General features: G+C 38.4%; 8 protein-coding genes, 1 long non-coding RNA gene and 1 other non-coding gene across 30 annotated transcripts; 7 read left to right on the top strand and 3 right to left on the bottom strand.

Moving 5' to 3' along the window:
• Positions 1-9,225: 9,225 nt before the first annotated feature.
• On the top strand, positions 9,226-33,355 carry PYGO1 (pygopus family PHD finger 1). Its single transcript, XM_032481130.1, has 3 exons — positions 9,226-9,356; positions 24,092-24,177; positions 25,229-33,355. The coding sequence occupies exons 1-3, from the start codon at positions 9,308-9,310 to the stop codon at positions 26,351-26,353; spliced, it is 1,260 nt and encodes a 419-aa protein (XP_032337021.1). The 5' UTR covers positions 9,226-9,307; the 3' UTR covers positions 26,354-33,355.
• A 4,410-nt stretch (positions 33,356-37,765) lies between these two features.
• DNAAF4 (dynein axonemal assembly factor 4) lies at positions 37,766-76,600 on the top strand. 2 transcript variants are annotated; one of them, XM_032481139.1, is made up of 9 exons: positions 38,589-38,744; positions 39,122-39,269; positions 43,473-43,606; positions 57,319-57,550; positions 59,413-59,558; positions 60,991-61,100; positions 71,900-72,053; positions 73,037-73,142; positions 75,156-76,600. In XM_032481139.1, the coding sequence occupies exons 1-9, from the start codon at positions 38,622-38,624 to the stop codon at positions 75,263-75,265; spliced, it is 1,263 nt and encodes a 420-aa protein (XP_032337030.1). In that variant the 5' UTR covers positions 38,589-38,621; the 3' UTR covers positions 75,266-76,600. The 2 variants fall into 2 exon arrangements, with proteins under 2 accessions (XP_032337031.1, XP_032337030.1); XM_032481140.1 differs by lacking the exon at positions 73,037-73,142 and having other exon boundaries at positions 37,766-38,744; positions 75,156-75,239.
• Positions 76,601-80,035: 3,435 nt separating this feature from the next.
• Positions 80,036-89,138, bottom strand: C6H15orf65 (chromosome 6 C15orf65 homolog). 2 transcript variants are annotated; one of them, XM_014555231.2, is made up of 2 exons: positions 88,569-89,138; positions 80,036-82,038 (listed from the first exon to the last, which is right to left on the bottom strand). In XM_014555231.2, the coding sequence occupies exons 1-2, from the start codon at positions 88,752-88,754 to the stop codon at positions 81,691-81,693; spliced, it is 534 nt and encodes a 177-aa protein (XP_014410717.1). In that variant the 5' UTR covers positions 88,755-89,138; the 3' UTR covers positions 80,036-81,690. The 2 variants fall into 2 exon arrangements, with proteins under 2 accessions (XP_014410717.1, XP_014410718.1); XM_014555232.2 differs by having other exon boundaries at positions 88,737-89,132.
• Positions 89,139-89,147: 9 nt separating this feature from the next.
• CCPG1 (cell cycle progression 1) lies at positions 89,148-128,734 on the top strand. Of its 5 annotated transcripts, XM_032481133.1 has the most exons (12): positions 89,148-89,341; positions 106,337-106,405; positions 110,483-110,603; positions 111,843-111,919; positions 112,755-112,959; positions 114,996-115,091; positions 116,907-117,158; positions 118,377-118,403; positions 121,352-121,473; positions 124,192-125,600; positions 127,960-128,054; positions 128,609-128,734. In XM_032481133.1, the coding sequence occupies exons 1-12, from the start codon at positions 89,171-89,173 to the stop codon at positions 128,623-128,625; spliced, it is 2,661 nt and encodes an 886-aa protein (XP_032337024.1). In that variant the 5' UTR covers positions 89,148-89,170; the 3' UTR covers positions 128,626-128,734. The 5 variants fall into 5 exon arrangements, with proteins under 5 accessions (XP_032337024.1, XP_032337022.1, XP_032337023.1 ...); XM_032481131.1 differs by having other exon boundaries at positions 89,153-89,341; positions 127,960-128,734; XM_032481132.1 differs by lacking the exon at positions 118,377-118,403 and having other exon boundaries at positions 89,160-89,341; positions 127,960-128,734.
• On the bottom strand, positions 128,721-151,900 carry PIGB (phosphatidylinositol glycan anchor biosynthesis class B). 4 transcript variants are annotated; one of them, XM_032481137.1, is made up of 12 exons: positions 151,536-151,709; positions 150,214-150,349; positions 149,704-149,821; positions 146,088-146,192; positions 144,482-144,612; positions 141,761-141,901; positions 140,416-140,467; positions 139,101-139,267; positions 138,426-138,490; positions 131,519-131,732; positions 129,405-129,606; positions 128,721-129,096 (listed from the first exon to the last, which is right to left on the bottom strand). In XM_032481137.1, exons 1-12 carry the CDS (start codon positions 151,672-151,674, stop codon positions 128,965-128,967), a joined length of 1,602 nt encoding a protein of 533 aa, XP_032337028.1. In that variant the 5' UTR covers positions 151,675-151,709; the 3' UTR covers positions 128,721-128,964. The 4 variants fall into 4 exon arrangements, with proteins under 4 accessions (XP_032337028.1, XP_006179954.1, XP_032337027.1 ...); XM_006179892.3 differs by having other exon boundaries at positions 129,426-129,606; positions 139,101-139,312; XM_032481136.1 differs by having other exon boundaries at positions 139,101-139,312.
• LOC116664096 lies at positions 148,729-151,696 on the top strand. The gene is made up of 3 exons (XR_004320435.1): positions 148,729-149,227; positions 150,188-150,376; positions 151,597-151,696. It is a non-coding gene; the product is annotated as an uncharacterized LOC116664096 (long non-coding RNA).
• Positions 151,807-153,683, top strand: PIGBOS1 (PIGB opposite strand 1). The gene is made up of 2 exons (XM_032481153.1): positions 151,807-152,114; positions 153,310-153,683. Exon 2 carries the CDS (start codon positions 153,383-153,385, stop codon positions 153,545-153,547), a length of 165 nt encoding a protein of 54 aa, XP_032337044.1. The 5' UTR covers positions 151,807-152,114; positions 153,310-153,382; the 3' UTR covers positions 153,548-153,683.
• A 131-nt stretch (positions 153,684-153,814) lies between these two features.
• Positions 153,815-221,277, top strand: RAB27A (RAB27A, member RAS oncogene family). Of its 12 annotated transcripts, XM_032481141.1 has the most exons (10): positions 153,815-155,189; positions 156,410-157,414; positions 171,850-171,910; positions 172,331-172,373; positions 174,613-174,731; positions 202,323-202,497; positions 206,078-206,163; positions 207,887-207,990; positions 212,859-212,982; positions 218,923-221,277. In XM_032481141.1, the coding sequence occupies exons 6-10, from the start codon at positions 202,345-202,347 to the stop codon at positions 219,119-219,121; spliced, it is 666 nt and encodes a 221-aa protein (XP_032337032.1). In that variant the 5' UTR covers positions 153,815-155,189; positions 156,410-157,414; positions 171,850-171,910; positions 172,331-172,373; positions 174,613-174,731; positions 202,323-202,344; the 3' UTR covers positions 219,122-221,277. The 12 variants fall into 12 exon arrangements, with proteins under 12 accessions (XP_032337032.1, XP_032337038.1, XP_032337035.1 ...); XM_032481147.1 differs by lacking the exons at positions 171,850-171,910; positions 172,331-172,373 and having other exon boundaries at positions 156,403-156,505; positions 157,312-157,414; XM_032481144.1 differs by lacking the exon at positions 171,850-171,910.
• On the bottom strand, positions 205,818-205,877 carry LOC116664507. Its single transcript, XR_004321035.1, has one exon. It is a non-coding gene; the product is annotated as a U7 small nuclear RNA (small nuclear RNA).
• A 2,984-nt stretch (positions 221,278-224,261) lies between the features above and the next one.
• RSL24D1 (ribosomal L24 domain containing 1) lies at positions 224,262-237,463 on the top strand. Its single transcript, XM_006179896.3, has 6 exons — positions 224,262-224,416; positions 228,241-228,354; positions 230,076-230,148; positions 231,267-231,330; positions 232,948-233,033; positions 234,263-237,463. The coding sequence occupies exons 1-6, from the start codon at positions 224,336-224,338 to the stop codon at positions 234,334-234,336; spliced, it is 492 nt and encodes a 163-aa protein (XP_006179958.1). The 5' UTR covers positions 224,262-224,335; the 3' UTR covers positions 234,337-237,463.
• The last annotated feature ends 34,344 nt before the right edge of the window (positions 237,464-271,807 follow it).

Consider the following 271,807-nt stretch of genomic DNA (forward strand, 5'->3'; position numbering starts at 1 on the left):
TTTGATTCTATTTAAAAAATAGAGTCTAAATATAATATCAAGCATCTATATAGCACTGAGCTACTATCCTAAGCACTTTATGTCCAGTAATTCATTTAATCTTCACAATAGCCCTATGAACTGAAGCTATTGTCCCTATTTTGCAGATGAAGACACTGAGGCACAGAAAGGTCAAGGAATTTTCCCAGGCTTACGCAACTAATAAGCCTTGAAGCAGTTCTTGAAGTCAGGCAGCCTAGATCCAGGTATCTGAATACTTAACCAGTATACATACTGATTCTTTTCTACATATATTTACACATATATTCATATTCAGATCAATATAAACTAAAGGAAATCAGTAATTAGGAAGATTTAACCTTTTGTTCTATTTGGCCTTCCCTGACTTCCTCCAATCTGACCCCTCTCCTTCTCACCCTTCCGTCACCTCCAGTTGCCTCCAGCTCAGCCTTTTGAGAAATATCTACTAATTTTTGTGTAAGGTATAAATTGATTATAAAGCTGTTAGAGCTAGGTAATATATTTGTAATGGATAACTCTTCAAAACCAACACAGTCTTAAAATCCAAAAGCACAGTAGAGAGACAGCAAAATAATAGTGGAGCAACAATTGGTGAGGTCGACATGTTGGGAAAAGAGAGCCTGACTAAAATTCACTCCAATGAATGACCAAATACTCTCCAACTGTCCATATATGTATACATGAATGCGTATGGTTGTAATCTGTATGCATTACTAATACAATTTTGAAATTAGAAATGAAAACCTTGCTTTCACCTTTTGCTTTTTTGTAACAAAAGTCATAATTAAAATGGGAACTCTGGGAGCTAGAGTTCTCACTTTAGGAGAAGAAAGAAAGAGGGAAGGGGTAAAGGCAGAAAAAAAATGTGAAATTGGTCTGAAATTAGAGGTATTCATGTATATTGGTATAAATTCATGATTTAATATACTAAGTTGAACTATATGAAATTGAATCCCCCCCACCAAATCTATAAGCAGTGACACTTCAGTTGAGATGAACACACCAAGCACTCAGAGTTTGTTTTCTGAATGTTATTTCCCATTAAAAGGAAACAGGGCTCCTTGTGGGAAATTGCTAATCCCAGGGCTGGAGCAGAGACAGTTAATTTTGGATCCTGGAACATCTTGTTGTGTCAGAAAGTAAGGAATTTCTAAAAGAATTATGGGATGTGTTCAAAAGATGACAGGTGTCACCCAGAAGGGCTCTTACTAGCTAAATCTGGGCAAATTGAGTATTAAAATGAATAATGAATACTACTATAACCTTTTGAATAAAATGAGTTTATTCCAACAGAAAAGAAAAAAAGAAGAGAGGGAGAGATGTGAAAAAGGAGAAAGGCAAGTTCTTTCTTACACTAGAACGCCAAATTAGAAATGTAGAGGAATGACAGAGTTAGAAGTGACCATTTTGTAACTATGATAACAATAACTGATTCAGATAGGATTCATCAAGGAATGCAAAAACTAGCAGGTGAAAAGTTTGATGAAGAAAGGGATATTTATATAGTCTCAAGCAATTATCCCAGAGAGTACTTACTAACTCTACAGTGATGATATCTTTATAGTGGAGAAATTTATTGGGCCCCATGTTAAGCAAGTAATCAAAGTTAACAACACCAATAATAAAGCAAACTGGTATCAAGGGCCTCCTGATGTGATGCTCTGAACAGGACACAGCCTCACACAGCCATTATTCCTGCCAGGAATTCAATAATCTTAATCTAATTCTGGAAAAAAAAATCAGACAAGTCCAAACTGAGCATCATTGCACAAAAAAGTTGGCCCTGCACTCTGATAACATCAGCACCTTGGAAGACAAGGGGAGAATGAGGCACTGTTCCAGACTGAGGAAACCAAAGGACATGATAGTTAAATGCAATCTGGATCTTCGATCAGAGGTAAAAAACAGATATAAATGACATTATTGGGAATAATGATGAAACTTAAATATGGAAAGTATATTATATAATAGCATTTTATCCATGTTAAATTTTCTTAATCTGATCATTGTTTTATGATTATGTAAGAAACTATCCCATTCTTAGGAAATACTTTCTGAAGTTTTGGGGTTAGAGGGGCACAGTGGTCCAGAAAATAATGTTCAGCTTTAAATAATGGTGATGCTTGCACAACTCTGTGAATATACTAGTATGTACTAAAAAGTGAATATACTCTACACTGAATTGTACACATTTAAATGATGAATTTTATAATATATAATATCTCCATGCAAAATGTGAATGTACAAAAAAATGGAGGGACTCAAAGGAATGTTACTGTGCACAGTGGTCATTATCTTGCCTCCCCCTTTTCTGATCTTTCCCTCCCAACACATATACAAACTAAAAAGGCTTAAAATTGGCACATTTTCTGTCGCTTAAAAGAGATTTCACAAAATGCCAATTGTTCCATATTTACAGTTTGTTGTTTTAACACCCAGATTTGTCATGTTTCTTAGGTAGTCCTGCCTTGCTGTGTTTCATTCACAAATATGCACATATCTTGCTCATTCCCACATGCTTTTAAAAAATTTCTCAAGCACCCACAGTGTTGCAGTCTGCCTATGTTGGCAGTATTTATATCCTGGAAAAAAGCTGCCTCTTTTTCCCATTGCTGTAAGAAACAGAGCAAAACAAGGCAAAACTCCCGCATTACTTTGCCATATTGGTTTATCAGCTGTCGCCTAAGAATTATGTGACTCACTGTGTCTTTAGACTCAAAGATCAAACATAGGTGCCCCACTGGAGGCACCTTACTTAACCATGAATGTTTTAACCATACTGCCCCAGGAAAGATACCATGAGCCTTCTTATGATGGTTATGTTAAATGTGAGTCTGTGGTTATTGATTGCAAAAGGGTATGTCAAGTTCATATGACAATCAATGATCAAGATGGAGAGCTGCATAGATGCCTGTCCCTTTCTTAGCTTGCAAGCCTCCTTAATGTTTTAAAAGAACAACAAATGCCCTAGTAATCATTTTCTTTGTTATTTTTCAATAATAGTTATCCAGTAGGAATACTTAGTTCTGAGTCTTACTCTGAAATAATATATATTTCAGAATGTATTAGTCTAAACTGTCTGAAATTAGGCTAAAAGAATCTGTTACTTACTTGGCCACCTTGAACATAAATAGTTAAGATATCTTTTTTCCCCTAGCTTTAGAGTAGTTACTATATCTTAAATATTAAGGCTTAAATGTTAAGGCTTTGACACTGAATACTTGGTGAGTATGTAATTCCTTCATTCATTCAAAAAATGTTTATTGAGCACCTGATAAATGTGCCAGACAATAATAAGCAGAAATCAACATAACCCTTGCCCTCATGAATTTGAGTCTGGAGGTAAAGACAAAATTGAATCAGATGTTCATGGAAATTAATAGTGTAATTTCTAACTGAGAGAAGTGATGAAGGAAAGGAACATGAAAAAACAGAATCTGAGGTAGACTAGATGGAGGCTTCCCTGAGGAGATAAATTCTTGAGTTGAGGGGGAAAAAAAGGTAGAGTTTTAGTTATTTAGACTAGTAGTAGGAAGAAGAGCATTCCTGTAAGACGAAATAGCACTTGCAAAGGCCCTGTGGCAGGAGAATGTTGCAGGAAATTTTTAAAAAGCCAGTAAGCATGAAGAGCAAGGGCAGTGGTACAGGGTGAAGTTGGAGAAGTCAGTGGAAATCATTATATAAGCCTTTTAGTCCATGGTTGTTTTGTTTTGTTTTGTTTTGTTTTGTTTTGTTTTTAAATCTAGTCTTAATTATAACGGCAGTGAGAAGCCATTGAGAAGTTTTATGTAAAGTGATGACAGGATGAGATTTGTGTTTTTAAAACAGCACTCTACATTCTGGAAAATAGTTTGGCAGTTCCTTCAAACTAAAAATGGACTTACCAGATGACCCAGCAATTGCATTCTTGGGCATTTATCCCAGAAAAAAAATGCAGATTTATTTTCACACAGGAACTTGTACATGAATGTTCATAATGGCTTTATTCATAATAGCCAAAAAGTAGAAACTACCCATGTAGTCCTTCAGTGAGTGAATGGTTTAATAAACTGTGGTACATCCATACCATGGAATACTACTAAGTAGTAAAAAGAAGCAAAATATTGACACACATAGTAACTTGGATGAGATTCAATGAAATTATATTACATGAAAAAAATCTCCAAGGGATACATACTGCATGATTTCATTTGTGTAACCTTCATGGAAATAATATGAACACTTATAAAAATGCAGACTAGATTAGTGGCTGCCATGGATGGATTAGGGAGCGGATGGCTGGCTGTGGCTGTAAAGAGATAACACCAGGGAGTCTTGTTATCAGGGAGTTTTGTACTGATAGTATAGTTGAGTATCTTGACTGTGGTGGTGGTTGTACAAGGCTATACATGTGATAAAATTATATAGAGCTACACACACACACACACACATACAGAAACACCCATGCATGTATAACTGGTAAAATCTGAATAAGTTCTATGGATTGTACCAATGTCAATTTCTTTAAAATTTAAATTTTTGGTCTTTATATTGCACTATAATTGTACATGGTGTTAACACTGGGGGAGGCTAAGGGAAGAACACACAGGACTTCCCTATACAACATCCTTTTAATTTATAATTATTTCAAAATAAAAATTATAAAGAAAAAGATTGCTCAACTACAGAGCAGGAAATAGAATGAATAAAAAGTTAAGGCTGATATGGAGGAAACTATTGGGTTATTATTATATTAGTCTAGGAAAGAGATAAATGGTCATGGCTGGACTTGGGTGGTGGCAGTAGGAACAGAAAAGAATGGATACATCTGAGAAATATTTAGGAGGTGAAATTTAAGGAATTTGGTGATTGATGGGATAATAGGTTAAAGAAGATTAGTTCACAGGTATTTTGAAGTTTAACTTTGCCTCATATTTCATAGCCTAGTAAATAAATACACATTTTAGACAAGACAGCAAAAAATCAGACGCCATCATTTTATGACAGAACATATTCCACAACCAAAGGTGCTGTTGATACAAGATCACTTGGGAGAGCTTTGCTAGCCTAAATCACACACTATTATTGTGCCAACCATCAATTTATTGCCTCCTTTCCAGAAATGAAGCTGGACCCTTTAACTATTTTTCCCTTGCAGCCAGCATGATGTGATACTTTGTCAGTAGTGGACGCTGGAGAGATATTACAGGAGGAAGGGGCTTCTCTTCCAGTTCCAGTTGCTCCTCTTGGTGGGCTCCTGCAACATGTTTGGCTTCTCCAGCATCCGACTCCTGCAGTGCTGGCAACTTACGCAGTGCCAGAATCCTACCATGTAGGTAGCACCCAGGGGCCAGGAGGCCCGCAGCTTTCTCTGGGACTCCCCTCAGACTGCAAGACTGCACCCTCTGCCATAACATCAGCATCTCAGCCTGGAGAGGGAGGGGCTCCTTCTTTGGGTGCTCTGTCTCAGTTTTAAGGGTAGGAACTCCTCCTTACATATGCTTTACTCATATCTTTTTAGCATCTCCTTACTTCTTACTATCCAATCGCTCCCTACTGCAACCTCCTGCTGCAGTGAATTCTTTGAGTAAATTTACCCTGTTCAGATTACTGCATGGTTTCTGTGTCTTGACTGAATCCTGACCCAAACAAACCATCCCCAAAAGTTTGCTGTTATGATTCCCTCAACATTGAGCTTGTGAGAGCCCATCCGTATTTGTCAACAAAGGGCTCCTGGCTGTGGCTGACCAATGTATAGAGGTTGTGAAGCTGACCACAGTTTCATTTATATCACGAGAGCTTTCAAACCTATGTTGTAAAATTTCCAAATATCTGGAATTGGGTTTGGTTTCTGTTTCTATTCAACTTAAAACAAATCTATGATTTTAAATGTTTGAAAACAGAGTTTATAGCAGTATTATCTCTTTTTTTACCCTGAAGAAAAGTTTATATCTTAATCTAAACCAACTTATATTAGAGTCTTTATGCTTAAATGCTGCACTATGCCATCTTCCACAATAAAAAAAGGTAAAATTTGAGATATAAAATATCAAAAACAAAGACTGTAAAATACTTCAAAATATAGGAAAACAAGGAGGTTAAGCAGATTCCAAGTCAAAGATGGTTGATGCTAGAAATGAGTATTTCTTTCTGCAGCATGTGATAATGTTGATCATTTCTTGATTGCCATGACACTCCTGTTTTTTTAAATTTTCATTTCCTTCTCATTTTCCTTTACAGGCTCCTCTATTTCAGTCCACCCTTTAAAATGTCAGTGTTTCCCTGGATTCTGTTCTTGGCTCTTGGTGTCTCACTGGTCCTGGGTGAGTTGATCTATTCTGAGGTAAGGTCTCCCTTATTTGTATTTGCAGCCTTGACCTGTCCCCTGAGCTCCAAAGTCCTTTATGTGACCCAATTTCTACTCTAGGGGTCAGGAGATTACAGCCTGTGGGACATACTCAGTGTACTGTCTGTTTTTTTGAATAGCCTTATTAGAACACAGCCACATCCACTTATTTGCGTATTGTCTGTGCTTGCTTCTCTAAGGGCAAAGTGAGTAGTTGTGACAGAGAATGCATGGCCTGCAACACTCCTATGTATTATCTGGGCTGCCACAGAAAAAGTTTCCTGACCGCTGCTCTAGCCTAAGCTGTGCCTTCTACTGTATTTTAGGCATGACTTGTTAAGTAGAGGAGTAAGCCCACCAGCAATAGCTCTACCTGCATCTCTCTGAATGAGAGTAAAGGTTAACTCTGGAACTCATAACCAAGACTCATGGATAAAGACAACAACAGCACGTGCAAGTATATTTTATTAGGAATTCTGTCACACTGGGGGCATAAGGAGTATAATACACAATGCTCTTTGCTGTCAATCAAGTGGAGAATATTCAAAGACAGATTGCCAGACCTCATTCCCGAAGATTCTGATTCAGTACGTCTGGGGAGGGTCTTGAGAATCTTAAATTTTAGAAAGCTTTCTATGTAATTTTGATATGTAGCAAGTAGTCAGGATTTGGAAGTCAAACTGATCTTAAAAACCCATGGCCAAGTAAGATGGTCTTTTTATTCTTGATGAATCATTAAAAAGCTAATTCATTTCTCTTGATTTAATATTACTTGAGTTTCTAACTTTAGGGAATTACAATAAAGCATCCAAAATCTCTTAGCAATGATTTTTCTCAACCACTTTCTTTGCACTGAGGATCATACAATAAAAACTCTGTTTTCATATTGACTGATATTTTCAAAGTGCTTTCACATCTTCTCTCAATAACCCTGTGAGGTGGAGGGTAAGATCCAATACTTAGCATGAGTTTATCAGACTTACCAAAGCCCTGTCAATTTAGTTGATCCAGGGCCACTCCCAGTCTGCTGTTATTCAAGCATTCACTCAACAACAAAATTGTTTGAATTCTTGCCAGTCGTTGTTCGGTACCAAAGGATGCAGTAGTGGACTGGGTAAAATTCCTGCCTGCATGGAGGTTACAGTCTAGTTGGGGGATGACGTGGTGGCGGGAGGCTTCTCCTAAGATGCAACTCCTGTAAAATTTCCCCAGCCTATCCTAGTCTGAATCTTCTAATCAGGAATTTCCCCCCAAACTTATAAGAGAAAGGATAACATTTGTCCCCTGGCCACACCATATTCTGTGTTTTAAAGCTGCTGCTGCTGCTGCCGTGGTGCTTGTGTGTTACGCAGCTTTTAAGACTGTACATTGGCCTCCTGTTTACATCTGTTCTCTCTGACATTATGTGTGCAAGTGAATGAGTTCTATGGGTCTTATCTCCGTTAGGAGATTCCTATTTGTGGTTAGTTCTGAGTTCTCATATGATTAAAGAGTGCTTCTCAGTGACTCTAGCTTTAAAATAATGTCTCACCTGACTGAAGACTGGTTTGCATCTACAGATTCTCTTTAGTAGGAAAACTGGAACCCTTAACAACAAAAAGGGAGAACAGTGGCATAAAAGTAAGCTAAAGAATATCAGAGCTAGACGGGACCTTAGAGATGGAAAGATCACAAATCTGAGGCTCAGAGAGGTTACCCAAGTTGCCTCAGGTCACACAGCCTAAATGACTGATGTGTAATCAGTGACCAAATCCAATCTACAATCACCTTCTGGGTGGGGAGGTGCTTTTCCTAAAATTTAACGTCTACATCAAGTCCAGGCGTCTCACCGCTTCCACCCACCCTCCTTTCTTGTATTCATTCCGCATCGCTCTTTCTTTAAGAGTCAAGTCGTTAAAACTTGCCGTTGGGGCACTGCACAAACAGGTGTCCAGACCACGGACACGGAGTAGGAGAACCTGGGTCTCCACAAGCCCGCCGAGAACTCCCCAGCTCCCGCTTACAAAGTTTGCTCGGATCGTACGTTCCTCTTTCAGATCCCTGGCCACGAAGCCAAGGTGCCTGCTGCGGCCTCCGCCGAAGTTCGGAGATGCCGTTTCCTCGCAGAAGCCAGGCTGGAGCGCGTCGGCCGCGGAGCCGGTCGTCCCCGGGCCTGGCGGCGGCCGGGGAACACTCGACGCGGGGCAGCGCGGGGCCGGGCAGAGCAGCCCCTCGGCGCGCGCTGCCCGCCCCGGCAGCCTGGGCCGCGGACCCGCTCAGCCCCGTGCGGAGCGAGAGGCGCGCGCGGACCGTGGGGGCTGGGCCGAGGCGGAGCGCGAGGCGGCGGCGGCGGCGGCGGCGGCGGCGGGAGGCGCGGCGGGACGAGGCAGCGGCCCCCGCCCCCCGAAGTCCGTCCCCGCGCGGGGCTGGGGAGCTCGGGGCGGGGAAGCCGCGGGGCCGCGCCACGTCCCTCGCCCGCCCCAGAGCGGGTTTTGCAGGCGGCTCCAGGCTGGGGGCTTTTGTGTCTGCGACTCCGGAGCGGCGAGAGCGCAGACCTCCTCCTCAGAGGGCGCTGTGAGTGCGCCGCCAGGGCCGGCCGCCCGCCTCCCGCCTCCCCTGTCAGCGGCTCCTGAGGCGGCGGCGGCGGCGGCGAAGAAGAAGGAGTGGGAGGCGGCGGCAGCGGCGGCGCACTCGTCCTCCGCACACGCCGGCCCCGGGTGGGGGGCCGCTCCCAGGCCGCGCTCCCGCCGCGGCCGCTGAGCCCAGCCGGTGCCCGCACGCCGCCCGGCCGCCCCGGGGCCTCGTCCTCCTCCCAAACTTTGCAAAGTCGGCCCGCGGCCCCGCCGCCCTCGGCCGCGCCTCGGCTCGGAGGCTCGCCTCGCAGCCGCAGCGGCCCCGCGAGGAGGAGGAGGAGCCGCCGCCGCCGCATCAAAGAGACCGAATTCCCGCGGCCTGGGGGGGAGTCATGCTTTGCGGTCTGTAATGTCAGCAGAACAGGAGAAGGATCCCATTTCGCTGAAGAGAGTTCGAGGTAACCGAGAAGGGCGCCGGATGGCGGGGAGCGGGGTGAGCAGGGCGCGCGGGGGCCGCGTGCCCGGCCGCTGGGAGGCCACTGGGCTCTGTCCGGGCCTAACTCCGCGCCGCCCGCGTCCCGCCTGCGCCCCGGGGCCCGGGCTGCGGTCGGAGGCGCGCGGCCCCGGCGCCCGCCCGCCCCGGAGACCTCCGCGCCGAGCCCTCGCCGCCCCGACTTTGTGTTAGGAGGCACTTGAAGCCTCACTCCGCATCCCTTCATAGCCCGCTCCTCGCCCACCTCACCCCATTCGCCAGACAGGCACAATAGGCAGCCCAGAGGGTGAGAAAGAAACACCCCCTGGCAGAGACCACGGACGATGCCCACCCCCCCGGAAAGTAAGTTGGACCGCGCCGGAGTTGACGCTCTCGAAGAAGGTGCAAGGGGGCCTTCGCGTCTCTCCCAGCCCCCCTTCCCACCCTCAAAAGGCAACAGACAGCTTATTTTCCTTAGGCTTAGGAGGAGAAACTATTCATTCAAAAGGCTTTTCTCTATTGGTTTATGGATAAGAATCAAATCGCCCCAGATCTGTTTTATACACGATCGGTTTGCTTTTTCCTCGCACACTAGTTAGGAATATTCCTGCTGCCAGACTGTCTAAGAAAAATCAGAGGGAACGATGTACCAGACAAAAGAATGCACGTTAAGTTCACAGACACCGAGTGCCGTCTGGAAATTTGGGGAATATCCTCCAGCTCTTGTTTCCAGCTTTTAGTAGGGTTAAGGCTGAAAGTCCCAAAGTTGAAGTCGTACTGTTTGTTCATTAAGCAAATATTTATTGAACAACTACTGTGTGCTAGGCACTGTTCTTGGCACTGGGATACCATAGTGAACAAAGCAAAAAGACCTTCTTCGCTCTGCAGGAGTGCACACTCTCGTTGGGTAAATAAATGGTAAACAAGCAAATGAAAGGTATAGAATGTCAAATGGTAAACGCTTTGGAGAAAATCAAAGCAGGGAAAACGTGTGGAAGTGTGGAGGTAGTGATTATATATATGCAAGAGGGCTCACCTGAATGATGATATTTGAGCAAAGACCCAACGGGAGCAAAGCCATGAGGGTATGTGTGGGAACAGCAGACTTGGTCAACGGAACAGCAAGTGCAAAGGCCCTGAGTCAGGAATTTGCTTAGTGTGTTCAAGCAACTGCAAAGAAGCTACTGTAACTGACGTGGAGTGAGCAAAGGGAGAGTAGTGTGAGCTGAACTGAAGGGTAGGGTGATTGTGTGTTGGGGGCCTTGTGAGCCATTTAAAGGATTGTGGCTTTCACTCGGAGATAGGGTCTGGATGGTTTTGTGCACAAGAGTGACTGAACTGACTTACATTTGTAACTGACTATTGTGTGCAGAGTAGACTGTAGAGAACAAGGGCTGAAGTCAAGAGGCTAGTTAGGAGGGCATTGTAATAATCCTTTCATCTAAACGGGATAAAGTGCTTTATAAGTAAGTAGTAAGGTAAATTCCCAGTTGACTTAAGTGATGTAGAGATCAAGGACCACAGACATTCGTCTGTGTTTTCGTACCTTGTGAGTAGAAATTAAACCTACAGAACTGGCTTGTGATGCAGTGACAATGTGGTATCCAAATAACATCACTTGAGTATTTCAGTAGATATTGATTTTCTTAGCCATTTAAGCAAAAACATAATTTAGAACAGAATATTGTTTTTACAGCCTTAATACCAGCACAGTCTTTCATTTTGTGAAAGTTTTCTATTTCAGCTTGCTTTCTGTGTGTGGTTTTAAGTTGCCAAAGGCTTTGAGGAATAGATGTTTCTGAGATAGACTTTGATGAGTTTGCTGTGCTATTTTGCCTATTATTATAAATTACTTTGGAGTTGAAGGAAAAGAAAGTGTTATCAAGATTATACCTTTGAACTCAATTATCAGTCTTAATCATATGTAATTTTAAATAGAATAGATAGCTATTTTTTTGTGTGTCAAGAGCACAGACCCATCTTCATTTTGTTGCAACTGCTGCTTTTAAGTTTGCTGCCTTACCTGTTGGGAGTTGGCTCAGGTGTCAACTCAAGAATATTCTGAGTTAAGTACCAGAATAAAAGACAAAGCACTTCCAGATGAAAGGAGCGTATAGAGTCAAATTGTCTAAATAAAAAGTATTACGATAAAAATGTAAATACATTTATTTCAAAATAAAAAGTAAAAAAAAAAACTTTTTTTAAAAGGCAAAGCACTTTTTAGAATAGGAAGAGGGTTTTTTTTGTTTTTTTGTTTTTTTTGGTGGGGGAGGTAATTAGTTTATGTATGTATTTATTCTTAGAAGATGTACTGGAGATTGAACCCAGGACCTCATGAATGCTAAGCATGTGCCTTACCACTTGAACTATACCCCACCCCAAGAGGGGTTTTTATAATAAGTCATTTTGTACTAATTAGAGCATTAATTTTTAAAACATTTAAAAATTATTTTATAATCCATAAAAGGTACCAGAATATCTACATAAGCTCTTCTGAAGCACAGTTCTGCTGAACTTCACCGCCCTGGAGCTTTTAGTTGCAATTTGTATCATCAGACTGCAGGCAGGATGTGATGTTTGCAGAGCATAAACTCTTGAACATCTCAAACTTTCTCATCCACTGATGTATATAGACAGACTTTAATTGTTATGCATTTATTTCATGAATATTATAAAAAATGAAAGTCATCCAACCTCTTGCTTAGGATAAGACTAAGATATATAGATAGATAGGTATACATTATATGTGTGTATCTGTGTAGAGAGAGATCAATATTTTTTTCAATTTAAATGAATTATTAGAAAATAAAGGTGTAACTCAGATACAGCAAACTTATGACAACATGATTGACTAAGGGCTTTACAGTAGTATACTCTGTAGACCAAGAGCATCATACTTCTCTGGGTTGCGTATTAGAAATGTAGGTTCCTGGACCCAAAGAATCAGGAGTTCTGAGAGATTTCTCTACATCTTTGACAAGATCCCCAGGGGTTCCTTATCTCCCTTGACGTTTGAGAACCTCTCCTGGTAGACCTAGATTGCAAAGGTGAGTGGACCACAGGAGGCTGATTTGTGGTTTTCCAAACTTGTCCTGATATTTTAATATTAGATTCAGAATTGCTATTTAGTGGCAAAGTATCTTGCTCCTGTTTCTTATCAGTTACAACCCCAGACCCTCAACCTTTGGACATAAGCCAGATCCATGAGGATAGATAGGTTCAGCATCTTGATTATCTTTTTATTTCTTCCCTAATTGCCTTGCCCACAGTAAATACCAAATGAATAAATGAGGCACTACACGAAGAAACTCATTCGTATCTTTATGCTGCTTTTGAATTGTCATAGCCCCTCACACTACTTTTGATTTATTTGCCCTTTTCCCTTAGAATGTTACCTGTCATCCTTATTCTAACCAACACTCCCAGTATCCAGTTTTCTTAGAACTCTTAGGTATTGATCTGATGACCATACCCATTCGTTTATTCAATAAGCATTTGTTGGGCAGTCGTAGTGCCAGACAGTGGAAATACATTGATTAAGACGACATAACACCTGTCTTCAAGAACTTTTAGTCTAGTCTAGGATACTGACAAATAAGTAATCAGTTACAAACAGCATGATAAGAACTATGATCATCTACAGGAAATAAAGGAGCATATAACCTATCTTTAAGGGAATCAAGGAAGGTCTCCTAGAGGAGAGTCCTAGAAGCAGTGAGAGTTCCTTTGTTTGAAATGATGCAGAAAGAGCAGCAAGGAGGGTGAGGGATGAGAAAAAGGTCTGGGAAGTCAATGATGATTTTGAGAAGGCACTTTTGGAAGAAAACCACATTTCAAAGCTGTGAATATTAAGTGGTGAAGATGTGATTTAAATGAAGCTTGGTGGTAGAAAGAAAGACATAGTCAATAACTTGGAAAGACAGAATCAAGAGGAAGTTTATATAGGTTCTCTTTATTTTTTCTCCCTTGAAAAAAAAGACTTATTTGTAGACTTACAGAAGAACCTGATATAGTGGGAGAGGGGGAGAAACTGAAAAGGCAACAGAAAGAGAGGCTAACTCATTAATAAAGCATTCAGTACATGTTTTTAAATATCTACTATGTGCTAGGCATTCACTGTTCCGGAAGCCAGGCATGAGACAGATGAGGCTCCTGTTCTCCTAAGTTAGGTTTCTGCATATGAGAGAAGGGGAGTAGCACCAAGGATGCAAAAGAGGAAGTACTCTTAGAGAAAAAAGAGAAAATTAAGGCAGAAAAACAGGAATTTAAAGATGAAGGAAGTTGAAGCATTCATTTCAGATGAAATGCTTTTTTTTTTTGCATAAATGCCACACAATTGTCTGATTTGTTACTAATTTTGCCTGAAGAAATTATGACAGCAAACTTTATGAGTTGTATCAGAAATACGCTGAACACTCTATAGTATTAAGATAATTCCATCTGGACTATGAACAAGTGATAATTCTTGAGTAGAAACAGAGGTTTCACTATTCATGAGGCAAAAGTGATTAAAGACCTATCTGCTTTTAAAAGACTGTGCACCCTCAGGTGAAATGCTTTTAACCAGAGTTAGAAATGACATTGGAGAGGTAAGGATGTATTTTAGAGTGGAATAATAACAAATGTCGCAAAAGTACTAAAAGTAGACTTTACTAAGAAATACAGACTGTCTTGATCAGAGGAGTGTATGGAAGATCTGGATTAAGATTGAAGAGGAAGCATAATTTACATAGTCACAGAATTGAGAAGAGCCAGTGAGAATAAGTCTAAAGGAAAGGATTGGGTTTTTTTTGTTGTTGTTGTTTTGTGTTGTTTTTTAATTAGCACATGTAAGGCTAGGCAGATTGTCAGGAAAGTGAATTTGGTTTTCGACACACTGAATAAATATCCCCCTGGGATGTTCCAGGGTATGCAGCGGATATACATGGCTTGGAACTGAGGCAGGTGGTCTGAGCCAGAAATAGAGATCTGGAAGTTATCTGTAAACATGTGAATACTAATTGATGCCCTGGGAGTAGATGAGCTCACCCAAGAGAGTGAAACGTGAGAAGAGAAAAGCATTGAGAAAAACAACTTTGGGAACACTCACATTTAGGAAATAAAAAGAGACATGAGGACTCTGAAAAACTTGATGTGAAGGAGTAGCCAGAGAGGTGGAGGAGAAAAACATAAGACAGTGGTGTCACAGGTAGGTAAAAAGAAGAGTAAATTTATGAGGGGGAGATAAATGGATTTTGTTTTTAACAAGTTGGATGAAAGGTGTGTATCTGTGAGACGTTCAGCATGCTTAGTCTCCCATATCCCCTAACTTGATGAACATCGTTTATCTAGTGACCCAAACCCATCCCCCATTTACTCAACATTGTTCTGAAGTCCAAGATTATCCTGGATTCTCGGTCTTGTTTTTTTGTTTTGTTTTGTTTTTTAATGGAGATACTGGGGATTGAACCCAGACCTTGTGTATGCTAAGCACATACCTATCTATACCCTCCCGCTTTAGTTTTTGAACCCATCATCTCCTTAGCCTTTCCACAGCCATGGTTTCCATGACCCCCCTTTTTTGTCTTTCTTAACCCATTTCCCACAATGCTACTTACTGCTGGTGATAAATAACTACCATCTTTTGAGTAGATACCAAGCAGTTTGCTAAGTAGTTTAAATGGATCATCTTGCTTAATTCTCTCAATAACCCTCTAAGTTAGATGTTATTATCATTCTAGGTTTACAGTTGAGGAATTGATGCTCAGAGAGGTTAATATGTGGTTAAGTAACATATTCAAGTTTACCCAGCTAGTAAGTGGCAAAGCTAGATCTTAAATTCTAGGGCTCTAAATCTTGGCTACTATGTTCTATTGCCATAGTGCTCCCCAGACACAACTTAGTCATATTACTCTTCCTTGTAAAATTCTTTGGTGGTTCCCCATTGCATTTAGGATAAAAATGCAACCTTTTTCTATTAACCCAGTCCAACCTTCTTGTATTTTCACTTGGCACAGGCCTACCACTTAGTCTTCTATCCTTCATATTCCATGAAGTGCTCGCCCTTGTCTCTCGTGCTCCAGTTCTGAAATACTCACATTTCATCTCTAGATGTTGTCATGATCTCTCTTGCCTTTAAATTTTTCTTTGCACATTCTGTTCCTTCTGCTGGATACAACTTCTTTTTTCCCCAGCTTTGTTAAGATACTCATTCTCAAAGCATCAGCTCTGTTGAAACCTCTCAGCTTGTCTTTGCTGATGCTCCTCCCTCAGTCAAGATTAGATGGGAGTTCCTCATATTCCCTCGACATCCAGTGCTCATCTGTCATCGTATTTATCACATTAAATTTAAGGGTTTCCAAAAAAAGAAAGAAAAAATTATTTCCTCTAAATTTATGGAATCCTTACTGGGAGGAATCATTGCTTTTATTTCTGTGCTTATGGAAGCTCAGCAGATGTTTCTAAAATCTAATTTGATGAATGTTAACAGAAAGGTTTCAGTAACTTCAGGTAATTTAGTTTACTTTCCCCAGAGTTGTGGAGGAGTTACCTCTTGGGAAGATTATACAATTCTCTCTTCCAGCACTCTTATTCCAGGCAACTGAAGAGGTCTAAGTCATCTTTACTTTCAGGGTTCGCCATAAGGGATGGTCAGGAGTCTCCTTTCCTATTCCCAGTCTCTGTAGACATGCTAATAGCAATATTGAGAAACAGTGCAGCATTTTGACTCTGCAGCTTGGCTGCCAGGGTTCTTATCCCAGCTCTACTGTTTACTAGCTGTGTGTTTTTTAGCAAGTTACTTAACCTCTCCTCCATCAGTTTCCTCAGCTGCAAAATGAGAATAATAACAGGACTTATTTCATAGCATGGCTTGAAGGATTGGAATGGTTGATTGGAACGGTTGCACTTAAAATGGTGTCTGGTACATTGTAAGTTATCTGCATGTTTTACCTTTAAATTCAGAAATAGAAGCTCTAAAATATACATTCTAAAAGAAAATAAGTAATCTGATCAACATTCACTTTCAGGTATATTTAATCAATTAATCAATCAAATGGCCTACAACATATTCTTTCTTGTTTCAGTTGAGTGTGAATATGAAGTGAACAAAAATGAAGGTTCCTTCACTCTAGGAAGAATATAATGAACAGCAACAAAAAAAAACTGTAAAAGCAGAAACTGCTCAGATCTCACAGTTTAGCTGAAAAAGACAAGTGTAAGCTGTTTACCACATGATTTTTGTGCATATCTGCAGCTTTGTTCTCCATGATTTCTGAAGTAGTCTGTTTAAAAATTTGACTGACTTTGCTAATAAAATAAGTTTATTATTAGAAGTATTATTGTATAGAGTCAGCTTCACACATGGACACTATCCACCTGCCCTCCTAGCTTTACTTTGTGAACAGCCTTAAAGCTCATGCACCTCAGTAATGCAAAGATCATTAGTTTGGAGAGAACACCTGGCACAGGAACCACAAACATTTGAAACCTTAAATCACTGACGTTGAGGGCTTTCTGAATTTGATATTTATGTCATGCCCAAATTGATCCAGATTTGGGGCATCACATAGTGGACACTTTCTGCCTCAATTCTCAAAGGAAATAATGGTTCTTTCTTTTCAATCTCATAAGGCCATTTTGCCAGATGCTTGATGGAATTCATACAATACTCTATTCACATATTAATTCACAATATTTCCATCCCAAGGTAGAGACCAGTATTTCAGAAGTATGTGTTTCAGGTGAAGACACAGCTGTTAGCTAAGATACTCACATCTATAGTAAACAATGGAATAAACTGACATTATATCCCAGACTTCTGTGCTATTGTGAAAAACTAATATTTGAAGGTCCACTGATTGTGTTGACACTGCTGGCTATTAGATGTTTTGATGGGATGTTAAGTACTATAGAAACTGAAATGAAGTGTGCTAATGGTATAGTCTAATCTAAAGGAAAGCAAAATGAGAACTAATATTTGAGTGCTCACTGTGTGCCAGGCAGTGTGTTAGGCACTGTCTTAGTCTGCTTGGGCTGCTGTAACAGAACACCATAGACTGGGTGGCTTTTAAACAATGGATATTTTATTTATTAGAATTCTGGAGGCTAGAAAGTCCAAGATCAAGGTGCTAGCAGATTTGGTGTCTGATGAAGACCTGTTTTGTGGTTCATAGATAGCAGTCTCCTTACTCTGTCCTAACATGTGGAAGGGGAGAGGGAGCACTCCCAGGTCTGTTTTATAAGGGCACTAATTCCCTCATGACCTAATCATCTATTGAAGGCCCGACTTCCTAGTACTATCACATTGAGGGGTTAGGATTTCAACATAGGAATTTTGGGGGAAAACCTGGTTTGTGTCATTTAATCAGCCTAGAATACATACTTATACCAGTACTTACACATATGAGAATACACACTTACTTGGAATAATGATGAAGCAAGTCTGTTTAAAGGAAAATATTAATTATAAACTATTTTTATATTAAAATAATACAGTGACATTACTTACGAGAACAGTTACTATCATAAACCAAACCATTATTGTGAATAAAATGAGTTTTAAAAAGGAAAATTTTAAATATATAAAAGGCACACTGCTATCTAGTGTACTGAGTAATGCTCTCCTCCCTTTTAAGGACTTGGAGCCAAAATAGATTGAGTCTTTTTTTTTTTTTAGATTGAGTCTTTAATAGGAAGAATAAAGGAGTTGTAACTAGATCTAAAAACAAAAAAATACATAAAAGGCCTCAAGTAAATAATCCACTCTTTACAACATAAAAAGTACCTACAAATAGAAAAAATAACTTTATACTTATAAATGGATTTCATATCAAAAAATCATTAATTTGTAGACTCTTTAGATGGGAAAAAATTGCTTCATTTACTAGGTTGGACTCTCTTGTAAGCCTTTAAGGAGAGAAACAACTTCAGCTTCCAGCTCTGGATAAAGGTTAAAGGGTGAAAGGAGAGGTATTATTTTGCTGAATTGAGATTGATTTGCATAATGAGGGGTGATAATATATAGACAGACAGATGAAATTCCATAGCTTTCTTAAGATGGGAGAGGTTTCTTTTTCTATTGTTGACATCACCCTTTCCCACTTCTGTTCCCCTTATGCATGCAGAGGGCACTGGGCAGGTAGGAGTGAAGAGATGAGGTGAAGACATTGAAATATTAACAAAAGGATTAGAGTGGCCATTCTTACAGTAAGCTGTAGAAGTCCCCTTTTTCTTGGTTCTGTGCCCCACCACTCTCAATATCTGGATGAATTGTCGTGGTCTACTTGTAGAGTTGGCAGCAGCAGATATGTAGAGCAGATAAAGAGAAACTTTGGTACCGAAATTAATTAGGGTAACTTAAATAACTAGCTCTTTAACCACTACTTTCCCCTCCCCAGGATTCTGACCTTGTACTTTTTTTTTAAAGAGTAAGAGTTACAGAAATTCTTGGTAGCGTATATTCTAATTAGCCCTGCTGACCATGAATCTGATCTAACATTACTTATTACATCATGGAGATGACAGAACCACCAGTATTGCAGGTAGAAGCAGGAAGGACCTAGGTAAGGTCAGGAGTCAAAGCCACTGGAAGTGTTATGTAGTTAACCCTTTAGATGAACAATAGGGGGGCAACAGAGACCAGTGAGAACTTCAGGATTTGTTTTATGGAGGGAAATATTAGACTCTTAAGTAAAAAATTAATACCATAAAATTCAATTTTCAAAAAAGAATTTTACATGGTTTTTCTCACAGATTACTTGGAAATAATGAATTTATTTTGTATTCCAAATACAAATGATTTCAAATGTCAGAGTTTTGCCTTACAGTAAGTATAAGCAATTATTATTAAAAGTTTTAGAAGGTAAACAGAGATGGTCAATACTAACCATTATGAGTACATTTTGTCCATCTGTACATTAAAATTACAGAATTTTAATTGTAAAATTATAGTTATCCAGTAGTTTTAACAGTGCTGTGAATGGTAATTTATATATTCTAGATTAGAAGCTTGTTTGTTAATAGTTTTATTTTTAAGAATTACCTTTTTTAATTTATGTTTTTGTTGTAATGAAATAGCCATAACAGATGTTAGGAAAGACAGGACTTTGATATTTGGCCCCTTTGTTTATTTATGTGACCACTTTATTATTTGACTTCGAGACCATTGCTAATTCTTTTCCGTATGAGACTCATCAGAATTTCTAGGTGTTCAGATTCAAGAACAAGACTTCTCTGTATTCAGTATGTTAGCATATACTGTTGTAGAAAACTGCATACAAATTGTTAATATGAACTCATCAGTTCATTTTATATAGGCTACTGAATAGTTATAAATTAATGATAGATTTAGTCATTCCTGAACCATCCAGTTTTGAACAAATGACCTTAAGGGGTTGACTGGATCTTTCTATAAGTTCTTTACTTACAGTTTACTCAGATGGGATTACCACATCAAATTAGAATTAAAAGATAGGATTTCCTTTATTATTTTTTTATTTAAAAAAATTTAATGATCACAACTATATTTTAATTTAATGAAATGTGTATATCTTTCTCTATTTGTGGTTTTTTTAATTGAAGTATAGTTGATTTACAATATTATATTAGTTTCAAGTGTACAACATAGTGATTATTTTTTATACATAATACTAAGATAAGAGTTCCTTTAGTTTGAACCAGAAGTTTCCATTTTTGCCTTTTGTGGGCCACTGAGGAAGACAGTATATGCATAAGATTTTAGGGAGGCAAAATAGTATCTTAGAAGTAGATAAACCTAGTTTTATCAAGCAACAGAGCAAACATAGGTAAGTTGGACTTCATCAGAATTAAAAACTTATGTGTGTTAAAGGACATATTTGCAAATCATGTATCTGATAAGATTCTAATATATACTAAGGGTAAAGTATATACTAAGTATAAAGAATTCTTAAAACTTAACAAAAAAGACAAACAGTTTAACTGAAAAAATAGGCATTTGAATAGGCATTTCTTCAAAGAAGATATATAAATGGTCAATAAATACATGAAAAGATGGTTAATATGATTAGTAATTTTGGAAATGCAAATTAAGCACAAGGAGATACCATTTCATGCCCACTAGTGTGGCTATATTAAAACAAATCTGTTTTTTGGGGGGAGAGTGGGATATAATTAGGTTGGTTTGTTTGTTTGTTTGTTTAATGGAGGTACTGGGGATTGAATCCAGGACTTTGTGCCTGCTAAGCAGGCACTTTACCCCTGAGCTATAACCTCCCCTCTCATAGCTGCTTTTGTCTGACCAGGGTTATGACCCCTTTATAATTCCATTTCTTTCTTTCTTTTTTTAAAATGGGGATGATTTTCCTACCTCAGGTTTGTTTATGAAGATTAAGTGAAAGAACATAGATAAAGTTAGATATAAACTTTCAAGATAAGATGGTAGAACAAAGCTACTTTACAGAGTCTCTTTTTAAATTTCAAGTCAAATTAACCAAAACGTTTTTCAAAAGTAGCAAAAATGTTCAGCAGCAGCACCAAATGAGAAGTAGCACAGCCCAATAACATAAATCTAGAAGAGAGTGAAATGCGAATCACTGGCTTAGGCTTCTAAAACCTTCTCTGCCCCTTGGAAGCTGTTGACGATGTATGAAGTTTGGAGAATTCTCACTAATAACCCCAAGTCTGGAGAAAAGCCAATTAATTAAATGAGTAGTCTTATCTTCTCACTCCTTTGAATAAGAAAAAAATGAGTGCACAGAGGAAATTTTTGTTTTTCTTTTAAAGACTCTGACAGAAAAGAAGGCTTCAGGGATATCAACTGAATCAGAGGATATGAGGGAATCCCTCCCATGTGAGTGGGTTACTGCACCCCTCAGCTAGGTTGATGTGCATTTAACAAAACTTCAGAATTAAGAGCATGGATGTTTCAAGGAAATGCAACAGGCTAATCTTACTGACATAGGCAAGCATTATAAAGAGAATATTTGTATATCCATGTAAAAAATCCATGTCCATATAAATATAACACTCATATAAAAATTAGTAAATTGGATTTATTCCAAGCTAATCAGGCTGGGTTCAACATTAAAACAATGTAAAGGAAAAACATCATATGGTTATCTAAATAGATGGAGCATATCACTTATGCCAAACAAACAGTCTTAGATATGAATAAGAGGGAGTCAAAGTCGCCCATGTTAAATCAGAGCTTAAAATGTCTGGGCAAAGTTACAAGATAAAAATAAAAGCATGATAACTATGCAGACACACTATAGCAAACTAGTGCGCTAACAAACACAAAGAAAAGAAACAGCATACAGACGATGAAGAACCCATAACCTACGAGACGGAAGGAAATAATCCACATGTACTTCATAAAATAAAACAAGAACTCAAAGGCAAGATGATAATAACACACAATGAGATGAAGGGTAAATTGCAGACCTAAGGAAACAAATTGAGGACTAAACATATATGTAGAACAAATGCATAAATTAGAAATAAGAAGCAGAATAAAGGTAACAATTAAGTTACATAATAGAAAAGCTTTAAATAAACAGATGAAGTGCAGATGAAAAAGACAGAGTAGTCAGAGGATTAACTAATGGATATGGAGCTAAAAATTTCCCTAGCATAATGATAATACCCCTGAAACAGCACTCAACAAATAGAACAGAAAAAGTATTCAAAGATATGAAAAAAGAAAGTTTACCTGAAGCAAAGAATTGAATCTAGAGATTAGAAAATACCCTGCTAAATTTAGGGAGGAAAAAAGTAGAATGAGATGTGATACCATATTATCCTCAACTTTCAAAACAGGAAGTCAGTCTACATAGGATTGAAGAAAGAAAAACCATACCTTCTCCGACTTCGTATTTTTCTTGGTGTTTTTTCTTAGTCTTAGAGAATTCTTTCAAAAATTTCTCTTTTGGTAAAGAAACATTTACTATAGTCTTCCGTTTAACTTAGTCCATTTTCCTTCATTAAATTCTAATAAAGTTAAAATTTATTGCTTTTATTTTAAAAATAGAATCCCATTTTTATAAAGGTATTAGTATCCCTCTTTATATGCAGAAGGAAAAGTAGGTAGGTAAGCTGGAAGTCTGGAATGATGTTAACGGAGTAGTAATGATAGTTTCTGGCTGGTGGGATTGAGATATCTATCAGTCAGGGTCTAGTCAGGACACAGAAACCATAACAGTTATTTTTAACAGAATTCAATATAAAGTACTGTTAACAGATATTAAACCGGCAAAATAATAAACTAAAGTTTTTACAGAGGTATAAACTGGGGGAAACAGCTACCATTCTTGAGGCTGTGGGACACTGGAAAGAGGAATTATTGAAATATATAAATACACAGGAGGGATCCTTTAGAGTTTACACTCAGGTCTCTAAGATGGGGGTGCTGCTTAGGTTATCTTAATGTCTATGGGGTTAGAGGATGGACCCTGTGGGCCTGAGACTCAGACACCCAGTGCTGATGTCTCTGAGGAGGGCACAACAGGGCTGTCTGGTTAATAAGCAGGGTAAATAAAAACAATGTTATTTTGTTCTAGATGGCTAGCCAGAACAGGGAATACCTTTCCACCTGTTAGAAGTCTTCCTCTTCATCCTTCAGTAAGGCTTTTAAAAAGTTTTTATTCATTCTGATCTTGTGCATTTCTTAAATTTATTGCTAGCTATTTTAGTTTAGTTTTGTTTCTGTAAGTGAAAGCTTTTGTTACACTTTATCTTTTAACTGGTTGTAGTTGGTATATATGAAAGCTTTTGATGTTTAAATATTAATTTAACTTCCAGAATCCTCACTAAAATTTTATTATTGTTTGTCATAGTTTTTCACCTCCATAATATTTAAACTTCTCCTAAATAGCTCTTACAGAAATCTACTTTGCATTTTGTTGTGTATGGGACTATGGCCAGCATGCTGATTTCTCTTCATTGTTCAGAATTCTCTGTAATAAAAATTTTGTTTTTTAAATGGAAAAAATTACACTGACAAAATTTTTAAAACTTCTTAGATTCACAGTCAAGCTTTTTGCTTTTGCCTGATCATACACTATTGAGAAAATCATACTCACATACATTGTTGTATTTTGACAATATCCCTTGAAGAAGTAAAAGGCACATAGCTATGATGCCATAATTCCAGTTCTAGGAATGACTTGTACATGAATGTAAGGACATTTATATGTAGATTTTCATTGCAGAATAGCAAAGGTTTGTAAACCACCGAAATATCCATCAGTAGGGAAGGGACTACTTAATGAATCATGGTACAGTCATACTATGAGATAACTACTCATTCGTACTATACACAATGACATGGAGTGATTTCCAAGTAGGAAAGCAAGGTACAGACCATTGTGCAGGGTATGCGTGCCATCGTTTGTGTACTCCGAAAAGATATTATACTGGGATTTATCTAGATTATCTTTGGACAGATAGACCAGAAGCTACCAACAGTGGTTGCCTCAGGGACGGGGAACCGGATGACTGAAGGTTTGGGAGTGGGATGGAGGCTTAATCACTGGAAGAATAATAAAAAATGCTATGGGAGTAGAGGTGAATTACTGTTTCTGGCTGAGATTATGGGGAAGATTTTTTTGAAGAACAAAGATAATAAAAGCTTAGTATTGCTTTTACCTAGTTAAAAAAAATAGAAAACATATGAATGGGTAGCTATAATAGATATTGCTATGAGAGCTACAAAATTTCCCTTACAAGTAGAAATATTATCTGGATTTATTTATTTATTTTTAGGTGGTGATAGTGGACTGGATGGGTTAGGAGGACCAGGTGTACAACTAGGAAGCCCAGATAAGAAAAAACGCAAGACAAACACACAGGTAAATTGGTATTTTCTTTAATAACAGTTTTTCTTCACTGATATGTTTAGGCTGTTAGGTGAATTTAACTTAGGTCATGGGTTTTGTTTCCTGTCCTCATTCAGAACCTAGTAGTGAATTCTGCAGTGATTGTTTTTTGTTTTTAAGTCTGCAACTAGTGGCTATTATTTGACGTAGGCCTAGGGTGAATATTGTGAGAAGAAAGTATAGGCAGATGAATTAAAATGCTTATTCTTAAATCTAATTTAAAAGGAATTGATGCCTGTAGTTTTACTAAAAGATTTAAAAATATATGGATACAAATTTAACCTGGAGTAATGTTCAGCTATTGCAATAAATCAGTAGGATGTACGTATCATGAAATAGTCGTGGTGGAGGCATCTTTTGTCTGTAACCTGTGGTTGTAATAAACAGTTACAAATACGGACTTTCTTGGTTTTATCCTCTATAAATTTGAAGCACTCTTTTTATTATAAAGACTGAAAATAGGTATGAAGTGTGTACAGATTACTTTATTTAAGTTTCATGTGTTAAACTTGCAGTGTGACTAAAACTGGCCGTTTATTTTTCCATTCTTAGGCCTAGAGCTTAGTATTTTGGGAATACCCTAATAGCTACTCCCAACGTTAAGCTAGGGAAAAAGAATTAGATTCTGTTTATTGTTATTTAATTTTATGGCTGTTTGGAGGTGTAAAAGGTATTTTTAGTTAAAATTTTAAGTGAATGATTCTAGAGTTATAGGTAAGCTTATTAAATGAAAAATTATTATAATGAAGCTTCTTTTGAGGGTTGAATATTTTTAGAGTTTGTAATGATCGATTTGAACTCAAAAGAGCATACCTTATTTCTTTTCCTAAGTGAAAGAAATCTATATTTATCATTATATATAATTAAATATAAATACTACTTGGAGTTGAAAGGTCAAGTGAATTAAATTTTTGTAACACTTCAAGAGAAATTTAACTAAAGCTAGGCTCCTAAGTGTTAACAGAACCATTTTAATGGCTTATTTGATCAAAAACATGTATTTTACTTTACGTTCTCATTTCAGGGGCCTTCTTTTCCTCCGTTGTCTGAGTATGCTCCGCCACCGAATCCAAACTCTGACCATCTAGTAGCTGCTAATCCATTTGATGACAATTATAATACTATTTCCTATAAACCACTACCTTCTTCAAATCCGTATCTTGGCCCTGGGTACCCTGGCTTTGGAGGCTATAGCACATTCAGAATGCCACCACACGTTCCTCCAAGAATGTCTTCCCCATACTGTGGTCCTTACTCACTCAGGAATCAGCCACACCCATTTCCTCAGAATCCTTTGGGCATGGGTTTTAATCGACCTCATGCTTTTAACTTTGGGCCACACGATAATTCAAGTTTTGGAAATCCATCTTATAATAATGCACTAGGTCAGAATGTTAACATGCCTAATCAACATTTTAGACAAAATCCTGCTGAAAACTTCAATCAGATTCCTCCACAGAATGCAAGCCAAGTATCTAACCCTGACTTGGTGTCTAACTTTGTCCCTGGAAATAATTCAAATTTTAGTTCTCCATTAGAATCTAATCATTCCTTTATTCCTCCCCCAAACACTTTTGGTCAAGCAAAAGCACCACCCCCAAAACAAGACTTTAGTCAAGGAGCAACCAAAAACACTAATCAAAATTCCTCTGCTCATCCACCTCACTTAAATATGGATGACACAGTGAATCAGAGTAATATTGAATTAAAAAATGTTAATCGAAACAATGTAGTAAATCAAGAGAACAGCCGCTCAAGTAGCACTGAAGCTACAAACAACAGCCATGCAAATGGGACACAGAATAAGCCACGACAACCTAGAGGTGCTGCAGATACATGCACCACTGAGAAAAGCAATAAATCCTCTCTCCACCCAAGCCGTCATGGCCATTCTTCCTCTGACCCAGTGTATCCTTGTGGAATTTGTACAAATGAAGTGAATGATGATCAGGATGCTATCCTGTGTGAAGCCTCTTGTCAGAAGTGGTTTCATCGGATCTGCACTGGAATGACTGAAACAGCTTATGGCCTCCTAACAGCAGAAGCATCAGCGGTATGGGGCTGTGATACCTGTATGGCTGACAAAGATGTTCAGTTAATGCGCACTAGAGAGACTTTTGGTCCACCTGCAGTGGGCAGTGATGCTTAATCACGGGCATTAACTACAGTGGTTTTTTTCCCCCTGTGTGTTACGGAGGTTCAGTGACACAGGATTTTAGTGTTTCACATTTTTTTCCAATGCACACACAAAAAGATTATTTACCTTTTTGTTTTTATTAATATCCCACTTCATTGCTAGTGCAAACTTTGTGTTGTCCTTGTTTGCTATCTTAAATAAGAATAATGTATATGAGGGTGCATTAGAAAATACTATACAAATAAATGTTAGTTGTTGTTAATAATAAACAAAAAAGCCTCTTGAAGCTTCAAAATAATATATAGCAAATGTAGGCAAGTTTTGACTTCTAAAAGTTAGAATCTTTGAAAAGTTTAACAGTTGACCCTTGAACAACACAGGTTTGAACTACATGGGTCCACTGATCTGTGAATTATTTTCAGTAAACATGTACTATAGTACTATGTGATCCATGGTTAGTTAAACCTGAGGATGGGGAATCATGGATTCAGTGGGCTGACTGTAAAACTGTGGGCAGATTTTTGACCATTGGGGGGTTGGCACCCCTAACAGCTGTGTTGTTCAACGGTCAACTGTGTTTCAGTGCTGAACTTTGGCAATATCAAGTTAAACATTTATTTCAAAAAAAAATTTAAGGATCCATTTAACATATTTTCAGAAAGAATATAGGTAGCTGAAACATGGACGAAAGCATACGTTTTAATGGATGTTTTAAAAAATAATAGAATATGGCACCAAATTCCTCCCATACTAGGGTCCTTGAAGTTAGTGACTTTCATATTTTCAAGTCAGTCTTTCCAGGATATCTGTACAGATATGAGACAGATGTTAACATATAATAGATATTCAATAGGTATTTGTTGATTAACTTGTGGACTGTACCATATTAAATTGCTAATGTTAGATCAGTTGAAAATTGACTATAATTAGTAGAGTTGTCATAAAGTATGTTTTTAGTTGTGCTATTTAGAAATATAAAAGTATTTTGCTCTTCAGTTTTCAGTTTTCTTTGATTATGGAGTTGTTTTGTTACTGTTTTCCAGAGAAATAAATAATACAGTATCCTTAGAAGAATTGTGAATACTTTTCTTAATATCATTTCAAACTGGGACATATGCAAATAAGATAGGTAGAAACATCACTTTGGTCTTAGAGAGCTCTGCTGGCAAAAGAACCACTCAGTGGTGGTTTGAAAAAAATCTTGTTCTGGGGATCTGAATTCAAAAATGAGCCTCAGGGGAATTCAAAATCCATTTTAAGCAAAAATCAATGAAGAGCCAAGGTGAGCACTAACTCACAACAATTCGAGGCCTTGCAATTGACAAAGAGTTTCTGCTGTGACTGGGGAAAGTGTAAAATATGGACTTGCGAGTATTCTCTTGAGAGATGATCAAGAATGGAGACAGTCGGAGGTGCTCGAATTAAGAGTCAAAATAGCAGAAACCCATTTTTGGAGTGGATCATAATCTGTAACCAAAAAAAAGATACTCTATAACAGTTGATAATAATTTATATAAATGATTGGATATTGATGAAGCTCCCAAACTTGAATCATCATTATCATTGTAACCGAAAAAGTTCTGAAGACCATATGGTGATCTGCAAAAGGGATAATTACTACCATTTAAACCTTGGTGAAATGACAGCGGCAGCAATATTGCCAAGAAATTTAAGTTATGCAGGAAAAGTTTGATTAAATGTCCTTTGGTTAATAAACATGAACCCAACACTTTGACATGACAGCACTTGACTTCACATGTCACAAGCCACTAAAGCAAAGTTCACTGAATTGAGCTATTAAATTTTGTGTCTATCGTAGTCACCAGAACTTTGTCTAGTGAATTGCCATCTTTTTCATCATTTGGAGATTTTTCTAAGAAACAACATATTCTCCAGCTGAGAAATAGGAATTAGAGAGTTTGAACAATTTACAGAGCCTAACAAATGATGAATTTTCTAAGAATGAAATATTTAATATCCTATTAGAAGAAAAGTATTAATGCTCATTATGTGTATTTTGATTGAATAAAACTTACTTTTTAAAATGCATTGTTTTAATTTTGACCTACAAAACAGCAATTTCATATGGTACAAGATAATATAAGATTTTCTCCATTTGCCTGTGACTAGTTAGAGATGAGTACAAAATATTTTAAATACAGTTATAAACTATGTGTCTTTATAGTTTTAGGAAATGAAATGATACAAATTCTAATACTAGGTACTCCTTTGTGTGAAAACTTTACCAGCTGAAACAGGTTAAAATGCAGTAGTTTTGGATAATTCTTGACATTTGATGTGTTCAGCAGCATACTCGAAGATCACATTTTGCTTAACATTGTAGCTTTGATTAACATAATTGTCTAAATGTTTAAGGACCTAGTTATGTTGTTTTTGAAATCTTGTGAGTGCTGATTTGTAAGAAATGGTGCACTGACTGCTATATGCCCAGTCCTAGCATCAGATCTTGATGTTTTATGACCGAATACAGTTGGTTAGAGACTGAGTAGAACCTTCCAGTGTCCTCAGGAGTTAACACTTCACGTGGTAGGACTTGAGTTGTGCTCACTGCTAAAGATGAGTGTGCAGTTTCTTAAGCCCTCTACTGCTTACAGTTTTAATAGTTAGTTGTGAAAATGAAATAACCTGTCCCAAGTTAGTCTAAAAATACTTGGCTTATAATGTGATTTGTTCATTTTCCATTTCCAAGTCGTTGCTTTTAAAAACCTAGAAACAAGTGATTTTTTTATTCATGTATTTAGGTCTTCAGAGCACTTTACTTAAGGAAGAAGCTGTAAATATTCAAAAGAAAAACCCATGGTTGATTCTGACAATAGGCAGACTACAGTCATAGCTGATGAATGTTTTCATGTATTTGAATTAATTTTCTTACTAGTTCTGTATTTGTCTCTACATGACACTTAGTCAAAAGTTATCTGGATGCTTTTTGGTAGGGAAAATGATGAGCTATAAGAATGGCCAGATATTTGCCTAATTTGACTCAGAGAAAGCTATTATACAAATTGGTATGGCTTTCTTAAGACAAATGACAAGCTGCCCTAAACATTTAAAAATATTCAGTGAGGGAAAGAAATACACACAGGTGGAATAATCTTCCAGCAGCATTACACCTTTTTTGGGGGGTGTAATCCTTTTCCTTCACTGAAAGGCCTACTCTCACATGCACACATATCAACAAAGAACTGAGCAGGAAATCTTGGGGTTTCTCCTGCATTCTTAAGTTTTGCCAAAGTTCAACATGGCTAACTATCAATAGCTAGGCTCTCCCATCAAGGCTGGGTTACTGATAGACAATTTTTAAGCATCAGTTCCTTTCTCAGACCTTGCTTTTGTTCATTTCACTAGAGAATTCCTGGTCCACTTGCTTCAAGATGCTACTGGACTCACTAATACTAAAACAGATTAGCTTGTAAAAGAAAAATAAATTGTTCTTCGATAGAGTGCTTAGAATTAGACTTGTGATCCGTGTTTTCCTTTTGTGTGAAATATTTTAGAGTACTGCGATTATGATCCTTGTTACCCAAATTAGAAGGTTATGTACATAAAACTGAAGATTTTCTTGTACTAGTGGTTACTCTTCATAGATGAACACAATATAAAGAAATCCGATTTATGTGTGTGTGTGTTTTTAAGACTCCTAACTCTGCCTAGTGGTAGGAAAAAAAAAAACATTAGCAGGTCACCATGAAATCTCCTGACTATATAATCCAGGTAAAACAAGTATCAGGAGTCTTCTAACATTCTTTCATATTTGTTTGTCTTGAACAAACTGAGTGGTAGTACTTACTGTCCAACGTACTATAGTAATTGTATAATATATATAAGCAACGACTTTTAAAGGGAGCTTGAGAGTTTTTGAATTTCTTTTTTGCAGTGTATAGAAGTTTCATAGGCATGAACATTTGTGCTATTTAAGATTTTTTTAATTAAAAATTTAATTAAAAGCATCCAGATTTCCAAAGTTCATTTGTAAATAATGGTTTAGAACTCTGTACAAGATGATTGGATTCTTAAGGAAGCTCATAAAGCCTTATTTCAACCATCATGTAGTTAGCCAATAGTATCATGCTGAGTGCTCAGTTTTCTTTAAGGAAACACTTAGTGTAGGAAGGAGAAAGAAGCAGAGGTCTTTCCCTTTTTTCTGATTTAATTCAGGAAGGTTAAGTTCTTTGGTGTGAGTGTTTCCCACTTACCCTCTTACCATCCTAAACTTTCCAATGGAATGCTACATAAAACCAACTTGCCTTTTTGCTTCCTGGATGCTCTGTACTTCAAAATTTCATACTGTTCTTCTAATCAGAATTCCCATTTCTGTTGGCTGTGGTTGGCTAGATTTCAAGGGAAAAGTGTTTTCCAGCAAGATTTGAACAAAGACAGTGAAGAAAGTGGGATTAAGTTTCTTTTTTTTTAAAAGACTTTATTTAGAATGAATCTTTAGTACCTAAGATTTCAGACAGTATGACCACTTTTCAGGCACCATGGGAAGCAGTATTTACTGATCAAATTGACTGATACGTTCTTGAGACTACTTTCCAGTTTCCTTTAGATTGTTGAGACTTTTCACAGTTGCTTTTCCTCTACTTCTGAACTCAGAGGTTTCCAAGTTTTAGTAACTTCCCCTTTTCCTCTATTTCATATAGCTGATAAAGCAGTATAGAAGTCACATCTGTGTGTTTTTCCAGCTCAGTGATGGAAGTTTAGAAGCACCCCTGGAGTAAAGAGGCTAGGGATGGCAGTATCTCCCAAGACAAGATGTGTAGGGCAAATGAAGGGAAGAAAACTTTCCATGAAACCCAATGCATAAGCTTCATCTTTGTCATATTTTGTCAAAATGCATTACTTGTAATTATATTAAAATCTTCTAAATACCTGTACTTTCCTTGTCCTGTAGATGATGTTGCTTGTTAGTCAAAATATCTTTTATAAAAGAAAGTCCTGCTTCTTATCATGATGTATGTGACTTAAATGACTGTTTCATATTAAAACTATTTCTTCCTTATGTACTGCTTACATATACCTCTTTTTGGGATATTAGTTCAGTACTTTTATACAAATCTGAGTGTGTTCCACATTGGTGACATGTATTTTTGCAGTAAATTTTTGTTTTGTTCTTAGAGCATGTCTGAAGTTAACACATGCACTAGTGCTGTGGTCTGTGGCAAAATTACTGTAATTCAAATTGGAACATAAAATGTTTCCAGACTTTGTCCAACATTTATTCCTATGGCAAAGGAAATTACTATGTAATACTAATAATTTCTTATGCTGGTATGTTTAAGCTACTCTATGAAGTATGTGAGACATCAATATTTATGGATTAGTAGAAGGCCTGATGTCTTTGAATTGGGAGAGAGGGGTAAAATTTGGTGTTAGCAATTCATATCACTCATAATACAATAAATACTTCTTAAAAATGTGATGTTTCTCTTACAGTTATCATTTACTAAGGAATTATTCTCTTAATTGACAGTGCAGATAAGGATTTTTTAGCCAATACCATTAAAATTATCTGCTAGAGTTCAAACTTATTCTGATATCTTCCAACCCAAAAAGATACTCACTCCACCAGAACCAAAATAAGTAGTAATGTTAATCTTTATTTATTAAGAAACTACTAAAATACCGTAAAACTCCTCTAATTTACTTAGAATTTGTAACCATTGATACATGGACTTGAATGGTGGTTACTTTGTACTATCTGATGAAAACATTTGTTAATAAAAGTCATAATCAAGATTTTAAAGAAAAAATGTTTAACCTTGAAAAAATTTTCAGCTTTTTAGGGGCATTTATTTCAAAATGCTAGTTTAAAAGCATTCTTTTGTCATTAAACCAAGTACCCAAAAGAATTGTAATAGATAATACTTCAAAGTTGTATATTTGAAATTACATGGCTAACAGGAAAAAAAAAAAAAGAATGATTGTGAGTGCTTAAACTGCATATCTTTTTAAAATACTCAAATTTTTAGACTTTTACCAAGTTAGACTATCCTGAATTAACCAGGTTTTATGATATCAGTGATGTATATTACAAGATAAATGTCTACTGCTGTTATGCTAATGTGTCTCCATACAGCATCATTTTTGGCATGGTTGTTGTGGTGTATTTTGTACATTTGATTGTCAGCTATTGGTAGAATTGAAATAGCAATAAATCTGATTCAGTTCTCAATATTTTTAAAAATGCCAGATACCATACTGTGTCATAATCCCATTATATTTTACTTGAATGCCCAATGTTTTCATGGGCTTCTTGTTTGTATTAAAAATTTAGTTTTACATGTTAGAGATTTTTTTTCTGGTATTTTCAGATACAGTGTTTTAGAACTGGGTCTGTTTCTATTTGAATCATGAAGGTTTAAATGATTCATGTACTGCTTTGTGAAAAAATTTGAATAAAGTAGGAAATAACTAGGTTTCCCCCAAATTGTTCATTTTCTTTATGTGGTCAATGTGCAGGTTACTGTTTTTGGAGAAATAAAATTGGCTTGGTGACTGATTGAATATAGTAGATATATTATAGTTTGACTGTCTAAGAGCTTCCAAATGTTAAACCAAAAAATTCTCAATTCTGAATTACTTTTCAATAATTATAATAAGTAGTAGTAAGCCAGTTCTCATTGTTCTTTTTAAAATATTTAACTCTTATAATTTCTTCCTTCATGTCCTTTTTCCTTCTTTCTTAAACACCATACTAGATTTTAAAATTGGGGAGTTTAAGTTATCTCCCACATTTTAGTTTTTTACTCTAGATAAGTAGTGAGACAAGTAGAGGTTCTATCAAAACAGTCATGTTATTGTTGGCTATTCTTTTCAGGGATCATGCTGTCATTTGTGCATTGTATAAAGAATGTTATTCATCAGTCTATAGACCTACTACTAGTAGAAATTATGTATGGCAGGCTTTCTTGAAAAATATGTATTGTAAGTTTGTTTCCTATCAGTGTTATGCTTCAGATTCTTTTAAATAAAGCTAGTTTTTAAAGAGAAAAATAACTGTTTTTTAAATGCTTGACTTTCAAGACAAGTAAGTGTGATAATTTTGGCTTTGGGTAGATGTCCCAGGAAACATTAAGCAGGGCTATAGCCTACAGTTTATCAGGAATTTAATTTTATACTGAGGAGCAAACTGGTATTTTTGGGCAGGTCTTGCTATATACAACTTTTTTTTTTTCCTGTGAAGTTTATGCATAATGGTGAGTCCTGAGTTTCCTTAAGAAAATGTGAACATGTCTCTACTTTGATTTTTACAAACTAGGACTTCAGCCTTGTTAATAGAAAATTAATTGGAGAGGAGTTCTACAAACTCAGCAGCTCCATGATCCCTGAAGTAGAGGCACCACTGTAGCAATGTTAAGAACAAACTTACTTGAATGGTAAGGTTTACAAAAGACATCTCTGTGATTCTCTTGGCATTCCTCTCATAGTTGCAAAATGGCTACTACTGCTCCATATATCATTTTCTCACAGAACAACATCCAAAAGCAAGCAGGAAAGGAGGCTCAGGTTGTTCTCTTTTTATTAAGGAGGAAGATCTTTCAGAAGCCCTCAGCTGATTTTCCTTTGATTAGTTTAGACCAAACATGATTCATCCTTTGGGGCTAGACTCATCTTTTCTGAAAATATTTTCATCTAATGTGCAAAAAAAAAAAAAAAAAAACAAAAAACCAATAGTTCTAACAGCAAGGGGAGAATGTTTTTTGGATAAGCAACCAGTTGCATCTGTCAAAAATTAACAAGCTTGAGCTAACAAAGAACGTGGTACCTATACCGTATAGCACAGGGAGATGTATACAAAATCTTGTGGTAGCTCACGGTAAAAAAGAATGCGACAATGAATATATGTATGTTCATGTATAACTGAAAAGTTGTGCTCTACACTGGAAACTGACAAAACATTGTAAACTGACTATAACTCAAAATAAAATAAAATAAAAACTCATAAAAAAAAGAACCTAGTACCAAATAAATAAGAAATGTGCATTCTTTTCAAACACTCAAGAAACATTTGCAAAATTTTACCACATCCCAAGTTATAAAGGAAATCTCAACACATTTCAAAGAACATTTATCATGCAGACTGTTGTTTGACCTAAAAATAATGGAAAAAAATCATACATTTAGAAAATAAAAGTAAACTCAAGTAACTAATGAAAGTTATGTAACATTTAAACCTAAAGATAACTTAAATATGTATTGAAACTAAGGGCATAGGTTTAGGATACAGAAAGTTGTGAAGAACTTCACCCTCACCCTAATTTAAAAAAAATTAACTCAAATTTTAGGTAAATAATACTAATATAAACATGTTTCAGAGACTATGTATTGAACATAATTTGTCAGTGTCCTCACAATCCATAGTATGTTTTTTTCCTTTAGGGAAACCATTGAACAAATCCTTGTTAAATTTAGAGAATTTAAATAGAAAATCTGACTCTCCTCCATTCTCATTTAGCCTTAGCCATTCAGTTGTATCATCAACAGGTTTTATCTTTCTATCATGCATGCCTGAAGCCTGTGCTGTAAGATGCAGGTTAGAAACTGGGTCTTCAGCCAAGGAGGAGACTCTTAGAGCCTTGTAGAAAAGACTCTACTGGGTACTCTCAACTAGTGATACCTCAAGATATGAAGACAGTGGCAGTGAAAAGTGGATGGATCGGAGAGATATTTAAGACTTGGGGATTGATAGGATTTGTGGTCTCTAACATAGGTATAGTTGTCAAAGTTAAAAGCATCAGTTAATGAATATTAAAAGTTTCACTTTTATTCTTCACTAGAAAGTCATTTCATACCTGTCACAATCAGAAAAATGCTTATGGTGAGGTCCAAGAGAAAAAGTGTTGCATCTAAACAAAACAGCACAACAATGAGAGCCTTACACAAAATCATATTTAATCCTCTCAACACCCTACAAATAGATATTATTGCCTCTATTTTGCAGATGAGGAATCTGGAGCTTAAGGGGTGAGAAACTTGTTCATGGTCATACAGTTAATAAATGTAGATTTGGTGTTCTAACCCAGTTGGCCTGACTTTAAACACTAGGTTGGAAGACCAAATGTTAACACCGAAGAGTTTAAAAAAAAAAAAGATTTTAGTTTGAAAAGATATGTTAGCATTCCCCAAATTCCTGACCTTAGATCTGAACTCCCTGCTTTCAAGAACCCCTCTCTGACTCTTTTCTAACTGCACTTTTTCCAAAAGGAAAGGAAGCTGTGGTCAAAAGGATGCACCATCTGACACCCACACTCCCTCTTCTAGACCATGGTTTGGCTGCCTCAACTCCAGAATTCTCTGCCCAGACTGCTTCATTGAACACCATGAGTCTTTCCCCTGGTTGGTCCCTGTGCTTCTTGTGTGTATATCTCTGTGCCCAAGGATAGGCTGTTCCCTCTGCTATGTTCCTACGTGAAACTCCAAGGACAATGAGAATTCCAAATCTGAATCTGGCCTTCCATGTCATTATGAAGGTACATGTAGTCAAAGTAGGAAAATAGAGCATATTTTATTAAATATTTGGTTAGCTTAATTTGTAACTGCTGGGCAATACTTGATTCATACTGAATATAAGATAATGGTTTAATATTTCACCAATAATGTTAATTATGTTAATTTTGGTATTAATGTGGTCAAATCTCCTGATACTCTTTAATAAATGTTGGAACTTTTAACAGTTTAGTGTTACAATAATAAATATCTGTCTTTAAAGATAAAATTCTAAAATTTTAAACTATACTCAGTTATAAAATGCTTAGAAATTTGTTGACAAAACTAAAAAAATTATATTTATTTATATTTTCTTATTAATCTACTTTATTAAGCATGCAAAACTGTACTTTCCTCCTTTAATAATAGCTATTCTTTTTTTAAAAAAATTGAAGTGTAGTCAGTTTACAATGTGTCAATTTCTGGTGTACAGCATAATGTTTCAGTCATACATGTACATACATATATTCATTTTCATATTCTTTTCCATTATAGGTTACTACAAATATTGAATTTTTAAAATTCTCTTTAATGATAAATTAAGATGCTTTTCTTTTAAAAAAAAACCCACATATGCAGTCTCCTCCATTATCATACATAAAAATATACATACATGAATATCTCACTAGTCTTATTGGGCCTTTTAGTGAACACCAGTTCTTAATTATAGTTCAAGTTTTCAGTCTTTTTCTTTTATGGTCAGTGCTTTTGATGTCATACTTAAGAAATCCTTTCTTACTCCAAGATTTTATATATATATATAAGTTTTATATATATATATATTTTTTTGTTTTAAACTATATATTTTAATATATATATTTTTTAAGTCTTAAACTTGTATGTCTTTAGTTCATCTGAAATTCATTTTTTGTGTGATACCATACACGTGTAGAGATCCAATCTCATTTTTTCCCATATGGTAACCATTTGGCCAAGCAATAATGTATTTAGTTGTCACTCCTTTGCTTTTCCCCATTTATGGGCAGAGCCACCTTTGTCATAGATCAAATTTCTATCAGTACTGGGATTAGAGTATAGATTTTGTTTTTGTTTTTGTTTTTTAAATCTAGTAAGAAACACAGATTAAGACTTTTAAGACAATTAATTTCAAGGCTTGTGAAACACTTTTTGGGTAAGTACCTAAGTCTTGAAATAATGTATAAAAATTAATGGTGTTTTAAACTGGTATCAGTTGATGTAATGATTCAGTAATAAAACTGATCAAGTTTTTTTTTTTTAAAGATATAATTCATTTAGAGTGTAGAAAGTTTCATAAGACTATGGTAGTCCTGAGAATAATTTCACCGCACAGGTGTGTATGTGCTTAACAAAGTGATTGCTAATGAATTTTCCTGAAACTCCCGAACAGCACATAGTATCATTTTGATTACTTTCCATACATACATTAATTATATCAATTGTGTTTTTATATAGTGGCAGAATTTACATTTTAAAATGTTATATAAAAGGAATGCATAAATCCTGTGTTTTGAAGATAAAAGAGAGTTTGAAACAAAATGGTAAAAGGAATAGAACACAAGGGAAGAAAATGCAAATAGCAGCATGAAAAAGAATCCATAGGATTGACTGAGCCTTAGGTTCCTCGCTTAGGAAGACAACGGAAAAGAAATCTAATATGGTCCCAGTATTCAGTTACGGAACCTTGAGATGATGGACCTGTGACAAACTGGTTAAGATACTCAGGGGTGGCCAGTTTGGGAGGTAAAAGCTGATTTTTCTCCCTCCCAAGTCTGCTGCTCCTAAACTTTCCTCAAGGGCTTTTTCAGGAGCTTTTAAATTTGCATTAATGACTTCCAAAAGTAAAATGTTAAAAAACAAAACAAAACAAAAACCCATCCCTAGGTGGGCAAATAGTTCGTAGGTGCTTAATTTTCATGTCCTCAAAAAAAAAAAAATCAAATTCCAGTAATTTATAAACTGTTTCCAGAAAGCAACCCAAAGCAAGACCACGGGAACAGGAGTACGAGATCAGTCTCAATCACAGTTCTGACACTAATCTATGTGGCTACTGGGTTGGGTGTATGGATCTCAGATTCCTTATTGTATGTGGGACGACTACATCTTCAAGCTCCTTTCAGCGCTAACTTGTCTTTTTAAGCAACTGTAAAACGCATCCACGGAAAGTCAACTTATCCTATGGTTAAGCTGCAGCCATTCGTCAGGTGAGTCCTAGGGGCGTTTCTCTCCAGTTCTCAAACCAGGGAGCGAACCTCACCTACATGCCTGTAGTGAGTGGGCTGATAGGTTATACACTTGAAGGACTACAATAGCACCGGCAAGCTCCCAGGCCACAAAGTCTATATGAGCAGGAAGTTTCCAAAACAGGGACGCCAAATGGTGCGAACTTCTACAGCCTCCTTCAGGACTAACAAAAGGCGGGGGCTGCCACGGAGCCTGGGCGTCGCACCTGCTCCCCGCGGGTCACGCGTTCCCGTACTTCTTTTCTGCTTTCTCTGGCGTGAAGCACGTTTCTTGCATAAGCGGATGTGGACCGATTCTTTCGGACACTCGCTCAGACTGCGGGGAAGGGATAAGACACCCCCCCCTAAGCAGTTGGAATGCCCCGCCAGGGGTCCCCCGGCAGGCGCGAGGGGAGTCCGCGCGGCGGCCGCAGGGGCGCGCCCGGGGCACGCTGGGAACACGGGCGCCGCGGCTCGGCCTTGACCCGGAAGGGCTGGCGCGTGGTAACTCTGGCCTCCCTAGCAACCGAGCGGGCGCGAGTCCTTCCCAGCCTCTCCCGCCGTCTCCCGGGATGCCCCTGCAGGTTAGCGATTACAGCTGGCAGCAGACGGAGGCTGCGGTCTTCATCTCGGTTCCCCTCCGAGGCGTCAGCATCAGAGACGCGGACGTGTTCTGCACGGAAAGCTATCTGAAGGTAGGCAAGCGAGTCGCGCCTGCCGCGGCCGCGGGGGTGTCGTCCGAAGCGTCTGCGAGGGCGCGGCTGTGGGCGCTTAACGGGCGCGTCCTTGCAGATAAGCATCCTAGAATTCTAGTCCTATTAAAAAATAAAACAAAACAAAAACAAACAAAACACGAATCCCGTACAGGCAACACCTCATCCGTAGACATATGTCAGCAGAGCAGAGATCATTTTATCCAGGGCTTCCTCAGATGCCTTGCAGGTTTTTCGCAACCTGGAAAAATTGATAGCAGGAATTTAAGAAAATGATTTTGGCCTCTATCACTTATTTCTTAATAAGTGTCTTTAATTTGTGTAACTTAATTAACTTCCGTTTCTCCCTTCTTGAATAGGTCAACTCTCCTCCATTTTTATTTGAGGTGTTTCTCTATGCTCCCATTGACGATGAGAACAGTAAAGCCAAGATTGGGAATGACACTGTTGTTTTCACCTTGTACAAGAAAGAAGCGGCCATGTGGGAGACCCTTTCTCTGTCAGGTGGTAAGTTCTTTATTAAAATGTTCGGCTGGTTGTGCTTTTTATATTTTATACCACTGAAAAATTCCTCTTTTGAAATGATTATGTTGCTCATCTAGTAAAAGTAAATAGGCACATGAGCACGATTTAAATGAGTTAGTGCTTCAGCCGCCACTTAAATAGCTTAAAGATCGAGTTATTCAAAATACATTAATAATAGCTCTTAAAGGATGTGGGCTCATATCTTCAGGGCATAAAGCCTCCCGATACGGCCTTTACTACTCCAACTCTTACAAATTTTGACCATTTAAACCAAGGTTTGGCAAGCTTTTTGTGTAAAGAACCAGATAATATTTTAGATTTTGTGGGCCATAAGGTCTCTGTTACAATTACTCAGCTCTGTCACTGTAGCACAAAAGCAGCCATGGACAATATATATTTATTGAGACTGAAGTTTAAATTTATTATAATTTTTGTATGTTATAAAATATTACTATTCTTTTGATTTTTTTCAACTATTTAAAACTGTAAAAATTATTCTTAGCTTGTGTGCTGTAGGAAAACGGACAGCAGGTTGGGTTTGACCATTGTTTGCCAATTAGACTAATCAAAACAGTGTTAAAGCTAACTTATATAACAAGTAATAAACACTGATTTTACTTTAGAAACCGTGTTTGAGATTGAAGTCAAACTCAGTTTCACATGCAATTCAGTGAAATTGTTGAACAGTCTTTTTTTCACATACAGTATTGTGGAACTCTAGTCTATACTCTAAGGCTGCCTCCCTCATTATTCAAAACATACTTGTTCCATTTATTCCTGAAGTTCCTTCTTTAGCAGTTTTTTTCTTTTTTTTCTGTGTTTTTATTGAAGTATTGTTGACTTAAAGTGTTGTGTTAGTTTCTGGTGTACAGCAGTGATTCAGTTATATACTTTCACATACATATTATTTTTCATATTCTTTTTCATTATGGGTTATTACAAGATATTGAATATAGTTCTCTGTGTCATACAATAGGACTTTGTTGTTTTTCATTTTTCATTTCTTTTTTTTTTTCTGTGTGTTTTATTGGGTAAAGAGGAAATCAGAGAATGACTAGTCATTCTAATTTCTTGGTCTGGTTTTTCTGGGAACTCACAGGTACTCATTTTTGTCAAGGACGTAACAGGTATTACGCTGGCCCTATAGACCACATGGGGAAAAACACCAACACCAGGACTTGCTTTACAGGCTGAAAAATGTGATATAGCCAAAGAGGGCAGGCCAGTCTTGGTCTGTCAAGGCCCAGGCCCTCACCAAAGACAAAAGGGAAAGAAGTGTGAAGGGGACAGAGGAGGGAAGTGGAGTGAGAAGGTGAAGGGGCAAGTGTAGCCCAGGGAAGCAGGAGGAGATGGAACGGCCTAACAGCTCCTGAGTCCTCTCTAACACGTGAACGTGCACCTGGGTTTTTGGGTTTTTTTTTTTTTTAACATTTTTTATTGATGTATAATCATTTTACAATGTTGTGTCAAATTCCAGTGTAGAGCACAATTTTTCAGTTATACATGAACATACATATATTCATTGTCACATTTTTTCTCTGTGAGCTACCATAAGATCTTGTATATATTTCCCTGTACTATACAGTATAATCTTGTTTATCTATTCTACAATTTTGAAATCCCAGTCTATCTATTCCCACCCCCTGCCCCCTTGGCAACCACAACTTTGTATTCTATGTCTGTGAGTCTATTTCTGTTTTGTATTTATGCCTTTTTTTTTTTTAGAGTCCACATATAAGCTATCTCATATGATATTTTTCTTTCTCTTTCTGGCTTACTTCACTTAGAATAACATTCTCCAGGAGCATCCATGTTGCTGCAAATGGCATTATGTTGTCGGTTTTTATGGCTGAGTAGTATTCCATTGTATAAATATACCACCTCTTCTTTATCCAGTCATCTGTTGATGGACATTTAGACTGTTTCCATGTCTTGGCTATTGTAAATAATGCTGCTATGAACATTGGGGTGCAGGTGTCATCCTGAAGCAGGGTTCTTTCTGGATATATGCCCAGGAGCGGGATTCCTGGGTCATATGGTAAGTCTGTTCCTAGTCTTTTGAGGAATCTCCATAGTGTTTCCCATAGTGGCTGCACCAAACTGCATTCCCACCAGCAGTGAAGGAAGGTTCCCTTTTCTCCACAGCCTCTTCAGCATTTGTCATTTGTGGATTTTCGAATGACGGCCATTCTGACTGGTGTGAGGTGATACCTCATTGTAGTTTTGATTTGCATTTCTCTGATAATTAGTGATATTGAGCATTTTTTCATGTGCTTATTGATCATCTGTATGTCTTCCTTGGAGAATTGCTTGTTTAGGTCTTCTGCCCATTTTTGGACTGGGTTGTTTATTTTTTTCTTATTGAGTCATATGAGCTGCTTATATATTCTGGAGATCAAGCCTTTGTCGGTTTCACTTGCAAAAATTTTTTCCCATTCCATAGGTTGTCTTTTTGTTTTACTTATGGTTTCCTTTGCTGTGCAGAAGCTTGTAAGTTTCATTAGGTCCTATTTGTTTATTATTGCTTTTATTTCTTCTAGGAGAAAATTTTTGAGATGTATGTCAGATAATGTTTTGCCTATATTTTCCTCTAGTAGGTTTATTGTATCTTGTCTTATGTTTAAGTCTTTAATCCATTTTGAGTTGATTTTTGTGTATGGTGTAAGGGAGTGTTCTAGCTTCATTGTTTTACATGCTGCTGTTCAGTTTTCCCAACACCATTTGCTGAAGAGACTGTCTTTATTCCATTGTATATTCTTGCCTCCTTTGTCGAAGATTAGTTGACCAAAAGTTTTTCATTTCTTTTAGATGTGAAGAATTTCATTTGGAAATTTGATTTTCTTTTAATTATTTCTGTCCCTGAAGCTGGTCCAACTGTCTGCCCGCCTGTTACTAAACAGGAAGAGGGTTGGGGAGAGGCTTCAGACCTAGTTCCAGTACTACTTCCCAGCCAAGATCTTGGATGGGTAAAAATTCCATACCATTTACTTATTTTTGACTGAAATTTAGTGTTCTCTTCAATTATGAATGTAAGCAACAAACAACAGTAGTATCAATAAAAATCACAAATATATTCATGTCACAGGTGCTACTATCTTTTATATGTAGTTAATTTGAAATTTTAGTATTTGTTAGACATCTTGCTATATATTATTTAATAATAAAGCACATACTTGTGTATCACAAATTTGTTTTTGAATATTTTGTAAGCATTTTAATATAACTAGTTTTCTTTGTGTATTCTTTCATAGATTTTAAAGCAATACGAAGGGGTTTATAGGACTTTACTATTCATCACTCCACTCCTGCCCCTCTTTTTCCTCCCCTGCTTCGCCCTCTCCTCCCAAGTTTCCTCTCCCCTCCTGTTTTTACCCCCCTGAAAGTCTAGATCCCTTCCTTATCCTTCTTCCCTTTTACCCGCTAGTGGATCACAGCCTGCAGTTTCTGAACCAGTGAATCACTGAATAAAAAATAATTGTGAATGGTAAGGTTCTATATATAACATGAATAAAAGATAATTGTGAATGTTAAAGTTCTGTATATACATGTCATGATACTATATGATTTTTCCTAGGGCTGGCCCTGTATTCTTCTTATGTATAACTCACCATTTTTGTAGGTGATGGTCATATCAGATAGTCTCAACCCATCTTCTCTTGTAGGAGACCCCCATAGTGATAATTTACTGCGATCAGGTTTATAAGCAGTAGCCCTAGTTTCTCAACAGAGAGGGGGGATAAATGTGCTCTCTTTCCCCCATCTCGACCCTTCCTGCTCTTTTTCCCTCTCCCCCTCCCTCTCATTGCACTATCTTCTCTCTCCCTCTTGTGACACTCTCCCTTTTTCTCCCTCCCCTGTCCCCTTCCTCATTTCCCGTCTTATTTCTCCTCTGCATTGTTCCTCTTGTCTCCCATTCTTATCCTCCCTCTCTGTTTCTTTGTCTTGGTCTCTCTGTCTCTCTCAGTGCACAAAGGTGTGCGTTCTGTACTCATCCTTTACGATTACAGTTGCTTGCTTACCTTTTAATATTAGCTTCTTGACCAGTTTAATATTGAGAAATGTTTTCACTTCTCCATGTAAAGTTGGGTCCAGAAACATCTCATCCCGGATCAGTATGTAAGCAGTTTCTCCTAAGTGAAACAAATTCATCATAATCCTAATTGAGTGATATTCCTTATGTTTTAGTTGACAAAGAGATGATGCAGAGAATAAGGGAGAAATCTATCCTACAAGCACAAGAAAGAGCAAAAGAAGCAATGGAAGCAAAAGCTGTAGCAAGGAGGGAAGATCAAAAATATGCACTAAATATCATGATGAAGGTAAGTTGCAGATTGATAGGAAAGTCTTTTAATTAAAGACACAGTAGTAAACCATGCACTGATACTGTGTTCCAACCACTGTACTTCCTCACCTTTTTGTTCACACTTTGGTTATAGGACTTACTATATTACATAGGCCATCTGCTACTGATGTGTATTTCTGAAAATCTGTATGAAAGTTGAAAGTATGAAGGTTGAACAGTAGATTTACTTGTTTCAGGGAGAATGTTCTTTTTCCAAGGGTATAATGTTTTGTGGTGCGTTTTACTTCTTTTTTAATCTTGGAATTAATGGACATGAAAAGCATAGATTGAACATTAACTACTGACAAATTAATATCTTTTTAATTGTTGAGGCTTTCAGGTTAAAACTTTTATCAGCAATATACTTTTTGAGATATAATTCACATACCATACAGTTTACCCATTTAAAGCTTGCAGTTGAGTGGTTTTTGGTATGTTTAGAATGGCAAAACCATCACAACAATCAATTTTAGAACATTTTCATCACCCTAAGAAGAAACCCTGTACTCATTAGCAGTCACTTCCCATTCCTCCCAACCCCTAGGCCTAGACAACCACTAATCTACCTTCTGTCTCTATACATTTACCTTTTCTAATTTTTACAATTAATTTCTTATCTCAGATTCTCATTTTGACCTTTTGAAATGATTAAGGAATCTATAGCAAGCAGTATCTCATCAAGAACTCTATGGACCCATGACTGTTCTTGTGCATTTGGACCACTAGTATTGTTTTTATAATCAGCAGTTCATAATTCCAAAGACTTCTCCGCTTCTTTTGTCACTTTGGCTTGACTTTTAAATATAGCCAGTGGTTATGCACTTTGGTTTTTACTTAATAATTGAACACGTGGTTGGCCGTCCAAAGCTGCCTCCTTTCAGTATACTTTATGAGTTCTACCTTTTCTTGATCATATTATCACTGGTATCAGAATTTTGGTTTTGTCATTTTCCTGAATTTAAAATAATAAAAGCAAAATAATATAAAATTTGTGGCAACAGACAAGTGTTTACTGAACTAATAAAATAGAATAATGGCTGTATTGGTAAATATAACAAAAGTGAACAGTTAGTTTGCAGGCAGTATGACCATGCTATACCTTGAGGTTGTTAATCTATTGATATATGAAAGCCTGACTTTGGTATTTGGAAAGTTGGTTTAGGAGCATTAATGTATAAAATATGAAGCTATAGATTACATTGACATGATAGAACCTATGAAAGTCTATCACCCTGTACTACAAACTATTCATTTTGTCCATCTCTTTCCCTGAATAGTGTTGAGAGTTGAAACTGTGTTTTCTTGCATCCTTATCATAGTCAAGTAAATAGTATGTGCTCAAATGTCTTAATGAATTAATGTGGATACATTGTTCTAGTACCCTGTAACCAAACTGAAATTCTGTTTTGGTCAATAGATGAAGCTGTTTTTACTCTGTTCAATATTAAACACTCAGAAAAGAACTTTAGTGGTCCAGGAAGAGCAAATGAAGAGGTAGGACAGCAGAAGGCAACCTGTTATTAGCTTAAACCATAAATTCGTTTAAGACTTGAATTATATCTACTGAAAAATAATAGTTTTTTAGTAGTAACCTTTTAAAAATAATCAGCAGGGCTAGTGCTAAGACTCACTATGTCCTGCTGTGCCATGTGGTGTTTGTCAGCTTGGGCTGCCAGGTCAAAGTGCCACAGACTGGGTGGCAAGCAACAGACATTTCTTTTCCCATAGTTCTAGAAACTAGAAGTTTCAGACTGAGGTCCAGTGGGGTTGATTTCTGGTAAATCTATTCCTGGCTCCCAGAGCGCTGAGAGAGAAACCTCGGGTGTCTCTTCTTATTAGGACACTAATCCTGTTCTATTAGGAACCCACCCTTATGACCTCATTTAACCTTAATTACTTCCTCAGAAGTCCGTTTCCAAATGGGGGTTAAGGCTTCCATGTGTGAATTTTGGGGGGACACAAACATCCAGTCAATAATACTGTGTAAAACCTATCCAAAATTTAGTGGCTTAAAACATTTATTGCTTAAGATTCTCTATGTTGGTTAAGCAGTTTTTGTGACCTGAGGCTGGCTTGGTTGTGGCTGTATGTTCCAGGATGGCCTCACTCACATGTCTAGAGCCTTGCCTGGGAAAGCTGGAGCCCCTCTCCATGTGGTATTCCATTCTCCAGGAAGCTAGCACAGACTTCTTTACTTTATACTTAGTGTTCCTGGTGGCCAAAAGGGAAAGCCCTAATGCACAAGCATTTTTAAAGCCTCTGCTGTGTCATATTTGCTAATGTCCCATTAGCCAAATGTCCCATATAGCTAAGCCCAGATTAAAGGATGGAGAAATAGACTGCACCTTTTCTGGGAAAGAAAGATTTAGTTGCACTGTAAAGGGGCATGCATAGAGTTATGGGAGGAATGTGTGGCCATTTTACAATTTACTTAATTAGTTTGAATTGAAAAGATTAGGGTTTAAACAATAAAGAGAATTTAACTCATCTCACAGGAAAAATTCAGAGATAGAGCAGTGATAAGATGGGGTTAAATCAAGGCTCTGACTCCCTCTCTGCAGCATCCTTAGCACTGCCTTTTCTTTGTGTCTGCCTCATCCTTAGGTTGATAGGGAGCAGACAGCTCTCTCAGGATTCCCTGCCCACAGGCAGCCTTGCTGGGACACGGACCTGCTCATTAGCAGGTGGTGCCAGCCCTGGAACAACCTAAGCCAAGCAGCCAACCATGCCAAGACCCAGCTCTGCCCATCATTGTCTGACTGCCTCCCCATGAGGAAGGGCCTCACAGCCAGTAGGCACAAGGGCCAGCACACCTCCAGTAGTCATTTTTAACTTCTTGAGGAACTACCATACTGTTTTTTATAGCAGCTGCATCTTTTTCCATTCCCACTAATAGTCAAGAGTTCCAATTTCTCCATATTCTTGCCAACGTTTATTTTGGACATTTCACATAAAAATAAGGCCTTTAGTATCTGCTGTCTTTTACAGAGTATAGTGTTTTTAGGATTTGTCCATGTTGTAATATGTCTGAGACCTTCATTCTTTTTTACAGCTGAACAATATTCCAATGTATGGGTATACCACAATTTGTTTATCCCCTCATGGTAGAAATTTATTCGTTTTTGACTGCTGCAAATAATATTGACTTGAAATTACAAATATTTGTTTGAGTAAATAAGCACCTATTTTCAATTCTTTTGTGTATAAACCTAGGAGTAGAGTTGCTGGGTCATTTGTAATTCTATGTTTAATTTTTTGAGAAACCATGACACAGTTTTTCATAATGGGTGTACCATTTTATGTTCATTTCAGCAATTTATGATGATTCCTATTTCTTACATTCTTGCCAATACTTGTTATTTTCCATTTTGTTGATTGTAGCCATCCTATTGGATGTGAATTGGTATCTCAGTGTGGGTTTTGATTTGCATTTCCCTCACACTAGTGATGCTGAGCATCTTTTCATTTGTTTCTTGGTCATTTGTTTATCTTATTTGGAGAGGTGTCCATTCAAGTCCTTTTTCCATTTTAAAATTGGATTATTTGTCTTTTTGTTGTTGAGTTGTAAGAGTTCTTTATTCCAGATACTAGACCCTTATTAGATGAATGACTTTCAAATATTTTCCCCTACTTTGTAGATTGTTTTTTCACTTTGATAGTATCCTTAGACACACAAAAGTTTTAAAATTGCATGAAATCCAATAAAAAAATTTTTTTTCTTTTATTTCTCATGTTTTTGGTGTCAGTCATATCTAAAAATCAGTTGTCAAATCCAAGGTCATGAAGATTTATCCCTTGTGTTCCTCTAAGAGTTTTATGGTTTTACTTCTTGTATTTAGGTTGTTGATCCATTTTAGTTGATTTTTTAATTGAAGTATAGTCTATTTACAATGTTATGTTAATTTATACACATAGTGATTCATTTATACATATATATACATATATATTACATATATATTTCTTTTCATGTTCTTTTCCATTATAGGCAATTATAAGATACTGAATATAGTTCCTGTGCTGTACAGTAGGCCCTTGCTTTTTATCTATTTTATATATAGTATCTGCAGATCCTGAACTTCCAACTTATCCCTCTCTACCCTGTTTCCTCCCGGTAACCGTAAGTTTGTTTTCTATGTCTGTGAGTCTGTCTCTGTTTTGTAAATAAGTTCATTTGTGTCCTTTTTTTTTTTGAGATTACACATGTAAGTGATATTGTATGGTATTTTTCTTTCTCTTTGTGGATTACTTTTAGTTAATTTTTATATATGCTGTGAGGTATAGGTCCTGCTCCATTCTTTGGCATATTGATATTCAGGTGGTCCAGCACCATTTGTTACAAGGACTGTTTTCCCCTCATTGAATGGTCTTGATAACCTTGTCAAAAAATCAATCAGCCTATAGATGTATGAATTTACTTCTGGACTCTCAATTTTATTCCATTGGTCTATATGTCCTTATGTCAGTACCACACTTCACTTTCTTGATTACTGTAGTTTTTTAATATATTTTGAAATCAGAAAGTGTAAGCCATTTAACTTTGTTCTTTTTCAAGACTATTTGGTCCCTTGCAGTCACATTTGAATTTGAAGGTTGACTTTTCCATTTCAGTTAATATTGTAGCATACCCATGTGTTTTCTGACAACTTAAAAAAGGTCATTATATAAAATCTTATTTTTATAATTAAAAAATATAGAAAATGAGTGGTAGGTAAGAACACTAGTGATTTTTTTCTTTTTCTTTCTCTTTTTTATGTTTTCCTAATAATAAACATACATTTTTCCTGATAAGAATACGTTTATTTTAAAAAATTTTTAAGATGTTTTTATCTTGCAGAAATGCAGGTATGCAGAGGAGAATACATTTATTCTTAAAGAAAGGGACAATACTTACCTTCCTGTGATTGTTTTTCAGACTTAATTTCTTCTTGCTCTAACAGGAATTTACTAATAGTCTATGTAAATGTACCAAATTCCAAGCATATGAGAAATTAACTTTAGCCATTAACGTGGTAACATGAGAAAAGGCAGTATCTTTGACATTGTCTTTGTTATATTTACACTTTGTGAAGTCTACTGACCTACTTCGTTTTTGTGTAAATATATCCCACATTTACAGCATCTGTGCAGAAATAAACTTTCAACAATCATATGTGGCCACTTTTTCATTTACTACAGGGTTTTTCATCTTTTCCAGAGGTGTAGTTAAAATCTTTTTTTTTTTTTTTAAATTTCCTATGTCCTCTTGCTTCAGAGGGCTCAGAGAAAATCTTTGAAAGATTATTCAGAGCTCTCACAACATGATTACAGGACAATCAATCTTCTCTCTATCCTTTCCCCAGGTCCCTGAAGCTAGACCCTAATGAGCTTCTTGGGAAATCACTGAAGATTATAAATAGATAATTTTAGGGAAATAATGTTTTTTTAAATGCTCTATATATGGAAGTAGGTGACCCATCCTTTGTGGAGTTAAGCTTGAGTACCAGTGGAGTTGTTAGTGGGTAGTATATGTATTATGGAAATAGTATTATGGAAAAGAGGTGGATGTTTTAAGGCCACACATTCATAATACTGATCAGGGTGTTTGTTAGCCTTGGAAAGAACAGAGTGTGGGAGAAGAAATACTTTTGTTTCAGAGAGAAGTTGAGAGAATTTAAGTTGTTGATGGTTCCTATCATCTCAACAGCAAGGTCTTTTGAGATGAATGCCTCCAAAAAGGAAATTGTTTGCAAAAGTCTCTTATCAGAGATGAATAAAGTTACTATTGAGCAACAAGGGTAAGGTGAACTGTAGAGTACTTTGTATGATATTAACTCATTTCCGTTAGTCAAAATCTGGTTTAAAAAGCTAACAGTTTTTCTTGCTTCTCATTTCTGTCAGGTTTGTTCCTTGAATTTAAAGGCTAGTTTATTAGAAGTATTTTAACATATATATCATTAAATATGTCAGTACGATATCTGTGTGTAGTAAACCCAGCTACTGACTTAAAGACTTCTTCATTAGTAAGCCAAAGCTGAATCTTTAAAAGATGCCAAACAAATCATAGCAGGATTGTAGAAATCATATAGTATAAAAGCAAGGAATTTTCTACTATTTAATAACTTGTGTCCAGGGACAGATGGAGCTAACTACTATACTAAGAGTTTGCTCTTATCCTTGTCTACCCGTGGTTTCCAAGGAACTTACAAAGTCTTATGCTTTATATATAAAGTCCAGATTTCTATTTAATTAAGTAAACCAAAAGGCAGAATAACGTATGTCCAAATTTGCTGGAAAGTTGAGCAAGTTCCTCTCAGTTATTCATGAGTTTGATTTTTTAGCTTGTGAATTAGTCAGCCGTTGGCTCTCCTTCTAGCTCTCATTGCTATCCTTGGGCCGCCTTTCACCAATTTGAAAATCTGCCAAAGGGAAAAGAAAATGTAGTATGCTTGGGATGCCATAACAAGTAACAAAAAAATGCAGATTGTGGGGCTTAAGCAACAGAAATATGTTTTCCCACAGTTCTGGAAGCCGGGAAGCCCCAGGTCTAGGTACAAGCCAGTTCAGTTTCTGGTGGCCTCTCTTGCAGCTGGTGTGTCCTCGCTGTGCCCTCACATGGTGGACAGAGAGAGAGAGTAAGCCCTCTGGTGTAACTTCTTGTGAGGACAGTAATTCTGTTTTATCAGGGCCCCACCCTTAGGACCTCATTTACCATCAGTTACCTCCTTGTAAGCCTTAATCTCCAAATTAAGCCTCCAGAAATCTCACATTGAGGGTTAGGGCTTTGACATATGAATTTTGGGGGACCTGATTCAGTTCATAAGGTGAAGAGAAGGGAATTGAAGTGAAAATCTGTTTTGTTACGTTTTCGCTTTGGCAAAACACGTACCTATACAATTCTAAACACCAGATTATCATTTCCACAGAATATAAACAAATAACTAAATAATTAAACTTCAGAAATTAACAGCTTTCTGAGAGAAATTTTAACAGTATATTTATTAAACAAGACTGAATTAATACTTTAATTTTCTTCTCTTAAGGGAGCTCATTGTTAGAATGATATATAGCTTCATGTGGAAGATGTTGACTGAAAAAATAACACACAGCCTAAAAATTGAAAGTTGTATCTTATTTGAGGACCTTACTATGATTTTGTTGGATATAGAATTTGTGGTTTATAGTTTTTTGTGTCAGTGCTTTGAATATGTCATTTCACTGCCTTCTGTCCTCCATTGTTTCTAATAAAGAATCAGCCTTTAATTGTATTATTGTTCCCTGTACATGATGAGTCCTTTTTGTCTTGCTGCTTTCAAGATTTTCTTGTTTTTGTTTGGCTTTTGTATTAATTTAGCAGTTTGACTAAGTTGTATCTAGGTGTATCTCTTTGTATTATTTTACTTTGGGCTGAAATTCCCGGAACTATGTAATGTTTTAATCAAATTTGAGACATTTTTACTAATTATTTCTTTTTTTTTTTAACATTTTTTATTGATTTATAATCATTTTACAATGTTGTGTCAAATTCCAGTGTTCAGCACAATTTTTCAGTTATTCATGGACATATACACACTCATTGTCACATTTTTTTCTCTGTGAGTTATCATAACATTTTGTGTATATTTCCCTGTGCTATACAGTGTAGTCTGTTCTACAATTTTGAAATCCCAGTCTATCCCTTCCCACCCTCCACCCCCCTGGTAACCACAAGTCTGTATTCTCTGTCTGTGAGTCTATTTCTGTCCTTTATTTACGCTTTGTTTTTGTTTGTTTTTGTTTTTGTTTTTTAGATTCCACATATGAGCGATCTCATATGGTATTTTTCTTTCTCTTTCTGGCTTACTTCACTTAGAATGACATTCTCCAGGAGCATCCATGTTGCTGCAAATGGCATTATGTTGTCGGTTTTTATGGCTGAGTAGTATTCCATTGTATAAATATACCACTTCTTCTTTATCCAGTCACCTGTTGATGGACATTTAGGCTGTTTCCATGTTTTGGCTATTGTAAATAGTGCTGCTATGAACATTGGGGTGCAGGTGTCATCCTGAAGTAGGGTTCTTTCTGGATACAAGCCCAGGAGTGGGATTCCTGGGTCATATGGTAAGTCTATTCCTAGTCTTTTGAGGAATCTCCACACTGTTTTCCATAGTGGCTGCACCAAACTGCATTCCCACCAGCAGTGTAGGAGGGTTCCCCTTTCTCCACAGCCTCTCCAGCATTTGTCATTTGTGGATTTTTAAATGACGGCCATTCTGACTGGTGTGAGGTGATATCTCATTGTAGTTTTGATTTGCATTTCTCTGATAATTAGTGATATTGAGCATTTTTTCATGTGCTTTTTGATCATTTGTATGTCTTCCTTGGAGAATTGCTTGTTTAGGTCTTCTGCCCATTTTTGGATTGGATTGTTTATTTTTTTCTTATTGAGTCGTATGAGCTGCTTATATATTCTGGAGATCAAGCCTTTGTCGGTTTCACTTGCAAAAATTTTCTCCCATTCCGTAGGTTTTCTTCTTGTTTTACTTCTGGTTTCCTTTGCTGTGCAGAAGCTTGTAAGTTTCATTAGATCCCATTTGTTTATTCTTGCTTTTATTTCTTCTAGGAGAAAATTTTTGAAATGTATGTCAGATAATGTTTTGCCTATGTTTTCCTCTAGGAGGTTTATTGTATCTTGTCTTATGTTTAAGTCTTTAATCCATTTTGAGTTGATTTTTGTATATGGTGTAAGGGAGTGTTCTAGCTTCATTGTTTTACATGCTGCTGTCCAGTTTTCCCAACACCATTTGCTAAAGAGACTGTCTTTATTCCATTGTATATTCTTGCCTCCTTTGTCGAAGATGAGTTGACCAAAAGTTTGTGGGTTCATTTCTGGGCTCTCTATTCTGTTCCATTGGTCTATATGTCTGTTTTGGTACCAATATCATGCTGTCTTGATGACTGTAGCTCTATAGTATTGTCTGAAGTCTGGGAGAGTTATTCCTCCAGCCTTTCTTTCTCTTCAGTAATGCTTTGGCAATTCTAGGTCTTTGATGGTTCCATATAAATTTTATTATGATTTGTTCTAGTTCTGTGAAATATGCCCTGGGTAATTTGATAGGGATTGCATTAAATCTGTAGATTGCCTTGGGCAGTGTGATCATTTTAACAATATTGATTCTTCCAATCCAAGAGCATGAAATATCTTTCCATTTTTTAAAGTCTTCTTTAATTTCCTTCATCAATGGTTTATAGTTTTCTGTGTATAATTCTTTCACCTCCTTGGTTAGATTTATTCCCAGATATTTTATTACTTTGGGTGCTATTTTAAAGGGGATTGTTTCTTTACTTTCTTCTTCTGTTGATTTATCGTTAGTGTAAAGAAATGCAACTGATTTTTGAACGTTTACTAATTATTTCTTGATGTATTTTTGGTTGAAAACTAGACAGTTAATTGATTATACTAATTCTGGGTTCTGTTTTATTTAATTGCTTGTTTATTTATTGAGAGTTATTTATTTTTTGGTAACTTGCCTGGACTTTACCTGTGGAATCATTCTAGTCTCCCTTGTGGTATAGAGCTGCTGATGTCTCTGCTGAGTTTTTTAATTCTTATTTTTAGGATGGGCTTCCTTAAGGGTCTTCCCTGTGTCTGCATAACTTACTTACGTGTATTAACTAATGATTTGGGCAGAGATAGTAAATACCTTCAGCCTGAAAGGCTTCTACCTCTTTGCTGTTTTATCTATGTGTGGCTTTGGGAGTACTTTCAAAGTTAGAGTGAGTTTTCAAGTCTCCCTTGGCTTCATTTTATGCCAGGCTTCCTCGGGTCTCCCCCAGAAATGATTGGCTTTCTGTTTAGCTAGGGGTGTATGGTGAGCTTATCACAGTCCTTCTGTGGCTCTCTTATTTACATATCTTTCTGGTAATTTTCTGACTCGCCAGGCACTTACCCTAACTAGGACCTCAACCTCAAAAGTCAACTGCAAATTTTCCCACTTCATTCCCAACCAAGTTTACCACTTCTCTCCACCAAAGCCACAGGTTTTCACTGCCCCACCATTTTTGCCAACAGAGGTCTTGGGTTCTTTTTTGCTAGTTTCACGTTGGTAAAAATACCAGTCTTGTCATCCTGCCACCCACCCAGGTGGGTGGTTTGGAGTAACCTCAGGCAGAAAGGCAGAGCCTCCCACTCTTCTTACCTGTAACTTTAGCAGTTTTTCTGGAATAAACACTTATCAATTTGCAGGCTGCCCTTGGTTAATTCCCACTGCCCTGAATTGGTTGTTTTTTGAAAAATTTGTCTAGTTTTATGCTTGATCTTTGTGGATGAGATTTGCCCACCTCTTCATGCCACCATAAAACTTGCACATTTTCTTTTGTGGATGAATTTTACATTCACTTATCAAGCTCCCTAAGAGTTCTCTTGGTATTTTGATTAGGTTTACATTGATTTATAAATTAATTTGCAGAATTTTAATACATTTAAAATACTGAGATTTTCTTTCAAGAGTGTGGCATTTGTCTCTATTTATTCAGACTTTTTTTTTTTTTAACTGTCCCTCAGCAAAATTATTTAGCTTATGTATAGTGCTGACTCATATTTTGTTAAGCTTATTTGTAGCATGTTAGAAGCTTTTCTGGCAATTACTAATGAAATGATTTTTTCATTGTATTTTCTAATTGTTTATTGCCAGTTTGTAGGGAAGTTAGTTTTTATGAGTTTGTGTAAGTTGATCTTGTATGTAATTGCCTTGCTGAACCTACCTCTTCTTTCTAATAGTTTGTCAGTTTATTATTTTTGTTCTTTTAGGTTGTCTACCATATTATTTGCAAATAGTAATGATTCTGTCTCTGTATAATCTATATTTATATTTCTTACTTAAAATTTTTTTAATTAAAAAATTTCATTTTATAGGTTATGCCCTCCAGAAAAACAGTAAAACTGTAAGCATATTGGCCTTAGGGACTTTGCTGGAAATATTTTTAATACTTTGCCATGAAGTATGATATTGTATAGGTCCTTTAACTGATCTAAATTTTTTTCCTAGTATCAACTGATATGTTTTGGCATGTACTCAGATTATGTTGTTTTTCTCTTTTGCTTTCCTAATGTCATAAATAAGAAACACCCTGTTTGATCAAAATGTATTATAATTTTAATATTTTCCTTGATTCACTTTTCTAATATTTATTGTTTTTGTATGTAATTCATAAATGAGATTGGCTTATAAGGAACAATGCCTTGATAAACCAGAGATTCATTCTGGATTTAAAGAATTATAGATTTCCCTTTCTTCAGGAACTTAGTTTAGGAGCAGCTCATTATTCTCCCATTACTTATATTTGCTGTCTGTGTTAAATAAACTAATATCCCATACTATAGGGCATCCTTTTTTTTTTTTTAGCACAAAGCACTTAAAATCCAGTTCCTTCATGTGCAATGATTGTTTTTCCAGCCTTCTGAGTTTATTTGTTATTACATATTTATTCCTCCTTTAAGTGGTATGTTCCCCTTATTACTTTGTTTTAAAATCTAAAACTTCAAGGATTATTTAACATTTGTCTGTTTCTGTTTGCTCTATAATATAGTCTCTCTTTTCTCTTTATCATAAGCTTTGTGGTGTTACCTTCTTCATATTTTCCCCTTCGTTCTAGTTCCTTCTGTCACCTGCTCTGTGAAGCCTTTCTTTTTAAAAAATTTTTTAATTAATTTTTTTGTGGGGAGGAATTTAGGTTTTTATTTATTTATTTAATGGAGGTACTGGGGATTGAACCCAGGACCTTGTGTATACTAAGTGCACACTCTACTGCTGAGCTATACCCTCTCCCTCTGAGAAGCCTTTGTTAATCCTTCCTCTTCCTTATAAATCCCTGAAGATGTATTTTTCTGTCTCTAATATAGCCTGTTATAAATTATATACATATACTTACTTACTTACTTACTTACTTACTTACTTACTTACTGATTGATTGATTTCTACATGCATACATACATACACACACACACACACATAAACACACACATACATATTTTTCCCTTAACTACATCTTGGCTTAGTAGAAGAACTTTCTTGTTACTTTTGATTCTAAGAACAGTCTTGTTTTTGGTAATTAAGACTTAGTCTTAAAAAAAAAAAAGAAGTGGGAGTAGAAGACTTAGTCTTATGCATTTTTAAAAACTTTTCAAAATTCACTCCACTTAGAGAGATGATGGTGTAAGGTGTTCTGACTCTTCACATACTTTTTCCTCCTTCCATGTGTGGGGACAGAGAGGAAGGAGAGGGGAAAAGACAAACATATTATTAACCAGGGGAAGTTGTCATCTTCTCTTTTTAGGTTGTGGCTGCCTCTGGCTAACACTGACTGTTCATCATGGACTGTTGTCAGGCTTTTAAATGTTGGTTCACTGCCATATGCAGATTCTTTTTGGCCCAACCTGTTGGCAGCTCACTGCAGCTCTCTGAACTTACGACATGTGGTGATTTGCATCTTTTGTGCCTAGTTTAAGCCTTAGGTGCAATTCTGGGATTGCAGGAAACTCCTGTTCAGTAATCTGTGAAGTTTATTTTAATTTCAGAGGTTCAGTAAACAGTCAGCCTTCCAGAAGAGGGTATTAAGTCTTGCAAATATTATAGAGTACCTTTTCAGTATACAGTTTTCATACCTATAATGTTAATTCTGTATCCTAAAATAATTCAGCCTCTAGGAAGCTTTTTCTCAGTATGTCATCCTAGAGCTGTGTCACATGCCCTATTAAAATATAAAATTAGTTTAAATTTACATTAATGAAATGTAAATAAAATTTAAAATTCAGTTCCTCAGTCACACTAAAGTGCTTAGTTAGCCACATGTGGCTAGTGGCTAAGGTATTGGATAATTCAGAATATTACTACCATTGAAACAAGTTCTGTTAGACACTGCTTGTCTAGAGGTTAGAGGTGAGAAAATTTTGTTACAACAGGTAAGTCAGATACATGGAGCCTATCATATGTATTAACCAGTTACTCTGTTTCACAGTGGTTTTTTCTTGTCCATATGAGGGAAGTTTGTGAAAGGGAGAAAAATTGGCACACAATTAACAATGCATTGCTTCAAATTCACCTGATATTTAACTTTTCACGTGGAAGTTTCAAATAACTGCTGTTGCAAATGTGGTTGGCAGCGGGATTCACGGTTCAAATATTTCTACTCACCAGAGACAAACTCCCTAGTTCCTCCTTCCTATTTCCTTTCCTCTTATTCCCTCACTCCTCGGGTGAGGGTCAGCTCAACTTTGTCCTAAGACAAGGTAAGACTGGCCTAAGTAGAAGGCGAATGTTTGCACATATGTATTTTTGTGTATGTGGGTTTTGGGACAAGTGACTTAACTTTCAGAATAATAAATTCTGTTTTTTTTTTAACCAAGCCCTTAGACATCATCTAATTGAATGCCTGCTCACATTTGATATATGAGGAAGCTGAGGCTAGAGAAAGTGATTCCACAAGAACGTATCAATAGTTAATGGTAAATCTGGAACTGAAACCTGTGTTCAGTGACACCTAGATCATTGAGCATTCTGCTAAATCACTCACCATTCCCATTTTTAGTTCTTTATTCACTGCTAGCTATTGCTGCAGATTTAATGACAAGAGTTAAGAGGTAAAAATAACTAAGTATTATAATGAATTTCTTATTTTTAACATGTTGTTTTTAATGTGTTTTAAAGGATTTGGTAATCGTAATTTTTACAGATTGAAGAAGAAAAGAGGAAAAAAATAGAAGATATGAAAGAAAATGAACGGAGAAAAGCAACTAAAGAATTGGAAGCCTGGAAAGAGCATCAAAGCAAAGCTGAAGAACAAAAAAGGATTCAGAGAGAAGAAGAATTGCGTCAGCAAGAAAAGCAAATGGAAGAAGAGAGGGAAAAAGTAAAACATAAAAGTCTTACTAGAAATTCAACATCTAGAAATCTCACCATAAAAGGTGCAATGATTAATATTTTCTGAGAAAGTGAGCCTTTTCCATATAGTGAAGTATGTATGTCACGATTTGTGTGTGTGTGTGAATCTATTCATGGTATTAGGTCATTATTTTGGTATATGAAGTACTACAGTACAAAGCCTAAGGTGAAAAACTTTTCTCTTTTCAAATTTTGTTTACTTTTCTTTAGAAAAATTAATAGTAAAGTAATTTTTTATTTCTCAGTATGGAGGAATGGTGCTTATTCCCTGCATGTTCTATATCCTAGTAATCATTAGTGTAATAATTTGAAGTTATATATGTCATTTTAATTTTGTATTCTGTTTTCCTTCTGTTGTACTAACATTAAGAATCTGTTCACAACATTTTTAGCATGTTCTCCACTATTTTAGAAAACCCATCCTTTTTCATTTTTGCCCTCAAGTTTCCTACTCCTGAGTTCTTAATTTTATTTCTCCATATTCTACAACATTTCTTTGAGTGATTTATTCAGAAAAGATGGCTAGGTGGTGTATTTACTTTGTTCTTATATATCTAGAAATGTCTCTTGGCTTCACAAGTGAAAAACAATTTACTTGGCTTTGAAATTCTTGGGACATTTGTATTAAGTAGGCTCAAGCCAACTGTTGTAATAAAGAGATCAAAAGTTACAGATCAAATAAGATAGAAATTTAGTTCTCTGTAATGTAATGCTTATTATGTAACAGTCATCAGTCTAGGCCTGATAGATAGCTTTGTTACACAAGGACATCCAGGCTGGTGGGGCCACATCTGTTACCACATCATTTGACTTCCATCTCTAGGTTAAAGGCGGTTGCTGTAGTTGGCATTGTTTTTTAGCCAGTGGGAAGTGGGAAAGAGGAAGGCCACTGCAAGTGGATTTAGCTGTAAGATAATGACCTGTAAGTTGTATACATCACCTCTGCTCACAGTCTGTGGTCTCAGGTTTGGCACATAACCACACCTATTCTTTAGGGAGGCAGGATTATGTAGATACTGCACAGTAGAATAGCACAGCAGATTCTCTTACTAAAAGAAAGAGGAGGGAATTGATAGGATGCTGGAAGACAGCATTCCCAATCACAAGCATCTGTAGAAAATTTTGCTCAAACTTTTCTTGATGTTACTTTCTTGTTTGTTTGAGTCTTTATTCTTTCCTCCTTGCCACCTGCCTCCCTCCTTTTGAAATGTTAGTGTTAAACTTCAAATTTTTAAATTGGAAATTTTCTTATCTTAGTTGTATGTGTTCATTTTATATCAAGAATAAATCTTTTTTTAAACCAATTTTGATATTTGCCTTTTAAATCTGTCTATCATATTTACAGTACTTTTTTTTAGTACCTTCCCTTCCCTTTATTCACATAGTTTATAGTCTAACATTTTGATTAATTTCTCCTCTTATATTGACTTAACAATTATTACATCTCACTACCTTTATACAGACATATAGCTTTTCATTATTACCCTTTGCCTGTTCTCATTAGCTGTCTCTAATAGCTGAAAATCTTTTTTATATCGTCACCAGGGAGCTTATAGAAGGAATTGTTATAGGAGCTTAAGAAACAGAGGTGGTATTGGCAGAGATGGCTCTGCCTAGGTGCCTTCCTCTAGAGTGAATGGAATCCACTGTGTGGATTAACAAAGAAAATCCCAGAAGAGTAGCTGGGGTTATTGATTAAAGAACAGATAATTAGCTGCCATACTTTCAATAAGGGATTTTACATTCCTTCTTGAAGCAAATATGTTTGGATTATTTGTATTGGACTTTAGAAGTAGCTTTAATGTATAATTACCTTAAAAGTCAGTTTGATTGTTAACTAGGAAGTGAGAGAGAAAGAACTTACTTGCTAACATTATTTTTGAAGGGAGAAATTCAGAAAATATGTTTTTTGAGAAGCTAAAGGAAGACAGTATTCCTGCCCCTCGCTCTGTTGGCAGTATTAAAATCAACTTTACCCCTCGAGTATTCCCAACTGCCCTCCGGGAATCACAAGTAGCAGAAGAAGAGGAGGTAGGTGTACTGTTCTTAGTTATAATGATTGCAAATGAAAATACTATCTTTTTTATTTTGTCTATTGAAACTCTTACTGAATCTGAATTAAAGTATTTGTTACACTAAAGATAGTACTTCATGAAAAAAATGTAATATTTTCTTATATGAGAAAAATAATCTACAGGGTTTTTTTGGCTCCAGAATGCTGATGAGAAAACATTGATACAATATACAGTATTGTTGCTTATTCCGGGAGATAAGCTGTTGCGTGCGCCATATATTTTATCAAATACATCATTTTCCATAATAGATTTGTAAATTTTGGATCAGTATGTTTTGTGGTGAGAAGAAATTTGGAAATTTATTGTAACTATATTATTATTATTTTATATATATATATTTTATGTATTTATTTATTTTGTTTTGGGGGGGGAGGTAATTAGCTTGGGGATTGAACCTGGGACCTCATGCATGCTATAAGCATGTGCTTTACCACTTGAGCTATACCCTCCATCCTTGTAACTATATTATTACAATTAATTATTATTAATATAAAATATTAATAATGTGACATTTGGCATTAATATCCTTCATTCGTTTATAAATTCCTGAGCTCTGGAATTTTGAATATTGTATCTTTAGTTGTATAAGCACTAAGAATTGCACTTTTTTTTTTACTGTAAGGTATGAAATGATATCTCTCTCAACTGAAAATCTGTGGAACTATTTGAAGCTCCTTAAGCTATAATGACAATCGATAAATATTAACTTTTTTCTTATTAAGAATATATTTCTGTATTTTGTTATTTATAGAAGTATTTCTATAACTATAAAATTGTAATTATTTTAAAAAGTCATTTACATATTTTTAGAATATAAAAAATATATATTATAAATAAGAAAAGTAAGGTAATACTCACATGAACTCCGAGAAATTTGGACTAGAAATTTTTATACATTTGATCTTATTCAGCTAGAGAAGTTTAAAAAAAAAGCTTAAATGTGTGTAGAAACTGGAAGTTTAAAATCATCATCAAATATTGCATCAGTCCACTGAGACCGCTGTAACGAAGTACCACAGACCAGGTGGGGCAAACAGCAGACATTTATTTCCCATAGTTCTGGAGGCTGGGAAGTCCATGGTCAGGATGCTGGAGTCAGGGGTGGAGGGAAGAGCATGTGCTCTGGTCTCTTCTTCTCATAAGGACACTAACTCGATCACAGGGGTCTCACCTTCATGACCTCATCTAGACTTAATTACCTCCCAAAGGCCCCACCTCCAAATACCATCACATTGGTGATCAGGGCTTCAACATGTGGAAGCTGGAGGACACAAACATTCAGTCCATAACAATAATATTTCCATCTCATGTAGGAAGATGGAAAATGTACAAGTAACTTGATAAAATAAGATCTATGTGTCCTTCAGTAGTCTGCACTCTCATTACAGTGGCTACACAAACAAGCAGAGGCACGAAGAGCAATGAACGCTGATATTCCTGAGCTTAGTGATTTAAAAGAAGAGGAAAAGAACCCAGAATGGTTGAAGGACAAAGGAAAGTAAGTTGTTTGAACTCTGGCCGTGAGATTTATAATAAATTTATATAGATATTAATGCTTGCCACATTTTCTAGATGTCTTGACGTGTAGTGGTTTGGGAGAAATAATACAAATAAGCTAAGTAGGTAGTCATGGCCTCCATATTAAAAAAGTCAGATCTAATAGGAATTAAATAAGGCTCTTATTTTTATTTGCTTTTGTATTTAAATGCCATGGAAATGAAAAATATGACGTCTTTTGGATTATTTATTAAAACCCCTTTTAAAATCACTTAACATTTAACATCAACCCTTCCTGACACTTCCCTTAAAATCATGGTTCTTTAAGACTAGAGCTACTTTGATTAGTCATATCCATATTTAAAAGATTATCAAATATCTTATAAATTATCATTTTATATCCAGGCAGTCCTTTTATTTATATATGTGTGAATTTTATACCGCTGTCAAAAACAATAAATGCTGGTACATTCTGTGGCAATTTGAATTCATATTTTGAGGCAACTGTAGGTAGTATTTATTATATCTCATTATGTATACTTTTGTATCATTTTCCTAGTACTGCCATAGCAAACTACTACAAATTTAGTGGCTTAAAACAATACGAACTTACTATCTTACAGTTCTGGAGGACAGAAGTCCAAAATGGGTTTTACTGGACTAAAATCAAAGTATCCTTTGAAATCCTTCTGGAGGCTCTAGGGGAAATCTGTTTCCTTGGGTTTTCCAGCGTTGAGGCTGCCCACATTCCTTGGCTTATGGCCCAGCCAGCAGTAGCATCAGTCTGCCCTCTGCTTCCATAGTCATGTCTCCTTTGGCTCTCCTGCCTCCCTCTCTCTTTTGTGAGGACCCTTGTAATTACAGTAGTCCCACTTGCATAATCCAGGGTAATCTACTTCAGGATCCTTAATCATATCTGCAAGGCCCTTTCTAACTAACCATTTTAGTTACTATATGCATAGGTTTGGGGGATTAGGATGTAGACATCTTTGGGAGGGGCAGTTATCTGTCTAATCACAAAGTCTCTATTTTTCTTTTCTCATCTTTTCTCTCTTCTTTCTTGGCCTTTTCTCCTATCTAATACAACACCAGAGATTGATTTGTGGAGTTGAGGTGGAGTTGGTCATTTTTCTGACGTTCAGAAGCCCGGGGCTGACAGGTTTGTTCCTCCTACTCCCAACAGCAAAATACTACGTGATCCTCCCTTCTCTTTTTCCTCTCCCCTTCTCTTCTTTCCTCCCTCTCCCCCTTCCTCTCCATTTATTGAACCATTGAATCAACATCTACTGATTGCTTGCTATTTGCCGAACTGTAGGCAAGGCGGTGAACCATGGAGATCAGTGGAGGAGAGAGACACATACTGATACTTGAAACACTGTGTGAGAAGTACAGTACATAGAAAGAACAAGGGAAAATGAGAGTACAGAAGAGGGACACCTGACCTTAAAGGAAGGAAGACAGTTGCAGGAAAAACCTCCTGGAGAACATAGTGCCTGGGCTCCTCTTGATGATAAGCAGGAGTTTGAGGAGGAAGGGAGAGAAAGGCATTCATTTTAGGCAGAGGAGCCAGTATGAACAAAAGCTCACAGACAAGAATAGTGTCAAACTATAGTCAGGAACTATGGGTAGTTTATTTTTTGCTGAAGCATAAAAATTGATGCCAGGAGTAATGCCGAATGGACCTAGAAAAACAGACGGGTGCCTTGTGTACTCCGTTGAGATTCTTATATTTTATCCTGTAAAGGTGGGGGGAAGTGTATTGCAGAAGTCAGGGCAGAGGTTTGAACTATGACGTTGTAGGGCTGGAGAGGAGGACGATTTGAGAAATACTCAGGAGGTAAAACAGGGAGAAGTTCTTGCGTGATTGTTGAGGAGTGAGAGAGGATGGTGGTGCGCGACTTGCGGGTTTTAGTATGAATGATGGATTATATGATGCCACCAGCTGAATTAGAGGACATCGGAAGAGGGGCTAGGAAGGAGGGAATGCAGGTAAGTTCAGTTTTGACTGTGTTGCGTTTGACATGTCTCCTGGTCAATCTGGGGGACAGTGTCCAGCAAGTGTGAAACTCAGGGGAGAGGCCAGCACTGTAGATGTAGAGTTGGATGTTATCAGCATTTACATAGCAGTTAAATTTATAAGAGTAGGTGAGATATCCAAAAAGAGTGTGTAGCCCAGGGGAGTATTGGCCTGAGGATAAAACCCTGTGACCTACCAACATTTGAAGATCTGGGAAAAGAAAGGAATATCCCAAAATACTCCCAGAAGCCAATGGAATTGAAACTTTAAGGGAAGAGTTTTTATTTTGTTTTGTTCTTCAGTAAGAATAGAAAAAGTTTGAATAGATGTGCAGGTGGTGAGGTGATTGAAATGTCCTTAAGAAGAGTGGATAAAATTGGGTCATGGCCAAGGGTGGATGGAGTATCTTGATTTTGTTTCTGTTTTTCCTCTTGTTAAAAGTTGCATTTATTTTTACATTTTATAGCAAAATATATCTTCAGAAAAAAATTTACACTGCATATTAAGTGAAAGTCCCCTTTGGTTTTCACCCAGTCTGCTGGCCTGTTACCTACCCTGTATCCAGTTTTAGGTGTATCCAGTCTAAATCGTTACTTTAATTGCATTTTCTTTAAGTTGCCATTGTCATAATCACAGTTAATATGTATCTTGTGATAGGTACATGAGCTTCGCATACACCATCTCATTAAATCCTCACAAATGTAGTTGGCTAGGAACCACTGCTTTTGCACCCATTTAACAAATGTTTATTGAGAAGCCAGCATCTTTACACAATAGCTCTTTTAATTTCTTTTAACAATCTGACTTGTTGGATATTATTATCTTTATCCCCATTTTACAAATGTAGAAACAGGACTAGAGAGGTTAAGAAACTTGGCTAAGGTGGTAGTTAATAAGTAGAACCAGGATTCAATCCTGGGTCAATATGATTATGAAGCTTGTGTTCCAAATACAGCTGTCCACCTCTGACAGATGAAGAAAATCTTCCTGTCCGTTTGTTCCAACTGATCAGCCCTAGTGAAGGCAGCCCCGGTGGTGTGGCTGTGAATCACTCTTCCTGGCTGCCTGGAGTGCTCAAGTGTGCATAGCTGAATGTGCTGTCCTGTTGGATTGGTTACTTTGGTCTAGAAAATACTGAGAAGTTGACTTGGAATAAATGGAGATACTTTGTTTTCTGAGATGGAAGGGAAGAAAGTGAAGATAAGTGTGAAACTAGATACATTTCTAACAAAAATTGCTGAGTGGGTACTGTTGAGGGCTCTCCTAGATAAGAGAGCATGAACTCATAGAGATGCTAGTCAGTACAGCTCTGTGATTTATCTTCTATAGTGTTTAGTCTTTTGGATTTAAGAGTAGATCATTGAGCCAAGGTTGGAGTTTTGACTCACAATAAAAGGCTAGTAGCACAAGGGACCAGATTGCTCATGGAAAAATAGCTCAGATATTTAGCCATGAAATCTAGGCTGGGTTAGAAAGGAAGAGATATCATGAGGGGCCCAGTTGACTAAGAGAAAACAGAGCACTTAAGAAATTACAGGGAAGGGGTGGGTATAACTCAGTGGTAGAGCATGTGCTTAGCATGTGCAAGATCTTGGGTTCAATCACCACTGCCTCCACTTAAAAAAAAAAAAAAGAAGAAGAAGGAGAAAAAAAATAATTAGAGGATCCTATAAGGTTGAAGATTGAGTATAAAGGGAAATTTGGCAGAATAGAAATTTCTGGTCAGTGGTTGGGATTCCAGAGGTTAATATCACTGACATGGTGCAGTTCAGATGACAACAAAGTTCAAGATGTGGCCCAGGGAATGCGTAGCAAAAGTGAAGCTGAAGGGATGGTAATTTGAGTTAAGGAGTTCCAGGTATTTCGAGGCTAAATTGATAAATAAGTCATATATATAAACTGTAGAATCTTCTGAAATTATGGCATAAGTTGGGATGGAGACAGATGCTGGGAGGCAGGTTTCAAAGCCCTCAGTGAAACAGAAAAATGATTTTAAAAAGCCAGTTAGATGACAGTGACCAGGAGGCTATAGGGTAAAGATGTCAGAAGTCCCAAAGGATGATGCTGTTTACATCAAGGCAGAGTTACAGCTTGAAACTAGCTGAAGTGAGTCTGGAGAATGCCAATTCCCTCCCCTGACATGGGGAGTCGGAGGCCTCAGTATAGAGGGTGGTAGAGATAGCACTGCCCTCCAAGAAGAGCCAGGTTTATTTTAGAAAGCATCATGTGGAAAATTTGAGGATTAAGAAAAGATTGGGTTGGGAGGGAAAGTCAACTGTGGCAGAATCAGGAGTAACAAAGTGCAAAGGAAGAGAAGAAGAAGAGAGTAGGAAAGGCCAGCAAACTGGGATGTTTACATGAGGACAAGGAAGAGCGTGCTTTTTGATCAGAACCCAAAAATAGCAGGGTTGCTGGACGTGGTTGGAAGGTCATTTGGCACAAGGTCTTCCAGTGCTGGGACTGGCTAAATGTCCTAGGCAGTGTTTGGTCTGATCTTATTTCTGATATAATAATGACATGATTTGGATTTAAGAGTCAAAAGGGCAGATAAGATCATTGAACTAGGGTTGAAATTTTTGACTGACAGCAAAAGACTGGTGTGTGTGTTTGTGGGTGTATATGTGTGTGTGGTTGCTGGCAAAAGCAATGAATTGGCAACAACCTAGTGCAAAGTGTACTTTGTTGCAGTCAGGTGTGACTTGTAGATTGTAATCACTTTAGTGTCCTTTTTTTTCTTTTTTCTTTTTTGGTACCATTTTGCCTTATTGCCTCCAATTGGGTAGAAAAAGAAAGAGATGCAAAATAAGAGGAGAGGAAGAGAGTTAAAATGAGGAGAGATGGAAGAGAACTTAGTAACTAATGACACCCAGAGAAACAGAGCAGAGTACAGTTAATTACAGTGCCAAGTACAAACAGATAAAAGGAAAGGTAAGAATTATTAGAGAGAAATGTATCCTCTCTTGCAATATAATGCAGTACAAAAGATAGAAGCGCACATAATAGAACCCATTCAGAAACAGCTTTGAATTTAAGCCAAAGGATGAAATACTTCCATCTCCTGAGACTTTGTTTCATGGTAGCTTTCTCTGTTTACACCGGCAAAAACAGTCCAAGTGTCCTTACTGTGTTTAAACCTTTGGGACACTTGTTTTACAAAAGGGTAGAAGTGGGCAGGCCTTCCAAAGGCGCAGTCGCTTCAAGAAGCTGTGTAAGGGCTTATATCTACTCAAAAAGGCTCTTAGAAAAAGCCACAGAATGTTTTCATTTTTCTTTCCCTAGCCTTCTACAGCCAGCTCTTAGTTGTAAATGCCAAATCTACCTTTCAGGAAAATACATAAGCTTAGCTAATTTTATTTGCTCATTAAAGCATTTTACCTTTTCCAATTAGCAGCGTACCAGAAAGCTTTTTACTGAGAACATCTCACATAAAACAGAGTCTAGATGCTCTGATTTAGATACTTGCATGGTATGATGTTGTTTAACAGCCTTACATGACTCAGAATCTGTAAGTGACTCTAATAGCTACCCTTCCAGACACTTGTGATCATATAAGGTGTGATTGTTGTTCTGTCTCACCGATGTTTCTCTGTGCTTGGACCTCCCTGTCTTAACCCCAAGCTGCAAGTTCCTTCTTCCCCCCACTGTAGGACCACTTGAATTGCATCTGCATACCTCACTCTCCACAGCAAATTCTAATGTTAGGTAGGAGGAGATTAAGGATATACACCTCTACAGTCTAGCAGCCAGCATCGTGTTACTGTTGTTACATAAAATCACCTAACTAGTTCCAGAATCTGAATTTTCTTTTTTTTTCTCTCGTGGCCTAAGTGCCAGATTTTGTAGCCTGCCTACTCTCCAGTCCTTTCAAGACTGAGGCTCTGCTTTGGTTTTACTTTTTCTCTTACCGCCCAGGTTAATTCTGCTTCTGAACCCTTGCTCTGTAGGTAGGTCCCCGCTGTTTGCTGACTGACTGACCTAGTACCAGCTTGTGCCAGTCTGGGTTTCTGTTTGCCTGCTGTTTGTGAATTTTCTGAGGCTGGATTCTGCCTGCCTGTCTGGATGTCCTTTTACTTCATGTTAGATTTTTTCATACTGATTGTTGACCACCTGTTACCATCTTCTCCCAACACAGAATACAGTTCTACTTGCCAAATTGAATTTTCTCCAATTTTTTGGTTTGAACCCATGCCCTGGCAAGAACTGTGATGAGGTAGCCTACCATAATTTCATAGATGCTAGTGGAAGCCAGGAGACTCATTAGTCAAGACAAAGGACTTTATAACATGACTTTCATCTTGGTTCCCTTTGCCCCTCCAGTCCTGTGGGGCCAGTGCAGAGGTGGGCCCAGGTGGATGCCGTACACACAGTAGGTTTATGCCATAACTGAGAAAGCCAAGCTTAAGGAACACAATTTTTTATAAAAAGATTGTAAGCAAACCTGTCCAACCTTTAGCTTCACAAGGAGATATTAACTTTATTACACTGAGCAGCAGACATATCTGCTCTTTGCCCCAGAGAGAGACACTGTCTGTCTTCAAGGCTGTGCACCATCCAGACATCTGTGAAAAGATAGTCCCAAGCGAAAGCTGTCAGTGCATCTGACGTAAACCATGAAGGAACATTAAAGACCCCTGGAGAACTGTCTCCCTGTATCCTCCTGTACCCACCTCCTGGCAGAACAGATCTGCCAAATCTGCCTTGCTCTGCTGCAGGTTTTACAACTCTCTTTGTTTTTAGAGACAAGATTTCTTATGCTGCTACCTTTAGCCAGCCTTCAAGAAATTTAGAATCCATATTCTAAGATGACCTCTTTGACATAATTATAATTTTGTTTGTTGACTGGTTGTATGCATTTTACAGCCCATAATATTCTGCTGCAGGACAGTCCCTCTTCTGGCCTAACCTGTCATTTTATTTAGTATGCAGCAGCCTCCTCCTCCCGAGTGCTGAACTGTACCGGGGGCGTTCCTTCACTGCGGTGCACTAATACTTAATTCTAGAAGCTCTCGAGATACCCAGGAATGTTTTCCATCCCTGTAAGATGCTGAAAGAAACAAGAGACCTTAAAAGTCCTTTGAGGGGCAGGTGGCTGTTCAAGTTCCTATTGCCCACAAAGTGGAGCTGTTCTGTCTTGTGTTGGAATGTGTGGTTCTCCCTGCTCCCATGGCTGTCTCGAAGCCCCACGACTTTGGATTTCTCTTAACTCTTCTGCCCCTTTTTTTTTTACTTTCCTCCACATTGCTTCTTTCTCGGGGTGGGGATATAGCTGAGTGGTAGAGCATGTGCTTAACATGTGCAAGGTCCTGGATTCAATCCCCAGTACCTCCATTTAAAAACCAAACAAGTACATTGCTTCTTTCTTATCACTCCTGCCTCTTGTAGCTTCTCCCATGCCTAAGGCTTTCCCAAAATGTTTGGCCCTTTTGGCCATTGCCAATCAGAATGTTTCTTTGTTTACAAAGGCAAACCAATCAATCATCATAGAAATGACAGGAGTGCATGTTTGCAGTTGTCCATGTCTCTTTTGCTCTCGCTGTGCAGTCAGTACAGTAAGCACTCAGTATGTGCTGAATGACTACTTTTGCATAATTTGTTTCATGGGCATTGCTTTATTTGGAGCCATCACAGGAGACACTGGTTATTAGCTTCTCTGTTTAAATTTGGTGTTCAAAGGCTATTGCCCTTCAGCCCTTCAGACAGAGGTTTAATTTTTTTTCCTTTCCTTTTGAAATTCAGCTGTTTCTGAGTTCAGAACCATTTTGAAAGTCATAAAGCAAATGATGCTTTATTGCATGTTTGTACTGGTGTTGAACTGTAAAGAATGTAATGTTCACTTGGTTTTATATTTTAATATATATATGTAAACATTAAAAATTTTTTAATACTTTATATTTTTTACTGTTATGCCTCCTACAGTATTCTTTTAATACTGCTCATTGTAAGCTCCTTTTCCCTTAGAACCTAGGAGAACTTTTCTGATAAAACTGTTGTATTATAAAACTATAAACTTACATTAAAGATGAAAAATAGAACTCCAAATGTATGTATTACTATAAGGTTTGTGTAGATACAGACCAATGGCATAGACAGCCCAGAAATAACCCTCATGTGTGAAAATCATGGTCAAATGATTTTCATCAAGGGTGCTAAGACTAGTCAATGGAGAAAGGACAGTCTTTCAACAAATGGTGTTGGAAAAACTGGATATCCACATACAAAAGAATAAAGTTGAACCCTTACCTAATACCATATACAAAAATTAACTCAAAGTGCATCAAACAGCTAACCATAAGAGCTGAAACTAGAAAATTCTTGGAGGAAAACATAGGGTTTATTGGATTTGACAGTATTCTTGGATGTGACTTCAAAAGCACAGGCAACAAAAGAAAAAATGGTTAAGTTGGAATACATCAAAATTAAAACCTTTTGTACATTAAGGACACTGTCAACGGAATGAAAAGACAGTCCTTAGAATAGAGAAAATATTTGCAAATCACATATCTGATAAAGAGTTCATTTCCATCCAGCCACTAGGATTACTGTAACCATTTTAAAATGGTTAAAATGGTAAATTTGAAAATTAAAGTTAATTTTAAAAAGGTTTGTAGTAGACACAATAGGTTATCTAGCTAACATTTATTGTCTTCTTTTATCCTTGTTGGCTGAGTCCCTGTTTGTTTCAGTATATAGACCTTGCCCATGTAGTTTAGGATGGGGACCCTACCCCAAGTCCAGGGATATTTTCTGATTGACTTCAACAGATCAGGGTTATTTTCATTACACTGCTGGGTTTGTGTGTGAGTGTGTGTGTGTGTGTGTGTGTGTGTGTTATATGTGTACAGAATTTATTATAAGCTTGTTTATAAAACCAAAGTATTGGGAAATAAAAGCCTTAAATGTCCGTCAGTAGGAGGAGACTGGTTTTAGAAATCCTTGCACAATGAGAGAATGCTCTGTAAAAAATCTTTGTAAAAATAATATATCTATATTTATTAACATGGAAAGATGGTCATATTGGTGAAATTTTTTAAAAAGTTCCCAAATTGAAATATATAGTACTGGGTAAAGGGTCACTCAAGCAAAGTCATGGAGTTTTTGGTCCTTAGTCTGATTGTTGATACATCCTATGTGATAAATCTAAATTGAATTGTAATACCAGATAAAGTTATAGATGGGAATGAAGCTTGTGTCTCATCCATTATCTTGCATAATCAATAAACAATTTAATATCCTCTTGAAAAAAAATTGGGGAGTGAAACTGGGGAGAGAGAGGTTGGGGAGAGAGAGATTGACGGAGAAACTGATGGGGTTTTTTTAAGGCAAAATTTTCTTTTAAAGATAGGCATTTTTGGTCAATGAGATGGGAAAGAATGTGAACTGGGAGATTTCTGGGCAAGGTTTTCTTGCTCTCACGGAGCATATACCAGAAGATACTGTCCCATTTTCTTCAAATGAATGTGCCTGCATGTGGCACCTTCTACTACACATGAGGAATGCCAGCCCCAGGGGGAAGTCACTGCTCGCTCCAGTGGAATGGAGAAGCGGGGAGGCCTTGGTGACATCCTTGAGCTGCTGATCGCATTGGGCATGGAGCCTTTCCCTGTGAACTTTTTTTTAATGTGAGGTGATCTGTTTCCTTCCATGTTTAAACCAGTTTGAGTTGAGGTTCTGTTACGTATGGTTAGAAACACCCTAGCTGATAGGAGGCATTTCAGAAACTGTTCCCGCAGAATTAGCTTTTCTAGTCTGTGCGAGTAATTTTAAACTGGAGTCAGGCTTAGGCTAGATGTCACAGTGGTGTCATTTTACCTTGCACTCATGATTCTCTGGGTCTACTTCTGATGTCATCACATTTAATATTCTAGACTGTAAAGTATATCGTACAGTCAGCTGAAAATGAATACAAAGTGTTATTTAAATGGCACTTTAATATTTGGCAAACTATTTTCTATTTTCCTTATGTTTATGCGTTTTTCAAAATACCAGGAATTGTACACGAAAAACAAAAAAGAAACTTTGCATTTAAAATAAGTACTTTAATTATGTATATTTCTTTATTTGAAGAGAATTTTGGAAGATCTGAACTGAAAGAGTGTATTTATTAGGATTCTTTTGTTTGCAAGTAACTGAAAACCCCGCTTTAAACTGGCTTAATGTTAAATGGAAGTTATTGGCTTGTGTAACTAAAAAGCTAAAGGGGTGTTACATTTCAAGTAAATCTTGATCCAGCAGCTTAACTGTATCACCAAGGACTCAGATTCCCTTCTGCTTTTTTATTCTTTTCATAATTCCATTGTATCAGCTTATTCTAGTGCTAGCTCCTACGAGGATGTTAAAAATGGTCAACAATTTGGGCTTGTGTGCTTTCTTCACTTATATCCAGCAGGGGGAGTTTTCCCAATTTTTTTGTTCTCCAACTTTGAAAACAAAATCACAGGCTTCATTCTGAAAAGACCAATTTAGGTCATTCCTAAATAAATAAATCCATTCCTAAATAAATCCATCCCTGTGTCAATCATTGTAGCAGAGAGGATGGAAACATGCCTACTGGTTTAAGCTACTGCTCGGCTACCCTTGGAGGTGTAGGTGAGGTCAGCCATTCAGATGACATACTGATGTGTGGAGGAAAGGTGGAGTTAGTGCCTCCCACAGTGTCCATTGTACAAGGAATAGAAAAGGAGGTGAGCCATCCATCACCTCTGCCAGATATCATTAGGTATCATTTCTGTGTTTCTTTTCAGTGTTAATTACATTGTTTTTCTTTTCTGTGTTTGTCTCCTTAGTAAATTGTTTGCAACAGAAAACTATTTGGCAGCTATTAATGCATACAACTTAGCCATAAGACTAAATAATAAGATTCCACTATTGTATTTGAATCGTGCTGCTTGCCACCTAAAGCTAAAAAATTTACACAAGGCCATCGAAGATTCTTCTAAGGTACATGTATCTATGTATTTACATGTGGGACTTTAAAATTGATATGCTGCTGTTTATTGGTTTAAATGATGCCCTTATCTTTTGTCAATTAAATTTAAATTTGAGATGGCAGGATTTTAAGAATCATCTTGCTTTTTACATCTTTTTCCTTAAAAAATATTTTTTAAATAGACAAGGAACTAGTGTATCTAGAGATTTCAAGTCAGATTAGAGATCTCCTATCAGTTGTTACTGTATTGCCTTGTTGTATCAGCTGAAGTTAAGAAAATTAGTAAATGGTTGTCAGTTTGTGTTCACCTTTTTTATTAAAGTTTTGCAGACTTAATGCAAGGTGGAAAGGCGAACACTTCATGTCACTACCACTTGCACAGTAGAAGGATATCTCATAATCATTTTCCCATTTTTAGAGTAACTCAGTATCCTAATTTCCATAATTAATGTCATGTCATTATCTTAAATGTCTAGTTTTTTTGCCTTTTATTATATAACACAGTAACTTGTTTTAAGGGAAATCACATGAGAAACCTCTTATGTGGCTCGAGATTGAGAATATGGAAGAAACATTCAAGTCCTAATGCTTTGATCTCATTAAGCTATTAAAGATACGACAGTATTTTTACGATCCAGTTTTCCTTTCTACTAGCACAATTTCACGCACAAACAAAAATTTATTGAATGAATGAATAAACCGAGTCACCCAATTTGAGTACAGAAGACCACAGATGCTATTTATTCACCCTGTAAAGGCTTCAAATGATAAACCAAACCATAAGTTTGGGGGCAGGGATATGAATCTCATATAGGAACAGTTAAGCAATTCCTAAAATTGTTCAACATAAATGTATTTGATAAATTCCTGTCCCAACTAAGCCAAAAATTTAGGTGGCTGAGGGCTTGAGGCTTGTTTTTAGGTTTTTATCATGTTTTTGCTCAAGTTTAAATTAGGAAATTACATCTTTCCCTTGTTGTTGTTGTTTTGTAAGGCACTAGAATTGTTGACGCCACCTGTTGCAGACAATGCTAATGCAAGAATGAAGGCACACATACGACGTGGAACAGCATTCTGTCAACTAGAATTGTACATAGAAGGTAAGAAATTGATAGAAATATTTTTAGTTCCACTGTGTTATACTGTGAAGAAGTTATACTGTGAAGAAAAAGTCATTGGGATTATTCTAGGTGACTCCATTATTTTACATTTTTAGCATTGAATTTATTCTGTGCAATTTACCTGACAAAACAAAAAATGATTTGAAATATTTAAAAAAATCATTGTTGTAGAAAGGAATTAAAACAAGGTATGAAATCAACTATACTTGAAAAAAGAAAAAAAAACAAGATGTGAACAAGTTAAGGTCTAGGGAAATAATGCAGTGTCAGACAACATTTTTATGGAAAGATGTGTGATAAAGGATATAAATGAGTCACTTAAGATATAATGGAAAAGTTTTTGAAATTTTATTTTATTGAGTTATAGTCAGTTTACAATGTTGTGTCAATGTCTAGTGTAGAGCACACTTTTTCAGTTATATGTAAATTTATGTATATTCATTGTCGCATTCTTTTTCACCGTGAGCTGATATAATGGAAAGTTTAAAATGAGCTTCTTTGGTCTTACACACACACAGACGCTACATACGTACATAAGCTCAGAAATAACTGATCTGCGACAACGTATGATCAGTTGCTTATTTTTGTGAAACTGTACTAAAGTTTGTAATTCAGTCCCATGTATATAGAAGCCATAGCATTTAATTCATTTTCATAGCTTTTCACTTTTACTGTGTTTAAGGACTGTCTGCACTTGCTCATGTTGCCCCAGAGTCCTCTCTTCAGTGCTCCTCTTCCAGTACCTCCCTGCCTCGATGCCTGTTCAGTTCCCCCTCATTCAGGACCTGGATGTCTTGCCAGGGAATGGACTCTAGCTTATAAAGCTTAATAATTTTTGGCTTGTTTGTAAGATTGTTTCTGCCATTTTTAGAGTTTTCTACCCAGAGTATCCAAATTAGGTTTATATGCCTGTTCGTTTTTTAGAGTCTTATCCAGCTTCATGAGGAGAAAAATTGTTAAGACAGGAATGAAACACTGTAAGCATTCTTTAGAAATTATAGCATCATAGACCTTTTTGAGCTAAAAGGACCCTTCATTTTTAAAGATGAAGGAATGGAGGCTTGGAGAAGTTAAGTGATTGGCCTGAAGTGGCACAGCAGATCAACAGCACTTAGAACTCAGGTTTACCTACTCCCAAAGAAATTCTTCCCACTGATTTTTTTGGTAAAGATTTAGATTCAGTTACTTATTTTTAACAACTAGTCCACAATGCTTTCCTTTCTAACCAATTTTCTTCAAAGAAACTCTGTAGATTGGATAAGTACCCCAAAAAATCACAAATATTAGTGTATGAATTATATAAAGTATGGATTGAATCTACTAAAATTGTTTTTTAAAATCCAGAATTTTGAAATAAGATGACATTTATTACTTTTTCATTGAGATGATAAAAAATGTCTTTTTTTTAATATACCATTACAAGGTATTGAATATAGTTCCCTGTGCAATATAGTAGGACCTTGTTGTTTATTTTATTTATTTTTAAATCTTATTTTTTATTGAAGTGTAGTTGATTTACAATGTTAGTTTCAGGTGTACAGCAAAGCAATTCAGTTTTACATATATGTACACACATAGATACATTTTTTCAGTTTCTTTTCCATTACGGCTTATTACAAGAAATTAAATATAGTTGCCTCTGTTTTACAGTAGATTCTTGTAAAAATGTCCTTTTGATATATGAGTTTTGAGTCTTATACATGCTTTAATGAGTTTAAACTGTTAGCTTATTTGTTCTATTTAAAACAACTGCTTCTTCCTGAATCCTGAATGAAATCATTATAATTATTCCTGAAATTACTGAAAAATTTCTGCTGTCTCTTAGAGATACTACCATGTATGTGAAGATGGGAGTCTGATTTAAAACCTGGTACTTGCCCTGAACCATGGACTTAGTGATTCTTTTTGTTTTTTTAAAAATACTGTCTAGATACTAGATAACACAAGTATTTATAAAATATTTTACTGATCATCATTGCTATGTAAACATAGGCCTACAGGATTATGAAGCTGCCCTTAAGATTGATCCATCCAACAAAATTGTACAAAATGATGCTGAGAAGATTCGGACTATAATTCAAGGAACAGAACTAAAATCTTAATGACTACTGGAAACAACTAGGTATGGTAACTGGGCGTTGTTCTAAGTTTTACAGACATACCTGGAGGTGTTAGGAATCTGTACGTATTACGGCTGATTGTGCAGAATCACCTTCTCTTTAGTTCTGTAGAGGGCAGAATACTATAAATCTGTAGAAGATGAAATGTTAATTTGAATGGTATCTGAATAAGTAAATCAAAATAAGAATAATCTATTTTAATTCTTTGCTTCATATTACTACATAATTTAATTATATATTGTTTGTTACTGAATTCAGCTTGCCCTAATAAATACTAACAAAATATTTGTTGGTGTGACTACTAGGACATTTGCTGATTCATTTTTAGCAAGGTAGAAGTTTAAAAGATCGTGTTTATAAAGTATTTTGTTTGGATTAAATGCACAATTTAATTGTCTGAATCATAAATATTGATGTTTTCACTTAGTTTTCAAATGCACAGACCCTTTAAAAAAAAAATACTGCTCCACCCCCTGTTGTTTGGGGTTAGACCAGTTTACCTTAGTGAAACAACTGTTTGGAAAACCTTATCTTTAACTTTGGCACTGTTCACCAAAGCGTTCATCATATTTCATAACACTATCTGGTGGTGGTAAGTTTTCTGGTGAGATTGTTTTCTAGTACCTTCAAGTATACGAGGGGGCAAAAAGACAGCAAAGGGTGGAAATGTTAACTTAGAGTATTCCGCTCCTGGCAGTGGACTGCACCACCATTTGTGTTGTAGCACTGTGACGAGGCAAGCAGGAAGCAAAACTGGGGCAGCTTCCCTTTTGCATCTAATAGTTGTTACAATTCTCTGATTATATTTAGAGGGTTTTTAGGAAAACAATTTTTAGGGATAAATTGTTATGGTATTTGGTCATCTACTGTCATTCAAGTGGATCATAATACAACCTCTTTTCTTTTTTTAATGCAATATTTTTTGAATATGTAAGATATCGTAGCTCAGCAATGGTGAAACTTTTACATCTACAAAGCGACTTTTGATAACTTCTGTAGCAGTCCTGACCTTCTGTTGAGGCAGGATTGCTTTTTCTCATAGTCAACCCTGGTTTGTTTTGATTTTGAAAAATAAATGTAACCAAAATAAAAGTGATTCTTCTGTGTCTCAAGTACCGATTTGACATTTAAAGACAGTAACCAACCTAGTCTTTCCTCAGGCTCTTTCTCTTACCATCTCAACAGAAAACAAAAAACTGGGCCCAATAGCTGCCCTAAGGGCAAAAGATGTGTTTCTGGAGGTGGTAGAAGGGATTCTTAAGTACTTACTTATTATTTTGACTCTATCCTCTAAATAAAGTCTTGGTTTAAAAGCAATAGATGATCACTTGTTTTCGTGAAATACTTGACTTCTTTTGAACAATCTTCTATTAAGGGACTTTTGTCTTAGACTGAAGTAGTGATAGAGTTAAAACATAGATACAGACTTCTCATTTCATTTATGCTAAAAACATGCCTCCCAAATAATAGTGTTATCATTAAAACCTATGAATAAAAGATTGTTAAAAGAAAAAACTGTTATGGTAGTTCTTTTGTTTTTCTAATGCCAACCATTTGATTGAAATTAACCTTAAGATACCAGGAGGAGAATAAGGTAAATATAGCCATTACATTTGTTGTAATGTAAATTGGAGTTCTTTAATCCCCTACTACTGTGTGATGATTTACACGTAAATGTTACTCGAACTCTGGGTTCACCTGTTGGTGGGTGTTGAACCACAAGACACAACCAAGGCAAAGAGCAGAATGAAGGATTTATTACTTGCAGCAAGTAGGAAGAACCCCAGGGATTTTTCCCAAAGCAATGTCTCCTGAAACAGCAAAATCAGGGAAGTTGTAAGCCCAGGGTACATGCATACTCATGAAAGGGCCTGGGCAGAGAATTCAGCAGAGAATTGGGGCAAAGGTGAACAGAGTCCAAGATTTAGATGATTGAAGTCCTGAGGGTCAGAGTCAACATCATCAACCCTTGGTTTTCACCAGATCTGGTGTTGGAGCCTTCTAGGGGTTAAATTCTGCAGAACGCTCAAGAAAGTGCTTCAGGCTAATCTTTACTATTGAAACAGAACTGGGAGTCTTTATTATCTGATTTGTTATCTTTGCTATTGTTACTTCTCTTTCCTGATAAGAGTCCTTTGTTTTTTTTTTTTTTTTTGTTCTTTTTTCCCTTAAGGTCATTATGACTGAGACCTGTTCAAGGGCAAGCATTGTGTCCAGGCTTAGATCACAAAATGGCTAGGCCTGAAATGGCTTCTCTTATGTCAAGAAGCTATATCTGGTTCTTTTTCTCCAGGCACCCTCTCACCTATCTGCTTCCACAAGGATGAGGTGTAGTTGAAAAAGTGGCTCAGAGGAGTCTTTAGAATTTGGTCAAGGAGAGACCACTTGTCAGTGGCAAGCCGTGTACTTTCTAACAAACCTCATCTATTTGGAGAAAAAGGGCAAAGGATTTTTGCACACACCATCAGGGGAAAAGGTTAGGAGGTGATTTCCCAAGAAGCCTGGCAACAGGGGTGTGTTTCATTACCTTATGTAATTGTTCTGGCTCGGTCTCAGACAAAGACCCAAGAGCATCCTCAAGAGCTGACCCGTCTCCGAGGATCACATGCACATTAACTAAGCTCTGGAGAATGAACAAGACAGACTGCCTACTTATTATTAATTCATAATCGGAAATTGAGGACATTCATGGTCACAGTAGGTCATGTGACAATTCATTTCTCTTTATAAGCAAACTATGTATCAGGTAAATCTAATCACAGAGTTGCTTGGCAAACATGGACGCAGAACAAGGATAATTAGTTTGATGAATGGAATGTATCATAGCATCATGCATTCCAACTCCCCATAACAGGCTTCTTCATTCCTACAAAGCTTAGGATAATTCCCACAAGGCTTACTTCACTGTAACTAACTCTCCTGTACTAACAATAAAACCAGGTTAATTTTAAAAGTCATTACCAGGTTACCAGCATCTTCTCTTTGACATGTGATTTCCCCTTCTTAAATGTTTTAAAGGCATATGACCCTAAGATCATCTATCAAGATATTCTCTTTAAGGAACTGCTGTTGACGATACTTACAACATACTTCCTTTTAGTCTTTTTATGACCTAAATAAACATGGTTTTTGTTTAGTAAACAAACTGCTCAGTATAGTACCTAGAACATAATAAACTCAGAATAATTTTGAGCTATTATAGTTAGTAATAGAACTAACCAATATCATTTGGTCAAATTATTAATTAGATTCTTCATGGGGTAAACTGTATTTATGATAATCTTTTAGTTTATAGCTAAAAGAGGAAAAGACCTAACCAAACTGATAAAATATTCCTCTAGGAAGAGAAGCCTTCAGTTTCATTTAAAGCTGAGAGCTCATGCCATATTTCCAGAATTGATGAGTCAAGAAATGGAAGTAAAACTTCAAATATTCTGATAATTGTGTAAAGGTAGGAAAGTTTGCCTAAAGTATGTGAGTTTTTTAATTAATGTGCTTTAAATATTTTCCAGGAGAGTTGATTGTTTAAACAGGTAACTGAAATGGAGTCTTTTGAGGGGGGCGGTAACAGAGGATGCTTATTTTTTACATTTTAGGATAGCATATTCCAAATGTACTGCTTTATTTAGTATATCTTGCAGAGTAGTTAAATTAATACTTTACAGCCAATATGCTAATGCTTCTTATATGTTGTTCTTATGTATCCTAGTTCTAAATATACTATAAGTTGGTGAATAATTCTGTATTTATCCTATCCATACCTTTGATTTTTCTTTATAGAACTGATTACCATTGGGTCAGTGGTTCTTAAAATGTGGTTCCATCAAAATACAAATATGCTATATTATAATCCTATCTTTAAAAAGGAACCTTTCGCCCCACATCTATTTCTAGCTATCACCGCATTTCTCTGTTCAACGTACAGCAAAATGACTAAAACATAGTTTTTACTTCTTTCAGTCTTTCTTAAATCTATTCCAGTACAGTTTTTCTCTCTAGGACCTCACTGAACAGTTCTTGTTGAGGTCACCAGTGATCTCTCCAGGCCTAATCAAACCTTCAGGTCTCAGTCCATGTGTTAGCTCCCCAAATCATTTCATACAGCTGGGCCAGTCCCTCATATTGAAACAAGTTCTTTATGTGGCTTTGGGGCATCCCACTCTTCCTCATTTCTTCCCACTTCACTCGTCACTTCTTGGTCTCATCTGTTTATGCCTGATCATCCCTGACTTCTAAATGTTAGAGTTCCCTGGAGATTTGTCCTCAGATCTCTCTTCTGCCTACACTTTGTTGTCTTATCTGGTCTCATGATTTTAAATAATATCACTGTGTAGATGTTGTTTAAATTGATTATATTTAACGTGGGCTTCTCCCTTGAACTCCAGACTTGATATTTAGTTGCCTCAACAGCTTGACTCTCCAGTTCCTTCAGGAGTGTGATCAAATACCAGTTTATACCCTTCCCTACCTAAAATAACTCCTTGCCCAAGCACGCCTCCCCAACCCTATTTTATTTTTCCCTCGTAACTCTTATTGCCTGGCATATTTTACACATATAAACATATATAAACATTTAAATGTAAAGAACATGTAAATAAAGTATCTACATAGATAAAATTTGTATAACATAAATACATGAATGTTATATGCATATGGATGTAAATATTTACATGTAAATATGTGCACCTATTTTACACTTACATATTTATATGTACATATAAATATTTATAAATATTTGTGTGTGCATAAACATGTATAACATAAAGATGTGTAACAGAAACATATACATATTTAGATTCTATAACATTTATATATGAATATATACATATATTCATACATGTGTTTTTGGTTTGTTTCCCCTACTAGAATTTATTAGACTCTCACCTCCATGAAGGCAGGTACTTATTGTCTAGAATAGTCCTTGGACTTTAATAGGCACTGAATGACAAATTGGCATTTCAGACTACATGCTTGATTCTGAGATATTCATCCTCTCTTATTTTAGCAACAACAAAAACAAAAAAGGGCCTAACCACCTATCATAGTAAGGAACTTTAGCTTAATCTCTAGATTCTACATATTAAAAAGTTGACTTCACTTGCCACAAATCAAGCACCTACAGTGAACGGGGGAAATAGTGTATATAGTTTGTGCAGAGAAAACGCTGGTAAACTGAAATTCTGCTGCATCATTCACCTGGAAATCTTGTGCACTGCCTTGATTTTTGATGTTTTAGAGGAAGTGAACAAAACTAATTTTTTTCTTTCTTGTGCCATTACCAAATACCATATTTTGGGGTAGTTGGAAGCATTTTAGGAAGCTGCAGAGTTTGAGCTGTTTTCTTACATCAAGCTATTTTTGTAAATAGAAGGGTCAACTTTTCCGAACCCAACTTTTCTGATCCCCTAGTGACTCAAAAGATTATTCTTTAATTGATGTGAATATCCTGAACCAACAGGGAAAAATAAGAACAGTGATTTTTTTTCCAGTAAAGGTACTCAGATCTATTTGAACAGGAGGTTTCAACAGATGGCAGCTAAATAAATCTCTGTATACAATGGGATTACAGAGTTTAAATAACTGAACAGCCCATCATCCACCACTGCTCATGCTCTCTAAGATATATCAAAGTAATTGCATTTGTAAAAATATGCAACATTCTCTCACATTTCTGTTCTTTTATGCATAACGTTTCTTCTGCCTGACTGACCTTTCCTTTGATTTGGCTTTACCTTCTCCAGGATGTTTCTCCAGATTGCTTTGGTCTCAATTTAAGCAATTCTGTCTCTGTGTCTGAAAGACCTTTTATGTATTTTACAGTACATAAATTATCATGTGTTACTAATTTACTGATCTCATTCTTCCAAAATGTTGTTTATTGGAACAGTAAAAGACATGGTATTTTATTACTGTGTTCCATTTGCATCGTATAGTGCCTACCATGAGTAGATGTTCAATAAATGAATGAATGAAGTCCTCTCTTCCACCAGTTTGGCTGTGGGAACTAACATTCCTCCATGTTCTAAGCTACTAGTCGAAATAACTGAAAAGTAGGAAATTACTGGTCAGAATCTTCCTTAATTCAGCTTTTCATATTAGAGTTCCTGTGTTCCTTTGTCATGATAAATATACTCAGTAGACAACTGAGGTCCTGAAATACTTTTGAAGCTTTTAGAGTTACATGAACTAAATAAAACTAGGATATAATGAAATGCTTTTTACATTTTATTCTATTTTGAACACATTTTTATTTAAGAAGTCACTGTCATTCAGTTATCTTTTGTACTGCTTTAGGTATTTTTAAAAAATTAATACAAATCTTTTTATATTTCAAATTAGGTATCCTAGCCTTAGATTTAAAACTCATTTTTTCCTGAGTGTATTTTCTCTTTAGGACTAATATATTTTCATAGAGTGTGTTGAAAATTAGGAAAATCAAGGGTTCTTGTTCTGTCAGGCGCAGTGTTTAGAGTGTTATTTTGATAAAATCCAGTAGCTCTGATACGGCTTGAAAACACTTGATCCTTTGGAGCATAATAGCAGGGGAGAAACTGTGGCATAGGTAAAAATTCACCATAATTACTTGAATTGGTTTTATACATAATCATCTTAGGTTTCGATAGTGAGGTAGCCGTATGGAGTGTCTTTGGGTCCAACATACATGAAAACACAGGATTGCCTGGGTTCACACAAGGAGGCAGTTGTTCAGGTTTCATTTCTGTGTCTGAATTTGAAGCTGAAGTACTTTTCTTATCCTAAAAGATAAATGAATAAAACAATTCTCAATTATGAAGTTCTAAAAAAACCCCAGTTATTTAAACTTAGGTCCAATCCTATCTTATATCACTCAGAAAAAGTGACTCAAAATGGATCAAAGACTTAAATGTAAAACTCTTAGAAGAAAACATAGGGAAAAAGCTCCTTGGAGTTGGTCTTCATAATGATTTTGTGACTATGACAACAAAACTACAAGCAATAAAAGCAAAAATCAGTAAATGTGATTTCATCAAACTAAAAAGCTTCTGCACAGCACAGGAATAGCAGAATGAAGAGGCAACCTATGGAAGGGGAGAAAATATTTGCAGACCATATATCAGATAAGGGGTTAATATCCAAAATATCTGAAGAACTCATACAACTCAATAGCAAAAAACCAAACAATATAATTAAATAATGGGCAGAGGATCTGAGTAGACATTTTTCCCAGGAAGACTTACAGATGGCCAACAGGTGCATGAAAAGGTGCTCAGCATCCCTAACCATCAGGGAAATGCAAATCTAAACCACAGTGAGAATGGCTATTATCAAAAAGTCAAGAGACAATAAGAGTTGGTGAGGTTGTGGAAAAAAGGGGAATCCTCATGCACTGTTGGTGGGAATATAAATTAGTGCAGCCATTATGGAAAACAGTATGGAGGTTCCTCAAAAAACTAAAAATAGAACCACCATATGATCCAACAATTCCATTTTTGGGTATATAGATCCAAAGGAAATGAAATTACTGTCTTGAAGCAATGTTTGCATTTTCATGTTCATTGCAGCATTATTCACAATAGCTAAGACATGGAAACAACCTAAATGTTCATCAGAATGGATGAAGAAATTTTGGTATATATGCATGTATATATAATGGAATATTTATTCAGCCATAAAAGGGGATCCTGCCATTTGCAACAACATGGATGGACCTCGAGGGCATTATGCTAAGTGAAGTTAAGTCAGACAGAGAAAGACAAATACTGTATAATCTCACATATATGTGGAATCTGGGGGAAAAAAGGTCAGACTCAGAAACAGGGTAGAATGGTGACTGCCAGGGGCTGAGGGGTGGGGGAAATGGAGAAATTTTGGTCAAAGGATACAAACTTACAAGAAGAGTAAGTTCTGGAGATCTAATTACAGTATGATGATGGTAGTTAACAATGCTGTATTATATATTTGAAAGTTGCTAAAAGTAGATGTTCTCACCACTCCCACACACACAAATTTGTAATGATGTGAGGTGATAGATGTATTAACTAATCTTATCGTGGTAATCATTTCACAATATACATGCTTATCAAAGCATCACGTTGGACAGCTTGAACTTACACAATGTTATATGTCAATTGTATCTCAGTAAAGCTGGAAAAACAGAACAGAGGAAAACAAAAAAACTTAGCCCCTTCTACTCTCCTTCTTGGGAGTCCTTTTCTCTCGAGGACATTGAAGAGCACCCACTGAATTGCATAGATTGGTACAGAGCAATGTACTATATTTTAGTAAGATTACTTTGGCTGCTGTTAGAATCTTGATTGCATGTGGAGAGGAGCTACAATAGTCCATGTGATTGTTGATGATTTATGGAAGGGTGGTGGTACAGTAAGACTAGTAAATAAATTTGAGACATTTTGGAAGTAGAATTCATAGGACCTGGTGACTTATTGGATGTGGTTGGTGAGGAAGAGGGACACATCAAGAATACCCCTATGTTTCTGGACAAACTTGGGTAGACAGTGGTGCTGTCTATTATAATTTAATATTTAATTAACCTATGTATATTTAATATTTAAAATGTAAGTAATTTAGCTGTTTGGGGAGGGAGGGAGCAAAATATTAAAAAGAATGGATACAAACTACATGTTGTTTTCTAGGACATGCAGGTTAACATGTTTTATCCTTAGTAAAGTCAAATACGTAAAAAACATCAAGCTTCAATAATGAAGATGAAGGAATTCAAGTGGAACAGACTATACAGACCTTATTAATCACTTGTTCAACAAATACTGAGTACCTACTATGTGCCAGGCATTGTTAGATGCTAGAAATACAATGATGAACAATATAAAGGTCCTAGAGCTTACATTTTATTATATAAAAGAAAAGACATAGGAAGCCAGCTCAATAACATTAGGAAATTGGTTATTTTTAAAAAATAAAATAAAATTCAGATGAATTATTAAATACTGATTTAAAATCACATGATAGAAAAAATAGAAACTAGGAGGAAGTTATTTTAAACTTTGAGAAAGAATATTATAAACTTAAAAGTGACAAATTATAAAGGAAAGGACTGATATATTTAACTGCCTAATCTGTACATGAAAACATAGTCACCCAAAATTAAAAAGGCAGACCACAGACTGGGAGCATTATCTAGAAAGAATGACAAAGGATTAATATATTTTCCTCATAAAGTCTTTTTTATACCTACATAAAAAAATAGGCAAAGTACTGTAACTCTGATGAAGCAAAGATAATTAATATATTAGTCTCAATGATAAAGACATATCAAGGTAGGAAACATAACAGTTTTTTAAAAACAGTAAGTAAAAACCACGGGAGTGTTTAAGAAAATTATGATAGCCAGTTTTGACAGTGAAACAGCACTTTCATTGATGATTGCCAGGTAAATTAATAACCCCATTTTAAAAGACTAACAAAGTGCACCAAGAAGTAAAAAAATGTTCATGACTTTGAATCCTGAAATTTTAGTTTTTTGAAGTCTATCCTGAGAAACTTAATTGCAGAAAAAATGCTTACTGTACAGTATTACTTATAAAAGAACTGAAGCATACTAATTAGATGGAAGTTAATATTAATTATATCTCTTATGCCAAAATTACCAATGAAGTGCCTGAAAATAGTTTATTTTTTAAAACAAGTTTCTTCCTCTACCTTCCATTGGTGAAGATAAATATTAACCCAGACCTGATTTAATTATCTTAAAATAGTTACAACCTGAAGGATGAGGTGTCCCTAAAGTTCTGTTACTATAAATAGAATTTTTTAAAGTAAACTTCACCTTGAGGTTGTATTATATTGCTTAATATTTTCTGAAAGATTTGGAAGTCCTTTATAAACAATTTCATTGGTATTTCTAGTTGGGAAAATCAAATAGAAATCTAAGTTCCTTTATACATATATCTACTTACGTTTTAAATGTAGTGTGGTTGGTTATAATCTTGAAAAATAGAAAGTTACTGTGAGTTGAACCTGAGCTAAAATGTTTTCCCTATAAACATTCCTAAAGGCCAGCTTTATTTATTTATTTTTGAGATACAGTTGATTTACAATATTATGTTTCAGATGTACAACATAGTGATTCAGAATTTTTAAAGGTTATACCCCATTTGTAGTTATAAAATATTGGCTATATTGCCTGTGTTGTACAACATATCCTTGTGGCTTACTTATTTTATACATAGTAGTTTATACGTCTTAATTCCCTACCCCTGTCTTGCCCCTCCTTGCTTCCCTTTCCCCACTGGTGACCACTGGTTTGTTCTCTGTATCTGTGAGTCTGCTTCTTTTTTGTTACATTCACTTGTTTGTTGTTATTTTTTAGATTCCACATATAAGTGATATCATACAGTATTTGTCTTTCTCTGTTTGACTTATTTCACTTAGCATAATACCCTCCAAGTCCATCCATGACATGCAAATGGCAAAATTTCATTCTTTTTTATGGCTGATGTGGTATTCTCACATCATCTTTATCCCTTCATCTGTTGATGGACACTTAGGTTGCTTCCACTTACTGGATATTGTAAATAATGCTGCTGTGAATATGGGGGGGGTGCATATTTTTTCGACTTAATGTTTTCATTTTCTTCAGATATATATACCCAGGAGTGGAATTGCTCAAATTAGTGTTTTTAGGGTTTTTTTGGGGGGGGGCACTTTATATACCCATGAGTGGAATTGCTGTATCATACAGTAGTTCAATTTTTAGTTTTTTGAGAAACCTGCATACTGTCTTCCACAGTGGCAAAACCAATTTACATTCCCACCAACAGTGAACAAGGGTTCCCTTTTCTCCACATCTTTGCCAACATTTGTTATTTGTGGACTTTTTGATGATAGTCATTCTGACAGTTGTGAAGTGATATCTCATTGTGGTTTTGATTTGCGTTTCTCTGATGATTAGTGATGTTGAGCATCTTTCCATGTGCCTATGTGCCATCTGTGTGTCTTAGGAAATATGTCTGTTCAGGTCTTCTATTTTTTAATTGGGTTGTTCTAGTTTTTTATTTAAAAGTACTATAAAACCATATTGCACATCTTCAGTTAACTATTAATGTTCTACTTGAACAATGCCCTTAATAAGCATTTTGAAAGTACTTTTCTGTGAAGAACAAGTCAAACAGACTAATTGGGAAATTTGTATTTGTGTACGTCCTGCTGTAAGAATTATCTAAAGCACGTATTAGGTGTCACCAGTTCCAGGTTCTGATGTTGCCACAGATAACAGCTGTGTGACTTTGATGAAATTATTTTGCAAGGCTTGAAGTTCCTTGTCTATGAAGAGGAACTTCATAGACAAAACAAAGGAGATGGATTACATAGTTTTCTTTCCTAATCTGAGGATATGAGGGCTCTCCAAATGTAGCAATAGGAAAGTGATTTTCAGTTATTCGAACAAAAGAAGGAAAGTGTATAGGGATTTACTTGTTATAAAGCCCTTAAAAATGCATTCTTTGGTGTCCCTGTAGGCAGAAACTGTTGGTAGTTAAATAAACCCTCCAAATTTGGCAACTTCTGGAATATTTAAGATCTAAGTCCTTCCACGTCTGAAATTATATTATATATCTAATCTCATAGAAATTGGCAGGGTACTGTAACTGACTTTTTAAGGTTAAATTAATAGAAGATTGTTTATATGCATTAAAGTTCTTTTACTTTGAAGACTCTATAGTAGATTCTTGTGATTCATGAGGCTGAGACCCTTGAAGAATTCTAAATCCTTAAAACTAGCAAGTATATATTCTCAGTTTCTCCAACTCTAAAATGGAGGAAAGAATATTGACCAAGTTGTCAGGCTTAAGTGAGGATCAAATTTGGGTCAAATTAGGTGGGTTCCTCTTTAGAATAACCCACTGATTCTGAATTGCTGGGCTATTCTACTTAATGTCTAAGCAAAGTTAAGTTTCCCACTGTCAAGACCTATTTGTTTTGAAATCTTGAGTTCAGATCTGCAAATGTGAAGTATTTACTACATTCTTTTTTCTTTTGTACAGATTTGAAGAGTATCAATAGAGTGTTAGAGATGTAGCACAAGGCAAGAACTGTGTGACCTAGATTCTAGTTCTTTGTCATCATTGCACCTTTACTTGTATATTGTCTGTAAAATTGGTGAAAAAAAATCTGCCACAGTTCTTGTGGTTGTGTAGAAAAAATGAAAATAAATCGGGTGTAAATAAGTTGCCATCTAAATGGAACCAGTTTTTACCATTTTCTTTTTTGCAGGTCTACCTCAATGCATATGCATGATCTTCCAGAATTCAGTTTTGAAATTTACAGGTTAATAACACCTTACAGTAATATGCTACAGTTCAGTAATACTCATGTAATACTCATAATCTTGGAGGAAGCTGGCAAAGCTGGAAGTAGAACTCATCAGCTCTTGCTATTTATTCTTTTTGACACTGCTTATTAATGTGTTTTAAATATCAAGAGCACAGATACTGGAGAAGAGTAAGTCACCAGAATCCCATGGTATTACAACACGTCAGGTTTCCTTAAAATGTCTAGATTACCCAGCCCATGGAAGGCTTCTTAGGTGGAAGGTGCTGCCCTGTGACTTGTGGGAACAAGTACCAACCCTATACTTTATGGACACTCAATCAGGTTGCCCAGGGCAACCTCAGTCACAGAGGTTGTGACTTTCAAATCACCCTCTAAAACTGGCTCTAAAATTCTAATCAACTTTGACTCAAAACAGAAAACAGAATCTAGTCAAAATGGAAGACAAATTAGCTGAAAATTTTTGTTGGCATAATTTGTACCACACAATCTGTAAAAGTTAGTGTCTACCTAAATCTTTTAGCCCCACAGGACAATTCACAAATTTTTATAGACTTAGAAACAAAACACCCACTGCTTTTATATCATAGGCTCTCACTGCAGCTTTCTTATTTGAGTTTCACCTTCTTCAAATATGGTATTAAAATGTGGAGTTCAAAACATACAATTAAAAACAAAAGAGCCCAATACAAAGAATAGTAAGATTATTTCAAATTCTCTACTAGGTTACACATTAGGTCAGCAACTCTTAAGGATAAGAAGATATTTTTCTTAATTTATCTTTTTTGGCCACAATTAGGGGACAGAGAATTAAACCTTAACCTTCAGTTTCCATGAGAAGTGAGTATAAATGCACCATATCCTCCCCCCATTTCCTTTTTTGATCAAGGCACAATGTAAATAAATGTAAAATTAACAAGATACATTTTTCTTGTTCAAACCCATCACCGCAGTTAGCGAAGGGGTAGGAGCTGCATACTGTCCCCAGTCATCTTCCTACCTTGAGAGGCAATTCTGGCTTACTGCAATGCATGTTGCAACTGTGTGGCCCAGTGGTTGCCAAGAAAGGTGGTTTTTTGGGGGTGGGGTGAGTGGGAGTGCGGGGTGCCCCAAATTTATAGTAAGAGTACCAGCAGTCAAAAACGTCCAGCCCTTTGCCCAAACCCACCCAGTCGCACTCGGTCATTCTCGGTATCTTCTTTATTTTTTTCGGCAAACGCAGTCTTTTCCTGCAGCGGATGGCAAGAAGGCCAGCGAGCGCCGAGGGATCGCAACCCTTTTACCACACTCAGTTAAAGCAGCAAAGAGGCGGTGGACCGTCGGCGGCTGGATCAATACCAAGAAACGAATCCGCTTAATCCTGGGAGCCGTCCTCCTGGGTGGAATCCTTCCGAGTGGTTGTAGCAGCCCGTCTCCATAGTAACTGGCCGCGGCGCCTCTCCGGCCCTGGGGCCCGGATATTGTGAGGCTCACGGCCGCGGGGCCCAACTTCCCACAGCTTCCTGCAGCCTCCCCTCGGCGGCTGCGCTCCTCTTCGGGAGTCGTAGTTTCTTTCTCCGCCGCCGCCCGACACGAAGCGCGGGCGGGACTACGAGTCCCGGCATGCGCTGCGGCGTCCCGCCGGCTGCCGCCTCCCGCCGGCTGCCGCCTCCCGGCCGCGGACGCCTGAGAGCAGGTTGTTGTTTTTATGAGAGGCGTCACTGCTCTGGGAGCTGTGACCGCCGCCACCGCGACAGCCAGCGCCGGCCGGCGGAGGTGGCGCTGCTCCCTCAGGTACGGCCCCGGGAGGGTCTGGACCCCGGGAGGGGGAGTCTGGCGGACTGTCGTGGTCCTGGCCGGCACTCGCGGTTCAGTCCTTGCCGAAGCAGTCGCGGGGTGTCCACGGAGGCGGGGGGGGGGGCTGCTCGGGTAGGGGCTTGACCCTTGGCGTTTGCGGCCGCCTGGGTGGCCTCCGTGCGCGAGTCCGCAGCCCCCTCGGCCAGAGCCGAGCCCCGAGGCGACTGGTCTGGTGGTCCTGCAGCCTCCGATTCCTGCGTGCAGACGCTAGCGGTGCGCGGGGGGTGCGGGGGAAGCTGATGGCCCGGGGGACGCACCCGCCTTCTGTCGCGGGGCTGGCTTAAGGCGCTTCTCGGTCCTGATTGATTCGAGTCCATATGGTAAGATGTTATGTGCGTCACGCTGCCGGGTTTTCAGCCGGCCCATCTTTTCTGGTGACGTTTGAGCTCCGTGATGCCAATAACAGAAAGATTAAATATTAAATAATGCATTTGGGATTTCTGCTCGTGCGCCAGAGTGATAATGATCAAATCCCCCTCCCTATCCTTGTCCCCTTCCGCCGGTTCCCTTTAGTGTCGACTTTCCTGATCGATAAATTCTCCGGAACAGCAGTCCACACAGTGGTGCCTTGTACGCGTTACATGTTTATTTTTGTTTAACGAATCCAACTTTTTGCCGTGGGGAGCGCCAGTTTTAACTACTCAGTTAGGTATTTTGTGGAATGGGTGAAATTTGCACTTCTTCACTCTAGATTTATTAAAAAAAAAAAACAGAATGGCTCTGTCGTGTAGCTGGAATAGATAATTATTTTAGTACTGAGAATTTTAGCAGATTTGCCCCCTCTGATAAAGTCACATGTACTGGATAGTGCTTGAAATGTCACTATTAGAGCATCATATCTTTGGCTTAAGGTTTGAATCTTAATAGGCCCCACATTTCTCAGGCGGATGGTTTACTGTTCTGTCCTGAGCTTTGATCATAAAGGGGAAGGGAAAGGAGAAGAAAGGGTATTATTTTAGTGAATAATTTTTAATCCTTTACCCAAAGCTAAAGATGAGATTCTTAAAGAAGCTAGTAAAAGTCTTTTTCAAATAATATTTAAGGGTGTGGGAAAGACTAGTTTTTAAATGAAAGTTGGTTAGAAAGTCTAATTTTGTTAACTGTAGAGCTAGAAGTGATTGTGTCTTAAAGAAATAAGACAAAGAATACTCATAGTTAAAAAAGTGATTAGATGGTGAAACTACAAGTTATTTTTTCTTTCTATTTTCTGGTATTTTCCAAACTTTATTGAGGGAGAAAACCTTAATTTTAAAAAAGGGCACAGCTGCAGCAATTCCAGTCAAGTGGACTCTAAACGTTAATCTTAAAAAGCAAATTAGCAGCAACAGCAAACAGCATAGGCAGAGCCCCTGTTACTGCATCCACAGACTATGAGTAACAAGCTTAAATGTAAATTATTTGTCAAGAAGTGACGAAATGCATTGGTTGGGCTGGAAAGGGAAAAAGAGGACAAAAATTCTTAGCACTTGTACATCTCATCTTATTTTGATCTGTTTTCCTTTCTCATTGTATAGTAAAATCAAAGAAAATTGCTTACTTTTCTTCAGTGAAGGCAGTGCAGTCGTGATTATTCCTATAACACCAGGTGACAAAACGTGGGTGTATTAATCTGGAAAGGTCTGGAGATAGGATTTTTTGTTTATTTGTAATCATTTGCCAGTGGAAATAAAGAAGTTGAACAATTACTATAAAATGGGAGACTTTAAGCTTGTTTTCATTGAATCATTTTGAATACTATGTTTTATATGTCTGATTTTTTTTTATTATGCTTTGCATTATTTTCTGTTATAGATACATTGGATATGGGTGGGTAGGTAGCGTATCATTTAGCCCACATTTTGTTTTCTGTCGTAAAGGGCCACGTTGTTCTTTGATGAGAATAGTCTGTATTTCAGCAGTCTTGAAAAATTGAACTCACCTCAACTCCAAGTGTTCATTAACTCTTAAAATATCCATTCTGAAGCTTTTTTGTTTTTTAAGCTGTAGAAGTCACACTTCATTTTCTTAGGTTGTTTTCTCTGGAGCTTTGCTTCTCTCCCCAAATTTCATTTTCTTTTCAGTACTTTCTGTTGTTTCCTTTTGTATATTTTATGTCCCGTGTTGAGCCAATATCTTACTAAATATATGGGTTCATTTACAGGGCATAAGAAAACAGTCATAATTGATTAATATGTCTGATTTTACTAACTGGTTCCACAGTATTGTTGGCTAGGTTCTATAATTGTTTTCTTATCCAAGTTAAATATTTTAAAAAATTAGGTGATTTTGAACTAAGAATTAAGAAGTAGTTTCTGCTTGTCAAGACTATGGACACAGTGCAAGGCCTGTTAAGCCCACGATATTTTAAAACAGAAAATGCAGACTCATCTAACAATGCAGAACTACCAGAGGCTGAACTGTTTCTGTGTTTGTGTGTGCTTAATGTGACGATGTTGCTGTATTGTAAGTGACAACTTTACATTTTCAAGAATTTTCTTCCTGGCAGTTCTGCAGTTTTTGTTTAAAGTTTTTAAAGCATTTTAAATATAGTTTTTAAAGGTTACTTTCCATTTACAGTTACTACAAAATATTGGCTCTGTTCCCTGTGTTGTACAATAATACATCCTTGAGCCTATACAGCCAACTGTTTGTACCTCCCACTCCCCGACCCCTGTACCCCACCGCCCCTCAGTTGGTAACCACTGGTTTGTTCTCTATATCTGTGAGTATATTCTTTTTTGTTATATTCACTAGTTTGTTGTATTTTTTATATTCCACATATAAGTGATATCATACAGTATTTGGTTTTCTCTGGCAGTTCTGCAGTTTTGACTAAATTAAAAACGGTAAAAAAGTATGAATTGGTTTCAAAGGTCATGTTTGATGTATTGCACCAGATAAACTTGAAAAAAGGTATTTAATTTGTGGAAACGTGCTTACGGGCCGGTAAGGTTTTCTGAAGGAGGTGTTAGCAAGGAAGTATTAGTATTAGCAGGAAGTTAGGAATCTCATTTTTCTTCAATGTTTGTCCATAAAGCACTATCCTAAAACCTTACTTCTGGTTCATGTTGCCAGCATGATGAAATGTAAAAAGGCAATTGGATTGGGAGTCAGGACATTTAATGATGTTGACAGGTAATTTAACTTACGAGTCTCTATTGTACATTGTGTATCACAGTCATTGCCATACTTCATGGGGTATTTGTGAAGATCAAATATGATATAAAAATACCACTTTGTAAGTGGCAGAGTGATCTACCCATGCAAAATATTATTGGCCTGCATAAGTAACATTTACATAAAACATATTCTACATTTGAAGAGTGATGATTTAATCTCATACATACTTTTAGACTGGGAAGTTTGATGGAAAAAAGTCAGATGAGATCTTCATTTGATTTTTTGATAGAGCTTCTTGCCTGTTACTAGGCTGAAGGAAACCTGGCCCCTTTCCTGACTGTGACTTTGCACTCTGCTGCATTAAAGGTCCTGAAAGCAGAGTGCTTATGTTTGGGCCTTTAATTTTGGTTTTGATTTGTTTTAGTTGTGATCTAAAGTATAAATCTAACTTAACAGTAGGAAGGGGTGGTGTTTTTAACGTTCAGAAATGGTACTTTAAGTTGATTTCATAAACAGCCTACAAAGAATGTGAAATCCCAGCCTTCCAGAGATATAGTGCCTGTGTAAGCATTTGTCTTTCAGGGAAAGAAACAGTTTAAAGCTTAGACTTCTCCTTTTGGGGACGTCAATCCTGCGTATATTACATACAGCATCTGACTCTTGACATCAACTTCAAGTTGAGTTGACATATAGAACATTCAAGTAAAAAAGTCTTTTAGAAACTTGTTTGAGGACTTTATGAGAGCAAATATAAGTGAAAGTGAAAGGCAAAGAAATATAACGTATCATGGGGTTGGTAATGACTGCTTATGTATTTGATTAGTTGATAACTCAAATAACATCTTTACTGACATTTTATCTGATATTACTACTAGAAAGTAACAGTGAATGTATACTTAATTATCTATTGTGTACTTAAAAAAATGGAAATCCCTTTGTTTCCCATCTTTCTAGCTTTTTTCGCAAATGACAAGTAAAAGAGTTGTAAAAAAAAGTTAGGGCAGATTATCCTTTTGTGGAAGGTATGTTTAAAATAAATGAAAAATACAGATATATGATGAATACATATATTTTAAAAAGTAAAAACAAATTTTTAAAAAAATTTGAGAGTAGAAGAAAGCATAAAGCAAGAACCCAGTAATTTTACTTATTGATTCCCTGAAAAGGGAAAAGGAGCCAACAGACCAGGGGCTTACATTGCCCAAGTGAGGGTAAGGGGCCTGGTCAGGCTTTTATATTAGCTCCTCCAGGCTTTTCTAAAATTAAGATATAACAGTCCCGGAAAGTCAGGATTTTTCTCAGAATGAGAATACCTGGTGAAAGGGATATTTACATACTAATGTGTATCTTAATTTGCCCCCAACATTTTGAATTCATATTGTTTATTCACCTTATTTCAAACTTTTTGTCAGAGGTGTGGCTTCTTTTAGGTGGCGGCAAAAAGGGATGTTTTTATCTTCAAATAAAGCAGTGGTTGCTGCTGTTTCCCAATTTGAAGGATGTTACATCACAGAGTTACTTGTGAAGAAACTGTGTATTGACTCACTTCTTGCAGAATTTGTTTTCAAGGTCAAAACGTTAAATCTGCTGTATATGACAAGATTGCTGCCTCTTTCTGAGCATTGCTACTCTAATTGGAGATTTTTTCCCCCCAGATAGCTATCTTTAGCAGTAGAGTTCAGTGTGTAAATGAAAGTCCACTCCATTAGAACTAGGAAAGCCTGCTCGCTCTGGAGAGGTTCTTTGCTACCACTTGCAAGATGGGTATAACCAAGAGGCAGGACAGCCATTGGACCCACACTTTGATGCGGTAATGACTGCACTGTGGACTCTTCGAAGCCCTGGCTTGTGCTCTCTTTTCTGTGGCATCAGTTTTCCACAGTAAACTTTTGGTACCTCAGATATAAACATTCTAATATGATTCCCTTAAAGAGACAATCATCCAGAAGATACTTGGATTTGTGTCAGTCATTCATTTATTTAAAATTGGGTTTATCTTTTCATTTTTAAAAAATGTTTATTTTTTTCCTGCTGTTTATGAAGGTCATAAATAGCTCACTGGAAATTTAGCAGACATGTTACATGTAATTTTAGTCTTTTTTGACAGATACTCTTTAAAATTTTGATATATTGCATATAGATTAATATAAATAGGGTTTTATTATGCACATTACTTTCTGACTTGCTTTTTTCACAGAATATATTATTGATACCTTTCTGTGTCAGGACATGTTGATCTACTTTAATTTTTTAAATTGGATTAATTGTAGATATTACAAATTTTAATTTTAATAAATTCACTCTTGGTAGACATTTCACTTTCTAGTTTTTATGTTATAAAAACTGTTCCATCAACCATTCTCACACACATATATACGTATTTTCATACTCATGTGAGTATTTCTATCAGATAAATTCCTAGGAAGGAAATGAAAGAGAGTTGATAGGTCACAGGGTACATGCCTATAAAATTTTGTTATTATGAAATTACTCAAAGGATAATACCCATATACACTTCCACTGTTTCTAGTGCCTATTTTTCTGTATCTAACCTATTAACCTGTTTAATCTTTGTTGATCGTTTAGACAGTAAAATAATCTTGTTTCTCTTTGTCAATCTTTGGTAGTAAGGTTGAGCATTTTTTTCTTATAAACCATTTTAATGTCTTTTATAAATTGCTTACTCATATTCCTTGTTATATTTTCTATTCAATGTTTTAACCTTTTTCTTATTGATTTGTTGGTGTACTTTAAATGTTTTGAAAACTCTTATATATGTTACATAGGTATTCTCAGTATATCATTCTCATATGACTTGCAAACGGGTTTATGATTTTTGTATGAAAAAAACTTTTCCTTTATGATTTTCAGGTTTTGTATAAAGCTTAGAAAAAGATTATCTTTGCCTCAGGATTGTAAACTTTTCCTTTTGTTTGAGGGTATTTTTTGTGGTCTTATTTTGTATATTTAAATCTCAGCCATATTTTTACTAGGTGGTCTTAAAGTTTTATGAAGCCTTATATTAGTGGAAATCTTTCACATGGCCAACAAGAGAGATGACATCAAACTGAAAGTCTTTTGCAACACCATATTTATGAAGTTTAATGGAGATTGATTACTGAGTGATGCAATTTGGCAAAAAATGGATTTTTTTTTTCCCATTGGGAAGCAGGAGAGAGAAAACAGTGACATTTAATTTCTTTTTTTATTTCAGAAGCATTTTATGTGAAAGTGACTCTTATCTTTCTGCATCTCTTTCATCCTCTTCCTTTCACACCAACCATAGGAAGCTTTTGTGCTGTTTTGAGCAGCCAGAATGGCAGCCAGCACTTTTGTTTCATATTCAGAATTGCCTGTCAGATCTTCTGTCTTTTGATGCTGTTTGGAAAACAGCTTAGTTTGGCGTGTGCTTGGTGAAAATATTTTGTAGCATTTATCTGCTGTAACAGTTAAAAGCCATACAGAAACTTAGTGTTCTTCAAATAAAGGGTTTACTTGACCGTTCTAGTCAATAAGCCTTGGAATTGACTGCCCTACTTTTGTTTCCCACAGCACAAAGGCCTGATGAGTACTAGGCACGCCTAGGCTAGGCTTATTTATTGCCAGAGTTTGGGGACTGAAATAAGATTGACATTATAGATGTTTAAAAAAAAAAAAAAAATATATATATATATATAGAAACTGAGCCTTCACTTAAGATGAGACTATTTGGAAAAAAGAAAGCAACACAGTGGAAGGTTCTTCCCTCCCACAGTGAACAGGATTGAAGACCCTTTAGTTCCCCGAAGAGACATATTTCTCTCCATTTACCTCCAGAAGTATTTATGTCACAGTACTGTTTAAAATGTGAATTTGTGCCAAATTACCATAAAGCATAGTGTAATAGTATTAGTTAGTTAGTAACAGTTTTAGATGCTTAATTACTTAGACAGTGAAAGTCTTAGATGACTTTTTTCTACATCATTATTTTTCATTGTGATAAAAACCCATAAATAACCTAAGCATCCATTATTAGGGGAATGAACTATAATAAAGCTAACAGTATATTATATAGTCATCAAAGTCATTTTTGAATAATTTAAAAAAATTGTTAAACAGCACAGTAGGAAGACTTAAGGAACTGGTTGATCCCACTGCCTACGTATATAAAATTGGAAGGATATATCCCAGAAGCGTTTAAATCAAATTTGCAGCAAATGTAGACTGCAGTCCTGCTATTGAGGAAGACTTTCTCTGCCCATGCTTTTTGTTGTTGTGTACATACTCATTCATTTTGACTAAAATGCCCTCCCCACTCTTAATCTGCACATTTTACTTCTGTGTGTACTCACCTTGCATGTTGCCTAATCCTCAACCTGTTTTGAGCCCTAAAGGTTAATAACCAAAAGAATCTAGAGCATTGTTATGTAGTTGGTGTTCAGTAAATATTTGATGAATGAATGTAAATAAATGAATGCCAGAAGGGTTGAAGCAGTTTATAGAGGTAGATAAAATTGCAGCAAGGTAACAGAAGTAGAAAAATGAGATAAAGGGAACACAGGTAGGAGTTATGAAATGGACCACAAATGAAGGTATTTCTCTCAGATTATACACTATAAGAGCTTAAACTCTTAGTAAGGCTGGGTATTAAGAAGAAAAACTCTTCAATTACCTTAGCCAACTTCTCAGGATAAGCTCAGTTATTCTAACAGTACCATCAGAAAGAAAGAAATTTCTGCTGATGATTCTTACAGAGAAGATGCTTGAAAATGTGTCTGCCTTGTGCTTAACAACGTTTCAATAAGAGGATGATTCCAATAGGTTTTTTGTTTGTTTTTTTTTTTAATTTGCTGATTTGTTAACATGGTAGATCAGACATCACAACAAAGAAAAATTTAGGTTGAGGGTAAGGTTAGGCATGGTACTTTTATGGGAACTGTCTGTGCTACACAATTGAAGGGTCAAGTGCCTTTGTGTAGATGTGAACTAGACTTCAGTACCTTTAATGCTATATTGAGATCACCTTCAGTAGTACATCAGGGAGGCTGGTCTCCCGATAGACACACAAGAGCATCACTGTCTGACTGCTGAAAGTAAGACGAAGTAGTACATAGGCGCCAGCTGGAGACTTTCCTCTTGCTTGATGGATTGTTAGGCTTTGGTCAGAGGTCTTTTAAGAGTGAGAAGTACACTAATGGGCCACACCACTAGGGTAGTGTGGCATTGGGCATCATCAGATTTTCCTTCCTTGCTACTGGAGACTTTTTAATAGGAAACTGAAGTGAGCAACTACTTGCCACACATAGCTATGGGTGAAATTGTTAGGCAATAGTGGATTTCTTAAGCTTTTCTGTTTCAACCCCTTCGTTGTGGTGGTTGCTGATTTTTAGCGTCCCTAGATCCCTTTTGAAAATAGGCAGGAATAAAAACATCTGTGATTGTGGTATGTTTGAGGCAAGCTTAAGGGTGGGGCTAGACCTGAAATTAGACCTGAAGTTCATTACTATTTATGTTTAGTTCCTAATCTGAGTAAATGCTTGTATGTCCTTTTCTGTAGATAAAATAGAATATTAAATGATTAAAGTTGAGAGTTTATTATGTATGTATTATATGACTTCTTCTGACTAGTAGAGAACAGTTAAATTTTTTATGCTGTTATAAAGACATTAAAAGTAAAATTGGAGCTCCTTACCAAAGCTTTGAACTTAATACTAATTAGTAAAGTAGCTCATGGAAAAAAGTAATGGAAGCTCCCATTAGGCTAGTTATGCTAAGAAGTAAGAAGTAAATGCTGTGTACATTCAGGGGAAGGCTAGAAATCTGAAGAAAGGAAGGAGGAAAGCATTCCAGAAAGTGTGGCTTGAGTAAGTGGAGACATGGAGGTAGGGCCGTCCTCCTATACTTGTAGCAAGTAGATTACTTTGATCAGGTGAGATAGTTCTGTAGGAGAGAACTAATCGATTGCAAGCTAGGTTAAAGCCAGATGGTGGAAGCATTTGGATGTCACTCTGAGGAGTTTGACTTTATTGTACAGAATACTTATTCTCAACATCATAGGGGACTTTTGAGTGGGAAGTAAAAAAATCCTAGCACTTGGACTAAGTGTTGTATGTAACCTGCAATCAATTTCATTGTTGCCTGTATGTAAGTGTTAGTTAGCATCATTGTGTGTGTTTAGGGAGGGGCCAAGGAAAGAGTTGAAAAATGGCACTGTAGAAAGTGAGGCGTCCCATAGTAATTAAAACAGCATCATTGTTTTGGTGCTGGAATATAGATCATTGGAACTGAATAGAGACTATAGAAACTGATTCATAAAAGTATGGGACTTAATGTGACAAAAAGTGGCATTTTAAATCATAGGAAAAGTATGGAGTATTTAATAATTGACATAATTTCTGCCTCACACTAAGAGGGAAACAAATCTAGATGCATAGATTAAATAGCTGAATGTAAAAACCAAAATTCTGAGAAAGTATTAGTAGAAAATAGAATAATTTACAATTTTGGGAGTAGGAAAGACTTCTAAAGCAAAATGTAAAATGTAGATGGTATAAAAGACACCCAATTCTCCATCCTCAACATTTGACTGGATAAAGTTTAAAAACATATCTATGATAAAAAAAAAAGCCCAGAAAAAAAACATATCTATGATAGAAGATTTTTTTTAAGTTGAAGCATGCTAGAAAAATATATTTGCAGTAGATAAAGCAGTGAATTCATTCATGACCCAGTTTAAAAGAATTTCTGAAAATCAGCAAAGGTAGCCCAGTCGGAAAGTGAACATAGGAACATCAGAGAATTCACAGAAAATAAAATAAGGATAGCCAGTAAACAGGAAAAGATGCACAACCCCCCTAAGTCTTGGGAAGAACATACTAAAATAGGGAGTTTTTTTGTTTTTCTTTCTTGATTTTTTGTTTTGGCTCATGGCATGATCAGAAGTTAAAGATGGTTGTTACTTTGTTGATGAGATTGTGGAGAAATAGGTAACCTCATGTTGGTGGGAGGCCTCCCTTAACAACCTTACTTAAAATACTAGTACCACCCCTACTCCCTGCATTCAGTTTTCCCCCTTGCTTTATGTTTCTCCACAGTACTCACCAGCAACTGAATTACTACATATCCTGCTTGTTTATATCTGTAGGGTTGTTCTTGGACCAAATATATAATATAAAGGACATCTTGAATGTTTTTATTAGTTGGGATCTTGGATCCTCTTTCCTTTCTCCAACTAACTCAAATGCAGGCATTTTCATATCCTTTGGGGGAGATAAAAGTTCCAGAGCCTTTGAAAAGCATTATAGAAATAGGTTCTTGAAAGCTGTCTAGCCTGACTGACTCATCTTTGATCACCTTTACAGTGCAGCAGCATTTTGGGGACTTTTGCTCACAGCCCATTGGTTGGCTTACGTTGGAATTGTAGACGTGTGGGAGAACAATGCCCCCATTCTTCTCCATCATGTCCAATTCTAGAAGATACAACAACAGAAACCTTACCCTCTGCATAGTAAAAATGTAGCTACTCAGGAACGATGAGGGGCACCATATCAGGTAACAGTCACTCCAGTTGTACTTTGTGAGGTAAAATTAAATAGTTGCTGTGTTATTAGTTTTGACAGCTGTGACCTAAAGTGTTTTAAATTATGTTTTAAGCCCCAAACTTTCTCTTAATTCAGTCTTCAGCTACCTACTAGATATTTCTACTTGGAAGTGATAATAGCTGTCTCAAATACGATATGCCCTCAACCCAATTATCAATTTTCCTTTCATAATCGGCTGTTTTTGAAGTCTTCCTGTCTCAATGGCCATGCTACTCTTCTATTTGTTTAGGACAGGGATTATGCCTCATACCTGATATTTAGTACATCAGGAAGTCCCGTTGGCTATACCTTGAAGATGTATGGATAATTTGTCCACTTCTCACTGTCTTTGCCACCATCCTGGTCCAAATTACCATCATCTCACCTGGATTATTATAGTAGCTTTGCAAATGGTCTTCTGCCTTTGTTCCCTCACAGTGCTGTCTCAGTACGGCAGTCAGTGTGGTCTTTCTTAATCCTTTCCTCAAAATTCTTCTGTGACTTTTAGTTTCACTTAAGTATAAAAAGTCTTATGATCTATAAGGCCTTCATTTGTCTCCCTCTCCATTCTCTCTCTGTCCTCACCTCTTCCCACGTTCCTGCTGGGCCACTGCTCTCTGACTACACAGCCTCCTTATTGTTTCTCAGAGATAGGGGCTTGGTTCCAACTTTGTACCTACCTTTCCTTTGGTCTGAAAAACTGTCCCCTGAGTTAACTGCACAGTAATTCGCTCACCCATTCAAATCTTTGCTTACGTGTACCTTCTTGAGGAAGCTTTTGCTGATCATCTTTTTAGAATTAAGCTCCTCCAACCCAGCAATTTCTATTCTCTTTTCCCAGGCTTTCTCCATAGTAGGAAATAATACCATCAAATACACCATATACTCTACCTGTTTATGTTGTTTATTGGATGACTCCAGTGTGAAAGATGAAATGCACAAGACAGTTGATGATTTTTAATTCAGAGTATTGCAGTAGGGAAAGTTCATTCATGAATATCTCAAAGAGGAAGAAAACCAAGGAGTTTTATAGAGGCAGGTAAACAAGGGACTCAGGATGGGTGGAAGTGAGTCTTAGGATTTTGTGAGAACAGGTTGGTCCTTTCACAGTTAGCTATTTGTCCCAACACAAAACAGAATAGGGAAATTTCTCAATCTTCCTTGCTTTCCTGGAGCACAGGGCTCAGATAAAGTTCAACATAATCAATTACCGATAGAATTTAAGCCCCAGCCCCAAGACTCTAATGTGTTTTGTACATTGGTATATTTTCAGTACCTCGCATGTGCTAAGAGCTCAGTAAATATTGAATGAAAGATGGATAAAGGGATGAATTTAAAAATGGTATTAACTGTAGGCCTCCTGTCTGCTGAAGAGTGTGATCATACTTGTGTGGTACAGTCCTTCTACCATAAGTAGCTTTGTTAATGAAATGTGAGAATCCATGCACTAAAATTACATCCTAATATGACCATGTGCCAAATTCTGTATTGAAACCATATGTTTATAATACTTAGTGTCAAATTCTCTTCCATAGAATTCTACAAATTAAATCTTACACGTTGTGAAGAAATGTTCTATAGGGTTTCTTACGAAGTGAGAGTCAATTTAAATGATTTATCTCCATTCTGAAAGCTCTTATAGGAGATTTTTGTTTTGTTTTGTTTTGTTTTGAGTGAAAGTAGATTTGTTTAGAATGATGTGCACTCCATAGATAGAGTATGGGCCATCTCAGAATATGAGGGAGTAAGAGAGGCCAGGAGTTTGGATTTTATCTTGAAGGCAGTGGAGACCAGTTTTAAGTGATTAAGTGATGAAGTGGTCAGATTTATGTTTTAGGATAAACTTAGTATGGGCAGCCCGGTGAAGAAGTGACTGGAGGGGAATTTGAAATTGCAAGCAGAGGTCTGTTAAAGAGCTGTCACAGTAATTGAAGTGGGAAAGGATGAAGTTGGGCTTGGGTCTTGGGGTCAAGGCGAAGTTTAAGTTATCCCAAATGTAGTTATCCTAAATCTAGGATTTTTGACCTCATGTCTGGTGACTTTTGCTTGCAGCCATATTATTTTTGGCTAATGCTAGTCTGTGAGATACCAAAAATAGAAAGTGCAGCAGGAAGATGATCTTAGTTTTGTAGATACTGTATTTGAAATGCCTGAGAAACCTACTGTTGCCAAAAGATCAGCCCCCGTCCCTGACAAACCAAATTGAAACTCAGAGACAGGGTCTTGGAGCTTAGAAGAAAAGAGGCAGCTTTATTACTTTGCTGGGCAAAGGGGACTCAAAACAGGCTAGTGCCTTCAAAACTGTGAACCACCTACAGGGTGGGGTGGGGTGGGGTGATTATATAGCCATAGCTCAAACAATAAAGCATCGGTAATGATCAACAGAATCATTTTCTTGTCATAAGACTTAAGAGTGGTGTCATGATGCCTCCAGGCGACCAATTCTTTATAAGTTTGTTGCCACTTTTTCCATCTCTTTATCTCGTTAAGTGTCCAAGGTGTGGTCTTCTTGGTATTGAGCCTGTTTTGTAAGGTTACAGTTCCATGACTTTCTCCCTGCAGAACAACTCAGAAACCAAGTATGATTATTACTTTTGATTACTGGAATAAAGCAGAAACAGTAAAATTAATAGCTTTAACAACGGGCCTGGAGCTGTGAGTAGCAACTGGTCAGTCAGTTTTTAGGGCAAGCATAAGAATAAGCAATCTGTTAGCCTAAATGTGGCCATTTTATTAATCCTCCTTCACTATGAGTGGTCATCCAAAAGGCAGTCGGGAAATGTGACTCGAGATTTGGGTAAAGGAACTACCCTGAGGAATAAAAGAAAGCTGAGTTTAGAAAAGAGCTTCAAGTTGATCATCTTCATAAAGTCCTCTTACTTTTGTAACTTTGTATGATTGTGCCTTTGTAACTTTCCCATAAAGTCTGCTTAGTTCTAAGTTATTATTAGTAAAGCCCTCAAAGTGGGACAGGTTTAGACATTTACCTGTGGCCAAAATAATGGGGAGAGGAATCTCATGAGTTCCTCTAGAATTTTCAGCTCCTTGAGGAACAATGTATAAGTGTCACTAACTGCATCATGACCCAGAAATGTTACCTTTTTTCTTTATTGAATGTGTTAACAGGCAAGTAAACAAGCAATTATAGCACAGTGTTCTAAGTAGTAGAATGGTCAGGGAGTGGTTCACAAAGAAGGTGATGCCTTAGTTGAGATGGGAAGGGTGGGCACAGGAGTTTGGGTGGAGGTAACGAGGTGGGGAACTGAGATCAGAATATTCAAAGCACTAAAGTTAAGAGAAAGCCAAGCTTTTTAGGGGAATTGAAAAGGTAGAGGGAAAAGGGAGGGAACTGAGCAAGAGAGGATTAGATGCTAGAGACAAAACACTCGATATTTATGGCTTGTGGGTATTCTCCTGAAGACAGTACTAAAAAATCTTAACATTTTTAAGGAGTGACAAATAATACTATCATTTTAGGAAGATAACTGGGTGTAGTGAGTAGGTTCAAACACAGTGGCAGCTTTCAGAGACAGTGTGTCTAGGTTGGGGCTCAAATTTACTTTTTAAAATCTTGCTTTAATTGCTGTGCATGCACCCAGCTTTTTGAAAACAGCTGATTTAAGAGAGTTCTGTAGTAGGGCTGTGAATTTTGCTTATCCAAACTGTTACAGTGGTGTTACGGTCAATCTTTTTTCCCTCATTTGGGCTAGATGTCAAGCTTGTTCTTCGTCTAGGACAAGTAAACAAAGAATTAAACTTAGATCTGATTAAAGTGGGCTCCTATATTTGAGGAATATTTCAGATATGCTAAAGTCCCAGTTTAGCAATGTATGTAACTTTCTTTTGAAATGTTGTCTTTGTTTATTTCATTGCCTGAGCAATTAGAGTTTTAGAAAACAAAAGCTAGAATTTGTCTCTTTAAAAGAACTGTTTTAAGTGGAAATTACCTAGATAAGGGTAGGAGATAGATACACATTAAATATCCCTGACTGGGTCTTGCAGCCCAGGAAGTTTGGAAGGTTGTTAAGAAGATGAAACACTGGTAAATCCGGAGGGAGGTGTGTGTGAGATGGAGCCGCAGCACTGAGAATGTGGGCTACTGGAGAAGGCTGAGAGCCGAGGTCTTGCAAGGGGGAGAAGAGCTTTCACATGGTAAAGAATGAATACATTTTTAGACTTCAGCCAATTTTCGTAATCTCAAAGCCTTACCTACTTTTTGTTCTATATAGAATGGTTTCTCCAATTACCCAGCCACTTAAACCAGAATACCCTATGCTTTCTCCCTTCTATATTTGGTTATTCAATCCTTTAAAAATCTTTCCTGTCTTCTCAAATTTCTCCTAACTCCTCCCCATCCTCTTTACCCTCTCCCCCTCAATACTAGTTAAATTTAGGTGCTCATCTTTTTCACAGAATATTGCATTGTATCCCACAAGTATAGAGCCCGTTAGTTGCTTCCTTATTTTAATTTGTGCTCTTTTAAAGATTCTGATTTTCAGGTATCTCATTTTTTAATGCTTTACTCATACTAGATTAATCACCTTTCTTACAGCTTTCTTATTCTTTATTTTTTTTCTGCTTTTTTTTCCATTACCTCTTGGGAAATCCTTCCAGTATCATCATATCCACCCCCCCCAGCCCAGTAATGAGGAACTAGAACTTTATTTATTTATTTTTTTGTAGTATCTCTCAATCTAAAAAATTCGGCAACTAATTCAGTTAAAAAAACATGCTGTCTAGCATGTCTAAAAACATGACAGCCTCATCTATAAAGCCTTCTCAGACCATTCTCCTTTCCTCCTGCGAAGTTTATTGCTCAGTCTTTGTGTAGTCTCATATATCCACCCAGAACTTTCAGACTGTTATCAAACAATTCAAATACAGATAGTGACATATCAGAGTTTTTTTTTTACACTCAAAAAAACTGGTTTGATGAGAAGTTGGGCTTTATGTAGTCAGTTTAAATAAGGAATACTGAAATAAAATTGCTAAGCTATAAAATTGGTTAATATCCTAGAGGGTATTTAAACTGTAGCCTTTGGGATAGTATTCTCTACTGGACAGAAAAAAATTTTTTTATTTCACTGTAATTTTTTTTGTTTTGTTTTGTACAAATTTACCTTTAAATTTATGGAGTTAGAAACTGCCTGGTTCCTATAATCAGTTATAAATAGGAAATCAAACAATCAAATGACCTGAGGTGAACTTATAAAATGTTCTAGCATGACATTAAAAGTCACACAGTCATCTTTATGTTAGATTTTGAGTAATTTGTCTGAAAACATGCTAAGTTTTATACTGTTTGTGACCAGCCACCTCTTTGTATCTTCTCTTTTTAAAATATTAATTTACAAGAGTTTCCAGAATGACTAATGGAAAGTTCAAATGTATATTTTTTGCCAGTTCTCATTTGTGCACTGGTTCCATATCTAATTGTCTGCAGTGGAATTCTGTTAGAACACTAACCATCAACTTGAATATAAGGGGTTTTGAGTAAATTCGCAGTAATAGAAGCACTTGTAAGACTTACTTGCATAGAATGAAGTCAGTAAGATACTATTTACTTTAATGAGCTTGGTTTTGAAGTTTAAATAGGAGTTTCAGATAGGGTAGAATGAACCAGGCAGAGTGACCAATGTGTGCTGGCTGAGGACGTGAGCCTGTCTAGGTAGTAGCCAATGACCACACGTTTCTAACCAGCTTCTGGTCTTTTTCTTCCCCTGTTTTAATCTAAGTGAAGTATTACCGACTTTATTTTCCTAAAAACCGTTTGATCGTGTTCCTCCCCTGCTTGAAAATATGTTTCATGTTGACAACACAGTAGACTTAATTTTGCTTGGTCTTGGAACTCTTCCATTTTCCCCACGTGGTTTCTTCAGCCATCATTTTCCCACCACATTGAAGACATAGGCTCTTGCTCTCTGTTTCCCATTCATCATTTTCTCAACGGTTGACTTCCTCACAAATTGTTCTCTTTTCCTTCTGGTTCTGCTTGGCCAAATCCTGTATTTTCTTTCATACCCAGCTTGCTTTTTCATTCCAACAATATGACTGTCTAGACTATTCTGGCTCAGGGAGATCTCATCTTAAGAGTCTGGTTGTATTTGTTCATACAGGTGTGCAAGCATGTCCTGTATGGTAAGTCTCTGGGTGGGTTGTCTCCATTTCACCTGGACGGCAGTAAGCCACTTCTTGTACTTGGGTCACATATAGTGCTTCCTATAGAATTTTTAAAAAGTGTGTCCCACATGTAAATATGTTTTTGTATTTGTAGACCTGCAAAATGTCTGAAAATTCCAGTGACAGTGACTCATCTTGTGGTTGGACTGTCATCAATCATGAGGTATGCTATTTAATGCTTTTTATAAGGCAGTTTATAATATTACAGTTTTAACAGTGATGTAAACTGGATTCACTGAGGCCAGTATTTTTCTACATTTAAGCTTGAGTTTCCATTGTCTGTAGCTTGGACATTTTCTCCCCCACATTACACTTCACTGCTGAAAATACTTCATGAGCCAGCATCTTCCACATTATTATTCATTGCTTTGCTCAGCTTTGAGACATTAGGCAAATATTGAGGGTTTATTGTTGATCAGGCCTTGTGCTTTACTTACTTTCTCATATGATTTTAAACAACCTTCTGTGATATAGATTGTTTTCATTCATACTTATTTCATAGTTGAGAAAACCCAAAACTTAGGTTAAGTAATTTAATTTGACCGACATATAACGAAAAAATATCAGAGCCTACATTTAAACAGATTAGAAAGGAGCATGGAGAACATGTGTTCCACCTGTGTTATGTTACGTTCTATTATTGCAGAACCTGACAGGAAAAGGACTATGGCTAGAACTCTGTCAGAAAATGAATTTCATTATAGAACTATGATGTCACATAACTGATATGTAAGAAACAATTTATTTTCTCACACTAGTAATACATGTTAATTATAGAAAAATAAAACTGATGAATAGAAGCAATAAGGTAAAAACCCTCTATGTCTTTTTAAAGTTTTAATGAATTTATCTATAGTTTTCTTGTTTGTTTTTAGGATCTCTTAAGCTTCACTTGTTTTCCTTCATCAGTAAAAATTTTAAATGGTATTTTTTACAATTACTTTGGTAATTTAAGGTTTAGACCATTGGTTAGTCATGTCTTCTAGAAAATATCCCATTAACAAACAGGATTGCTTTTCCTGCAAGAAAGTTTCAAAATTTAACAGCAGCTATACCAGTTGAGATTGATGTGGGGTTTTTTTTTTTCATTTTTTTTTGTAGTAAGTAACTTCTATTTTTAACCTGTTTTTCTCCAAAGCTTAGATCAGCTCTAATAGCAACAACTTCTTCAAGGGTAATTAACAGTACAGGAGCAGGGCAGCTGTGGAGTCTGCAGTATGAAGTGAGATGGCAAACCTCTCTGGCACTTAGCCGAGTGTGTCATTTGGGTGTTCTGTATTAGAGATGCCTTGTCACAGAGTTGATCATGTTTGTACTTTTATCCCTCTTACCTCATTGTCTAGTTATCAGGTTCTACTCTTTCTTGCTAATATCTCTTGCATGGATTTGCTTTTCCTTTCCCATTGCTGCCATTCAGAACTGGTCTCCCTTATAGTTCACAACTCACACCTAACCTGGTGTCTCCTACTAGCATTTTCTTGCCACCTTAGGCAATGTCAAAGTCTTATATTCTCTTTAGGACTCAACTCAGAACCCACTCCTTTAATGACTTCTCTTCATTTTTGCTGTTTTGAGTTATGTGTATCAGGAGAACTCAGACATTTTGATTTCATGGGCCAATAAATTATAGGAAAAATTGAAGGAGGAGCCTGGAGTCAGAAACATTAGTGACTAAGCTAGTTATGATGAGGGGAAAACTCCCTAAGATCCACTATTTTATTAAAGAAAAGACAGTCTGACATCAAAGTGGGAAGGCCAACCTTGGAAGAATAAAGAATAGTCTAAAATTTGATAAGAAAAGTTTACTCCATTAATCTGATAGGTTCATTTTAATTCTTGCCCTTAACCTTTTTTAGTTTTATAGTGGCATAAGTAGTTATTTGCTTGTGGCTGTTCTCTGAATAGGCTGTGAAATTGAATTTTAGATTTGAAATTTTTATACCCAGTGACACCTAGTGAAGTGCCTTACCTAGAGTAGTTCCATAAATGTTGAGTAGAAGCAAATTAATAGAAATAGCTAAGTCTAGAAACTTAGCCTCTGTAATCCTCTCGAAGGGGGGCTTCAAGATGACAGGCTACAAGGACGCGGAGCTCACCCTCTCCCACGAACATCAAAAATGCTTCTCCGTGTGGGACAGTTCTCACAGAATACCTGCTGAACTCTGGCAGATCTTATACAACTGGAGCTACAGGAAAAATCTCCATGTAAACGGGTAGTAAAAAAAAAAAAAGAACCAGAATTGGAACAGGACCTGTGCCCCGCCCAGGAGGGAGCAGTGAAAGAGGAAGAGTCCCCTCACCCTGGGGAGCCTGTCACCAGTGGGGAGATCAGCTGGGACAGAAGGGGAGCCTCCAGGCTTGGAGGAGAGTGCAGCAGCCTCTTGGCGGCAGATGGAACAGAAAAACCAGCATAGAGGGTCATGATGCCCAAGCCTGAGACACGAGCCCGCTGGTGCGTGCCAGGACTGGGTGCTGAAGCTCGGGCTTCAGAGGACAGACCCGGGGAGAGGACTGGGGTTGGCTGCCCCAAGACAGCCTGCAGGGACTAGAGTGGACTATGGGCTTAAACTGGGAGTATGTGTAAGAAAGCCCAGGTGCACCACTGAAGCCCCTTTGTTACCCCCCTCACGAAGGGAGGGGTGGGACACCACCATAGCAGTTTCCTTCTTGGCTTGCTCTGAAATGGGGTAGTCGCTGGCAGGTTGCCCCCAGGCAGAGATGGGTTGAAATTTGGGCTGAGTCCCAGGTAGCTTTGACAGATTTATCCCCAGTGCCTTTGTAAACTCAGTTCCTGCAGGACATCTGAGCAGAATACTGGTGCATGGCTGGGGCAGGTCCAGCATGGCTGGGGTCTGGGCTGACTCTGTAGCCCATGAGGGGTCCAGGTGTGTGACTACGCATTGATTACGTAGTCCTCACTCTATGAGCACAGTACATGAGGGACACCAGGAGAGGCTGCCTGTGTTCCCATGGCTGAGGCGGGGCCGAGGGCAGTGCCAACAACAGTCTACTTTGTGAGCCTGCACAGCCGGTGACAGGTGACACCACAGAGAGCACTTCCTAGTGGACAGCTCCTGCAAAGGAATACTCAGTGGTCCCTCTCCCAGCAGAAGTGCTCCAGTCCCACCTACCACACACTGCAGCTCAGAAACAGATCTGGGGGCTTCTGCTCTAACAGCTGAGGAGCAGACTCTGCCCCTACCAGGGCTGTGACAACCACAGAGCAGTGAGGAGGCCACACTCAACATCCATTGCAGGCTCTGCTCACCAGACCACCAACCACATCCCCATCAAGGGGATAACAGCCAGCACACACAGAGGAAAGACATGGCCACCATCCATACTAAAAACAGCCCTTGCAACAAAAATATTTAGAGGCACACAGGCTACACAGGGAGACTCCCACATAAAAACAACCCTTCAAGACCGCAGTAGATAACTGTTACTCCTAAATTCATACAGTCAGAGAAATAGAAGTAAAATGAAGAAGCAGAGGAGCCACTCCCAATTAAAAGAACAAGAGAAATCTTCTGAAAGAACAAACAATGAAATAGACTTCCAACAGTGTACCAGAACTTGAGTTCAGAAAGGAGATAATAAAAATACTGAAGAGATTAAGAGAGGCTACTAATAGAAATGCAGATTACTCTAAAAAGAAACTATAAACTATAAAGAGGATCCAGTTAAAATCAGAAAACTCAATTCCTGAGATGAAAGCCAAACTAAAGACAATAGCAGACTAAACAATGCAGAAGAATGAATAAGTTATCTGGAAGATAGAATAATGAAATCACCCAATCAGAACAGCAGACAGATAACAAATGAAAAAAAAAATAAAAGCAGTATAAGAGACCCCTGGGATAATATAAAATGTGACAATCTACACATAACAGGGGTCCCAGAAGGAGAAGAAAAAGAAAAGGGGATTGGAAACATATTTGAAGAAATTGTGGTTGAAAACTTCCCAGAACTAAAGAAGGAAACAAGTATTATCCAGATGCAAAAACTTACCTTCTGGGACTCAGATTTACTTAGAGCCTTTAGCTTTTGGACTGACTTTTAGAATCCAAACCTTTGGCTCCTTCTGTTTCCCTCCCATAGGTTTTATGGAATAAATTGAACAAAAGATAGTCGGAATAGATAGCAGCATCTGACTTTTAATAATGGGAACATCTGCATGTGGTCAGATCCAGCTCTGAGCAGCTGATAGACAAATAACTGATTACCGCTTTTCCCCTAGGGGTCTGATATAGAGGTGGTGAATTCTGAACATGGTACAGCCGGTGACAGCTGTGAGCTCAACCCAGAATGTTCATCTTTATCACAAGAGGAGCTGCAGGTACTGCAGTTAGAGCAGGGAGGTAAGATGTAAAGAAGTCTTTTTTTTTTTTAATAGGATGTGTGAGTGACAATATGAATCTTGCCTTCTTTCTAGGTGGGCAGCCTTTTTGGCTAGTCTAAATGATCAGGTCACCAAAAGACTAAAATTCTAGTGTGGATTAGGTGGGCAGGCCTACAGACCCCAGTGGCACCAGACTGCTCAGGCGAAAGCTAGCATCTATAGGACATACTTGGGTATCTGTACAACTCTTTGATACTACTAGTGTAACCAGTAGCTAAATATTACTAGTCTTGATTAAGACTAGGATATACAGAATTATTAATTCATTACTTATTAATTCATCACTAAACTGTCTCCAGTTACCACTTTCAGAGTACTTTTGGTTATGGGTAGTAAATGGTATTTAACTACCATATTACATTGATGTTATATATACTTCTGTGGGATTTGATGCCCACATTAATTATGTAGAGAATTAAGGAACCCAAAGAATGTGTATTCATCTTCATATTTAACTTACTTCTTAAAATTGCATTAAAATGTAAACAAAACATTTCTCCCTTAGGAGAATAAAGCAGCTATGTCAAGGCCTGAAATATAAAAGATTATACCTGTTAATCTTGTTTTCAGCCTGTGTGTTGGTTGTTATTATCATTTAAACAGTGATTCTCATCTTTCATGGGTCTGAGATCTCTTTGAGAATCTAAAAGCTATGGATGGTCTCTCCCAAGAAATGAATATATTCACACGTTAAAAAATAGTTTCCGTAGTTCTCAGGAGCCCTTGGACCCAAGTCCACCTTTGTTGATGAGTTTTCCCTCCAAATTACTGTTCTGTTAGTGACTATATAACGTATGTAAATGGAGTTTCTTTTTTTCTTTTCCTGTTATTTTGGAGTTAAATCTTTTTTGTAATTTCAGAATTGATTTTCCTTATTAATAGTAGTAGATAATGTAGATCTGTAGTAGATAATGTTATACAGAGATTATGTTTATTTAGATTATAATTTTTAGTAGATTTTTGTATGAGTTCAGTTCAGTATCTAAAATTATCCCGACATTTTCCAAATAGTTATATTTGAAATACAGAGATCTTTCAGAAACAATAGAGTTGACTGTTATAATTAGCATATAATTACATGTAGTGTTTCTAAATCCACTTAAAAAATTAGGAATAGAGTTATCTGCCCATATTATAACACACACAGACTACTGAAAGCTGATGAAGTATAATTAAGTTGATCTTTGCTTCACATCAGAGAGCAGCCAAAATGGCACCATGGTGACAGAAGGAACTGCTTATCCAGCTTTGGAGGAAATGAAGTCAGCACTTGAGGTAACCTTGTGTTTTACTCTGTGGATACATGAGAAACCATATTCCTTAGAGAATACTAATTAAAGCTTCCATTTCTAGTTGTGCATTCTGTGTCTATCTGAATTATAAATAACTTCCATTGAAAACTTTGAAATTCCACAGTTTGGTCACTTTTAAGATTAAAGTTGGCTTCTATTTTAAACTCCTACCTAAGTGAGCTGTCTTTTAACTTAGAAACACAATTTTTTGGTAATGTGTTAAAGACCTATTTACTTAACCTATAATATTTTCTCTGGAAATGTGTTGCATTCTTGAATTATATTGAGAAATTAAGGGTTTATGTCTAAAATGAAGGTTAGTTTTAAGATTTGAGAACAAACTAAATCTTGTCCTTTGGCATTTTACTTGACTTCTAGATAACACTACATAGCTGGATGATCTTTACTTGGCATAGCTCTTGAAGTTTATCAGAAAATCTAATCAGTATTTTATGGGTTCCCTGATTATAGTTACACCCAAATAAACCCATAGAACTGGTGAGAAATGAATCCTCTCCTTTCTGTGGACATTGAGTAGGAAAGGTGGGTTTGTATTTTAGCTTCTGAAGCCCCAGTGGTAGATAGCAGTTTGATCAAATTATGAGAGACAGAGTTGTCAGTGGGTTTGGTGGTGTTTTCGCACTAAAGGATGAGCACTGCTATTGAGGAATTAATTCTTTCCTATTGGGCAGGACTCATATCTTTTATTTTAAACCCAATTACCTTGTCACTTAAGTACTGTTATATCCTTGGAATTGCCTAGAAAATATAAGGCCCATAACTAATTGTTGAATTTGTCTCTAAAATCGATTCTTCAGGGAGAGGAAGAAAAATTACCTGAGGACAATCTCTATTTTGGAACTGTCAGTGATGACTCTGATATTGTTACCCTTGAGCCACCTAAGTTAGAAGAAATTGGAAATCAAGAAGAAGCTATAGTTGTTAAAGAAGCACAGAGTCCAGAAGAGTTTAACATGGGCTCTTCCTCTAGCAGCCAGTATACATTCTGTCAGCCAGAAACTGGTAAGAACTGTATGATGAATACATTGATAGGTGACTTAGGATTCCTGTGACCACACTTTATCTAATGGCTTGTTCTTAGACCCTGAATCTCAAGTTTTGAATATATTTGTGTATAACTCAAGAAACTTTTTTGTAAGATCGGCTGTTATGTCTAGTGTTTTCTTAGACCTAGGGCCTTGAGCACAGTAATCCAATAAATAAATACCATCTTTCATCATTAAGTAAAAGACAAAAAAAAATAACTTTAAGGAGATTTGTTGATGTCTCAAATACTCCAAAATGCATATGACATTTTTTAGATCTTTAGGAGTGGGAGATTGAGCCATACATAAAAAAGCAGGAGCATGTTAAGATTTTTACTTACAGTGGTACAAATTTTATATTATAGAAACAGTGAAACTTCTTATTGAAGTCTTTCATATCCATCTAATTATTAGTCATTCAACAAACATTTATTGAGTGCAGCCATGTGCCAAACAGTATTTAAGGAACTGGCAATACAGCAGCATCTTATACCCTGACCTTTGGCTCTTTCACTTTAGATTGAGTTATGAAAATGTGCCTGTTGTAAGTCATATTCTTAATGCAGTTAATGCCTATTGTTCAGATGGAATCTTTTGAAGGTAAAAAGTAAGTTATTTAACTAATTCCCTTCTATAATTCTTTGCCTCAGTTTTAGGGACATATATAACATCTTTCAAGGTAATATAAATATTTAGACACAAAGTTACTATAAAATGAAAGAAACAAATCTGTAATTAACCCACAGTTATTAACCCCCAATTATAATATAGGATGAATTATGGGAGAGACACCTTGAAACACTGCTAGTGATAAGAAGCATTTCCTAATTTGATGTAAAAGCAGGAATATGTAGCTTTTTTTTGGCTATTTAAAATTAATTGATTTTTAATTTTTAAGATACACTAAGCAAAACTGACCTGAGTACATTTTTGCCCATCAAGAAAGCTCTGGACCATATTTGTGGTTTCACTGATAGACCAGAAATAGTCAGACTTCTAAGGATGTAAGAGTGAAGTTGAAGGAACCCCAAGGTGAACACAAGCGTGCTAGAGGGAAGTGGGAAAATAAGAATTTCTGATCACTCTGAGCAACTTACATATAAAGGAATATGTAATGTAGTATTTACTTCAGATAATTTTCTTAGATTTTACCATTCTGTGTTACATTTCCCAGAATCAGACAATGGAATTTCTGTTATTCCAGTTTAAGTTAATAAACCGTCAGGTAGTGGTTAAGCTGGATGTTGGTTTAATATGAGAGTATTTGTGAGCCAGGATATGTAGTCAACTTGGAGCAGGAGTATTGGAGAAAAGTCCAAGCAGCCATTTAAGAAATGATGCTACACACTGTTGATTTTTTTTTTTTTTCAGGAACTTGGATACTTCAAAACACATTATAATAGTTTTTATCTCCTTTCTGAACTTGGACTTCTTGACAATTTTACAGATTCAGTTAAGCAGAATATTTTATTAGGTTTATTTTTATCCATTGCTATCCCTCCCAAGGGAATTATTTCATGAAGAAAAAGTTTTAAAAATGTAATCAAAAGTGACATTTTGGGACTATGTTCGGAATAATATATATAAATCAGTTGTCAAGATTTTTTTGTTCCCTTCTCTTAGATCATATTTTTCTTGGTTAATTTCCTGCTATCTATTGCTTACTTACTTTGTTTTTTCCTTTCCCTTTTTTTCTCCATCTTTATAGGATTTCAACTTCATTTGTTTTCTTCTCATAAATTAGATTCTTGTGGCAGTAATCTTTTTGTTGATCTAAGAATGTTTCTCACTTCCTCCATGTGACCCCCTCCTCTCCCAAGGAAGCAAAGATGGTGGTTGTAGAAAAGTTGGTATTGTGTATATGGTTTTTAAAAAGGCAGGATTGTTAGATTTTGATGGAGCACAAATAATAATGTTAAGTGGTAATTAAAATAAGTATTTTCAATTCTCTTTTTCCTTTTTATTCTTTGTAATAAAGCTTTATACATCTTTTTTCCTGTTTATTCACAAAAGAAAGGTGGTGGGAGAAGCTGTGGAAGATTCCTGAATGCATAAGGGGATGGGATGATCAGCTGAAACACCATGTTCCTAGCCAACTCGCTTTCCAAGGTGGTGTGACTAATCTGATCAGCTTTTCTAGAGCTGAGTGTGCCTAGTCACATATACTATTGACTTAGTGCTTTAAAATAGCTATTGTAATCTGTGATACTCTGAACAGGTGTTCAAAATTGACCTTGTAATAAAGCTGGCTAAGCTTATTGCATGCCTTTGCATTGCTTGCATCTTGGACTACAGGCCAAATTAAGCTTTAGAAGAAGTTTAAAAATCAAAATATTTCAGCTATCATATGTATGGGTTAAAAAAGATGGAAGCATCAGTTAAGGATGTGATTTTAATATGGGTTCGGCTGGTTTGTTTACTTAGAATATATAATGAAGGCAATAAGTTAATGTAGCATTGAAAATGTAAGAAAATTTGATGAATAGTTTGTTTTTATATTTACCCATCTTAATAATGTCAGAAAGTCTGACTTAAGTACTCCAGCCATGATCATGAATGCCTCTGTATTATGTAATGCTTTTTTAAGTCTTCCTTTCTTTCTCTTTGTCCAAGAAATGTAACCTCACAGCTGAGGCGACGACATCTTGGGAAAACTAGTGATCAAGAGTAACCCGATAAACATGATGGGCATAAGGGTCATGACCAAAAGATCCCTCAGTGGCATCTATTTCACTAAATATTAGGAATATTCATTCATTCAGTAGTGCCTTATGTCTTTGTGTTTGTTGTTGTTAAGTGTGAAAGTTAACTGAATCCTCTGAGATCCATCTTTTAAAAGTATTGCCTAACATAAGTCACCAGCTTTCCTGTGGCATGAGTACCCTGTCTTCTGAAGAACTGTTTTGCTTTTTAGAAGCATGAATGTTTGTTATTTTGGAGCTCTTTATATCAAACTCAAGTTCACATTCTAGCCTTACTTTTAGTGCTGCTTTTCTCTTCTTTTACCTGGCCTATGGAAATTATTACTGAGTCATCTAATCTTCTGTGTCAGCACAGTTTATTGATATATGGAATGATGTTAAGAAGAAATTAAACATTTGAAACAGCTGAAGGTGATTTTTTCCAATGGATATGCTTCCACTACTTGCGATTTCTTGTGGAATTTTTTTTCAGTTTGTTTTTCTTCATTCTTTTCATAAAGGAGCAGCATCAGTCTAGTCCTTAATATCGGAGATAGCCATTGTGTCACTTCCTCATGCTGACATATTTACTAGAGGGTAAAATTAATAACCTTCTAGTAAGAGTGGCAGTCGAAGGGAAGGGCTCATCTGACTTCTGGAAACCTGTGAAAAACTGTAGTGCTTTGAACCTTGATTGTGGGCTCATAGGATGGAAATGAAACTAGGGACTAGATACAGTTGAGGAAGCTTTTGGTAGCTATTGTCCTTTTAAGTCACAGGAACTGCTTAAATATTTCCCTGTGTTCCTTAAACAGTTGAGCTTAAATTAATTCTATTTGAAATTAAATGAAGAGGTAGAGGTTCTTTTTCCCTTCCAGAAATAATATTTGTTTGTGACTCTCTAATAGCTGTGAAATTTTACAGGCTGTGAGGATGATTGCTCTAATGGTGTAAATTATAAGAGAGGTTAAACAAAACAAAACAAAACAAAACAAAACAAAACAAAACCAGACCCTCAGAGACACAGAATAAAGCTAACAGATTCTTATGCATCACAGTTGAAATCTTTGGCTTTATGTTGATAAACTTGAAAACTTGAGTTTTTGTATATGTTTTGTTTTTGTTCTTGGCTGTCATATGTGAAAAGGCATGTAGGGATGGCATTGATTATTCTAAATCTTATTTACTGGGAAATCTTTTATAAAATATTTAATATTTATCTACATTTTTCTTTTTAAAATAGTTTTTTCATCTCAGCCTAGTGATGATGAATCAAGTAGTGATGAAACCAGTCATCAGCCCAGTCCTGCCTTTAGACGACGCCGTGCTAGGAAGAAGACCGTTTCTAGTTCAGAATCTGAAGAAAGGCTACTTGCTGAACAAGAAACTGAACCCTCTAAGGAGTTGTGTAAACGTCAGTTCAGCAGTGGTCTCAATAAATGTGTTATACTTGCTTTGGTGATTGCAGTCAGCATGGGATTTGGACATTTCTATGGTAAGTACTTGAAAATTTGTTAGACCTAAACTGATGGCATAGTGTAGGAGTCACTTAGAAGAGTGAGGAATCCTGGGATCTGTTTTCAGTGTCATCCTTCAAGTATATGATGTTGGAAAGCTCGTAGCTATTTGAGCTATTTGAGAGTTTTCTCGTTTGGAAAATGGGGATAGTGTTGCCTATCCTACAAAGCTGTTTTTATTTAAACTTGACAGTATTTAAGAAATGTAAGGATTGTTAGCATATATAATTTTTTAAAGAAAAGATCAGAATATTAAAAATCCGAAATGCTTATGAGACAAATCATTTTAATTTAGAATCACGGTTGAACTAGTTGTACCTGTGACTTTTATTAGGATTATTTAAATTCCAGTTGAGATAGTTACATTTGAAAGGTCACAATAATTGGTGCTCCTTATTTCTGCCTTCATGTTTCATGCACACATTACATTTTGTGACTGTTATTGCTGCTTCTGTGATTCATGTGAATTGAGAATTCATTTGTTTTATACTTTGCTTACTATTATCCTTGTTAATGTTTATTTACATTGATTATAATTATATTCTTAATACAAAGCCTTTAAAAGTCTCCTTGGTGAAAAGTGGAAAGAATTCCATTTGGTGTTACTTTGGGAGTGGGGGGGTGTCTAACCATTGAATCTTAATTTAAGCTGTATATCTGTACAAAACTAAGAATATTTGAGAACTGAACACTCACACTTTTTGCTTTATGGAATTTTGAAAAAAAATTTTAAATATCTTAGATCTTGTCAACGTCACAAATTTCAGCTTGCCTTATAAATTAACCACTTTTAGGATTTTTACCTACTTAATCCACAGTTTAGCTTTCCAGATAATCTGGTTTTTCTAATTCCTTCCAACAATGTGTTCCTTAAGATCAAGGAATTACGTGTACCCTTTGTTGATTTGTGAAGTACTATTCAACATAATGTAATGCTAGAATAAACTTCATGAAGACTACTTAAGTCAGAGTCAGGAAACTGTGTTTCTTCTTGTATTTAACTTTATAGTAATAATAAGTATTTAAGACTCCTGATGGATGCCTATATGAATTTAATACTGGGATGCTATAATTTGTATCCTCCCTGGAAGATGGATTAATGAGATTTGACTTGAAATATATATTTAACTTGTATATTGTCTGGCTGGAACAAATACATGAATATGTTTTTTTGAGCATGGTTTCTTTCCCTGCAGGTAAACATGGAAGTAACAGAGGAGAAGGTCTTATTTTACTCTTTTTTTCTTACTAAAAAAAAAGAAAGAAAGAAAATTGAACAGTGCTTTAATGTTAATCCAAATTGCATTAAAACCTTACCAGTTGCATGACCTTTAAGTATTTTGTAGAAAGATCAGTTTAGGAGTGCTTTCAAAATTGAGAAATTATTGCCCTGTTGTTTAGAATTTTGGTCACTTGTAAAATTTACTTTATTAATTATATTTAACAAAATATTTTCCTGTAGTATTTCAAATTAGCTTTTTAGAATAGGAGCAGCCTTCAAAATAGTAGGTCTATATAATGATGAGATTGGCTCAGTGAACATACAAAACTTAATCTGAATGATTGTTAGCTTTTCAAGGTCACTTTTAAAGGACATCACATTTTTTTTTTTAATTGTGGCACTAATCTCAATACTTTAAGAGCTTTTGAGTTGATTTTAGAGCCAGCTTGAATTTCCCATGCACCATGAAGTCAGTCATTTCACTCCATAATCAGTCATTGCTTTATAATCATTTAAGAAAAACACATTACCAAGTGAATCACTCAGAACACTCACCAACCTTGGCTTCATGTAAATGAGGTGTGTCAGATCTGTCTGGGAAGGAAGAGAGAACTAGCAGGACTCAGGATAGTCAAAAGAATGCACTATAGGTATTTGGTACTGCTTAAGCCCTGAAAGTGCTTACAAAAGTTAAAAAAAAAATCAACAAAAAACCGAGATATGAAGCAACTGTCTTACTCTTTCTTAGCCTGTAGACAGTATATTCTAAATTGGCAGTGAAGCTCGATTGATCTGATTTCCTCTTAGAGTTGCTTTAAGTATTGATAAGCTGCCCTGCTCTTCGGACAATATAATAGAATAACTAGGTGCTAAGTTATGAAGCAGAGACAAGAATCAGAGCTCAAACTAGGAGCCTTACTGAGTCACCCTGGAGGTGGTAAGATTTGAGTTGGGTCTGCTTTTATGCTATGTGTAAGGAAAGTGGAAAATTCTGACAGTGGAGAACCCGATAACCTGAAAGTAAATTTGCTGGGTTTGGGAGCAGTGAAAAGGCTGGCAGGCCTATAGCAGAAGACATACTTAAAAATAATGGAGTATAAGATTGGAATATGTGGGGTGCTGTTATCTTTAAAACATCATTCAGTCTGGGTAGTTGAATTTGATTTATATAGAGTGACCTGACAGCAGTAATTTTAGAGGGAAATTGCACGAAGGTAAATAGTATGGGATAAATTAGAACAGTCAATGAAGAGGTTTTGTAATTCAGGTTCTCGGTGATCAGGGCCCTGACAGTTCCAGTGATGGTGGGGATGGAGAGAAGGTTGGTGAAATCAGAGACACCGAAGTAATAGTGGAAAACAGAACTTTGAGCCTGGATACTTGAGGTATTGGTGATTTACTTTTTAAATTCCAAGAAGGGTGTTAGCTGCTGTATTTTTGGAGTTGGGGGAGCAGGAAGGGGTGAATTTTGCTAGATGATAAAGTTAATAGATGGTGATCACAGTTGGATTTATTTTACCTAACTTTATTCTAGAATAAATTAGGACAGGTGTTGAAGTTCAGGAGTTTTTGTTTGTTTTTTTTGTTTGTTTGAGAGAGACACCCCTAAAATTGTACCAAGCAGACAGCTAGCTGGATGTATTGGCTGGAAGCTCTGATAAGATGGGGACTATATGTAGAGAAAGTCTTACAGCAGTGATAGCAAATACTGACAGTGGCTTAATGTGATTAAGGTAGGCAGATTTGTGGACATAACTGGAAGGCCTTGCATCTTGGGTTGTAAGACTGTATAGTTAGGCAACTGAAGATGTAGGAAAAAACAAACAGTAGTTAGTGAGATTGATTGAAAAAGAAGGCCACATTGACAGTCATCAGAGACGCTGTGTAATAGTCCTGCAAACTCAGATCTCTACACATAGTTTTTAAGTTATTTTCTAGTGAGCAAAGGAATTCATTCTGTTAGTGGTATGAAAAGAAAGTTAGAGCTTCTTTTTAGTGGTTTCCAAAATGTACTGAGGAAATAAGTTAATTTTTCAGAAATCATAAACTGTAATTATATCCTTTCATGACAAAATTCTGTGATGTCTTTGTATAGTGGTATGCCACTCATTAGATGTAATATTAAGGTTGCCAAATGCATTTTGCCTTCTTTTTGATTTAGCACTGTTTTTTCCTGATGCATGAAGCATGTAGCAGCATGTGAACAGCATGTCCTGGCAAATTAACATTTTGATTTTTAGGGTAAAAATACAGAGCATCCTGGTTAATTTATGATTCCTTTATCACTGGGATAGGGATGGTGATACTCCAGTACAGACCTAACTAAGGCAGAGTTCTTAAAAGATCTGGCTTTGAGCATGGTGGGTAATCACAGTTAGGCAATTATTTTCCTTGCTATTCTTTTTGGGCTTGTGCTATATCATATAGTGAGAAAAAATGGACATTTTCACTTTTCCTTAGTGACTGTCACCTGTGAATAGACTCCATGGTTTCTCTCTCTTTTGAAGTAGGAAGTGAAACAGTTAATGTACCTCAGAGCCTTAAAAACAAACTCTAGTACCTTCAGTATAGTAAGACAAAAACATTATGTAAATTGTTCTGTTTGGTAGGGTAATGTGGTCTGGCTTGTTATAATCAAAAGGATAGTGAACTGCTTAAATATTCATGGTGTATGCTAAATAAAAATTTAAAATGTATTAACCCACTTGGCCTGATTTATAGATTAACATCCACCCACCACCATTTGATGAATGACATCATAAGATTTTACTTACTCATTCTTTGTTTATATAATCAGAATTTTTATAGAACTGTGAAATGCTGATGCTTTGAAAAAAATGATCCTATCTGGACTGAGTAGTTATATGCAAATTAAATGGCTTATTATCTGTTTAAAAATGTTGGTAATCATGGCAGTCATATATCCCTAATAAAATTTTTCATTTTTAGGCACAATTCAGATTCAGAAGCGTCAGCAGTTAGTCAGAAAGATACATGAAGAGGAATTGAATGACATGAAGGATTTTCTTTCCCAGTGTCAGCAGGAACAAGAGTCTTTCACAGATCATAAGGTATGTACCACAAATAAATTTTATAAATTACGTTAGCCAGTAATTGTGCTGTTCAGATACAAGTACAGTGCAAATTAGTAAACCAGTAATAATATTGGTAATTGTTGACACTTACTGTGTCCTAGTTACTGTTGTAAGTACCTCGCAGACAGTATTTCTCTTATTTATAGCCACATCCCTGCGAATTAAGCAAGTATTAAATTCATTTTATAGATGAGAAAGAGTTTCAAGAAAGTTAAGTAACTTTCCCAAAGCTAGCAACTGTCAGAGCTGGATTTAATTCTGTTTATCTGACCGCAAAGATGTTATTCCTGATCATTATATTGTAATTAATGTATTTTTAATAGATTATATACATATATAAACATTATTATTATTTATATTTATAGAGCTGAACACAGTATTTTCATTCAGTGAGAGAGAAAGAGGAGAGTTTGTAGCCTCTCTGGCAGCCAGCCTTGACTGATGGGAAATAATCAGCCAGTTCGTTTTCTCTGGTTTCTTGTTTGTTGTGAAGGAAGAGAAAGCAGATTACACGTTCATACCTGAAATACACCTAGTTCCAACAGGACTGTGCTGTCTGTTCTATCCAGTGACCTAACATCTTTCTGGGTTTATGAGGACTAGCGAAATAGCTGGTCTCCTGTCTGTCTAGTTCTGCCTAGGAAGGATGCAGGGATTACATAGATAAACTCAGGGTAGAAGAGTAAACTGTTCCTTTTTCCTGCCATTTCCCCAAATTTCCATCACGCTTAAATTATATGTATATTCCTTGTAGGGTTATGATTGAATTTCTTTGAAAGACAGAATCCTACCTAACATCTGAATTGTATCTTTCAGGGAGGGACTACTGAAGGTAATTGTAAATAGTTAGTTTTCCCTACCTTGATCAGAGGATGTTATAAAAAGAATACACATTTTCTTTACCACCATGGTTTCTGGTTCCGTAGAATGTTATTGGCTCTTAGGAGACTCGCCTTGTATAGACCTTTACTCAGTCAGTTCTTGCAGATCTCTTGTCTCCAGCTGTTAAATGTGGTTTGGATTTTGAAGATTGCCATGGAAGACCTGTCCAGGATCTGCTCAGTCACTTAATTCAAGATTTTGGAGTTTACTAGATGTGGAATGTGGAATGTTGATGATCCTCCAGTCATCCTGTGTCTCCCTGTGCTTGTGCATTTAAAGATAATATATCAGTCTGTTCTACTCCGTAATTCACTTTTTAAAAAAGTTTTATTGAAGTATAATTGATTTACAATATTATATGAGTGTCAGGTGTACAGCATAGTGATTCAGTATTTTTACAGATTATACTCCATCAAGTTATTACAGGATGATGGCTATAATTACCTGTGCTGTATAATAGATTCTTATTGCTCATCTGTATATAATCTATTAGTCCCATACCCGTAATGTGCTTCTCCCCTCCCCTGTTGCCACTGCTAACCTAGTTTGTATTCTAAGTCGTGAATCTTTTTCTGTTTTGTTGTGTACATTTGTTTGTATTATTTTTTAGATTCCACGTATAAGTGATAACACAGTATTTGTCGTTCTCCGTCTGACTTATTTCAGTAAGCATAATATTTTCCTTAGCCCACTTCTGTTGGGTAAATGAAACTTGTTTTCTCTCACACAGGGAGAGCAGATGAAATAAAAATAATGACATTTTAAGTTTTAATTTGTTCTTTGAAGATTAATGAGCCAGACAGTGAAACATCCATTTCAGATAGTTATTTTTCAAGTGGAAAATAATGTTACTCTCTTAAAGGACTTCTTTTTTTTTTTTTTTTTTTTGGTCTTTGTAAATCAGATACTTCCCTGGTCTGATTCAAAGGGGATAGCCATAATTTTATATCTGTAGTAAATTAAGCAAAATTGAAGTACCATTTTGCTGATTTGTACATCAGATATTTTAACTGACTGCCTGGATACTGCTATAACAATTAATCTGTTTAAGTATATTGTTTAATTTTTTGCTGTTTTGGTTAAAGTTTGTTACTGATATATATGTTGAAAGAAAAATCAGATCCTTTGAGGCTACCTTGAACTGCAGCAAAATTCTGTAAACCTCATTGGTCATAATCTCTCAGCAAGGTGCTGACTTGAGTTACATTGCTAATCTGGTCACAGACTCTTCAGAGAATTATTTGAATTGAAGAAACTAGTTGTAAATGTTACTGAGATTCAATCTGATCCCCTCTAAAGTATGGGAGAACATGTATGACTTACCTGAATTTAGAGATATTAATTTGCATGGAGCCAAAATCTTTCAAATAGGACTAAGATTATTGGCATTTTTTTTCACTTCAAAGAGTGCAATGAATATAAACAGAATTTTCTGAAGCCTGAAGCCATCTCTAGCTGTAATTTTACTTTTTATAAAAGATAATCTCCCTCACTGAAGAATCAGAGAACCTTTAGTCTTTCCTAAATTCTCTCTAGGAGCCTTCTGTGGAGAGGTTGGCTGTCTGTAGTCAAAAGACAGAAGACTGTCTTTTAAGTTCTTCCAGCATGCTGTGCTTTTATTTTGATGTAGCTCCTTGCTGTACATTTTCTTGTATATGAACCTTGTATTTTCTAATTTTTATATATTGAAAATGCTACAAAAAGGATAGTCTCTGCATTAGTAGGCACTAAAAATTTATGGGATATTTGTTATATCCTAAAGATTTAAATTCACTTGACATTTTTCTTTCTTATCTTTCAAAAAAAATTTAGTCATTGAAGGAAAACCTTGCAAGGTGTTGGACGCTTACTGAAACAGAGAAGATGTCCTTTGAGACTCAGAAAAAGAACCTTGATTCAGAAAATCAGTATCTAAGAATATCTCTGGAGAAGGAAGAAAAAGCTTTATCTTCATTACAGGAAGAGTTAAGGAAACTAAGAGAACAGATTAGGATATTGGAAGATAAGGGGACAAGTGCTGAATTAGTTACAGAGAATCAGAAACTTAAGCAGCATTTGAAAGAAGAAAAGCTGAAAACACACAGCTTCCTTAATCAAAGGGAGACTCTCTTGGCAGAAGCAAAGACGTTAAGAAGGGAACTGGAAAGAGAACGACTGGTAACCATGGCTTTAAAGGTGGAACTCCAGCAGCTAAGCTCTAGTCAGGCATATGACAACCCAGACTCTCCCAGTATAGCGAATGAAAAAAAGGAAATAGAAATGTTACGGGAAAGACTCACTGAGCTGGAGCACAAGCTAAACTTTGAACAGCAGCGTTCTGACTTGTGGGAAAGACTGTATGTTGAAGCAAAAGATCAAAATGGAAAACAAGAAACTGATGGAAAAAAGAAAGGGAACAGAGGAAACCACAGAGCTAAAAATAAGTCAAAGGAAACATTTTTGGGTTCCGTTAAGGAAACGTTTGATGCCATGAAGAATTCTACCAAGGAGTTTGTGAGGCATCATAAAGAAAAAATTAAACAGGCTAAAGAAGCTGTGAAAGAAAATCTGAAAAAATTCTCAGATTCAGTTAAATCCACTTTCAGGCATTTCAAAGATACCACCAAGAATATCTTTGATGAAAAAGGCAATAAAAGATTTGGTACTACAAAAGAAGCAGCAGCTAAAAAACCAAAAACCATTTTTAGTGAGTATTTACATCCACAGTATAAGGCACGTACACACAGCCAGAATAGTGGAGGCCCTACTATGCAAAGAGAGGGAAGGAAAGAAAAGCCTCACTCTGAAGAATTTGGGAAAAAAAAAAATTCACAGAAATGCAGTACTGAACATGACTGTGGTGAAAATCATAATTCTTTCAGAAAGGCTTGTTCTGGTGTGTTTGAATGTGCGCAGCAAGAATCCATTAACCTTTTTAATGTTAAAGTGTTGACTCCTGTAAGGATAGATGAATTTAGACCGTTAATTGAAAGGTATTTATTAGAAAGACTGGATGGTTTTCATCATTGGAAAGAACTTGATCACTTCATCAATAAGTTTTTCCTAAATGGTGTCTTTATACATGATCAGAAGCTCTTCACTGACTTTGTTAATGATGTTAAAGATTATCTTAAAGACATGAAGGAATATCAAGTAGATAATGTTGGAGTGTTTGAGAAGTTGGATGGATATATATATAGACACTTCTTTGGTCACACCTTTTCCCCTCCATATGGACCCAGGTCGGTTTACATAGCACCATGTTACTATAATAGTTTTTAACATTTATAGATTGGATAGCATTTTTCTCATTTGATAAGTTTCTTAGAATGTTACTACAGTTGACCCTTAAACAACATGAGGGTTAATCTGCATATAACCTATAGTCGGCCCTCAGCATCTGCAGTTTGGCATCTCTGAATTCAGCCAGCCACAGACCCTGTTGTACTGAAATATTTACTATTGAAAAATATCCATGTATAAGTAGACCCACGCAGTTCAAACCCATATTGTTCAAGGGTCAGCTGTATTTGTAAAAGTACTTTATTGTAAGGTAATTTAGGATAAATTAAATTGAAAGATAACATTTTAAATTAAAATCTATTACATACTCCAATTTTCATACAGTCAATTTGACTTGAGCAAATGGTTTAATTTCTACCTTAAAAATTAGTTAAGGATATATAAATCCTATTTTAGCCTATTTCATTTCTTTTCATTATAGTTTATATGAAAAGATAATTACCTTAAGTGAAATTATTTTCCTTTAATCTTTTATTTATTTACTCACTTTGGGAAGGTAGGAGTGAAAAATACAAATTTCCCTCTGAAATCAGAAGAGCTCATATACAGCAATTCAGATGTCCCACTTATTTGTTCTACTTACCAACTAAATTATGATATTTAATGCAGTTATTATAAAATTATTGTTGGTGAAGGTAGAGGCATGATCAAAGAACAGACTTAGCAAGCCACAGGTTCTAATGTGTGTGCTTCATATATAACTTCTAAAAATAACTTTGTATCCATTGCTTATCAGCTTTATATTCTGTAACATGAACTTGCTAACCTTCAAATGATAGCATTATTTTTTACCTTTGAGATAGTTTTATATATATCTTTTCAAATAAATGTAATGTGTCTATAAAATAATGAGACTGATTCTGGTGTCTTTAGTCATTAAAATATATATATGGCCTATAACATGCAAAGCACTGTGAGGCTGCTCTGAGGAAACAAATGAAAAATTCTTGCTGTCAGGGAGCTCACAAGCTTTTGGAGAATTAGGCAAATATAAGAAATGCAATGAAGATGTGAAGGCATATGTGTATGGTGGACTCATTCTGGAGATGTTTGGGAAGGCTTCATAAGTGAGATGGCCTTTGAACTGAACATCTTTTTTAAACTAGCTTTAAAGAAGAAAAGAGATTTTACCGAGCAGATGAGGTAGGACATTCCACTCAGAGGGGACTTGATTTGCACAGATTTGGAGATGTGAAGACCTGGTACCTTAAGGAGATAAAGGTCACTGGCGGCAGCCTGAAGTATTTGTTGGAAAGCGTGAAGCTAGATGCTAGAAGGTGGTCTTTGAAACAATTAGACATGAGCTGATGGGGAGCTGAACTAAGACAGTAGCAGGAGTGGAAAGGAGACCAATTTGAACAATGTATAGTAAGTAAAATTGGCAGTATTTCTGGTGAAAGAGAGGTAGGAAGTAACAGTGACTTTCACATTTCTGAGTTGGGTCATTAGTTGGACAGTGATATCACTATGGTAAGGAAATACTGGGAGGTTTGGGGTAAGGGGAATTGGAAATGAGAATTGTTTTTGGAGGTACCTGTTGACATACAAGTAGAGAGAATTAGTTGGCTATTGGTTATATGACTCTCTCTAGCCCAGACTGTGTGTATGTGTAGATAGTCTAGGCTGGAGGTATTTATGTGACTCCAGGGAACACCAGCATCTAAGGGGTTGTGGAGAAAGAAGGCTAAGAATGACAACCAGAGTGGCATCATGAAAACCAAAGATCATCCCAAGTAAAAGGAGTATTTCAGAATTAAATGCTTTAAAAAAAAATGGTAAAGACTGGACTTCTTGCCTGGGGAATTGGATGGCCATGGATGGCATTTTGTACTGTTTTAATGAAGTAGTGACAAAAGCCTGATTATAGAGATTGAGGAGAAGAGTAAGTGTAGATACTGTTCATAAGCCTTAGCTGTAAGAAAGAACAAAAGAGACTTTGTTTTGTTTGTAACAGATGTACATATTCCTGATGAGGGATGAAGCCACTGAGGGGGATTAATTTTTATAGGAAAGGAGGACAAAATAATGGAAACACATCTCATTATTTTATTGTCACATTTCTATTCTTTATCTGTTGAGCGTTTCTCCTCTTTGCCAGCAGTTATTTCTTCTTTCTATAGGATAAAAAGTATAATACTCACTGAATCTTTTTGGTATGGTTATACTAGGATTATACTTCAGATTAACATCCTTTTTCAGTGTTCAAATAATAGATTAATGGAGAAAAACATTAAAATTGTTTCTTGTTTAAATAAATTTAACTCTAACATAGATGAAAAATGTGTTTACTGCTTTCAGTCGACCAGATAAAAAGCAACGTATGGTAAATATTGAAAGCTCCAGGCATCGAAAACAAGAGCAGAAGCACCCTCAGCCACCTTATAAAAGGGAAGGTAAATGGCATAAATATGGTCGCACTAATGGAAGACACATGGCAAGCCTTGAAATAGAATTGGGGCAGTTACCTTTTGATCCTAAATATTGACCATCACAATTAAGTTAAATTAGAAAACTGTAACAAACATGGATGCTTTCTACAGTATTTGGTGTTGAAACTAAGATGAAATTATCAAGATAACAATGTCTTTTTATCATGGCTAAATATCAGTTTGATGACTTTGTATTATTACTCAGAAGCATCAAGCAAAAGCTTACTAACTTGCATTTTCCTGTAGTTTAGCTTTGCTGAATTTTTTTTGGCACTGAAAAATGTTCAACTGTAGTTTTATTAAGGAAGCCAGGCATGCAACAGATTTTGTGCATGAAATGAGACTTCCTTTCAGTATATGAGCTTAAAGCAAGCTCAAATTATACATGACAAAGTGTAATTAACACTGATATTTGTGTTAAATTTGCAGTAGAGCTTGAAAAAAGTACATTGTGATGGAATTTCATCTTTAACATTTTATAATCTTACACTTGCTTCTTGTCTTTTTGTGGGTTCAAGAGCCCGTTGACTTGTGAAGAATTTGCTGCCTTCTTATGAGCTTGCTGACTTGTTCTCTTGTGAAATTTCTTGCACATCTGAATATTGTGGAAGAAACAATAAAACTACACCATGAGGAAAACTAAAGGTCTTTATTTAAAATCTGGCATTGTATTAATAACATGATTTTATATTTTGTGATTTTTTTCATACATTTCCTTAGTAGTGGTATTTGGTAAAGCAGTTCACAGTGGTTTTTTGCTGGTTCCATGAATCTTACCCAGTATTTACTAGCATATTTAAGCAGCATCTGAATATTCCTGCTTTAGCATTGCCTGTTTGTCTGAGAAAGATCTAAACAGTTCAGAATTTCATCTTTAGTTGAGTTTCCCTTTTAACTTCCGTTCATAGACGTATATGTGACTTCCAGTTCGATCCTCCGGCAAGTGAGTGTGGAAGCAAACCGCAGTTCTCTCATAGTTACTTGAAATTAGAAAAGGACTTATTTCCTAGAAGTAAATAAATGTTTAAGAAATAAAGGCTACATTTCACTGAGTACTGTTTCAAGAATTTCAGAATTCTGTTCTGTTTGTTCATCTATGACTTTTTTCTTAATAAAACAGTACAATTTCTTAATAAAAGAATTAAGTCATAGTAAGCAACACATATTCCTTGATAGTTACAGAACTTGGCTGCTTTTGACTAGGGAAAAAACCAGTCATAAAATACAGGTTGAAAGGGACCATAACAAAGTGATGATGTCTGTTTACCTGAGTGTTTGCTAAACCTGAGGTGAAATAAAAATACCGAGTTTTACCTTTTTTTCATGTTCCTTTACCTCTTCCAAAACGCTGAAGATGATCAAGTGAGTAGGCAGTGTTGAATCATTGTGAAACTCTCTATACAACCACTTTAAGGGATTTAGATAAAATATATCTGCTTCAGTAAGATAATCACTTTTTCCACTCAGGTCTGGGGGACATTGGAGAAACCTCATTGGAAGTGGGTAGTGGACATGGCTATGAAAAGAAAGGTAGTTACCATTATAGTTACAAGAAATTAAAAACAATTTCGTGAAAGTTTTCAAATTACTCTTAATATATATCATGATCACATAACAAAATGTGAAATCTGAATCTAAATTGAGTTCCAGTTAAGGTGAGAAAGCACGTCTTTAATGCAATTAGTTTTCTCAAAAATGGTGAATATGGTTCTCACACCAGGTACCTGTGCAGTCGTAAGCTACAAGTCTAGACTAAAGAGTGAAAGTCCACTGCAGGAGGGAAGTGCGTCAGCAGCGTGTGGGACTCAGTATTCTCTAATACTGGTATGCTCTTCCAGGGATGGGATGGTCCTTTGGGACCCAGTAGGTTATTTGTTAGTAAGAGAGTACTATTCAGCAAGGTAGAAAACTGGTCATGAACCAGAAAGGATTCTTCATTCTTTTTCCCTTTCTGTTCTGAAAGGGGATGGATCACATCCTTAAATTAAAAGTTTTTCCTATTTTTTTTTGTTGTTCTGATATACTTATATAAGTAAGATTTAATAATAGAGAGTGACCTAAGTTCACTGATTACTAACATCCAAATAAGCAATGGTTTTATTGTGGCACAGAAAGACTAAAGTGTAAAAAACATGGATTGATGAATCATAACATCTAAAGCCAGTTACCTGGGCCATGCAAAAAGCCATGGGTATAACTTTGCCTAAGGAAAATTGAAGAAATATGTGATCAAAGTTTATTTTTATCTATGAAATGCATACAAAGTAAATTTACACAAGACCTAATACTTCATGACTTTCACAATTTTAGATGAAGGTCTTCCTTCAAGGCGAAAGCAGAAACAACCGAGAAAAAGCTGCCAGCCATTCCAAAGTAGGGATCAGACTTTTCTTTTGGTGCTCTATGGAGAGACTCTTGGTACCTCTTGAATTCCTGTTGTGTGAGTGTTACCACTACTGTGAGCATGGAGGGAGGTGGATGTCTCTCTTTAGCTCTAGTCATTTTTTATATAGCATGGGATCCTCAATTTAAAGGGATTCTTGGGGTCTTACACACCCCCTAACCTGTGGCTTCTGCCAGGCAATCCCAGTTTTCCAAGTTATGTACTAATAATTGACATTACTGATTCAGTTAAGTAGAGTATTCTAAAAGTGTTAAATTACCTTAAAATGATATCAGCTTTGATACTAAGTTGACTGAATGTGCATATGGAAAACAGACTTCAGATTGTTTAAAGCCAGATCAAGTTAAATAGGTATAGAATTTTTTTTAAAGGAAAGCTGTTTGCTGTGACCTTTTACTATTATTGGGCAATTGGTAAAGTAATACAGCTTCCTGAAATACAAGCATAGGTTCAATGATGTCTTTTGAAGTGTTCTACATAATTAAGGCAGTTTTAGTGTTACTTCCCAGAAATGCTTAATCCAAGCATTGGGATATCATCTAATTGAATTCCCTAATTTTTACAGGCAAGACAGCTGATATCCAAAGAGATTAAAAAGACTGGTTTAAGACTAGGACAGCAGTCTAGCAGTAAATCTGGACTTGAATCCAGTATTTTGAGATTAATTTAAAGGTACAGGAATATAAGATATATCACAAAGATTTATAGTAAGATCAATGATAACTGAATTTCTTTACTAAGAATGCCATCAAATAACTATAATATTTTAGACTACATTTAAATCAGATTAAGTTGTATTTTGAAAAAAGAATATTTAAGTAAATTAATAAGTGATGTATGATTTTCACTGACACAGATCAAACGGCTTTTAAAATTCATTGTGAATCAGTATGAATAGGAGTTTCAAATTTCTTATATAGATTATATATCATCTGATCAGTTAATTTCAATCCAGGAATCCGAATGGAATTTTAAAGTAGTTTCATTTTGTTAATAATAGCATGTAGTGAACAAATTTTATTACCTGTAATAAGGAGTAGAGTGGCACGGCATCATTATAAATACTGAAGCTGAAGATACATTTGGATTGTTGTAACAGAGTTCTTGAATGTTAGTCATGACATCAAGAGTACCTCGTTGATGAACTAAACCAGTATAGAGGGCGAGGAGCATGTTGGATAAAAACAGGAAACTTAGAGCTGGTTTTTTCCATGTTTTCAGGTGGTTTAGTGAGTACCCTGTATAAAGATAGACACGTTGAATCATTCACACTGGCAATCTTTTGTTTGCTTATAGTTAAGCAAATGTTAACTGCAGATATATCTGTAATCTTTCATGGAAGTGTGGCACAAGCTGTCATTCTGTAATGGACAAACAAGAAATAAGCAGTAGGTCATCTCTGTAATTTCTCTGACCATTTACTATCATTGTCCATTGTCATTCCAAGTCTTGACCTTTTTTCTAGAAAAAGGAATTGGGGTATAGTGGAAAGTTTATGGCTAGGGAGTCCAGCAGACCCAGATTTGAATTCTAGCTCTGGCATAAGTTGATTTACTTTGCTGAGCATTAGTTTCCCCATCTGTAAATTGGATAAGAGTACCCAAGTATTAGAAAAAATGTATGTCCAGTGCCTGTCCTGGTACATAGTAGTTGCTAAATAGACTTTTATTTCCATTTACCTATCTCTTTAATCTCCCAAGTACTAGCAATGGATTGCGTACATATAAGTCTTGGTAATTCTGAAGGAAGCATAACAGAATATCCTCTTAGAAGTATACACCACTGGGCTCCTGGGAGGTTTTCCGTGGTCAGTATATGAGTGGTGGCATAGATTCTTTCTGGAAGAAGAGGATTTATGTCTTTTTTTTTCCCCCTTTCACTGTAGTGTTGGGCAATTTGGAGATGCTGAATAATTTTTCTTTTTTAATTTGTAAAAGCAAATTCTTGTATGTGGCAAACAAAAGTAAAACAAGTAGAACAAACATAAAGGTAAATAAAAAGTAAAAGTCCCTGTCCCCATCCCATGGTCCTGCTCTCCAACAGCAGCTGATAATGAGCACATTAGGGTCTTTTAAAAATACTGTGTAATAATAGGCCTTTCCACTGGAAAAGATAAGCTTGTCAGTAAACTTCTTTGACATTTTGTTCACATTATACATGCACTGTCTCCATGAAACTAGATAATAGTTCTTTTGGAATCTGGGTATCCAGGATCCAGTCTGGCCTGCCTAAAGTTTTAGCACCAATTCTCACTGGGGCCAAGGCACTGTTTTTCATGACCATTATCTAACTGCTATCAGCTATCCTAGCTGGGCTTAACCACTAAAAGCAATTAAACATGAATGAAATTAATTTTGAACTGTTCCCATTTAACTACATAACTAATAAAGTTTCAAAAGAAAAATAGGAATAAATCAAGACCTGTGATTCATTTGAATCACATCTAGTATTTGTCACTAACTGAAGATACTCATTCTCTCTGTTTATCCTTCTTACAAAAACCCTTGCTACAAAAAAACCCCAAAACTGAAAAACACAGTATTAACATTAAGTTTTGGAAAAACTGAAGATACCTTTTCTTGTATACTTTAATATTCTTAATTAGCTGTGGTGCCTTTATAGTTCTCTTTTATCACTGTTAATTGCTCTGAATATTATAAATGGACTGAATAATAACTTCATCTATTCTAAGACATCTGATACCTCCCACTTGATAGTTAAAATCAAATCTGGGAAAGAATCTTAGATGCTCAATTTTGTTCCTTTATGAGTATTTTATTTATTTCATTTTAATTTAGTTTTTACCCAAAATATCTTTTATGACTATTTTAGATAACATTACCTACAGTTCATTCATTCAGTAGTTGGACTATCACATATTCATTTTACCTAGTACTACTTGAAAAAGCTCTTAACCAAAGAATATTCTGAGAAGTGCTGTGATTAAAAAAAAAAAAAATGTAGCCAGGAGGGAAGGTATAGCTCAGTGGTAGACTGCGTGCCTACCATGCACAAGGTCCTGGGTTCCGTCCCCAGTACCTCCATTAAAAATAAGTAAATAAAAACCTAATTACCTTCCCCACTAAAAAAGGAAAAAAAAAAAAAAAAAAAAAAAAGTAGCCAGATCAGGAAAACCAAGCCTACATTTAAAAGTTAAATCTAACTTTGTAAGATGTTTGAAATAGTAAAATGGGGAACTTGGGTTTATTAGAACTGGACTAGGATTCCAAAAGTTCCAACATCCCTGTAATTCCAGACACAGCTATAACAGACCAGCAAGTACAATGTAAAAGTGAAATGCTTCCTTTGGTTGACTGGCAAAAGCTAAAACCAGTGGGCTCAAGTTACAAAAAGCTACATTGAAGGGTAACACCCCTGGAAGACAACTTGTTCTCAGGAATATTGACTTAAGTGTGGGCATCTATGAAGCAGATGACTTACAATTTATTTCTTCACTAAATGTTCATTGAATGTTTTATCAGAACTATAGCAATAGGGATCCAAGTGTATGGAAGACTGATACAGAAGGGGTCTTTCAAGTTAGGTAATGCTTACCTTACTTCATGGTGATTTTCACTTTCTGAAGCTGGTTGCTCATTTTAGGCCTTATCCTTCTAGTGAGAATTAAATTAAATCTCCATATTATTTGGAGAAATAATATAAAGAAAACTGGGAAGAGAAAGAAGACTTGAATACTCTTAAATTTGAAGACTGAGGTTTTTCAAACCATCTGACAGTGAAGTTTCCCAAAGGGATTTCAGAAACTGTAGTTGTTAAAGAGAGGTGGAAAGATACATTATAGGGTCAATGCTGAACTGAGCCACAACAGACACCTAGAATCCATAGTTTTCTTATGAGGAAACAGAATGGTTTCTTTAATATTTAAAAGAGGCAGTGAGTAAGATCCTAGTAGCTGCCATCCAGTAAGTCCACTTAATTCTCCATACAAATAATGTGGAGATGCAGTTCTCACTGAGGGGATCCCCCCACTAAAGTGAGCTAGCTTCAGAAAGTGATAGTCACCACCACGTTAAGTAATGTAATTAAGCATTATGGAACTTGAAATACCAGACACCCTGCCTCCCAAATTACTTAAGATTCTGGGAACACAAGTTTTCTATCTGTCATATAAATGACTTACAGAAATCTTTCATTCTCTCATGTAATTTTCTTGAGAACATGGACTCAGTATGAACCCTGGTGACTCCTTGTCACAATACAGGCTCCTTCATTTCACATAGTAGCCCTTGCTAACTCAATGCAAGTAACATCCCAGAATATTTAATTTGCTCCTGTTAATCTGAGTCTACAAAAAGATACTTAAAAGTGGGTATATAGAAAATTTCTGGGAGAATTTATAAAAAAGAGATAATTACCACCTCTGAGGGCTTGGGCTGGATGATTAGAGGATGACAGTGATGGGTTTTTTTACCATTATTTTTATAGCAAAAAATACACTAGGTCCTAATCAGATCACTCTCATCAGACTGCTGTTTTAAAAGTGTTTTTTTAAATCCATTATGTCCTAATTGACTACTCCCCAGGATAAAAATCTAAAAAAAATTAGTATATTAGAAGGCCCTTTATGAATTGGCTCATTGTTTACTCAGCCATATCTCCTAATCATCATATATTATTTATCTTGACATACATAATCAGTTTTAAAGTCTTGGATATTTAGTGTGGCAATCTGTATTCTTCAGCAGTGACTGACGAGTTCCTTCTCACCAAGGTAAGTAAGGTTCATAGCAATAGAGAGTATGGGAAAATCGGGGCGGGGGTGGGGGGGTTCTTCATTACTGACCCCCGGTGTATCCTGGTTTTGGCAAGAATTATTAGAAAACTCAATGTTAAGAAAAAAAAATCTGTTAAGTTTTAGCAGTTAGAGCTATTTTCTGAGCTAACCTTTTCATTTTTAAATACTCCTTGGGAAAGCTGTTAGTTCAACTCAATTTCAGTGTTCACATGAAAAAGTGTGGTTTAATTCTAGAATGGAAGAATGTACAGGAGGATGGGTCTGGGGAAAAGAGAGACTTTTAACTATTAAGAACAGTAATAAGATAACTGAGCACAGACTGAGGGAGGTATCAGAAACAATTTTCTGTTGCTACTTTGCTAAGGAAATCTATTCTCATCTTCCATAGTAAGAAATCAGTAGATAATATCAAAAACAGTAATCTTTAAGAACTTTATTAGCATTTTAGTTAGAGAAGGAGATAAACAACAAAATAACCACCTAAAGGCGTGTAAGTGCCTCTGGGGAGGGCAGGGAGGGAGGCAAGGGAAGTAGTGTTCTTTAAAACTCCTTATCTGACTTTTGAATGAGCATGAGCAGTTTTGCTAGTAAGATTAGCAAATGGAAAAACAAAGTGGCCTAATCAGAGACAAGCAAGTCTGCACTGGCCACTGTAAAAACAGATTAACACCCAACCCGAAACTGGCAGCAGGTGCTAGAAACAGCACAAATGACAGGTTCAGTCTAAGAATTTTAGTGTTAGTAGACCAATGACTGATTTCTTTTACAGATAAGGAAACTGAGGCACAAGGTTATACAGTTAACTAAGGATCAGAGGCAATCACAGAAGGTATGTTTTCTAGAATTAAGTCCTTATTTTGGATAGGCCTGGGAAATTCACATTAGGCAAGAGAAGTTACTGTAGACTGAAAAAATGGCTGCAGTCATTCCTCTTCCTGTGTGCAGTCCCCACATGAGCCTGAAGCTTATTTCCCATTTCTTAATCTGGCCTGGCTGTGTGACTTAGTTTGACCAAAAGAATGTGGTAGAAGTGACAGTGTGCCAGTTCATGCTTGGACCTCAAAAGGCTTTGTATGCTTCTGCTTCCTCTCTTGGAAACCTGCCTACCCCTAGCTTGTTCAGCCCCAGCTAGCCTGCTGGAGAATGAGAGCACGTAGCAGAGCTGAGGTCCTTGGCCTATAGCCAGCTGAATCCCACATGGTGACAGTCCAGTCTAGTTCGGGATAGCTGCCTACCTCATCTGCAGCAGATCACATTTGCATCACTGAGCTCAGTGGAGAACTGCCCAGCTGAAATGTAGATTTGTAAGTAATAATAAATGGAGTTTTAAGCCCCTAGGTTTTGCTGTGACTTATTATACAGCAGTTGCCAATAGAATTGCCATGTTTATATAAAATCAGTATAAAGAACAGAAGAATAGAATAAAACAGATTTGAGGTGCAGTATAACTCAGGATTTCAGGTAGTTAGAAAAGACTCAAACTAGGCCATTTAAAACATCTAGGACTCCAAAGAGAACTGTTGTCTGAAATCATTCCTGAACATCCAAAGACTTGTTTGAGTGAGCTCACTACTTAATTGGTCCTGTTGTTGGAACCTGATGGCATTAGAGTTCTGACATACAAGTGTGTAAGGAATCAGAATCTTGGCTCACTCAGGAACCTTGGGTCTATGTTTCTGGAGGAAAAGCTCACATCTTGTGAGAAGACGTCGGGTCTTCCTAGGTCTCAGTCCCTTAGGGATCCTTCTGAGTGGACACAGGATTGGAAGAAAGGCTGATTTCTTGTCCATTATTAGAAAGGGATCTCTTCAACCCTCCCCATTTTTTCTCAGTCTTTGGGGCTGGGCACAAGGGGTTACCTGGATCCTGCCACTTAAAGATTCAATCTTTTGGAATGGGAATGAGGATTCAGACAACTCAGTCTTTAAAACACTGTGTGATGACAGGGCAGAGAATTGGGATGCTGGAAAAACCCAGATTATTAAACGGAGTGAAACCAAGTTCCTAAAGTAACCAACAAAACATACACAAATATTTGTCCTGCAGTAGTCTGGCAGTGTTCACCTGGGCAGAAAGCAAACTTAATTGTCACTCTAACTCAAACTAAAGTGATTGTAAAGAATAAAAAAAAAAATTAAATCTGGATAGTGATTTGTGAACAGATTTGCTCTGCCAAATATTATTAAGACTTTCCAAATAGCTGTTAGATGCTTATATTTTCACTTGTGCCTGCATTTGTATATGAAGTAAGACTAAAGATACTGTATGAGACTAACTTTCAGTGCTGAGATGTTTCAAATATATAAATATGTATAGTTGTGTCTAAACTGAAGAGAGTACATACATCTGAGATCTGTAGGAGATGTTGCTTATACTTGGTCAAAGAAGACTGCTTAACTTAATGAGTGGATGGATTTTTTTCTTTTTTTTTTTTTTAATAAAAAGGTTAATACCTTTAACTTTCCAAACCTCCAGGCCCAGTTGATTACTCATTTCTTCCCTCCCTAGCCCAGTAATATTTTTAGTGATTAATATTTAAAGGAAGCCAACAGTCATTTATTATGAGTTAAACTTGAAGTTAATAAAGTTTCAATTCATAAATTTTCCAAACCAACTGATAAAAAAATTCATATTTTCCAGAGGTGAGTAATGTAAGACTTTTTAGAAGTCACATGTGAAAAAATTATTGCAAAAACTAGTGGAAAAATGAAGAAAAGACCAAAATAAAATCAGAAGTGTGAATCACTTTAAAACCTGCATATGTATTAGAGTGAGTCTTGAAGGGACAGATGTGTGTCAAGCATTAAAAACTAGATTTAACATATTTTTCATTTGGGGTATGAAGAATTTTGTAGTTTAACCATAAACTTCAAATAGCTATATCTAACATAGACATTGTATGACTTTTTAGCAAAAGATTTCTAACTGCCAAAAACACCACCACTAAAAGGTGCCATGGATATTAGACCCTTATTTTTTTAAATGGACATTTAGGCAGGAAAAAGGATATTTAGGCTGTACAAAAAGGCAATACTGCAGTAATATAATCATTTTTAATTAGGAAGCATTCTCATTTACCCTAGTAGAAAATAAATAATATTTTAGAGTTTATTAAACATTGATTTTCTTTTAACTCTATAATTAATTTTTTTCTATATTAAGCAAAAACACTTACCACAGAACACCATACAAAATGGTAAAACTGGATAGATAAACCTGAATTCTTTGTGGCTCAGCATGCTATAATAAAGATATTAAAAGAAAATGTTATTTTCTCATAATAAGTGACAGTTTGAGAAGTTAATGTATTTAAAATGAATATTAATATGATGTTTTTCTAACTACTGAGACTGAATTTCATGCTTCAAGAATCAAGTCTCATTTTTTTGTTATAAGGTGGTGATGATGTGTTAAAAGTAATCCTAACATTTAATGTCAATGCTAAATTCTAAAGTATAATTACATGCTAAAAAAGGGATTTCTTTCTGTTACCTATCCAAGTAAGTTCTATTACTCAAATTTAGAATAACAGTACATACATTTTCATTTAAAAATATTTCTCTGGTCCTTCAACACCTAAAATTTTGGCAGTTACTGTTTTTTTAAAAGCAAATACTATTTGTGCAACCTCTTAAAAACTGAATGTAATCCTTATTAAACTATGTGTATCAGAAGCTTTCAGTCTGAGCACCAGCATAATTTCTACATTTTCTGTTTGCTAAACAATCCCCATTAACAAACCATAAAAACTAATGCATCTCCAAAAGATAAAAAGTTTGCCTTTTGAAGAATTTAGTTAAATTTCTTGGTAACATTAAAAAATTAACTGTTCAAAAAGATTAAATCTTACCTATAAACTAGCAGTGTCCACAGCACAGTCACCAAAAATATCCTGTACCTCTTTGAGGCTAGAAAGCAGCCATGAATAAAGAAGGGTAAGTGAGTACCCAGGACAGCTGGAAATCCTTGGCTGAAGTACCAGTGCCAGGGATGAGAACCATAAAATGTTCCCAAATCCTGCAGCACGTTAAATTTCAAAAAGTTATATTGAACCAGAGTCCACTGGCATCGTTGAAGGAAAGAGAAATAGAAATGTGTTAGTGCCAAGTATGAATCTTTGGCATTAGAGAATTTGGCAGGATCTTGACATTAAATCAGGAATGAAGCCTAAAAACCAGATCATAGTTTACATTAATAATTTTGATTAATTACCATGTGAAATCATGCTTTAATTTTTTATGTTCTAAGTATTAATGTGTTATTTGTTATTTTGTAAAACACTAGGTTTTTGAGATTCCAGATAGTATGAATAAGGGAAGGATATAGCTCAGTGGTAGAGAGTGTGCCTAGCATGGTGAGGCACTGGGTTCAATCCCCAGTACTGCCATTAAAAAAAAAAAACAAAAAAAACCTTAAATAAATAAAAGCTAATTACCCCCCCCAAATTTTTTAAAAGTATGAATAAATGTTAATGCCTCTTTTGACAGTGTAAGTTTTACATACAATTAGACATAAAGAGAATCCTTAAAAATAATTTTTATGAGTGTATGTTTTTGGTACCCACGTTAAAAATTTTACTGTAGTACATTATGGTATCAGACATTACTTATAAGGTGAAAAGCTGTGAAACATTGCAATTTGAATTATAGCACAAAGCAGGTAACAGCAGTTAACATTAAGTGCTCACTTGTGCAATTAGGGCACTAGGCTTCAGATGGTGGCATCTGATTCCAGAGGCCGTAAGTGACTTAAAAATAGGGAACTTAAAAACAACCAAAGGCCGTTACCAACAGTCATGAGATTAAAAATGCCAAACCAGATGCTTGAAGAATAGTGTTCTGGTTAATTTGAATTCGAATAATTGAGGTCAATTAAAATCATTTAAAAAATTAACCTTTATTGTTACAAACCTGACAAAAATGCCTTAAAATGGAGTCTTGAACTTCAGTTAGGAATACACAATTCTGTTATATAGAGAGCACAGCAAATGGAACCAAAGACCCAAAGTAGTTTTTTTCCAATATATCCCATATCATTAAAAACAATGATTTACCTATGTTCCCCAATATTCATAGATTAAAAAGTCAGGTCGAGTTTTTAGCTTAATAAATGATTAGATTAACTTAGCTTAAAACAACAAAAAAGCGTCATATTTTTTTACTTACTTGACCAAAAAATATACGATCGATTATCAGAGACAAACTGAAAGTGACAAATCTGAAAAACAAAACAGAAAAGTGATGAACATTCTGAACTTACTGCAAATCCAATAGTGGCATATGGCTTTGCAAGTGCTTTGCATCAAAAGCCACTTTAAAAATGCTTTAAAAGTTTCACCAACTGCATACAGATTTATAAGTCTGAAAGATCTTTCATTGAGAGAAACTGTATTTAAGCAAACTTTTAAAAGTAATAAACACTGTATTATCTGTTGCTGCATAACAAATTACCCCAAAACTTGGCATCCTAAAACTATGAACATTTATTATCTCACACTTTCTGTGTGCCAAAAATCCAGGCGCAGCTTATCTGGGTGTCTCTGGCTCAAGGTCTCATAACTTGTCAAGATGTTGGCTAGGGCTATAGTTTCATATGAAGGCGCTCACGATTTTTCCCTATAGCATTCACTGTCACTTGAGAAATATATGTCAATCATGTTTTTAGCTGCCTCCCTCCACTAGAATATAAACTTTATGACGGCAGGGACTTTGTTTTGTTAAAGTGCTATATCTCCATCATCTGGAAAAGCACCTAGCATATTCTAGGATTAAATAAATATTTGCTGAATGAATGTATTACATTCAAAACAACGTTAATAAATCTGAGAAATGACAACAGTGGCAACTTAGCCACAGATGATTTTGTCCTTTTTAACAGCTAAGCTGCCCAAAAATACCTGTAAAGAGTGAACACTAGTATATTTGAAAAGATTACTGTTCTAAGAGTCAAAATGCATTCGTCCCTTCAATAAATAACTATTTTGGATACTGCACTAGATACGTGGGATAAGTCTGATCGTAGGAGCTCAAAATACAGTGAGAGGACCTGGGTTTCAATCCCATTTCCATCACAGCAGTCAACCCAATGACACTGGCTAACTCATTTTTAATTTCACAACCCCGTTTCCTCTATCACAAAGTAAAAATACCTACATTGCTAGATCCAAGAATTGTGAAAATCATGAGGTAGTACGTGAATACACATACATTATAAAGCCCTATACAAATGTAAAGGAATTAAGTATCTCTAAAATGTATTTGAAAAATATTTAGGAAATAAAGCACAGGAAAGTTCTAATTTAGAAAAATTGTAAAGATCCTTATTTCAGCAAATTAAAATACTTACAGTTAATCAGAATCACAAAAATATAAAATCAGAAATACTGTTTCCTTGGTCTGACAATTCTCATTGCCATTGGAGGATATAATTGACTAAAAGATGTAAAATCTTGTTCATAATCTGTAATTTATAGATTATTAAAATTAATAGATGGATTGTAGCCATACTTACCCTATAGGTAAAAACTGATGTAGAAAAAGATCAAGCTTTCTCTGTTCTTGCCAGAAATGTCTGAGCAGCAAAGGTACCCATGGAATGACAGCTGTGGGACGGATTATGAAGGCAAGTGCCACCAAGGATGAGTACTTGACACTAGAAGCAAGAAAAATGTGTTGTCAAGTCATCTAGGATATCAGTTTAGAAGGTATCTATTTACACTGTGGATAACATTTTTTTAAAAAAAATGAGAGCACTTTCCTTTTGGTATAAATAGCTACGTGAGCTTGAAGTTACTTTAACTTTCTGGCTCTTAATTTTTCTTATCCATAAAGAGAGGTAATATCTAAGGTCTTTTCCAGGTTTAATATTCTAATTCTAGTATTTTCAAGTAAGAAGTTATTTCTGTGCTTAATATTTGTCTTGTTTACTGAAAAGTGTACTAATTTTTAACTATACAACTCTACCATTTGCTTTTCTGGTGGAAAAATGAATACGTCTCTCCTAAAGAGATAAAAAACTGTCACAGGAAACCATTCTCTAAGGAAAAAAAAACAACCTCCTTTAAAAGAAACATTTAGGCAATGATGGCCTTCTGGGCACATGTGATTTTATTCTGAAGGTAAGCTGGTGATTTTGTCCAACTAAAAGATGTATATATACAACTAATTTAAAAAACTTACTATACAAACCTACATGATCATGGATAGAAATGTGGATTTTAACTGTTAGAGGAGTTCCCTCAATAAATGGCTGAAGAAGAGTACTTGATAATTTAATTATGAAGACTACAGATAAAATAAAACAACTTTACGATACCATTACCTACCTATTAACTAATAAGTACAAAAAATGTAAGAGCAGGGATTTCAAGTTCAAATGCTTACAGAGACCAGATAAGTAATAAAAATGTGGGATACAGGCTGCATGGGGGCTGATACTGTCCTGAAGGAATCCTGGCCCAAAATGTTGCAAGGCCTTCTGTTTTTTCAAGAGAAACCAGAAATGCAGATTTTATGTTAAGATCTTCCAGTTTTAACACTTTGCCAAGTAGTTTACTTAAAAAGCACAAAAAACAAAAAACACTGTGCAGTGAAATAAAACATATGTGTGGCTTGACTTGACTTGCAGACAGCATAATTGCAGACTCTGCCACAGTGAAACTACCTAGACAGTGCCCAAACGTTTCTAGTCCTAACCTCACTCCAAATATTCAGACTTGGATTTCGTACTCCCTTCTGTGTGTTTCTACATAAGTCTCTTACTGGCATTCAAAATCAGAGTGTATGAAGTAAGCCCCGCAGCTTTCTCTCAAACCTGTTTAGTGTCTAGTATTTAAGTTAATAGAATCACTCAGTTTCTCAGTCTTAAAATTTTGTTGTCACCTTAAATAAGCAACTTCTCATCCCACACATCCACCTTGTTTCCTTCCCATTCCCACGGCCATCCTTCTACATCAAGTCCTGTCACTTGTCTAGAATCTTTGTGGTTGTGTCGCTTGTTTGGAGTCTTTTTATAGTCATTGTCTTTTTTTTTTTTTAATTGCCAAGAAACATTCCTTTACTTAACATCATTATATCATCAATACTTACTGAACACTTACTTTGTAATAGGCCCTGTGCTATACTGTCCATAGATTCTTATTTAATTCTTGAGAGCTGTTTTATTATTCTCATTTTATAGAAATCAATGCTTAGATGTCCTGTCATATAGGTAGCTTAAGTGAATGTCTATTCTTGTGGTCAAGAGTATAATGCAGAAATGATTTTATTTGATTGGATCCTCCCAGCAACTTTCATATATAAGGAAGAATGGATGCTAGCTTCTGAACTGTATTCCCAAATTTTCTAGCTTTCTCCCTTTGAGTGTATCCTAAATACTGCTACTTTAAGAGAATTATTTCTAAATCAGATTTAATTATGTCATGCTTCTCAAAAGCCTCCAGTGGTACTGTACTACCTATAGAATAAGTCCAGATTCTGGAGAAGGGCAGCATTCCATTCCAGCCTCGTCACTCATTTTTCTCTTCTCCCACACATCCTACCACACATTAGCGCCTCCGGACAACCTGCCTGGAAACGGTGAAGCCATAGTGCAGCTCTGTGCCTTTGCTCATGTTGTTCCCTTTGCTTGGTATTTGCTCCCCCAATTTATATAAACCCAAACCAGGTCCATATATTTTCTATTTGCCCGTCCAGCTCTTTCCACTCTTCACCTGCCCATTGTGCAGGGAGGCTGACCTGTATGGAATATATAAGTGGGCTGTCTTGCTTTCTAGCTTCCCATTAGCTTTGGTTAATTGAAGGGCAGAAGAGTCAGGGTATTTTCTTTACCCTGCTCTCTCCTTGCTATGGCCACCTCCTGTTGGGGCCCTCTCTCAGAGTTACAGCTCAATGGATTCCAGTAAGTTTCCTTCTCCTTGCTCCCTGGGGCCAGAGGGTAATAGAAACTTCCTGCCGTGGCTAGTCTTTGGGTACTACAGTATACTCTTATTAGCTTTTCTAAACACTGTTTACACCTTCGTAATCAGTCCTTTTATTAAACGCTCCTTAATTATCCAATTTGAGTATATCTGTTTCCTTCTGTAATAAATATATCAACAGAGAATTTGTGCTTCTAATAACCTTCATGAACATTAGGGGGTCCATTGGACATTATAATATATTGCTAATTTAAGATTTTTCAAAAGCATGCTTTAGAGTTTTGTATATAATTATTAGTAGTAATACATCTCACCTGTTCATGGACTTTGAACCTTCCAAAGGATAGTAGAAAAGAGCAATTACAGTGAGAACAGTTTCCATGGTGTTTGTAAGAGTTCTGGTACAGCAATACCATGTGAACCAAGAGCACAACTGGCAAAAAAACTAAGAACAATTATAAGCAAAAACGTATAGAGTGGGAAATGGAAACTCTCTGTATTATCTTCTAAGGAAAACAACAAATCTAAATGTTGCAAAAATCACATCAAAAGGTAAATGATGTTAAAAGTAGGCATGCCCAAACATTGCTTTTAAGAAGTTACATCAAATACATGTCTATATCAGATCTGTATTTGTTAAAGTTAAGAAGCGTATACTTTCAGGTGCATTTTTATGGTATTGCACTTGATTTAAATTTCACTTCACACTAAGAAGACTTAAAACAGATTCTTTGATGGTAGAATTTAGAGAAGATTAAAATTCTTAACTAGTGTCTCAAATTCAGTACTCCTTCAACTGTCTTATATTTACTGACAAGTGATTTCAGTGATGATAGTGACTATAGTGACATATATATATATATACACATACACACATGCACACTTTTTCAGATTCTTCTCCATTATAGGTTATTACAAGATATTGAATATAGTTCCCTGTGCTATACAGTAGGACCTTGTTGTTTAGTTTATACATCGAAGTTTGTATCTGCTACACCCAAACTAGTAATTTATCCCTCCCGGCCCCCTTTCCCCTTTGGTAACCATAGGTTTGTTTTCAATGCCTGTGAGTCTATTTCTGTTTTGTAAGTAAGTTGATGTCTATCACTTTTTAGATTCCACATTTAAGTGATATTATATGATATTTGTCTTTCTCTGACTGACTTACTTCACTTAGTATGATAATCTGTAGATCCATCCATGTTGTTGCAAATGGCATTAGTTCATTCTTTTTTAAGGCTGAGTCGTATCTAATCTTTTTAATGCAAATCAACACACTACCTGCAGAAATATGCCCTGTTAATAATTAATAAATCGTTAATATTTATTAATAAATTAACAAAAAATTCTATTTCAGAAATGTGTTGGTACTTGGAATTTGGAACATATTTGCCAATAGAAATATAAAAAAGGGAGTGAGTTCTAAGCTGGCTCATATAAGCTTACTTAATTCAATTTATAGCATTCTAGCCAAAAGTCAAAGAGCGTGTCACTGAAAAGTTACTTCTCAGGGTTGAGTCTCAGGCAGCTGGAGGAAGAGTGAGCAAGGGTTGTAAACAGCTGAGGTGATTTGTGAGGTAGGCAGTGCTTTAGAACTATTCCTGCTGGATTTTATGGAAAGCGAGGCAAGGACTCTGGTAATTTTGAGTCCAGGTGCTTCCCAAGGCTGTGTCCTAGGGTTCAGCCTCTCGTAGGGCTGGAGGCCATCAGTGGCTTCTGCTGCCTAGAGCTCAGAGGAGAGGGATGGCATGTGCCACTTGCATTATACTGTTAGTAATTATAGAAGTGCCTCTATAAAGTTGTCTGACTTATCTTCTGAAACTGTCTTGGGAATCAGTCGTGTTGACTGATGTTCCATTTGCTTCATGCTCTTTGGGATGAAGTGACTGACATACAGTTTCTGAAGTGTTTAGGACTTACCACCCATCTTGCCACTTGCTGATTTTCTAGTTGCTTCATTAATGAGTAAAGCCTCAAGTCTGCCACAGCAGACAGAAGTGCTTGGGCGAGTCTAGGAATCCAAATCTTCATTAGTTTAAAAAAAAAAAAAAGAATACATTAAAAATAACTGTTGGTTCACACTGAAAATCATAAGAAAAAGGTGATCCAACTTTCAAGTGAAAGTCATTCTTAATTTTAAAAAAAGTGATGTATTATTCTCTTCTTCTGCAGAAAATAACTTTTTCTACCCCCAAAATTACATTAATTTTCATGGAAATATCAAAAGGTAGTTTTATCATTCTCTCTCTAATATATATATTACAGCACTACTGATTTTAAATAGTCAGCAAACCATTTCATTGTATGAAGGTTCTATTTTAGAAGCATATTAAGTTACTTTCATTAGCATAACAGTGGTAATTTTTTATGAAACATTTACAGTACTGTGTGCTACATATCATAGTTAAGTACTTATGTATATCAGCTCATTCAGTCCTTCTAACAATCGTATGAGACAGGTACTGTGTTATAAATCAGGAAACTGAGGCATAGAGAGATTAAGCAATTTCCCCAAGCTAGTTAGTGTGGAGGCCAGGATTCAAACCCAAGTCTGCCTGACTCCAAAGCTCTTACCTACTAAAGTACGTTGCTTCCTTATCCTGCAATATAGATACTAAAGTAATGTGAGTTACTTTTTTAAGCATAAGTTACCTACAATGATAGAAACATGGTATTCAGATGACATTAAAGAGTAAATTTAAAAGTCAAATTAAAAGGAATTAAAGAGTAAACGTATTATAACTTAATTACAGTTAGTAATTCTAATGCTAGACATTAGCATCTTTGAGTTGTAAAATGTGTCAAAGTTATCATTAACAAAGTAGCACTTGCTGGCAGAACACAATTTAATTTTTAAAAGTTTGTTCAAAAGATGTATTTCTAAAAATTTATATGTGAATCTATTTTTGTTGAATCAAACTTCGCTAATTTTACATTATAATTAGAGCTGCTTTACTTTCAGTTGTCAGTGGCTTCTGACACTTTAGCTTTATGTCCTTTTTCTTTATGAATAATCTGTAAATAAACGTTTAAATCTTAGAGCTAAATGCACATTGTACTTCATAATTCCACTTAAACTGTGCCCTATAAAATACAATAAAAGGCACTGAGGTACACACGTTCTGTTTACCCTGCATAAGAATCTATAAGCTTCCTCCTCACCTCCCAGGCATGAAAGTACTTCATGTGAAAAGTTAACTTAGCTATAAACTTAATAAGAGCTAAGAGTGTGAGGTAGCCACTAAAAGACTAAAAGAATCCTTGTGCATGGACAGAAGTATAGTATTTATGAAGTTAAAGGTCCCTATATCCTGGGCTAGTTATCCTAGCTCTCAATATTGTGTTCAGTTTTGAGACCCATATTTTAAGATGGACATATAAATTACAAGATGTTTAGAGGATATTGTCTGATCATGAGGTTTAGAACTGGAGATGTTTATCCTGGATAAATGAAACTTTTTGAAGAGTTGTTATGTAGAAATCTTGAATTTTAAAAGAACGTAGATTTTTAGCCCAATGCAAAAAAAGTGGAGTTCTAAATTCCGTTATTAGCAGTCTCTCCAGACTTTTAAGATACCATAATTTTCTAGTTATAGTAAGGACCTGACAAGAATTAAACAGCTGCATGTGGCTCCTGGAAAATAATGACTAGTGTGGTGGGGTAAAGAGAAGAAGGAACATGCCGGGGTAAACCTTGAAGATGAGGCCTGTGTTGGCAGCTTACCATTCTATACGCCTGTTCTTTAAGATCCCGATTCCTCCCTTAAGCTCCAGGAGCCAAATGCCCTTGTGCCGTCTTCTGACTGTTCAAAGCCCCCACTGTGGTACCCCCACAGGTCTCCCTTCTTATCCCTCTTTCTTCTCACATGTCCTAAGCCAGCACTGTCCAGTAGAAATACAATGTGAGCTACATATTTAATTTTAAATTTATAGTAATTAAAAAGTAAACAAAAAACCCCCACAGGTATAATTAATCTTAGTGCTTTTGTTTAACTCATTATATCTAAAATATGATCACTTCAACATTTAATCAATATAAAAACTAAAATATTTTACATTCTTTATTTTGTATTGCTCTTTGACATCTGTTATATATGTTACACTAATAGCACTTCTCAGTTGGTACCAGCATTTCAGGTCTTCTGTAGCCACATGGGGCCAGTGGCTACCATGCTGGACAGCGGAGCTCTAAGCTGTGCATCTCTAATACTATGCACACACCTTAGGCAGGTTAGAGAGAAGCTATTGGGAAAGAGCACTAGGCTGTGAATAAGTAGACCTAGATCTGGTTTTAGCTTTTAACATGCTTTGACTTTGGCTACTGGCTTCACTTTTCTGACCCCTTCTAGGTTTAAAACTATATAATTTCTATTTAAAATAATCAGTGTGAGAGTATGACTGACTGATAGCATCCTAATGTTTCTCTACCTGCTCACGTTCTAGGTAGGATAGAGGACTTTGGGTGGGTAGAGGGGTGGGGTAGGTTGGGGACAAGAGGAGGTTTCCTTTAGATCACAAAATGGCCAGGTGGGTCAGCTACAGGTTGAGGTCAGGGAATAGATCTTGGAGGAATAGGACGTTTTTCTATCTTGAAGGCTCCATTCGTAAAATAACCTACTTTCTGGGGTATTATATAGATTTGCCTGTGCTTCCAGTTTTTACAAATATCCTGCATGATCTAGAAGCTAGTCGGTAGTCCTGAGAGAAGAAAAGAGAATTCACAGCTCCTAGCTTCTACAGTGTGTCAATGGGAGAAACTCTGCTACTACTTTAAATTTTCCTTCCCTGTGATATTCCCAAATCATCCTGTTTCACCGATCTGACCCTTGTTTCTCAATAATGGGGAATCAAACTTCATTGCAAAGTGGAGGGTATAATCCAGCCTTAAAATACTTAAAAAAAAAAAAAAAGTCTGAATCTGAGTGTCTTTACAGGCTTCAAAAAACCCCTCAGGATTTGGACTGCCTTTGGACATCTGGGCCACTTCCCTAACAGAGAATGTGGAAAGCCCAAACTTCTGAGTGCAACTTGATGATAGCTTAAAGAATCCTGAGAGTGAGGTTAGAGAAACTTTTGCACATTACTTCTTTTACACCCTCTCTCGGCAACTGACCCCAGAAATTCATGATCCAGGGATTACAACTCTGCTCACTATCAATGTCTAATTACTGTATATATCATTAAATTTTTGTCAAATTAATTTTTCTAAGTTTTAATTTCCACACTAAATCCTGAGTGGGTTTATATATATATTTAGTCTTCATAAGCTCATATAATATGGTCTGCTCACAAGTTAAAAAAAACAAGATACAACACTGCTCTTAAGTGATTCTTTTATGACAGAAGTATTCTTGGAAAGTACAAATAATATATAATGTAGATATTCTAAAAATCTGTATATCTTAATAGGACTGTTCACAGCAGAACACTTTCATGCTCAGTGTTATGTATCATTTAGTTAACACATTAACCTTAAAAAAAGGATGGAATAAATCTACTTTTAACAACTATTTCAATTACTTTTACTTAAACTTACCAGTAACTGAACACTATCTTTCCCCAAAAGATGCAGAATCTTGTAAATGCTTGCAAAGATTAAGGGGTATATGTAACCCCTCAATCTTTCTGTCCATTCCCAGGTCAAATAACCATAAGTAGTAATATTAAGGACAAATGTTAAACAGCATGGAAACAAAACCTATTTTCATTTCCATATATAAAACTTATTTTTTGGCAAAGAAACTAAAATATAGCATAAGAGGTATTTGAAATAAAAATGCATTTGGCCAACTTCTTCAAAGCAGGAATGTGGTTTTTACTTCCTCAATATTACTGAGCACTGTGGGAATAGATACTAAATGTTGAGTTAAGCACATTAATGTTCAAGAAAGATATAGAAGAAATATTAGCATGAAATCATGACATACTTTGATAAGTTAAAATTATTTGGAGAAAATACAGGAAATTGAAAATACGTCATAGAAGCTGATACAATTCCTAAGATGAATACACATTTCTAGTTTAGAAAAGAAACTACAAAGGATATTTGAAAACCATGTGATGTGCAACTTCAAGAGACTGCCAGTATTCATCTGGAACAAAACTTGTCTGGACTAAAAAGCAGTTACATATTCTTAATGCTATGGTAAACAAGACCAGAGAAGTGTTTTCACCAAGAAGATCTGAAAAAACAAAAAGCAAAAAAACAGGTACATGTGGCACAGAAGTCAGGTAAGTTCCACTTAGAGAACTAAAATCTGCTGCTCTGGTTGGTGGCTTGCTCAGGCTCTGTTCAGGCTCACTGGTGAACTCTGGCCTCTCCATGCTACTCTCAAAGCAGACCTGGGTGGAAAGTTAGACAATGGCAGAGCCTCACCACTGGGTGATTACCACTCTTCAGTTAACCAGTCTTTCTTGCGAGTTATTACATAAAGAGAATATTAAGATAAATATTTTAAAAGAGATTGAGTTAACTCCCAATAAGGCCTTAGGCTAACTAGGTTATCCTATATGTGTATCTAATGAAAGAAATAAGCTAACAAATGACTAACTTAGGAAGCAACACTTTGTATATGTGCACGTACTGCCATATAAAATGGTCTTCTGTACATTTTTAAATAGCTTACTATATGCTAGGCACCAAGTTCATTCTTTTACATGCATTATCTTATTTAATCCTCAAAATAATACTATGGGGTATTAACCCTATTTTACACATAAGGAAACTGAGGCTTATTTTAACTTCTTAAAAGAAGTTAAACTGCTTTGTCCCAGGTCAAAAAGGTTACAAATGACTTTAAACAGGATTCAAAACCTGGTCTGTATGCTGCCTCCAAAGCCCTGCTCTTAATCACAAACGGACAGCTTGTAGGCTGAATAGAGCATTTCTTAAAAATAGGAATTTAGTTGCCAACGTTCAAAAATCGTATTTTATATTAACATTTGTATTGCAACATAGCAAACCTTTTTAAGATCTGGCAACACAAAGCTCAACTGCGTAGAAGTGACTGGTACTGAAATATAGGGTGTTTTTGACTTATTTACATTTAGTGTTGCCTGTCTGGCCTCCTGAGGACTTGAGTTTACAACCTAACTCTGATCCACTGTTACCTTGAGTAACACTAGGCGTGGGTGCCCCCCTCCCCGAAATAGGGATGGACACACCATGCCTACTCCACCCACACGGCTGCCGGGAGGACGGCATAAAATAATGCAGACTACAGTGCCGTGCAAGAGGCAGGATCGAGAATCCCGTCTCGAGGGCAAGGCGATTCTTTGGCAACCCTAACCAGCAGACGGAGCCCTCGCTCGGAGTTGGCGACTTCCCGCCACCGCCACTCCACTCGGCGTCCACACCCCCTCCCTCACCTCTGCGGCGCCCAGTGCTCTTCTGGGGACCGAGGTACAAGGTCGATTTTCTCTTTCGCAGCTTCATCTTCTTCTGGGAACGGTTCTGGAGACCGCGGAAAAAGAGGCTGCCGCCGCCGCCGCCGCCTTCTCGCTCCATCCTGCATCTGCTTCGAGGGCCGCTGCGGACCGCCAGCAGCCACGGTCCCCGGCAGAAAGTAGCTGAGGAAGCGCGCGTTGCTCTTCCGCCCACTAAGTATGGCCTCTGCGAGCAGCCGTCGCTCGCAGGCGCGGGGGTAGCCGGGAAAGGGCAACTTCATCACTCCCGCCGCTGAAGGTGGTGTCCGTGGCCGGTGCTGCTGGTTCGGGCCACACCTCTACGCTTTGCCGCGGGCTCTCCCGCGCTTTCCCTTCCACATTTCCTTCTCATAGGATTGTTGCCCTCCTTTGGGTTCATGGTCTATGCTCCCAGGGGTCTGGAAACTGCTGGAAGGAGCCGGGGCTCACCTCTGCGGGGGGGAGGCTGGAGGCGGCGCTGATCGGGACAGAACGGTCGGAGGTGTCTGAGTGGTAATGGTAATAGTAACGATAATTATAAACGTAAGTGTTGGTGTAACAGCGTACCGTTTGGTTGATCTCACATAACTGAGTCGAACGACGTAGGCAGGGTAGGGATAATTTAGCCTGTGGTACAGATGTGGAAAATGAGGCCCCCCAAAGGTTAAAAGACCGGGCAGGGTCACTTAACGAGCTAGTGGCAAAGGGGAACCGTCCCATTTACATGGCTTAATTATCTGTTTTCCAAGGAGCTGACTTACTGATGTCTCTTTTTTTTACACTTAGCAGTTGTTGAAGCAAAGCGTTCTTGGTCAAGTTGTCACTTGTTAATGTAAAGTCCAGGAGAAAACAGGCTTTTTCTTTCCCAGATTAGTTTAAATTACAATTTTGACAATATATTAAGGGCAAGCAAGTTTTTAGTACCAGTTCTGCCACTATTGATTTTTTGTGACCTCGGAGGCTGGTTTAGGAGGCTTTGAGATACTGTTATAATAAAAATTTTTAAAAAAAAAACCCATGTAGTTTCTTCGCTCTGCTTTCTTCATTCATAAACATCTACCTAGTGTCTCCTGAAACTATAGGACTTCTTAGAGACTATAGACTATAGCAAGAAGTATAGTTTTCCGAGAAGTGCTGCTAGAGTCTTACCTACTCAGTTCTTAAAAGTAAAACCAGCCAAGTCTCCGTTATATTTTTGTCCAAAATGGGTGGCACATGACTTAGGGGTGAGGTCAATATGTACCTATAACGTCAAAGGGAACTAAAAAATCTTTCAGCTTGTTTTTAGAAATTGTTGTTTTTAATCCTACATATTGCCATAAAACATGAAATAGTAAAGAAGGGCTATTAATGAAAAGTAACAATTCTCTTTGTTCTACTTCCAGATTGGATTGGCAACTTTCAATTTTTTGAGGGGCTGTTTCTGTTTATAGCTTTGGTATGCCTTTAAAGGCATAAAGAGTATGTTTCTTCCCTCTCTCACAGTTTTGCCACTTAAAAAACTATGCATTTAACACGACTGAAAACACTATCATTTAGATTTGTCTTAAACCATTCTTTAACCATCATTTCTCATATTCCCTGTGAATTTATATTCCTGTTTTAGTTATGTTAATAAGCAATACTTACATATTACAACAAAAGTACTGTTCATGCAGGAGCAAAGTAGTGACATGAAGTCTTTAAAAAGGATATTGTGCTGAGTTATTGCTTTGCTTCCCATTTTGTACCTATACAGATCTGAAGAGATTTCCTGAGCGTGGAGTGTTTTTTCAAAACCACCCTTGCACGGTGCGGTGTTTGTTGAAAAAATGTTTGGGAGATTGACTTTTCCACAACTGCTTTTTGCTAGCATCCTTGGAATTGCTGGAGGATTATATATTTATCAACCCATGTTTGAACAGTATTCCAGAGATCAGAAGGAATTAAAAGAAAAGTTGAAATTGGCACAAGACTCAGAAGAGAAGAAAAATTAATACTACATGGAGTTGATCTGTAATTGCTTAAAGTTCCATTGAAATTATGCTTTGACTATAAGCTAGTAAAAACTTGTCAAATAGTTTTAAATATTAATAAATAATACATAATGATTTTAAATGCTTTTTAAAACTAGCACTGTCAGTGTTTACTGTGCTTTTGCCATTTTATGTCTTCTCACCAGGACAGATTAGTAATTTCCTTTTAAGCAAAAAGGAGTGTCTTAAGGGATATTTTATTTTCTAGTGGAGGCTTATTTTTCTGGGAATGCAGCCTATACATTGGCAGTATAGACTGTATTTATAAAATAGCTGGGAGTGGCATTTATATATATACCACACTATATACACACAATATATATTATATACCACACTATATACACAATAGTGTGTATAGATGAAGTGAACCAAGTTAACTACCTCAGGCAGAACAGCCCTCATTCAGCCTTTAGTTAGCCTGGTTTAATGTAGTTCAGCAGTCTTTCAGTTCTAGCCCTTCTCTTCCCAGGCAGAATGGGGGAGTAAATTGAAAATTCGGGTGGCTCATATCAAACTGACGTTTCAGAGAAGGTAGATGGTGTCACATAGAGTGGTGAAAGCGACACAGCTTAATTGGCTTAACCCACTAATAACGGTGGTCAGGGAGGAGTTGACTTACTATGAAGCTGTTCACGTAGGTAAAAGGTTTTCTGGAAAATTGCTGAAAACATACTACTTTATATTTTCAATGAGAGGTATAAATATAATACATATGTGTAAAATCCTTTAAATCAACTCATTTTGTTATTTTTTTGAAAATAATTTCATTATAACTTAATCTATCTGTGTTGAGTGGAGACCAACATAGGTAACTTTAAAGAAAAAAAAAATTGAAGGAAAAATTACAAAGTAGTACATGCTTATTAAAAAACCCAAACAATTCAGAAAAGAACAAAGTGAAAATTACCATTGTTTGGCACACATTGATTTAATCAGCACCTTTAACAGTTTAATATGAAATTTTGAGCCCATTTTTCTTCTATGCACATTAAAAATATGTATGTATATAAATCTAATTCACGTACGAAGTATCTGCTCTGGACAGGCTTGGCTTTGCCTGGCTACCAGAAAACTAGGGTTCTGTACTGTGTGTCTTCTCATTGTGGGACCCAGGCTCAAAGAGCAGCCCCTCTGGGATATGACACAGGTTAGGATTGAGAGAGATTGAGGCTGAGAGGAAACATGGAATTGTAAGCTTCTGCTCACTTGTGGCAAATGTCTCATGCTGTTGATTTAGAGCATATCATATGGTCCCTGCCCAAAGGTGAGGGCAGGAACAGACTCTTCCTACAGGATGCATGGTCAGGTCACATGACCATGGGTAAGACTACATTATCTTGTTATTCAAGGAATGATAATCCTACTTGAACTGCTCTTGATCTTCTTTTTGAGAAGGATGCAATTGTCAGTTTGGTAGTCACTTAGCAAGTGCCAGAGGATAAGTTGATTTTTTTTTTCCAGTAAAGGTATTACAGCTGTTCAAATTAAAGCCTCAGGAGATACTACTTCACATACACTAGGATGACTCCAATCAAAAAGAGGGGAAATAATAAGTGTTGACAAGGATGTGAAGTTGAAACCCTCGTACACTGCTGGTGAGAAGGTACAATAGTGCAGCTGCTGTGAAAGTTTGGAAGTTCCTCAAAAAGATAAACATAGTGTTACCATATGACCCAGCAATTCTGCTTTAAGGCATATACTCCAGAGTAGTGAAAACATGTCCACACGAAATTTTGTACATGAATGTTCATAGCAACATTATTGTAATAGCCAAAAAGTGGAAATAACCCAAATGTATCAGCCAGTGAATGGATAAACTGGTGGTAGTATATCCACACAAGGAGTATTACTCAGCCATAACAAGGATGAGATACTGATGCATGCTACAACACGAATAAGCTGACAACATGAAAGAAGCTGCATATAAGAGGCCATGTACTGTGTGATTCTAATCATGATGTGCCCAGAATAGGTAAATGCAGAGAGACAAAGCAGATTAGTGGTTTCCAGGGACTAAGGGGAAGAAGGGATAGGGAGAGACTGCTAGTGCATATAGGGGCAGTTTTTTGGGTGATGAAAATGTTTTGAAACTAGATAGTGGTGATCAGTGACAGCTTTGTGAATATATTTAAAAACACTGGATTGTACACTTTAAAAGGGTGAACTTGATTGTGTGAGATTATATCTCAATAAAACTGTCAGAAAAAAAAAAGGTACTGCATCTAGAACAGCAACTGCAGTTGAGGTAGTCTGTTGCTTTCTGCCATTATCCATCTAGTATGTGAGTGTTGGTGGCGGGTGAGGGGGAGCGGTTGGGGAGCAGTGTAGAATATATGTAACAGAAAATTTACTATTTAACCATTTTTAAGTTTACATTTCAATGGCATTAAGTGTAGTCACGTTGTGTAACCTCCGTCACCATCTGCCTCTAGAACTTTCTCTGTTTAGTTTTTTCACAGCCCAGAAAGGTGACTTGAATGGCAATATAGAGATACCTCACTCCTGTATCCTTCAAATCTTTGAAGGTGGCATTAATGTCCACAATTCTTTGCATGAATCGCTTCTAATTTACTGTTTTAGCCAGTGAGGTTTCAGTTGGTACTTTCTACCATAAGGATTTGGTATGGACTGAATGCTTCCCCTCGTTCCTATGCTGAAACCCTACTCCCCAGTGTGAGGGTATTTGGAGGTAGGACATTTGGGAGATAATTAGGTCATGAGGGTGGAGCTCTTGTCAGTGGGATTAGTGCCCTTTTAAGAAAAGGTACAAGAAAGATGCTCTCTCTCTCTCTCTCTCTCTTTCTCGCCCATGTGAGGATACAGCAAGAAGGTGGCTGTCTGCAAATCAGGAAGAAGGCTTTCTCCTCACACGGTGAATCTGCCAGCAGCTTGATTGTGGGCACCTCAGCCTTCAGAACTGTGAGAAATACCTGTCACTTAAACCACTCATTTAATGGTGTTTTTCTATAGCAGTCTGAGCCGGCTCAGGCAGGACTCTTCCTGTGAGGTCAATGTGAGGTCTCTGCTAGCCACTGACTATATGTGTATCCTACCTGCGGGCCTGGGCTTGGGGAAGAACACAGAGTGGGTCCTGTAAAACAAAGCTTAGCTACACCTACATTTATCTTACCCCACGAACCCCACTCTAAACTGAGGGACTGTGGTAGCGTTGACAGCCTCCTTATACCAGTCTTAGCTAAGATCATGCATCCAGCAGTCATCAAAGTCTGAATTCCTCTTTCCCCAGTGCACATTTATCCTAGTTAAAGGCCTTGAGTCTTTGGTAGGAGCAGAGGAAAGTTTATGGTATATTCTTGTGGCACTGAGGAATCCTTCCTCAGGGAAATAGAGCTTCTTCAATCATTGGATCTGAGTCTATGTGATGACTTATAGCAGGAAACTGGTGAAAGGCCATGATTCCTCTTGTGGAGACAGACAGCCTTCTACTCACTAGGTCTTGATTTCCTTTTAAAAATACATATTTGAGTCAAGAAACTCCCCTTCTCTCCCCAAAACAAAAACACCCAGTCTGTCTTTTCCTTGAGAACACCATGACCTGTTAGGCGTCACCACACATCCCTGTGGGTCAAGACACCCTGGCTGCACTCCAGCCTGGCTGCCCATGATAGTAGTTACATGGGCTGCCATCTGTTCCTTGCTGTTTGGGGGTTCTTTTACTTCTCATTGTTACTCCAGAGCCCTGTTGCAGCAGCGTCTTCTGTCAGTCTCAGCTCATACAGGACAGCGCCGCTGAGCTTTTCAGAGATGTCCGTGGCCTCCTCACCAGTGCATCAGTGAAAGGAGTATCATCAGAGCCTTCCTTCCCAGGTAACACAGTCAGTGGTTCTGAGGCCACATCACAGATCCATGTTAGTCCCAAGGGCAGGAGGGCAGGGTAGGGAGAGTAAGGGAGTTAAAGGGGAAAGCCAAGGCAATGATAGATTCTTGAGGGGCCCACTAGATTTGATCCTATGGGATTTTCTGAAGAGAATTTTTAAAGTTTTTTTAACTATTATTTTGAAATAGTTTCAGACTTAAAGATCAAGTGTAAAAAAGTACAAAGAATTTCCACATCCTTGTTATACAGATCCTATAAATGTTAACATTTAACCACAATTGCTTTAATCTTTCTCTTTTCATATATATGTATGTGTATACACACACTGTTGTTTCTCTGAATCCTTTGGGAATAGAATAAGTTGTCCACATGATTTCCTTTTACCCATAAATATTTCAGTGTGCAATTTCAAAAACAAGGATATTTTCATTTATAATTACTATATAATAATCAAGATCAGGAAGTGAAGACTGATAGGATATTATTATCTAATCTCAGATTTCATCCAAATTCTACCAAGTCCCATTAAAGTCCTTTAGAGCAAGACCAATTTTTTTTCTGGTCTGGAAACTAATTCAGGATCACATTTGAGTTTAGTTGGGATGTTTCTTTGGTTTCATTTATTCTGGTTCTTCAGTCATTGTCTTTCATGACCTTGACATATTTTAAGAATATTGGTCTTTTGTTTTGTAAAATATCCCTTAATCTGGGTTTATTTAAGGCTTCCTCATGATTAGATAGGTTGAGGTTGTACATTTTTGGTAGGAATACTGCAGAAAGGATATGTCAGTATGATTCACAGATTCCTATTATTTATTCAGTGAGTTACGATCAAATGTCCTAAACTTGTTCATTATGGCCTACTTCACTCTCCCTCCCTGTTGCTTTCTTCTTTTTGCTCAGAGGTTCCTAGTTGCTCAAACCAGAAACCCGGGTATCTCCGTGGATTCCTTCCTCTCCCTCACCCACTGCAACCAAGTCTTTCTGATACACTCCCCCAAATATCTCACATCTGTCCGTTCATCTTCATCCTCACGGTCATGGTCGCTGCCTTAACTATTATCCCTCACTTGGATTTCAACATGCTAAGTGGCCTCCCCAACCCATCCTTAGCCTTATAGCCATTAAGAAAATGAGTTCTAAGTTCTAGTCCTGGCTGTGCCTCCTATTAGCTATATGATCTTGGTCAGGTTGCTTAGTCACCTTAAGACTCAGTTTCCTCATTTGTATTATGGGGACAGAATAGTGCTTATTTCAATAGGGCAATTGTGAAAAGTAGATGAGGTGATAAATGTAAAGTTCTAGCATATTAACTGAGTCATCATAGTACATGGTCAATAAATGTTAGCTATTATTATTATAATCATTCCAGGGTTCATCATAATCCAGCCTCTGCTTATTTCTCCAGTTTCTTTGATTGTTTCCTTACACTCAGTTTTTCAGCTTTTCTAAACTTCTTTCAGTTGCTCCAATATCTCATTCTCTCTTTTACCTCCAGGCCATTCCTTTGCTCTCTTTTCCTAGAATTCTCTTCTCTCTCACCTTCTTCCCCTTATCTATCCTTAATTTATAAATCTCTTTCTCTAGAAGTCTTGACTTGGTGTCACTTCTCTGTCTTCCAGTTACACTCTAACTTCCCATATCAAGGATCTCATCTCACTGCATTGGAGTTAACTTGGTGTCTCTGAGGGCAGGATCCCTGAACGTAGGAACCAGTTTACCTTGTTCACTGTTGCATCTCCAGTACTTATCACAGTGCTTGACTCACTGAATGAAATGAATGAGTGGGTGATGAATAGACCACAGCACTGCTGTCTGTTTTCTGATCTCCTCCCTGGAAAACTGGTGACAGCCCTGCCTGGCTGCAGGAGTGGGAAGACTGAAGGGAGAGCCATTAGCAGTTGCTGCATTGTTGGCCCCCTCAAATCTTAGCTGATCGGTGACTCCCAAGACTTCCTCTACACATAAACGTGGGACTACTTTTCCTGTCTTAATCTCCATCAACAACAGTTTGATGGCCCTTCTCTTACCTGGGGAACATCCCTGGAAACCATTACCCGACGGTGAAATCTGTTATCCCTAACTCTGAGATCACTGTGCTATAGTTGCCTGGAACTACCAGATTGAATGTCTAGTAAAATTTGGCAATTTCATATAGTTCATCCTATATGTGATTTTGTAAATAATCTGAGAAGCTAATTGTACTGTAATGCAAACTCTGATTAGTTACAGACTGAAAGGATGATGGAATGGGGCAGGTCGGCCTGAGAGCTGGAATTTGTGATGCAAGTGGAGGTAGAATTAGTGGGACGGAACAGATGGTAAGAGAAGCTGGACTAGGGCTTCCGGTCACTTTGTTTTGCTTAAGAAGTGGAATTATTTGGTTGAAAGAAGTGCTTTGCCTGAGAGCCACGGGGGCAGGCCCAAAAGCCACTGTTCAGACCCCTAGGCCACTGGAGGAGGAATTTGGCTGCCTCTGCTTCAGGGCCACAGGTTCAAGCAAGCAGGCCCACCCAAAACCGTTGGCGCTGAGAGAAGCCTCTGGAGGGCAGCAAAGGCTAGAAGATTTCTCCTTACAGGGGCTAGTCTTAAAGGTACTACCTCTTGCCTTTTTTTTTTTTTTTTAACTAATTGCGCTAATTCTTGGAAATTTAATTTAGAGCGGCTTTATAATCTGAACTAGACCCTACGAGCAGAGACCTTCCCTTCCTCCCTTTGTCATTTCCTTCCAGAAATGTATTCATTTTTTCCTGCCGAAATTTTACTACCCCTGCCTCTGCCCGCCATCCCCCCCCACCCCCATCATTTTCAAGAATCCCAGAGCTTTCCTTCATTCGGAGAAGGCTAGGCCCAAGCCTCCTGAGTGAGGAGCTGGCGGGTCCGGACGGCCAGTGGCAGAGCCGGACGCCCTGCACGGGTGCGGTCCCTGGACCAAAGCGGGCACCGCGAGCAGAACCCTCCCAACCCTAACCACCCACCTCCTTCCCCAGAGCCTCAGGAATCCCAGGTGGGATCAAATTTAAAGCTGCTCAGCATCTCTGGCTACAAGGTGGAGACACCGACCTTATGCCCGGGAAAACACCTTTAGAAAATGGCTTTTGGGGAGGAGATTTGGCAAGAGACATCAAACCATACCTTGCAGTGCATGGATCCCTGAGCAGTTTGTAAATGCCACCCTTCAGTCTCTAAACGAAAACAACGCCCTACTGTTTTGCGCCTTCTAGGAAAGGGCAGCGGAGACAGGCTTGGGCCAAATGAGGCAAGCGGGGCCTTTGCGAGGGTCCCTAGTGGACCACTCGCCAGGTGCGGCGGGAGTGGGGACGGCGCCCGAGGAGGGCGGGTGTGCTCCCCGAGGTGACAGGAGGAAGCGGGAGGTGGAGGGTGGAGAGGAGGTCCCGCCCCCACCTCGCTCTCCTTTACGGGAAGTGATGTGAGACCAGACGGAAAATACCCCCCAAGGACCCAAAAAAGGCCGGCAGCGGGTGGACGCGGCGCGCGCGGGGACAGAGCGGCGTGGGACCGCGGGCGGAACCAGGTGAGGCGGCGGCTGCGGGCGGCTGGGGAGGCGCGCTCAGGCCACCGGCGCCTGGCAAGTGCCAGTCTCTCCGGAGGGTAGAGCGAGGTAGCGGCGGGCAGAGGGGCTGGTCCTGGCGCTGCGGATAGAGGCTGAGGCTCCTCTCCCACTCTGAGTGAGCCTCCGAGAAAAGCTGCGTTGCTTCGCCTAGGACCTCAGCAAAGACCCTGCGGTGACAATCGCGGATGCTGGGGGTCAGCTTAGGCGAAGTGTTGATTAGGTGGCGTCCGAGGTTGGGACGGGGCTGAGGTCACCTCCTGGCAGCCTCCAGGTGCGAGGGTCCCCATCGCGCGGTGGGAGGAAGGAAACTTCTCTGGCAGGAGAGAAGGTCCCAGACCTTCTGCACTGCCCGCCTAGTTTCTTACTCTCTCCCACTGATGTCAGTTGAATGATTTAACGTCTTTACACCTTTGTTGATAAGGGTCTGGATGGCAGGCTGCCTGAGTGAGAGAGGATTCTCCCTTTCCCTGGCAGTCAGATGGAAAACTCTACCTAGCAGCCAGGCCCTCCGGTCTTGACTGGTGGTAGGGCCGATGTGATGACAGGTTTCGCTAACTTGACAAAGCTTTGTCTCTGTCCCAGTAGATCACCGAATAAGCAAAGCCAGGCCTGAGATGAAGAAAATCTTTTGAGTCCTTGATTTTGCCTCCCCAGCATTTTGGCTCCTGCTGGCTACTGAGGCCACATGGCTTCAGAATCTTCTGCCATGGGGTCCTCTTTCTTACCTCTATGGGCTAACAGCTGTTTTTTCCTACAAGATGGATTCTCACTTTTTGGTTGAGTCAGATGTTGGAAGGGGGAGTTGTGTTATGGCATATACATTTTCTGTGATTATTGCTGATTTAATTGGTTGGTGCTCCACTGTTCCTGTTCCTTTTATTTATTTCTGTGTTTATTTCTGTATTTATTTATTTTAGCCTTCTTAGAGACTTGCTTTAGGAGGAAAACGCAATTTGGAAAACAGAATTTCTGCAGATAGTTAGAAATGAAGAAAGGTTAATGTAATCCTGAAAAAGCTTGACTGATGAGCATTCTCTTCTATGTTTTATGTTTTCATTCCTCCTTTCTTCCTTTCCTTTATTCTTTCTTCCTCCCTCCCTCCCTCCCTTCATTTCCATGGCCTGCCTTGATTTTTAATTTTGATGAGGTATAGTTTATTTTTTCTTCTGTTGCTGTGCTTTTGGTGTCAAATCTAAGAAAGCTTTGCTAAATCCAAAGTCATGAAGATTATTGCCTATGTTTTAAGAGTTTTATAGCTTTAGCTTTTACATTTCAATCTTTGACTCACTTCCAGTTAATGTTTGTATATGGTGTGAGTTAGGGGTCTAACTTAATCCTTTTGCATATGAATATTCAGTTCTTCCAGCACCATTTGTTGAGAAGATTATTTTCCCCCTTTGAATAGTGTTAATGCCTCTGTTGAATATAAACTGTCAATGTAAGGGTTTGTTTCTAGACTCTGAGTTCCACTCAATTGATCTGTATGTCTATCTTTATGCTAGTATCACATTCCCTTTATTAGTTCTGTATGTGGTAAGGTTTGAAATTGGGAAGTGTGAGTCCTCCCACTTTTTTTTTTTTTTTTTCAGCATTGTTCTAGCTATTCTGGGTCCCTTGAATTTCCCTAAGAAATTTAGGATCAGCTTCTCAATTTCTGTTGCCTTGGTTTTAGAAAAGATGTAAGAGTCTTGAAGTGGGCAACAATCTCAAGGAAACAGACTCTTGGTTTTCCTTTTCCAAACCTACTTTTCCCTTAGTCTCCCCCATCTCAGTTAATAGCAACTTCACTCTTCCAGCTGCTCACATTAAACACCCTGGGGTCACCCCGATTCTCTTTTTTCTGTCATACCCCACAGTAGTCCCTCAGCAATCTCCCTGGTTCTACTTTGAGACTATATCTAGAATAATAACTGTTTCCCACCATTTCCACTGTTTCCACCAAGTTCCTATTATTTCTATCACCTGAGTTACTCAAAAGCCTCCTATGGGGCCACTTTGGTTCTACCCTCACCTTCTACAGCCTGTTCTCAACACAGCAGCCAAAGTCAATCATGTCACTCACTCCTGGTTAGCCCCTAATTAACTAGATGGGTGATGGGGGGAATCCCTTTTGCAGTGTATACATGTATCAGATCACCATGATGTACACTTTAAATATCTTACAATTTTATGTGTAAGGTATATAATTAATTGTATCTCAGTGAAGCTGAAATTTTTAAAAAATATGAGCCCCTGCACCCCTGTGTCATTGTTAGAACAATATTGCCTTCTGAAGAGGGTAATTTTACCCTGCATTTACTTTTTATGCCGTGTGCCGGTTGTGCTTGGACCGTATTTATTCCTCTGCCTCTCAGTCAGGAAGTTCCAGTTTACGGTCTGGTTTCCCTTAAGCTGATTACCTCGGGAACAGACATGAGCGCTGAGTTGGAGGATGAGCTAAAGGATTGGTAGTTAACTTGACATCCACAAGGTGAGGGGTGTGAAGCCAAGAGCATTCAGCTTGTAGGCCTCGTGTCTAGTCATGCAGGACACCACACTCTTCTTGTGTGATTAAGATCTACTAACACTCGTATTTTATTTAACATTAAATAAAATTTGAGGCCTCACTTACTCAAAAGGGAAGTTCAAAGTTATTCTTCCTTTCAGTCTTTTTGTTTTTGTTTTTATTTGGCCTCTATATATGTTACCCATGAGGCCTCCCATTTAGTGCCTCGGCCACTCTTGGAACCACTCACATATCTGAAATCAGACTTTTGATTATTGAAATTGGACTTTGAATGTGGGGTCAGAGGTTGGGGGCTATATTTAGCAAATTTTTTAAAAATTGCATTTTGGATAAACAACAAATAATTTTTTTTACTATAAGTATGTTCTGTGCGATTCTTGGGACATATTTGCACTAAAAAAATTATTTGTTGGTTTTTATGAAGGCAAAATTAGCCAGTGGCTTATATTTAATCTGGTGACCCTGGCCTGGTAAACCCATGTTTATGCCCAGGAAATGCATTGATCGTGATAATGTCCAAAGAATGACTGAGCTGTGGCTCATTTTGGTGACCGCACGTGTGTCCATTTTAGGGAAGAAAAGGACCTGTAAACTCAAGGAGTATTAGAACTGGAAGGAGGTGGGAGAAGATTCAGCTTCTGTAGTTGAAGCTGTTGTTTTGTAGTTAAGGAAATTCGAATCCAGAGATGTTAAGACATTTTCTCAGATCACACAGTCAGTGGCAGAGCCAGAACCTGAACTCTAGGTCTTGTGGTTGGTCTGCTGCATAATGTTTTCCATTAAGGGATCGTGTGTAAGTTGCTTATGTTTTTGTGCTGACCTTTAATCACTTCTACTGCCACCCTCCCACGATTACTCCTTCCAGTCCCTACATCTAACATGTGGCAGGCAAAGCCATCCTCATGGACACCCTGACTTTTCTCTGAGAACCGCAGGACTGTTGAAAGCCACCACTTGGTTGTATTCCCTGTGACGATGCCAGAAAGCCTGTCTTTCGATGTGTTTTTATTGCTTTTACGGTCTTGTTGATATTTTTGTCCCTTTTGAGTTTTTATTGTCAGATGCTTTGGTTAAGGTGGACTCGCTGAGATTAATTCCACAGCCCTGCTGGTGTTGCCTCGTTGACAGCCTGCCTGCTTTGTGTGGACCAACGTAGTAGATATGTATATATGACTTAAACTTTAGGGATGTGTCCTTTCAAAACATTGGGTTGTCTTCTTATTATTTTAAAATTATTCGTACCTATTTAAGAAAGCAGCCTTGAAAACAAACATGCTTCCTCTGACTGCCACTAGAATACCGTATTTCAGAGGCACTAATCCTGTTTTCTCATAGTTTTGTTGATGAATTCATATAAAGCCTTACCAGCTGCCCAGGTCAAAGCATAATAATAAAATCAGTTGCCAAGAGACTGAAAAATCTGTTCGTACTAATTAACTGCTATGCATCTGTCCTGGCCTGATCATACCACGTGGGCAGCTGGTCCAGTCTTATCTGGGTATGTCTGGTTACTTATCTCCTGTGTGTTTGTATCCTTTGAAACAAAGACAGCATCTCAATCGGCTAACTGAAGCTGATGGTAAGGTATTTTGATTCTTGCTGTACTAGCCCGAATATCGGGAGGAGTGAGACATATTGAAATAGGTCTTGACTTAAATGTTCCTTTGAGACACCTGAGAATTTTAAAATATAACCCGTGGTGGCAGTCAGGATTTCCTTGTTTTCTGCAGTTTGTGATTCATTTTCATAATGAGTCTCACCACCACAGGGGAGCAACCCCAGGAATGAGTAAAATGGTCAAGCAGCCCTTGAAAAGATAAGGTTTTGTCTTTCAGTCAGACAGCAGAGACCAAATGTGGCCAAGCAAAGCTGCTGGCTGTTCCAGGCTGGGCTTCCCTTGTCAGGGACAAGGTCATGGTCTTCCTCTGTCAGGGGCAAGGTCAGCTCTCCATCGCCCCCGCTGCTTGGGCACAGAGAGCTGTGAAGTGGGTTGTGGTATTTCCTCAGGGAGTGACTCATCCTGTGTTCCACAGGTCCTGCTTCATTGTGGAGGAACCAACACTGCCAGGAGTTAGTGGATCCATTTCTGGTTTCTAACATTGCCAATAATTAACTAAGGGATATTACACATGCGGGCCTCAGCTGGGCTGACGTCCACCCCTTGTCCCCTGGGGGACATTGGGCAATGTCTGGAAACTTGTCTAGTTGTCACCACTGGGGAGTTACTACAGGCGTTTAGTGGGTAGAGACTGGGGACCCTGCTAAACATCCCACAAGGCACCAGACAGCCCCCTGGTGACAAAGGATTATCCTGCCCAAAATGTCAGTGGTGCCAAGGCCGAGAAACCCAGCGTTAGACAAATCGTTGAACCTCTCTGGCCTGCAGTGTCCGAGTTCCACATTCTCTCCATCATGTAAGTTAACTAAGCCTAACTGCACCACTGTTGTCTTTCCAACCCCTCCCTCACCCCAGTTCTAAGTCATTAAATGTGGAGTAGAGCCCAGGCGTCTGTATGGATATAAGTCTTATAAAAGGGCTCTGACAGGGAGACGAGACCAAGATTCCCTCCCCTCCGGGATCGCGTGGAGAGAGGGCCTCACCCAGGTGCCAGGTTGGTGATTTGAGAGGAGTGGGCCGGGAGGGGACAGCCTGCCAGTAGGATGTGAGAGCTGGGTTGCTGTGCCTGGCTGCTGCGTGATTCAGCACAGGTGGAAGGCTGCCAGAAAGATCTGAGAGCCCTGTGCCTGAAGGCGGGGTCCCTCAGTTCCTCGGAGACTGTGCCCTCAGCCCGTCAGCTTCACAGACCCCCCAGCCGGCCCCTGGGTCCCGGCGCCAGAGGTGCCCCAGACCCCAGAGTTTCCCAAGGAAATACCAAGACTGGACAGTGTCTTCATTAACACCTCGTTTCCTGCTTGACAAGAGCCTCTCTGGAAGCTGAAAGTCAACAACAAAACCACAACCCTGAGTCAGCAGCCTGTTTTGCTGCCCAGATAAGGAAACCTCATGGGTGACACTCACAGCATCGTGTAATTTAAAGGCTGGTAGGCACCTCCCCTCCACCACCTTAGAGGTTCCGAGCTGTGCCCAAGGTCGAGTGGTGAACTGATAGCAGAGAGGATTCTAGGAGACAAGGCTGCTGGTTCCTGGCTGTGTTCTTTCTATGCCCCATGCTCCTGTTTATTTTTTTTAACTTTTTATTTAATTACATGCTTTTTGTGGTGGGATTCTTTTTTTGTTTATTTATTTATTTGTGGAGGGAGGTAATTAGGTTTATTTATTTATTTAATGGAGGTACTGGGGATTGAACCCAGGCCCTCATGCATGCTGAGCATGCACTCTACCCCTGAGCTGTATCCTCTCCCAGTCATGTTTATTAATTGTAACCAGCAGTGTCTTTTACTTCTGAAATATTACAGGAAGTCGAACAAGTATATTATGATTTTCACCTATGTTAAAGTGGTCCAGAAGTATCTGCTCTATGTGCCCACTGCCAGTTAAAGGCCACCATGATTTCTTGCCTGTTCTGCTGTTTTTCTGGTCCCATTCTTGGTCCCCCGAAGCCCATTCCTCACACAAAGCCAGCGATCTTTGAAAAATGTAGATCAGATCATATCCTTCTTCAGTTTGAAATTCCTCAGTCACTTCGCACTGCAGTTGGTATACGATCCACTTGTTCTAACCATGGTCTGTAAGATTCTCCGTGATCTGAGCCCACTTGGCCTTCTTGGCCTCTGCTCGTCCCTGTGCCTCCGTCTTTTAGCCTCATCTGCTTCCTTCTGTTCCTTAAAAATGCCAAGCTCTTTCCTTCCTCAGAGCCTTTGCACTTGCCCGTAACTCTTTTCTTTAGATCCTCACCTATCTGGTCCCTTGACATCATTCAGATTCAACTTCAAATATCACCTCTCAAAGAATCCTTCTGATCACTCTGTGGAAAGCAGCCTCCCGTCAGTCTCTGTCCTATTACTACTTTATTGTCTTCACAGCCCTTGTTACTATTTGAAATTATTTTATTTTTACATTCACTTACTTATTGTCTGTCTTTTCCTGCTAAAATGTTCTCTCTATAAGAATGGGGACTTTGTTTTATGAACTTCTATGTGCTTAGCACCTAGAATAATGCCTGGCATGTGGTGGATGCTAACTTAATAGTGAGTGAACGACAGAGTAACTCAGATGTTGGTGTTAGAGAAGACTGCCTGAGAGATTGAGTTCTATGTAATTCCTATTTTCACACACATTGGACTCTATTAAACTTTATTTTATTTTTTAAACTAAAACCAGAATGCCATTTCAATACAAGAGAAATGGAACTATTAAGTAGACTATATTCTTTTCTTTGAAGATGAATGTACTCATTTGCTCTGGTTAAAAACTCCATGGGAAGTAAGTATAAAAGGACGAGGCTACTTGTTAAGCACAGATCAGGCACAGGGACTTAGAAATTAAAAAGATCCAAAGCTTTAGTGCTGGAAGAGGCCTGAAGGATCACCATGAGAATGGTTCCTCAAAACTGGCTGTCCCTGAAAATCACACAGGGAGCTTTAATTTAAAACCTATGCACACAAAGCCACACGGTTTTCAGTCTCTCCTTGGGAGATTCTAGTTTGTTAGGTTTGGTGTTAGGCCTGGAGAATCCATGTTTTATCTAAATGCTGCTGTAGTGATTGATGGTGCTCAGCCAGGCTGGGGAACCAGTGACCGAGCCCACCTTTGTTCCCAGCTGAATATACTGAATACACTGTGTCTCACTCCGGGTCACCCATATGGGAGGCTGGGAGGTGGCACTCAAATTTCCCAGCCTTCTCTCTGCTCTGTTCATTAAAAACGTAGTAAGAAAGATTCTTAGGGACAGAGGCGGTGCAGCCTCGGAAATTGTGGGTTTATTACTTTTTTCTTTATTGACATGTAAGTAACCAGTCCGGTGTCAAACAGGAAATGCTTAGAGCGGAGTTTTCCTTTTCTATTATAAACTGTCAGCTCAACTCTGTTTTAGTACTGGGCTGTAGAGTGCTGATCAGAGTGCGGTTCTGGGACCAGCACCACCAGCAGCACCCTGGAACTTGTTAGGAATGCAGATTCCTGCTCCACCCAGAACTGCTGAGTCTGGAACTCTGGAGATGGCCTAGCAGTCTGTCTTTTATTCTTTTTTTAAATTCTTATTTATTTTTTAATCAAAGTATAGTCAGTTTATAATGTTGTGTTAATTTCCAGTGTACAACATAGTGATTCAATTATACATATATATATATTCTTTTTGATTATAGGCTATTACAAGTTATTGAATACAGTTCCCTGTGCTGTTCAGCAGGATCTTGTTGTTTATCTGTTTTATATATAGCAGTTAGTATCTACAAATCTCGAACTCCCAATTTATCTCTCATCCCTCATTTCCTTCTCTGGCCAGCAGTCTGTTTTTTCAAGCCATCCAGGTGACTCTGATGCCCACTGAAGCTTGAGAACCACCATCCGCAGGTCCTTTTTCCCACCAAACCATCAGTTAAAGCTGCTGGCCTCGGCATTTTAGTTGGTGACTCATTAACATGGAGGCTCTAACTTAAGCCAGCTATCTGCTTTTCTTGGTGACATTTGTTCAAAATAGGAACTTCTGTTACAAATCTTCATTAGAATGCCACATAAGAAAGGGGGTGGAGAATAGATTAATATTTATTGAACACCTGCTGGGTGTGAGGCCCTGTGTTTGAAGCCATTACTTGTTATCTCATTTAATTCTCACCACCACCTTGCTAGGTAGGCATTATTATCCTTATTTTACAGATGTGGAATCTGAGGCTGGTGGAGGTTAAAAGTGGCCTTTCTTACAGGTCATTCGCCTAGCTTTGGTTGTGCATTTTGCTGTCTGTTGTCTCCGTAGAGGAGCTGCTCTCAAACCTTATTTTGTATAACCAGGAATCCTCTGGGACGTTTGTTATGAATGCAGATTCCCCAGACTTCCTCCCAGAGATCCTTATTCAGGGATCTGGGTGGAACCCAGGATTTCCATCAACTACTCCATGTGATTCTGCAGTCAGTGGGCATTGGGCCATGTTTGGAGGAGTTCTCTCCTGGGTCCAATCACTTTTGCCTCAGTGGTTAGATCAGATGCCTCTCAAGGCTTCTCTGAGTTTCTGCGGTTCTCCACGGTTTTGTGCTCACAGGCCTTGGGCACTGGGTGGGGACGTTGGCAGAAGAAATATGAACATGGGACGAGGGAGCTTGGGAACCCATACAGAGAAGCCTCTTAGACGCCTGGCCGTTGATACTTTCAGCTGCCTCTTAGAGGGTTCCCAGGCCATGTTTTTGTTTTGTAACTTATGATCTTTTCAGTTATCTCCCGCAAATTGTGCAACTTTTCTTACAGCAACTTCATCCTTGTGTTGGTGGGCTGCACTGGTGTGAGCAATTTCCTCTGGGCTATAATTAATATCTTTCAAGTACTGAGCTGCCTTTGAGGTCTGAAATGGCATTTCATCTGTTGGTTGATAAGTTCCCTTACTTTTCAGGCATAGAATTGAACAGACATATTTAGTGAATGAATTGTTAATCTGTTAGGAGACTATGATTTGGTGCCATTGTGAAGGAAAAAAGTAAGATGTAAATTAAAAAAGAATCTCAGGTGTGATGCCTGATGCCCTTCTTTGGGAGTTGGAATGCTGGTTTCTGTCTGGAAGTTTAGAAGCAGCTACTGACATAAGAACCCTAGGGCTCCCATAGTAAGAAAGACGCATGTATCCAAAGATGGCGGAAATCTCTCAGGCCTCTGCCCGGTGGAGAACTCAGCAGTATTGAAATATTAAATGTATTTAATAAGTCTTAGTCCCTGAAACAAATTGTGTAGGACAAAGGTGGAGGGAGAGTCACAAAAGCAAACATTCCTGGGGTGCACCATATAGAAGGCAAATTATTTTTGCCAGTAAGAAAACAACCAAGGTACAGATTAAGTTGCTAAGAATAATTTGTTTTGCCCCTGATATTAGAGTCGGTAATAACAGTAGGTAACTGAGTACAGTAGCTAGAGCTCCCATTTATTGAGAGCTTCCTGTGTGTCAGGAATTATATGAGCATTTCTCTCATTTAATCCTCAGTAGACTTTCAAAGTAAATATTATCCTTCATTTTACAGATGATAAAACAGGCTCAAAAGGATTAAGTAATTTGAACAGTGCTGAGACTGGGGTTTCCAGGTATGTAGGACTGTCAGTGCTAAAACTCAGTCACAGGTAAGCTGGGATGGCTGGTTAACTCAAGTGCCACCCAGCTCACTGCCCTCCACTTGAGAGTTAGGAATTAAGCCCAACGGGCTCTGAGTAGTCAGAGAGAAGGTTCGTGTATGGAAGCTCCCTGACTTGTCCCACAGAGAGATTTCCAGAACATGTCTGATGTCCATTTTTCTCCATTTCACATGTAATTCTGTTCTTGCTTATTTGGTTTCCAAGTGTCTTGTCAATTAGAAGCTGCAGGTTGGCAGGGGAAGGGGTGACTCTAGGAAGGCACACTGATTCCTCTAGCAAGGGACAGATGGCTAACTGACAGTGAAGGTGAGGGCCAGGAGAATGAAATAGAAACTAATAAAACACAAAGTCAATACAGCATCAAAGGGTATTTATTACAGGGCAAACATTCCTTGATAGGCAGATTGAACATTTGCTATGCACCAAACACTGTTTTAAGCACTTTACAGGGTTCACATAATTCAATTTTTACCAAACAACCTTACTATTATCCCTGCTCCACAGATGAGGAAACTGAGGCACAGAGAGGGAAGCAACTTGCAGAAGGTCACACAGCCAGTGAGTGGGAAAGCTGGGATGCAGAGCCAGGCAGCCTGTCTCCAGAGCCCAGATCCTCAGCATCCCATCTCAGTGTGGGTCCCAGACCCTGAGGATGTAGCACATGTCAGTGGTGTTTATTGTGATGGCCTGGAGCAGCCAAGAAAAAAACCTTAAAGCCTGGGCATTACATTTCATTATGTAGTAATTCACTTTTACAATTTTATCAGGGTTCTATGTTGGCAGAGTTCTACCAGGACTGTTAGGAGAGTCGTGAGAGTCCCCGCCCCCAAGCCCATTTCCTGCTCCCCACAGTCAACTGTTTACAATTCTTGCAGTCAATTGACCCTTCCTGGTCGTTATAACCCTCGTCTCTAAATGACGTACTTCTGTTTCCATGGTTGCGTTTTCAGTTTTAGACATTATCTATGGATGCTTTGGGCTAGAAGAAGAGAATTTTTGCTAGTTTTGCCACCTACCCCTACCACTCGTGTGCACCATTTCCGTCTCCTCCTTCTCCCAGCAGTGACATCAGAGTCTTAGTTCCAGCAGCATATCTTGTCTCCTTTCAATGTTTAGGCTTCCCTCCTGGGTTGGGCAGACTATCCGGAGAAGGCCATTTGAACCACCTGCCTGTGGAGTAAGCCTGCTTTCTGCAAGTCCAGCCTGAAGGTGGGGGGTGGGGGTGGAGGTGTCTTAACATTTACTCTGTAGTTTCTCAGTGCCTCCCCTGCTGCCACTGAGGTTGGGGTGACTCAGAGACCCTCTGAGAATTTGACCCTCAGAATTTTACTTTCTCCAGAGAATAAACCTTCAACTTCCGCCAGAGCTAGAGGAGGTCCCAAGGCTGGCAAGTGTGAGGATTGGGGTGGAAACAGACTTCCACCATTTTTAGCCCCACTTTACCCTCCCCCCTCCTCCAGAGGTGTTTGGGGCTCCAACCACCTGAGCCTTTCTGGAGATTCTGTGATGAGCTGCTTCTCGCCTTTCCTACTGGCTGATAAGGAGTCAGCTTTCCCGGGTCTGCTAATCAATGACCTCTTGTTTATCCACTTTCTAGCTTCCCACACTGTGTTGCTGTTGTTTCTACTCACTTTGATTTGGTAAGCTGATGTCTCTAAGAAATAAAATTCTCCTCATTGTTTTATTAGTGAGATTTGGGGAGGTGGTAGCATTAAATGTATTTAGTATGCCATCTTTATGCTGAAGCCTGAAAGACATTTTTGAAAGCTTTCAATACAAGGAGCTTAAAAAAAGGTGGTGTTGCTCTACGGGGAAGGAAGACTGAGAGCTCTATGAAGAATGGGGTTGTCTAAGTTTTGCTTGCTACTCCAAGTGTAGTTCTAGGACGAGGAGCATCTTTGTTACCTGGGTATCACCTGGGTGCTCATTAGAAATGCAGAATCGCGAGCCCCACCCAGACCTACTGAAACAGCATCAGCAGTTTAACAAAATTCCCGGGAGACTCTCAGGCTTGCTGAAGGTTGAGAAGTGCTAATATGAAACTTTACTCAATTACTGTAATTTAGAATAAGCTAACTGGGATGAATTTTAATAAGGGATTTAAAACTTGGTAAATTCCCTTACTAAATTAATTATTCTCCAAATTCCGGAGGTGGCTATGAGAGAATAAAAAGGAATACATATGTTTTCATGAATATGCACCCTTTCCCCTTCGTAAACCACGTGAACCAAAAATTCCATGCCATTTAGCACAAGGGATGTCAGGCTGGTTATGTTCAGGCATTTCCCGTTGCTCACAGTTCTTCCAGTTGGTGATGGGACTTTGCAGATGGTGTAGGAGGAGTCTGCAGTCACACTCTGAGTGGTCCAGGTGTGAGGGTGGCTTCCCCTGGAGGACAAGGGAGGAGCAATTGGTCTCACAGCCAGCATCCAACCCAGTGACAGGCACGTGTTCAACTAGGGATTGTAGAATGAATGTGTCAAATAAGACACAGTTCCTGCCTTCAAGATATTCACCAACCAGCAAGAAATAAACTGGATAATTATCATACTGGGTTGACCTGTTCTTGGAAAGAGTAAGCGCAGAGAAAGGGCATCTAACGCAGCATTACCCGCAGCAGGAGGAGCCGAAGGATTAAGTCTCTTGGAGAACAGATTTGGTGGGTTAGAGCAGGGGCGCTCAGGGGAATGTATCCGAATCACCTGGCGGGCTGCTTAAAACACAGACCGCTGTCCCCTGTCCTTAGAATTTCTGATTCCGTACATCTGGGGTGGACCCACAAGTGTGCATCTCTAAGTTTCCCAGGTGATGCTGATGGCATTGCTGTCACATTTTGAAAACCATTTTAGGGAAAAAAACTGATTGAGAGAATTACAAATAGTTCTGGTGGCTGGAGTCAGAAGGCAGGGAACAGTCAGTGATAGAGAAGGCAAAGGTCTAAGGACTGGGGAGTTTACTGGCGAGGTCGTGGGAGCCATTGACAGGTTCTGCAGAGGAGTGATGGACACCTACTTGCCTTTGGAAAAATCACTTTGGGTGCCGTGTGGCAGATGGGTCAGTGGCTGGGCCAGAAAACCAAATATGTGGTTGATCACAGCCATTTTGATGAGAAAGAAAAACTTGGAATAAAGGTGAGAGGAGAAAAGATTCCTGGAACTTGGCAGCTCATGGAAGTGGGAGGGGTGGGGGGGAGGAGTCACTGAGGACCGTCATATGTCTGGCCGGTGTGTGTGGAGATTGTGTTACCCAAGACCTAGGAAGAGAAGTGGGTCTGAAGCAGGGTCTGGAGAGAAGAGCGCAGGAGGTAAGTTGAGGGAAGGACATGCTGAATTTAAGATCAGCAAGACATGTGGGTGGACCCCCTCAAGGTGACAGTTTTACTTATGGGTCCGGAGGCCAGAGCAAGAGGTCTGGGAAGTCAACTAGCCGCATGGCTTCTGCCACTTCTATTGATCTCCTGTAGTGTTTGTTTGGATCAGGCACTGTATTTGCAAAGAAACAATATTAGTATAACCTTTAAGGGCCCTGAGAATGCAGTGCTTTGAAAGATGTTTTCTTGGGAAATCAAATGTTCTACTCTTTTGATTAGGGGAAAAAACAGTTGAAGTCCTATTTCTAACACTGGAAGAGGTTAACATAGCTGCCTTCTTTCTGAGAGGCCAGGAGAATTGGGTTTTAGGAAAAGCTTGAAAGGGGCAAAATCACTTGACTGGTTTGCAGGCCATATGACAACCAGCTGAGACTAATTAGCTGGATTGTGGGTTTTTACAAAGATGCCTGATTTTGAAAGTTGATAGAGTGAACTGCTTTTCGAAAGACTCTTTTGAAAACCTTTTACAAGTAGGCGATTTTAACTTTAACATTTCTGTTTGTATTAGACGAAAAGTGCCTTTTTAGAAGAGGACATGTGACTGCAAGTTGTCTAACTGTTGAAGTGTTGGGAATTCCAGCCTCTAAAGCCTTAGGAAAATCAAGCAACGATTTATATTTTGTCAAGGTATGGTTTTGGTTTTGGGGGGTGGGTAGGGGCATAGAGGTTTTGAGTTTGGCTTTGCCAATTTTTAGGTACTTAAAATATTTGCAGTTTAACATAAAATATTGCAAGTATTAAGTTTTGTTTTTTTTTTTTAAACCAAAGACTTCCTCAAGATGTCTACTATCTTTTGTGGGTCTAGTTTGAAAAGTGCATTTTCAATGTAAGTTTCTTGGGTTTAGTTTGAAAAGTGCATTTTCAATGACCAGAGAGTGGGTCTGAGTACTGACTGCATTCTTCCTTCCTTTCTTTTCTGTACTTTATCAAAGTAACAAAGGCTCTTATTCTCAGATAATATATTGAATAAGAGAGCTGGTTAAGGAATTGAACTGCTCAAAGAGCCTTGCTTGTCCTCTGAGCATTTTATCCACAAAAATTCAAGCTTATTGGGATTTTGTTTTTAATACTGTTAATATTAATGGAGGCCTGTATAAGTATGTGTTTTAGTATAAGGTGTGTTCTGACAATTACATTTGCCTTCAATTAATTTTGGTGTGTTTGGAAATGGCATGGTGATCCTGTAAGGAAAGGTCCAAATAGTTCAGAGATGCTCAGTGACGGGATGCAGGAATGCAAGATCGAGGTGGTGAGTGTGATGGGGTGTTTTATTGTACAGTTCCCTCTACTTTGAGATACGTGCTAGTTTACTAGGACCGCCATAGCACAGTATCACAGACTGCAGCTTAAGTAACAGAATTCTCGTCTGACAGTTCTCGAGGCCAGAAGTCTCAGATCGTGGTGTTGGTAGGGTTGGCTCCTTCTGAGAGTTGAAGGAGGAGGCTCTGTTCTAGGCCTCTCTCCGTGGCTTGGAGAGAGCTGTCGTCTCCCTGTGTCTTTTCTCTCATGTTTCTTCTATGGGTGGCTATGTTCATATTTCTTGTCCTTATAAGGACACAAGTCATGGGATTAGGGCCCACCCACCCTCATGACCTCTTTTTACTTTGATTACCTCTCTGAAGACCCTGTCTCCAAATCAGGTCACATTCCGAAGTCCTGGGAGTTAGGACTTTCAACATCTGAATTTTGGGAGAACACAGTTCAGCTCGTAACAGATACTTTTGAAAGATCTCATTACAATACATTTTAAAGAGTTGCCTCCATGTGCAGGTGATGAATACTTGTTAAGCAAAGTGCTGAGACTGTGTTGGATGTGGAGTACGTGAAGAGGCACAAGACGTGGTCTCTGCCCCCTAACGTCGGTCGATTCAAACGTATGGACGTGACATCATGAGTGTATGTGTTCACTCATCTCTTCCACTGAGCTGTGGCCACTTGCGTAGCTGAGTGTCCCTGGAGATGCAGTCAGCATCCTGGCACACAGGCAGCGTCGTATTCTTTGAGAGGCACCTGGAAGGGCTCCTTTGCTCCTGAGCACCCTCAGAATAGGCTCGGAGAGTAGAAGGACCCTTAGCATTCATCTAGTCCGACCTCCTCATTTCACAGAGGAAGAAATTGAAGCTTCAAAGTGCTAAGGTCATTTGGCCGATTATAGTGTCAGAGCCAGTGCAGTGCCTGACTTCCAGTGCACTAACCAATACATCATTTTCTTTTCTTTGCCGCAAGTTCATGCTTTCACCTAGGAGTGAACCCCGAGTCCCATTGTCAGAAATTGCTGGGAAAGAGCCTGGATAAAAAGCTGACATTCTCTGTTGAGATTCTTGGGTTCTAACTACCAGAAAGAAAAAAAAAGCTTGGGAGAGGAGTGTTGATTCTTGAGGGCACCTCATCCATAGAATGCCCAGCTTGTACTGAATGCATCCCAAAGGCGTCTCCTCCCACCTTGGCTGCTTTCTCCATCTCTTACCACTTTCCCTTAGATCTTTCCAGACTGGGTTCAGTGACCCAGAAGCCGTTAGAATACAAACAACATTTTTTCTTCTTTCTTGCTACTGCTGCCACCCACAAGACAGGAACTGCGGCAGAGAATGTTGATGCAACGCTGCCGGCCGCAGGATGGCACCATGGCAACCAGGACCTGCGCACGTTAGCAGGGCTGGGAGCCCAGGGTGCGTCCTTCTCTGCCGCTGCTGCAGCTTCTGCGCTCTCCAGACCCTCAGCCCTTGAGAGCTCACAGCACAGGCTCACCACCTCCCTGTTTCTCTCTTCCCCTTTGAGGATTCAAGCTTCCCGAGATTTTGGCCCATGTTTTGCTCTTATTCCCGCCTCTGAACTTGGTTGATTTATCACTGGAGCCGGGTGGCAGCAGCTGTGAAAGCTGATGAGTCATGGACCAGGCCCATGAAAAACAAAAGCTGATTTTTGCCGAAGCCATAATTCTTGAGTGCTGTCTTTGCAAGAGGACACCTTCCTGCTTTCTTCAGTGCTCCTGGGGTGGCTGCAGCGTGGCTGGGGCCCTGCCCTCTTAGCCAAGCAGAGGCTGGGTTCAGTGGGGGTTGGAGGGTAGGGAGGGAGGTGACGAAATGAGATGAAGATGCTGCTTGAGGGATGAGCTTGCATTGCTCCTTCTTCTCTGGAGGCAGAAGCCACTTGACTCAAACACAGATGCAAAGCATCCAAGAGCTGAGAGCGTCAATTTGTTTTCTTCTTTTTCCATTTCATGCTCTCTTGTGCTTCTCTTCTCCCCCGTGTAATCTGTAAAGGGATCCTTTAGCTCTAAGTGCTGGATTTATCACTTGGCAAATATTGAATGGATCCTTTGTTGTCACAAGGGGAACATCCAGGCTGCTTTGAGCTCACACCTCTGTGCTGTGGTGCCTGCCCCAGTCTGTGGACTCGCTTGAAAAATCTCCTTCCTGGTGTCCTTCTTGGAAATCTCGTGCTGAACCTTACATTTCGGGTCTCTCTTCACTCTAAATGGCTGTCCTGTCTCTCCCACGGCCTCAGGAAATCAACTTGTGTTGATGACTCTAAAATCCATATTGTTAACTCTTATTTGAGCCCGAGTTCTGTTTCCCAAATGCCGAATACACACAGCTCTCTGGATGTCTCTGAAACATGAGGGGCATTTAACTGCTCGTGTCCCTTATAGTGTTGCATGGTAGTTGAGAGCGTGTCTGGATTTAAATCTTGACTTTGCCTTTTATTGGCTGTGTGACCCTGGAGAACTTACTTAACCTGCCTGTGCATCAGTTTTCTCATCTGTAAATTAGTTCATAGGGTTGTTATGAGGCCCTAAATGGGTTAATATTTTCAAGGGCTTAGAAAAGTATTCAGTGTTAGTTATAATCATCTCAAACCAGCTTTTCCTCTCTTGGTTAATGATAATGCCTTTAATTCAGTTACCAAACTAAAAGTTTTGATTCTCTTTAACTCCTCTACCAGTTTATTAAGAAATTATACCGATTTTCTGCCTCCTAAATATATCTTGAATTAATCCCTTCCTCTTCATTCCTGCTGTCACCAACACAGGTCACTCACTGCCTCTCCTCATCTATTCCTGGTCTCTGTATTCCCAGCCTTCCAGTGGCTGCCAGAAAGATCTTTCTAAGGTGCCGACCTTCTGTTCTTCTCCTTCATAAAAGCCTGCAGTGCCTTCCATTGCCCAGAGGATAACGCAGAGACTTTCTAGTGCCATGTAAGAGTCCTTTCAGTCTTGGGTCCCAAAGTCTCTCCCATCTTTTCAGCCTGTCTGGACGCCTCCTCTCTCACCCCCATGCAGCCCTTGAGCCGCTTCCATCTGCTGAGATTCCCTAAATGCATCATAACCTTTTCCCTCTTAGACGTTTGCAGGTGCAAATGCTCTTCCCTGACTTCCACCCTCCCAGTTGCTCACCGCAGCACCTGCTGCCTTCTCATGACTCTAAGCCTGGTCTGTGTTTTTTACTTTGGGCAACAGACAGCCTTCACCTCATTCCATCAAAACTCAGTTACACCTTTTGGGTTGGCGTCGGTGACCCTCTTGTTGATGGCGTCCGTTATCCTCAAAGGATAATACTTATTTGACATAGGAGGTCAAGTCCTTTACCACATTGTCAATGAACTGTAATTTTTGTTCATTCACGTTTGTCATTTGTCCCTCTGTGTACTGTTGTAAGTCCTTGGCTCAGGTGCCCCCTGTGCGGTGGCGTAGTGGCCCCACCCGCTCTACCCCAGGCCTCCCCAGTGCCCAGTATTGTGTGCACATTCCTGTAACAGTTTTCCTCCCCCTGCATTTTCACTGTTCATAGCCACGTAGAGTGCTGCTATTAGACTGCTGCTCTCCCACAGCCTAGTTGTCGGTGCTTAACGCGGTGATGTGGGCACAGCTGGTTCTCAGTGCTAATTTGTTAGATGCATGATGTTTTAACTGATGGGTTCAGCAGCCACCGCCTGATTTCAGTCATTCCTACCAGGCTCTGCTGGTAGAATATCTTTGGATCATTGGTGTAGGACAGTCCACTTATCAAATTTTATTTAAAATTATTAACACCTTTTGGATTGGTATTTATGTATCACTTTGCATTCAGTTTTGGTTGTAATGGAAGATATCTGGTGTATCTGTATTTCTTGGGATGTACTTCCATATCTGTCATAGACATTCCCTACATCATCCTATGCTGTATAATTTTTGCAATTTTATATTTGTCTCTTGAGCCAAGTTTTTCCTCTAAAGCAACTGAAAGGTGCTGTTAAAATAATAGATTTCCATCTAGTCTAGTTTTTATAGTCCTGAAAAGTGTTTAAGAACTTAAAGTCATTAGAAAGAAATAAGATAGGCTGTTTCTTTTCTGTTTTTATTGAGATATAGTTGGTTATAATGTGTCAGTTTCTGGTGTACAGCATAATGTCCCATAGACTGTTTCTTTAATGACCTTAGAAACTTACTGCTGGCAGTGGCCTTGGGGCTCTTAGGAGTCAGGTATGAACTACAGTTTTATATATTCTTGTAATGTTTAATCTGCTTTTCTTAGGATTAAAGGCTCTAGAAGTTTGAGAGCTGTTTGCTGATTTCTATTTTTTTTTAACTGCCCCTTTTCATATCCAGATCATGCCTTATCTAACATCCTTGGTCAAATAAATATATTTCATGAAGCTAAATACCAACTTTAAGATGATTGTATAGGCCAATTAAAAAAAAACTTGGCAAAGGTTTTCAAAACTTCATCTTAAATAATTAGTTTAGAAATGTAGATTCAACTTCTTTAATTTTAAAAACAAGATAATATCTTTTAAAAAGTGATATGATCACATTTTTGACTAGTAGAGGCAGATGGCAGATTAGGTAGGGTCTATGGCAAGACGAGAAAGATGAGGAACCTTTTAAAAAATTGTTTTACATTTTTAATTTTATTAATTTTTATTTTTAATTGTATTTTTACATTTTTATACAGTTTTTAGAGGTAGCTTTCCATTTACCATTATTACACGATTTTGACTATATTCCCCATGTTGTACAGTACATCCTTGAGCATATCTTACACCCAGTAATTTGTGCTGTTGCCCCCCTCTCCTGACTGATAACCACTAGTTTGTTTTCCATATCTGTGAATCTGCTCCTTTTTTGTTATAGTCACTAGTTTATTTTTTAGATTCCACATACAAGTGATAATATACAGTATTTGTCTTTCTCTGTCTGACTTATTTCACTTAGCATAATGCCCTCCAAGTCCATCCATGCTGCTGAAAATGGCAAAATTTCATTCTTTTTTATAGCTGAGTCGTATTCGCTTGTGTGTGTGTGACACATATATCACATCGTCTTTATCCATTCATCTGTTGATGGACACTTAGGTTGCTTCCATATATTGGCCATTGTAAATAACGCTGCTAGGAAAATTGGGGTGTGTGTACCTTTTTGAATTAGTGTTGTTTTTTTTTTTTTTTTTGGATACATACTCTGAAGTGGAATTGCTGGGTCATATGGTAGCTCTACTTTTAGTTTTTTTGAGGAAACTCCATACTGTTTTCCACAGTGACTGCACCAAATAACAGTGCCCCCAACAGTGCACGAGGGGAGGAACCTATTTCATACACACTTCCACAATCATTTCTCCAGTTATCTGGAGGAGACACTGCCTTTTTTTTTTTAACTGTAGCCTTCTGGGTGAGTCACATAGTTGTGTGTGAGTGTGTGGGTGGTGGGGTTGGGTGGGGAGTGTACAGATGAGGGTCTTTTTAGCTTTCCTGTTCTATGCCATTGGACTATAGAGTTCTTTCCCTAGGGAACCCCAGCTTTAATGTACTGTTTAGAACTACAGATTACTTACAGAAATTCTACAACCTAAGACACTAGACTCTTCATAAACTTCCTCTTAGAACCCACCTCACCCCTATCTAGCTGAGGTGTTAATCTCATGAGCTCTTTCCATTACTCTGGCCATATGTACTAACCACACTTGGCGTCTTGCTTCACTGGTCACTGTTCTCCATTTGATGGTAAGTTTTGTGAGGGCAGGTGCTGCTTCTATCTTACTTGCATTTCTGTTACCTTGCACAGTGTTTGCCTATGGTGGGCACTTAACTGTTAAATGAATGAACAAAACAGATATATAATGACCCCTCATTAAGACAGACCTACCCAGACTTTCTAGAGGTATAACCCCCTCTTGCTGTAGCATGGCACAAATTGGATTTGTTCACCTTGCTTTAAATAAAAGGAAGTACCTACATTCTTCCCTCTATCCTCAGATTGAACAAATTAGATGATCATTGTTGCTGGTCTGGTTTAGGTTCTGAACCAAGATTTTGAAGCATGGGTGGCCCGTCTGATGGATAGTGTTGAATTACAGAATATATAAAAGCGTCACTTTTTAATCTCTCTTAAGATGCTTACCATTTTTGAAATCTTTTACCCTAATTGCTAGGTGTTAAAATGGGGGAGCTTGAGCCCCAGTACTTAAAGTCAAACATAGTATTGAAAGAAAATTCAGGAGATAGCTAATGATTTTCTGATGTTTATCTAGGGAGTAAGGCACTTATTAGGTATTTCATTTTTTAAAATCATTCGAATATTTATTAATGACTCTGAGAACTGTACCCTCCTCTCCTGCAAGGATGGACACAGAGGAAACATAATGGTTTTTAAGGAGAGATTTCAGGTAGAGTGTATAAGTAAAGAGCAGAAGTTGGGAAGGTTGGAGAAAAAACTAGAAGAAAGAAAACATAAAGATCAAAGGTAACTAATTGTAAAAGCTTATAAATTAACAGATTAAAAGAGAAAAATCACATAATTTCCCCAATAGATTTAGAAAGAAAATTAGATAAAATTGATATGCATTCATAATACTCATTCTTAGAAAACTGGGAATAGATGGAGAACTTCCTTAACCTGATAAGAGTATCTACTGGAAACCTACAGCAAATGTTATTCTTAACAGTGAAACGATAGAATGGAGACAAGATTATTTACTCAATACTCTTGCAGGTCCTAACAAACACAGTAAGGCAAAGAATCTAAACAAAAGATTAGAAAGGAAAAAAAAAGATGTAATCAGTTTTCAACTATGTATGACAAATCATTAGAATTAGTGGAGCTAAGTAATAATGGAAGGTATATGTAATATATATATTTAAAAGATATCACTTACAATAGTGACCAAATATAAAGTATCAATAAGTCTAAAAATGTACAAGGTCTTTTTTTGTTGTGATTGTTTTGTTTTTGAGGAGAGGGGTTAATTAGGTTTATTTATTTGTTTTTAAAGAAAGTACTGGGGATTGAACCCAGGACCTTGTGAGGCTAAGCACGCACTCTACCACTGAGCTATACCCTCCCCCAAAGTGTACAAGGTCTTTATAAGGAGAATTTACTTTGACAACATTTTTAAAGGCATTAAGGAAGATACAAATAAGTTGGAGAGATCAGTCAGTAGCATGAATAGGTCAATCTTCTCAATTTGATCTGTAGATTTCATGTACTCGCATTCAGAATTTCTATATGGTTTTTGAGGAGCTTAGGTGGAGGTGTGAAAGGTCAAGAATGTTGACAGTAAGGTAGAAGCAACTGTCCTCCCAGATATAAATGATAAATATAAGCTGTACTGCAAAGTCATAGTAATTCAGGCCTTATGACATTGGCCCAGGGATAATGCAAATGATCAAGGAACAGAAGAGAGAGCCCTGAAACAGTTCTGCCAAAACATGGTGACTCACTAGGGAAAGGATAATTTTTCTCAATAAATTGCACTATGATGATTAGGTGTCCTTCAGAGAAAAATAATGAAATTGGATTCCTACATACGCCTTAAAAAATTCCCAGTGGATTGAAGACTTAATGTGAAAGGCAAAATCTTTTGGAAAATAAAGTAGAAGAATATCTTTATCACTTTAAAGCAGGATTTCTTCAATGTGATATAAAGAGAACTAGCTATGAAAGAAAAGACGGATAGAGTTGACTGCTTGAAGACCGAGCATTAAAAAGGTGAGAAGACAAACCACAAACAGGAAGAAGATATTTGCAACATCTGTAACTGACAAAGGACTAGTATCCAGGATATATGAAGAAATCCTGCATGTCCATAAGAAAAAAACAACCCAATAGAAAAATAGGGAAAAGTCATGACTGTGCTTTTCTGTAAGAAGAAATTGAATGGCCAACAAATTAAATTAAAAAAAAAAAAAGAAAAAGAAATCGAATGGCTCAACCACATTAGAAATCAGAGAAACACTAACTTAGACCATTTTGAGAAGTCTGACAACACCAAATGTTGGTGAAGGTGGGACGGTGAAACAACTATGTTGAGCAACAATTTAGCATTATCTTCTATAATTGAACATGTGTGCACATATGCCCCAGGAATTTTGCTCTTTGGCCTCTACCCTGGATCAGAGTCTCCTTTGGTGTGCCCTTAGTTGATTCAGATGTGTTGAGATACTGAACCCTCCTTCTCTCAGGGTGGCTGGGCAGGCCCTGGCGTTGCTGGAGTTCCCAAATCTGTTGTCTTCCATCATGAACATTTGACCAAGTTTGTCATACAAATAGCATGAAAAGGGTTAGGAAGCAATTTCCTGGAGAAGCTCTTGCTGGCATGTATTAGGAGATGGGGCACATGCATATTTATAAAAAGTATTGTTTTATTTTGAGTGAGAACAAAAACACAGGGGACATGGTTTAGTTAAACTGATTCTCTTCTGAAAACCCACAAGCATTAAGTGATTAGAGAAGGGTTTTGGCTTGTCATTTCTTAACATCAGTAGTAAAAGTAATCATTATTTTGAGCCAAGTAAGAGAGGCTGAGGACAAGGCTGAAGGAAAATGATATACTCCTGGCCAGTATGTATTTTTATTAACATGTAGTCACATGGGTGGTGTATGGTGATGTTTTGAATGTGAGGTCTAAGTTTTGAATGAATCGATGCCCTAGTAAAGGCTCCCCAAAGAAGAGAATGGTGTGGAGGCAAAGAGATACCCAGCTGTCTTCACTGACATTTCCCTTTACTTGCTGCCAGATAAAGTATCTTACAACAGAGGAATGATGTCTGCAAATGAAGTTTCGTCAGGACAGCAGGGACTGCCCGTTATGTCCCGTGTAACTGAGTTTGAGTTAGAACACCAGTGATCCTTGGTTTTGGGTGTCCCCTCTTCTGCGGTTTGTACATTCATAGCCTTCTTTCAGGACCTTTCAATGTTGGCGCCGCTGCCTCTGTCCCAAGGACAGAGATAAACGTGGGACCCTAGGGAATGGGAGTGGTTTTTAAGTATTTCTCTGTGATGTGGCTTTGTGACCCCTACCACTCAACCCATCCCAGCCCAATCTCATCATCTATCCCCTCCAAAAATCTGGTACCCACCCACAAAAGCCTTATGCCCTCTCCAACTTTCTCCATTCCCCCATTTCTAATGTCCTGTTTCCAGAATCACCGTTTTGCTGTGTTGGTTACCCAGCTTCATTCTTTGAAGTACTTTCTCTGTGCTGCTTCCCCTTCTAGTCAGTGAGGCACTACTATTATTTTTAAAACTCATGTCTCTTGGATCCTTTCCATCTGATTCCCATGTCTAGGCTCTCATCTCTAAGAAGTGAGGTGACACGGAGGACGGCTGCCACCATGACCCCATTTAGATTTCTCATCACTAAACTCTGGACTTTGAACCTAGAATCATGGAGCATAAAGTGTTTGTGGAGGGTGAAGACCATTGAGTTCAGACCTCTTTCTTGTCTCAAGTCTAGGAAAACGAGGCCAGAGAGGGTGGGGACCCATGCTGGATCACACACAGATGAAGCAGGGCTGAAACTAGTACCCAGCACACTGATGGGCTGGTTGCCCAGCCATCTTCAACTTGCTGCATTACCTCCTAAGCATTCCTTTGACTTTATAGCCAATTTTATAGTTATTTGTGTATTTGTCATGTTCTGTGACTGCAAATTTTGAGGGGAAGAATTATCTTATTCACGTTTGTAGCCTTTGAAGTAATAACAAGGCTTCTCAATACTTGAATGGATGCTCACCAAACCTGCTATCTTTCTGACTCCTCACCATTTAGCTAAATTCTTGCTGGCTTTGAAGGTGTTCGGCTCATGCGCTGGTTCAGATTGTGTCCTGTTTCTGACCTCTCTGGGTCTTTAATCCTCTTAACGATATTGCTCGATAAATGCTTCCATAATGCAGCAACAGGCAGGGAGCGGTGGCATGACTTGCCATAGATCACACAGCAAGGAAGTAAGTAGCAGAGTTCTTGTGTTCTGACTTCAAGCCCATTTCACTTTTGATATCCTGTGCTGGGTGACATTCTGCTTCCGGATTATCTTGTCTCATTTGTCCTTTGTTGAAAATGAGTTCATTTTGTGTCCTCTTCCCGAATACCAGCTTCCTGAGGGGAGTGGCTGGATCACATATTTCTTTTGTGCCGTTTATAATTGCCACACAGTACTGGGCATGGAGAAATTGCTTATCAAATACTGTTGAGTAGAACACAAATACAACTTAACCAAAAAAGAGCAGTTATCAGTGGAGCTCCCAGACACTTTGAGTTATTCCTGAATGAAATCAGCAGGGAACAAAAGGAAACAGAGGAAGGAAGAGGCTGCTAGAGAAAGCCAGATGGTAGACACAATTAGCAGTTGACTGACAGCTGGCCTGTTGTCCGTCCAGTGGTGCGGGGTGGTGGGGAGGCAACACACAAGAAGGCAGTCCAGGAAACCTGCCAATTTACCCAGGAGATGAGGGATGGGAGAGGAGTACTCAGAAGTAGCATAATACCCGTACAAGTTCACCAAGGTGAAGCACTCATACACACTGAGAAGACGGTGGTTGAAAGACTATCCAGAGCCTGATGTGGCTTATGAGGGCTGGTCTCCAGGGTGAGAGTGCAGTGGGCAGAGATGCCTTTGGCTTAATTCATGATTGTTCTGTCAATTACTGGGGCTGTGAGAAAAGGAACCCAAGTAGGTGAGGATGTTTCCATTGAAACAACTTCCCTTCCCCTTTCTCTCCTTTGGTGATCAGTGGGGTCTCAGTCCTGAGCCATGATGGTCAGAAGTGAAAGGAACTCAAATAATTGCATGTGTCCTCTGTGCATGGAGGTGTGTTGTGTTGGCCAGCTCCATGGCTTTTCTGGTACTGCCTCATTTCATGTATTTTTGTGCATTTGCCCTATAAATGAGTGAAAAGGCTTCAAAAATTCCAGAGGTTTTTGCAACTAAGCCATATTTCCAACTCTGCCTTTTTCCAAAGGGTCATAAAAAAACAGATTTTGGTTTGGAAAATCACACTGCATCTCCTGAGTTCATAAACATTTTGCTTCTGAACAAAATGTAAAACTTCTTACACTAGAATGCATGTGAAAAATGTCCAGGTTCCTAACAGAAGCCTGCACGTGTTCTTTGTGAGCTTCTGTCTCCTACAGAGAATGTAAGATCAAGAGCTTTTAGCTTAGAAGCAGTATAACTTAAATCTGCCCCTTCCTGTGTCAGAAATGTTTAGTTTAAAACTACCTTGTAAGAACTAAAGCTTTATGTATCTCTACTGCTTAGAGGTACCAGTAATTAAGGGAACTTATTTCAAATTAAACATTGTAATTTCTATGCAGAACAATTCATTTTCCTTATCATGTTCTATCTAAAGTGTTCTATAAAATGTAAATATGGAAAAGCTTTTCTTAGACATTCATATGAGTTTTTAAGGTGATATCTCATTTCTGGGAAAACTGATTAATATCATTGGGGTATACTGTTAGAAGTTTTGGTTTATTTTTTAATATTTGATAGCTAAATAGCAGTTGTATTTTTATGTGATGTGCAAATACATATAGGAAAATTCTACATTAAAAATCTACGTATCAGTTAAACATGGATAACATCTTTTTTTTTTTTTTTTTTTAATGAAAAGAGAATTCCTGAGGTCAAAACATTGAGCTTAACAAACTTTTGCGGTCAAATTTGTTGGTACGTGGAGGTTAACTTTGTACTTTAAAAACTGGGCTTACTAAAACATGATTATGGAATTATGAGGAAGATTTTCACATATGGCTTATAAAATCTTTTCTACTACTTTACAGTCACCTCTTTCATCTACAGATCTCATTTTATTCTCATTAAAATGAAGTATAATATCACATGTTTCTTCAGTTTCCTCCAAACCCTCAAACAAAATTTCTAAAGTTGTGACTTATATCAATTTCTTAGAAACACATGAATATTTACATCTTCATGGTGTTCCTTCCATGGGCTTTGTGCTCCTCTTGTCTATAATTTTCTTTTCCCTCTTGGCTTGCACTCTTGCTGATGCATAGTTTCCTCTGTTTTGTGTTAGTAAGTCTTTGTTGAGGTTTCTTTATTCACTGCTTTTTAGCAAGGTCCTGTAGGAGCTTTCTGTCCTGCTTACTGACTTTAGTCCCTATATTCTTAGCCTCCTGCCTTCAAATGTCTTTCTCAGTGATGCATTAAAAAAAATAAGCTTGGTTCTCCTAGGTGTCCTTATCCCAGGCTAGGCTGATGACAAAGACAGGTATGGCTTTGGGAACCGAGTTCTAACCTGGATGCTTGACTTTCCATCTGCCCAGGGCAGGTGGAGGATGATTAGTGAAGGAATCTGGTCAGATCAATTAGAAAGCCTTTGGAATTGAATGGGCTCAGCAGAGGAGAGAGAGGAAGTAGATGGAATAAATTGCCCTGACTTGGAAGGTAAGAATCTCTGGCTGTTGATAAAGTGACAACTACCTGGGTCTTTTCTAGGTAGTGGTCCTACTGGCTCCCTTGACCTAAGTGGTCTCCATTGTAGTCCTCCTGAATTCCTCAAATCCAGAAGCCACGTCTCCTCTTTTTGATTTGCTCCTTAGTTTTGTTGGTGTTTGACTTTGATGTGACTTTGACCATCTGTCTGGGACCTCCATTTGTATTTACCCCTTCTGGCCTGAAGTTGATTCTGTGCCACCTTCATGGGAGGCTGCCTGCTCTGGTGAGGAACACTAGGGATTGCTCTGTTCCTGCCTTCCCTACACCCTTTCCTCCTTCCCTGGAACTTTCTAATGGTTCTAAGTAGCAGTGCTATCCTGAAGAACATTCCTTGTGACATAGCCATTAGCTGGAACAAGGGGTGGAGAAAATACATCACTTGAAATTTCTTCTGAGTTGACAGGAAAAAGTCAAGTTAGAGAGGAAACTTTTAAGTCTTTCTCCCATCAGTATATATATATTTTTAAAAACCATGCCTCTTTATGTAATTCTGTGCTATAATTTGTTTATTTATTTTTGGATAGTTGGAAATTTTAATACACCCTATCTCAGCATTGCTAGAACAAGAAGATTAAAAAAAAATAGAAAGAGCTTAGCGCATATGAAAAAACAGTATCAGCAAAGCTGACCTAATTAATATACATAAAGCACTGCACCCAACATCTGCAGAATACGTGAGACATTTGGAAAAACTGACCATATGTTTGGTCATGAGATAAGTTTCAACAAGTTTCAATGAACTGAAATCTTGCAGAAAGTGTTCTCTAGTCACGACAACTTAGCTAAGTCAATAATAAGAATAAAACGAGAAAAATTCCCCAAATGTTTGAACATTAAGCACTTTGATTCTAAATAACCTATGGGTAAAAGGTAAGATCAGAATGAAAACTATTAAATATTTAGAATTTAATAATAATAATTAATAATAATACTATAATTTAGTATAAGGTGGCTTCTGCGCTAGCACAAAATAATATATTCTCACTTATTTTAAATTTGGTATATCAACATTTCACTGTGTTCTTCAAAGCATATCTTGACTTTTGAGGGTTTCCCCCAAGCATAGGTTGTGGAGGCCATCATGACCAATCTGAGTGTATTTCCTGATGCCCTTTGGGAAAGGATCACCAGTGTAGCTGGTTACAGACATCCTCCCAATGGTTCCCGTTTTCAAGGACATGGGTTTTCTGTCCCAAGGGGGATGCTGCCCCTTAGTTCACTTCTGGCCAATTTGGTCTATATTTTCCCAGGACTGTTCAGCCTTGAACGCATAGCTCTTATTTCCCTTTGAGTAACCCAGTGATTGCTGTCTTGCAGACTTGTCCTAGAGACTTACTCTCTGAAGCTCCAGGTAGCCCTTCTTGAAGTTCTCACCAGGGTCACCCAGTACATTCCAGATTTTCACTCCCAGATAAGAAGAGTCCTAAGGTTGTGGTTCAGTGGGGGAGATTTGAGAGATGGCCTCTTTAGGAGATGCTGAATAAAAAAGCCCAGCAGGTCTTATAGATAAGTTGTCAGTTGGATGTGTTTAGGTGGACAGGAAGCATTGTGTACGAAGTTGAAGGTAGATGAGATTATTCAGAGCCATTTTAGGTCGAGCTTTCTGCGTTTGTTTTCCATGTGTGTACAATGGACCTGTTATTAGGTCCTTGTTGGGCCCACAGGCCTTGGAGGTGGAGTCTTACTTCATTTCTTTTGTCACAATGGTTCTACCTTCATCTGTTTTATATGTTAGAGTGCCATGTAAGATTTCATTTGAAGAAACTTGCTAAAGAAAGTTTGGCACCAGCTGGACCAGAACAGTTTTCTGAGGGACTGAAAGATTTGCTGCAATGATATTACGTGGGTTTTCTGAGACCTTATGCAAGAATATCCAACGGACTGTGAAGACATTGGTCTGCTATGGGAGAAGTGACCCAAACTTAGAATAGCTCTCAGTCACACAAGAAGCTCCCTAAACACAAAGTCATCTCGCCAGTGATCTGTAGTAAAATGTTACGATGCAACATGCTGTGCTCATTCGTTACTGCTCAGCTGACTGTCCTAACAGGAGGAAGGGCAACATGTGCTGAAGAGATGTGCCTGAGCCTTGCTGTCATTTATGGAGTGTGGCTTGCATATGCTTCCTTAACTATTTTCACTAGAGCAGATGCATGGATCCATTCCAAACTAAAAAAAAAAAAAAAAAAGAGAGAGAGAGAGAGAGAAAGGAAATGAGGAAAGGCTAGTGCAAATTACAGCCTTCTCGATTAATGACACATGTATAAGAATTTCAAATAATATGTATGCACTAAAGACAGAAGCAAATAACTTAGCCAAGCAGCCTAAGTGAACAGTTTGGAGGTCTCTAAATCTAGTATATAACCATTTGACTGAAAATTTTTCTTCCAGTTGAAAAAATGACAGTAAAGAGGAAAAGAACATTTGAATAAAGTTGATAGACTCTTAAAGTACCTGGGGCTCCACAGACTTGGCGCTTCTCTAGCAAGGACCGTGGTGCCTTGTTCCTTGGTGATGTGTTATCGTCATCTCCTTTAAGACGCTGCCTTGTGCTTATTTTCTAAAAATATATGTGATCCAGTTTTTTAACATCCCTTTCTCAGAATCTAACAGATGAAGTAGGAAAACATAAATGAGCAAAACAAATGAAGAACATACCAGATCAAAAAATACAACTAACTAGCTTGAATGAGTATTGATGGAATTCTACGTCCAACAAACAGGGAATACAGATCCTTTTCACACACTGACGGGACTTTAATAAAACCTCACTCATCTTTAACAACCTCCCCACCGCCCCCAGTTTGATGATGGGCAGCCCACTTTTACTGACTCCAACGTAGTAACATTAGAAAACATCAACGTCAGTGACAGTCACCAAAAAAGCCAACTGTGGTCTGACAGGCTAATGTAGAGCTAGGCTGGATGGCTGCAGACACCTTAGTATCTTTTTCATAAGTAAACCCAAGGCACACCCTATTCTTTAAACAGCTGTTGATAGAAGTGCAAACAGTCCCAGCTAAGAAGGCATACGGAATAGGTGGGACAAGGAAAGACTTCTTGGGAATCAACAAGAAGTGTATCTGATTAGACTTTGGCCATTAGGTGAGTTTCTTTTCTTTCTTTTTGATTCAGTCATCAAAGAATATGATGTTTAGGGAGCAGTTAAACGTGTGTTGTAAGTATATTAACGGAGAGGGTAGACCTGACCAGGACCAGAAGGATCGATAGCTGGCTGTTGAGGGCTTATTGGCACCAGAGGGGCTAAGAGTCCTCCTTCTGTTGTTTAGTGCTGCTAAACGTCGGGAACTAGTTTGATTTTCTGAGGCTATTTGATTGTTTTTAAAAGAACTAAGTTGATATATGGTGGAATATTTACAGATACTAGTGTCTTAAACTCATGAGCAGCTTTTATCAGTAGGCTGCCTTTTCATCAATATGTAAGGTAAAACGAAAACTGGCCCAGGTGAGAAGTACTTGGGTTTCTAAGATCGTTCCATCCCCACACTGAGCTGGGGCGAAACTCCTTTCTGTATTGGAAAAGCCCTGAAGACAGAGCAGCACATGAGCTTATGGAGGAGGGACCAATACCTTGAAATTGACATAGCAGCTCACTGTGCATTGGAAAAGGAAAGCACGTGTTCACTGACTAGTGGTGGTAGCGTAAGGTCGGTTTTTTCACCCACAAACTGGAGTTTGGGGAGAGTTGCTGGAGATGAGGGACAAGAAAGCCAGGAAAGGAAAAAGAGAGTAAAGAGGCTGTGACTCAGGTTAATGGTTAGAAGTAGGGCTGTTAGAACCCAACATGGGGGTTTTGTGGGGTGGATGTGAGACTATGGAAAAGAAAACCAGCTGTGAAGACATGGAATCCCGTGTGCTTTTGTAAGCCAGCCTGTTCCTGAGGAGCATATTCCTGGGGGTGGAGAACTCTGTGCTCTGCTGTGGTCAGCGAGGGTGAGGCCACGGGGCAGGCAGGACGATAGAGAAGGGAAGCTGTGTCTGGTGAATATGAGCCTCTGTAAGGGTCCGTGTGCCAAACTGGTACTTTGTCTTCTTCTTCCAGTGGGGCACGTGGGATGGGAGCCCTCACCATTCGTAGTTCCTGCATGTATGCAGTTACAGCAGAGCTCATCACAGAAAAGTTGAGGTACGACCTGTGCCCTTTGTTTAAGAAGTCAGGGAAATGACATTTTCTTTTTCTTTTTTTACTGTACGCCGTAAAAATAACCCTTACACAACAACAGTGAAAATATTCTCCTGGTATGCAAATAGTTGGGTCTGGAAAGGTAGGTAGGGTGGTGCTCTGTTCTGGACACAGTTTCTGGGGGTGAATAGATATAGAGCACTCATCCTAGTTTTTTATAAAAGGCAATGATGTAGGGGGCAGGTATAGCTTAGTGGCAGAGTGTGTGCTTAGCATGCTCAAGGTTCTGGCTTCAACCCTCAGCACCTCCATTAAAAAAAAGACAGTGATAAAGGAGCCCTTCTCTTTCTTCCCCAGTTACTGCCAACACAGGGATCTTCATCGAATTGTTTTTATTATTTGGACAGTCAGCCTCAACAGGTCTTGATTCTTTTAACTCATAATTTTTTTTCTTTCCAAATTTTTTTTTTTAGGAAGGAAAGAAGCATCGTTCCTCCTTCACAAAGTGAAGTTGTTCTCTTCTTGATTTGATCATTTCCCCTGAGATATTAACGTCTTTCCTGTGTTGCAGCTTATGTAATACTTTGAGGCAGGTGAGATGCAAGAGGACAGCCAGGGTGAGGTGGGCAAAGGCCTTTCAACCCTTCCATGTTCTGGAAGGACTAGGCTTGCCAGAATCTGTGGCTCCACTTCTAGGTCATAAATGGAAGCTGTTCTGTGTTTTGCAACCTGGGAAATGCACTTTTCAATTTCAAGTTCTTCGAGTGCTACTTGATTTTGTAATCCTTGCAGTCCTGGCTGCAGTAGCAATACTGTCCCTCCTAATATTTCCATGTTTGAGTCTTGGGCACAGGAGTTTGATGGCACTCTGACATAGCCAACAGCTCTTTATTTCCATTTTTTCAGAACTCCTTAATAGCACAATCCCCCCTATTAATTAGTGGTCTCTTCCAGGTAGCTTAAATCACTCCTCCTTTCCCATTTTTGGAAAATATTTTTACTCTGTTTGTTGAGAGCGTTATTAATTCAGTGTCCCTCTTAAAGTATAGTGGGAAAAGCATGTGCCTTAAAGCTATAAGATCTGAGTTCCAGCCTCAGTCTGTTGTAGTCATAAGAACAGCCATGACATATTGATCTCAATCATGCATCTTTGGGGGGTAGGTAATTGGGCTTATTTAATTATTATTATTATTTTTTTATTTTAACAGAGGTCCTGGGAATCAAACCCATGACCTTGTGCATGCTAAGCATGGCATTCTACCACTGAGCTATGCTCTGTCCCCTTCTGTCATGCATTTTGCTACTCACTTGACACAGGTTGATAGTAGTGTCCTGTCTGAATTTAGGAGACCCTGACTCTAACACCTGTGTTTTGCTGTCTTCTGTGTGCTTACAAAAAACAACCGCTGCATGGGAGTAAATTTTAGGGATTTTGCACTTCTGCTGACTTCTTGGAGACTTCTCTGCTTCATGGTGTCATTAAGAAGCACGTTTAGCCATGAGTTGGACATTCCATTGCAACGACATATGGTTGTGGCCATTATGGAACTACTTTCGTCTTGTTTGAGATATTACTCAGCAAACCAAACAGCCACTCCTGTTGCCACTGTATTGCCGGCATTTTACGCATGATGTATTCTGTAGCATGCCTTTAATCCTAGGTCTATAAAATAAGATGTACTTGTTACAAACTGTAAGTAATATAATACCCAGAGTTTACTTTCCATAAATTTATTTATTTTTTTAAATGGAGGTACTGGGAATTGAACCCAAACAAAACCTCAAGCATGCTAAGCATGTGCTCTACCACTGAGCTATACCCACCCCCCATAAATTTCTATAAACATTCATATTCTTATGCTAAAAAAAGGCATGGGCAACAAATGATGTCTTTTGAGTAAATGAATCAATGATCTCTGTAACTTAAAAAAAAAAAAAGAAAAAAAGTGCCAGTATCTCATTTAAGTCATTGACAGTGGTCTTCCAGAACATTTTCTACTTTCAAGAATCATTTCAGTGCCCCCTTATTTCTTAATGTGTAGTTGCGTGTGTTATTTGTTTACTGGCTTACATTAGGCACCTACTGAAGTGATGGTAACATTTCAGAAATAGTAGGTCATCTCCTGGTCTTTCTCTTCAGTGCTTATAAAGAAGTGCAGATGTCTGAAGGATGCTTTGCAAATGATATATTTGGATGTCCTGGCAGCATTTGGAAATGTATATCTGGTTCAACATTTTTTTTTAGATCATTTTATTTTTTCTGTCAGTAACTTGCTGCTAGAAGTTAGTGTTCTCACTTTGTTTCAGTGGGGAAAATGGAATATTCCTACATAACAGGCATGTTTATAAATTTAAAGCCAAATGATATGTTGATTTAGGTTCTGTCAGTTTTTAGCCAGGTACCTCTCTTCTCCCTATTAAGTATGGATCTATGATATTACTATGAAACACTGTATTGATAGGAATGCATTTATGAATCATAGGTTATAGGTGAATATCTAATGCTGTTAAAATCTAACATTCTGAGTTTGGATAAAATCAAACTCATCTTTCACTCAGGAGACAAGGAAGAAGCAGATTCCAATTTCCTTCTATTTTTCAAAGCCATTACATTTCTACTGCTTGCTGCCTAAGATCTTTGCAGAAACAAGATAAGCTCTATGTTTACAATCTCATCTATTCCACTCTCAGCTTATTCAGTGGGGGGCAGAAACCTATTTATTCACACCTGGAGCAGAAATTGAGAAGAGGAAGCTCACATGCACAGAGGGCAGAGGCTGTCTCCTCTTGTGGAGATGGGGAGCCCCACTACTGGGCTGTCCACATCTTGCTTTTGCAGTGAGAGTAAATTTGTTCCACTTCAGGGTATGGCAATTGCAGTGATCTAAGACAGTGGTAGCCGGGGCTCTTTAAGTAAATACAGCTTGACTCTACTGAGATCTTGGTACATTATAAATGCTCTGATGATGAACACTAGCTCTGAAATTGCCAAAAGTCTTGCTGTTAAAGCTCACTGTTAGGCTGGGATGCCAAGGCGGCTTTTGTGATAGAGACCTCATCAGTGATTGCACCTAAGTTGAATTTCTTTCTGTAGTTTTTCCAAAGCTTCCACTACTGGTTTCATGAGGAATAGGTTATAAAATTGCATGCCTTGCCTAATAAGAACTTAATGAGGCTGTACTTCAGTAATAGTATTGCTAAAGAAAAGTTTCAGTTATTAAACTTAACACAAACCAAGCAATGTGCTAAAACATTCTGTGGATTATGCTACTTAACCCTTAAAGTAACCCAGTGAGGCTAGTAATGTCATCTCTACTTTACAGTTGAAAAAAATGGAGACTTAGTTTGAAGAACGTGGATCAGGTCACATCAAGAAGAGTCAGAATTTGAACCCAAACCTGCATGCTATCACATTAAGAAAACATCACTCTTTATATAAGTCTTATATAGACATTAAGTTCCCCTTAAGGATGATAAAATAAAATCATGCATGTCTATTACCATTTGTGGCACATGGTAATTGTTTGGGTATGATTGTCCCTCCCCCTATTTTTATTCTCTGTCCTAAATATGGGTGATGGAGGGAAATTTTGGCTTTCAAGAACTGACTGGCTTATCTAAAGTAGTTTTAGAATGGTTCTGCTTAAGGATAGGAGAGCCTAAGGTTAGAATGTATGACTGACTTTAATAGGAAGATTTGTGGAGAATTTGGGCTATGGGGTTTGTGTGTGTGTATGTGTGTGTGTGTGTTTACTTGAGAGAGAAAGGGAAAGAGAGATATCTTTGCCTTTTGCTCATAACTAAAACCACTTTCTTCTTTATTCCCTGGAAAACAATGAAAATATATTTTATTTTTTAAGTAGGAAAGAAGATCATTGATTTTCTCTCACCCAGGCAATTATCACCACATAGTACATGTTGAGGAAGTGGGTGTTCCTTGCTTTCTATTGTTAACCTGATGAGAGTAAGGGTGGAGAGCACTTTGAAAAAATATTTGTGTAAGGAGGAGAGGTAGAAGTGAGCTGAATAAGACAATCTTCTGCCTGTCCCAAATTGTTGGCATTCTTGACTTTTTTGGAAAACATTTCCTTGAAGGATTTAGACGCTGCTTCCTTTCAGCGTTTAAAGAAGTGAACTTAGGTTCAAGTGCTCTCCATAGACCCTTGTTTTTGAAATCTTATTTTTAGTTTAGGGATTCAGTTCTTTCTTACAGTTCTAGGAAAGAAAGGACTGTCACCTGCACATTGGCCCTTTGGAACTAGACTGCTAGATGGTGATGCTAATAGCAGCCAATACATATACAGGACTTACCATGTGCCGGACACTGCTCTAAACTTGATCTGTGTACACTGACTTAGTCCTCACAACAGCCCTTTAAGATAGGTTTGCTTTTGTGTTTCATCAATTCTAAAATATGTGGATGGTGCATTCTTGATCTTGCCAGAAGATGCTAATGAAAGGTTTTCACACAACTGTATCTTCAGAGCCACCTTTTAAAGTAACAATTGCAAGATGTCCTGGGGTTGTAAGACTATGAAGTGTAAGAGGCACCCTAATTATAAAGAAGCTAAAACAAGAAAGCACATGCATGATAGTATTCATAAAATCAGATGTCATTCCCAGTGTTGTGATGGGGAACCTGAGGCAAAAGACATTAAAATTTTTAAAGTGGCATGACTAGATTCACATCCAGGTGATTTGGTTTGGTTCTAGAGTCCATGTTCTTCACCTCCACTTTTTGCTCTCCCTCAATATGTTGGAATTGAGCCCTTAACATGTGAATAGACAGCCCAAGACCCACATACTCATCCTCTCATTATGGCATCTATGAGAGAATGTCACCAAGATGCTTGCAAGCGAGGAAGTGGGTGTGATGTGTGTTACCACCTGCCTTTAGGGCTGTGACAAGGATTGTTGCACTAATGTATGTAAAGTGCTTGATGTGGGCATCTGAGCTGTTTTTAGCAAGGGCAATGCAGTTGGGAAGCCTTGATGGACTGGCTTCCCATCCATCAATAGGCTAGAGTACTTGCTGGAAATTGTGTGCACAAAATGTGATTTGGTGCCCCAGATTCTGCACTGTGTATTTTTACTGATTCCCTTCCTTCTCTAAAGTGCCAACATAAAAATAATTTGTTATTTCTGTAATTGGAGAGTGGAGTATTTTTTTTCTAATCTGAAGAACAGGCCCCAGAAATACCACTCAAGACTTGAGTAACAAAAATAAGAAAGAAAAATCATTTTTAATATGAAGATGGTTCTATATGAAGACCTGCCAGCAGCTGAAACATCATTAAGTTGTCTTCACCTTGTGGTGGTCAGCAGTGGTGAGACAGCCACATATGGGACTGCAGGATGGGTTTGGGATTGCAGTTTGCTGTGGATTGGAATGATTTCCTGCTGAGAGATGGAATGATTCCATTAACTCTAGGCTTTGACTTACTGACTGCAAGCTTAGATAAGGAACTGTCACCATCAGTACTCTGCCCAAACCCTGAAAAATCTCTGTTAACGATTTGAAGATGTGCCTGCTTCCTGAATCCTTTGCTTTCCTAGCAGCTTCCTTACTCTTCAGAATTCTGGTCTCTGTTAACCCAGACCAGCCTGGTCATTGTGACCAATTTAGGGGAAACTCTACACAACCTTCTAATTTGCTAAAGGTTTTCCCCAACTGAAATCTCTATTTTATTGTTGGGTCATGGATTGCTGTTTTGCTGTGAGGTCCCCAAGATAAGACAGGAGGTGGGTTCTCAACCAAGGAAGCCTGTTTCACTCATCATTCCTTTTCCTATTGTTTATTGTATTCTCTTTGGCCAGTATCCTTTCTCTCAGCCTGTTTATTGCATTCCAACATGGACAAACTGTTGAAGTGTATAAAGAAATGATACTGTAATAGAGATAAAAATTTTGAGTACAGGCTGTCTACAATTGAGATAATTGTAAGTAAAATTTTAAGTTTATTGATTTGCATAAGTTTAAGGCACCCAACCATTGCTTTTGGTGTTTCTGATGATCATTTTATATTTTTTAGTCTTCAACTGTTTGAACATCTGATTGGTCAACTTGGACTGTTTGGAACCAGTTTTTACCTTGATCTAATCACAAGCAGTTTGATAAAATTAGAGCAAATATGACCTGGTTGGAGAAAGATTTAAGTGGTCAGCACGTGCTTGATTCAATAAAATATACCCTGAACCAATCAAACCTGGTGTGAGCCGGTCAGAACCTGCTTGTCCAGGTCAGAACTTACTTGAACTAGCTAAAATCAGTCTGAAGCAATGTGAGCTCTTAAAACCAAATGATTTTGGTTAGATACATGTGGTTTTAGCCAAAGTGGCTTTAGATCAATCAGAAATGGTTTTGTAGGTGGAACATCTTTTGACTTAACTCACTCTGAACCAGTATGAACCACTGAGATTCTTTTGAACAAGTATGAACATGTTAGAATGATTAGAGTATTTTATACAATTTAAATCTGTTTTTAAGTTGGTCATAACTCTTTTGAAATGGATGTATCCATTTAAAATTAATTGAAAATGATTTGAATCAGCCAAAAAAAGATAAGAATTAGTTTGAAAGTGATCTTTGTTGACTCAGTAAACTACTCTGAGCCAGTAAGCAATCTTTTGTGCCAGAAACACATGTTTTGAGCTGCCCAGAGGCCATTTCAGAAATTGTTCTAGGTCTTCAGAGCCAGTCTGATATGTCCAGAATAGGAAGAAGAGAGTGAGCTAACATTTACAGAATACTCCGTATATGCCAAGCCTTGTGCTGGGCACACAGCAAAGAGTGTCTCATTCAATTCTTAGCACATGGTGTGAAGTTGTGTATATTATATTCTTTTTCATGGGATAGAAACCTGAAAATCCAAGGCTCAGAGACATCTGAGTAGCTGCTATGAGGGTGACATGGAATTCAGTCTGACTCTGCTTGTCCTCAGAGGTCGTATGTTTTCTGTTAGGATACCTGGTCACCTTTAAGTCCAACATGCATTTGTAAAAACTTGAGTAATGGGCATGAAGCTTGGGGTAGAACAGACATTGGACTTGAAGTTAGGAGACCTATGTTCTTGACCGTGCAAATGAGTTAAACTCTATGGGCTCTATTTCGTTCTTTAGAAAACTGAAATCAGAGATGAAAGGAGGGTCTGAGCATTTATTTTCAGATCAACAAGGCAGATAACTGTCTAAAGGTACAGTCTAAAGAGTGCAAACTATGATTAATATTGACAGTGGTATCTATAACTTCAGTTGTGGCATTTGGTTTTTTAACCAAATGTTTCCTTTATGACGGCTTGGTTTGGGAACAAACTGTTCCATATTGCTGTTACCATGAACAGAAAACAAAACCCACGAAGATCATTTGTAGATACATGTGTGATTCTTTGGGTGCAGCAGAAAAGGTTCGTCTCTATTTGAATTCCATCCAAGTAGGTTTAGAGAATTCTAGAAGAGTGATGCCGTTGGTGACATTTCCCCTGTGCCTGAAATGATGAAAAACATAGCTATAGGAAGAACTGTTTTTCAAAATAAAAGAGGAAATCAGGTAGCCAACAGTGTCTTCTTGCATCATTCTCCTTGCAGAATTTGGAGTTGCTTTCTGCTTGCTCATTTATTTGGAGGGGAACCCTCTCCCCCAGCACACCAGATGATGAAATGTTATCTGGACCTGCTTTTCAATTCTCAAGTATTAGCTCTTAATTATGAATAACTTGGAGCCAAGTGAAATGCTGTGATACGATATACTAGAATATTTATTTGTACCTAGGTGGTCATCCTCTGGAGAGGAATTCTGTTACGTACCATTAATACTGGCAACCTACACCTGCAGATACAGAAGCTAGCATAGGAAAGCCATCATGAGTCAAGCGTTGCTCTTTATAGTGTGCAAACAGAATTCTGAATGTTTGTAGAGGCTCTGCCCTTATCGACCGACCAGCCGTATCAGAGTGTGAGGGCACAGACTTGCACTAAGGCTCTCCGAGGAAGGACAGTGCAGCGGCTCTTGGGGATCAGAATTCAGGATTTTTGAATGTAAAGTGAGTCACCAAATTGAGGATGGGGTGGGGGAGGCAACCTTGAAAATCAATAAACCTCCTTGCTTGAACTTTTATTAATTTTATGGATCTATAGAAATAATCCTATGGGAAGCACTAAGAAATGTGGTGAAGTCTCTGGATAGGAGCTGGCTGGGTGAGAAGAGGACAATGAGAAGAAAATCAGCAGCATCTAGTGAGGGGGGATGACGTGTCTGTGGATGGATGAGTATGTATGTTTGAATGGGTACATAGAGTTGGCAATGGTAATGGAACAGCTGATTATTCTTCTGATTTTGGGAGGGTTTATTGGTATCAGAAATGGGAGGATAAAAAGAAATAAGCCTTCCCTGGAAACAGACTACATTCCCAGTCTGACTGATACTTTGAATAGTTTGAATCTGTTTAGAGGACAAAAAAAAAAAAAAAAAAAAAAATCATGAAAAGTGCTGATTGCCGTGGATTAAAAAGTAACCATGATTTGGTCTTGTTGTAAAAAGAATATTTCTTCTCTATGGTGAACTTCTGCTTTGGTCAATATTGAAGAGTTGAATTGGTAGCATTTCCTGTGGAATACCAAGGCAAATATAGATACATGAGCCCTTCATTGTGGAACTCACTTCCCAAGTGAAAAGTGATATTCCAGAAAAATCTGATTTAACATGTAGTGTGTAGCAATAATAATATATAAGGAAGCTGAAAACTCAGTTTTACTTGTGAATTTAGCACTATCTTTGAAGGGATCATAATGACATATGAAAACGTGTGGGATAAATGAAATTGCCTAGAAGTCCAAGTTAAAAGAGGAAAGCCAAGGATGTAGAAGTAGGAGACTTTGAAAAAGAAGGGGAAAGTGGAACCACTTGCATTTTAAGAATTATTATTATTCCTGGGACTTTCTCCTTCCTCTTTTCTCTCTTTTTTGTTAATTTTTAAAACTTTTTTTTATTGAGTTATAGTCATTTTACAATGTTGAGTCAAATTCCAGTGTAGAGCACAATTTTTCAGTTATACATGAACATACATATATTCATTGTCACTCTTTTTTTTGCTGTGAGAACCACAAGATCTTGTATATATTTCCCTGTGCTATACAGTATAATCTTGTTTATCTATTCTGCTGTTAATTTTTATTCTACATGATCTGCATATAAGAATTAGTGACCCAAAACTACAATGAGATATCACCTCACACCAGTCAGAATGGCCATCATTCAAAAGTCGATGAATGATAAATGCTGGAGAGGGTGTGGAGAAAGGGGAACCCTCCTACACTGCTGGTGGGAATGTAGTTTGGTGCAACCACTATGGAAAACAGTATGGAGATTCCTCAAAAAACTAAAAATAGACTTACCATATAATCCAACAATCCCACTCCTGGGCAAATATCTAGAGGGAACTCTAATTCAAAAAGATACATGTACCCCAATGTTCATAGCAGCACTATATATAATAGCCAAGGCATGGAGACAACCTAAATGTCCATTGACAGATGATTGGATAAAAGTTGTGGTATATTTATACAATGGAATACTACTCAGCCATAAAAATAGTAAAATAATGCCATTTGCAGCAACATGGATGGACCTAGAGATCATCATTCTAAGAGAAGTAAGCCAGAAAGAGAAAGAAAAATACCACGTGCTATCACTCACGTGGAATCTAAAAAATAAAAGAAGGGAAAAAAAGGACACTATGAACTCATCTACAAAACTGAATCAGACTCGTAGACATAGTAAACAATCTTATGGTTACCAGGAAAGGAATGGAAAGGGATAAATTTGGGAGTTTGAGATTTACAAATGCTAGCCACTATATATAAAAAATAGATTTAAAAAAAGAGAAAGTTTCTTCTGCATAGCACAGGGTATTATGTTCAATATCTTATACTAATAGCCTTTAATGAAAAAGAATATGAAAATGTATATATGTATATATATGTGCATGATTGGGACATTGTGCTGTACACCAGAAACTGACACATTGTAACTGACTGTACTTCAATTAAAAAAAAAGAATTAGTGACCATTCATCTTGATTTTCATTCTCACTTGGAATTTATGTCTTCACAATACTATAATATACACGTTAAATTTAAACTAAACTGTTAGTTATTTACCATTTCAGTAGCATCTGATCTAGCAAATGATTAAGTCCTTGGGGCAGTGAATGACGTCTAATCCTGTCTTCACAGAACCTTTAGGCATGTAGGTGTTAATCAGAAGTACTTGTTGAACTGAGTATTAAAGGAGGTCACTTTATTCATGGAGGATTCTAATATTTTCTAATGGGTTATTGGTAAATTTGCATTTGTTTATATTTTTCAGGTGAACCACTGAGCTCTTCATTATGTCTGATGGAGACTATGATTACCTCATCAAGTTTTTAGCTTTGGGAGACTCTGGAGTAGGGAAGACCAGTGTACTTTACCAGTACACAGATGGTAAATTTAACTCCAAATTTATCACGACAGTCGGCATTGACTTCAGGGAAAAGAGAGTGGTAAGTTCTGTATCCTTCTACATAAAAGTGTAATCTCTGAGTCAACTGCTGCCTGTCTGCTTTGTTTGCTTTGTAGGAATTAGGAGGACAAAGGTTGGAATCAAAAATTAAAGGGCCCGTATGAAAGTGTATTACGTTCAGTCTGGGCGGTGTGATTAGAGGCTATGCGGAAGGACACTTCATAGAAAACCCAGCAGATAAAAGAAAAGTGAAGGTTCTTTTAAAATTTAAAATACCCTTTTGGTTTGTGTCTTCCTGCTGGATTCCTCCGAGTTATTTGTCTGCCTTTTTTATGAAGCTTATAGTCCACCCTGCCCTTCACGTCCCAGTTTTGTGGGCTGTTTTTTTCCATCTTTGGTATCATTTTTAATGGCTTTTCTCATGATGAAGGCCTCGGCAATCCCACATGGAATGTTAAGTGGCAGAACTCATGGCTGCCGCTCGCCGGGAGTGTGAGGCTGGAGTAGGAGTGGGGGTGCCTGTAGTGCATGTTGATCTGGGAGGTAACCAAGGGAACAGGGAACAGGAAGGTTCTGCGGAATCAGGGAGGAGCCTCTTTTCAGAGGACTGCAAGGTAAGTTATTCTGGTGGTAGAGGGGAAGGTAGGAGGTCACGGTGTCTGGGAACTACCTTTCTTGCTGAAAGATCAACTGTTACCATGAAGCAAGCCGACAAGGAGCCAGGAAATTAATGACAGAGACCCTTTGGTGGATCATATTCTACCTGGGAAAGATACCGGGTCCCAGGGACTGAAGAATTGATTCCGTCCGATCCACCCTAGGCCTCTTCTTCCACTACCAAAGAGTCTTTTTTTTTCTTTTTCACTTTTATTTTTACTAGTTTTTAGTGAGGTATAGTTGATGTACAATACTATATAAGTTTCAGGTGTACAATATAGTGATTCACAATTTTTAAAGGTTATATTCCATTTATAGTTATTATAATATATGGGCTATATCTCTGTGTTTCATTTGAAGTCTTTAATCCATTTACAGTCAATATAATTACTAATAAAGTAGGATTTATATATGTCATTTGGCTCCTTGTTTTCTGTGTGACTTACCTCTTTTTTGTTCCTCTCTTCATGGCTGCATTATTTTGTGTTATATAGGTATTTTTCGTATACCATTTAAATCCCTCTTTCATTCTTTACTATATATTTTTGAGTTATTTTCTTAATTGTTCCCCTGGGGATTACAATTGTCATCTTAATTTTTAGCACTCTTGTTTGTTAAAAATTAAGAACTTTGTTTAATTATTACCAACTAAATTTCAATGTTCTACTCCACTCTTATGTGGCTTCATTTCATACCCCCTCCTTTGCACTGTTATTGTCATACAAATTGCATCTTTATGTGCTGTGTGCCCATCAACACAGATGTATAATAATTATTTTATGCAATTGTATTTTAATCAGATTGAATAAAAGAGTTAACAAAAAACCATTTATATTGTATTTTATATTGACCCATGTAGTTACTTTTACTGGTGCTCTTTATTTTTTTGTGTGGATTTGAATTACTGCCTAGTGTCCTTTCATCTCAGCCTGAAGCACTGTCTTTATTATTTCTTGTAGGGCAGTTTTGCTAACAATAAATTTTCTGTTTACGTTTATCTGAGGATGTCTTAACTTATCTTTTAATTTTAAAGGATAGCTTTGCTAAATAAAAGATTCTTGGTTGGTAGTCCTTTTCCTTTCAGCACTTTGATTTTGTCATCCTGGTGCCTTTGACCTCCATTTTTTTGTTGAGAAACCAGCTCTTAGTCTTGTTGTGATCCCTTCTATGTGATGAAATCACTTTTCGCTTTCTGCTTTTAAGATTATCTTTTTGTCTTTTGATTTTGACAATTTGATGGTGCTATGTCTACTCAATATTATAACAGGCAGAAAAATATTTTTTCATTCTTTTTTTTTAATGCCTTAAGGCTAGATGATCTCAACTGACCTAGCTTCAAATTCAGTGATTATTTATTCTGCCAGTTCAAGTCTGCTCTTTAGTCCCTCTAGTGAATTACACTTCAGTTATTGTAATTTTCAACTCCAGAACTTCCATTTGCTAGTTTTTATAATATCTGTCTCTCTATTGACATTCTCTATTCAGTGAGGCATTATTCTCATACTTTCCATTAGTTCTTTGACGTAATCTCCTTCAGTTCTTTAAACATGTGTATAACAACCAGTTTAAAGTCTTTGTCTGGTAAGTTCAACATCTGGGCTTCCTTAGGAATAATTTCTTTTGGTTGCTTTTTTCCCCTGTGTATGGGCCATAGTTTCCTGTTTCTTTGTGTGCTTTATAAATTTTGTTGAAGATTGGACATTTAAAATTATATATGGTGATAACTCTGGAAATCAGGTTTCTCCCCTCTCCCAAGGGTTTCTTGTTTTTGCTGTTTATCTTTGTTGTTGCTGTTTATTTGTTTAGGGACACTCTTGGGCTAATTCTCTAAAGTCTTTCCTGTACAGCCCTGCACTTGAACCTGACCTAGTAGATTCCAAGGAATATTTTGAAACTGTTCAAATCTCCCTGTGGACATCTCATTTCCTATTTTTTCTTTTTAAAGTTTTTTTTGATTAAACTTTCATCAGTTTTAACTGATATTGCTGCTTTTAGTAGCTGTGATGTTAAATAATTGCCACTGATGGTTTTCAATGAATGGCCAAAGAACAGGGTTATTCTCATAGAGCAACCTCCGAGTCAGATCAAATAAAGACAAGATTTGGGAATGGTGCAGGCAGATTTCAGACAGATCAGATCTCTGGGGATGAGATGTTTGGAGAGCGTCGAACCTCTTCTACCTCTACTGCCTACAGTCGTTGCTACACTAATGGTTTTCATTGCTACCATAGTTGTGCATCTGTTGCTTTTCAAGGCTTCTGTGGAGCTGGAGGTGGAGGGGATGGGAATAGGACAAGTTAAAACGGCACAAAGCTTACTCTTTTTACTGATAGCTGTTTTTCTTGAATGCTCCTTGGAATGTTACAAGCCTTCGTTAATTTTAAGAGTTTGGAAAAAGTTGATTTTGACTATTTTTGCCATTGCTTTTATTGCTTTGTTGGAAGGAGAGACTTTCAGAGATCCTTCCTGTAAAACTGTTTTAGGAGTACTTTTTAAAGATGGGATGGAGAGAAGTCATAGAAAGGTAGCATTTCCTGAAGCTAGTGACCTGAGGGAACTTTGAGGAAAGGTGAGTTAATTATTTTTTAATACAAATCAAATATATCAATATATTTAATACAAATTTTAATATTGTAATATATTTATAATTATTGTATATATTTATAAAATATATATAACGTGCATATATCTTTTTTTTTTCTGTAGGGCTTTCTGGTGCAGATCAGAAAACCTGCTAGACAAATTCTAACAGAGATTTTTTTTGTTGTTATGCATACATCTTTTAATGAAATTATCATGTTACCCAAAGACAATTATTTGAAATAAAATACATACAAGGTCGTATTCCAGTTGGGATTTTCTTCAGAAGTTTAGGTGCTTTGTGGAGCTGTACTGAACAGGAAAGTGAGACGAGCTCACTGGTCTCACATGTTCTCTTTCTCTCTTTCTTTTTGCCGTTTTAGGTGTACAGAGCCAATGGGCCAGATGGAGCTGTGGGCCGAGGCCAGAGAATCCACCTGCAGCTGTGGGACACAGCAGGGCAGGAGAGGTATGAGATCTTCCGTCTGTGCTCGTTACTGGAGGGAAGGGGAAAAACAGCCAAGCTCTTCACACAGTGATCTGAGCAGGAAAAGGCCAGCTGATGAGTTGACTTGCACCTGGATAAGACATCCTGCCAAATTAGCAGGAAGTTTATCAGTCTGAGACGACAACGGTTGCTTTCTTTCATACAAGGTCAAAGGGAAAATGAATCCTTTTCAAAATGGACCCTTTCACCTATGGACTTTTTCCTTTTCTTCCTTTTTCTTTTTCAGACCTGTATATTTTTCTCCATTTACTTTTGCTCTTAGCTAGAGAGAAAGCCGTAGAGTTGCATGTGTTATTCTTACCTAATGTTTGAAACATAGTAGAAAATCTGGTTGGAATTTATATGGTCAGAGGTTGCTTGATAAAGTGTCATATGATACCCCCCCCAAAAAAAGTCACATGAAATCTTCATCTAAAGTTACCTTTAGTTTAGCTACAGCATTGTTATCTTTGTTTCCTTGAAGGATTTGATTTGTTTTTTTTCAACTTTCTATTATGGAAAACTCCAAGATAGAAGGAAGTAGAGAGGACTGCACAGAGAACTCATGTCCTCATTTCCCAGTGTCAGCAGTCACCTCGCCTCTTCTCACAATCCCCCTGGCTCCCACCCCCCAATTAGTTTGAAGCAAATTCCAAGTATCAGATTATTTCACTCATAACTATTTTGGTATGTATCTCTGAAAGATAAGTACTCTTTTTGTAAAAACACGGATTAGAAGTATTTGAGAAAACTTACAACAGCAGGTTAGATGACAAATTCTTACCAGTATTTTCTTCCTTGGAGCCTGTGCCTGTCAGTTGCAGACTTTGCATAAAGGCGAAAGAAGAGAAAAGCGACTCCTAGAAGGAGAGAGGGGAGACGGCAGGGTAAAACCTTGGTAGAGAGAGAGTCCCAAGAAAGGGTAGAGACTGAGTCAAGACACCCTCCACCTTAAAGCCAAAGCAGTGGTTATCAGAGAGGAGAAATCGTAAGTCATAGGTAAATGATAGAGACTGAATTTAAAAGGTCACAGAACACATAGTGATGTCACGTCAAGCCAAGCTTTCACAGGACAAGGAACACACACACAGCAAGCACCACCGCTTTTGGTCTAAATAACTCTGAATTGTACAATAAACTCTTGCCTGAGATAAAGGGGTCATAAGCTAGTTCTTGTCATCCCTGGCAGGCTAAGTTTTCAAATCACGTGGTCTATTAACACAGAAACTTATGTAAGTGATAACTAACTGTCTTTTACACATTTGGAATATTATCATGTAATTTGTTAGAAATTTTTTAAAAAAATTCCACAGATCATTTTTATCTTAAAAGAATGATTTCAAAGTATATCTTTTGATGGTTGTTGGCATTTTATGAAGTCTAGATGTATTTTCAAATATTCTTTCTTGCTCTAGATGCCTATTTACTATATTTCGTAAGAGGCCCAATATAATTGATTATATACATAATTTTACACTGTTGAAAGCATCTATTGATATAACATTGTGATTCAGTAAATGTGGTGTAACTGAATTACACCTGCATAACGTGCTATAATGAGACTTTACGACAAACAGTGGCATGTTGTTAAACATCTGATTTGTTACTGATGAACTATTTTAAGAGGCTGAGGGCACTGCTGGCAGCTTTATATTTCAAGAGTGGGGCCGTGGTTCAGGTGACCGATCTGTTCTCATGTTCCTAGGTTTCGTAGCTTGACAACTGCATTCTTCAGAGATGCTATGGGGTTTCTTCTGCTTTTTGACCTGACAAATGAGCAAAGTTTCCTCAACGTCAGAAACTGGATAAGTAAGTTTTATTTTTCCCTGCTTCTTCCACTCCCGGCAATAAACTCCCTCTGATATTCTATTTCTGCTGTAAGTTGTTTTGGAGGGCCTCCTAATACCGTTTGAAGGAACAACGCCTTTGGTTTTGGGGCAAAGATAACTGAAATACTCTGCTTTCCCCAGTAATGCTAACTTTCATTTGTTGTACACCTTGCACTCGAGATGCAAGGAGTGCTTCCTGTGTAATCTCTTAATCAGTCTTTTCCACAGACGGGCCTCTTGTCCCCATTTTATAGATGGGGAAATAGAAGCCTGGACAAGCGCTAGCAAGTACTGTACCATCCCAGGGTTTAAAGCAGATATTACATTGATCCTTTTGAAAGCTTAATGGATCTTACCCTTGGCTCCATGTCTCTTCTGTGTTTCGAGGCCCACTGTCTATTTTTAGGGCCAGAGCATTTGCCTGGAGGATCTTGTCACAGAAACCCCTAGAACTGCATTGCCCAAAGTGGCCCCAGCACGTTATATATGAACCTCCATTTTGGCTCTTTGGAGACATCCTGATCTCTTAATGATTGGTTAGGAGCCATTTAAAATCCTGCTTCTTGACCAAACGAAACATTTCCCTCTCTTGGTTGTATTAGTGTAACCTTGGAGAATCTATGGGGGAGGGCTGTGATGTTCAATTCTTAACATCCAAATCTTTAAAATGAAAACACTATTTCAAAACACCTACTACTTAAAAATATCTCGGTGTTTTGGTATTATGAAAGGGTAATGAGCTGTGGGTTTGAAAGTAGAAAACCTTATTTTTAAAAAGGTGAGCTTTTTAGTAATATATGTAGTGCATTGTGGTTTCCAAGGCATTTTCACATACTTGGTGTCTGATCCCCACGACCGCCTGGTGAGGAGATGCAGGTGGGTGATATGTCCTTATTTTAGGAGGAAGACGCCGGCCCTTACAGAGTAATAGACTTGTCCAAGGACATGGAGATTTTGGCTCTCAGTTCACTGGCCCTTTATGCTCTTTCTCAACTAAGTGGATCACTCAGAGTTGATGAGCTATTTAATACTTTCAATATAGGTTCCCCGATTTAGTTACGCTTACTGGGCTTCGCTTTAAGTGCCTGGCTGAGTCACACACCTCACTCGTTCCCCCACGGTGGCTATTTCTAGTGTCTTCATCTCCTTCCTTGCTTATGATCCTTTCCTTTGTATCATCGGAACAAATTCTGGGGCTTTGTTAAGTCCAGCACTTCATAGAGATTGTTGCTGGAGATGTGTTCATAGAATATTAGCATTGAAAGATCATCAACCCGCCTATTTTTCAGTGGCAGGAACCGAAACTCTGAGTCATTAGATAAATCTTGTCCATCAGGGCTTTATAGCTAGTTAGATGAAGAACAAAATCATGTGAAATTATGGGTATGTATGTATTTTATTGTGTTTTCCTTATAGTGTGAAAGAATCCTTATTGTCCAGTTAGGTGAAGAAAACTTATACATATAGAAGATTTTATGTCTTCAATGGAAAGTATTCTCCTCCCCCCATACTGTTTTGTTTTGTTTTGTCTTGTTTTTTTTAAAGGTATGATGTTCAGGGGAGGGTATAGCTCAGTGGTAGAGCATGTGCTTAGCATGCATGAGGTCCTGGGTTCAATCCCCAATATCTCCGTTAAATAGATAAATAAACAAACAAACCTAAAAAACAAGTATGATGTTCAATGTCAAAGGTGGTAATATCAAATCTTAATTAGAACTAAAAATTTGTTAATTATCTATACACTTTATTTTTCCTCTGCCTGTTAGTGTTTTGAGTATTACAGGGATCATTCTTTTCGTCTGTTTTTGAGTCAAATAATGTACATCCCAGTGGCACATAGCAGAACAGAGGCAGTGTTGCATTAAGCAGGTAGCTGACTCCTGGGTGCTGAAGGCCTGGGGAGCGGAGAGCAGGTCCGCACCCTCTCTGTGCTACTCAAGAGCTGCATCACAGTCCTTTCTGCCTTGACTCCAGATCTCTCCGTCCCTTCTTGGGAAGGGGCTCAGAGTCTAAAGGTGATCCCTGCTTAATTTAGGAGACTGAACAGAGAGCTGTGTCCTCTGGGCCTGAATTTGAAACCTGAAAGGAAGCAAGTGGTGTCGTATCACTCACCTGTCTTCCTGGAACTTGATAAGCAAGTCACACCTGTGGTCCTTCCTCAGTGGCTGCACATTTTGTATGGAAACTCTAAAGGAGCCTGAATTTCCAAACTTTCCTTCTGTAGCCTCACATACATGGTAGATGAGCCCAACAGCTATCTTTTTACATATTTTTGCCTTTCTATTTTTATTCCTATCTTATTCCCTCTGTCTAAAAAGCCCCCCCCACACCCACTCCCATTTTCTTAAAAAATTAGAGTTCTGCTTACTCTTTAATATCTGGCAAAACATGACCCCTATGGAATTTTCTGTGATCTTTGTTGGATTAAATTTTTTTTATCCTCTTAACTCCTATCACATTTTGTGCTGTTTCTCAGGTCCTTATCACATAACCATCTCGAGTTGTAGTTATTTATGTATGTGCTTTTTTCCTTAGATTTTTGAAAAGAATTTATTAATTTACTTTTTATATAAGTAATTCACAGTCTTTATAGAAAAATTAGGAAAAAGTGGAAAAATCAATTATCGTACTTCCCAGACGACTCAAAATAAGCACTATTAACTATTATTACTGGTAATAATAGGTGATATTACCGGGGCTTTACAAAGCACTTCTAAATGCTTTGTTACATTAACTTAATGGTTCTCAATTGTGAGCATGCATCTCGATCACCCAGGGGCTTGTTAAAATACAGATTCCAGGCCCCAAACCCAGCATTTCTGATTCAGTAGATCTGGGGTGGTACCTGAGAACCTGCATTTCTAACAAGTTCCCAGGTGTTGATTAGGAGGCTGGCCCATGGATCTGATCTGAAGAATCAGTGAATTAACTCATGTAATTCTGACCTCATCTCTGGGAAGTACCATGATTATCAGCATTTCCAGATGGGGAAACTGAGGCACAGAGTGGCCAAGTAACTTCCTCAAGGCCACACAGGTAGTAAGTGGCAAAGCCCGGATTCAGTCTTAGACTAAACCCTGGGTCCTGAGCTGGTGCTCATAACCATGACACTGGACATACATAATGTTGACAGAGCACAGAGCCTCTCTGGAGACCAGAAAGGTTTCACAGGAGAGGTAACTGAGAGGGAGGTCTTAAAGGAAGCTTGGGGAGTCCCTGAGGAAGGTTGTGTTTGGGTTTTCAGGGGTGTGGGGGCAGCTTGTGCAGCAGCCTGGAGGAAAGAAAGGATGTGGCTGTTGTTGAAAATGCCAGGCAGTTTGGTCTTCTCTATATAGGCCTCCCCACCCCCACCCCCTGACTGTTCCCTTGAGGGCAAAGGTCAGTGCCCTGAAATTCTACAGCAAGTTTTCAGGCCTATGTTATTGCTCAGTGAATGCTTGCCAACTTGACTTGCTCGTGATAAGATATAATGAACATGACTTTGTAATGAGGAACTAAAATGTCAAGACTTTTCTAGTTAACCATGATAAATAAATTGGGTGGGGTATACCTCAGGGGTAGAGTGCATGCTTAGCATGCGCAAGGTCCTGGGTTCAATCTCCAGCACCTCCATTAGACAGACAAACAAACAAACAAACAAATAAACTTAATTACATTCCCCTCCCCCAACAAACAAACAAAAATTAGGCCATAAATTTTGGAGTGTGTCTTATTGTGAAAGTTTGGGTTGCTTTACTTTCATTCTGGGGAGTGATGAGTAAGAAATAAGACTTTATTTTCCTTCTTTGGGAGATGAAACTCTTTAGCTTCACTGAAGTTCTTTTGATTTAATTATTTTTTAAAAAAATTGTGCCTATTTACAGGTTTTCAGATAAAAAAACAAAGCTATGGAGTAAGCATTGTAGTCTCTTGCTTCTTGGTTTTGGTGACAGAATTGTTGTTTATTCTGGGTTTTCTCTCTTCATTTAATCCTATACTTTGCTTGTGTTAGGTATGCTGATTCTGCCGTAGGGTGATAGGAAAATGTGAAAAACATTTCAGATAGAAATAGGCTAGTTTACAGAAAGAAAAAGAAAAATACCATAAGATGTCGCTTATATGTGAAATCTAAAAAAAAGAACACAAACAAACTTACTACAAATCAGAAACAGACTCACGGATGTAGAGAAGATACTTATGGTTACCAGGGGGTAAAAGGGGTGGGAAGGGACAAACTGGGAATTCGGAATTCGCACCTTTGGGGAGTGATGGAAATGTTAGCTGTCTTGATTGTGGAGATGGTTTACATCTATCAGAATTCGTCAGAGTGTACACCTGAAATATTGTGTAGTTTGCTGTACAGGAATCATACCACAATAAAGGTGTTTTACAAAAAAAAGAAAAAAAAAGAAATAGGCTAGTTTATAGAAAGACACTTCGTTTAAAAATGTCATTGTAGTAGAGAGCAACTATATGAAAAACAGAGCTGTAAGATTAGCTGTAAGCTCTAGGAAATCCTCCAAGTGTTTTTTTCAAATGGCCTTCATAAAGAAGACAGCTTCGTTGTGGGTGTGTGTGGGTGTGTGTGTGTGTGTGTGTGTATGCACTTTTGGAGGGATAGCGAATTCTCCCATTCCCCTTGGATACAAATAAGCTGGGATATGTGTGTAAGGACAGGAGTAGTGTTACATCTCTGCCCCATCCATTTAGTTTTATAGATTAGGTTATTGGTGGTTTGAAAGTATTATATCGGTTCCTTATCTGTATGTCCATTTACAGTTTCAGTGCACTTTTGCATATATTGTCCACTGATCATATAGATCTAATTACTTACCTATAATACATTTTCTTATCTTCTGACATTAATAGGCCAGCTGCAAATGCATGCGTATTGTGAAAACCCAGATATAGTGCTATGTGGAAATAAGAATGATCTGGAAGACCAGAGAGTGGTCAAAGAGGAAGAAGCCAGAGCACTTGCAGAGAAATACGGGTGAGCATTTTTGCGGCGGGTCTGCAGAACGTGTTTCCAGTACAAACACCAGCATGTGAATAGGTAACAAAAAAGGTGAAATTGAAAAATTAAAACACTCAGCTGCAGGCCTTGGCAGGTGTCACATACCTACTTTGTGTATTAATATTATATGATATGGGAACGATAGAGAAAGCATTGGGTGAGGGCCTTCACTCAGTTCTTCAGTGCCGTTTTCTCAGTCTCTTGGTTTTTGAAGAAAGACAGCTTTGAAGGCAAATGCCCAAGATGCAAGTAGGAGATGCCCTGGATAAGGAAATCCTCTAGATTCAGGGAGGAAACTCCAGAGCCGGGTCTGGCATCCAAGGTCTTATTGACTTTGAAATATCTATGCTGGGAGCGGAGTGTGAAGATCCCCTTTGGTTCAAGCTGTGTTTTTGTGGTTGAGAAGCAGCTGAATACTTTTCGTCCTTGAGCTCTGGGGATAGGATCGCAGCAGCAGCGTTAACTGGACAGGAAAGAAGGGTTCAGCTGCCACTAAAGTGTCAAAGGCGCCTCTGCAAAGCAACTTGTGCTTTGCTTTCTTTCCACCTGTAATATAATGAGAATGCAAATGTATGTGAATCGATTACCCCTGATGTAACTGGGAGGCAGCTAGTGGGGTGGAAGGAAGGGGAGCTAGAGGTGCTGTGGTGAGCTGGCTGTCGGGGATGCTACGGGCTGGTGCCCTTCATTGTTAGCAGATCCAGGGAGGTTGGAAGAGACCCTCTCCCTTATCGTTACGTGACCACCGCTTTGTTCTTCCTTGGGCTGATGGAGGGCAGGCGGCACTAGAGGATAGCGTTCACACTGGGGAGGGAGTGGAAGGGTAGGCTGGCCAGGTGGGAAGGAGCCAGGGTCTGGGAGCTTTAAATACCTGGTCAGAGTAGACCTGACCTCCCCGGGACAGGAAGTGGCGGGAAGCCTTGGAACTCGGAGGAATGTTAAGAACATTTTCCCAGGTCTCTGTCTGGCTGCGGTAGGTGGGGTGAAATGGAGAGAGGAAAGCCTGGAGACAGGGAGGTTGCTGTGATCCGTTAGGTGGGGAGGAGCTGTCATTGTGGGAGGGAAGAAAAGGAGTAAATCAGAGAAAATATGTAGGGTAGGGCAGAACAGTATTTTAAATCTTTCTCAATTCCAGCTGGTGGGTGGGGCAGGAGGAGGGGGAAAGTATGCACTCCATCAGCTACCCTGGCTTAATGCTGGCACAGATCTGCAGTAGGATGGGAGGGTTTCATCCTGGGGCAGGTGGTGTTTAACCCTGTTAGAAGCAGGGGAAGCTTTTGACAAATACTCCCGTCTGGGCCTCCCCTGTGAGTCTCTGATGTCACTGATCTGGAGCGGTTTAACAGGTAAGATCATTGAAGAAATATACCCACATACTGTTGCTGGTGACCAGGTTCTTGTCTCATCACAGGAAGAATTCAGAGATGAGACTCGGAGGTTAAGAGAGCAATGTGAGGATTTATTAAGGGATGAGACAGTGCACTCAGGGGTGAGTGGGCGGGCTCAGGTGAGCAGCTGCCTAGAGTTTCTTTGGCAAGTTGGTTACACAGAGTGTAAAAATGAATGGACAGACTATTCCCTGGGGAGGGAAGGGTTTGGGGTCATAGTCCCTGATTTTTATCCCATCTCCACCTTTCTGAGGGGAGGAGGAGCTTTTGTCCTTATTTAGTCTGGATCTGAAGTATCATGGTGTTGGTGCATGATGGGTCCTTCTAATCTGCAAGGCTAATTTTATTGTAATGAGGGCATAATGAGCAAAAGGTTATATTCAGACACTGGAGGTTCCTGCCTTTTCCCACCTTTCTTTGTCAGCCTGTAGGCCACTTGTCACTCCAAAATGTGGGATCACTTATCAGCCCAGAGGTTCCTGCTTTTGTCTGCTGAGGGGCCCCCGTTGTTTACATGATGTAGGGTTTCCTGCATTTGGCCCCTCTCCTTTTTTGCCCAATTCCTGCCATTTGGCCTCTGTGTCCCCCTTTCTCTGCTCGTATCTAGCTGTCTGTCTGCTCTAACAGTATAACTGGATTTGTTACAGGGATTTGATTGTATGCATTTCTGGGAGCTCATTAGGCAGTCTCTGTAAAGTGTTGTTTTGTGTTTGATGCTGAAGCTTGAAGTCCACAGGGCAGGCAGTCAGAGGGGAAGATGAATTTAAAGTGGAGGAGAGCAAGAACCAGCTGGGACCCATAATGATGGACTGATGGTGTCAGTTCTCGTGGCTTCTGACCTGGGTGGTGTGGGTGTCCATCCCCCAGGAGCCAGGGCCCTTTGTCACAGAGCTAAACGCACACACCTGGCCCAGGAGTTAGGGAGGCTGCCAGAGGATCTGGGGGAAGGTGGAAAGACAGCAGGTCTGGTTGCTGGTTTGTGTCAATGAGATGAGCCAGCAGATAAGCAGCTGCTGCTTCACTTCCGCCCTCCACATCTCCCCTGCATCTCTCTGTGGTCCACCCTAGCTGGAACGGGAATTCTGGGAAATGTTGTTCAATCTTGCGGACTGACAGATGACACAGCCACCACCGGTGGGGGCTGGGCACTGGTGTCTTTTAAAAGCTCTCCATGTGATTCTTGTGAGCAGGGACTGAGAACCTCTGAGGGAGGTGACTCTGAAGTGGAGGTGATTCTGGTCACCTGATAAGCCCTGCTTCTGCCTTGAGAGGCACTTGTGTGGCAGGTGGAAGGAGGGAGGGAGGGAGGCAGGGAGCAAATACCAGGGAGGTTTCTGAAGGGTTGAAACTGGGGCTGGCTGTGTTGCAAGGGGGTGAGGAGGAAGTGAGTGATGGAGCAATGGAGGCTTGGACCCACACCATGCTTTTGGGAAGTGTGTTAGTAACATCAGACAAGTCTATTCTGCAGCATAGCATTGCGGGGCAGTCTGGACTGAATTCCAACCCCCCTCTGGGCTTCTCCAGCCCTTGGCTGTTTCCTCTGTGCTGGTTCTCACGATTCCACATCCTCCCTGGTATCAAAGAGCCGACCCTGCCTTCTGTCTGTATGGGAAGTCTGGGAATAACAGGGATTGTCTTTCCTCTGTGCCCAGCTCGTACGATCGGGGGAGTATTTCATAAGAAGGGCTCAGTGTAAAGTTTTGGAATTGAGTGAAAGTGAGGAGAAGAAATTAGCAGATGAGTTAATTGAAACAAGTGGAAAAGAATGGGAAAGGATGGAAACAGACTTCTCTTAGGACTTAGGAAGCAGAAAATATAGTTCTTTAGGCTGTTTGGCAGTTTGAGGGGAAGGTGTGATGGAAAAGTTCGGTTCACATGCATTTCACCAGTTTGACATATATGTGTAGTAACTATTTTCCCAGAGATCTTTCTTCATTTTTAATAATTGTGACTTTTTCATTGGTTGCACATTCACTACAGGACTAGATCGGTCAGTTCATCTATGTGCAAATAGCCAGAAAACAGTACAATTTATATCTTCGTATCATTTGCATGTTTGATAAACTTCCATTTTTTTGGTTGCTATTGTGCTTCCTTCTCTTGTCAATTCATAAAAATGGATCGTTGGTTCATAAGTGGTTTTCTGAAATATATGTGCATTTGGGAAAGAAAGACCATGTCTCAGAAAAACTTGGCAAACCTAATAAAAACATGGTACAGTGCAAATATGAAACATATGTGTCTGCTGGGGCAAGTAAATCTAAGAATGAGGACTTCATGCAGCAGCCAGAAATAGGGTGAATTGGATGCATGATAGTGAATATCAGAAAATTTATCTTAAGTAGACTGAGAGTCCATTCACCTCTCTTTCCTTTTTTTTTTCTTTCTAAATAAAATTTAGTTAGATTGTAACATGAAGCTCTTAGGTCCCTTCCTAACACAATAAAGTAATGCATCTGGTAAACCAATCAAGTTTCTCTAGAACAAGTGCAACATCAGTGAAATGAGTGAGTACAGGCCATTTCTGGGATTTCACGTAGTTTAGCTCAGTAGATTCCTCAGTGTCTTATATTCCTAAACTAGATGAAATGTGGTATGGATAGCTTGATCTCTGATAGTTTGATTCTCTGCAGACTTGATGACATCCTTCCTTTATACAAGAAGCAAATTAATGGTGTGTCATTGGGCATGTTTTTAAAACCACACACATGAGGTACAACTGAGCATGCAAGACTAATGTCCAAAGCTCCACACAACTCAGTAGAGGCTCTGAATTTCACTGGGCACAATCTCCCAGGTTGGAACAGTTTATACACCAACCATTTCCTGTAAATGATTGTTCACTTAGCATCCAGAAGTCTATGAAAAGCAGTGAGTCTCCGTTTTCACTTTGGTGAAAAATTTCTCCATAATTTCTGTATCCACATGTGAACCAAATATCTACAATCATTTGACAGAATCACCTGAACTGCTTTTACTCTTGGCAACCTCTACTTGGGATCTAGGACCTTCCAGTTTTCTGAAAATAAGTAAAACAAAAGATACCATCTGAATGTGGATCCTGACCTATGGCATGAACCAGATATAGATACCTCAGTGAAAAACTGCAAATGTTAATAAATGCCTCCTTCATTGATTTCAAGCTGTCCCTTTGCTCATTTTTTAATTTTAAAGTTTGTGATTTATTTTTTAAAGGCACACCAAAACTGATGTTCTGCATGTGTTCCAAAAGGCCATAAAGTTGTCGTTTACAGATTGATATCAAAATTAGCTGCCCAGGATTTTTTTCCCAAAGGTTTGGGCATACGGCTCCCTAGTACTGCTGCACTAGCGCCACCACGTGGAGAGAAGGAGCAATATCACTGCCTCTGAGGGTAAAAGGGGGACAATTGATCCTCTTGGATTTAAGCTAAGATTACTAAATTTTTGCCTAGAAAGTTTTAGGAAAAGCAAAGTATTATTTTTAGAGACTAAAAAGAGCATTTGAACATTTATGTATCACTTGCTGGATGCTAGGCTTGTGCTAAGCCCTTTACACGTATCAGAGTAACAGAGATGGGTTTTCAAGTCTCTATAAATGTAGGGAATATGTTACTGAATTCAGCTGCAGGACTCTCTGAGGTGCTAAAACAACTTCCTGTTGTAGTTTTTACCTCTAAGAGCATTTTTGGTCAGATTCCTTACTAAGTGGTGGAGATGAAATCGATATTTTGAAGAAAATGCAATTTTCTCAGCATTTCCATGACTTTATTAAGCAGAAGGAAAAATTTGGCAGGTGATTGATTAATCCCCTCACGAAGACCACCTCTAGTGTATGAAGGGTGACCACCACAAGAGGACTGATGTCTCAAGATGTTGTGAAAAGTAGCCTTATTGTTTTGAAATGATGCTTTGTGAGTTACTAAAAAATGACACCTGTACCACAGGTACTGAGATAACAAAACAAACATACTTAACGTTGATACACTTGAGGAACTCTGAAATGCTGTGGCATTTGGAGTGTCTTCCAGTGGGTGGTCCAGGCATACAGCCTGGAGCTGACAAGAGGCAAAGCCTTTGACAAGAACAGCCAGGGACCTCTGATATCTCTCTCACATCAGCGTTTTTGTTTTCATGTGCAGCAAGTGAAAGAGATTTCTCTGTTTTGGAAATCCTCATATGACATAAGTTTGGAACCAGTAGAGCCTATGGTTCAGTTGGTGACCCTGGCATCCAATAGCTGTGGATTCCCATCCTAACTCCGCTACTTCTAGCATTATGAAATCTGGCAAGTTACTTCATCTCTCCGAGCAGCAGTTTAGTTGTCTGTGAAATGGGAATAAAAATTTCCAGAAGTTTTAGATCTCTGTTAGGAATGCAGTGTCAGCTGTTTTGTTATCTTTTTCCTTTTCATTCTGCCCTGGGTGGGGAAATGTTTTTGTGGTCTTGTGTATGTGTATTCTTCTGATTTTCCAAGTTGAATGGTAAGGGCCCAGGTCACTGTCCTTTCCCTGCACACATTGTCACCCGAGTTGTTGCTTTCTTCCAGAATCCCCTACTTTGAAACTAGCGCTGCCACGGGGACAAACATAAGCCAAGCGATCGAGACGCTCCTGGACCTGATCATGAAGCGGATGGAAAGGTGTGTGGACAAGTCCTGGATTCCCGAAGGTGTGGTGCGCTCCAACGGTCACACCTCTGCAGACCCGCTGAGTGAAGAAAAGGAGAAGGGGTCGTGTGGCTGTTGAAGAGTCAAGTGAGCTCCACAGTAATGCAGGCGGCCCATGTCTGTGACCTTCTCTATGGGGGATACAGGGCACAGAGAGAGATGAACGAGCATTTTGTGCAGATGGCTTCTCACCATCCCAATCAGACCTATCAGAGAAGCAACCAGTTCAAAAATTCATTTGCTGCAGCTTTGTATATATTTCTTTAAGATTCAGCCTGGGAGTTAGGAGAACTATTTCTCATACCCAAAAGTGCCTTATAAAACCTTCACACACAGCAGTAGATCATTCAAGGATTCAGGATTTCATAGTCCCGGAACAGTGCAGTGATTCTGTTCATTTTAACTGAAGATCCTGTCACCTGCCTTAACATAGACAGGCCCAGTCTCACATTCAAGATCTTAGATGCAGTTATAAAACTAGCAGACTTGAATCCAAATTAAAAAACCCTGCTTGTACCCCAGGTGACTTTCAAAAATGCCATCTAGACCATTTGAATGTTGAATAAGAATATCCACAAACCATGGTTCAGTGGTCCTTGAGCATTAATTTATGCACGCATTCTCTGTAAAATGAATATAGGACCAATTATTGGCCATATCGACGGACCCTGGGTAAACTGGATTAACCAATTACATACTCGCTGTGACTATTGTTGGTGGGAAGGTGGTTGGGGGTGAGGGACAAGGTGGCTTCATGTTGTGTGAACAACCGAAGCGAGACTTCTGGCTCCCTGCTAGATTCCATTGCTCTCAAGGGTTGATTGTCGGGTCAGGGAACTAGACGTCTGTGGCTTTAGTTCACCGTGAGTTGTGCATTTATACCTGGCCTGTGTGCTGGCTACATCTGAGCACAGCTGGTGCTTATGCTGAAGTTATTTGTGATAAGCAAACATTTAGCTCCTTTTTCTTCACATTTATAACGTTGGGCCGGCATCCTCCGACAGCAGGTTCAATTAGCTTGTGAACCACTAATCCTCTGTCTTCACCATCAGGCTCCAGAGTGTTGACATTTGCCACTTGTTTTATTTTCACATCGGTAGAATTGAAGGAATTAGTTTCTAATTCCATAAAATATCTGTTTACTCTCTGGTGGAAGATGGATGTTTGTGTTTAAGCAGTGACTCATACTCTAGCTCAGTGTAAGACAAATGAAGTGTTCTGTAGCCCATATTTTCCATTGAGGTCATGGGCATTTACTGCATTTGCTGGATCTTGCCAAGGTCGTGTTCTCTTCTGCATTGCCAAAGTGTCTTTTTACCAAATTAAAGGTGGTTTCAAAATATGCTTCATGGCAGTTGTTTATAAAATCAAAGGGGGAAAATTCTTATTTATTAAAGTAGTTTAAGTAAAGTAGATTACAATTTCCAAGGAGCTTAATGGCTATATAGGGAGAAATACCACTCATTACGATTTAAATAAGGAATAGAAATGAATGTATTTTGTGGTGGCAAATGTTTGGCATAATGATAATTAGAAAAATACAACTGTGATGGAAAGTATTGACTTTTATTTGATAATTTTCCAATGGCTGTTTATTGAGCACCTGTCCTGCTTTTTTTTGTTTTTTGTTTTTTTGCCACTGCCTTCCCAGGATTACCTAAAAAAAACTTAGCTGGGCTTACTAAGATCTTACACATTTCTATCTTTGAAATGAGGGCTTTTGTGAATACTAAGAAGTCTTTGAGTCCCGTGCATTTGAATTGTGTATCCCAGTGAGGAAATGATCCAGACATTTCAGGCGCAGGGCCATAATCACCAGCAGTGCCTCCTAAAGTTACCATAAGGCTTAAGTGAAGTAAATTGTAATTTTATAGCTACATATCAGGGAACATTTTATATGGTTTATTTGTATTGTTAAAAAGAAGACAATATCTGTATGTTTCAGCCTATCGGGAACCAAATGAGCAGTTAGTTACAGATTCCACTGGCCTTAAACATAATACACAATTAACTGTATACATGATACAGTACACACACAAGAGCCGTCTTTAATTATTGAAATAAATTACTTGTATTCTCTTTGGAAATCATTGGTTTTAGTTGATATTGAAGTCCCACCTTTTTGTGAGTCAATGTATTTTTCTATTTACAAGCTTGTGTAAAAGTGAAGTGTATCTTCAGTGAACTTTGTGCCAATTACACGTACAATAAAAAAAAAGTGGTTTAATCTGTCAAGTTTGCATATGAACATAACTTCATTTCCTATCACGATAAAGTTTCAAACCAGAGGTCATAATACTAAAGGAAACCGAATTCAGGGACACAAATTCCATTACGTGCTTGATGAAGGACCAGCCAAGACAGCATATCCTGGACAAGTAATTCAAATATGTTATCGTCAAACATTGATGGAGCGCCTACAGTGCTGTTCTCAAAACAAGGATGGTAAGGGCATGAACTAAGACTGGGACTAACAGATGAATACAAGAGACCTTGGGAAGGGTGTACTGCTTGATTGGATGATGAGGGGATATGTGGGGAGATGGACTTTCTAACCTTATTTCCGTACTGTCTACCTCATTCACTCCTCGGCAGGGATACTGGCCTCCCTGGAGCAGTCAGGTGTGTTCCTGCTTCAGGAATACTTGCTGTTCCCACTGTCTGGAATGCTAGTCTTTTGTATATCTGCGTGGCTCCCTCTCTCATCCTTTAAGACAGTTCAGGTATCACTTTGTCCAGAAGCACTTTACTGATTACCTTAGGTAAAGTAGCAGTCACTTCTCCCTCATGGCCCCAACCAGACTGTCCCCTACTGCTTTGTTACCCTGCTTTGATTTTTGTACATGTCACTTATCACCACGCATTTCTGTTTGTATGTTTGTCTCCATCCACTAAGATATAAGCTCCATGAGGACAGGGACTAAGGAAGTTTTCTTCAGAATTGTGTTGCCACTACCCAGAAAAGTCCTGGTACACGATAGATACTGAAATAGTTATTGGTGGACTGAATAAAGGACTTAAGATGCATCAGAAAGAGCTTTCAAAATAGGATTCACTACTAATGTTCAAAGACAGGAATGGAATTTGAAAATAACTTCAAAAAAGGCTCCCATGTAGTAAGTCTGTATTATATCCCTTGTAAAAAGAGAAATTAGAAAATCTGAGAGGTACATTCTGATCTTTTGAAGTTGATGTCAGCATAGCTAACAGTCTACTGAAGCAATGTTCAGTAAGGCATATTTTGTTTGCCTTTTAGAACTTGGAAATCTCTATATTGTTTTTCTACTTTTGGCAGTACCGGTGACTATGTAACTGGAAACCTCTCCCAATGTAAAGCACTTAGATAATGCTGGATAAAATATAATGAACATTTTTTTAAAATGAACTGCTGATCTCTTGAGAAAGTAAAGGAAAGCCAGTAAGAAGGAAACTGGCTACTCACCTGTTGAGCCTAAAGCAAAGCACTGAGTGAGCTCAGAGGCTGAGGGAAGAGTCTCAGATGAAGCCTTAAGGTATGGGACTAAGAACACAGGTAAGGGATGTGGCCTCTGACACTGAAGGTAAGAGGGTGAAGCTGGGTTATCATGTTGGTGAGACGGGCAGGACATTTCTTGGTCAAGTAGCAGGATAACACAGAGTGGGGAAGGAACTGTGTTAAGAGCTGGGGAAGACTGATGAGGCGCTTCTGTGATTGCTGGGGGGTTAAGAGGGAGAAGATCAAACAAGTAAAATAGTTTTCAGTCTCTTGGTTGACAAGGAGGTGTTGGGCAAATGTTTATTACTACAATTTCTGGTCTGTGTATTCGTTATTAACATTGTTCAGGAATTGCATGTCAAATGATTAGCAAAGAAAAATAAATACAAGTATCAGATAAAAGGAAAACATGTATTTGCAGATTATAGGTATAGAAACTAATTCTAAAGTTAAAAAAGACAACTTTTGAACATAAATTACAAATACTGCTGTTAAAAATCAACAACCCTGTAGAAAACTGTGTAAAAGACAAAAACAGGCAATTCAGAGGAAAGAATAGATTTCAAACATTTGTCAAGATTCCCAATCCCTTCCTAATTAAATAAATGCAAGTTAAAATAATAATGAAAGAAATTTAACTTCAGGTTGGCAAAGATCACCTTTGACAAAGATATGGTGAAATAGGCATCTTATTCGTTGTTATTGAATGTTAATTGGTAATACCTTTTGGAAGGCGTTTAGTACTATCTACCAAATTTTAAGTGTATATGGACCCAGCAGTTCTATACATATAAACTCTCTTGAAAAAAAAAAATCAGGATGTTTATTATGTCAAAAGAAAAGAAAGGTATGTCCAGACCAATTAAAATACCTTCCTGCAACAGCATATGTAACTGGGAAAGAATGTTAAGTATTCGTTGATAATAAAATGCGTATTGAATGCTTAATTATGAGCCAGGAACTGTTCCAGGTACTGGGAATAGAACTGTAAATAAAACGACAAATACCCCTGCTCTCATGGAGCTCACATTCCATGGAGGGGCGGCAGATGACAGCAAGATGCAGAAAAGCGTGAACAGGATGCTCATTAGTTCTATAAAGAAGAGGGACTGGAGACGCGCACATACACAGGTAAACATGTTTGTGCACAGAAAACCTCTGGTCGGTAATAAAAAGGAGTGACTACCACTGGAGAGGACAGGAGGCCTGGGGTTGGGGGGAAGGAATCTTAGTTTCCTTTGAGAATGTCAGCTTTTACCACATACGTATATTAATTAGAAGGCGGAGGCGGGGGGTAAAGGTGAACACTATACAAGTCTCTAAAATACTGCCGGGTAAGTCCTCGGAGCGCGAGACAACCGCTCAGGTTGCAGGGCGGACCCGGCTCCCGCCGCGGACTCCAGGCGAGACAGCCTGGACCGGAATCAGGGGCGGGGCTGGGGCCGACGGCGGGGAAAGGAGCTCCTAGAGACAGCCCGAGTGTGGAGAGCCGCTGGGGAAATCCACAAACCAGAAACAAGATACATAAGACATGAGTAAATGCTGATGTTTTATGACATGCTGGAGAGGAACACTAGGCGCTATAAACCGAGTTCAGAGAGGGCGACCGGGCCGACTCTGCACTGCGCCTGCGCCAAACGACGGTGCTTTGGCCTGCGCGGCCGCGAGAAGGCGCTATCACGTTCGGATCGCCTGCCAGAGGCTCGCGAGAGCCGAGGACGGGTGGAGCACTGGGACGAGAACCACTTTCTGTGACGGGGCTACGTCACTTCCCCCGAAGCTCGGCGTTCGGTCGGCGGGGAGTCACGCGCGTTCAACATGCGGATTGAGAAGTGTTATTTCTGTTCGGGGCCCATCTATCCAGGCCACGGCATGATGTTCGTCCGCAACGACTGCAAGGTGAGGCGGCCGAGAGCAGCGCGGGCAGCCTTGCGCTTCCTCGGGCCTGAGGCCGCGCCCGCTTGGTGCGGGGTTCCTCTGCGCTTGGGGCGTTTGGCCCGGGATTTCTGCGCTCGAGGGTGGTTTTACTTGGGGTTCCTTCCTCGTCTTCCCGCTTGCAGAGTTTCTCCTTGCTGGCGTCCCGACCGGAGCTGGTCACTAGGCAGCCCTGGGGCGAGGCTGGCAGCAATGAGGTTTAGGAGCGATCCCAGCCAGCGCCAGCGGGGAGGCTGGGGGTCTGTGTGGCCACTTTGTACAAGGGCCAAGTTCTTCAATTCGGTAAACTTATTGAATGCAGTCAAGCATCATTGCTGAGGTCCGTGTGTATACAGGTGACTAAGTCTTGGGGTCAGTGAGATCGGTAGAAATGTTGCATATGACCTAATAGTAGAGTTCCGTATTAAGGAGTTCTTGGAGGCGAATAGGGAAGGGTCGTACGTGAAAAGGCACAGAAAGGAGACGACATTTTCCTTAAGAACTTGAGAAAGAGGCATTCTAGGTGGAAGGGAAACGAACAGTTTGAGCAAAGGCTCAAACAGAGTGGAGCAGTTACACCTCTATTTAAGGATGTGACAGGAATGTAGATAGCTTGGGGTAGAGCTGTAAATACAAATATAAATCTGTATTAAAAAGATACCTCTATAAACTTAAGTTATAAACATACAGATACAGACTTAGGATAAACATAGAAATACAACTTCTTTGACTTACATGGGGTTAATTTGATAAACCCATGGTAAATCGAAATGCAAAAACCTGACCTACTGAATATCATGGTTTAGCCTAACCTTCCTTAAACATGTTCAGAACACTTACATTAACCAACAGTTGGGCAAAATAATCTAAAACAAAGCGTATTTTATAATAAAGTGTTGACTAGCTCATGTAACTTATTAAATACTGTACTGAAATTGAAAAACAGAATGATTTTAAGTGTACTGATGATGATCTTGTGGCTGACTGACGGGGCTTTGGTCTGCTGCTGCTGCCCAGCATCACATGAGAGTGGTACCAAGCTTTGCTAGCCAGCGAAAGATCAAAATTTCAATTACGGTTTCTGCTGAACGTGTATCACTTTTGCGCCATCGTAAATTCGAACTATCTTAAGTTGGGGACCCACTGTATAAGGCTTCGTTATGAAAGACTTGACATTGATACATGGATTTGCCTTTTTATACCAGAACATATCTCATTCTTCTGTTTAACACCTTGGATTTCTCAGGATTTGACCTCTCTTATATTTGCTTCTGAAGCACGGACACTTGTAGAAAGTACTAATTGCTTGTTTCCACCAGACCTGTTGAGTTGGAATCTTTGAGACGGGAGAGGAAGAGGCTCTTAGAATCTCTAATGAACTGATTTTTGACGTGCTAAAGAATTACAGTTCCTACTTCATCTCCTTATATGTGTATTCAAGATGGAAGATACTGACCTAACTCAAAATAGGAGTAAGGGTTCTTGCTGAGGGTAAGGGACCAAACCTATGTTTGGGAACTTGAAAGAGCATGTAGAAGATTTTGAATTCCTGCTCTTAGGAACATGACCAAGAATTTAAAGAAATAAATCAAACGATTGCCACATTGGAATCTCATCCATGGTGGGCATGATGGCTTTGTAGATGATCTGGTCGTCGTGATTTTATGATTTTTTTTGTCTATCAGTGTTTGTCAGAGCTGAGTATCAGAATTAGGAAGGACAGTGGGAGCTGTCTAGAGTTGGATGTTGATCTGGCAGACACAGAGGAAGTTCAGGTTGATGAGGAAGTCTATATTGCCAGCAAGGACAGTGTTGAATTAGCTGGGAGCTAACTTGCTCTAGGGAAGACCAGTGGATCCAGAACAGAGCCGATTGGGGAAATAAGAAGTAGAGGCCGTGAAGCACTAATGAAGAACAAGTACCTCATTTTTTCTTTGTTGATGATTCCCAAATCTTTATCTCCCTAGTTCCCAGTTCAATTTTTCCACTTGATGAGGAAATCCTGTTTATACTTAACAGTGAGCCTACTGAGAGTTCCTTATTGCCTCAGATCTTTTTCCTCTGAATTAAGACTGTCATCCATCTAGACAGTTTTGCTAGAAACATGAGGGTCATTCTTGACTTTTTCACCTCTTGTGTCTAGTTATAAGCTCTATCCATTCCGTCTTTGCAAAGGATAGTGGTGTCTTAGCTTTCTTTCTGCCGTCCTGCCCTAGTTCCAGATTTGGCACTTGTTACTTTTATAGCCTCCTAACTCTTAAAAGTAGAATTTGTGTGTTAATGCTCCATAGTTCTATAGTTTGCAAACAGAAAAAATATACAAAGTCTGAATATGTGCTTAATAAATGTTTGTTGAATTAGCGGCATAAGACAGCGCTGAAGAACTTTAACCTCAGATGGATCATTTGTTTGCATGTGGAAGACTGAGGATGATGCCAGAGGACTACATTAAAAGGAAAAATAGAGCCTATGAGGCTTTGTCTCACATACAATCTGTATCCACCACCTACCCCACCATAGGTTTAACTACTTCCTTATTGTGTGTTTCCATCTTGCTTTATACCTCATTATTGTATATAGCTTTTATCCTGTTGTTTATGTCCTTATCTGATCTTGATCTCTCTTGTTTGCAAAATGAGACTTAATCACGTTGCTAGACTAAGCTACTCAAGGTAGGGTATCATGTTTTAGTTATTGTATTTGTAGCACCAAATACAGCATCAAGCACGTAGTAGCTGCTCCTTACTTGTTGATTGAATCATTTTCCCATCTCAGTGACTCCAGTCTCTTCAGATACTTCATTGTGCTTTTCAGATGACGTCTATTAGACATGGAGTTCAAGCAGACTTCCCAGTAGCATCCCGTTGGCTCTCTTTGGAACTGAGGAGACCCAGGACAAATTCAAACTTCTCATTAGATATATCTCAGAAATGGGGATTTGTTTAGGAGTTATCTAGTAGCTATTAAACATAGGAGGCAAAGGTAATAGTACTTTGGGCTGAAAATACTCAAATTTTTACCAGTAATGATTTTATAGTGAGTTACTCCAGGAGACTACAGTAGTTCTCATATTTTCTAGTTGCTTTGAAGTTAATTCAAGAATGTAGACATGCTTTTACTCAACTCTCCCAGGAGAGGGCTCTCCAGGAGGTATGGGCCTAGATCACACTGATCTGTCATTGACCATTTCTAAGAAAATAGTGTCCTGTGTGTTTGGTGAAGGTCCCTATAGAACAGATACATAAAATGGAGTGTTTCGCTTTGTGTTATATATATAAAATACAAGCTTACTTAGCTTGAAATGTTTATACATTATTTTGACCTTTCCTTTTTTTTTTTTTTTTTGAAATTGTTTTGTGCAGTGATGAAAAGAACCAAAGGAGATTTTGGAATGGTTGTTTGAAACTTTTACCCCCTCAGCGAGGTATATAGAAAGTGAATTTCGAGACCTATTCTAAATTGGGGAGGGATTTAAATAAATGACTTTCCTTAAAATCACTTCCTTCATCCAAGATCATAGTAAGATTGTACTGTTATTCTATTAAAATGGTAGTTTTTAACCATATTTTTGGGACTCTCAGCCTTTGGTTGTGATGATGTTTGATAGTCAAAAAATAGTTCAATTTGTGCTTTATGTGATGTGCCTCACACGTTTCTGAATGGTCCCGTGAGTAAGTAGAAGCAGTTGTGAGTGAGAACCACTGTTATTTCTCAGACTTTATAGTGTATTTTGTCTGGAAGGCTAACATCCTATGATATGAACATTTTTAATAGTTATTTTTCACTATTTTACCTTACTTTTCTTGTAGGTGTTCAGATTCTGTAAGTCTAAGTGTCACAAAAACTTCAAAAAGAAACGCAATCCTCGCAAGGTCAGATGGACTAAAGCATTCCGGAAAGCAGCTGGTAAAGAGCTCACAGTGGTGAGTGCAGTTAGTTATCAAAGTCTTGTTTACAGTTTTCAAAATTTTAATTTTGGGGGAGAGGACATGTGATTTAGTTAACTATAACCAGGCTTCGTAGAGAGTGATTGGTGAGTGATTTATTTATATTTGGCTGTAGTAATAATCTCATTCTCATGTGATCCCCAAGCCATAAATCTGTAGAATTCTGAAAAGGGAAAAAATTCTCAATCTAGTTTGTAGAAGTGATTTTCCTTATTCATAAAAAAGTAGTTTTGGCTCTTGCAACAAGGGGGAGAGTCATTTAAATGGGTTGAGGTGAAGTTGAAATTGCTACTTAGGGATTTTGAAAGGAGGTTAAGAGATTAAAAGATTTTTGAATAACAGTGAGGGCTCAGATGAGGTTTGTAACAGACTCACTTACTATCAGTTTCTCGATTTCCTTAGGAGGACTTTGGGTCTGAGAACGGAGAACTTAGTTAATAATGCTGGTGTAAGGAGGAACAGTGGGAAGTCAGGGGTGAGGGGCTTTCATGAGGTGGGCCCCCATCACCACGTAGCTGTTACTGGGTTGGTATGAGGACCTGGTGAAGCTTGTCCACACTTGACCTGTGTGGAGGGAGGAGGTGGAAACTGCTACACAGGCTGCTTTTGAGGGAGGGAGATCTTAAAACTATCTCCTTCCTCCATGAGTTCCTCTTCCCCCAAGCTCATGACTCTTTCCCATCTCTACTCCTTAAAGGCAGTTTCTGTGCAGTCGCCATGAAGCCCTTTCCCAGCTTCTTTAACACCAGAGGTTTTTCAGTAAACATAAAGAATATTTTTTTGACAAGATGTAAGGCCAAATCATAAAACTTTTGTCAGAAAAATACTTTTCATTTCGGACGAGTAGATATGTAGCATCTCATATACAGGTGGCAGCTGTACGAGTGAAGAAAGGATGCCAGGTCGTAGTCATTTGCTGGTGACCAGGTACCTTGTTGTAGCTGAGGTTACTCTGATCTCAGCAGAAGCATGTGTATATAAATGTAGTAACTAAGGGCAGGGTGCATGCTGTTCCATATGTCTGAGTCTGATAGATTTGAAAACCAAGAAATATCTGTAGTTTTTCCAAAATTATTTTGCATGTTTTAAGATATTAAGATTGTCAAAATATCAACTACATTTGGAGGGGACCTAAAGAATTTCAGGGTGGAGCTCATGTCCTGCAGAGTAGCACCACATTTGTTTGAAGATGTGTAGTTTCATACCTTTATGCTGTAACCCAAAGGTTTATGGGTAATGAAATACATAAACATGCTGGGTTTTTTGGTTGAACCATGTGCAATTCTCCTTGTTTGACTTTCTTTGGTCTGTGGAGAACAGCAGTTTCATATGGTTCAGTCTCATACATAGTTTTCTGGCTGTGAGTCTCATCTAGGAATGGAAACTTAGGGAAGCTTTTTAGTTTGTTTATAATCCTCGTGACTGTTACATGCCCCTCTGAGGGATTGGGGCAGTCCTCTCCTCTCCCCTTCCTTTAAGAATCATGTCTAGAGAGATGTTTTCAGTGGGGCTATTTTGCATGTCATGGTGTTTAAAGGAGAAAAAGTATGAAAACTTCTATTGGCTGGGGTCACCCTGGGGGAAATCTTAATATGTGTCCATGCCTTGAAACACTCGGAACTTTTGTGAAATGGAGAAAAAGTCTTAAATGCTTCCTTTCTACCTCTCTTAAAACCATGTTTTTCCCGCTCTTACAGGATAATTCATTTGAATTTGAAAAACGTAGAAATGAACCCGTCAAATACCAGCGAGAGCTATGGAATAAAACTAGTAAGTCACAAGGGAATACCAGGAATTTTCAAGAGACACTGGTTTGGGATATTATCATAACTTTAATATCAGTTGGTTGTTTAAATGTTAAAATTCTTCTCTTTTTCATAGGTTAGCTTTTATTCTTTTATCCTCATTGTAATGGTTCTATTGTATTTGTGTTTTTTACTATAAGCTACTTCAAATTCTTTTCAGAATTGGCGAATGTATCCATTATAAAAATAACATAATGATTAAATTTGGTATTTGAAGTGCCTACACAGAAATATAAAAACATTCAAATATCTGAAAAGTAAATAGAGATGTAGAGTACTTTTCTGGGTGAGTGTGGCGTAGTTAAGATGTAGAGAAAATGTAACACACCTTACAAGTTTAGATAATTTGGTTTAGGGATAGAAATACTGTATTATCCATACCTTGTAAAATTTAGTGATTTTGTTAAGTTAAAAAATGCAGCACGTAAGGTGATAATTACAGATTTTCTAAGAGAACTTTTAGGTGCTTGACTTAAGCAACAATGAAGCTGAACAATGAACTGAAATTAAAAGCAATATTTAGTTCTTACCTGCTTAAATATTTGTTTTATTTATTTATTTAAGTAGGGAGAGGCTTTAATTTAAAAAAATTCCCATATGTAATAAAACTTGGTTCCTTAAGCTAGCTTGTAGACTCCAGTATGTCTCTTTGTTTGAAGCCCTTCGCCCTGCCTTTCTCCTTCCCACATGTCTGCTTATGCAGCCTTTAGCCATTTCTAGTCTTGGGTGTGGAGGTTTGTTAACTAGAAGTGTCTGAGGCTTAGAATTCTACCAGCTTTATCTGTCTGTATTGGATCATAGGTAGGGCTTCCTTTTCACCACCTTTTTGCCAGTTAGTCACGAGACTTCAGGGGAGGAAATGGCATGTCGTGGGCGTGTGTAGTTGCATTTGACACCCTCTAAAGCCTTGTTTCTCTTCCTGAACTGCATGGAAAAAATTAGGCTGCCGATTTGGAATTGCTTAAATTCCTATTCCACATTTCTAAATTAGAATAAAGAATGAAGTTATTGTTAATGCTTTTGTTGATGACAATCATCCTGCCTGAATATACATAAATTTAACTTTTATGAATTTTTTTGTAGTTGATGCAATGAAGAGAGTTGAAGAGATCAAACAGAAACGCCAAGCTAAATTTATAATGAACAGGTATGAACATTTAAAAAAAAATCTTTATTTTCATGTAACTTCAGACCTTAAAAAACTGATAAGATGGTATAAAGAACTCTTGTATATTCCGTTAGCATTTAGCCACATGTACTTTATCCTTAACTCTTTGTGTAGTAAGTTGAAGACATGATGCCTTTTCCTCCTAAGTGTACTTTAGTGTATGTATCCTAAAAATAAGAATGTGGGTTTTTTGTGTGTGGGATTTTAAATTGATGAATACACATAACATTGTTAGTTTTAGGTGTACAATATAAGAACGTGCTTTTACGTAACCACAGTATAGTTACCAAATCAGAAGGTTAAAACTGATAAAATTCTATTATTTAATCTATAGACCTTATTAGATTTCACCATTTGTTCCAATAATGTCCTTCATAGCAGCAGAAAATCCTGGGTCATGCATTTGATTTAGTGGTCATATCTCCTCAGGTTCCTGTAATCCAGAGTTTCTCACCTTTGTTGTGAATGACGTTGACTTTTTGAAGAGTACAAGTCAGTTATTTTATAGAATGTTCCTTACTTTGAATTTGTTTGCTGTTTTCCCCATGATGAGGTTCAGGTCAGGCACCTTTGGCCAGAGTATCACAGGCATGTGTGCTTCTTATGCATTGTACCAGGAGGTGCATGTTGTCCCTTACTGGTGATGTTAACTTCAATCACTTGGTTAAGGTGGTGTCTGCTAGTTTTCTCCACTGGAAAGTTACTCCCCCCCCTCCCCCCTTTTTAATCAGTTCACATCTTGTGGGAGACACATTGAGACTCTGCAAGGAGCCTGTTACTCCTCAAACTGGTACCTACTGGTTTAGCATCCATTAGAGTTCTTCTTGAATCTGTTACTGTTGTGATGGTTGCCAAATTTTTTTTAAATTTTATCATTTCTTCTCCATTTATTAATTGGCTTTTTTATGTGAGGGAGCATTTTCCTTTTCTCTCAGCTGTAAAATTTCTTCTTTTATTGACATTATATCTGTGTGTATTCATTGATTCTTATTGTATTCATTGGGTTGTAATTTCTTTGTCATTATTTATTTTGATGTTCTGAGTACCCCTGGTTGGTCAGTGGGAATTCCTCCAGGCGGACTCTGTGTCATTTTGATGGTTCCTCATCATTCTTTGAATGCTTTCTTACTTTATGGCTAACAAGATGTTCTAGTGTCATCTTGCACTTTCCTTGCCCCAGCTTGGAATTAGCTATTTCTTTAGAAGGAGAATCAATTTTGATCTAATCACCACAAAAGTCTGTCATAGAAAAGAAGCACATGCCAACAGCTTTCTGGCTTAAAAAAAAAAGTGTTAAAGGATTACCAAAAGGGGCCCAAATGCTTGAGAACTAGTCTGTCAGCTTTTTTGTTTTTTTTTTTTAATGTCTTACGTGTTTTGTGCTCTTGTAATTACTGAATGATTTAAGAAATTAGACTGTGTTCTCCATTTGAGGAGAAGATATAGGTACTTTAACAGAGATTTGTTTTACTGTATGTGTATAATCTGAGTCTTGTTAATTCTTAGCTGCAGTCTCAATTTTTACAAATTACGGATTGATGTCTTTTAAAGAGGTTTTAGTAACTGAAATTTTGGCCTTGATGTGTTTTATCCTAGGTTGAAGAAAAATAAAGAGCTACAGAAAGTTCAGGACATCAAAGAAGTCAAGCAAAACATCCATCTTATCCGTGCCCCTCTTGCGGGTGAGTATTGCACTACACAGATGTTCTCTGCCTTAAGTAGAGAAACGAAAAGTCTAGATTTTTGTGGTCTGTGTAATTGGATACCAAACAACTTTTTAAGGGTGAATCTTTTTTTCAGGAAATGTTCTCTCTCATTTATGAGTTATTTATAAAAATTTATTCAGTGTGTTTTGCAGTTCTGGTCAATTTACTGCATATAGTGTTTCCTTTTACCTTCATAAAATCCTAGGTTCCATAAGATCTCTCTCCAAGTTAATCAGAAGGAATTGAGTAGTAATAGATGACTTCTCCTCATAACTGTTTTGATTAATGGACAGTGTTTTACATTAGTAGTTCGCATACTTCGGTTGTATGGCAGTTACGTGGGAAACTTTATATGTAAACACTGAAGTCCAGGCCCTTTGAGCCTGAGCCTCTGTTCTTTTGTAGTTTTTTAGGTGATTTTGATACTTCAGTTTCAAAACTAAAGTTTTATATTAAAACCCCTCTTTGTACTTATATACCTTACAGCTAGACACTCATTTGGGCAGTTGCTCGTATGCACAATTCCTTTTGTGAGGTACTAGAAAACCAGTCTTACGCAGCTGGCACTGAGTACAGTCTACTTACTTACAGTTTACTTATTTATACAGGTTACTTAAAGGGAGAGGAATTTTGGTGAGATTTAGCTTTGCCTAAACCTTAGCAAAGTCAAATTCTGTAACCACATATTGAATAGATTTTTGCAAAAGTCCTAGGTAGGTTGTTTTTGTACCAGATTTTATTAAAATAGACAAAATCCTGGCACATTTGGCTCCCATATAGGCGATAAAAACGTAAGAATGAACCATTGTTATCCAAGTTTTTAGGTATCTAAGTTTTTAGGTAACCCTTTTTGAGGTGCATAGTACAGTGTTAAGAGCAGAGACCTTGGTTCCAGATGGCCAGGGCTTTACATCTCAGCTCTTTGTCTTACTGGACTTACTAGGTCTGAGTGACCTAGGTCAGTCATCTATCTCTGTGCCTCAGTTTTCTCATCTTTAAAATGTATGTTGTCACGAGGGTGAAATGAGCAAATATATGTAAATTGTGATATATCATAAGATTCATGTACGCTTAGTTGCTATTCCTAAACTACTTAGAATCTTGGATGTTTTAAAATAACATTAAATATTCCTTTTTTAAGTGTTGATATGAGTTCTGTAAGGTCGCACTGAATTGATGAAGTTTATTTTTAAATTTTTTTTAAGGCAAAGGAAAGCAGCTGGAAGACAAAATGGTACAGAAATTACAAGAGGATGTGGACATGGAAGAGGTTTCTTAATACCCTGTCTGTAACCATTTCTATAATCTCCTTTGGAGAGCTAGAACTTCTAAATTATTGATTTCTTTTTTTACATAAGGTCACTCAAAGGAAAGGAGATTAAAATACTTCTCTCCTACGTTGCTATCTGCAGAACACCAGATATAATGGATGCTAGATTGCATCTCAACGTTAAACCACTGATAGATACCCTTTTATAAATCATGAACATTCTGTTTGTAAATACAGAGGTGAATTGTGGACATAAAATGGTCATGCCATTTGTTTACTGGCACTAGGCAGCATTTACATAATAACTAATGACAAATTCATGGCTAGTGATATATAAAATAAAAATTTTTTTGCAGTAAAGTATTCCCTTTATTAATGTTCTAGAAGGAGTACAACAAGGAAGTAACAATCTATATGATAAGTAGCCTCAAGTAGTATCTTTTGATTTCAACATTTCTGGTTTTGGTTTATTAGCATCTTAGAACATAATGGCCTAGTATATTATATTGAAGCCTAATTATGGACTATTTTGACCTGGTTTAACTATTATGATAGGCATTTGTGGATATTGGGGGTGAGAGCTGAATAGTCTGTTCCTGAAATAGCACTGTACTCTATAATTTCTGCTTTGGAGAATACTCAATTCTAATTTCAGATTCTTGGTAGAAAAAGCCTATTTTTTTGAGCCTAGCAATGAGTTAGAATCAGAGGAATCCAGTACCTATTAAAATTTCTTGTTTTCTTAAAAAAAAAAAAAAAACCTCCTAATTGTTTCTGGAAAAATTAAACATATGGGTAGCATATTGTACATTATTGGCACATACAGTAGTTTCTAAAGTAAGTGCCTACTTATTTATTATTTAAAAGTACTAAATAAAAGGTATGACTTATTGATTACTTGAAAGAAAATTACTTTGCCCACACGTACTACTGAAGTAGGAGATATAGTTAAAACTGTGTACTTTATGGTTCATGTTTCTATATTTTTACGTAATTTATGATTAAGTATGTTAAGAATATTAAGTAACTCAGTTTTAATGTTTTTAGGAAGAAAATTTAGAAAAATTATACATTATAAAATTATAATTACATAGTAATGGCAATATTTTTATTTCAGTATTAGATTAAAAAAATAGATTGATCATTAGACCAAGACCTGAATTTTAGAAGACTTGAATTCCAACTTTGTCTTATTTTTAAAAGATGATTCATTTGTAAATGACATTATTGATGTAACAATTAGGGGAAATATGTGTGCAAAGACATTTGTAAAATTACTTAAAGTTTTCATTTTATACGATATTCATGTTTTAATATAAATATTTTAAAAATTACATACTATTAGGAAACAATAGTTCCTCCTGTGCTAGTTAGGGAGCAGCTTGGCTGTTGCTTTGAAATCATTAATTTTGGGAAACTGATCTGGAACAAAGAGCTGACATTGCATCTCAGACAGTTCTCTTAGCTGTCAGGATTTCATAGTACTTTGAGATACCAGCGCTTACTATAAAGTATTTGGATGCAAATGCCATGCTTTTATCCACCCACAGCTTTCTAAGCTGGTCAGATCACTGAGGATGAGTTGCCCCTTGAAAGTGTTGCCTGAGAGGTAGTGTGGCACAGTGCTTTTAGGCTACTGTTGTTTCGCCTTGTCTGGTTCAGACCTCTGCTGGCCATTTAGCATAACATAAAAGCATAAAATTGTCCAGACACTCTGTACAGAATGTATTCTCTCAGAATTTTTTTTAACACATATGTCTTAAACCTTGTTAGAGTGCAGCAAAAAATTCTTACATTAAAAAAAAAAATCTCATTCCTTAAAAATAAAAACCCTAGGAAGATGTTCGTCCTGTAGATGGGAGTTTGAGAAGGACTAGCCTATTATCTTACGAAGTAGAAGCATTATTCCAATTTTATAAATGGAAAAATACTAGGTGTAGATAACTTGCCCCTTTATCGCATGGAACAGAAGATGGAGGAGGCAGGAATCTGTGTTCTTACCTGTCTGTCTCCAACCTTGCCCTGCAGATATGTAGAGGGGATGTATGTAGAGTCTCTCAGATGCAGTCTTCACAAGACCAGGTGATTGCTACAGTGCTCACTTGACTATGCTTTGGTTTCTTCATCTGAAAAAAAGAGTGGAGACGGTAATAGGACAAATCTCAGCCTTTTTAAGAGGTAAGCTAGTGTTAAAATGTTAGCTATTAGGATTGGCTTTGTGCCCACACAAAACGTACTAACAGCAAAGGGCTTTGACTTGGGAGAAAGGTGGAGGGTCTTAGGGTTTGGCGCTAGCTGTGCTAAATTCAGTGCGCTATACTTAGTCTACGAAGGAATATATATATAATTTAAATTGTTAATTTTAGCCTTTGTATCAGCTGGAAAGTTCAGTTATTAAGAGCATCTTATCCCTATTCTCTTGTGAAGATTGGGAGGAAGAAATACATTTCTGGTTCATCAGCATTATTTTAAAAAATGAGTCATTGCCCACAATTTTAAGGGCTAATTTATATGACATATGGGAAGTTATTTTTTCCTTTTGTCCTTTAGCTTACATTTTAAATGGAGATTTGGAAAAAGGCATCAGACTTTATACTGAGTGATTAAATTCTAACATTGAACGAAGACTACACCTTGTAAAAATTAACATGGCAGCCTGCTGATTTAAGAGTGTTGAAGAAATAAGGGGAAAAATATATAAAAAATCAATTTCAAAGGCTATAGGAAGAATTTTCCTAAAGTCTGTATTTACTGATACATAGCAGAATTAAAAAGGTAACCCACAAGTTGTACCCCGCATGTCTTTATACTGAGTGTACCAATCAGCCGCATGTCGATTTGAATCATTTTTGTGTCTGTTGATGAATTTCTTTTTAAAGGAGAAATGACTTTTATGTTGTGAATGTAACAATCTCTAGCTTCTGGTGCCATGGGATGAGCCTCTAAGTTAAGCTATCCTGCTTGAATACTCTCCCTCGGTTTCCTATGTTAATTGAAGCTATCATGTAGGGGTTGGAGGTGATGTTTCTACCACATGACCATCCCTGGGATATACCAGCTATGTGAACTGATTCTATAGGCTCCCATTGATTCTGTGGCCTCCCTGTGATCCTGCCAATAAATTCCTTTTACCAAAGTTTGTAGCAAAGAATCTTGACTGTTAGACATCCCCATCCTCTGCAGCAAATCCAGGCAGTCCTTTTCTATCACGGTCTCTTAAGAGTGAGGGACTGTTTCTTATCCCAGGCATATATTAGGTACCTGGTGCATGGAAGGTGCTCGATAAATGTGACTAAATGGAAAGTGTGTGTGTAGCCATTTGCTAAGTGTACTGCAGTTTATTTTTAAAATAACCAGCAAAGTGAAAGATACAAAGAATAAATTAGCAGCAGAGAGAGACGTTAGGAAAGGAAGCAGCCTGTGACTCTGACATTAATTAAATCTACACTATTGGGAAGACTTGCTGTGAAGAGCAGCGCTTACCTTGGGTTGCAAAACTGATTTTGCTGCTTAGGTCGAATTGTCTAGTGGTGATACACCTGCATTTATGGGTCTGGCTGTAGCATTCACATGTCAAGGCATCCCAGGAAGGCTCTGCATGAGCTATTTGGGCAGGTTTCTTAAAGAAGTTTTGCCTGGAACTTGCTTTGCTGATGAAAGTAGTAGTTTACTTCAGGAGCCACAGAATCTAAAAATAGAAGTAAGGACAACTAATTGGGGAGAATCTGTTAAAATAATGAGTACTGCTTTTTTTTAAGGAATGTTAACTAACCAAAAAATACAGGAATCTGGTTCCTTAGCATTTTGAGGAACTCTTTGTTTTCAGACTGTCAGCTTTTAAATACATGGTTAGTATATTTCATTTGTTTAGAACATTCCAGTAAAGTGCATATATGTTTGGTTTGACACCAAGCCATGAACTCTTAAGAGGAACACCAAGTAAAAGTCTGCCATTCTAGTCAGTGAGTTGCCCCACACAGTTTTCCAGTGAACATTTAATGATACTGTTACACATTAACTCTTGTGATATCAGGGAATGCAGTGTAGGCAGTGAGCACGCATTACAGGCAGTCCACCTGATGAAAAGGATTCAGAAGCAAATGATGATACAACATACTCGTACCGTGTTAAACTGCAGGCGCCTGCATTGTGTTGCCCACTGAGTTCCTCTTCAGTACTCTTGACATTCTTCATGCTGCCAAACACCAGAGCCGGTAGCTTTTTGACTCCTAGAGACAGTTTCCCCATTTCTAGAAGAATATACAATGCACGTGAGTTAATGTAAAGGAAAATACCTCAAAGGAACCAATATCCAGGTCTTAACCTCTCAGTTCCTTTGATCACATGTTTTCAAACAGGCACTACCACCTTGTCCCAGAGTTGTGAGAATCCAGTGCTATGTTAATTGTTAGAGCCAGGTATGTTGCATATGTTATAATAACCTTATAAGTTGGTGTCCTCATTTTGCAGATGAGGAACGTGAGACTGTGAAACTGTATAGCCTGCTCCATATGTCACGAACAAGCAGCAGAGCTTAGATTCAGACTCTGGCTCAGTCACTAGCTGATACCCTAAACGGCATCTAGCATATTGGTGCTCAGGATACGTATGTTCATTCATTCAAGGAGAAAAATCTAGTGGTAAAAATGTCCTGGAGAAAAGGATAGATTTCATAGAGCACTTTGACTTGTGACTCTGGACTGGGCACTTTTTCTTACCAGTTCTTCCAGGACTGACAGGTGATCATCTCCTTTAGGTTAAGTACAATTCAGACAGCATTTAATGAAGTGAATGTTTTTTTGAAATTTACTTTCCTTTAAAAAGTACTGCAATACCTATAATTATAGTATAATTGTTGGAGAAAGGGTTCATTTACCCCTGAAATGCATGCTAATCTTGTTATCCAAAATTGATGAGCAATTTCAGTATTTAAAATTTTTGTTTTGTGTCTGCTGTGTGTAAGGCATTGTTTGCCTCATTTAGCAACACAATAATTTGTTATATTTGAGAAATTTGTATCATTTTGAGGTATATTCCTCTAGTTACAGTTCACGTTTTATAGGACTGTTTAAATCTAATAGCTATTGCTCTCAGGCCAGTTCTTAAATTCTCTAACGCTGTCAGGGTTACTGCCAGTAAGAGTTATGTCTTTGTCCCAGGGGCTGGAAGCTCTGATGCTGACAAGCTTCAGGCTTCATCTTAGGTGAGAGGTGAGTTTTGAAGATGTCCAGTGTGTTATTTGATTTGTCTTTCTAATAAGTGATGTGGAAAGGGATCTAAAATCATGTTCTCACAATGCATGAGCACACGTGGCAGTATTTCATTCCCACTGTTACTTAGTGGACCCTCAGAAATACTCTGGGCCCTACTGAGCAACAGCATTCCTTTCTCTTGATGGGAAGTCCCCACTGGAGATTAGGGATCCAGGAGGCTTTGGTCAGAACTGTTGAGGATGAGCTACAGTAGCACCCAGACAGGGCCCTCCAGCCTGATGGCACATGAAAATCTCTGGGGCAGTTTACAGTTATCAGTGCCAGGTCCCTGCCCCAGACCAGTGAAATGAGAATCTGAGATGGAGGCCCAGGCATTGGTATTTTTAAAAAGTTACCAGGTGCGAGAGTCGGAGAAGATGATGACAAAGAGGCACTTGAACTCCCTCCCTCCGGGTGGGCGCTCCGAAACACCTAGCTCTGAAGGCCAGAGAGGCTTGCACCCACACGACTAGCAAACAAAGGAGCAGTTGTTAAAGGGTGTGAGAGCACTTGCTGTGGCTAGCTGCCCTGTGGGCCTAGAGTCAAAGAAGCAGGCAAAAATCAGCAATTTTGCACTTTTTCTGAAAGAGCGTATCTGCGTACTTTGAAACCTGCTGCTTCAGGGTCAGGCTTATACCTTATACCACATATCTAGGTGCTAGCTGTGATCCCTGGAGCTGGGAAGCTGGTGGACACCTCCCCTGCTGTCTCCTTATAGCCACTCAAACTTGCCAGCGTCACCAAGGAAGGAGCTTGTACACATATCTATGCCCAGCTTTGCTGCTGCTTCTAAGGGATGGGCCTGGCTCTGATTGCTAACAGGGCTTGCCTTCATGAGTCCCACAGGACAGTAGCAAATAGAAGCAGTTCTTAATGGGCACAGAAGCACCCCCTAATCTCTGCAGCTACATATGTGGGCCCAGAGCAGAGCATGCAGGCAAAAATGCTTATCTCCCAGCTTCTCCGCTTAGCAACATACTTCCCCAGCTGCTGCCTAACGGTCTGCCTTACAGTCAGTCTGTATCTAGATGCTGGCTGAGATTCTCCATTTTAGGACACTGATTGGTGTTGGCATGCCCTCAACTACTGCGAGCCACTGAGAACAAAGGAGACACCTTGGATAATCCCAGAGGTTTGAGAGAACCAGGAGCCAGAGCCAGGCTGATAGATGAGGCTTATCTCCTACACAAGACCATTCTGTCAAGACTGGGAGAGGTGGCTGTTTTATCTAATGCTCAGAAATCGACAGAGTCAAGGAAAATGAAGAAACAGGAATATGTTTCCAGCAAAAGAACAAGATAATCTCTAGAAAAGGATCTTAATAAAATGGAGAAAAGTGACGTACCTGATAGACTTCAAAATAATGGTCAAAAAGCTGCTGAGGTTAGGGAGCAATGCAGATGGAAAATGAGAGGGTCAACAATGGGAGAGAAAGACCTCTACTCTGAAAACTTTTTATAAAAACATTGATGAGGGAAATTGAAGATGATAGAAAGAAATGGAAAGATATTCCATATTCATGGACTGGAAGAATTAATGTTGTTAAAGTGTTCATGTCACCCAAATCTACAGATTTAATGCAGTCCCTATCAAAATACCTGTGACATTCTTTGCAGAACTAAAACAATCCCAAAAGTCACATGGAACTACAAAATACCACAAATAGCCAAAGCAACCTGGAGAAAAAAGTACAAAGCTGGAAGTATCACACTCCCTGATTTCAGACTATACTTCAAAGCTATGGTGATCAAAAGAGTAAAGCACTGGCACAAAACAGATGTATGGATCAATGGAACAATATAGAGAGCCCAGAAGTAAACCCACACACCTATGGTCAACCAGTCTACAACAAAAGGGGTAAAAATATGCAACGGGGAAAATACAGTCTCTCTTAAATAAGCAGTGCTGAGAACATTGGACTACTACATGTGGAAAAAAAATGAAGTTAGAATATTCTCTCATACCATGTACAAAAATAAACTTGAAATTGTAAAAACCTAAATAAAAGACCAGAAATCATAAAACTCCTAGGAGAAAAAATAGGCAGTGAACTGTTTGACATAATTCTTGGCAAAAAAAAAAAAAAATGGTGTGTTTCCTCAGGCAAGGAAAACAGTAGCAAAAATAAACAAGTTTGACCTAATTAGACTTAAAAGCGTTTGCAAAGGAGACCATGAACAAATGAAAAGATAACCTACCAAATGGGAGAAGATGTTTGCAAATGATATAACTGACAAGGGGCCTATATCCAAAATGTATCAAAAACTCACACAATTAACTATCAAAAAAACCTGATTAAGAAATGGCGTGAAGGCTTGAATAGATATCTTTCCAAAGAAGATGTACAGATGGCCAGTAGGCATATGAAAATATGCTCAGCATCACCAAACATCAGGGAAATGCAAATCAGAACCACAATGAGCTATCACCTCACACCTGTCAGAATGACTAATGTCAAAAAGACGAGAAATAAATGTTGGCAAGGATGTAGAGAAAAGGGAACCCTTGTTCACTGTTGGTGGGAATGTAAATTGGTACAGCTACTATGGAAAACAGTATGGAGGTTCCTCTGAATATTAAAAATAGGACTACCGTATGATTTCACAATTCCACTCCTGGGTATATATCTGAAGAACACAATTCAAAAAGATATGTGCACCCTAATGTTCAAAGCAGCACTGTTTACAATAGTCAAGATATAGAAGCAACCTAAATGTCTATCAACAGATGAATGGATAAAGATGATGTGTGGGGGGGTGTATGTGTATGTATGTATGTGTGTATACACACACAATGGAATATTATTCAGCCACAAAAATAATGAAAATTTGCCATTTGCAAAAACATGGAAGGCCCTGGAGGATAGTATCCTAGTGAAATATGTCAGACAGAGAAAGATGAATACCGTATATTTTCACTTATATGTGGAATCTAAAAAATAAATGTTAACAAAACAGACTCAAGATACAGAGAACAAACTAGTTATCAGAGGGGAGATTGTGGGGAGAGGGCCAAAATAGGGCAAGGGGATGAAGAGGTACAAGCTAATACATATAAAATAAGATAAAATAATGTACAGCACAAGGAGTATAACCAATATTTTACAATAACTTTAAATGGAATATAACCTGTAATATATCAAATCACTGTGTTATATACTTGAAACTAATATAACATTGTTAATCAACTATACTTCAATAAAAACAGCCCCAAAAAAACCCAAAAACCAAGAGTTAACATTATAGTGAGGATGTGGAGAAAATGCAACTTTGTGCCCTGTTAGTGGGAATTAAAAATTTAGAACTTACCATATGACCCAGCCATCCTACTTCTTAGTGTCAAAAAGAAGCAGAAGTATGGTGGCAAAGAGGTGTCTGTACTCCCATGTCCCATGTTCATTGTGAATTATTTTCAATAGCCAAGATGTGGAAGCAACCTAAGCGTCAGTTGACCGTGAATGGATCAAGAAAATGTGAATACTCATACACATTGTTATTCAGTCATAGAAAAAGAAAGCCTGTCCTCTTGTGATAACATGCATGGACCTGCAAGGCATCATGTTAAATGAAATAAGCCAAATAGATAAGCACTGCAAGGTATCATTTATATGTGGAATTAAAAAATGAGGTGAAACTCAAATGATAGGAAAGTGCCTGCTGGGGGCAGGGGAATGGGGCAGGAGGGTCTAATGTAAAACATAGCAACTATGGTAATGGTCACATTATTGTCTAATTGAAACTTGCTAAGAGTAAAACTTGTGTGTCACACACACAAAAGGTAAATGTGTTAATTTGATGGGGGAATCCCTTCACAATGTGTGTGTGTATACACACACACACACAAAATTATTAGGTTGAACATTTTAAATATCTTACAATTTTGTCAGTTTTAACTAAAGAAAGCTGGAAAATACTACCAGGTTATTCTAATGTGTTTCCAAGGTTGAGGACTAACATCTATAATATCTAGAATTTCTTAGTTTAGGCAGCTAATACAATGTTGTTTTCAAATAGTGCCTTTTCGTGAGGAATTTTACCAAGCACTCTTAATATATTTCTTTATGTTATCAAGTGACTCTCCCAAAATAATGGACTAATTACCTCTCCTCCAAAACAAAAACAAAAAAACAAAATAATGGAAATATTTTTAGCACAATGCGTGGATAACTTCTGCAGCAGTTATGTAAAATTTCCAAGTACCTAATGACTCCGCTATGATAGTTAACTGGATATTTCTTGAATTTTAAAACAAATTGGGGTTCTAAGATAATTTTTTTTTTTTTGGAGTTTGATTAATATTCCGTCTGGACCAATGTAACCTTGGAATTAAGCAGTGAGGATGGTATGGGCCATTTGCTAGGATCTACGTATTTTATCTTCTTTAATTCCCTCAATTATGAGGGGCCTGACTAAGACTCCTTGACTCCTAAATGAGGCTCTCACCGTATTCTTCACCTTTCATTTGTGCTCCTGCCATGGCGTAGTTTACCACAAAAACTGACACTTACCCACCTTTAAAGAGAGGTTAAGAGGACGTTATAAGTGGAACAGGTTGGGTGTTGTGTCTAAGAGAGGTGTACTGTACCATGTGCAGGAGGACAGAGCTGAAAGATGGAGTATTACTTGAAGCAGTTTTTCATATCCTTGTTATAATTGTATTTGGATTTCCCTGATCATCACTTTGGGGTTCAAGGTCCACTAATTAGATATGAACAAGTACAGTGTGTTAAGCAGATCAACTGTTCAAACTCATTTTGGAATGTTTCCATCACAAAACACAAATGACTAGTTAAAGCAGCATCTTCTAAATTTCTTAGTCTTGAGTTTACAAAAATATTCAAAGACAACTACTTTCTGTCTTTATTCTTGTCTTCCCAGTAAGGAAGCTGTACGGTCATAAAGCAGTGAAACAGGTATTATCTTCTGAAGAAGCAGCAGAGCTGGGGGGCTCAATAAATAATTCATCACTTTCCCACCTCCACCAAAATCTCTTCACTCCAACTGCGAACTTGAAACTGAAGTGTTCAGGTCTAGGACTTTCAATCTGCTCTTAATACTCTTCTCTCTGAAGTGAAAACACGTTGAAAACCTATTTATTACTTCTAAACCAACCTTAAATGTGCTCTTTTTGGATAAAGTAAGTTTCAGATTAGCATTTTGCAAGGTGTTTGAAATTTTAACTGCCATTCTTTCACTTATTCATCCATCTATTCGCTGAATATTGAGCTGAGCACCAGGCACAGCTCTAAACAATGTGCAGATACTGTAGTATAGAGAAATAAATCCCTGAACTTACGGAGTAGTGTGAGAGAGAATGTCCCAGGTAAAGACTGACACCAATCTCAAACAGAAAATAATGCAAGAGTGTGTCAAAGCTTTAAAAGAAGAAGACATTAAAAATCAAAAATCCCCACCTTGATCCAGATATCTTAAGAAATTTAGTGTAAGAAATAATTTTGTGCCAGAATATATATGCACAAAGATCTTTGTATTTTAGCACAACATTGAAAACAAGGACTGGTTAAATAAATTATGGCACAGTATGTAGTAGACTATTCTGAAGACATTAAAAAGATGCTGCGGAAATGTTTCTAACTACATAGAAAGGTACTTATATTGTTAAGTGAAAGTTGGGGGTTTCAGAAACAGACTCACAGATATGAAGAACACACTAGTGGTCACCAGTGGGGAGAGGGAAGGGGGGCGCTACAAGATAGGGGTAAGGGTGTAAGAAATACAAACTACTATGTTACTAAAATTAATAAGCAACAAGGATATATTGTACAGCATAGGGAAATATAGCCATTATTTGTAATAACTTCAAATGGAGTATGAGCTATAAATATATTGAATCACTATGTTGTATACCTGAAACCAATGTAAGATGTTAAATCGACTATACTTCAGCTGAAAGGAAAGTTGGGGTTTTGAAGTGGTATAATATGATTCCATGTGAACAGCGGTTCTCGACTGGATGCTGTTTGGCCTTTCGGGGACATCTGTCAATGTTGGCAGACATTTTTGGCTCCTACATTGAGGTGGTACATGTGGTGAATAGAGGTCAGGGATCCTGTGGAAAACCCTACAATGCAGAGGACAGTCCCCCACACCGAAGAATTATTTGGTCCAACAAGTCAATATTGCTGAAGATGTGAAACCCTGCTCTTAAATAATTACATACAGCATTGAAAGGACATAAACCTTTTGGATAAATAGGGTCATAGATTTTTTTTTTAACGTTCTTTTTCTTTGTGTGTTTATTTGGATTTTATTTTAAATGAGGAAGTATTGACTTTGTAATTAGATGCAAAGAGAAACTGTTAAAAATGTGATGCTAAATTTTGGACTCATTATCTCAGCCGGAGAATGTTTTTTCTTAAAGAGTTCAGGCATTTCTGTCTTTTCCTACTGCTTTCTTGGCCTGTGCGCACCTGATTGCCTGTATTTGCGATGCCTCTGTTATTCTGATGGACCTGGTTCACTCCTATAGTATGGGCTAGTTACCTGCCTAGTAATGAGCTATATCCATCCAAGGAAGTCATCTGTTCTGTGCTTTGGAGATCATGTTCTTAGACAACCACGAGTTATATTCTAATAGTCAGAGATCTGTTTCATCTCTCAACACATCCCAGAAAGACAGTGCACAGTAAATGCTTCAGCTGCTGAGAACTCTGGCAGGTACAATCCAGGCTCATCTCCAAACAAGCTAGGGTGGAGTTAATTTTCTGTTTTGGTTGAAATATTGTAGTTACCTCTTTTTAAGCCCACAGAGCACCCTAAACGAGCCTCCAGATTTTACCTGCAGGGAGCCAGGAACAGTGGCATTATGCTGGCTTGTGGAAGTCTGCTGTGGTCTCCGCAGAAACTTTCTCAGGTTACCACCTGGGAGTTTATTACTTTAAATGTGCACGTTTTATTCATGAGAGAATTAACTGTCTCCATTCCTTGATTCAAAGTCCCATCACCTTCGTAGGACAAACTCTGTAAAGTGGGCAGGGCAGATCATATTTTTTCTCTTTCACTGGATTTATTTTTCTAACTAGAGCCTGCATGCCCTGTGCTAGAATAGCTTGTTCAAATTAATTTACCATCATTCTTGTAACATACCCATCCGTGGGGGCCCGTGACTGTGTGTGCATGCCATCTGATCACATTATGTGTTTTCCCCCAAATAAAGACCAGTTATTCCATTAGCGAATGGTTTGTTTCCATGTGTAAGGGCCAGTTTATGATGATTCTATCAACACTTGCACCAAATTCATTTATTTCCCACTTAATCAGTGTTCAAATCGAACTGGGAACACGCAGAACAAAGTACATAGTTCTGCATAATTATGGGAGAACAAATGGAAACCTTACTGCTGAGGCACAGGTGGGTTAGGAGATGCTGATAAAAAAAAGTATGTCCAGGAATAAATCCTCTGTAAGCTCTATATTAAATTCCCAATGCCTGCATGATAATTAACTTTTCATTAATTACTTTAAATTTTCTTCCCCTGTGTACAGCCTGGAGTAGAAATCCTACAGATTGAGCAAACTGTGGAGGCACGTCTTGTCATTCTCCATTAACTTGAATCATTAGATTGTTCAGAAAGCCATTTCTTCCTGGACTTGTCTGGGTGCTAAGTTCAGTATTTATAGCTGCCCTTCTGTGCGTCTCTAACCTCCCTTCTCTAAGCCGGTGGTGTTGTCCTGTGCATTTGTCTTGTGGGAAGATGGGCTACCTGGGGAAACAGATTTTAGATTCAAGCTTGTCTGGAAGCTCCCTAGACTAAGAATTGCATTTGCTGCTTTTACTTCCTCAAAACTATTAAGAGGCTGAACAAAGTGTTCTTCAGGCAAGGGATTTTCTGAGCTGTAGTCATTTGTTAACTGCCTATGTTTTTGTCTTAAAGATTTTTTTCTTCCTCCTCAATAAATCGTTGCAAATACTGTTGAGGTCTCACTTTGCACACTGTCACCCCATTTCCCTCCTCCCTCCTCCAGAGAACCACTATTCCAAAGTGGATGTCTCCCTTTCCTGGCATGTCTTTATAATTGCACGTCATTAGTGCATATCCACCACTGATATAGTACAGTATTTTACATGTGATTAAATTCTTAAAAAATGGTGTCATACTGAAGGTATCCTATTATAAAATACATTTTTTCATTAAACTTTTTTTTTAGTTATATCTCTGTTATGCACACATGTAATCCAGTTTATTCATTTAAATTATGTACAATGTTCCATCAGGGGATTACAGCACAATTTGTTATCCATTATCGTAGTGAGGGAAATTTAAACCAGTGTTTAATTTTTCACTATTGCAAACAATCAGTTAGTGAAGATCCTTTTATCTACCATTTTGCTGAGATTTTAGCATGAGAACGTCTGACTGTAAAGCCTGTGCTCTCCCTAACCATATCAAATTGGCTGTCAAGTGATATCCTTCTATTATAATCCACTTAGATTTGGTAGAACCCATTAGTTAAGCATTAAAACTTGGTAATGCCATTTTATTTCCAGATGGGAACCACTTTACTAATTTCATCAGACATGAAGAGTGGATTCAATGTCTAAGCCCAAGATGTAGAATGCCATAAGCCCTAGGCACATGTGGTTGCTGAACAGATGAAGTGTGGCTCGTGCAAAGTAGGATGTAGTCCAGGTGTAAAATATATACCCAATTTTGATGAAAAACAATGTAAAATCTCATTAACACATTTCTGGTATTGCAATGGTAGTATCTTAGATATATTGGTTTAAGTAAAATATATCATTAAACTGATCAGTAAGTACTCACTGAATGGTGATTGAGGGAATGACTGCAGCCTATTCTGCTTCAAGTCATTCCCCAGGGGCTCTGTTAGGAAATGCTGCTCAGACCTTCAGCTCTACTAAAGGACAGATTATTCTTTGACCGAGAACATTACTTCTTAGCGTTTTCCCTCTAGCCTTCTGAATTGTGGACTGAGGTTACTGCAGGGAAAGTTTTCAGTGCACTGGGATTTCAGCATTGGTTTTGTGATGAAACAGAACTTTCCATGGCTTCTTCTACTACTTTGTGAAATATTGTGATCTGACTTCCCACACGGACCACACAAGACCTGAATGAGCTATCCTCGTTGACCTCCCCAAGACCCTCCCCCACTCTGGAAGGGATAGAAAGGCTGGCATGGCCTGGATTGTCTGGACTGCTTGAAACAGTAACTTGGGAATAAGGGTTATGGGTTTCCTTGGGTCAACTTTTGACGACTGTGGCTCTCAGTGTGGAGGAAGTTGCCTTGGAAAACAGTTCTTTAAAAAGACAAGCTGCTCTTTTGGGAAGCGGTGATCTAGAGAAAGTGGTATACGTTTACCCACGTGCTGCTGCAGGACTCATTTTTGACAGCTTTTATTTGCCCAAGACTCTGGTATGTTGGAGCTTTTGCCCACAGGGGAAAAAAAATGGATAACCTTCCCCAAATGCTATTGGAACTTGCAGCCTCAGAAAATTATTATGGAGTTACTCAGGCTCTCATCTCAAACCCCCAACTGCATACATACTGGAGACAGAGCAAGGATAGCGGAAGGGCTGGCTAACTTCCCGGAGAACACTACTGTCACCTTGGTTTTGAGAGTAAAACAGACAAATGAAGTTGGGGATTTCAGGGCTAATGACTGACTTCAGCCAAAGGCACTTTGGACTTTTTTTTCAAGATCAGAAAGATTCCACTTGGGACAAGGAAGCTCCTTGATCTAGTTCTTAAAAATCACCCCTCAGTCCAGGCACCGAGCAGAATGGAAAACTGAATTGAAACTGTGAAGCTGAGGTACAGTATTCAAATGTACAATTCAGGAGTGCTGTCACCAGAGGGTGATGTAGCAGACTCCAGCCTCTGTCCCCCAACAAAGATCAGCAGTTAAGACAGCTTGCCATGAAAAGGAACAGGTCTGAGAGCTCTGGAATCCTCTTAAACTTTAGCAGCACAGTGGAACCAAAAAATCTGAGAATAACTGCACAAGAAAGGAAGGAAGACAGCTTCATCCTGTGTGTGCATCATCCCATCCCCAAGCCAGCACTGCTCAGCACCAAGAGCGACTTCCCAGGTAGGAAGCATTCTCCTCCCTCGGAAGAGGGTGCACAACCAGATTCCTCAGCCTTCCAGGCACTGTGTGAAGGTCCTCCTTCAATTTCACACCACTCCAATCAGCAAAGCTGAGGCACACAGAGATGGCTAGGATCCAGGAAAAGCAGAGGCTGCCAGGAGCAGCCACACAGCAGGAGATCGTGGTTTCCAGTGGTTTCCAGATCAACCTGGCAGCTTTCCCCACTAAGAAACCAATGGCCAGCATAGCTGCCGTGGACCCACTGCAGATTTCACCAGTGTGTGCTGCAAAGGTATTCACACTTGCTGATGCCAGCTGCCTGAATCCTACAATTCAAACTCCTCCCCAGCTCCTGCCGGAGCCCAGGCTCTACTGGTCGCCAGGCTTGTGTGGTACCCAAGTGCAGGACATCAGCCTAGATTCTTGCAGCTGTGTGGACACTCAGAGTGAGTCCCTTCAGTTGTGCGCTGGCTGCTGCCACACTGCACATGCCCGAGGGGCGCGGTGCAGCCAGGGGAGAGCACACCAACGGCCAATCCCGCCCCCGCCTGCACACACACACGCACACTTGGGCTGTCTTCTGTCGCTTGCTTGCACTGTACTCTATGCAGCTAGCCCTTCCAGCTGTGCACCTGTACAGCCCTGTCCCGATCCCTGTAACTGGCCACCGTGGCTGTGCACCAGTTGTGAGATGCAACAGCCAAGGGAGTGCATAACTATTGCCAGGGCACCTGCAGCTGCCAGCATGCCTGTAGTTGGCCCCAGACTTTCTGCCTGCTCTGGGCCCCACTCACTACACAGGCACCTGCAGCTGGACCCTGCGGCTGAGTGTGTGCATACCACCAGCTCTGGCCACCACTGCTGCCTGCCCTGGTCTCTAGCTGCTGGACTTGGAGACACTGCTAAGGACCCCAGTAGCCCTTGCAGCCACTGTGAACACCCACAGGGCTCACCAAACTGTAGTTGTTGATGTTGTGGACCTGAGGAGCCTCAGTAGATTTATCACAGTCCCTTGGATGCAGTATTACCACCCCCACCTCAACACTTGGCACCTTGCACACTGGACCTGGGGTCACAATATGCTCCAATATGCCCCTACCCACACCTTACACCTCTGTGACACATAACTAAACTGAGGTTCACAAGAGTCCAACAGACTTCCTCAAGATCACATATCCAGCTAAAGGCAGAGTGCTCAATACTGTTTGTTTTGTCTTCTCTACATCTTTTTTGGTACAACCAGCAAATGACACCTTCTGCTTTGGCCTGGACCAGTTTGTCCATGACCCAGACTTTCAGAAAATGTGCTGGATTTTCCTTGATGGGCGGTTCCAGCATGTTACAGTGTTTAGAGGAGCAGCTAGAGGCTAAGAGTAGGAGGAGAGTGACTCTGCTTCTTTCCAACAGGAAGAGCAGACAGTTTCAGCTGTAATGAAGGTAACTATTTCCCCTTGACAATCTTTGTTTTGTAAAAAGAGAGCCCATTTGGCTGCAGCCTTGTGCAGGGCTAATTATGGCTTGAATCAGTTGTGCTTTTGGTGGATAGTTTATTGCCCCAAAATTATGCTTGGGGAGTTTTAAATGACCATAATTTCTCAAAGTACCAGTAAGTGGAAAGTGAACAAATCAAATTCCAATTAATTTTATGTATCTAATATTGCAATGATTTTTTTTAGTCAGAAAAAAATACGTTTACTCAGAACATAGGCATATAGGAGAATGGGCAAAGACAGTGATATTAGAATTAATGTTTTATGTTTCCTTTATTAATATTTCCTGCATCAAAAGATACTCACTAGGCACTATTTCCTATGAATGATACTTATGAGTAGGACAGGTATTCCTTATTTTTAGAGGACTCTTACTTTGTTTTCCATTTGTAAGGCTACCTTTGAATTGAGAATTCCTTTCTCCATTTAGGGCCTATTTGCCATTAGGGCAATCAATGTTTTTCATCTAAGAAGGGGCACTTGTTGCAGTAAGCACTGCCATGGGCCTTGGGGAAGTGTTTAAGATAAAACAGTATTCATGACTCTCTCCATTTCCTCAATACCAAGAGCTGGTTCTCATTGGGTATTCTGCCAACAGCACAGGCGGGAACTGGACCCTCACTAGCTGAGTCATTTGATCTGAACTAGGCTTCAGACTTTCTCTCCCGGTTCATGACTTTATGGAGTAACTTGGAAAACTTCTCTTACTAGGCTGATTCTCAGAGATCTGGATTCTGCTTGTGGGTTGATCTGGCGGGGACATTGTTCACAGGAACCTCAAGTATACCTCTGGGTCAACTGAATTATGCGGAATATTCACTCAGTGGCAGAAAGCATCTTAACTGAGAGTTGCGTGCCAAATCACGGTCCGGGCGTGAAGCCAGGTCTTGGAGCTGCAGAATTAGTCTAAGGACCAAGGGATGAAATGACACTATAACCAAGAAACAGAGTCAGAAGCTGGGAGACTGGAAATAATTTGGTAGTGGAGTAGGAGGTGGATTGGGATGTGTATGTCGCTCAGGATAGAGGTCACGGATAAGGAGAAACTCGGGAAGCCTGTAGAGACATCTTAAAGAAGAGGGTACCTGTTCTGTTCAAAGAAAAGGCTAATTGCAATGAAAATCTTTTTTTCTAAGGAGAAGGTTGAGAAACACTTCCTGCATGGGCTCAGCAGTGGGCATCAGCAAGTAGCTGATGGGAGACGCTGCTTAAGATTAAATACAAGAGAGTCAACTTGATGGCAAAGCCAAGGTCCAGGTAAACACTGAAAGAAGTGAGCCTATGTGTTTGTTTTTCAGGTCCTGTGAGTGAGATCTGAAAAACCAAGCAGGGATTTCATTCCCTAATTAGGTTTGAGACTTCTAGACAAAAATTCGCCAGATTGGAGTTGCTCTGCAATACATGTTCGATCGAGTGGTTTCGATTTTCAGTGGGGCAGACAGCTGTCTCTCCACTGACTGCCTCCTCAGCGCAACTTCCCACAGCCCAGGGTGATGAGCGCATACCCCTTTAGGCCACAGGAGCAGGCTTTTGGGCATTCATGCCCTGTGACCTTGGGTAATGTAATCTCCAGCTCCTCATCTGTGGGAGTAACAGTGCCCGTCTACGTCCCTGGGTCATGTGACAAACACCCACAGCATCCTGCCAGCCACAGTCAGGGCTCACTAGATGTTAGTCTCCGTTCTTCCTCCTTCCCCCAACATGGGCTGTGAGAGCAGGGGGACCAAGGGACCGAGCAGGTGGGCTTTCTGGTTCATATTCTAACCCCTTACCTAGTGCCAGGGCTCTTGTGAGCTCCCCAGACTAAGACGATGAACATTCCAGATTTGTCCATAAGGAGCACCTAGAGACCTCTAAGAAGATACATGTATTTATACATAATGTATGACACACTGCTGAAGTCATTTGCTGTGTGCCTTTGGACCATATTTCAACTGAAAATGTGCATCCTGAAAAGTGATCCCCTTTGGGGAAACTGAGGCAACAATAAAGAAATCCTCAGACCATTCTACAGATGTGTGGAGTGATTGAGGTGATCGGCACACTTCTTTGTGGGGCTCATCCTACAAGCTTGAAAACTTAATCAGCTCTGACCACTGCTGCCAACCTACAGCAAGCACACAGCTCTCAGTCTGGACCCTGCCTGCCAGCCTGGACATAGTACTTTTGCTGCACAGAGGAGGTGGGAGAATCTGGGCTGTGGATGGCTGAGGGAGAGACAGCCTGTTAGATACGGCACAGGGAGGTGTGAGGCCGTCAGGATGAGGAGTGTGGGAAGAGGAACACCGCAACACTGCCTCTAATAAAACAGCACTGAAAGGCCTGCTGGGAGGCACACAAATGGAACCACGTTGCGTATGGAAACCAGAGACAGGATCCGGAGACATCGGGAGGGGAGAGAGTGCAAACAGCACCGGACTGCTTGCCTTCTTTGCTGCTTAATAGCAGTCTGAAAATCATTGCATCTTTCCACACCTCAGTTGCTGCCTCTATAAAACAATAAAGCTTACTCTGCCTACTTCTGAGGATGCTGTTAAGATCAAAGGAGGCAACGTATATAAGTGAAAAATTTGAAGCCCTCAACATGTCAGGTGTTAGCTTTTCATGTGAGGCCAAGAAAGCCAAAAAACAGCACTTAATCCAGGTGTCACAGGGATGGTGACTGAGGTGTTGAACATGGGCCTGGAGATTTACATGAATTATCGATAATCTTTACAACTCAGAATTCGGTGTTTTTATCCCCATTTTACCAATGAAGTTAAGTGCTTTGTTCAAGGAACTGAATTTAACCCTTTTTCTAGAGATGGTGTTCTTACGACCTCACACACCACCTCCCACCCCCACCGGCCCCCAGTTCTTCATACATTCAGTCTGTCAGTGTGGGGAGTCTCAAGTATGACTCTTATTTTTAAGCTTTCCATTCTTCCCAACTTAGTACTCAACCCTGTGATTCCCCTCCTTAGAAACGCATGCAGGTTTTGACCTAGCAAATCTGTTACAAAAACCAGTCTGGAGACTGGCCTCCCCATGTTGCTGATCCTGTGAGTTCTAACCATGCAGGATTCAGGTGTCCTCATCATTGCCCTGGGGGCAGCTTGGAAGGCCACCTGTGCAGAGTTCCCTTCATACACCAAAACCCACAGTAGCTTCAGCGAGGCTAAGGCTGGAGGAGAGAGGGAGGGTGCATTTCATGCCCGTGTTTTTGTTTTACTTTTGCTGTAACAAGTCACCACAAATTTAGCAGCTTAAATCAATACAGACGTATTTTCTTACGGTTGTGTAGGTCAGAAGTCCGACAGGGGTCTCACTGGACTAATATCCAGGTGTCAGCGGGCCTGCATTCCTTTCTAGGGGCTCTAAGGAGAGTCTTTTCTTACCTTTTCCAGCTTCTAGAGACAGTCCTCATTCCTTTGCTCATGAACCTTTTTCTCCATCTTCAAAGCTGGCAACTCCTTGACTGTTTTCCAGCGAGAATGTTTCTCTCGGACTGACTCAGGCAGGAAAGGCTCTCTCCTTGTAAGGATTCACGTGATTAGATTGGTTCCACCTGGGTAATTCAGTCTCCTCTTCCCATCTCAAAGTCCTCAACTGTGATCACATCTGCAAAGTTCCTGTTGCCATATACGGTAGCGTATTCACAATTCTGAGGACTACAATGTAGACATCTTTGAGGAGCATCCTTCTGCCTGTCACGATCCTCATTCAGATTACAACTGGCATAAACAGGTATGTGGACAGACACCACTGACTATTGGTAAACATACAGCTGAGTAATTAGAGGAAGCAGAAGTGTGTGGGAGTACTGGGGAGTAGCTGACTAGCCCGCGTACTGTGACTGTTCAGTACGCATTGTCATCTGAATGTTTTATAGAGGAAATGGATGGAGTCGGTTAATATGGGGAAACATTGACTGGGAGTCAAATAGAATTTCTACTGCCATTTGTTCAGCAGAGCAGGTTTGGGAAGCTGAGTGTGATAATGTTGTCAGGAACCTGAGTGCTGGTGTTTTAGCCCCTAGGGACAAAAACAGTGAAAAACTATCACTTATATGTGGAATCTAAAAAAAAAAAGGGACAAATGAACTTACCCACAAAACAGAAACAGACTTACAGACATAGAGAACAAACTTATGGTTATCAGGGGATAAAGAGGGTGGGAAGGGATAAATTGGGAATGTGAAATTTGCACTTCTTGGGGAGTGATGGAAATGTTAGCTATCTTGAATGAAGTGGTGGTTTCATTGGTGTATACGTTTATCAGAATTCATCAAAGTGTCCATCTGAAATATGTGCAGTTCACTGTGCAGGAATCATACCACAATAGAGGTGTTAAAAAACAAACCAAAAAAACCTATCCCTTAACCTGATATAGAAGTGAAGTAAGAACACATTATGGCCTCCAGGGCTGGGCACCCGTTGATTCTGAGGTGTTCTCACCTGGCTGGTTACTGAAGGCAACTGATATGGGAGGAGAGAGGAACAGGAATAAAGAGATCTTAAAAATTTGAACTTGGCTCAATATTTCTTCTCTGCGAAGATGTCTTCTTCCTTCTCCTCAGCCAAATATTTGAACATTTTCCAAGTTCCCAATGCTCCATGTATTTGTCTCACTCGTAGCTCTTATAACATGGGGTTATAATTATTTGGTTTGAGACTCGGACTGGGTGCACCTTGAGGACAACCTTGTATCTGATTTACTGTTGCATCCCAGGATCTGGCTTAGTGTCTGTTACAGAGTGAGGGAGTGAGGGCGCACCAAGATTTGAAGGAACGAATGATGAATGCCCACCCTCTACATCCCCTTTTCCCCGGAATAGCTATTTAGGAGGACTGACATGCATGGTCATTAGCCAGGGTCACACAGGGTCCTACAAAGAAGCCAAGGGTCCCACTTAGTGCCTTAGAAAGGATAGAAATGGTGCTTGGCAATTGCAGGTTTAAGTTAGGACCAGCTTTTACTGTTGGCAAGGGAAGAGCTGTCTTCCAGATCAGTTCTGCCAGGGATTGTAGGGTTCTGTTGTGCTGGCTGGTTTTCATTATGTCTTTGATTGGTTTAAAAGCAGATTCAAGTTGACTAGTGCAGCAGAAACTGGTAGAGCTAATTGCCCTAGAGGCAGCCGGCAAGATTACTGTGTAATGATGCAGCCGTGTAATCCTTTTAGACGTAGTAGTGCTAGTTGTGGTGATTTGCAATGATCAGATAAGCCAGTGGAACACCTAATGCCCTTTTTTTTTTTCAAATATGTTTAATGAAGTAGACAAAGCATCATGTAAGTTGAATTAAACAGAGCTGCTTTAAAATGTGTTTACTGTTTTTTTTTTAATGAGTTATTTCAGTTATTTTTTTAATCAAATTATTTTGCCAGTGGTGCAGACCAGCTCAGACTATTGTTCACAGAGCTGGGATGGACTGTAGTTGTGAGGTATGAGTAGTAACCTTGTCACAATTGCAGGTTTGTCACTAGATATCATTTCTTCTACCACTTTTTATCTAAATTTGTAAGTAGTCTAAACTCATTTTGGAAGCCCTTTGCAAAGAGTCCAAGTGTGTTTAGTGTGGTCGGGAGGGGTGTTCTCTGCTGCACGGTAGAGAAGTCAGTGGCAAGTGCCATGTAGTTTTACCACCATTCTCAGTCTGATTGCCCTCAATTCACTTGAATATTTCTCTCAGGTTGGTTAATGCTATTTTATTTTGGCCTTGTGATGTGTGATTTATATGCATTCTCAGAATATTTTGGTCTCACGGTAGTTCTGAGTCAAATGCAGCAGGAAAGGAGGAGAAATAGCTTTGCTTTTGCAATTTGCCTTCTTAATCAACATTTACGATTAAGAAAAGTAGAAGAAATCACAAGTGACTCCCTGGAATTTGTCCTGAAACTAAACCTTTTGATCTTTTGGAGAGATCTAAATCTGAAAATTACCTGCAGCAGCAAAATTCTACAAAAAGTGAGGTGGTGATTATGTGTATTAGTCAAAGTCCTCCAGAGATACAGAACCCATAGGATAGATATAGATATTTATACATTTATCTAGATGTATATCTATAAAGAGATTTATTATAAGGAATTGGCTCATGCAATTACAGAGGCTGAGAAGCCCCTAGATCTTCAGTTAGCAAGCTGGAGACACAGAAAAGCTGCTGTGTAGTTCCAGTCCCAAAGCTGGCGTGTAGTCCTAAAGGCTCGAGACCCCAGGAGAGCTGGTGTTGCAGTCTGAGTCTGAAGGCTGGAAAAGACCAATGTCCCCAGCTCATTAATTCATGAGGGAGAAGTTCCCTCTTGCTCAGCCTTTTTGTTCTATTCAGGTCTTCATCTGATTGGATGAAGCTCCTTCCACATTAGGGAGGGTAGTTTGCTTTGCTTAGCCTATCAATTCAAATGGTAATCTTATCCAGAAACACCATCAAAGTCATAGGAAGAATAATGTTTGACCAAATGTTTGGGCATCTTGTGGCCCAGTCAAGTTGACATAAAATTAATGAAATACTTCTCATCCATAAAAAAGAATAAAATAATGCCATTTGCAGCAACATGGATGGACCTGGAGATTGACATTCTAAGTAAGCCAGAAAGAGAAAGTAGAATTTGATATGATATCACTTACATGTGGAATCTAAAAAAAAGACACAGATGAACTTATTTACAAAACAGAAACAAACTCAGACAGAAAACAAACTTGTGGTTACCAGGAAGGAAAAGGGGTGGGAAGGGATAGATTAGGAGTATGAGATTTGCAGATACTAACTACTGTATATAAAATAAATAAACAAGTTTCTACTGTATAGCACAGGGAAATATATTCAATATCTTGTAGTTTAATGAAAAAGATATGAAAAGGAATATATGTATGTATATGTATGATTGAAACATTATGCTGTACATCAGAAATTGACACATTGTAAACCTACTATATTTCAATTAAAAAAAAATCTACATGGTATGCAAGAAAGTGTTCTTCAAGAATCCCTTTGATTCTGCCAGAATTTGGTTCTATAAAAATTAAGAACCTCGGGTGACACAGATTCTTTTTTAGAACAGAAAATAAGCATAGATCTCTACTTACCCACTTGTCAATTTTAACTGATGATCAGACATTCAGTCAAGAAAAATAGAGATGACAACTTTAAGACATAACTACAGCAAATTTAAGTTTGCTTTTTAAGATAAGAAGGCAGCTGTCAGGTACCACTTCTGGGATGGTGGTGTGATGAGCGGTGTGATAAATTCTGTGGAAGCCAGTGGCTTCACATGGAGCTCAAGCCTCCTTGCATTGAGATCTTATTGCCTCTTCCCAGAGCTCTGCTGTCCTAGAGGTTGGAGGGTGTTTATGTCTTCCCTTGAGCGAGGTAGCCATCTGGCATGCAGCTTTTGTGCAGCTCTGCTATGGTGTCACTGCAAAACTATTACTTCATTCAGTGCGTCACCCTGGATTGCCTTTACCTTTTATGTTACTTATAAGTGAAAAGAAAACATACATTATTTATTACAATTCAGAAAATGCTTCTTAACTGGGTTTGTGTTTGCAGCAGTTGTGGAAATGTAATGGAGGAGCAAGTGTTTGCTTTGTAAAAAGTCTCTGAGAGTGAAGTTAAATCCTGGGCCATCAAGTCTCTTCTGAGGTGAGGGCACTGTTTCAGGATTTAGTGAGGCCTTTGCCAATGCTGAAGGGCATGAACTCCACCCAGGTGTTCACCATAGTCTGGTTTCAGCATTTCTATGATGAATCTCTGGACCAACCTAGAAGCCAAACTCAGAATCTCTTTAGGGTTAATAGGAAAAAAAAATAGAAATCTTTCTGATTGTATAAAATAATCAGCAATTCAGGTAAAAAAAATAACTTTGTAGGAAAGGTGGAGGAGGAGATTTGTGTCACATACCTCATCACAACAACTTAAAAAAAATTCCCTTTGGACCTATTTGTTCTCTGCCAAAGCCCTTTCTAGGTTGCTTTGTCTCTGTGGGTTTGTTTCGTCTTTCCCTTTTCTGGGCAGCATTTGGTCTCTTATTTTGAGCTCATTGGTGGCTGTCACCCAGGCTCCTTATTGTTAGCCTGGCCATTAGAATTAGGCCACTAGTACTAAATGTTATCCCTTCTATCCTGATTGTCTTTTCAGCCCAACTCAACAGTGCCTTGAGATGGAGGAGGGAGTCCCCCATACTCCAACTCTTTATTTAACATCTCTCAAACTGAGAGCCTTGCTTTACCTCTTAGTGTGTCAGAATATCCCTACCCCTTGTACTCATGTCGACTTACTCTTCCAGTTTCTTAAAATGTCGTCTCTTATATAAAATCTTCCACAAGTGCCCTGGGACCTGGATTAGAAGAGTATGAGTGATGCCATCAGGGAAGTGCTTTTAAAATGTTCCTCCTCCCTGACAGTTAAGAAGCAATGAACTGAGTCTGAACCACCTGGACTTGGGATGAGAGCCCCCAGGACATGTGATGAGAACCAAGCTGCCTTTGCAAAATCAGAACATCTGGTGGTTTGAACACCTTGCATCCTCCATACTCGGCTAGACGTGCTTCTGATCACCCTTCTTTTTTTTTTTTTTTTGTGAGATAGAGATGTTTCTACAGCCACTGTTGCCAGTGTCATTGCCATACACCATCAAAATGGACCAGAGAACTTGCTGACATGGCTGTGCGGCTTTTAGATGCTGCCACCAGCTTTTAGAACATCTGTAGGAAGAGGCATCTCCATTAATGACTTTAAAGTTCAAGTCAAGCTTAGAAGCTAAAAACTCTTGTGATCCAGGTTTTACAATTAAGCAGCTGGTAGTTCACAGGTATCTTGGCAGAGACCCAAGGAACCTGCTCAGTGAAGACTGGAGAAGCAGAAGTTCAGACCTGAGTTTGCCTAATGATACTGATGATGAGTGTCTTGATCTTGAGGAAGATGAGATAAGACATATAGCTCCAGGAATATGGCTTTGAAAAAGTTCTTAAAATTCTTTAAAGAAGAGGGTATACTTAAAAATTTTAAATATAATTTTAAAGGTTATTTTCCATTTACAGTTATTACAAAATATTGGCTTTATTCCCTGTGATGTACAAAATACCTCCTTGAGCCTATCTTATACCCAGTAGGTTGTGCCTCCCACCCCACCACCCCTGTATTGCCCCTCCCTCCTCACTGATGGCCACTGGTTTGTTCTCTATGTCTGGGAGTCTGCTTCCTTTTTGTTATAGTCACTGGTTTGTTGTATTTTTTAGATTCCACATATAAGTGATACCATACAGTATTTGGCTTTCTCTGTATGACTTACTTCACTTAGCATAATGGAAGAGGGGCTACTTTTTAAAGGTCCTTAACAAAATAGGTTTAAAGATAGTATTTTTCCTATGTAAATATATTTCATTTCTGTCTATTAAAGTATCAGATTGAACTATGTGGAATTGCAGTCATTCAGCTGTTTTTAACTTACCAAAATGGCAATTCCATGTAGTTCCTAAAAGTCTTACGGTGATTCTGAAGGGTTAGGAGGTGCTCTGAATGCTCTCTGTGTTGAAGTCACCGAGGTCCCGCTTTTTGGCCTCTCCTGATTTGGTGTGGAACACACTGAGTGTCTCATCTCCAATTACCAGTTGCTGCCATGAACTACTGTTGCTACAATACACTAGTTGGAACCCAGTGAAAACAAGAATAATAACAACATTAATATGTGTGTATTTTTTAACAGGAAGTTCCAGGCACTCTTCTTAGTGTTTTACCTTTATGAATGTACATTTAGACCAAACAACATCCTTACAGGGATAATTATGGAATTCTCTTTTTTACAGATGAGGAAACTGAGGTGCACAGAGGATAAGTAATTTGCCTACCATTTCACAAGTAGTGCATGAAGGAGTCAGGGTCTGCACCCCACAGTGTGTATCAAGAGCCCGAGCCATCCTGCACTGTGGTTAGTACATGGCCGTACGCTATGCTCTCTCCACTGCAGGAGTCTAGTAAGCAGCAAATGGGGACTGGATTAAGGCAACAGCAGTTGGGACAGAGATGAGGGGATTGATATGACAGCTATTCATAGAATTGACAGGATTTGGTCCTAGATGTAGCAGGAAAGGGAAGGAGAGAGCTGAGGATGATGGGTCCCAGGTTCCTGGCTGCTGCTGGAGGAGGAGTGTTTGTGTTGTTCTGTCTTAAGGAGAGAACACAAAAAGAGGACACTGGTGCTAGATCATGAATTCAGTTTTATACACATTTTGGATTTGGTTATCCGGGTATCAGGGTTGAGATTTCCTAGCAGACAGTTTACACAGGTCTAAGCTCAAGGGAGAGGATAAGGCTTAATCGGACTATTTAGAGGTCACCACCATGGAGGTAGGAGATGAAACTGTGACTATGAATATGATCACTAAGAGGGAGTGAACAGTGGGAGGCGAGATTTCCAGAGTCTATCTTAGACGTAAGGAAGCAGAGATAATTTAATTCTTTTGAGAAAGTTGGCAGTGGTCGAGGAGGGCTAGAGGAAGGTAGTGTGAGAGGGTTACATGGCTGAAGGAGAGTTTTAAAAAGCTCTTGAGGTTGTTAAGGAGGAGAAGGAAAATGGAAAGTAAAGGGTAACAAACTTAGGTTGCAGTCTTAGATGAAGGAAGATACAGGAAGAAAGAAAGCTCTTCCATTGTCAGTGGAGGGAAGCACCATGAACTGAGTTCAGATACTGATACCCAAGTATGAGGACAAGAGGATGCTGGAGTTCGTGTCTCATGTTTCAATCTGGGTCCAATACTCCTTTCCTTCTGGGTCCATAGCATCATTTTCTTTGTGTCGTCTGCTATTATGTGAGTTATAATGGTTGGAGCTTTGTTTTTCATACTATTGGTTTTTATTGTATTTGAGTTGGATTATGATATGGGAAAGCAGACTTTCCAAAATTTTATTTTGTGTAATGATCTGTTGGCAAAAATTCAATAAATGTTGAAGGAGTAGAGTGTTGTTAATGTTCAATTATTATTAATGGGGCTCATTATATAATGTAAGATTGCTTTTACTAAAACTCTTTTTTCCCTGAAGATCCTAATTTTCATTTAATTTGTAATGCTTTTCATACATACATGAAATAAATGACAATCCAAAATATTATTTTAACATAAATTTTAATTTTAGATTCTTGGTTTTTGAAAATGAAACTAGTCGACTTTGATCCTATAGCATCTGCTGTACTAAGTGTGGTGTTAGGGCTTTAAATATATGGTCTAATTTGCCTCATAAACTGAGTATGTGTCCTGTTTTCACCACTGGGAGAAAAGTGTTAAAAGATCACATGCTGGTAAGGCTTAGGAGATTAAAAAATTTTTTTTCATTGGTTTAAAAAGTAAAAAAAATAAATACTTATATATATGAAAACAACAACAAAGAACCAAGCATACAGAAGTATACATGTTAGGGGTCTTCCAGGCCACCATTATCACTCTCTCTCTCTAGTTTTCATAGCTTATTAAAAAGAGTAATCACACTATATATCCACTTTGCTTTCTCATTCAATAGTCATAACATTTCTTTTTCTGTTTTGCCAATTTAACCTGGAAAATAATTTTACTATTACTATTCCCTCTAGTTTTCCCTTCAGATCTTTTTATGCATAGGCCAATATTCACAGGATTTAGAAACACAAATTATCTGGACCAAGGACCAACTTCCTAAACTTTTAGTAATAAAGCAATTCTTTGGTAAATGATGTTTTCTATTAGGAGCAATTGAGGGTTTTGTAACTTCTTTTGAGTGCTACTTTAAACATGAGTTTTAGTTATAAGTAATCAGACATGTCAAACTTGCCTCTTCCTAAATTCAAACCGTGATGGCGAGGTGGCTGGAAGATGATCTAAAAATAAAACAGTGTACGTAAATAGAAATCATACTTGGTTTTGTTGGTAAAGCCATAAATTTTCATAACTTTGTGCCTTTCACTGTCCGTAGCTCCCTGGCCTGTGATTTATGCTCCGTCTCCACTACAAGGTTAGCGTAGCCAGGTGTCCCAGATTCAGATGTAGATAAATGGTGACGTTCTACCCACCCTCAAAACAAAGAACAACCCCGTGATTTGTCAAGTAATGACTGGGGTTGTAAGATTAGCTATTTTTCTGTAGTAGAGCTGGGAGGATTCCACCCTTCTTAAGGTGATCAGCCTCTGAGATGTTACTTGTTTGGACAGTGTTAACGGCCTCGAACTAACATTTCCTCATGGATTATTTTAAATGGATAAAGAGCAGCTGATAAGCTGTGAACTGTGATCTCTTAGTTAATTAGCGTTCCAAAAGGACATGAGAAACATTCAGAATCTTCTCAGAGCCTCATGGTATAGTCTAGAATTACAGTCTATTTCTGTAAAAAATAAACAAACTCTGCCTTTATTTCTACCTTTTTCTCTCTCCTTCCACTTAAAACTTTTACTTCTGTGTTTTCGACTCTTCATGTGTCTTCTTTCTGTTCTTACCAACTCACTGTCATCTGACAGGCCTATTTTTTTTTTATTGAGGTATAGTCAGTTTACAATGTTGTGTCAATTTCTGGTGTACAGCACAAAGATTCAGTCATACATGAACATACACATATTCATTTTCATATTCTTTTTCACCATAAGTTACTACAAGATATTGAATATAGTTCCCTGTGCTATACAGTATAAACTTGTTTGTCTATTTTATATATACCAATCAGTATCTGCAAATCTTGAACTCCCAGTTTATCCCTTCCCACCACCCTCCCCCCGGCAACCACAAGTCTGTATTCTATGTCTGTGCATTTCTGTTTTATATATAAGTTCATTTGTCTTTTTTTTTTTTTTTTTAATATTCAACATATGGGTAATATCATATGGTATTTTTCTTTCTCTTTCTGGCTTACTTCACTTAGAATGACATTCTCCAGGGCCTTCCATGTTGCTCCAAATGGCATTATTTTATCATTTTTTTATGGCTGAGTAGCATTCCATTGTATAAATATACCACAGCTTTATCCAGTTATCTGTCAATGGACATTTAGTTTGCTTCCATGTCTTGGCTATTGTAAATAATGCTTCTATGAACATTGGGGTGCAGGTCTTTTTGAATTAAGGTTCCCTCTGGATATATGCCCAGGAGTGGGATTGCTGGGTCATATGGTAAGACTATTTTTAGTCTTTTGAGGAATCTCCATACTGTTTTCTACAATGGCTGCACCAAACTGCATTCCCACCAACATTGTAGGAGGGTTCTTTTTTCTTGTGTGGTTGTGTTTTCATTGTTGCTTGTCTCAAAGTAGTTTTTAATTTCTTCTTTGATTTCATCATTGACTCACTGGTTTTTTTAGTAGCATGTTGTTTAATCTCCATGCTGTTGTTTTTTTCCTTCTTTGTTTTTCTTTAGTTGATTTCTAGTTTCATGGCATTGTGGTCAGAAAAGATGCTTGAAATAATTTCTATCTTCTTAAAGTTGTTGAGGTTCCTTTTGTGCCCCAGTACATGATCTATCCTTTTGTGCCCCAGTACATGATCTATCCTAGAAAATGTTCCATGTGCACTTGAAAAGAATGTATATCCTCTTTTTGTGGGATGTAATGTTCTGAAAAATCAATGAAGTCTAATTATTCTATTGTATCATTTAGTTTCTCTGTTGCCTTATTAATTTTCTGTCTGGAAGATCTGTCCAGTGATGTTAATGGGATGTTAAAGTCTGCCACTATGATTGTGTTCCCATCAGTTTCTCCCTTTATCTCTGTTAGTATTTGCTTTATATATTTAGGTGCTCCTATGTTGGGTGCATATATGCTAATGAGTGTAATATCCTCATCTTGTATTGCTCCTTTAATCGTTATATAATGTCCTTCTTTATCTTTCTTTATGGCCTTTGTTTTAGTCTATTTTGTCTGAAATGAGTATTGCTTCTCTTGCTTTCTTGTCATTTCCATTTGTGTGGAGTATCTTTTTCCATCCTCACTCTCAATCTATGTGTGTCCTTCTCCCTAAAGTGGGTCTCTTGTATGCAGCATATTGTTGGTTCTTGTTTTATTGTCCAGTCTACCACTCTGTGTCTTTTAATTGGAGAATTTAGTCCATTGACATTTCCAGTAATTATTGATAGATGTGTATTTATTATCATTTTGAAATTATTTTTGCAGTTGATTTGGTATTTCCTCTTTGTTCCTTTTTCTTTTTGTGGTTTGATAATTTTCCTTTGTATTATTGTGGTTTCTTTTTAGTTTTTATGACTCTGTAGTAAGCTTTTGGCTTGTAGTTACCCTATTTTGTATGTATATTAACCCATTACTATATCTGTTTGTTTTAAACTGATAGTAATATAAGCTCAAACCCATCCTATTGAGAACAAAAAAAGAAAAAAAAAAAAAAAAGAAAGAAAAAAAACTCTATATTTTGTTCCTCCCTTCTTCCACCCTTAATGATTTAGATGTCTTCTTTTACAATTTCATGTTTATTCTGTTGTAACTCATTGTAGTTATCACCTTTCCAATGATGGTTTTCTCCTTTCTGTATCATCCTGCTTCTTTTCTATTTAGAGTAGACCTTTCAATATTTCTTTTGGCATGGGTTTAGTATTGCTAAATTCTTTTAGTTTTTACTTGTCTGTGAAGTTCTTTATCTCTCCTTCTATTCTAAAGGATAGCCTTGCTGGATAAAGTATCCTAGGTTGCATCTTTTTCTCATCAGGACTTAGAATATATCTTGCCACTCCCTTCTGGTTTGCAGTGTTTGTATAGAGATATCAGCTGAGAGCCTTATGGGGGTTCCCTTGTAACTCTTTGTTTTTCTCTTGCTGCCTCTAGGATCATTTCTTTATCCTTAACCCTGGCCATCCTGATTATAATATGTCTTGGTGTGGGTCTGTTTTGGTTATTCTTGTTTGACATCCTCTGTGCTTCCCGTACTTAGATATCTGATTCCTTCTTTATGTTTGGAAAGTTTTCAGTCATGATTTCTTCAAATACCTTTTCAATCCCCTTTGCTCTTTCTTCTCCTTCTGTGACCCCTATTATGTGTAGGTTGGCATGCTTTATATTATCCCATAGGTCCCTTATATCGTGTTCATTGTTTTTTATTTGTTTATCTCTCAGCTGTTCTGATTGGGTGACTTCTGTTTTCTTGTCTTCTAAGTCATTTATTCAGTCCTCTGCATTATCTAGTCTGCTTTGTACAGCCTTTAGATCAGCTCTCATCTCAGCAAATGAGTTTTCCAATTTTGATTGGCTCCGCTTTATAGTTTGTTTCCCTTTTTTAAAAACATTTTTTATTGATTTATAATCATTTTACAAGGTTGTGTCAAATTCCAGTTTCAGTTTCCCTTTTGATGTAGTCTCCGTCTCTGCTCACAGTCTCTTTTAGTTCCTTCAGTACTTTGATCACTTTTTTTTTGAAATCATGATCTATAGACTATCAAGGTCTATTTCATTGATCGTTCTTTCAGGGCATTTCTCTTGTTCTTTTAATTGGGAATTGTTCCTCTGCTTCTTCATCTTGCTTATATCTCTCTCACACTGTTGATTATGAAGTATCAGCTATCTACTGTGGCCCTTAAGGGGTTGTTTATTTATTTATCTAAAGCAGATGTGGAAATAAAACTAGAAAAAAATTTTTAAAGAAGAAAAAAGTTTTGAGAACAGAGCATAATCAATAACAAGAACAAAACAAAAAGAAAGAAAAATCAAATTGAGACAAATTAAAAAATTAATTTAAAAATTTCAAAGAAAAATTTAAAAGGATTAAAAAATAAAAAAATTAAAAAACAATTAAAAATTAAAAAAGAAAAAAGTGGATGTGGAGAAAGAAACAAGATGATGGAGTAGAAGGACGCTTGTAGCTCACCCTTTCCCACAAATACACCAAAACTCACATCTATGGACCCACTCAGCCAACCAGAGCACCTGCTGAACTCTGACTGAACATCGCCCTCTCTGAAAGAGAAAGACACCAAAAATCTAGTAGGAGAAAAGGAAAAAAGAAAGAAGAAAAAACAAAACAGTGCAGGACCAGTCCCACAGGGAGGGAGAGGCAAAGGAGGACTAGTGCTCGTTCGCTGGGTCTCCCCTCTCCCATGAAGAGGCCGATGGGACAGAGGGGGGGGGGGCCTCCGAAGCTCAAATATGCCCCGAGCACCCCTTGACCAACAGAACTAAGTTAAATGGGCACAAAGGGTCCCCGTGACACCCAGCCCAAGATGCAAGCCAGCAGCTGGGGCCGGGACAGGCTGCCCGAGCCGGGTGGAGGACTGGGGCGGCTGCACTGAGGTAGCCCCAGGGGACTGCAGGGTGCTGTGTGCCATGGCTGGGAGGGGCTATGGAGCAGAACAACCTTGGTCCCCCATAAATTGCGAAAAAGGCAAAGTAACAAGGCTGGTGTGCCCTGGGGGGAGGGGTGCCGTAGCCTTTGTCTCCTCAGACCCACGCCGCCATTACTGGTGCTTCTTGACAGAAGAGAGGCATGGCACAGCCACAGCTGCCATCTCCTCCTGTGCACAGCGCCCAGGCGGGGGTGGGGTTGAGACCTGAATCCGCACCCAGGGTCTCCGCAACCTGCTAGCAGGAATGAGACTTGTTTATAGCCAGAGGCAGATAGGATCTTTCTGCCCTGGCACCTCAGAGAACTTGCGCCCCCAAGACAAACAAGGAGCTGAGATTTGGCACAGAGCAGGGGCGGGACTGTTCTACGGTCTTCCCCGAGGCTGCCTACGGAGTGCCAACCTGAGGCGGAGCGGGCAACTGCACAGAGCAGTGGAGCGACTGGCGCCGGGAGAGGGCGGGCGGCCACTCGCCTTTCTGGAAGGAATGCAGCACCTGACCATGGTGGTGGGAGGGGGCGCGATCCAGCCAGCTGCCTTGCCCGAGCACAGCATCTGACTGCAGCATCAGGAGGGGGAGTGACCTGCCCGCCCACTGGTCACAGTGCCAGGGAGATATGAGCAATATGAAGAAGCAGAGGAACCACTTCCAATTAAAAGATCAAGAGAAATCCCCTGAAAGCACAATCAAGGACATAGACATTGATGGCCTACTAGATCAAGATTTCAAAAAAGGAGTGATCAAAGTACTGAAGGAAATAAAAGAAATAGTGTTTAGAGATATAAAATGTCAAAAACGAAATAGAAGCTATAAAGAAGAACCAAGTAGGATTAGTAAACTCATTTGCTGAGATGAGAGCCAACCTAAAGGCTATGCAAACTGGACTAGATGATGCAGAGGAACGAATAAGTGACTTAGAAGACAGGACAACAGAAAGCACCCAATCAGAACAGCTGAGAGAAAAACAAATAAAAAACAATGAAAACAATATAAGGGACCTATGGGATAATATAAAGCATGCCAATCTACGCATAATAGGGGTTCCAGAAGGGAAGAAAGAACAAAGGGGATTGAAAAGGTATTTGAAGAAATCATGACTGAAAACTTTCCAAACATAAAGAAGGAATCAGATATCTAAGTACGGGAAGCACAGAGGATGTCAAACAAGAATAACCAAAACAGACCCACACCAAGACATATTATAATCAGGATGGCCAGGGTTAAGGATAAAGAAATGATCCTAGAGGCAGCAAGAGAAAAACAAAGAGTTACAAGGGAACCCCCATAAGGCTCTCAGCTGATATCTCTATACAAACACTGCAGGCCAGAAGGGAGTGGCAAGATATATTCAAAGTCCTGCATGAAAAAAGATTCAGCCTAGGATACTTTATCCAGCAAGGCTATCCTTTAGAATAGAAAGAGAGAGAAAGAAGTGAAAACTTAGGAACACTAAACTGATGCTATAAGAAATATTGACAGGTCTACTCTAAATAGAAAAGAAGCAAGACGCTACAAAAATGAGAAACTCATAACTGGAAAGGTGGTAACTACAATGAATTACAAAAAGAATACACACAAAATTGTAAAAGAAGACATCTAAATCATTAAGAGTGGGAGAGGGAAGCACGGAAAGCCACTGTGGAATACAGTATGAAGATTCCTCATAAGACTAGGAATAGACTTACCATATGACCCAGGAATCTTGCTCCTGGGTCATATATCCAGAAGGATCCCTACTTCAAAATGACACCTGCACCCCGATGTTCATAGCAGCACTATTCACAATAGTCAAGACATGGAAACAGCCTAAATGTTCATCAACAGATGACTGGATAAAGAAGATGTGATATATTTATACAATGGAATACTATTCAGCCACAAAACCCGACAACATAACGCCATTTGCAGCAACATGGATGTTCCTGGAGAATGTCATCCTAAGTGAAGTAAGCCAGAAGGAGATAGAAAAATACCATATGAGATCACTCATATGTGGAATCTAAAAAATAACACAAAACATAAAAACAAAACAGGAACAGACTCATAGATGTAGAATACAAACTTGTGGTTGCCAAGGGGGCGTGGGGTGGGAAGGGATAGACTGGGATTTTGAAATGTAGAGTAGATAAACAAGATTATCCTCTATAGCACAGGGAACTATATACGAGATCTTGTGGTAGCTCATAGTGAAAAAAATGTGACAATGAATATATGTATGTTCATGTATAACTGAAAAAATTGTGCTGTACACTGGAATTTGACATAACATTGTAAAATGACTATTACTCAATAAAAAAATGTTTAAAAAAAAAAGTGGATGTGTTCCAGTGAAGACTGTGTGCTCTTAATTTTGTTGAGAGGTCCTTCTTAAGTATGGGTGGCTGCCAGTCCTCCTTCCATGCCTTTTGCCTGTTATCCCTTTGGTTGGGGGTGTGGCCAGTGTTGTGGAGCCCAGAGCCTGCCTTGGGGCCTCATTTTGTTCCGTGGTTGTCACCACTCCTGCCCTCGCCCTGCTGCACTAACTCTGCTCGCTGGTTCCAGAGGGTCTCCAGTCGCGCCCCTGGTCTGTGCCGCCTCCAGTGCTGGTAGGCCGCAGGTCACACCCCCTCCTGACGCCACCCAGGCGGCCGCAAGCATGGGAGGCAGGCAGGTCGCTCCCCCTCACAGCGCTGCGTCCTGGCACCCTGCTTGTGCACGGTAGGTGGGCGCGTCGCTCCCCAGTTCAGTGCTGCTCCCCAAGCCGCAGTAGGGTCTGTACTCGGTAGGCAGGCTTAGAGAAAATGGCGTCACCAGCCCTTGCCCTCACTGTGTGCCTGAACTCCGCTCCTTGTATGTTGGTCTTAGAGGCGCGAGTTTACAGAGGCACCAGAGGCACGTTTCCCTTTGCCTGGAGCTGTAAATAAGCCTCAGCCTGCTTATGAGGTTGGGGAGCCTCTAGGTAGGGGTTCGGGTTTCGACCCCTCTTCCGCCTGGGAGCTGGGCACCTGAGGATAGGGTGGCAGTGCCTGAGCCCCGCCGCTCTTCTTCTGAGAGCTCTTCAGTAATGGTGCCGAGGGTCTTTGAAGACAAAGGCTTTGGTGGGCCGCCCCACCACCCAGGGCGCACCAGCAGTGTTGCTTTGCTTTTTTTTTTTTTTTTTTGTATTTAATGGGGGACCCAGGCCGTTCTGATCTGCACACCCTCCCAGCCATGGCACACAGCACACTGCAGTTTCCTCTGTACAGCAGGCCTGAGTCCTCCGCCCTGCTTAGGCAGCCTGTCCCGTCCCACCCCTGCCGGTTAGTGTCTAGGGCTGGGGTTCGCCGGGACCGTTTGTGCTTGTTTATCTTAGTTCTGTTGGTGCAGGGCTATTTCGTACAGATCCGAGCCTCAGAGGTTCCCCCTCAGCCCCGCTGACCTCTCCACTGGAGAGGGAGAGACCCAGCGTACAAACGCTATTCTCCTTTGCTACTCCCTCTCCGTGGGACTGGTCTTGCACTATTTTCATGTTTCTTCTTTTTCTTTTTCCTTTTCTCCTGCCGGATTTGTGGCATATTTTGTCTTTTGAAGAAGGCGATGGTCTGTCGAAGTTCAGCAGGTGCTCTGATTGGCTGGGTGGGCCGTGGATGTCAGTCTTGATGTATTGTGGTAGAGGGTGAGCTACGAGCTTCCGCCATCTTGGCCCTTCTACCCTGAAGTGCCTATTTTCCCTCTGGTTTTGTGGTCCCAGGTGGAAAAATTTTTCCCTCATTTTTTTTTTTTTTTGACTCTGAAACCTCAGTCCTGGGAAAGTGCCCTAACAGTGGGCCATTTACCATAAGAGAACATCTGTGAATTTTCTCAGTCTGGTGCCTGAGGAGAAAGAAAGGGAGAGATTATTCTTGGAGCCTTTGTAGTGCCTCACATGCATCCTAAATTCTAGAGACTATGGCCAAGGGAGAGAGAATCGTCCTTTGACTTGGTTTGCTGTTTTCAATCTATAAGTTGATTTGGTTTTCTGTCCCTTCTTGCATCATTCTCTCCATCTTGAAGTAAGTAGTTGAGAGCACCATCAATTTGGACAAGTGGCAGCTCAAATCTCTTTTTAAAGTCAAAAATAAAGTAAGATTTGGAAATGAAACCCAGGTCCCCTACATAGTTATTTTAGTAGCAGTTAATTCTGTAGTTATTAGAAGTTGGGAAGGCTCTCAATGTGAAATCTGTAGGTTAGTCGGGATGTAACTGGTCAGTTGAACTAGCATGATGCATGGGGTTGAGACACAACTTTATTGTCACCTCCCATCTTCTGAAATTTTATTGAGCGGGAGTAATCTGCACCTGCCATTAGATGAAAACTCTGGCCAACCTGTGACTCTTCTGGAATAACACTGTCGGTCACTTTAAGTTGTAAACATAATCTCAGTTCAGCAACTGGAATGCCTA

Source organism: Camelus ferus, chromosome 6 (assembly GCF_009834535.1).
Source record: "Camelus ferus isolate YT-003-E chromosome 6, BCGSAC_Cfer_1.0, whole genome shotgun sequence".
NCBI classification, from domain to species: Eukaryota; Metazoa; Chordata; class Mammalia; order Artiodactyla; family Camelidae; genus Camelus; species Camelus ferus.

Bases quoted from the DNA above. Each gene is read 5' to 3' on its own strand.
- PYGO1 (XM_032481130.1), top strand. From the start codon at position 9,308: ATGTCAGCAGAACAGGAGAAGGATCCCATTTCGCTGAAGAGAGTTCGA. The intron at 9,357-24,091 runs GTAACCGAGAAG...ATTTATTTTTAG, and splicing joins TTCGCTGAAGAGAGTTCGAG to GTGGTGATAGTGGACTGGAT. The intron at 24,178-25,228 runs GTAAATTGGTAT...TTCTCATTTCAG, and splicing joins AACGCAAGACAAACACACAG to GGGCCTTCTTTTCCTCCGTT.
- DNAAF4 (XM_032481139.1), top strand. From the start codon at position 38,622: ATGCCCCTGCAGGTTAGCGATTACAGCTGGCAGCAGACGGAGGCTGCG. The intron at 39,270-43,472 runs GTAAGTTCTTTA...CTTATGTTTTAG, and splicing joins GACCCTTTCTCTGTCAGGTG to TTGACAAAGAGATGATGCAG. The intron at 61,101-71,899 runs GTAAGTTGTTTG...TTGTCTCCTTAG, and splicing joins TGGTTGAAGGACAAAGGAAA to TAAATTGTTTGCAACAGAAA.
- C6H15orf65 (XM_014555231.2), bottom strand. From the start codon at position 88,754: ATGACCGAGTGCGACTGGGTGGGTTTGGGCAAAGGGCTGGACGTTTTT. The intron at 82,039-88,568 runs GTAGGAAGATGA...TTTATCTTTTAG, and splicing joins AGCCAGAATTGCCTCTCAAG to GATAAGAAAAGTACTTCAGC.
- CCPG1 (XM_032481131.1), top strand. From the start codon at position 89,171: ATGCGCTGCGGCGTCCCGCCGGCTGCCGCCTCCCGCCGGCTGCCGCCT. The intron at 115,092-116,906 runs GTGGTGTGACTA...TTTTTAAAATAG, and splicing joins TAGCCAACTCGCTTTCCAAG to TTTTTTCATCTCAGCCTAGT. The intron at 125,601-127,959 runs GTCGGTTTACAT...TACTGCTTTCAG, and splicing joins TCCCCTCCATATGGACCCAG to TCGACCAGATAAAAAGCAAC.
- PIGB (XM_032481136.1), bottom strand. From the start codon at position 151,674: ATGGAGCGAGAAGGCGGCGGCGGCGGCGGCAGCCTCTTTTTCCGCGGT. The intron at 141,902-144,481 runs GTGAGATGTATT...TCTTGCTTCTAG, and splicing joins GGTTCAAAGTCCATGAACAG to TGTCAAGTACTCATCCTTGG. The intron at 131,733-138,425 runs GTAAGTGTTTTT...ATCTTTATACAG, and splicing joins ATTTTGTATGGTGTTCTGTG to GGTACTCACTAAACCACCTG.
- PIGBOS1 (XM_032481153.1), top strand. From the start codon at position 153,383: ATGTTTGGGAGATTGACTTTTCCACAACTGCTTTTTGCTAGCATCCTT.
- RAB27A (XM_032481143.1), top strand. From the start codon at position 202,345: ATGTCTGATGGAGACTATGATTACCTCATCAAGTTTTTAGCTTTGGGA. The intron at 202,498-206,077 runs GTAAGTTCTGTA...TTGCCGTTTTAG, and splicing joins ACTTCAGGGAAAAGAGAGTG to GTGTACAGAGCCAATGGGCC. The intron at 212,983-218,922 runs GTGAGCATTTTT...GCTTTCTTCCAG, and splicing joins GCACTTGCAGAGAAATACGG to AATCCCCTACTTTGAAACTA.
- RSL24D1 (XM_006179896.3), top strand. From the start codon at position 224,336: ATGCGGATTGAGAAGTGTTATTTCTGTTCGGGGCCCATCTATCCAGGC. The intron at 231,331-232,947 runs GTATGAACATTT...GTTTTATCCTAG, and splicing joins GCTAAATTTATAATGAACAG to GTTGAAGAAAAATAAAGAGC. The intron at 233,034-234,262 runs GTGAGTATTGCA...ATTTTTTTTAAG, and splicing joins TATCCGTGCCCCTCTTGCGG to GCAAAGGAAAGCAGCTGGAA.